Below are 281,097 nucleotides of genomic sequence, written 5' to 3'. Positions count from 1 at the left end.
GTATGTAGTCGAGAGGACCCAAAGCAGGAACTCCAACAGATACTATTGGCCAATGTCCATAGCAACATTTTCACAATACCCAAAAAGTGGAAAGAACCCAAGTGCTCTTCAACTGATGAACGGATAAACAAAATGTGGTCTATGCATATACTAGAATATTCAACCTTAAAAAGCAAGGAAATCCTGACACGTGCTACAATATAAATGAACTCTGAAGATATTATACTACGTGACATCCACCAGACTCAAGAGGACAAACGCTGTTATGATTTCACTTGTATGGGGCACTGAGAGTAGTCAGATTCATTGAGGCAGAAAGTGGGATGGTAGTTGCCAGGGGCTGGGAGGAGCGGGGAATGGGGAGTTAGTGTTTAATGGGCACAGTGTGTCAGTTTGGGAAGATAAAAATCGTTCTGGAGATGAATGGCAGTGATGGTTGCACAAAAATGTGAATGGGGATAAACTTTATAGCAAAAATGGTTAAAATGGTAAATTTTATGTTTATCTTTCCACAATTTAAAAAAAATGGGAATAATGCCACCTAACTGGCAAGGTTATTTTGAAGATTAAAGTGGGTATATGTGAAATAGGTAGAGCAGTGCCTGTCACATAGTAGTTGTATAACATATATTCGTCTCCTCCATCCAGCATATACAATTTTATGGAGCCACTCCTAGGCTTCCCTTAAGTGGCCACACAGATGGAGATGGTATAGAATAACATTGCTACATATAGATGATCATGCTACAAGAAAGAATACATTAATTATAGGTCAGTCTGGAGACCCTGCTTCCTTCCATTTTATGTCTTAAGGATAATCTACTCCTTGAAGCAAACTGAATGCAGAAAAGAGCATCTGAGGAACTATTGTAAATTTCTCTGGAGTTTAAAATAGGAGTGGAGGAATACCTTTCTAAGTCTCAAAAGTGAAGGAGAAAGCATCCTTACCTGCCTTGTTCACTGAGCCAACAGGCATTTCAGCACTAGCTTGATTTGGGTATGGGAACCAGATCCTCACTCACCTTGCTGAGTGGAATTTCTGGGTGGGAAGTAACCATTCCTGCACAGCTATGATCAGATGGCCATCAGAAACAGGATGAGGAGGTAAGTTGGAGGTCAGTCCCTGTCTGGGGAGGGGTTCTGCAGCTGGCAGGAAATGGACTTCTAAGGGGTGATGTCAAAGAGTGCCTCTTCCAAATACAACTTTTATGCATTGGTGGCCTCCATGCTGGAGAACAGGTTGCAGCTGCAGGTCAAGGAGAACTTTTCCATAGGAGCACATGCCAGGCCCTGAGCCCTGTAGTACACCTGGCCAGCTTGGGCTGGGGCTCTCTCCCTCCTTTTCAGTTCAGCTGGTGCCTTTGGACACCATGAGTCAGGGAGCTTATGTTCAAATCATTTCTTCAAACCTGTCACATCTAAGTATAGAGGGGAGTAAAAGTAAAACAAGCAGTGGCTTCTCAAGGGTCTACTATGTGCTAGAGACTGTACTAGGTGCTTTATATACATTATTCCACTTGATCTCAGTAGTGGTCTTCTGATGTTGGTATTATTATTCCCATCTCATGAATGAGGAAACTAAAGTTCAGATAAGTTAGATGCTTTGTCCAAGGTAAAAAAAAAATTCCTTACTTCCATACACTTTAGCTCCTGCCCTCTGCTAACTCTTCATCATCTTGAAGGTACTATTGTAGGAAATTTAGGGAAGTTTCAGATGCAGTGCTTATAAATAGCCTTTGTGCAAGACTTAGAGGTGTGCTTAGCTTATAGAAAAAAGTTCAAAGAATGACAAATGGAGATATGCAATCTAGTTTTTAAACCAATAACCATGTTGACCATGTGGCTCCCATAGTATTTTTACAACGTGTGTGTGTGTGTGTGTGTGTGTGTGTGTGTGTGTGTGTGTGTGTGTTTGTGTGTGTATGCTTTCCTGGTTGATTTTGAAAGAAATTAATCAAGTTATAGATGATTATTCTAGGCTCTGTGTCCCAAATTGCATAACTGGATCTGAAATATTGTTAAATGCAAATACATATATACACACACACACACACATATATTTAATATTTAATATATGTGTGTGCATATAAGATTAAATATATATGTGCATGTGTATATATGTATTTACATTTAACAATTATTTCAGGTCCAGTTATGCAGCTTGGGACACACAGCCTAGAATGATTGTCTATAACTTGATTAATTTCTTTCAAAATCAACCAGGAAAGCATCTGCTCAATCACACCCAGATACTTAGCCTCAGACATGCTATGTTGTTATGTTATGTATAACTTTTCAGCATTCTGCCAAGGGTTTTATAGTAATTTATCATCTGCCCTTCCAAACACTCTGGGCTAAAAAGATGCCACTAATCATTACAGCTTGAATTTGTTTTAGGCTGTCTTTCTTTTGAGGGACTCTATAGCCTTTAAAGATATTGTATCAGTCTTACAATTACCTTCAAGACAATATGGAAGCTTGAAATTTTTTAATGACCTCGACAATGCACTGGAAACTTCCTATTGTTCCTGTGGATTGAATTAGGAGACCTCGACGGTGCCTACCACGTACAGACTTGGGTGATAGTGAACTCATTTCACAGACAGTGACTTAACAACTGAACCATACCTGAGGCATCCATTAAGATCTAGGTCTCCTGGTGCTGGAGAGAATTTCAATAGTAATAAATGTTGCCAGCATTATTGAGTGCTTATGTGTTTGGAGTTGTGCTGAAGAGAAGGCATTGTTGCTGTTCAGCAGTCTGCTCCTTTCGCATTCCCGTCCCTCATGTGCACATCTACCCAAGAATAGTCATCCCCTGTCATGCAGGGCCATGGTTCTCCATTTTAAGGGGCATAAGAATTATTGGGGAAATGCTTTGAAATATAGGTTACTAGAACCCACCTAAAGGTTCATCTCCAGTAGGTCTGAATTTATAGTTTTAACCATCAAGCCTTCTGATGCCTTCTAAAGTAGGCATTGCAAAAGTCTACTTTGATAATCACTGACTTAGGACTTTCGATGCCATTATTATTCTTTACTGAAATTTTCTTCTCCATTCACTTCTCAAACATTTACCAAAAATTTAACATAATGAAGAATCTCATTTAATTGTGCTGTTACAGTTGGGAAATCACTTTCAAGTCCTAGTTGAAGCTCATACAGCCATCTAAACTCCATCAGGCAATTATGGGGCAGACAGAGTAGATGCTAGTGGGTGTTTCTCTCCTGCTGCTTTTCCTCTGTCAGCAGGACCCTGATGCATTCATGTATTGGGTGGGATATTTCATGAAACCTGGGAACATGGGTCTCCTATCCCATCCTCAAGGGAAAATTTTTGATTGGCCCAAACTCATTACTTTTGGCAATTGATTGGCAAAGAATGAGCATGTTCTAGCTAATGAGATAGAAAAAGAAGTATACTGAGAAGAATTTCCCTTCCTAAATTAAAAAACAAACAACCTCCTGAGGTGGATGCCTGCCCCTCCTCTCTTTCAGGAACTCATAAATGAAGCCATCTTGTAACTTTGAAGCAATAAGCATAAAGATGAAAGTCAAAATGCTAAATATGGTGAAGCAGAAAGATAAAAAGAAAAAAAAACCCTCAGCAACTACATATATCTGAACTTGTTTGTATGTAAGAAAAATAAACCTGGTTTTTAAGTTACTATAAATTAGATTTTCTCTATAACTTTCAGCTAAAATCATTCCTGATACAGAGGTATTATAATTATTAAAATCCTTGGATTTTTTTTTTTTGTTGTTGTTGTTATTTTAGAAAACAGCTTTGGAGAGGTTAAGTAACTTCAAACTCAAAATCTCTCAGCAAGGGGCACCTGGGTGGCTCAGTCGGTTGGGCGTCCAACTTCGGCCCAGGTCACAGTCTCTGGGTTTGTGAGTTCGAGCCCCGCATCAGGCTCTGTGCTAACAGCTCGGAGCTTGGAGCCTACTTCCGATTCTGTGTCTCCCCCTCTCTCTACCTCTCCCCTGCTCATGCTCTGTGTCTCTCTGTCTCTCAATAATAAATAAACGTTAAAAAAATTTTTTTTAATTTAAAAAGTAAAAAAAATAAAATAAAATGTTGACATTTAAAAAAAAATCTCTCAGCAAATAAACAGTGTGTCTTATGGACCTCAGTCCATAGACTCTAAATCATGAACCATCTTCTCTGGAGACTCACTCCTCAATGAAGTGGTTCCATTACTACCTTGTAATAGATGGGAAGGCACCCAGTGAGCTGGAGGTCTAGGTTCTTTGTTCCATTTCAAGCAGAAGTATTCTTATTAATTTATTTTATAAATTGGACTTTATTTCAAGACATAATTTATTCTGCTGATCAAAAAAAATAGTTTAAAATAAAATGGCATTATGCCATACTACTTTCCTCTTAGAGGAAATTGCAGATACAATAATTACCATACTTGATTTTTGCTTTCAGCACGTTTGTCACCTAAAGAGATAAGACACATATATATACCATGCTGAGGAGCAATGCAAGAGTTAAACCAAAGCCATTTAAAGCAAAGGCTACTTTTTGCTACAATATGTCCCTGAGAACAGTGTTATAAAGCAAATCATTATAAAATGATTCCTATTTCTCCCATAGGAATTATGTCATAAAAAGGGTTATATTCCTAACCAAAGACATAGGATCCAATTAATTATAAATATAACCAATAACAAGGCACAAGAGCAAAATGTAACATCATCTGAAATAATAAAATGATGATCCAAGTCCTATAAAATGGGAATAAATATATTGAACATATTATAGCACATTTGGGCTTATGTATAATCAAAGTAGTCATATAACATATAAACATAAAAATCTACACCATAAATCTGATCTAAAACTAACACACTAACAGCAATAAACCAAAAACATGTAACGAGTGATAATTTTGCTTGCTTCTTTGAGACTTCAAACGGAGTTTTACAGGATAATTTAGGTGCTCACTTCTTTGATAAGTGTGAAATATCCAAGGAAATTAGTATTTATGCACTCCCTTGTTTTGGATTGACTCCTGAAGTAAGCAGAAGTATTCCAAATATTGTATTCACTTGAAATACCATGCAAAATCATGACTGTTGCTCAGAGATCCACAATGGCAGGTGTGGTATTTTTCATACAAAAAAAAAAATGTTTTAAAGGGAAGTCTGCTGTTGCTTTGCTTTATTCAAAGCTCTCCATGGAGACTTCCACTTCTGCCCATGAGGATTAACTGCTACAGGGACTGGCCTCCTGTCATAAACAACTAGCCAGGTAAAAATCTATATAAATAAACATAAAGTGGTAGATTTTAGACATTTAAGAAAAGATAGCAAAGACTGATCCATGAGGGAAGGGAAATAAGTGAGATGGGCCTTATAATTTTCCCAGATTGTTGTGTGGAAGCAGCTTCTAGGCCGCAATTCAGAGATAGTAGACCCAAGCAGAGCATGGTGACTTTGACAAGCTGAAGAGGCAGAGATGGGAGTTTGCGGAGGACAAATTAGCTACAATTTTCAGATAAGATACCAGAGAACAATCTGGAAAAACTGGAGGGAGGAGGTGTGTGGTGAGAAAAGCATGAGAATCCTGGAAATCTGTAGGGGTCCTCTTGGATCTTTGGCAGAGTGCTAACTCAGGCATGCATGAGAAGAAACCACCATATTACAAGGAAAGAAGCACCAGGAAGCAAAAGCCTAACAATTCCTGGAGTCAAAGCTATGAATAGTCTGTGTCCTAACCAGCCAGAGTGGAAAAATTTAGTAATACCATTCGGTACAGTCCTCAGAAGAATCATACTTTAGTAGTAATAGGGTTAAATTAGTCTCAAAATAAGAACTACTCTGAACCTGACTTGGCAAAACTTAAAAGCAATCCTTTAAAGGATCAAACTGTTACCTAACTGCACACTAGAACACAATTCAAAACTCTTTAAGAGAACATAGCAAATATCCAGCCCCAACAATGTAAATTACAATGTCCGGCATCCAACCAAAAATTACCAGCCAAAGAAAAAAAAAGATATAACCCATAATCAGGAGAAAAATCAGTCAATGGCAACAGATCAGAAGTAAAAGAAACAACAGAATTAGTAGACAATGACCTTAAAACAGCTGTCATAAATCTTACAAATATGCTCAAGGATGTAAAAGCAGGGTGAAAGTATCCAAAATGAAGCTCAGAGAGAAAAAGACTGGGAAAAAATGAACAGAGTGTAAGTGAACTATGAGATAGTTATCAAAGAGTTTAATCTAACATAAGTATAACTGGAACCCCAGAAAAGGGAATAACTATTTGAAGAAATAATAGCAGAAAGATTTACAAACTTGTTGAAAACTATAAATTCACAGATCTGAGATGCTCGGTGAACTCCAACCTGAACAAACATAAAGACAATCACAATAAGATCTATTAATAATCAGGAGCACCTGGGTGGCTCAGTCAGTTAAGTGTCCAACTTTGGCTCAGGTTATCATCTCACAGTTCGTGAGTGTGAGCCCTACATCACGCTCTGTGCTGACAGGTCAGAGCCTGGAGCCTGCTTCAGATTCTGTGTCTCCCTCTCTCTCTGCCCCTCCCCTGCTCACACTCTGTCTCTCTCTTTGTCAAAAATAAATAAATATTAAAAAATAGATCTATTAAAATCAAATTTCTTAAAACCAGTGATTAAAAAATCTTTAAAGCATCCAGAGAAGAAGGATGCATTATGTACAGGGGAGCAAACATAATAATGGTAGCCAACTAATTGTTAGAAGTCATGCAGGTCAGAGACAATAGAGCAACATCTTTAAAGTGCTGAAGGAAAAAAATGTTAACTAAGAATTCTATACTCAGTGAACAAATCTTTTAAAAGTGAAGGCAAGAGACATTCACTATAAGACATGTTAAAGGAAGTTATTCAGGCAGAGGGAAAATAATACCAGATGGAAATTTGGTCTACACAAAGGAATGAAGAATTCCAGAAATGGTAAATATGTAGGTAAATATAAGAAACATTTGTCCCATTTTCAATCCCTGTAAAAGACTAGACTGTTTAAAGCAAAAATAATAACAATGTATTGTGGGTTTTTTAGCATATGTAGAATTAAAAATAAAAAGCTTCTGCACAGCAAAGGAAACAATCAGCAGAACTAAAAGGCAACCGATGGAATGGGAGAAGATACTTGCAAATGACATATCAGATAAGGGGTTAGTATCCAAAATCTATAAGGAACTTATCAAACTCAACACCCAAAAACAAATAATCCAGTGAAGAAACGGGCAAAAGACATGAATAGACACTTCTCCAAAGAAGACATCCAGATGGCCAATAGACACATGAAAACATGATCAACATCACTCACCATCAGGGAAATACAAATCAAAACCACAATGAGGTACCACCTCACACCTGTCACAAGGGCTAACATTAACAACTCAGGCGACAACAGATGTTGGCGAGGATGCAGAGAAAGAGGATCTCTTTTGCACTTCTGGTGGGAATGCAAACTGGTGCAGCCACTCTGGAAAACAGTATGGAGGGTCCTCAAAACATTAAAAATAGAACTACCCTATGACCCAGCAATTGCACTACTAGGTATTTATCCAAGGGATACAGGTATGCTGTTTTGAAGAGGCACATGCACCCTGATGTTTGTAACAGTGCTCTCAACAATAGCCAAAGTATGAAAAGAGCCCAAATGTCCATCGATGAATGAATGGATATAGAAGATGTGGTATACACACACACACACACACACACACACACACACACACACACACAAAATGGAGTATTATTCGGCAATCAAAAAGAATGAAATCTTGCCATCTGCAACTACATGGATGGAACTAGAGGGTATTAGGCTAAGCGAAATTAGTCAGAGAAAGATAAATATCACATGACTTCACTCATGAGGACTTTAAGATACAAAAAAGATTAATATAAGGGAAGGGAAGCAAAAATAATATAAAAACAGGGAGGGGGATAAAACATAAGAGACTCTTAAATATGGAGAATAAACAGAGGGTTACTGGAAGAGTTGTGGAAGGGGGATGGGTAAATGGGTAAGGAGCATTAAGGAATCTACTCCTGAAATCATTGTTGCACTATATGCTAACTAACTTGGATGTAAATTAAAAAGATAAGTTAAATAAAAAAAATAAATTAAAAAAAGTATAACAATAATAGCACAAAAGTTGGAAGATGAGGATTGGATTTATACTAATATAACAATCTTATACTGCACATAAAGTAATACTATTTGAGGGTAGATTTTGACTTTAAGATGAATAATGAAAACCCTAGAACATCCACTAAGACATAAAACAAGGAGGTTTAGCTAAGAAACCATAAGTGAAGCTAAATTGAATTAAAAAAATATTCTAGTAATTTGAAGCTCTTTATGGTCCCACAGTTTCTTTCTTCCTTATTTTTTTAGAAAGTCATGAAAACATTAGTATAGACCTTAGAAAAGAATTTCTAAACCTCTCTGACAGCGTTGATATCTTAGTTCTCAGTATCTGTTATCACTCTATGTCATGGAAACCACACACACATACCCCAAACTGTATTTGGAGTCTGACTGTCAAATATTCCTCACAATAAATGTATAATAATGTTCAAATACATGTGTTGCAAATTTATTTTAAAGTGTTATTAAATTCATAGGACTTGCTGTCATTATATGTCTTTTAATTAATTCATGTTTATGACTAAAGAATTAACTTCTACTTCATGTGAGTTATTAAAAGGGCTCCTCAATTTTATAAAGGCTGGGAACCATGGAACCACTATGATGGACTGAAGGGTTTGGCCTTGAGAGTTTGAGGCTCTTCCTTATAGGTAACAGGCATCACTGATGGTTTCTGAATGGTGTGTCATATGACAGCAGTGCTCTCAGATATTTTACACTTAGTGGAAGTGAGGCAGAAAAAAGTTGAATAGTTTTATTCTGAAGCTCAGTGCCTAAGACTAAATTGAATAATTACAAGTCAATCACTCAATTATAATTTGGCTGGCCTACAGTTCTCTGTTTGGATCAGTGAAGTGACCAGACCTGATATTATACATTTGATAACTTGAGTTTATGCTTGATTACATAAGCCAGTCATTTGTTAATAGGTTAATATGATATACTCGTTGGTCATTTGTAATTTTGTGTGATGTGTGCTCAATATTCCTTGTTTTGGGGAATTGCTACATTCTCACTTAATTTGATTCTGGTAGGGTTGTTAATAATTTTCCCACACTTCCCCTTCTGAGCTAGCAATACCCATTCCTCTTATATACAGTAATTAATTCAGAATGGACACATGGCCCAAAAAGGGCCAATAATTTTCTCATCTGGGGAATAATATTGATGCTATGTGAAGAAAGGGATGACTTTTTCTCTGGGATTATGAGCACCAAGAACCATGTTTTACCAGAGCTGCCAGGGGCCATCTTGCCAGGGAGTCTTACTGCTAACAGAAAAAATAAGAGGCAAGCAAAGTTGAAGAATGGAAACAGAGTCCTGCTAATAGTAATTCATCTATTGTATAATTAATTAGAAAATATATATTGAGTACTTGCTGTGTTCATCATCGTTCTTGGCCTTAGGGATATGGCAGTGAAAAAGCCTGGTAAATGCTTACATTCTAAAGAACTCTTGAGCCCCTTAATATGGTGGAATCTGAAGCCCGGTCCCATTAGACTTTCCAGTTATATGAGCCAATTAATCTTCCTTTTTCACTTAAATTAGTTTACCTTCAATTTTTGCCATTTGAAGGAATTGTAATACGTTATTAATTCTGATTTAAAAAGCTGAGAGGATCATTTAAAAAGAAGAGCCTGGTTGGAAACCAGAATTTGGAATTCCCTCAGTCTTTCTGGTCTAACAGCCTGTCAGCTGGACCACTGCTTCTCAAAGTGTGGCTTAGAGATCCTGCGGTTCCTGAGTCTCTTTCAGGAGGCCCACAAGGGTAAAAATATTTCATAATAATATTTAGATATATTTGCCTTTTCTACTCTCATTCTCTCATGAGTATATAGAATTTTCCAGAAGCTACATCACTTTTATTAAGCTAGACATTAACGAGATCTGTAAAAATTACAACAATGCCACTCTTCTCACTAAATTAGTTTTAGTTTTGGTAAAAAAGTTGATTTTCACTAAAATTAGTTATTTATGTTAAGATGTAATAGGTTTATTATTATTTGCAAACTAATTAACAGATAAACATTTAAAACATTTCTCAGTTTTAATATATAATGTGATAAAATCAATACATTTAACCCACATGAACAAAACTCTGTGGGATCTTCAATAATTTTCAAGAGTGTGAAGTGATCTTGAGGCAAAAAGTTTGAGACCTGCTGATCTAGACCAGTGCTGAGTAGTTAACAGATCAATTGATACATTTTGTAATGAAACTGAGGAGTCATAGATCTACAGATTAGAAGAATGCCAGTTTACTGGAGATGTAAATGCAATATAAGTTCTTGAACATACATTTCTCTTTTCCATCCTTCTAGATGAGAGTTTCCTGCTTCAAACTGAATTGCCACAAAACAAAGTGCAGTGATTACCTTACCATTAATGACACAGACTGATGTATCTTGGAAGAGGCCAGCCCTAATAAGCCTGAAAGTGTAGAGATGGTGGTAAGAAGCTTTCCTAAGGAAGCTACTCTTACTGCCAATCTGAATGAGGGAGCAGGCATCCTGTCAACAAGGTCAGGAAGAGATGAGTGTTTGATCCACTCACATCTGTAGATATGTTGAAAAATGTAAAAAATTACAGAAATTAGTGACCATGAGCCATTATCTTGTGCCAAATCAACTTCTCAATACCCAGCGCCTTTGATGTGGACTGGGCCTGATGTCAACAGGAACATCAAATGAGGAAGTGGCAGGTGATTTTCAGTTATTACAGCTTTTATTCACTTAAGTATTTGCATACAGTTCCTCTTGCTTTAATTTTTGACTTGTATTTTAAGGTGTTCTCTCCCCAAAAGCTAAAATCACTATGTCTATGCAGGCCCAACATACTTTCACAAGCCTCTCCAACTCTGTGGCAGTCAAATCACTCCTATTCTTTCCCAATTTTGTCTTCCTTGCAGCTCTTTTTTTTTTTTTAACGTTATTTATTTTTGAGACAGAGAGAGACAGAGCATGAACAGGGGAGGAGCAGAGAGAGAGGGAGACACAGAATCCGAAACAGGCTCCAGGCTCTGAGCTGTCAGCACAGAGCCCGATGCGGGGCTCGAACTTACGGACCGTGAGATCATGACCTGAGTAGAAATTGGACGCTTAACCGACCGAGCCACCCAGGCGCCCCACCTTGCAGCTCTTGTAATGGCATCCTCCTCTTTGTCATTAAGGTTCCAAACTTAGAGTATTTGATGTCTTCTTTCTTGACGATCCTAACCATCCCCTTTCCTCCAGCTCTAGATTTCCAATATATTGATAATTCCTGCCAATTCTAACCAGTCTTTCATTAAGTCTCCACAGCTTTGTCATTTATTTCTTGATTAGATCAATGGGATCTGCCTGCCAAAATAAAACAAAACTTCTCAAAAGAATAACAACATTGTCAAGAGTTTCTGGAATTCAAGAAAGTATTGCCAGGATTAACAGGAAACAGGGTCAAATGGCCCAAATCCAAGATAAAAAACAACAGAGAAAAATAGAACTTGAAGTCTGGTACTAGAGTAAACAAATATATACTGTAAAATAATTATCTTAAGCATAAGCTGAAGAAAATCAGTGAAATATGAAGAATTTTCATGAACACAAATCTGGAACACTCACAGAAAATGAATCTGTGAAATAAGAATCAAATGGAAATTCCAGAAGGGAAAAATGTGGTAACTAAAATCAATAAATTAGCAGATGGATTTATAGTACATTGGACACAACAGAAGATAGAATTAGTAAACTAGAAGAGATATCAGTAAAAATATCCAGATTGAATCACAGGGAGAAAAAAAAAGAGATGAAAAATACAGAAAAGAGAGACATATGAGACACACTGAAAAGGTCTAAAACAAATGTAAGTTGAAGTCTCAGAGAGGAGAGAGGGGAAAGGAGAGGGGCAATATTTGAAAAACTACGGGCTCAGAATAAATGTAAAGGAAAACACACTTACTTACATCATAATAAAGCTGCTAGAAGTCAAAGACAAAAATAAAATCTTTAAAATAGCCAGGTGGAGGGGTGCCTAGGTGGCTCAGTCAGCTAAGAATCTGACTCTTGGTTTTGGCTCATGTCATGATATCACCGTTCATGAGTTCAAGCCCCACGTCAGGCTCTGTGCTGGCAGCACAGAAACTGCTTGGGATTGATTCTCTATCTCCCTCTCTTTCTGCTCCTCCCCTGCTCTCACTGTCTCTCTCTTGAAAATAAATAAATAAATAAATAAAATATTTGCTGGTCGACAGCAGAAGTTATAAAATAAAATAAAATAGCCAGAAGGAAAAAACATATTTCCTCCAAAGGAGCGTAATAAAGCTAAAAACTGACTTTTCAACAGAAGCAATGAAGGCCAGAGGAGAACAGAGTGATATACATAAAATACAGAGGAAAGTGACTGCCAGCCAAGAATTATTTACCCAGTAAAAGTAATCTTCAAAAATGAAGGTGAAATAAGCACAGTTTCAGACAAAACAGCCGAGAAGTTTTTCTCTCCCCAGCAGATCTACACTAAAAGAAATAGTGATGAGAGCACTTGAGGCAAGAGGAAAACAGTCCCAGATAGAAACACAGTAATGCAGGGGCACCTGGATGGTTCAGTCAGTTAAGCATCTGACTCTTGATTTTGGCTCAGGTCATGATCTCAAGGTTTGTGAGGTTGAGCACCACACTGGGCTCCATGCTGACAGTGCAGAGCCTGCTTGGGATTCTCTCCCTCCCCCTCTCTCTGCCTCTCCCCGCCACTCTCAAAATAAATAAATAAACATTAAAAAAAACCCCACAGTAATGCAAGGGATGAAAGGGCATTGGAAAAGGAAAATATGTGGAAATATCTAAATGAATTTTGAGTATTTAACACAGATGTCTTGAGACATTTGAAATATGTGAGGCAATAACATGTATGACAGCAAAAGGACAAAAGATAGAGAGTAAATGGGATTTAGGTAATCTAAGGTCCTCACTTTGTTCAGGAATGATAAGCATACTAATTTAACATATACCCTAATGATCTCTAGGGTAACAACTAACAGCATATGAAAGAATATATAACTAACAAATTAATAGAATGCATAATTAAATACTTTCTCAAAGATTATTCCAGGCCAAGATGGCTTTAGCAGGTAATTCTTCCAAATACTTAAAGATGGAGTAAAACCAATTTCACACAAACTCTTAGCAGAAAATAGAAAAATAAGAGAGACTTCCCGTCTTGTTTTATAAGGTTAGAATAACTTTGATTAAAAAAAAAAAAGCTCAGAAGGCTTATAAGAGGAAAACTCACAGGCCAATCTCTCTCATGAACATAGATAAAAAAGTTCTAAAAGGTGTAAAGAAAATATTGGCATATCAATATCAGTTACATATAAAATGGATAATCCATTACAACAAGTTGGGCTTATTCCAGTATAAGGTTGGTTTGATTCTCAAAATTCAATCAGTGTAATTCAGTGCATTAATTAAAAAAGTGCATAAATATTATATAAACAACTTGATAGATATGGAAAGAGCACTTGATACAATTCATCATCCATTCATGATTAAAACTCTCCAAACACTAGGTACAGGAGTTGTGTTAAACTATTTCCCAAAGATGGCCACAATGTTTCTGTTCCCACATGCTCTTTTAAACTTACAGAACTCTGTTGAATAGAATGTAGTAGAAATGATGCTGTGAGAATTTTGAAACTAGATCATAAAAGGTAATGCAACTTCCACTCTATCTTCTTTCAGGATACTCACAATCGGAGATATTCAATAAACTATGTATGAGAAAGCTCAAATTGGCTTGGATGAAGAGACTATAAGGAGGGGCCCAACTAGAGGGGTTTTAGGCCAACCATTAGCACTAAACAAAGGATGTATGAATGAATAAGCTTTCAAATGATTCCATGCCTTCAAATTCAAGTCTTCTAGGTGAGACCACAGATATTGTGAAACAGGGACAGAGCTTCTCTATTATTCTCTGTCTAAATTACTGACCCACAGAATCTTTGGGGATAATAAATGGTTATTTTTTGCCACTGAATATTAGTATGCAATCATAGGAACTAGAACAGAAGAAAACATCCTTAATTTGACAAATGACAGTGTTGAAAATCTTACAGCTAACATCACACGCAATGATGAGATATTCAGAGCTTCTCTGAGTTAAGGAATGAAACCACTTCTAAAATACATTTTAGTGGCTCTCTTAGCCAATACAATAAGGCAAGAAAAAGAAATAAAAAGCATACTATTTAGAAAAGGAAAAATAAACCTCAGCTTTGGCAGACACTAGGAAAGAAAATCCAAAATAATCTATAAACTTTTAGAATCAATAAGTAACTTTAGCATGGTCTTTGGATATGGAGTAAATACACAACAAAAATTGTATTTGAAAATACCAGCCACAAAAGAAAAATGAATTTTTAAAAACAACTTTTATAAAAACACTTAAAATTCACATAGGACTAAATCTAAAGAAAGATTGTCAAGGACATAAAATATTACTGGAAGAAATTAAGGAAAATCTAAATAAATGGAAAGCTCTGTTATGCTAATGAACCAGAAGACTCAACATTGTAAGAATGCCAGCTCTCCTCAAGTTAATCTATTGACGCGATGCGATCCCAATCAAAATCTCAGCAGGCTTTTTTTTACGTGAGATGATTCTAGAATGTACATGGAAAATAAAGGGTTAAGCACGCACAAGACAATCTTGAAGCACAAGATGCAAACACAGACACACAGAAACCATCTGAATAGAGTCCAGAAATAAACCCACACTTATAATTGCTTATAAGTTGCCATCGTAATACAATGTAGAAAGGATAATCTTTTCAACAAACAGTGTTGGGGTATCTATATGAAAAAGTGAGTATGCATCTGTACTTCATGACATAAAAATCCACTCCAAATGAATTATAGTCTAGGGATGCCTGGGTGGCTCAGTTGGTTAAGTGTCTGACTTCAGTTCAGGTCATCATCTCATGGTTCGTGAGTTGGGGCCCTGCATTGGGCTCTGTGCTGACAGCTTAGATCCTAGAGCCTGCTTTGGATTCTGTGTCTCCCCCTCTCTCTGCCCACCCCCACTCATAGTCTATCTCATTCTCTCTCTCTTAAAAATAAATAAAACTTTATAAAATTTAAAAAATGAAAGAATTATAGTCCTAAATATGAAAAGTGAAACAATATAGTTTCTAGAAGATAATGCAGCAGAATATGTTTATGATGTTGTGATAGGTAAAGATTTCTTAAACAGGAAACAAATCACACTAATAAAAGAATTGGCAAATGGGACCTCATAAAAATTAAAAACTTCTTATTAGAAAATTCTATTAAGTAAATGGAAAGGCAAGCCACAGACTGGAGAAAATATCTGAAATATTCACAATGCATAATATGATAAAGCACTTTTGTTCAGAGTATTTATAGAACTCCTAAAATCAAGTAAGAAATATATAGATAATACAATAACAATAACAAAAGAGCAAAAGATTTGCATAGTACAATAAGCATATGAAAAGATGTTCAACATCATTATTCATCAGAGAAATGCAAATTAAAATCAGTGAAATACTCCTTCGTAACCACCAGAATGGCTAGAGACAAACATGACAGAAGAACAACAACAAAAAACTAAAAACCCCCACTGACTCTATAAAGTTGCTGAAAACACAGAGCAGCTGGAAGTCTGATATATTGGCATAAATTGGTACAACCACTTTGGCAAACTGTTTGGCAATATCTTCTAAAAATGAATGGAGACACGCTTTTGACACCCCCAGGGGTAAATATATGAAGGAAATGTATACATATGCACACCAAAAGATATGCACAGAAACAACCTAATTCACTATATAAATTGTAGTATATTTATACAATGGAATATTATACAATAATGAAAATTAAATGGAAATATCTCAGACACAAAATAGTTAATATTCATATACTTATTCACATAAAATTGTATATATTTTAAAAGCAGGAAACTTAATCTATAGGGAAAGAAGTCCAAATAATGATCTTTAAGGAAGTGGGCATAGGGAGCCTTCTCATATGTTAGTAACATTACATATCTTGGTTTGCGTGGTAGTTGTATGAATGATTTCATTTTGTATAATTTCATCCACCGATGTGTAGTTTTTAGTGTATGTATATTTCATAAAAAGACTTTAAAAAATAAAAAGAAGAAAACATAGGAGTGATGCCTGAGGCGTGCTGATGGCAACAGCCATGACTTCCTGATCCTAGGTAGACATGTATCCTTGCCCAAACCCCAAAGAGTGGGCTCCATGTAAATATCACATATGGAGTTCTGGTTACCATAGTGTAGATAACTCAACAGCGACAATACCTCCATTGTCTCTGGGAACAAACTGTGAATTCAGGGCTATGCCAAAGTGGCACTGCAGCATAGAAACTTAACTCCTGAATTCATTTCTTATTCTGTTGGATTTAGGGATGTTTAGTTCAGGTTGGGTTTGTGGAGGAATAAAAGTGGGGATGGGGAGAAAGATGGGTGTGGGGAGGGGTGATCCATCAGATCAAGTTGAAAGGCAAAGACAGAACAAACAGCACAAAAGCCTGAACTAATGATCTGCTCAAAATGCTTTCTCAGTTGGGGCCCGTCCACCACTCCTGCCACTTGTCAGGGCTCAGGCTTGGCATCACTTTGAAGGGAGACCTTAGGGGACCCTTGAAGTTCCGGCAGAAGCAGCCGCAGTGGCTCCTGTGTCTAATCTGAAGTCCCCTCCCATCCCCTCCTACTCAGCCTCTGATTCCTTCAGCTTGCTTCCTGAAGTAGAAGTTCCCAACCTCAACCAAAGAGGGGGGGAATGGAGAAGAAATGAGGAAAGCACTGGTGAGGTCAGAGGCCCAGCAACCAGTCTGGGAGAAATCCTCTCCTTGCTGAACTAGAGGCATGTCTCTGGGACAACATAGGCCTCAAGGAGCCTGAAGGAGACAGTTTACTGAATATCTATTACTGCACTCCACATGATCTCAGGTAACATTATTTCCATTTGATTGATGAGGAAATGAGCTCAGAAAGATGAAGCCCCCTGCCCAAGGCCATAGTGTGTAGCTGGCAGAACCCCCCTCTCCAATCTTCTCCCAGAGCTCTTTCCTGCTCTGCGGGGGTCCTCCATTCTCCAGGTTCCTGCACTGGTGAACACTCTGGGCCTTCCTGGGTTAGCTGCAGGAGGCTACGTCTTTAGGCCCTTGTAGCTAGCCAGCAGGAGAGAGAGGCAGCTTTTTCTATCCGTAGTGAGTGGCTGACTCCCTGCTGACACTCTGGGTATATCCCTGAACCCCCTGGGCCAGTCTCTCTTTGGCCCCGGCCTCTCAGTCAAAGGTTTGGAAAATCTGGCTGGAAATTTAAGACAGCAGAGAGCACAGCTGGCTCCCACTGAGTAAAGAGCAGCGAGTCCCTGATAAAAGCTCATTCATCTCTAGGAGCTTCATGCTTGAAAGGCTCTAAGCGCCTGAAGAGAAATTGTGCAAACTGACATCACAATAAACAGAGAAAGCATGTCTATAACATCCCAGACAGGCGGCAAACGCCACTGGTGACATCAAGGCCCACAACTGCTGTGAAAAGAAAGTGTCAGTTGTGCCATGTAGACTGCCTCAGACAGATAGGGTTGGGACAGTGGGGCACAGACTCCAGCCAGGGAGCTGTGTGACCCACTGGCACTTGCTATGAGAGACAAGGTCACAAGAATCCCTAGGAACAATTTAGTAATCTATGATGCTGGGACCAATAAGATTTGTTACTCACTTTCCAGGTGATGAACTGAAGCTTGGAGCCATGTCTTTAGTTGCCAACTCTTCATTTATTCATGCATTTGTTCATTCACCAGACATACAACTAGCACACAATAGGTCCTGAGCTTTGAAGATAAAAGAAAAAAGACCTGGTTTCTGGCTTTGACAATCCCACTATACAGTGGGAGTGACAGACATTAAATAACTACAGTCTCCTTGTTTTTAACTCTGGCATTTTTTTTTGTCATTTATGAAGACAGTTGTAGGAAAGACACACTGTAGAAAAAAATTGAAAATATTGAGAAGGAAGTAAAAGCCACACACAATCCTGCTATCCAGAGACAATCACTGTCCACATTTAGGTATATAGATGTAGCTCATATACTCAGTGACTCAGCAGCAGTGGAAGAGGCAGAAAGTGGGTAGAGCTCAGAGCATGACCCAGGTGGTGGGGAGGTCTTTCCAGATGGAGAAGGAAGGCAGTGCTTCCCTGGGAGAGAGTGAGGAAAGGGCAGGAAAGCATGGTGGGTGTGCTGGGACTGGTGGTCCCAGGGGGGAGGGCATGGGAGAAAAGATTGAAAACATGGGTCAGGTCAATTGCAAAGGAGCCTCTGGATCCCACAAACAACTTGGATCTCATCCTGTAGCCTTTCTCACTGTGGTGTCACTCTGCAGAAATTAGGTGTGAGATGGGTTTCTGGTAATTTGTTACTAATGACCCTTCAGATATTGATTGACTTGGCTTTTTATAGTTAATATAATAAAGCAGATTCAAAGTGGTCATCAAGCACCTCATCTCATCCCCACACTGGCCACAAAAGTGGATGGGAAAGGGGTAGAGCAGAGCGAGAGTGGTGCCTCTCCCAGGAGTGAGTGTCAACATGTCCCTCCCACCCTGTGATAATTATTAGCTTTGTCATCCCCTCCTGCCTTGAGAGGGCAGAGTCCATACCTGTCTTTTTTATATTTTTAAAGTTTATTTATTTATTTTTCAGAGACAGAGAAGGAGAGAGAGAGAGAGAGAGAGAGAGAGAGAGAGAATCCCAAGCAGGCTCCATGCCATCAGCACAGAGCCTCACAAGGGGCTCAATTCCATGAATTGACCTGATCATGACCTGAACCACAACCAAAAGTTGGGCTTAACCTACTGAGCTATCCAGGCACCCTGAGTCCATACCTGTCTTAATGTTTGCTACATCCCAGCTCTAGCATGTTTCATTCATTCATTCATTCATTCATTCATTCATTCATTATTATTGAATGCCTACTATGTGTTGGACCATTGATACACTTCACTATGATGAACAAATGTTCCTGCCTCATGGAGTACACAGTGAAATCAGAGTGGGACTTTAAACAAGTAAGCATGCTGCTGATCAATGTTTCATTATAAATGGTAAAAATACTGTGAAAGAACAGTACAAGGGTTCTGCATGGGGAAGGCTAATTAAGCTGGGAGCAATGAAATTGCCAAGGTAATTACATTTCACTTGGTCCCTAAAGGGGCTGGAACAGAACAGGCACTAAAAGATTATGTATTGAATGGAAGAATAGTCAAAATCTGCATATGCTGATGGATGTGTGTCACGCATGAGAGCGGTGCCTGTCGACATCAAAGCTTGGCTGCCATGGCCGATGGCGAGGAAGATCTTGTAGTGTAGGAGTGGTGCAGTCATATCTGTGGTTTAAAAAGATGACAGCTGCCTCTTTAGGACCTTCTCCATAGTTTCTGGGAACAGACCTAGTGATTCCTAAGAATTCTTCCACTTCTGTTCTGGAATCCTTGACCAATCAGTTAACAACCACCAGGCCCTTAGGCAACCTTGGCAACAGGGTGAGGGTGACCTTGACCTCTCTCCTACTCAAACTCTTTCTCCCTTCAATTGCTATTCTTCTTTTCATTGTCCTTGAGCAACTCAGACCTCACACTGATTCTACTTCTCCTTATCAAAACTGCTTTCATAGAGTGAATGATGTAAATGCCTGATAAGGCTCATTATGCAGTATTTCTTCCTGTTACCAGTGATAGACTCTTGAGCCAAATAAATGAATGTGAATAGTGAAATTCCAGCCAAAGCCAGGGCCACAAGTGGCTGTCATCAGGCCCATGCTTACAGTTCCTCCAGGGCCCTGCACTCTGCCTTGAGGAGTTTGACCAAATGATGGGGTTATGGGGTTTCCATTTTCCACTCAGTGGGCACAGGATGCAGGAGGGTCTAGGTTGGGGGTTGACTGGACTGGAAAGGCTATGGGTGCCACAGGAGGAGGTGGTTGAGGAAGGAGGGTTGAGCTGAGCAGTGCAGACTAGGTAAGGTTTGGGTGAGTGGAGAGGAGCAGGGAGATGGGGTGAAGACCTGAGCTGGAATGAGCCAGGGGACCTGGACATTACTATATGGCTGTCATTCACATGCCTAAGTGCCACCTTATCCCATTAGCCGGAGGCAGCAGCCTGCCACAGAGAAAGCTGCTCTGTTACTTACCAGCCATGTGGTCTGGGGCACATTTCTAACATTTCTACGATTCCACATCATAAGATAAATCGCAATACTTACCTCTCTAATTGTGGTGAGGGTTTAGGAAGATGGAAACCAGGAAATTGCCTAGGGGAGTGCCTGTCACACAATGTGTATTCAATTGATGTTGATTTTCTTTCCTTGCCAGCTAAGTGAGTCAGTAAGTTCCCACCCTCAGGATCAGGCTGTTTCACTGGAGGCATCATATGATTCTTAATAACCAGAGTGCTTCCCAGGTTTTGAAGGTCACTGACTAAAAGGGTGATCTTTCAAAGGTCCCAGCTTTTCCTGCTCTGGGACACAGCCGTTCTGAGGGTGATAGACGCTCACTGGCTTACCGGTTTTAGGGGCGCAGTGATGGCAGACGAGGGGAGTGTGGAGGGCTCTGTGTGGTAAGGGGCAACAAGAGATGTGGGGACTTCAGATGTGGCTGGATGACTTAGGGCAAATTGCTTACCCAGCTCATGTGAGGTGGGTGATCAGCGTGTGAGCTGAATTTGAATGAGATTTAGTTGCTTGGGTTCTGGTGGGAGGTGCTGTGCTGGAACACATAGGCAAGGCAAGTGAAGGTCTTCTGCTAGAAGATAAAACATTGATTTTAAACAGAAAAGAAAAAAAAATATTTTCTCGAGTCTGAGTTCAATATTGATAAGCTGTGGAAAGTGCTTGATGTGTTTCTCCATCCATAAGAAATTAAGAGACTGTGTCACTTTTAGTTTCTCAGAGATCCCCAGGCTCCTTACTATTGGCTCCAGACCGAATAGATAGAAATATGAATACTAACAAAATCACAAATATGAATAAAACACACACACGAACATAAATATGTTCATACCTATAAAACATAAACACATATATGAATATGGTACCTGCCTTCTTCCTCTAATTCCTGAGGAAAGGCAGTTCTCACGCCATATTCCTTATTTAGAGTCAAACTTGTACTGCACACATGACTAGAACAATCCTTATTTCGCATGAAGTGTGTTGTAGCCTGAAGACAGCTCTCACATCCCTTGTCTGCCTCGTGTCAAACAAGCTCCTCCCAGAAAAAGTAGGGCAGGTGCTGTCATCCAGGTGTGCGTGTGGAAATAGCCACGGACAGGTAGGTACTTGCCTCCCCGGTGGCCACTGAATTCTTTCACTGCCCTCTTACTCTGTGCTGACCTTTAGTCTGTGTTCTCAAGGCTCCCACAGACCAATTAGGAATGAGTCATTTGCATATGCAAATCAATCACAGCTCCAGGTTTTTTAGGGACAAGGTTCCACCCTGAGCTCCCTAGGCTCACGCACTGCTGAGATTGTCAGATGTGAGCCCTCAAGCACAGCCTCAGTCTTTCTCAGTGCACAGCTCTGTTACCAAGACCAAGACTTAGGAGAGAACTAACAAGCAGGCCCAGGGGACGCTTAAACACATGGGTCTGAAACTCACTCTTTACCCGCTTGGTGATTTTGGAATTAATTAAATATCCTATTTTACCAAAGCTTTAGGGTGTTTTTGCTCTAGAAAGCTCCTTTTCTCTTAACTAAATTGAGGCCCATAAATGAGAAATACAGTGTATGAAATCTCAGGATGTCACGCCATAAATCTCAAGCATGCGGCTTTGCAAATCTCCTTTAGGATAAATTGTAGCAATAAAGTGTTTGCATTCTCTCCATCTATTGTTTGGTGCTGGGGAATTGAGCCCTCTTCAGTTATTGGCACTTTGATTGCAGACCATGGGGTATGTAAGACAGGGGGGATGTGAGGCGGCTCGGCTGTGGGCCCTGGGGGTTGCCAGTTCTCTTTCTGCCACCACCCAGGGGCATTGGTGTTTCTGTTGGCAATGACCTTGGGAGACATTAAGAAGGTGTACGGAAAGTCTTCTCAGGGGCAGAAGGCATAGGTTTGGTTTAGACCAGGAGAAGAGGCATGGGATTCTTGCAGCCTAGCACAGAAAATCTTTGACTTAAAACACACTAGACACGTAACTAAAATTTGGGGTTTTTTTCTAAGCCTTTCTCATTCTCTTCAACCTGACTATTACTCGGTGCTTTATTCCTTCAGTTAAATATTAAATAGCACTTTAAAAAGAATGAATGAACTCTATACATTTCAACACAGGAAAATCCCCAAAAACAGTGTTGAGTAAAGAAACACAAGTTCCAAAAGATATATGCAGTGTGATCGAAACAAGAATATAGGTTAGGTATGGACACATTCATATATAGGAAAAATAGAAAGTTTCATGTGGAATAACACTCAGAAACTTCAGGAGAATAATAGAGGGGTGGGTAGGGCAAAGGGAAAATCCTGAGAAACTTAACAGAAGACAGTGGGGGATGGAAGGAAAAAAAAAAGTTAGGGAGAGAGCCAAACCATAAGAGACTCTTAAAAACTGAGAATAAACTGAGGGTTGATGGGGGGTGGGAGGGAAGGGAGAGTGCGTGATGGGCATCGAGGAGGGCACCTGTTGGGATGAGCACTGGGTGTTGTATGGAAACCAATTTGACAAGAAATTTCATGTTTAAAAAAATGGGGGAGATAACCTTTATTTAAAAAAGGGGGGGAGGGAACTAAAGCAAATATGGCAAAATGTTAGTATTTATCAGTTTTAAGTGGTGGGTACATGGGTGTTTGTTATACTTGGCATATTATTTTCTGTATGTCTGCAATATCTCACAAATATAAAGTAACATTATTTTTAAAAGAATAAAAATTATACAAGGAGGTGTAAAATGGTATTTTTTCCCCTTCACTTTCAATTTCCTGAGGTTGAGCATCTTTACACAAATTTCTTGACCATTCTACCTTCTCTTTTGTGATTTGCCTGTTATACTCTTATTTTTCTCTTGTCTTTCGTGCTTTTATTCTTGAGCTAGAAAAACTCATATAACAACTCCTTAAATAGACATAACTTAACCCCTTTCTTGTAAGTATTTTCAGAGTTTGCTGAGTTGTATGGAACTGTTTATCTCTAACAGGTCCCAGGTTGTCTATTTATATTTCTTGTCTCTGCTTTTTACTGTTCCCTTGCCCCAGGGACATGATGTTTTTTGCTGTTGTCAGTCAATCTACCCACTTCCTTTACTTATCAGCCAAGAAGAGAGACTCGTCAGACACAGACAGAACTGGGGCTGGCTGGGTCAGGCAAGAGCCCTACAGGCACACACAGATGGGGGCAAAAGTGGGCAGTGTGGAAGCCCCACAGAAAGCCATTAGTCATCTGGGATATTGGAGATGTCCTAAGCTAATCACTTCTCAAACTTAAATGTGTGTATGAATCTCCTAATGACCATGTTACAATGCAGATTCTGACTCGGCTGGTCTGAGGGAGGCCTGAGATTCTGCATTTCTAATGAACCCCCAGGTGCTGCTGCTGGACAATGACCACACTTTGAGCAGCAAGGTCCTGAAGAAGGAAAAAGATTCAGGGTGGTCCTTTGGGTGACCCCACATGGCACTTGGGTGTACCCCTCCAACGCGAGCTTGTGCTCCTATGTCTGAGGTTCATCTCCATATTTAGTGAAGGGGGAGCCTTAGAGATTATTCCAGAACAGCTGGTGAGGAAACAGTGACTCATCCATGACCACACAGCTGGTTAGTGATAGATCTAGACTGGAACTTGGGTTCCTGATCTGTAGTTCAGTGTTTTAACTTTTACTATTTCATCATTTTCCTCTTAGAAAAAAACTCAACAGTAAGAATTCTCTGAATTGCCAATATAGTAGGTTTAAAGCAACTCCCCTGTAGATTAACCCAGATTTAAAATAAAAGAGCACTGGGGAAGGGAAAAAATTGTTTGTTTCAGTCTTTATCATAGGATTCCTACAAACTGCAAGCTCCCACAATAGACTTCACATATAACGTGATTTTACCATAAATCAATTTATATGTACTATTTTATCAGCACACATTGCACAAATAAAGACCCACTTTGATTATTCTGTCCCTGCCAGACCCTAGGTCCTTGTCTTTCTTTAGCTTTCTAGAATCTCTGACTTTTGCAAAGCTACTTCTTTCGGCTTCAATTTCTTCACCTCAAAAGGTGTTGGACCCACTGCCTCTAAGGTCTTTTCAGTTTTAATAGTTTTTGAGCCTAAAGCTTTCTTCTTTGTATACCTTAAATATGGTTTTCTAGGACTCTTCTCTAGATGTCATTTTTCTCTTTACATGGTTCACAGCTTTCCTGCCCAGAAAAGTGATAAGTGAAAGGAAGGACTATTGATATAGTAGTTACTTTATATTCAGGAAAGAGGGTCAAGGTACTATTTAAAACCCAGCAACAGAATGACTTGTAGATTGATTTTCAAAGGCTCTTAAGCCTCAGTTCTTCCCACAAAGAAATAAATTAATTGCCCCACCGCCTACCTGCCTTAGAAGAAAATATATGGTCAGGCCAATGCACCGTTAGGAAACCTAATCAAGCCAATTGTGGCTTTCCCTTCCTGCCTGTGACCACAGATCTCAAATGGACAAGGTGTAAATATTTAGAAAAAAACCCCTGGGTAAATTCTGACCAGCCACTGCCTCCTTCCCTTGAGACAGTCCTCGTTGGAGACCACTATTGCGAAGGAAAACCCCAGCAGTGTTAGGACATAAATGCTTTCTGTGGGCTTGTAAAGGTACTGCTTAGGGGTAGGAGATATACCACTGGATATGAATGGGGAAAGTTGCTGTATGATCAGAGCCCTGGTTTCACAAAAGGGAAGGGTTGGTCTGCAAGATTTTCTAGTCTCTTAACTCTAACAGTATATAGTTCAAAAATTTTATATCTGAAGGTGGACTTGGAGTGCAAGCATAAATCCTGTTTATTTAAGATCAAGAAGAACTAAGGGAGAAAGATCAAATCAGAGATGATTAGCAAGGAAGAGCAGAGGTCAAAACTATAATACAAGAATGAAAACTGAGGACACTTGGGAAAGTTTTACCTAATGTTTTAAACCTGCGCCGAGCTATTGATGGGACATGAGGTCATGCACTAGGGCTTTCTTTGGCATGAAATCCATGGCATGGATCTCCTGGGTCCTTTGCATATAAATGAGTATTGTTGGTGCAATGGAACAACTATAGAGTCATATGTTTCAGCAGATGAGAGAGCAGGACAGTGCTGTTAAAGGGAAAGTAAGGCAAAACACCTAAAACAAAACCAAAGTGAAAAATGAAAAACTCTGAGACCCCGTCTTTGGAGAAGAAAATTCCTTATTCTTCCATGATGTCATTTACTCAAATCTATGGCAAGAAGTACCCCATGAATGTTTCCCTTTGTGTGTGGAAGGACAATGAATGGGGTGGGTGGCAGGTGGATAGACCAATGGAAGCTTGCCTTAGTTTATAGGCATTGGACCTGCCCAGTTCTATTTTACTTGGCTAGGACTAGATGGTTGTTGGGTTAAGAAGGGTGAATGAGCAACATGTGCCCTACAGTAGGAAACCCAAGGGCAGGAATTTGAAAGAGACTGAAGTGGAAATTTGCACCTGGAAAGAGAACTGGAATAGGAATTACAAGAGTAAGTTCAGGGGCCAACAAGCTGTGCAACCTGGATAATTGTCTGCCTCTCCTAGAGTCTTAGTTTTCTCGCTATAAAATGGGTTCCACCCAATGGTTTTAAAACATGTCTGCACACCAACATCCCCTGAGGAGCTTTCAAAAAGGACCGATATCTAGGCACCAGCCCACACCAATTGATTTAGAATCTCTGGGGCTGGAGCACAGTCATCAGGCTCTTTTGAAAGCTTCCCAGCCAATTCTAATGTATGTCCAAGTGCACCAGTAGCATCAGTTTCACCTGGGAACTTTCCAAAAATGCAGAATTTCAGGCCCCAGCCCAGAGACATACTGAAGGGGAATCCGCATTTTAATAAGATTCTCAGATGATTCACACGCACATCCAGGCTTGAGATTCCCCAAGACAGACGACCTCCAAATAACATTTTATTTTCAATTGTGAAATATTTTTAACATATAGAAACACTTAGAGAAGAATGTAACACCATGTACCCAAGCAGCTTTACCAAATCATTAGTTGTTACCATTTTGCTTTAGATTTTAATGTAGTAACATGTATTTTAAGTTGAAGTCCCTCTATGTATTTCTCCTGAATCCTATTTTTTTCCCTCTCTCCATAGATGTAGTTACTATCCTAAGTATTTCTCTATTTCATGAATCTTTTTACATTGTTATTACAGGGGTAAATAATCAGATAGGCAGATAGATAGTAGATATGGCTTTGCCTACTCAGTAAGTTTTCTGTTGTCAATCCATCTTTGTTTTCCTGGGACAAATCATAATGGGACATGACATATCTGTATCTATACCTACATGCTTTTTAAATACACTGCAGGATTTAGTTGCTTGATACGTTATTTAGGATTTATGGTATTAAATGAGGTTGGTTTAGTGTTCCTTTACTGTCAGTTTTGTTATCAAGAGTATGCTGGCCATATTAAATGAGAAATATTCAGTAAAAGATAGGATTATTTTTTTTCTTGGAAAAATAAAAAAGCTTACCTAATAAAACCATCTGCATCTTGTGCAGAATGTTGGAGGGGTTGATTATTGTTCTTTTTCATTAATGCATATCAGTTTATTTAGAGTTTCTATTTCTTCTTGAGTCAATATTGCTAATTTATCTGTTTCAAGACAATTATGCATCTCATCTAAGTTTTCAAATTTATTGACATAAAATTGTTGATTGAATTCATTCATTAAAATATTTTTTACTGTTTCTGCAGTTATTGCCTGATTTTCTTTCTTCTCTTAAAGGAAAGCTTTAAGCATCAGTGTCACTTGGGAACTTAAATATTTAAGTTTTGTATTTCCAAAGAGCCAGCTTCGTTAACTACTCTGTTACTTCTTTCTTATCTGTTCTTTGAGTTAGGTTTTATATTTGTAGCCTGTTGAGTTGTATCTTATAGTTTTTTTTTTTTCCCAAAGTGTTCATAAGGTTACAAACTTGACCTCAAAGTTCACTGTAGCTGCTTTCAAATTTTGATTAGTATGTTTAATGTTTCTTGATTCTAAATATCTAGTCACTTCTTCTGTGATTATCTCTTTAATCCATGAGTTATTTAGGAGGACATTTTTATGTTTCTAAGTATATGTTAGTATTCTTTTAAATTATATTTTATTCGGGGCGCCTGGGTGGCGCAGTCGGTTGAGCGTCCGACTTCAGCCAGGTCACGATCTCACGGTCTGTGAGTTCGAGCCCCGCGTCGGGCTCTGGGCTGATGGCTCAGAGCCTGGAGCCTGTTTCCGATTCTGTGTCTCCCTCTCTCTCTGCCCCTCCCCCGTTCATGCTCTGTCTCTCTCTGTCCCAAAAATAAATAAAACGTTGAAAAAAAAATTAAAAAAAAAATTATATTTTATCATTACCTTTAATTTAATTGCACTATGGTCAGAGAACATGATTTATATGGCATCAGCCTTAATATATATTCCTCTGGATATAGAATGTGGTATCTTTTCATAATCGGGTTCTTAATGAGATGTTGTATGTTAATTCTGTTGTTCAAATCTATATCCTTACTGATTATTTTTCTGTTTGATTTCCAAATTTCTGAGAGAGTGGCTTTGTCAGTTCATCTTTGTTTTTGGTCATCTCTCATTTACTTTATACCTCACAAGGCCATATCATTAACTACATGAAAGCTTGCCAGAGTCTTCCTTTACTATTTTGTTATGTCCCTTACCAATATTACGAACTGTTGCTGTTAAGTTCTATTTTAACTGATATTAATTTCTTTTGGTAACATAGCAAATCTTTTTTCCATCTCCTTCTTTTCAACCTCTCTGTGTGGTTTTGTTTTAGGAATGCTTCTTGAAAGGAGTAGGTAGCTGCTGCTTCTCTTTTTAATTCAATATGAAAATCTGTCTTTCAAATAGGTGAATTTAGTCAATTTCCCTTTTTTGTGTGATTACCGATACATCTGTCACATTTCTACCAACTGACATCACTATCTTTTTGATATTTTTTACATTCTCTTTCTTTTATTTTTTCCCCTTGCCTGATGCTAGATCATTACTATCCTATCCTATATTACTATATACTACATTAACATTTTTTAAAGTTTATTTATTTATTTTGAGAGAGATAGGGAGAGAAACAACAAGAGGGAGCATGCAGAAGCTGGGTAGGGACACACACACACACACACACACACACACACACACACACACAGAGAGAGAGAGAGAGAGAGAGAGAGAGAGAGAGAATCCCAAGCAAACATTCCACACTGAGCCCCATGTGAGGCTTGATCTCACCACTGTGAGATCATGACCTGAGCCCAAATCAAGAGTTGGATGCTTAACTGACTGAGTCGCCCAGGTGCTCCTATATACTACATTAACTTTATATGTTACATACTATATTGACTGTATATACTATGTTAACTTTTCCTCAGCTGATTTATATCTGAAGCTATAGATTATCTTTCTCTTCTTTGAAACAATCTTAAACTTTTACATACATACTTAACTATAATTTGCTTAGAAGAAAAACTAAATTGAATTTTTTTCCATGTTTCCAACCCTCTTCCAAAACAACATAGAATTTAGCATGCCTTCTAAGTACCTGTTGAACATCACTTCCCATTTTGTTTTGCTTCCTTGAGAGTTTAAGTTTCACCTCTTAAAATATTCTGAATTATTTCCCGTAACTAATGGTTAATTGTAACATTATAAAATTTACCAACATGGTTTAATCAGTTTTATGCTATCTATTGTTTCTTGTGTCTCATACTTTCCCTCTAGATTTACTTTCCTTTTTGGTGAAGTATATCCTTTAATGTTCTTTTCATGAGAGTCTATGGATTATAAACCCTCTTAGTCCTTATAATTCTGAAGGTGTCTTCATCCTGACCTTATTTCTTAATGATACTTTAGATAGGTTTAAAATTCTGGGTTGACAGCTTCTTGTCCTCAGCACTTCAAAGATACTATGCCTACTGTTTCCTGATATCTTTTGTTGCTAATGAGAAGTTTGATGTTGTGCTGATTATATGTAGTCCATTTAAAAAATATGCTACCAGCTTTTTAATTTTTCTCTTTATTATCCTTCATCCCCTCTACTTTCTTCCGACATCCTGCTAGACTATGTAAGACCCTCTCTATTTCTTGGTCTCTAAACTGCTTTTTCAAAAATGTTGCAAATCTCTTTGTCTCGCTCTGCTGAGCACTGGGTGGATCCTTGAGTGTAACCACCTAATGCTTTAATTCTCCATTTGAACAAGACTATACCAGAGTTCATCCCGTCTATTGAGCTGTTAAATTTGATTTGAAATTTTATTTTTACTTTATTTTTAATGGCTATCTTTTTCATTCCCAATATTTATAAATCACTTTCTTTCTATGTTCCCGTTTCATTTAATGTCAGCCAACCTTTGTTTTATAACTTTTGTTTCCTGACTTTTTAAATAGAAGCTTTTATTTATGTATATATTTAAGTAGACCCTAAATGCACTCATTTTAAAGCCCACTCAGACTGGTGCAAAAACTTTTAATTTGAGGAGCATTGGTACCCTGATCATTGATTGTAGGCTTTTTTCTTGGCATATTTTTACATTTTAGGATTTTGTACTTGAAGCCTAGGCTCAGTCTGAGTGATCTGTGTTTGTTTACATGCCCCCCCAACCAGGCTTTCCCCCTCCCTTTCTAGCATTTGTGTTGCCCCTGCTTGTTCTTCCCTCAAGATCAGAATCAGATACAGTCACTGGGCAGTTTGGTTCAGTTCTAGGTCACAAGACATTGTCCATAGGACAGCAGATTGCTAAAAACAATGGCCTCAGTAGCCCTTTTTAGTCTCCTTTCAGGATCAGAGGAGCTTATCTTGTGTCAACCCTGGCTGCAGGCACTGAGCACTGAGTTCTCATCTTGGATGGTTACCCTGAGAACTACTCACCTCTGAGGGGCCCAGTTCCTAGCTGTACGGACTGCTTCCTTCCCCAGAGCTCTTTGGGCCCAGTGTTATCTACTATTGTCCATTTCTGTTTTGGGTTTGAGAGATGGTGTCTGCATTTTTGAGCTTAGTTATATCACTGCATACCTATCACTGTGATATATTTAGAAGAAGGGAATGCACAATACACCCTCTTTCTCAAAGTCTAGATTTGCAGAGAATGGCCCAGGTGGTGTCAGCAGGTTAATGGGGAATCCTGTTTTCTCAGACAGTTGGAGTTAGTATATATTATGTTATCACATACCCTTTAGAATATAAGTACCAGAAGGAGAAGGTCTGAGGTTCTCTATCATTCCTTGCATTTCCAGGACCCAGGAGATTGTAGAGCATGAAATAAGCGTTTCACAAATGTTATAGAAAAAAACAAAATAACCTTCTCTGGACATTTTTCTGAGCCTTTCTGATAATGTTCCTAGACTTAAATTCAAACATCTACCCCCTGGCCCATAACTTCAGTGTTGCACATAAAGTCAGCACATTTTTAAGATCAATGACGTCTTGAAGTCAGCCATTAACTGCAAAAGTCAGAGCTGCATAAGAGAGATATGGACATGCCCTGTTTTATCACAAAGGAGCAACATGCAAAATATTCCCTGATAAATATCCTACCAGTAAATTAAAAACAATAAGCAAATACCTTCAAATTGCTTTCACAGTGTGTTTTGTATGTCTTTCTCTTTGAATATTATTTATGAAGGATAATTTACTGATACTGTTGTTACCCCAAATTGTATACCAAAGAAAATTAAAAGCACTACACAGGAGGAAATAATGAATAGTAGCATTTAATTAAAACCAAAGTGAGTACAATCAATGCCTGTCTAATACAATAATGAGCTTAATTTAATTTTCATTTAATGGAAAAAAAATGAAGCTTAAATCAACTGCCTATGGAATTATATGACAGCAATTTTAAAAATGCAGGTTTTTCTAAAGCAGAGTTCTAAGAGAATAACAATGACTAAAAACAATGCCAACTAACAGGTCCATATCTGTTTTCCAATAGAGTTAGAAGGGATAGTTATTACTAAGACTATGTATTTTGAGCTTCTGAATGGTAGAATTAGTTAAAAAGCAATACTAACTTTCTGAACTTTGGAGTCATCAAAAAAGTAGACAAAAATTGAATTTCTAAGGATTGCCAGTTTGGGATCACGGCCCAAAAGGGACTGAAATAAACAGATGGCCATGTGGGGGAGTGTGAACGGAAGCCTCCCACCAGATCTCTGTGGTATGTAGGGCAGCAAGTAAGCCAGAGGTGGGAGAGCAGTATGGGAGGGAACTGTCACACCCCCTACAGCTGTCTGTGGCTATGACAGAATCTGCAGCTGTGGGAACAAGACTCAGGTTAGATAATGATGTGGGGCTGTTTTTCCAAGTACCAGCTTGGACTTTGAGGAAAGGCAGTTGCCCTCTATTAAGACTGTGCTATTTATGAACTCCAGCTTCTGCTAAAGAAAGTACTCTGCTTAAGATGGTTAATCTATGAAAATGTGAAATGGGAGGCAAGGTGGCATAGTGTTCAGAGCCCCAGATTCAAGGTCGTTAAGTCTCATCCCTGTGACTTAACATTCTGTGACCTTGAGCAACTCAATTTCTTTGAGGCCCAGTTTCCTAATCTGTAAAATGGGGTTAATGGTAGATGATTTGGGGGACAGAGAGACATTTATTCAATGCCTGATGTGTACCAGTCACTTTACTAAGATATTAGATGTTATTTTGTTTAATTTCCTGCCCACTTACTGATCTAATTGTCATTTTACTGAGATAGAATCAGGGTCATAGCATGTGTCTGTCCCCATCCCTGCAGGCTGCATGCTATATTGTGCTTGCTTCTGGAGCTCAGCCCATAGTCAAAGGCAAGAAGGGCCTATTGTAAGTGAAGTTATTTTGGTCTTCTCCACTCAGCTCATTTTCGTGCATTTTTTTTTTCCTGTTGGATGCTTCCACAACAGTTACACACACATGCACACATATGCAGACACACACCAACAGCCCTCCACATTCTGTTTGTCCTACTTAGACTCAACTTTATAGCAGCAAGGATCACCTCATATGCAGTTCTAGGTAATCCCAGGACAGTTCTCTGGACAAAGCAGGTGTTATTAATAAATGCAAATGGAACGGTTTAACTACTTGCATTCTTGTAGTTTTGCAGGCTGATTTTCAGGCACCTGACAACTTCTTGTCCTTTACTTCTTGATAATCTGTCACCATACTTTACCAGGTGCCTGGTTCCTATTATGTAAATTGTGTTTCATCCTGCTGTCGTATTCAACAGAATGCTGGGGTCACTCCCTAAGCCCCCAAATTGATACTCAAACACGGTGACTCACCAGCTCTCCTAAACATCTAATTAATCACAGCAGCACTGGAGCAGAGCGGCACTACTTCAGGGTATGTCAAGCAGTTCCCTCAACACGACTGATCACATCAGAGCTGTAGGTTGGCTTGGGCCAAATACTGGTGAGAATCCAAATAGCCTTCATGGTCAAATTTCACAAATTACACTGAGGTTGGATGAAAAACCAAAGAATGGAAAAATTATGTCTAACTGTATTTTCTTTTATTCATGATTTATGCATTCTGCATTTCCCATTTGGTAATGAGGAGAACTTCAAATTGCTCAGGCTCATGGAGCCCCATAACCATGGAGTGTGTTCAAAGGGAGGTGAGGACAATGGAAATGGGAGTACCAGGTGGGCTTAGTAGGAAGGTGAAGTTAGTTGGTTGCTTTTGATCACAACCTGGTTCTCTTCCATCTAGGAAGGCTCTTGTCTTTGTCCAGGCTCATCATTTATTTTCCAGGGAGCAAAGGAGAGGGGTATCATGTTATTAGCCAATTGAACCCAAATGATCACTGGGATCACTGGGGTAGGAAATGGAACCACAGTCTCTGAGAAGAAAACCAAAGGACAAAAAACTGTCAAAGAGGGGAGCGCCTGGGTGGCGCAGTCGGTTAAGCGTCCGACTTCAGCCAGGTCACGATCTCGCGGTCCGTGAGTTCGAGCCCCGCGTCAGGCTCTGGGCTGATGGCTCAGAGCCTGGAGCCTATTTCGGATTCTGTGTCTCCCTCTCTCTCTGCCCCTCCCCCGTTCATGCTCTGTCTCTCTCTGTCCCAAAAATAAATAAACGTTGAAAAAAAAAATTAAAAAAAAAACTGTCAAAGAGGAACTCATAAGTGGTCATCTTCAGGATTTAAGAAAATGTCCACTTAAAGAAGATTTAGAGATGAAGTATTAATTAGAGCAGAACTATGCAAATGAATATGCAAAGGAGGTTAAAAAAGAGCATAATTATTTATTTATGTTCATATCTCATATTAGTCTGTGAATTTCTTAAAGTAAGGTCTGTATCTTACTTAGTTTTTTTCCTTTTCTATCCCCAAGGCTTGGCATGATGGCTAGTACTTAATAGATACCCAATAAATGATTAATTGAGCTAAATATTCTACATGTATAACCACCTCCAAAGATGTTATATTAATACAATGCTTGATCCAGCACAAAATAACAAAGCATGACAAATATGCCTTTTGGGGCATGATGGACTCACATGGCATGTATCACAGTGGACTTGAGAAGGATGGGTTAACTGAAGCAGGTGGAACCAGACCCCAGAAGTTTATTCCAGGGGAGCTGTCTCAGGTGCTCAGCCTGGGATTTTACCAGGGTCTGGTATCTGAAGGACATGCAGATAGAGAACTGGTTATGCAGGTATTCTGAAAAGATCATGGCCCCACAAAAGAGAGAAACATGTCAGAAAGAAGAGAATTCTACTGAAATACAGTTTTCAAAATCAATAAAAAAGTTATGATATAGTAATATGTGTGCTTCTTTATTAATGGATTTAATAACAGTATCTCATGACAGATCTAATAACATCTGGAAATTTGAAGTAGTGATGAGCTTAAACAGTATGGGGTGCCTCGGTGGCTCAGTCGGTTAAGCATCCAACTTCAGCTCAGGTCATGATCTTAGAGTTCATGAGTTTGAGCCCCATGTCGGGCTCTGTGCTGACAGCTCAGAGCCTGGAGCTTGCTTCATATTCTGTGTCTCCCTCTCTCTCTACCCCTCCCCTGCTCATAATTTGTCTCTGTCTCTCTCCCTTTAAAAAACGTATTTGTTTAAAAAAAAAAGAGTATTTCATGATGTCTGCATCAACTGTGATGATATTTGTGTTTGTGACAAACTCACAAGTACTATTATTATTGCTACAGTAGATTTATTACCTATATTCACAATTGAGAAAATGCTATTTTCCATTACAGGTAGTAAAAACAAAGATGCAATTTTTTCCATCCAAGTTCATAAGCCATTTGATTCTATCCACAGACCCCTAAGGATTCACAGACACAGGATTAAGACCTCTGGTATAAGTATTTGAAAAACACCATCTTATTTTATTCTTTTAACAATATTTTTAATACTCCCATTTTATGGATGGAGAAATTAATGCTCAGAGAATTGAAGAAATATAACCAATACCTTACACAGCTAGTCAGATGTGTAGTACTGATTCAAAGCCCCATTGGAGCCAAGCTTTCCTGAATAATGAGCTAGTTTTCCTCCAATGCCCAGAATAGAGCCAGGCTCATAGTATGTGCTCATTAAGTGTTTGCCGAATGAATGAATGAATGAATGAATGAACTTCACTGGACTGAATGAAAGCCAAACCTATCTACATCAAAAGTCCATGCTCTTTCAATTCCCCATCCACTCTATGCTATTATAAAAATGGCACATTTCTTCTTATTTACCCAGGAGGCAGGAACAAATAAGATCAGTTCCCTCATCTGCTAGACCTGACAGTTGAGCTTGGATTCTAACATTCATGTTGAATACACATACCATGAGCAACATTATTCTATCAAAATTGGAAAACAATTCGACAAATTGAAGAGAGGAGCATCTCAGCAAGGAACATGAGTCCCTCTGGTTTCTCTTGGAAGCAGAAGAGTTTGTTTATGGAACAGATTGTTACTTTCACTCAACATGTGTCCTTCTTTAACTGACAAATTAGTGCCAGCAGGAGAGCAGAGAGGCAGGGGCTACTGGGTGTCTGGATGCCGAGGGACTCAGGCACTGGGAGAAATCCAATGTGGAAAAAAAAAAAAGAAACACAGAAGGCCACCTTCTCATCCAAACAAACCAAATTTTTCTCAGGGGCTTTTCCTAGATGTCTAATGTTCTTAACTAACCACACTTAATTTAATTACCTTAAAGGTGAATTGGATGCTGGAAATTCATTTACATAACAGCAATTCTAATGCTTATAAATTGCACAAGCAATTAAACCCTTAAGAACAAATGTATAGGCTGTAAATGAAATATCTATCTAATAGGATTAATCAAAAACTAATCATGAAAAATATCACCCCTGGCCTGACTGGAAGAATATTCCACAGTTATCATTTAAAATTATAGTGTTGCAGGGTCTGTTTTAATACTCAGTCATATTAATTGGCAACACTATGCTTAATGTGTTTCCATAACCCCTTCCTTCTGATTCAGAAATCCATTTTTCTTTGGGCTGTGTCTTCTTGCCCCAACTCATCGTCAACACTGTTACTCATTATTCCAAGTGTGTATTGACTGTGTTTTCCATGGGCATGGGGGTCACCACTGATGATGCTTCGAGAAACAAAACACAGTCCTTGCCCTTGAGGATAGAAGAGACAACAGTGTAAAGCAGAGTTGCTTTGAAGGAGTAGGAGAGAGACATCAGGAACAGGAAGAGAGAATGAGGGCCATAGGGCAAGATTTTGCTATGGCCTGACCTGGACTATTCAGCTCCGGGTTTTCTCAGTTCCTGGCTCAGTGTGTGGCACATAGTAGGTTCTTAGCAGAAGTTTTATGACTTTGTGTCGGTCCAGTGGTTCTGCCTAATAAGAACAAAACCAAGAAAATGGATGGGGACCTGCCTTCTGTTCACAGCGGTTCTTAAAGATGATTTTTGAGGCCAGATTTAACATCAAGAATGTGCTTGGCCAAGCTAGGGAGGTAGCCCAAGGCTGTCTGGCTATGCAGATGCCTGTTGCAGGTGAGACGTAGGTAAGTGTTCTGATTTTAAAAATCAACTTTGTAGTGGTAATACTGGCATTGATCCTTGGCCAAATTTTAAAAACAGATTTCTAACCAGATGGTTTCAAAGCATTTAGAAAAGAACACAGGGATCACTGAAAAGACACAGTGCATAAACTCAGAACAAGGCATGTAAACCAATCTTGTTTTCTCTTCTGATAGGCTTGGCACATGGCAGGTTGGGAAATGATGCAGTAGAGAACACGCATCTCATTTCCGCTTTTGGTGTAGTCTCTCCTGCTAACCATTTGAGTAGTAAGATAGATGTGGATTAGTTGGTAACAGTATTAAGTGGATTTATAGTTACTTGAGCGTCAACAGCAAAGGAATGTGGATTAATGTCTCTCTGTCCCCAGCTATGTCCTGCTGAAGGTTTTTATCCAACAATGGGATTAAGAGGGGAAGGCGTGCCAATCAGATTTTCAGATGGCTCCCCTTCTGGATAGCTCACTCCTGAGATTCTGGTGGCTCCAGTTGTCTTGAGGACTCCTGTGGTCCAGGCCCTGGTGTCCCCTCATTCCAAAACTCTGTCCCAGCCAAGGTCAAAGGCATATTATATTGGAGAGTGAGTGTTTTCTCTAGTTGTCCCATAACCTAATGAGCTGCCTTGGAAGGGTAGTGTGAGTCCTAGTCGGGACATTTTTTAGGAGGTCCTATATCACTGACACATTGACTAAGATGTTCTTTGAAGCTTTCTTGTTTGCTTCTTTATGTTTCATTATCTGAGTGAGTAGTGTATGTACAAAGAATATTACTTTTCAAAACAGAACTGACTCCACTCTTTACTCTTTTGGCAAGTCTCAGTTTCCTCATCTGTACAACGGGAATAATAATTCCTCCTTCACAAAATCGTGGAAGGATTATATGTCATGGCCTACCTGAAGCACAAAGTACAGAGTAGGCCCTTGGTAAATGTTAGTTCCCTTCCACCTTTCCAGAACCTACTGGAATATTAAGGAAGCTGAACAAGGCTCCCTGAGAGGTGCCCTGCAGAGCCCTTGGGACTTGGTTAGTGATGCAGACCTCAGAGTCCCTCCTTGAGAGGCCATTACTGCCAGGAAAAAATGGCCCCATGGTGAAGTAGTGGGTTCTTTCTAACCTTGAGGGTTTTTGACTCTGGCAGAACAGAGGGGAGGCAGTGGGATGAGTACAGAGAGATATACAGGGTCTTCCACTAACTCATCATGGAATTTTAGGCAGGTTTCTCAGTGTCCTCATATGAGTAATAAGAAGTAGAATCTCAACGTGATGGATTTGGGGAAGGTTAGCTGAGATAGGTACGTGAGATTGTCTGGATCAAAGCATGGAACTGGGAGATGCTGAATAAATGGCAAGTTTTAAAAATTACTTCCAGTAATAATAACATAAAGAACAGGCTAAACCTTTAGGTCTTCAGACCTGGTATTAGTCCATTCAGGGTCTCTGTTAATGTGAGAAAGAGTACAGCTAAAAAATCTTGGTCAGCCACTATGGAAGAAATACATGATGAGGGGTGAAGGCTCGTACTGCAGACAGCTTGCAAAACAGGGTGATTAGAAGGCCCACAAATTTTGGAGCTCTGAGATATGAAAAACCAGCAACCTTTCCCACATTCACTGTGAGCTGTGACTTTGGAGTGTGAACATGAGCCCTAAAGGGGGTGGTAGGGCAATGAGGGGCTGAGAATGGTTGCAGCATAGGCTCGCCCCTTCCAGGCCTTTCTATAGTTACTGGCCCACCCTAGAACACCAAAAAGAGGGCTGTACTAGCTGTTCCTTCTAGTCTTTCCCAGGCCTAAAATCTTGGGATTTTAGGTCTGCCTGGTCTTGTGACATGGCACTACAATGACCCCTTTTGGGGCCTCGATAATTTTGTCTCAAGGCTGGAATCTCAGGACTGACTCACTACCTAGTATATTCCAAGCTATTTTGAGAAGCTCAAGGCTCTTTAGTGTGTGTGTGTGTGTGTGTGTGTGTGTGTGTGTGTGTGTGTTCTTTGCTGTTAGACCTTAGTTGGAGCTATTTTTTCTTTCATGTATTTATTTATTCTGTAAATACATTTTGTTCACCTAGTATATGGCAGACTCCATGCTTTACAACATATTCCCCTAAGTTGGTAGCACATTCTCTACTAAAAAAATTCTTCTCACACATTTCTATTTTGCATGTTTGACTTAATGTACATCAGATAAGTTCATATTGCTGAGATGGATGTGGGGAGTGTGCTGGGTATCTCATGCCGACCCCCAGACCTGCCCTCTGCCCTTCTCCTCCCTGTTCATGCTGTACGGTGGGGGAGCTGCATGGAATGCATCCCCAGCTCCCTTGCTTTTTGGCTTCTGACTGGGTTTGGCCAATAGGGAGCCTCACAGGAGACTGGAGGGAGGGAGCAGGGAGCGTGGCATTGGGGAATTTATTTCTCTACTCCCCTTGCTCTGGCATTGTTAGGCTATCCCTCAGCAAAGCTCACTGACTTCTTTTTACAACTCTCTCTGGCTGCTAGTAACAATGCCTCCACTTCCCTTCAGAACTGGGGTAGCCATGGCCTACGGTCACTGGCCCTGGGCTACTGCTCTATTCCTGATAGTTTCCTTACACTGCCCACACCTTCGTAAAGAATCTCCTTTCCTAAACTCACCTCAAATTATTCAGTGTGAATCTGTCATCTCTTCCTATGCCCCTGAATGATAAAAATCATCTATTCCAAACTCTTCATTTCGACAGAAAGGGAAACTTAGGAAGTGACTTGCCCAAGGCCACTCAACTACAGAAAGCCAGGGCTCAAACTGAAGAATCCCATGTTGGATATAGAAAATGAACCCAGATTTTCCTGTCTTCTCATGTTTAGTCTTCTTTTCTGAGTCCCTGGAAAATGCTGTCCAGGGTATCACAGTGTAATTAATCATGCTGGCACAGGCAATGAGTGGGATTATGATTTAGCAAGTCTACTAGAGATGCTGATAAATTACATAATAAAACACACATCCCAGTTTCAGGTAAGAGAATCCAAACCTAGTTGGGGAAAAGAGCACAACCTCACATACGCCTCTTAAAAGAGGGAAACTTTATAGAATTCTTGCTCCGAGATCCCCTCTCCTGCCCACACTCTTGCCAACACTCCCTCACCACCAACTGATGCCAGTTCCTTGCTCAGGAACCTATAATGCTCCACATATAAATCAAATGAAGTAACTTACCTGAAATATTTTAAGAAGCATTAACATGCTTCACAAAATGCAAAGCATTATAGGTACTAAACCTACAAAAACCTGATTTAAGGAGAGTATATGCATAAACAACTCTTTTGCTCATTACGTATTACATCCGATCCAAACTCTCTAGGTAAAATTTTAAGTCCTCTAAAACCTTACTGCCTTTCCTCTCCAGCTCCCTCACTTTCTCATAAAGGCAGTGTGGGGTAGAACTCATATAGCGCATCTCCATTCAATCCTGGTTCGGGGTCATTGCGCACAACTGTGCCCTGCACCAGGATGTCACATCTGAGGCATTCATATCACAGATACTGTATGTCTTCATGTTTTTTATGACAATACTCCAGAATATGGGAGTAGAGTGTCTTGCTCTGTTAAACTTGTATATTATGATGATTTTATAGCAGATGAAAGTCAAATTTCTTGAGGAAGGGATGCCTTTTCCTAATATGACCCTCTCCTCGCTTCACAAAAAGCAACGATGAATTATGAAGGCTCTGCACTTACCCTGGTTTCCTAATCTAATCAACTGGCATCCCTTAGAATAGAGATGGCAAATATTTGCCATGGATATCACAACACTCTATGCCCATAGCAGACCCCTGTTACCCATCATGGCTTCCTTTCTTACCAAACCTGGATGTAACCCACACCATGTCCTAGACAAACACCAATGACCAATAGGTTTGCCCTATAGGCTGACACATATTTGCCATCACTGTGTTACAACCCCTTCCAGAGGATTGTAAGGATCTCAAGATGATGAATCTATAGTGCCTGGAATGCAGTGATGATTGTCCTTATATGAGGACGCAAAACTGCCACCAGAGCTCTGGGAATGTTCTCCACATCTTGGCACATCATTGTCTCTATCGGAAATACCTGGCTTCCACTGCTCCATTAGCTGTGCTTTGCCTCTTCACACATTGATCAAATATGAACAAAGCCTTGGTCTGTGTCAGACATTGTGCTTATGACCCAGAGTGACCATGGCTCCTGGCTTTACTCACATCTTCACTAATCCCAGCTCACTCAGGTCCCCTCTCCCCTCTATAAGCTCCATACACACCCATGCTCTGTTGCTTTCTACTAATCAGCACTTGGTGATGATTTGTATGTTTTTGTAAAACTAATTATAACTCTTTTCATGCGTTAATGTGTCTAAGGCCCTGGATTCGCATCAAGTAGGTAAATCCCCTGAAGAAGAATCTTATCTTCCATTTAGTTAGGTTCAATACTCAGCTCCCATGAGAACTCCACAAACCATATTGCTTTGGTCATGTAAGGGGCCTTGACAAAAAAAGCACCATCATTTGTTATAACTAGTCCCTGGTCACCTTTTTCATCTGAGGCTAAGAAAATGAATATAGTCATAAAGTGATTATTACTCTCCTGGTCTGGAAAGTAAATTTAAATTTTTTTCCTCTCTTCTCAAGTCCAAAAAACACAAAACTAATTGAGGGCTCCTGATATCTTTATAATGCCATCACTTATGATAAGTAATAATAGGATAAGTCAAAATACAATTTCTTATGCTATTACTATTAACTTCTTTAGGATTCCTTTCTCTCCCCCCCTTCTCATTTAGCCAAATGCATTTCAGTAAGTGCATATGGGAGCTGAGAGGATGATAAAGAATTATGGGTTTCAGTATTTATTCTATGCTCTCCTAATATTACAGCTATATTCCTTCCGGATGAGATGGCATTTTGACTGTGGGTAATATGATTAATGTCCAAATACGGTTTGAAAAGTGGGATGGGAGGCACAGTGACCGGGTTGTTGGGGGGAGAAGGAGATACCCTCCATTAAGTGTAAAGCTTTTTAGGCAAGGAAATACTCATTGATATAAAATATGCAAAAAACAGTTCCGAAATGAGACCCTTTGAGGAATTCCAAGCATATAGGAGTGGGATGTGTGTCTGGAGGGCTGCTAGATGGAAGGGGCATTAGTGAAGCTGTCTGCCAGCTGATTTCTTTATCCATAAAATGGGAGCACTGACTCACCATCAGTGACAATTTTGTTGTCACAAGGATGGAAATCAGGGCTGCATCTGTGAAGGCTGGGGCCTGCACTAGAGCACCCTGCTAAAAGGAGGAAGGGCCCCCAGTCCAGCTTGGTTCCACCTCCCAAGCCATGGCCTTTTGCTCATTTGTCTGCCAGGAGCTGTTTTGTTTTGTTTTTTTTTTTCCTTCTAATTTGCAAGAAGGAGTTGTTTGTGCTGGCAGCCACTCTGATTAAGTATGTAATGACATTATTATTCAGCCAAGGGCTTCCACTTTTTTCTAATGAATGTCTGCCCCTCCCACCAGTGGAGGGAATGTGGAGTTGGGTCATCACTGTAACTGAACACAGTCAGAAAGAGTGGCATGAAGAGGTCAAGGACACAGATTCACAAGATCACAGCATTTTAAAGCTGGAAGACCATCTATTCCAAACACTCCCATTCTGCAGAAAAGGAGTCTTAAGACTCAGAGGAACTCCCCTCACCTTCAAAAAAGGGCTTATTACTATGCTCATATGTTGGCTGGTAGCAGCTGGAATAAGAACACTGATAGGCATGTACATTTAGAAGCAGGAGTCCCTCGTTCCCAAGACAGATCCTTGTCACCCTGGTTTTCTGGCACTTGAGAACCCAACATCCGATTACGGCGCCGGATCTCCTTCCTGGGGTTTCTCGACATCAGGTTGGGGGTTGACTAGTTTTACAGGCCTTTGGAGTTTGGATGCTTTCCTCACCACACCTCTCCCTGTCTCTGTCTCTCCCCCTAGAATGACTCTTTGTCTATCCTATTCACAATTATTGCTCAAGCTATAAATTCCAAATCCAGCTTTCTTCTTCCAGCCCTCCTTCCTTCATGGGTGGCCTCAGCCATCTCATAGTGGACCCTCTTCAGTGGAAGTTGGTTCCCCCACCCTGGCCCATTTCTTCCTCACAGACTGATTGACTGACAGGGTCTTCTGGGCTCCTCAGGTCCCATGGCAGCATGGATCTCTTTCATCAAGATCTCTTTCTTCTTATCCTTGCTAGCCAAGGAAACCCTTCCCTTCACACCACCAATTCAGTGATTGATTTTCTTATTCATCTAACACTTGTCTCCACCTTGTCACTCCCTGACCATTCCTGGGGGCATTTCAACATTCTACAAATCCTTGGACCTCACAGTTCCTGGACTTCACACTTTATTGGTGTCCACTCCCGGTCAGCACTGCTCTCCTGGACCCTGCCTTCCAACACAGCTGCTCCTTGATCATGATTTCAGACTCAAAACTCCTCTGTGGCCTAGCGTCTCTTTTCTTCCAGAACCATCTCCTCACCTTCATTATGAACTCGAGTCTCTCTGACTTGACATCATCCTAGCTCCCTTGGATTTTGATTTCCTTACCATGCAGCCTGGACTTCATGGACATGGGTTTTCTCCACACACTTGTCCTCCTGAAGAAGCAGGTCTCTCTGGCCTTCTGCTAACGTATCTTACCTGTCCCCACTGCACAAATAAGCCATTTGTTCTCTTGCTTCAGGCCACCAAGAGCCCCAGGGCTGGCCCACTTGTCTTACACATACAGGGGCTCTGATCCCAGCTGAATCCAGTGCTTCATCACTCTTCATTGTGTGCCCACCTGCATTCCCCATGACACCATCTCCAAACTCTCTAACTCTTCTGTGGTGTACTCTTAGCCTGTCACTGTTAGCACTTGACCTGGCTTCCCACCTCCCTCAGGAGACAGCAGCCCTTCAGCTCCCTCTTCACCTATTTCTTCCCGATACCTCCTCCATCTTCGTATCCTGCCCTCTTGTTTCAAAGGGAGAAGGAGTCCTCAACTCATTGCCCCCAGCCATTCTAGATCCTTCCAGAACATTACTTCCTTCTCTTTCAATCCCTCTGTCACTTGCTAAGTCTTTCTTCTCTCTCTACTGATTCCTTCCAGTTTCTGCCATCGTTCTCCTCCTTTTACTACCAAACTTCAGTGTCTTATTCTTCATTCACTTGGTATTCAACCCCTTGCAGCCTCCCATGCTCACAATACTCTGAAGATGCTTGCTCTACCAGGGGTCACCCCTTATCTCCCACCTGTCAAAACCAGAGTCTTCGGCCAACCACTGTCATCCTTTGAAAGGTCTTTCTCGGAGCTCTCTGACCCTTCCTTTCCATGTTTCTAATTGGCCTACTGCTCCTGCAAGTTCTGACCACACTTCCCTTGGCTTCCCTTCCATGACACCCCTGGAATGCATTCTCAGCACAATTCTATGCCCTCTTCTTCCTCCATGCTTGGGAAAGCACATGACCTTCCAATGACCCCTCTTTGCAGGACACTCCTCCATTACATCTCCTGCCTCAAGCTATCTCTGGAATTCTTGCTAGCCCTTTAAAGAATTTTATTGTTGTTGTTATGGTAAAATGTATATAGCATAAAGTTCAGCATCCTAACTAATTTTTAGTGTACAGTTCACTGGTATCAAGTACATTCACCTTGGTCTACAACCATCACCACCATCCGTCTCCAGAACATTTTTCATCTTGCAAAACTGAAGCTCTATACCCATTAAAAACTCCCCATGTCCTCATACTCCAGCCCCTGGCAACCCACCATTCCACTTTCTGTCTCTGAATTTGACCTCTCATACAAGTGAGTTCATACAGTATTTGTACTTCTGTGACTGGCTTGTTTCATTTAGCAAAATGTCTTCAAAGTTTATCTAGGTTGTAGCATACATTAGAACTGCCTTGCTTTTGAAGGCTGAATAATGTTCCATGGCATGTATGTGTCACATTTTGTTTAGCCATTCATCTGTTGGTGGGCACTTGTAACATAATGAATTTTTAATGAGCTTCTCTCTGTGCCAGGCCCTGTGGTAGGCGCTGGTATATAGTGGAGATCAAACAGACATCATTTCTGTCCCTGTGGAGCTTACAGTTCATGTGGCACCCTCATTATTTGGTATGAGTCGCATCTCCTCAATGGGGGGGGGGTCCCTTCAGAGTATAGACCATTATCTGTCTCCAAACCTCTCAACAGAGCCTTTTGCAAGAATTGGTGCCCAGTAAAAAATTGTTGAGTAAGTGAATGAATGAACACAATAAGAACTTGTGACTAAAATCAGTTTTATCAATACATACCTTGAAATCCTTCTCTTGAAGTTTTGTCCCCAGAGAGTGTTTGCAGTAGAAGCTACTTCCAAACACAGCATGGATCACTCAAGTTTTTATTACTGAGAGATTCTTGTTACTCCATAAATCTTGTGCTCCCCAATGTAAATTGCCATTGAACAAGCAGAACGACGACATGGGCATTCTTTTTACCAAGGGCCTAGTATTAAGACAGATTAACTTGGAGGGAACAGCACCAGCCTGGGTATCTGCCCCATCCCTCATTCTTATTGTGATTAATGAGATGGGGCACATATTTTTTTTCTGTTCTGCCTGAAAACATATTGAGTTTATGCCTCGTCCCACATTGTTAAATATTGTCTTAGAATTACATTATCTCTTACACAGATGGATGGGCTTGGTGCTGTGTGTACGCCTGACAGTTTTCCTGAAGTGGAACCAGGATTGGTAGGGAATCATTCAGCCGTGATTATAGTTGGAAAGCATGCAGAGACCTCTAGTAAAACTAGAATATACAGGTATGCAGTGATTCCAAAAGCAAAGGATTAATGCAAAGATGCCACAGACCAAGAATCACAACAGTAAAAGTAGACCAAGAATCATGACAGTCTTTGTGGTGGTTGACTAACAATGATGCCATCTTGAAGAAGTAGAACCTTCAAGGGATCATGTCTTCATATTTGTAACTTGGGTGTCTTAGCACTGAATAATGACTCAATATACAGTTTTGAAATGAATGAATTTATATTTCTGGACTATTTCTTTTTTAAAAAACATTTATTTATTTTTGACAGAGGGAATGGAAGAGTTGCAGAAAGAGAGGGGGTGGACAGAGGATCTGAAGTGGACTCTGTGCGGACAGCAGAGAGCCTGATGAAGGACTCAAACTCAGAAACCATCAGATCATGACCTGAGCTGAAGCCAGATGCTTAACTCATTGAGCCACCCAGGCAACCTAGTTTTTAGACTATTTTCATATTTATCATTTTATTCTTTAACCATCTGAGATAGCTAGGTAGTTAATTATTATTCCTAATTTACAGGTGAAGAAACCAAAACACAAAGTGGCATGAGTCCTCAGATTACCTACCAGGGAGCCGGGATTAGTAATATAGCCTATTGGGAAAAAAAAAAAAGTAATCTGGCCTATTGAATTTACATCCAGGGACTGATCTTCCACTTAATTCATTCATCTTTTCAACAGACATTTGTTGAGCAACTAATATGTTCTAGGTTCTTCTGTACTTGATTGTGCATGAAGATTGGAGAGATAGAGAAGACATGATCTCTTTCTTTAGGGATATCACAGTTTATAGAGAATACCATTATGAAAATAAATCATTACAATCAAACTACCAACAGCAAGAACAGAAGCATGGGTACCATACTGTGGCACAGGGAGGTTGGGGTGACCAACTGCTTGGTGAGGCTGGAAAAGGCTTTGGAGAAGAGAGAGTATATAAATTAGAGGACTTTCCTAGATAGACACAGTGGTTTGGGAATCTCAGCCCAGAGGTAGGTTCAAAGGCACAGAGAGATGAAGCAGCCTACATCTTCAGGGAATTCCAGTCAGTGCGGTTGGAATGCAGGTGTAGGGGTGAGGGGTATCAGAGAACAAGGACTGGATAAGTAGTAGTGGCTAGATTCATTTAGTATTCTATTGACAAAATTTATGTAGTAACTACCAAGTGTTAAGAAAGGCATTCGGTGCCATTGATCCAGTGGATTTAATGAGAAAGAAGCTCCTTGGCTTCCAGGAGCTTTCTTTCTAGTGAGAGGGTTAGACAATAAACAAGGAACCAAATACATTAATTACAGATTGAAAGTAGTGCTAAAAGGAACTAAACAAAGTGCTGTGATAGAGAAAATAGGTGGCAGCAAGCATTTCTGACGTGGTCATGTTTCAGTTGAGACCAAAAAAATGAGCAGGAATGATGGTATAGAGCCAAGGAAAGGGTGCCCCACGCTAGGGGAGCAGTAAATATAAAAGACCAGTAGTTGGGAGAGGCAAATAAATAGGGATTTAGGGGAGAATGGTATGAGAGAGGGTCACATACGTGGGCAAAGCCAGATGATACAGGGATTTTGGCCAAGATTTCATTCTAAGACCAATGGGAAGCCATTCTAATGTTTTATAGTGAAATGACATAGTTTGATTTGTACTTTTAAAGCCTATTCCAAAAAAATAAAATAAAATAAAGCCTACTCCAGCTGCTATGTAGGGGGTGAATTAGAAGGGAGCAAATGTGAAAGCAACAATACTGCTGTGATTCAGGTGAGAGATAGTGATGGCTTGGACCAGTATGGTGGGAGAAAGGGGTAAGTGTGTGTGTGTGTGTGTGTGTGTGTGTGTGTGTGTGTATACACATACCCACTAGAGGCAGAAGTGATGGAGCTTAATCTCTAAGTGGGTGAGGGGTGAGGGGTGAAGTAGACGATGAGGAAGAATTGCAGCCGTGGATAATGCTAGGATGATGGGCCACTTCCTGAGATAGGGTGGGGGAGGCAGCCAGAGGTGAACTAACACGGAGAAAATGGAAGGACTTCAAGGCTTGGCAGCAAGACTGGGTTTGATCCCATAGGAGATGGGGAAGCCAGGGAATGACGCTGAGCAGAATAACATGGTTGGGCTGGTACTTTAGGAGGTCATTTTGACTGCCGGAGGCAAGGAGCCTGGAAGCATAGAGATGAGTCAAGGCAACTGACTGTAATGGTCAAGGCAAGAGGTGATAGTACCTGAAGCAAGGCAGCAACCTCAGGCTCCTTATGGTCTGCTGACACCCTAGGTGTCCATCTCTCTTAGGATTATGAAGAAAAATGTGGTTCCTATCTGGGAGGGGTTAGTAATTGCATCAGGGTAAGGGAAGCCAACTGGGCTGAGAATCTAAAACCTTTGGAGCCTCTTGATGGGGCATAACTTGGGAGCTGCTGGGATGCTCTGCAGTTCTCAGGGCAGGAAGGCTGATGAATTCCCTACTTGGTGGGATACACTGATGGCAGCTTTCTAATCATTTGGAGTGCCCACACCTCATCACACAGTCCTCAGTACACCCTCACAGGACTATCAGGAAGGGGAAGGGTGTCCAGGGAGTTGCTGGTACCACAGAGCCAGGCAGGTGGCTTCTCCTCTCTGTTTATATACATGCCAGTTCTTAGTAGAACCTTGGAGCATCAACATCTCTAGAACAAATGTGCTGTCTAGAGATGACTATTCAGGGGCAGTGAAGTAAAAGCTCAAATAGACTGACAACCACTTGGCAGAGGCTTCAAATACCAGCTGGAAGTTGTATAAATGTGCTAAAGGTCTCCTTCCTGCCAGAGCTTCCAGTTCCTCTTTGGTTCTGATCGGCTTGGGAGGAGATCTGTATTCGCTTGGGGACTTCTGACAGGACTGGAATGCCATTCTGAATGGAAGAACTTGAAAGGACATTGGAATGGGGTCCTCTGTTGCCGACTCCCTGTTTGTGTTGGCTGAGGTCTTCAGGGAGTTACTTCATAAGGACAAATGGGTACAGGGAAAGCCAGGGATGACAGTAGCCATGCCAGGGCATTCATGTGATGGCAGAGAAATCATCATTCTAAGAGGTCAATTCCAACACTGTTCAGCTCTTTCTATAACATAAGGCAGCCAAGGGGTACTATAGCATCCCTAAAGAGAACACAATGAGAGGTCAAAAAGATTTCAAACCTATAAGAGAGCAGATTAATTGGGGAAAAGAGTAACATTTGTTTGGTTCAGCAGCCAGCAGCAGCCCCACTGGGACTGTTTACTGACATCCACCATGAAGTGAATAGGTATGGAAGAAAACTTAGCCCTTGTGTAGTGTAAGTGGTTGCAGACATTGTAATAAAACCCACATGGAATCACACAGCAATCCCTTGGACTAATGAATTCTGGTTTGCTGAAATTTTGTGGTTAGCCTTCCCAGAATCATCCCCTAGAATTATCTCTCCTCACCTGATGATCTTTGGGGTAAGTATCTTCCCCTAGAATTATCTCTCCTCACCTGATGATCTTTGGGGTCAGTATCTCCAAGGTGACAGTGGCCTTGGAGGATGACATCCTAGGGGAAGGATGTCTGACTAGGTGGGTACAAAGGCTCTTAGTAAGTCTCCACCAGAGACCATGTTCTGGGGCAAGAAGACTCAGTTTCTTTTCTTCAGGTACAGAGTTCTCAAAATGGAAATCAAGCTTTTTCAGACTGTACACTTTTTCAGACTGTACACTTCTTGATTTTCTTTATGTTATTCTATTAAACAAGATACAACAAATAGCCATTGCTTCTACTGCTAGGTAAAAGCAAAAAGCATAGAACATGACCTCTACTTAGAGTAACAGGAGATGATTTGAGAACAAGACACTCATTATCAAGGGAAAATAAGAATGGTCTCAGGTCCAGACAAGGAGGGTTCATCAGGGGCTAATGTCATCAGACTTTGTAGAAAACATGTGACTTGACTTGGCTTTAGAGGTTGAGCAAGATTTGGAGGGGGCAGAGAAGAACAAGAGTGTTTCAGGTGGCACATGAGGGCAACGGCCCAACTTCTAGCTGAGGAAGTTGCATAAACCAAGAGTCAGATGTAGTGGCAAGGATACAGAGAAATTGGAACCCTTGTGCCCTGCTGATGGGAATGTAAAATGGTGCAACCACTGTGGAAACAGTACGGAGGTTCGTCAAAAATTAAAAATTGAATTGCCATATGACCTAGCAATTCCAGACCACTGCAATAAAGCAAATATTGCAATAAAGCAAGTCAAAGAAATTTTGGTTTCCTACTGTAATAAAAGTTAAGTTTATACTCTACTGTGTCTAGTAAGTACACAATACATTATATCTAAAAAATGTATGTACCTTAATTAAAAAACACTTTATTGCTAAAAAATGCTAGCCATCATCTGAGCTTTCATCAAGTCCTAATCACTGATCTCAGATCACCATAACAACTATAACAATTATGGAAAAGTTTGCATATTGTGAAAATTACCACTGTGTGACCCGGAGACACAAAGTGAGCAAATGGTATTGGGAAAATGGTGCCAATAGATTTTCTGGATGCAGAGTTGCCACAAACCTTCTATTTTCAAATAAATGCAATGTCTGTGAAGTGAAATGAAACAAGGAATGCATGTATCCAAAAAAATTGAAAGCAAGTCTCAAAGAGATATTTGCAGACCCAAGGTCATAGTGGCATTATTCACAATAGCCAAAATGTAGAAGCAACTTAAATGTCCATCAACAGAAGAATGGATAAACAAAATGTAGTATGTATCTATAAAATACAATATTAGGCTTTAGAAAGGAAGGAAATTCTGACACATGATACAACATGGATATCCTTGAGGAGTTAATGGATATGGAGTTTCAGTTTTGGGTGATGAAAACCTTGTGGAGATGGATAGTAGTGTTGGTTGTACCATAATGTAAATGTGCTTCATGCAACTGAATTGTACACTTAAAAATAGTTAATGGGGTACCTGGGTGGCCCAGTGGGTTAAGTGTCCAACTTCAGCTCAGGTCATGATCTCAGGGTTCATGAATTTGAGCCCTGTATCGGGCTCTGCATGGACAGCGTGGAGACTGCTTGGGATTCTCTCTCCCTCTCCCTCTGCTCCTCCCACACACTCTCTCTCTCTCACTCTCTCTCTCTCTCAAAATAAATAAACTTTAAAAAGTAGTTAAGATGGTAAATTATACAAGTATTTCACTGCTATTAAAATTTTCCAAAAGTAAAAATTATATATATATATATATATATGTATAAAGTAAAAGACAGAAGGGCTTTCAGACACAAAACAGGGTTCAATTTTCACTAACATTTCTGTGACCTCAGTGCCCTGCACAGCACCTGGTACTTGGGAGGGTTTCATGTTTGAGAGATGAAGGAATGATCTGAACCCAAACACTTCAAGAGAAGAAAGAACTTGTTCGAATAGGAGCAGGAAAGGTGGGCCTTTATTTTTGACAGAGAGAGAGAGACAGAGTGTGAGCAGCGGAGGGGCAGAGAGAGGAGACACAGAATCTGAAGCAGGCTCCAGGCTCTGAGCTGTCAACATAGAGCCATATGCAGGGCTCAAACTCACAGTCTGCGAGATCATGACCTGAGCCGAAGTGGGATGCTTAATCGACAGAGCCACCCAGGCGCCCCTCTCAAAAACTGTTTCTACCATCACATGTCAGATGAGCCAGGAATGCAGAAGGAGCACAGGTCCTTCTCTAATTGTTCCCCCCCTTTAGCCTCAATTAATATCTGTGTGTGGACATTGGGATGCACTGCCTTTAGACCTTTGCTATACAGAGTGGTTGGAGCAGCACCAGCATCACCTAGGACCTTTCTACAAATGCAGATTTTAAACCCAATCCTGACCTATTGAAAAAGCATCTGCATTTTAACTGGATCCCCCTGTGATTCATGTGCACAAAAAACCCTGAGAAGCTCTGCTTCAGACCCTCTAATTCCTGTTTCCTAAGCCTTCCCAGTCATAGGAGTCATCTGGGGTGTGTTATCAAAGAGATTCCCAGGCTCCTCCCTTGGTGATTCTGATTCACTAGGTATATTTACTTTAATGGGAAGGAAAAAAGGTAAGACATGGGATGTGAGTAGTATGTGCAGGTATCCCCTCCCCATCTGAACAGTCAGGGAAGAAGGATTCTCAAGCCATGCTATGAAAAGACACTTGTTCCCTTCCCCTGCCCCATCTCTGTCTCTGTCCCCCTCTCTCCCTCTCTCCTTCTCTCTCTCTCTCTCTCTCTCTCTCTCTCTCTCTCTCACACACACACACACACACACACACACACACACACACACACACACACACTGACCACAGTGCTGATGTTCTTGTGCAGGAGGTTTCCTTGTAATGAAAACTTCTACAGAAAAAGGACATTGACTTTTGTGAATGTTGATAAGCAACTTAGAGCAAATTTTGGGTATTCAACATTTAAATAATTCTGGCTTTGACCTTTCCCAGCACTACTGATTTAAACTTCATGTCTTACTGAAACATCTTCAATACATTCCTGGTTTCCTCTGATATATTAAAAGAGGCTTATTTAAAAAAAATGTATCCAAGATAGAAAAGCTTAAGGAGAACAGGGATTCTTTTAACCATGGAGAAGGCTGTTTTAAAAGTGAATTAGATTAGCAAAAGTTTTCTGTACTTGCTTGTACAATCCTTTTCAGTACCTCCTACTCTTATGCTTTTTGTTGAATATAAATTCTGAAATCTGGAAGAGCAAAGCCTTTCTACCTTCCAGGCAAGTATCTCATCCAGGTCCTCATGAATCTTTGGAAACCATTATTCATGAATGAATTCTTATCCCCCACTGATTCAAAGAAGAGTAACTTACACTACATTATGCAAAAATCAAGGACACATAATTGGAGTCTAATTCCAATATGTTTTAATAGAATGCTTTTTGCTGCTGAAAGAACTTTCTAGATGAGCATTATGATGCAGGCTTTCTGGGACATTAGTGAGGCAGAATGAAAGAAGGTAGAGTTGAAGAGAGACATTTTAAAAAGGAGAGGAAGAGAGAGGGAGAACTAGAGAGGGATCTTTATGTGCAAGGCAATTGAAAGGTAGTTTTTATGTTTAGCAATTGTTCTCTGTTTGCATTTAAAATGTGGACACTGTCACTTTGCAATCAGAAGAAAGACCAACCAAGCAGTGGCTTCAACCACCACTCCCTGCTCCAGGATTGCCTATGGGGTCACGCCTGTAATGGAAGCTCTTACATTGGGTCTAGACCAAGGTGGCCAGTGGAAGTGGCCACAGTTCCTCAACATTCCTGGGGCTCCTCTTGAAGGGAAGGGGGTGAAATGGTAGCTGGAATGAGCAGAGAGAAAGAAGCTGACCCACCTTTCTCTTATCCCACTCAGGCAGTAACAACAAATCTGGGGACCTTTTAATTAATTCCTTAATCTGATCCAGCAAGGCTGAAATATACCTAGTTATTGACACTCTTAAAGCCCCTTAAGAGACCCTGGTGACAGAAGGCTGCTATTCTAAAGAAGCATTAAAATATTAGTTGAGGGAATCAATGAATAAATCAATATTTGTTTAGCATCTTCAATATGCTTAACACCATACTGGTGCAAAGGTATGCAAAATTAAGAATAAAACATGGCCCCAGTTGGAAGGAGGCCGTATCTACAGTGCGTATGAATAGCTTTAGCAGTCAGAAAGTAGTGAGAACTTAGAACTCACAAAGACCTAAGTTCAAATCCCACTTCTAGTTGCTTAATTTCTCTGAGCCTTAGTTGTTTTCCTCCCTGCAAGCTAAAGTTAATAACACTTACTTCATAAGTTATTACAAGTACTTAATATGTACAATATTTTTAAAGATTCTAGCTTATGGCAAAACTTCAATAATTAGTAGCTAAAGAAAAGTCTCTGGGGAAACCACAAATACCTGAAACAATTTGTAAACAAAAATAGCACTGGATATTGGTAGACTGAGGAAACAAAGAATTGAGTATAGCAACTTACAGGCATTATCTGATCATATGGGGCCCTGGAGTATTATTCTGTAGTCTAGACAGTTTTACAGAGTTGAGAAGAGAAGAGAACAGAGTGGTTGAGGTCTCCTGGGAAGCCTTCATGAGGGAGATAACTCATGAACCAGGGGTTCGATCTTGACTAATGGTATCTGAGACATGAAAGTCACACCAAAGTACAAGACATGAATAAGTGGCCTTGATTCCTCCAGCTGCCACCTCTCACATCTCGTTAAGCTCCTCAACCTGTCTACACATGTATACCCACCTCACCGCCTCCCTTCCCCTACCTTTATTCTCAGGTCTTTTGTCTTCCCACTCCATTCCCTCTCTAGGTACTTTTTTTTTATAGTCAACTGTATTGAGGTATAATTTATGTGCAATAAATGGCATCCATTTAAAGTGTATCATATAGGGGCACCTAGGTGGTTTAGCCAGCTGAGCATCTGACTCTGGATATTGGCTTGTGGGATCGAGCCCCATGTAAGGCTCCACACTGAGCACAGAACCTGCTTGGGATTCTCTCTCTATGCCCCTCCCCCATACTCTCTCTCAAAATAAATAAATAAACATTGAAAAAAATAAAGTGTACAGTCTAAAGCATTTTAACAGTTGTTACACCAGGGAACCATAACCACATTCAAAACCAACTGTCCCACCACACCCTAAAGGTTCCCTGCCCTTTTGTAGTCAGTCCTGTGACACTTCCTACAAAACCACTGTCCTGCCTCTGTCACTGTAGATTAGTAGATTAGATGCACTTTCTAAAATCATACATGAATCGAAGCACATACTATGTGGTCTCTGTGGTTGGCTTCTTTCTCTTGGCATAATGATTTTGAGAGTTGCCCATGTTGTCAGTATTAGTAGGTCATTCCTTTCTGTTGCTGGATAGTGTTCCATTGTATACAGAAACCACAGTTTGTTTATCCCCTCACCTGTTAGTGGACAACTGGGTCATTTACAGTTTGGGAATATTGTGAATAAAGCTGCTATAAATTTTATCTTTAAATTTTTTTGACATTTATTTATTTTGAGACAGATAGTGTGAGTGGGGAAGGGGAAGAGAGAGAGAGAGAGAGAGAGAGAGAGAGAGAGAGAGAGAGAGGATCTCAAGCAGGCTCCACACTGTCAGCGCAGAGCCCAACACGGGGCTTGAACCCACGAACCATGAGATCATGATCTGAGCTGAAACCAAGAGTCAGACGCTTAACTGAGCCACCCAGATGCCCCAAGCTGCTATAAATTTTAATGTACAAGTCTTTGTGTGGACCTACATTTTCATTCTCTTGGATAAATATCCAGGGGTGAAATAGCTGAGTTGTATGGTAGGTGTGTAATCTAATTTTTAGAGAAACTTCTAAACTATTTTCCAAAGTGGTTATACCATCTTACATTTTCATTAGCAGTATATGAGAGTTCTAGTTCCGTCTCATCCTTACTAACCCTTGGTATGGTCAGTCTTTCTAATTTTAGCCATTATAATTTTCCTGATGACTAGTGATATTGAGCATCTTTTTACATGATTAATGGACATTTTATATCTTCTGCATAGTGTCTATTAAAATATTTTGCCCACTTCTTAATTGGGTGGGTACAAGCCCTTTGAGACCTATATGTATAATCTCGAATATTTTTTCCAATTTTGTGACTTGGTTTCATATTTTTTAAATCGAATCCTTTCAAGAGCAAGTTTTTAATTTTGATAAATTCCAATCCAACTGATCAATGTTTTGTTTTGTAAGTTTATGCTTTTTGTGTGCTATCTAAAAAATCTTTGCTTACTCAAGTTTGCAGGGGTTTTCTCTTGTGTTTTCTTCTAGAAATTTTTATAGTTTTAGATTTTACATTTAGGTCTATGATTCATTGCCGGTTAATTCCTTAGGCATTTAACATGCTCCCATTGCCTCCAAAGTCCTGTCAACATACCAAAAATCCTCTATTTTTTTCTCCAGCCCAGGTATTTTCTCTGATCTCCAGACCCCTATGTCTACCTGCATATTCACTTAGATGTTTATGTTACTAAAGACTCAACATCTCCAAACCACATTTTCTGCTTTCCTCTCCATACATGGGCCTCCTTCATTTTTGCCTGTTTTAGTGAATGCCTCCATCCACCCAATTGGTCAAGGCAATCCATCACTAAACCTGCCTATTGCACCTTGCACATAGATATGTACAAACCCACTCCTTTCTCTCTATCTACACTCTCTAATCAGGACTATCCTCTTGTCCCTTGGGCTGCTGCAAAGGTCTGGGATCTTCATACCCGTGCCTGCCCTACCTCCAATTCACTCACAGTCCTATTCTTAAAACTCTACATCAACTTTCCTTGAGTTTTAAGACAAAGGTTGTGTTCCTGAATGTGCCTCTTCCGCCTGTCTTTCTCCCCATCCTTCTCTTCAGCCAGGCCTCTCTTCACCTTCAGATCCACGTGCATGAATCTGCCTTGATTTCCTCAGAAATGTCTCACATCTTTCTTTTCCAGGCATTCATATGCCATTCCTACTCCCAGAAAGAGTCTTGCCACTTTGTCATACTACCACTCTTCTTTCAGATTTCAGTTCAAATGCTACTTGCTCAGGAAGGCTTGTATCATCCCTCAGCCTGGGTCAGGTCCTTCTCTTATAAAAGCTCACAGAAGCTGTACTCCCTCGCCATGTATCACTATGGTAATTGCATGACTGTACATGTCATTAGTAATGTAGCATTCATTTCCCCCTCTAGAATGTAAGCTTCATGAAGACAGCAGTGGTTTCTGCTTTTTCCCAGCTCAATTCCCACCATATAGCACACTTCCCTGAAATAGTAGAGGAATACTTAATTGACGCATTTACTAAAGGAAGGAAGGAAGGAAGGAAGGAAGGAAGGAAGGAAGGAACAAAGACAAAGAGACGGGCAACCATGGATGGAAAGAGAGGAAGGGGTGGGCCATGGGGGAATAATCTCAGCAAGACAGAGGGGTCAGAATGGAATCATGTGGTTGTGGGAAACACATTTGTTGATTTTCTTTTTGAATCAGGAATCAATAAATAATTTTCATTCCCCAATCATGTAAGCAGACAACCAATTATAGTAAGACTGGTGGCACCTACATTGCTCTTATCAAAATCAACCTATAAGCTGCTTTAGAACCAGATGGTAAAACAGTTTCAGCACAAAAGATGCATATGTAACTCTGAAGTCTCTGATCACAGCAGCTTTATGTTTAAGGCAATTAAATGCAGCCATCAAAAGGCATATGCAAGAGGGGAAAGTTCAATTAGAGGAAGATATTTTCATAAACCAACTGGAAAAGAGAGAGATGTTTTTCACTTTTCCTCTAAAGCTTTTGAGAATCCTATTCACATTGACGTATAAGGCCAGTTCAAGCCTGACTGAGCAGGGTGGAGGAGAGAGCAGGGTCCAGGGATTTGAGTAGGGGCTCCAGCAGTGAGAGGGCTGGAGTCTGGGTCCCAGCTCAGCAGCCAGAATGCATGCAGACTATGTTAGTTCCATCTTGCCTCAGTTTACCCAATAATACATTATGTATGTGTCCATCTGCTTAGTGGTTTGTTATTCAATTTCACCTATAAATAGAAGGACTAAGGGCTCTAAAGGGGGATTGGATGGAGTGCAGGTCTGACATGCCTCTTCTTCCTTCTCTCCACTCCTGTCCTCAGGCTATGCAGGGAACTTCTCTCCTCTTCTCACTGAAAGCCCGCAAAGGTTCTGATTTAATTTTCCCCAAACCAATACCATAGCTGAGGCTTTGCATAGCATCCTCCTCCCAGGGCTAAGGGTAGCTGAAATAAGGGACCTGCTTCTCTGCCCTGAATGATATATGTCCCTGGGTAGGCAGTGGAGATGCCATTTCAGGTGAAACATAGAGAAGACAGTCTCTTCTCACTGGTGTCTGCCCATGTCTATTTGACATGCCACCTGATGGGGCCACCTGTGATCTACCTGGGGGAGGCCTGGGGAGAGCCCCTCTCACATCTCTTTTGGAGAGGTTACATCATGTAGTGTGGTGGTCATGGGCTCTGGAGCGAGACCCTATGAGTTCAGATTCCATCTCTAATCATTTCTAGCTGTAGGACTGTTGACAAGTTCAGTGTCTTCATCCATAAAATGGGGATGAAAATGATATGTCACCTCATGGAACTACTGTGAAGATAAATGAATAAATACAGGTTAGGGCACTTAGAACAATACCCACTGTATATTAAGTGCTATACAAGTGGTAGCTATTGTTATTTCAAGGCAATATACTGGTTGGCAGTAGTAGTCTTTATGTGTTGTTTTCTACCTCTGGTCAGGGATCCTAATGCTTTAGGCCTTCCCAGCAGAAAGGTGTAAGATATCCTTATCTACTTCAACTTTGAAAGCAGCATGATAATATTTTTGAGTTCTACTTGTTCAGTCAACAAACATTTATTGAATGCCGATTCTGTGTTAGACACTGTTTTGGACTTTGAGGACACCAAAATGAAAGTACTGAGTATGCTTGTCTAAGTTCAGACTCTAGTGGGAAAAATGGGCAGAAATGCACAAAGCTGGTGAGTTTCCATGGGATTGGAGCTGTTACTTACAAAGCACCTTAGAGGCTGAAAGAGAAGAGATGCCCAGGGACAGAAGCGTCTGGGAAGAGCTCCTTGAGAAAGTGCTACCCTTACAATCTTCATAGCTGTACTTCTCAGGATTTCAGAATCTTAATTATGGCATTAAACAATTGATGTTTTATTTCTCTTGTGTATCGAATGCACCATCATATCTCTGAACATAACGAAACAGATTCAACTACCTTTTACTGAGGCACTGTGCTAAGGCCTTTCACACGCATTATATCATTTGGCCAATTCTCTACGAGGACGTCCAGATTTCTTCAGAAACCAGGATGCCAGATGGAATAATTTTTTGATGGATGGAGTCCATTACCAGTTTAGGCTATAAGCCCAGGTGATTGAAAAAGCATAAATCAGGCAATTGTCCTGGTGTTGCCACTCTCTCCAATTTTTAAACCTTCTGCTACTAATGGAGATATTACCTGACCCTCTTGATGATAAAAGAATTAGCTCATTGAATCACCACATGATCATCTGGATTGCAGCTTTTCCTATTCACTGGCTTTCAGAACATTGTTTTAAGTTTTATACTAGAGAGGGTTGGCTGGTGTCTTTTTTTTTTTTTTTTTTTTTTGGTGCATGCTTTGTTTTACTGCCAAAGACTTCTGGCCATGTGATTTGTACTTAAACCTACATGTCATGTGCATGCCTGATGTATGATGAGAGAGAAAGACAATCTCTCCTCTCCACTGTCTACTACGCTTGGCTGTGTTTTGCTCTGAGATCACCAAGTCAAACTCAGTTTGTCAATCAAGTTCCCAAATCTGAGCTCTTAAAATATCTCACCTAGTTCAAGCCCTCTCTAGAGGGATGGAGGGCTGGGATGGGTTTCAGAGTTCCTCAGTTCCATTCAGTGGAGTCTGGCTGCAGAGAATGAGTCAGAATAGTCATGAAGCTATCTCCCTGGCACTAACCCCAGACCCGTTTTAAATAACGCATCTAAATGTTAATGCACACTTAAGACAACAGTGTAGCTCATACTCTTCCCAAATTGATTCATTTTGCAGTGAGCCTGATGCAATTTACTCAGTATAAAAATGTCTCTGGCAATTAGGAGAACAAAGGGGCAAAGCTGGCGGACCACAAGGATGACAAACAAAGCTAGACGATGTGAAAGCTGGGGACAAAATTAAATTTCTTTTTGAATCAGATATTTTTGGGAATGTCAATAGCAAACAAGAAAGGCCTCCTTTGCCTGCAAGAGAAACTTGAGGATTCTCCATTGGGAAGAAAAGACACAAATTGTCTAGAAAATGGTTTTGATGAAATGCTCCAGCAGCCTTCCTGGTTGCTAACTTTAGGGTGCCTGGGGTTCAAACAGCAGGATGCAGCAGGATTCAGGGGAAGAGTGAGCCAAGCTTATGCTACACTGGTGGGTAGAGGTTTCCAGATCATTGAAGAACTGCTCCCCACCCCCACCCCGACCACTTCACTGGTTAAGGTCATATGGGAAGAATGTGGCTCCAGAAAATATGCTGTAGAAGAAACTAAAATTGTTTAGCCTGGTGGGGTGGTAGGGGAGTTAAGAAGACACATGAGAACTATCCTCAAAGAAATGAAAACTGCCTTGTTAGGAGAAAGTAGGCTTGTTCTATGTGATTCCAGAGGACAAATATAAGATCAACCAGATAATCGTGAAATAGGAGAGGGAACTAACATACACTATCTGCTCAAATTATCCTAGATGCCTCATATGCATAATCATAGTACTACTTCACAGGAAAATTGTGGTGTTAAATTCAATTATATACCTCAGTGCTAAGAAGATGATAAACACTCAATGGATATTAGCTATCACTGTTAAAAGCTCCTGTAAGATAGGTAATACTATTCCCATTTTATGGATGAGATACAGGAGACCTGAAGAAATTGAACAACTTTTCAGAGATATTCAACAACTTTTCAAGATGACAAAGGCAGTGGGCTACTAGCAAGTTCTTCCTGGCAGCAAAAGCTGGCTCACAGGGGGCAGTCTGCTTTTCGAGGTGAGCATCCTATTGGTTGGAACCAGGTAAGCTGAAGTCAGATGAGCTTTGGAAGAGGCTCTTGCGTTGGTTTGGAGTGAAGGTAAAGGGACTGGATTCAATGGCTTTTAAGATTATTTTCTGCTTGATGAGTCTATGTCTAAACTATTTTTCTAGTTCTGCTGGCTAGAGTATGCCTTTAACCCAAAATTAGCATAAATAGTCATGTGGGAATGTGAAATTGGAGAGGCAGCCACAGGAAAAGACCAAGGACTCAAGGACCATGGACAGTGCAATACAGAAGTTTTTATTTCTATCTGGACTCCCATTTTGCCAATCATCAAATTTCTTGGCTCAATCACATACACAATGAACCTGATGCCACCAGGACCCCAAACCCAAGGGGCCAGCCTTAAGTCAGACAGGAAAGCAGAGAGTTAATCAAGAAAGTTGGTAGACATGTGAGGATTTTTATAAATGAAAATCATCTGTGTCTATTGAGAAGACTCAATGAGCACCAAGAGGCTCCTTAGGGAAAGTGACCAGGAGAAAAACGTCCAGACAGAGGAGTCACTCTGAGGCCTGTAGGTAAACATCCAATAGAAAAATGATAGAATTTCATGCAGTCATTGAGGGATTTTAGTCCTGGAAAAAAACAAACAAACAATGGAGAGAATATTTAAAGAATAGTTGGAGAGAACACAATAGGAATTCATCCTAGCTTGTCTGAAAAGATAAAAAAAAAAAAAAAACTCAACAGGAGTCGGTGTGCTTAACTGGGAATGTAAATATAGGTAAACTAAGAAGAGGAAGACGTTGGAGGGGGGAATACCAAGGAGAAGATTCTTGTGGAAGATAAGAAAACACACAGGAAGCATATAGGAAATTGTCTGGAAAACTGAGGGGGTTAAGATGATCCCAGAGTGGGCTATCAGGAAGTATTGGAAACATCTTATTTTTCAAGGCTGATGTATGCCAGCATTTGCTTAGTGGTGTGGGCTGAGGAACAGTCATTATACCTGGGGTTGAGTAGAAGGAAGTGAGATATTATGGAGGATGGAGATGGGATTTTGGTCAAGAGCTTTCCAGATGCATTTTTTTCTTAAAACCGTATCTCAAATTCTCAGAGTTCCTGGTCCAATTAATTTGATGGTTTGTTCATTTAAAAAGCATTTCTTGAACATATTCTGTGGGTCAGGCTCTGTGCAAGGCAGAGGAGACGCAATGATAAATAATGCCCATCCCTATTCTTAGGACGCCTAATTGGTGAGAAATGCCTGTAAAAGAACAAATGTGCCTCAGGGCTGAGAACAGTAACAGAGATGTGAAACAAGCCACAGAGGTGGGTGTAAAGGATGGTATAATCAACACTGCTTGGACTGGGTCTGGAGTCCCAGGAAAGGCTTGAGAGCTAAGAGATTCTTTTTTGAAGGAGGGGAAAGATTGCACTTGGTGGTCCAAGAGGTGGGGGAAGGAAGAGGGGTTGAAACTGCTGGCTTCAGTTAGGGAAACTGTGAACAGCTTATTATAAATGAAGCATGGGTCCAAAGGAATGGGGTAAGCTCAAGACGGGGAGGGCCAGACTGGGGTCGTGTACCATGCTGAAAAGGAGATCAGACTTGATCCTGAGATCCACAGGGGTTTACTGAAGGTTCTGAAGCAGGAGATTAGCAACGTGCAATGTTCACCTGCTAGTTCTCTTATCAAGTTCTTGACTTGCTCTATTTTGGGACTTCCTAATGCCCAGGAGGAGTCACTGAGGTTATTGTTCTCAAAGACTTCAAGGAACATTCCACAGTATAATATGACAGAGAAGAACAAAATCTGAGTCTAGAAGTAGGGCCACGAGGGAAGCAACATGGCTCACGGCCCTCTCTTGATTCCCACTGTGTGCCAGTCATTTGTTCTAAGTTGCCCTGAGAGGTGCGGGGAGGCCCCCGGCGCTCGGGTAATCTGAAGTCCTTAGGTGAATATCTCACAGGCAGTTCCAATGCCCTGGGCCCAGCCTGCTCCCTCTTGAAAAGCTGTGGCCTTCACTGCGTGCCCTCCCCTTTCTCACAACCACAAGATATACCCACTGACGGAGGGAAAGTGATCAGCATTTTGACAACAGTGGGAAGACTCCTTCTTGGAGCTTAGTGATGTAAGATCATCTCAGGAATAGACATTGTACCAAATCCGCATGTAGATTTTGTAAAGCCTTTTAAATGCAAAGTCCCATGGTTGATATGGCTCTTAACTAAGGCTCTGAACCATAAGAAAATGCATTTCTGTTATAAAAACAAGGAGTTTATCTAGACACGTGAGTGTGGTACTATAAACAAAACAAAGGGGAAAAAAGAAAACTCAGAAGCAGGCCAGGTAATGAAACATAGGGAGGTTTGCTTTGAGGCCTGGAGTGAATGCAAAGTGGAGCTGGGCTATTATGCAGCTCATGGTGTTTCTTTACTCAGCCGCCATCAACACCGGTGCCCTGGACTCTGCGTTACAACTAAAAGAGCAGATAATTTCATCACCTGGTTCTGCCTCCTTCACCACAGACAGAGACCTGGCCTCCCCAAGCAAGGGGGCCTGGATTGGCCTAGATCTTCAGGAAACAGGGAAGCTGGGACCATGTTGGACTTTCTATATATAACCTTCTGCAGGGCAGGCTTTCTAGTTCCTATTCTTAAGGCTGGCCACTTTCCAAAATGTTCTTCCTTGGGCCAAAAGCCTTAGAACTTTGCCCTCTATTTTTGGATGGGAAGGATTATATACATACCACAGAAAATATGTAGCTAGGTATTTATGAAGACCATACAGTGATGATATGTTACATATGTATCATCATACACAAATAATAATATATTCTTAATTACTGGTTGGTGATAGGGAGGCCGGGAGCATGGTAGGAGTGTAGACTGTGGAGCTAGACTGGTTTCAGATGTAGTCTGCTCCTTACTAGCTGTGTGACCCTGGGCAAGTTACTTAACCTCACTGAGCTTCAGCTTCTTCACTGTAAAATGCAGGTAATAAAATTGCCTCCCTCATTGAATGGCAGTGAGCATAATATTAAGTGACATGACATGTGGAAGGCACTTAGAACAATGCTTGGCACCACTGAGCAAATTCCAAGCAACTATCCCTCTCTTCTTGCTATGGTCTGAACGTGCTTCCCCCAACTCGGACCCAAATTCTTATGCTGAAACCTAACCCAAAATGTTGGCAGTAGGAGGTAAGGCCACTGGAGGTGATTAGGTCATGAGGGTGAAGGTCTCATGGATGGGATTAGCACTCTTATAAAGGGGGTTTCAGAGAGCTCCCTGGCCCCTCTCACCATGTGAGGACACAGTGAGAAAGTGCCAACTGTGAAATCAGGAAGAGGACCCTCACTAAAGCATGACCTTGCTGGCATCCCGTCTTATATTTCCAGCCTCCAGAGCTGTCAGGAATAGATTTTTATCATTTCTGGTATTTTGTTATAGCAGCCAGAATGAACTACAACACTCTTCTTCCTTTCCATTATTATAATTATACAAATTAAGGGGAGCAGAAGAAGTGGGGTAAGCTCCTGCTCATCCTGGCCAGCAGCTTTACTCTTTCCCCATCTTTTGCATGCTGGCACTTGAGGGCCAGCAGTGAAAGGAAGGATGCTGGATTCCTGTCGACTAGTGGGGGAGAGGGCCTCATAGCTGGATCATCACAAGGTCACAGGCTGATGCCATCCATGGAATCTGAATCAGAGGAGACACTGAACTGGACACTGCAGAATGAGTAAGGGTCTCTGTGGTGGAGACGGGAGTGGAGGGCAATCCATAAGGAATAATCAGCTTAGCTACTCTTGCTGCAAAGGAAGAGGAGGGGAGGGGTGACAGAAAAGTCCTAGAGTCTGAGCCAACTGTAGCCAAAAAGTATAAATAGCTTGTGCCCTGAGTCCACTTGTGCTGGGGCAGAAATCAGCTGTGTGCGTGGATGGATTGTCTATAGGAATCTGGAGTCCTCACTAGGGAGGAAGAAACTAATAGAGGGAGAGAAAGTCAGAAAAGAGCCTGGATTCGGGGTGAAATCTTTTGAGTATTTGTAGAAGGACATTTGCTACAGAAAGAGGTGGGGGAGGGGGTCCAGGAATGAGACTTCTCTTTGGAGACTGCCTTGGTGAGGAGGGGATGGGTATTGTTACTACGCAAGCCAGAGGCACATTTGTACGAAGTGTGAGAACTCTGAGACTGGATGGGGGCAGACTGGCTAAGTGATCATGTAGCCCCAGCACCACCTACTTCTCAAGCTGCGGGGCCTTGGGACATGGTCCCTCCATGCGTACATGCCTTTGGCTCATTTCCCCCCTGACTGCTGCCCCTCCTCCCTTCAGAGCCAGCTCAAGCTGTCTTCTCTGGGCCAGCTTGCCTACCAGCCAGCAGCACACTCATGCATACACTCCTCCACACCCCTCTGCACACGTCCTATGCATAAACTCATTATAGCGCTTTCCCCACAGCACCACAGCCATCCCTTGTCACCTAACACTAAACCTCACTGTGAGCCCCTTGAAGGCAGGATGAGCCATCAGAGTTCAACCAAGATTCATACACGTTTGTTGACAGAATGCCTGATGGAATGAATGAGTGAATTGCTTGACGTTAATGGTTTATTGCCTAAATTCCTCCACCTATTTTCTTTTAATTTTTTAAAACATTTTAATTAATTTTTGAGAGACAGAGTGCCAGCAGGGGAGGGGCAGAGAGAGAGGGAGACACAGAATCTGAAGCAGGCTCCAGGCTCTGAGCTGTCAGCACAGAGCCCGATGTGGGGCTCGAACCCATGAACCGTGTGATCATGACCTGAGCCAAAGTTAGACACCCAACCAACTAAGCCATCCAGGTGCCCCTAATTTCCTCCACCTATTTTTAATATCTCCCTCCCCACTGGGAAAAGGTGAGGGTCAACAAACACTTCTTAGATGAAACCTGATTGTTGTTATGCATTTTGTCTTCTTTTTGCATACAACGTACATTTATCATTATGGGATTTTCCAAGATGCCATTCTGACAAGCCAAGGGGTTAGAGGTATTCACATTCTCTCAACTTCCTAGTGTTTAATCCATCAAATATCCGGGGCAGAGTGGAAAAAGGAAAGCAACCAGCTCAAAAGAGCCCCCCTACAAGCCCTAGGCTGTCAAATCTCAAAGGTCAAAACTGGCAGAAGCCGATGGTCTTTTCATTTATTTTTCTTGACGCCCATCAATGAAAGCAATCATGAGCAAAAGTTGTACCTGCCAGGAAAGGAATTGTCCTTTGTACTTAGTGGCAACCTTCACAGTTGAGGTGCACTCTGACAGCTGCTTCCTGAACCCCAGAGAGGATTATACATGTATCCCTGGGCGGGGGCAAAAGGTGGGAACAAAATACTTTTCATCTTCTTATTGATTGGAGACTCTTCTATGATCTCGGATTGGGCTTTAAGTCTTAGACTCAGAGCTCAGGTTTAAGAAGAGTTGCATCGTAGATTACCATAAACTGACCTGGTGTCCATGCACCTAACAAAGAACACTTACTATGGGCCAGATGCTGTGCCAGGCAAGCATCCTGTGCAAGGAGTAAGAAGATACACAGCCTGAGGTCTCGACCTTCAGGGCTTCTGGCTCAGAATTAGATGACCAAATATCAGCTGAGTCTTCTTGAGAAGAGCTTTACTTGACTGGATAAGAACAGGTGCCAGTTTCTTCAGAGTCAGACATGATACCAGGGTTCCAGTACAATGCCTCCTTGTGGAAACAACAAGAGCCAGAAAAAAAAAAAAGCACCCAAAAGATATGTGTTTCCCCATAACAAAGGGAAAATCATTGAACCTCTCTGAGATTCAGTTTACTTATCTGTAAAATGAGGATAATAACATATATGACACACTGGGCACCTGGATGGCTCAGTCGGTTAAGCGTCTGACTTCAGCACAGGTCACGATCTTGCTCAGAGCCTGGAGCCTGCTTCGGATTTTGTGTCTCCCTCTCTCTCTGCCCCTCCCCTTCTCATGCTCTGTCTCTGTCTCTCTCAAAAATAAACATTAAAAATGTTTTAAAATAATATATGACACAGATCAAAATGAAGATGAAATGAGTTGCTGGGCTGATGGTAGTTGGTGCACCTTGGAACCTGAACATGCACTGTACAGAGTTGCTATGAATGCTCACAGCATAGTATCTATCCCCTGAGAACAAAAAGGAGTGCCATGCTCCAATGTTAACCTGGGACCTACATGAAAGTCAACACATGACATTCTGAAGACTAGAGATGGCTGGTGGGTAGGTGGATGGATGTGCCTGTGGATGTTTGGATGGATGGATGGATGGATGGATGGATGGATGGATGGAGAATCTCTCTGACTCTGAAAAGTCCGGCTTTCTCTAGTCCACCCTGTATTCTTCCTAGTCCCCTATGGCCTTAAAAGCCACAGTAATTCTGGAGAGAGAATGATAGATGTGTCTTGAGTAGATGCACTGGTGGAGACCAGTCCCTTAAATAGCCTTGGATTTACCCAGTTGTTCCAGATGGGGACCCCCCAGGCAGGATCAGGCCACAGGGGGAAACCTTGTCAACTAGCATGTGTACCTGTGAGGGGGAAATAGGACTCTACACCCTGCACACAAGTGTATCTCATTTCTCCTAGCTTTCTTCCAACCTTCTGTCTTTAGTATTTAGCAAATGATTGTAGACAGTTACCAGCTTATGTAATCAACTAATTTAAGGTGAGGTATTTGCCATGATTTCTAATTTTTGATGCACACCAGAATCCATGTGTCCTTTTCTAGACATACTCATGCTCATGCCCCTTCCCAAGATGAATAAAATCAGAATCACTCTGCATGGGACTAAGCTATACAAATTTTATAAAATGGGTGGTTCTGAATTGTACCGCCAAAGCTTGAGACCTATCATGTTCATGGCTTCAAATCCAAGTGTTCTAGAGAGGACTAGCATTCCAGTAGTTGCTTCAACAATACTATTCACAGGGATGAGAAATACAGCGAATCCAAGCACAGCCAATGGGACTGGTCCTTTGGGGCCCAACTTAGGGAACACAAGCAGTCACTCTGAGGATAGGGGGTGTGAAACTGTGGCTGTCCTCATACCCAATCCCACACAGCCCTGAGCTTCCTGGAGGAAGGCCAGCCCTGCTCCTCTGCCCCTTTGAGGGGCCGCCAGGAGCAGGAACAAAGCACTATTAGCACCTGTTCTGCATGTCATCTAATTTAATCCTCACAACAACCTCACGAGGCATGCAAATTATTACCATTTTACAGGTAGGAAAGCTGAGGCTCATAGATAGTCAGAGACTTGCCTAAACTCACACTGTGTGTGGGAGCTACTTCCAAGCACACTAAAGACCCAAGTCTCATGCTCAGAGAACCACAACCTATGTGACTATTCCCGTGACCAGGTGTCCTGGAAATATGCACCTGACAAGCCTGGGTGTGGGTGCTAAGGCTTTTAAAAATTGTCTTTAAAGCCTCTGAATGGCTCTCTCTTTTTAGTGTAAATCACCCAGACATTAAAGCCCTTATTGTATATTTATTAGTGTGTTATTCAGACCAAGGGGAAAAGAGAAAAGCCGACACTCTGAATGACTTTGAAAGGGAGAAAATGCTGGGTCTGAAATTAAATCATTGTGACACTGCCACTTGAGGGCATCAATTTCAATAAATGATCACCTTTTTTATTCTCGATCCCGTTTATCACGCAGGCAGGATGTGAGGAGGACTTTGGCTGGAGGGTGCTGAATGCCACAGGCCCCTGATCTCCCCGTGTTGGCCAGACCTGCCACACCACCCTGGGCCAACTGAAGTTAAATCCGGCACAGTTTGGCAGTCAGGCATCCTTTCAGAAGCACATGCCTAGTGGCATCTTTCCATGTTGTCCTGCCTGAAGCCTATCCCTCGCTCAGCCTGCTGAGACCATTCGGTCTATTTACAGGAGAATTCAGGGCTCTGTACATTTGCAGCAGAAGGTCTCTGCGTCAAGAGGGGGTAACTGTCCTGTAAGCCAGACTGGGGACAAAGAGCAGGACTCTGGGGTGGGGAAAATTGTTTCCTGCTACCCCAGTCCTCAGTGACCACCTGAGGTGAGGCAGCTGGCCTTGCAGGATGAGGAAGGGGACAAAATGCAGCTGGAATCTCTCCTTGGGAAGGGAAGAAACTGAGGCTGGGAAGAGCCGCAGATTAGCAGGGGAGCCAGGACTGACACAGCACTGCCACACCCACAAGTCAATATTGCTTTGAATTAAATGACTTTGGCAGCTCTCCCATTAGGATTGTTCTGGTTTTAAAGCTGGTATCTTTGGCCAGAACTGACTGGTCTAAATAAATATGGCAGCTGTGTCGGTACCCAGCACGGACATAGGGTTTTCTTCACCAGGGGTGGGTGGCTGCGGATCTTAAGCTGAAGGCAGTGAGCTTGAGGATTTCCTGATGCAGCTGTTCAGCCAGGAGATAGAAGAGAGTACAAGAAAGCAGGGCTCCGGAGGACCAAGAGCTCACACTTCGTCTTTCATCACGTCACATCACCCCTCAGGGCCTTGGCATCCCCAGTGGACAAGAGAGAAGGAACTCAGGTCTCCTCTGAGGGTAGGGGTTAAGATCCTGCAGAAAGGTGAAGCTTTGTGCTGAGGGGAGCCTTATTTCTCGGCCACCTTCTGTGATGAACCTTGTTTGTGCTACAGAATGGCCCTGACAGCTTATCGTGGCTCAAGCCTGAGTATCCCCAGATCCTTTAGGTTTAAAGCATCTTTTCAAGTATTAGTAATTCAAATGATTGGCAACTTCTATCCCCTCAGGGCCCAATTCTTCCCTCTACACACTGTGTAGCTCTGGTCACACACAATAAAGTCCCCGGATACCCAAGGCTGCAGGAGAAAGGCGTGTGCTCGGGTGTCCGGGAAGGAACTGAGGAGGCACTCCTACAACCCCAAACACCCCCACCCCCTGAGCCTGGGGTCCTGAGTCCAGGAGGGCACCGATGTCACACTGGCAACTTCTGCTCCTTAATATCTCTGGGCCCCCATTTAAAGCCATCTGCACAAGCACGTGCTGAATCCTCCTTACTGGACTGTATGTTCCCTGAAGGTTGTGCCTGTGTCCTCTTTGGCTGCGTATTCCCAACACCTAGTGCCTGGGAGGCACAGGATCCATGGTTGTTAGAGGGATGGATACCCTGGAAAGCATCTAGCATGTGTTAAGTAACTAATATGGTTGGCACAGCGTGAACCATTTTCCTTATGCCATTTCACAGCTCACCATTCTAAATAGGGATTATCATATTCATTCAATTCATGGGGACTTTGTAACCTCTGACTTCTAGTTAAGATGTCCTATGCCTGCTGGATTCTGTGGCCAGCAGGGCTGGGCTGTTTGACAGAGCATTTCTCCGCTTCCGTGCTCCTGTGGCCATTCTGGCAGGGCAGATGAGCAGATGAGCCGGCCAGGCACTCATCACTTTGCATCCCCTGGGAGACCCAGGCCAAAGCCAGGCCTCCTTGGCAGAGGCGGGCGCTCATGCTCTGTGATTCACTAGACCTCATGTATGTGGCTGCTTTCCAGGAGGCAAGGAAGGGAGCAGCTGCTGGGGCTCCCCGACTGCCTGTCCTTGCCTCCGGTGTCTCCAGGCAGGCTGCTGCTCCCCCAGTGTTGCACTTCGTACTCACGACTTGGTGTCTGGGGGACTCAGTGGCCTCAGGCTTGTCCTTCCCCAGCCCACTCCTATGAGTCAAGCTCTCCCCAGCTGACCGTGTTATGACACTTTCCTCCCTTGTTACTACAAATGGAGAATGTTGTTTTGCAAATAGCAGTCCCCAAACCACCCATGTTCTGTCCTGAGAGGAAGCCAGCCCCATTTGTAATTATCACTGTCATCACCACCAGGATTTCACTGTGTCCCCCTCACCACTCAGAGCACTATGTTGTCGGGTCGTCTCCGACATAAAAGGGAGTGAACTTCAGTGAGGCAAAGTGCCAAGGACCTCAAAACCAAAGGATCCTTGAGATTGCCACCAACCCCACAATCAGAGAGCGGATGAGTCTTAGTCCTTTGTGTTCCCCAATTCTGAGCAGAACAGAGCAGATTAGGGTATTAAATAATGGTCTCTTACATGTGCATCCTGCTTAGTGTGAAAAGCCCTTTACATCTTTTATTCCTTTAACTCCACAGCACCACATGCGTAGGGCTGGCATCATCATCCTCACTTCACAGATGGGGAAACTGAGGTTTAGTAGGGGTGGAATTCACCCTGAAGTCATAGAGCTCATTCATGGAAAATCCTTTCATAGACCATCAAAGGCTAGTCTTTTGTATCTCTAGCACCTGTATGGTCCTAACAAATAGAAAGTACCCAATGAATAATGGTTCTCCAAACTGAGGAATAGTGAACTAGGACCTAAACTGAGGGCTTTGATTCATAGAATACTGATTTTTTTGCTGCAGCAACATGGCCTAATTGAGCTCTTCCAGCAATGGGCAAAAATAGTCTGAAGTCAGTCTGCTTAGGTTCAGACCTCCTGCACCTTGTCTAGCCAGTGACCTTGGGAAGGTTGTTTGATCTTACTGAATTTCCCTATGTGTGAAATGGAAGATAGTAACAGTTACTGCTTCATTGTGTTGGTGAGTATTAAATAAGAAAATACACGTAAAGTGCACAGTGTTGACTGGGAAGTCACATCTGGGAAGTGTTAAAAAGTGTTGATAGCAGTTATTATTACTAAGGGTAGAGACTGCACCTTACAGATCTATGTAACTGAGGAATCAGTACAGTGGTTGGCACATAGACTTGAGTGTAGGGCTGAAGACACCTGTCTACCAACACTGGCATTCATCACATGACATGGAGTGAGTCCCTTCCCCATTCTAGGCCTCAGTCCCCACTCCTGAGAATTGACAAGGTTGAATCTTGAGGTAAATCTCAGGGTTCCTCCCAGCTCTAAAATTCTCTAGCTATTTCAGTAGTTCTCAAAGGGGACAATTTTGCCCCCCAGGGGACATATGGCAATGTCTGGAGACATTTTTGTTGCCATGACCAGGAGAGATGCTACTGGCATCCAGTGGGTAGAGGCCTGGGAAGCTGGGGAGCCATGCACGGGACAGTGACCACAGAAGGAAATGTCTGGTCCCAGATGTCAATAGTGCTGAGGCTGAGCAACCCAGATCCAACTCTACACAAATACCTAGAGCTCTGTGAAGTGTTGAACAAGTGCCTGTGCCCTGCAGCTTGCCAAGATGCCTGGGGCAGCACAGCTCCTCCATGCATCAGGACAGTCTGTGGACTGCCCCTTCAGCTGCCACCTTCTATCCTCACCACATCGATTTTGTTAGGGGTGGGGAGGCTGTCTCAGGCATCTTTAGTTTCAATTTGGAACCACTCCTGCTCATCCCCAAACTCCAAGATGGCTCTGTCAGGACTAAGGGAGAATATCTCTACACAGAGATGCCTGGAACTCAGCCTAAGGCAAAGGCCCTGTAGATGTAGGGAAGCCCCAAGCAAAGGCATCAAGTCAGGGGGCTTGCCGCAGCACACTTGCTTCCTTTCTCCTGCTTCAACTCCCACTTTCCAGGGGGCAGGCCAATTCCTACAGTGGGAGAGTCGCTCTGGGAAAAAATGCAATGGCTAGCATGATGGGCCTTGAGACTGGGGAGAATCACAGCCTGCCCACACTGTGCTGTCTTCCTTTCCCTATTTTCATTGTCTATGAAGGGAAGGTGGCCATCATATGCCCCCTGTGCTCATCTGTCTCAAATCTAGAGGATCTAGTGGATCTCTTTTGTAAGGTTCTTTCATCTTCCATTTCCTTTTCCCTGACCCTGCCCTTTCCCTCTGAGTTCCTGCTGAGAAGCTATGGGTTTCCTGGAAAGTGCACTAATGAGAGAAGGGGAGATCTGGAGTCCACTTTGGGTCATATCACTTCCTATTTCCTCTCTGCCTCAGTTTTCTCATTTGTTAAGTGGGAACTCACCAGCCAGTTGCATGCATAGGAAGATAAAGAGGGGAAACGTCTTTGCAAAACCCCATGGCTAGTCATTGGGAGGAGCTGTGGTCTTCCAAACCATGCTATCCAGGGGACCAGGCTCTGCTACTCAGAAAGCACTGAAATCCCTCTGGCACTCTTCTTTCACATGCATGCACATTCTCAGCCTGCACTTCAGGGAGACTCTGAACTCCACTTCACCCTGTGACATCAATGAGTCCCAGCCTCCAACCACACACTTTAACAGATTGATGGTCTGAATTCTCAGCAGCCTTGAGCAGTGCTGTCTGGTCTCTTCCAGGATTGGTGGGGCAAGAATGCTGAGTGCAGAAGTCAAGTTCATGAGACTGGGCAGACGCCTACAGGATGGCATGGCAGCAGAGGCCAGCACCCACCCTGCCCATGGATGGGAGGCCTTACCATCTGGGCTTCTCCCAAGAAAGGGAGGCCATGCTGGAAGGAAGTTCGGTCCCAAGGACAGCTCATCTAAAACAGTAGGCAGCCCGGACACCCAACATTCCTAACTTCTGGAGAACGTAGGAAGAGGCACTTGGTACTGGTACTTGGTACTTGGTACTTGGCTGGATGGACCCTCCCATCCAGCCCAACGAGGCATTTCAGAGGCATGAAGATGGATATAGAGTTTAGGTATGGGGACAACATCCTTCTTGAAGCTAAGATTTTATTCCTCCTGGGACTGTAGGAGCTTGTAGTTTTTTGAAGCACAGCTAAATACAGATGAGTCAGCAGTAGGAGAGTAGGGTGGAGATTTTCAAGAAATTATTAAGGAGGCCATAGAGCTTTTTGGAAAAGCAGTAGACAGGCTATCCCCTCCTGACCCAGCACACCATGGAGGTAAACAATGGGTAATATCACTGTTCGGATGGGACTCCTCTGAAAGATATTTTCTTAGAAAGAAGCTAACTCTAAGCTTAGATAGAAATCTGAAGTCTATCTTCTGTAAACATGCCACAAAGAAAGATCTTTCACCCTTGATTATAAATTAATCAGATCTGGGGCCCCTCAAAAGTGGGGTTTTATGATGGCATTTATTCTTATGGAATAAGAAAAAAAAGGTATGCACAGAGATACCCTGGTTCAAATTTGCTTTCCAATGTTACTACTTCTAGAGGCCCAGTGGATCACTGGGTAAGCAAGTGAATATCTTCTGGAAGCTTGAGGAGCTCACGGACATGGGTATCTGGTGTGATTTCAGTATTGTGTAAGCCTCAGAGGTTCTGGAATGAAGCTTGTTCCAATCTCTATTGAATTGATACCACTGTGGTATCCCTGACCAGTTCTGCTCTGGGGTCCCACACTCCTGCATGACCTGCTTAGGTGGCTACAATGATTTGCTCTTTCCCTACCTGCTCAAGTCCTGATGGTAAAATCCCATTTCCAGCATATTAAATTACTTTCATTTTGGCCTTTTAACACTCCCCTTGGCTGTTTTCTTCTTGGCTCCATCTGTACTTTGGGAAATAAATACCTTTAACACCCACTCGTTAAATGCCTACTTTGCCAGCTGGTCTTCTGGCCTCTGGAAGGACCACCAGCCTGGGCAGCCAAAGGGCCCTACAGAACAGTGCCTGAGACACTGCCTTGGGAATATTAGCAATAATGGCTCAGTCTGGACCCTACCCATTGAAAGATGACTGTGAGTTTCAAGTAGATGTCACAGACTCTGGAAATTTGTAGCCAAAAGCCAAATGGCCTTTTATATCATCAGTTTTGGACATGGGGAGGGACTTACCCATGCTTTCCTGGAGTGGGTACCAGAAGGATCTCTCTTCCAGCCTCGTTGTGGAGCAGTAGCTGGGCGACATACCTCCCAGAAGGCTGCAGATGCCTGTGCACTGAGACAGCCAGGCTGCAGTGCTCGCTGCTGCTCCTCATCCATGGGCTCAGGATGGTGTGCTTGGAGTTTGCTGAGGTGTTGAGGAGCAGGAAGGAGCCTGGCAAGAGACAGACAAGGTGACTCTGCAGGTGTGTACAGATAGCACCAGCAGCATCTTTGTGGCAGGATATAGAGACCAATGGCACTAAAGTCAGCAATGGTGTAGGCCTTTCTCACCTTCTTCACATACACACAACCCTCTTTCCCTTTTCTTAGATCATCTTTGTGAAAAGCAAAGCCTGAAGCAAGAGAATGGTAATTCTGGACTTACTAAGGCTCTCACCTTATTTCCCTGTCTCACTAGTTCTATGTACTGGAGTCCCAGGTTCTTCATCTGTAAAATGGCAATGAAAACACCTATATCAAAGGGTGGTTGCAAAGATTGTATGAGATAAGCATGGGGAGTACTTTACCCAGTTTTGGGTGGAGAGGAAGGCCCCTATTAAATCATCAATTACTTGATTTCAACTGTCTTCTAAGTTAAAGTAGAGATGATAGCTTACAGATTATTTGTCAGCCAATAGGCACGATTAACAAAGTCTCACAGGCAACTGGAGAAAAATAGGGAGTATTACCTAACTCCCATAGAATAATCAGCATGAGAAACCCAACCCAGATGCTAAGATGTTCTGATGGATTTACAGCCTGGTCTAGAGGGACAGCCTAAAAAGTCACTGCATCCAAAATGTGCCAAGAATGGAGCCAGGACACTAGTGCCATTTTGTAAACATCCATGTAGGGTGTTTCCAAACCCTACAAACCAAAGCACACTCTGGGGGCATCTCAGGCCACCCTACAGGTCACAGTTTAAATAAAAGCTGAGTTCTCCATATCACATTCAAGCCAACTTAGCACTCTATTTATGGCCAATTCAGAGTTTCTCAGGAATGTATGGATTGGCTCTACAATCTCAAATAACTCTGACCAGTTCAAGGTTTTCCTTGACAGGTGGGTGGCTTGGAGAGGCAGCATTTGGGTCACTTATTATGTAGTAGTCAAGTTCACAGCTCATGCTCCTTTGGTTACTAGCTGAGTGATCTTGTGCAAAGCATTAACTTTCTCAGATTTCAGTTTTCTCATTTATAAAACCGAGTGAGAAGGGTTGGTTGAACTCAATAATCTCTTAAGATCCATTTCAGCTCTTGAGTCTATGCGTCATGTGGATTTGTAACTGGTCTCCATAAAGAAAGCCCTACAAATCCTCTCTGGTGCCGTGCCTGTGGCAAAATATGCCTCTGGGGCAAGCCAACCCTAATTCCAGTAGTATAGGCCAAGTGATCTACAAGAAACCTGTATTCATGGGGATTACTGTCAGCATAAAAGCACAGCACCATTTTATTGTTCCAGGCATTCCTTCTGATGCATTAATTTCACTTGTCACACTTCTGCACTGAAGTTTTGGACTATTTGATGCTGCTTATTTTGCAGTGGAAGACTATTCCAAGATTCCTGACTCCTCCAGTGGGAACCAGCTAATGAGTGCTCAGCCCTCTTAAACCACTCCTGAGCACTTCAAGCTGGTCTCCTTCTATAGACAACCCAATTTACCAGGTAGGTAAATGAACTAGCAGTCAGCAGTAGAGAATGATACAGATGAAAGAAGGGATCCCTACCAGAAGCATTCTTTAAGGAGAAGGTATTGTGTCAGGAATTGGAGATTTGCAATATTCTGGAAGTAGATAAATGTGACTTCCAGTTATAATCAGGATGAGGTCAGTGCAAGACTGTTTCTGAGCTGGACTGGGGACCAGGGGTCAGCATGGCAAACTGCACCCTTTGTAATTGTTGAGAAGTTTCAGCATGGCAGATGGGCCAGTGGAAAGTGCTCTACAACGCTCAGTAAATAATCTATACTATTCCTCTGTTTTACAATGGGAGAGGTATTCTTGTGATGGGTACAGAGGTAGAAGAAAGGGAATAGAATCAAATATCAGAACTAGACAGGACTTAAAGATCACGTAATATGATGCCCTAACTTTCCTAAAGAAGCAGACTAGAGGTCAAAATGGAGAAATGACTTGTCCAACATCTTAATTTGAAACTCCAAATCAAACTCCAGGGGTTTGGATTCCTAACCGGTGCTCTTTACCTTCTATGTTTCTCATTATCCCACTGTATCCCTTATCTTAAAACATGATCAGGGTGCATTGTGGCCAAGCTGTACAGCTCAGGAACTCAGAGGGGGAGGAAGAGAAGAAGGCAGGCAGTGGGGTACTGAACCAAATCCATTTGTTCACTGGCTCCCTGTTCACTCTTTCTTGCCCTCAAATTTCATTTACTGGATTCCACTGTTGAGCAAACATCCAGGCACTGGCTTTGCCCTGGGGACACAGACATAAACCAGACACAGTGCTGGCTTTTAAGGAACTCCAGGTCCAGTAGGGGTGATGAGATCACTGTAATAACTACAATCAAAAGCAGAGGTTATAAAGTCATAAGACATCTACAGGTAAGGCACTTTGGGAGGCTCCAGGAAGGAGACATTAGGTTCAGTTGAGAAGATTCATAAAGAAGATGACCTTTGAGCTAGGTCTTAAAGGGAGAGAAAAACAAAGATATTGGCAGAACCGGCCATGCGGGGCTTGAGGGAAGAGGAGTAAAGGCATAAACGTAGAAAATGTGTAGAGGCACTTGGCTGCAGAGGGGTACTACCTGAAGACAAGGCTGGGGCATAAGGAAGACTAGGGCACCGAGTGTGGGGCAAGACCATACAGGACATTTCATTCTTGGCTGGAGATATTCACTTCTATGTTTGGAAAGGTTTTTGAGCAGGAAAGTGACATCATCAGAGTGGTGGTTCAGGAAGGTTAATCTGGTATGGTAGGGGAATGGTGGGGATCAATACTAACCTGACCTCATCCTATAGTACTAATTACACTAAGCAGGGATGTGACTAAATGCAAATGTGACATGTTTAGATTGTTACTATTGTAAGCAAAGGTGCCATGTTGGGGATAGACTCTGGAATCGACTGGGGTATCCAATACCAGATTGATGTGTGGCTATCCAGAGTAGATGAGAGTCCTGGAAGCATGTCTTGGGGCACAGTCTTGCTCTAGATACTTCGGGGCATGGTCTGGGTTTAGGATGAAGGCAGCATGTCACACATATGGAAGCAACAACTGTGCCCTGGTCTGAGATCGTACTTGGATGTTTTCAGGTTGGTGGAAAGTCATACTGAAAACAGGTGTTTGAGCTATTGAGGGAAAGAATGTGGGCAAGATGAAGGAGATGTTCTCCTCTTCTCAGAAAGATTACGTGCACGTGCACGCATACCCCACCCCGGGAAATTCAAGTTCCCAGCAGGAGAAAATCATACTGCAGGTGCTGGACTTGGGGCTCTCCTGCACCAGTGTTCTTCCCTCCTGGGTGTGGAAACACATGTAAATTCTGTCCTTGTAATTCAGTAGCTCAATAACGGGACTCTTTCAAAGTTGACTGGAAGATGGATTATTTTTCCAGTTCTAATATGTGAGATGATGTTTATATGAATTTTATTTTGTGCAACTGGACTATCAATAAGAGCCTGAGCTTAAAGTATTTTCACTGTCAATGAAACTCTAGTTGAGAGCTATCTCTTCATCAGCAGCTTTTCCGTCTCAAGAAAGAAAAAAAAAAAGGAAAAAATACATTTCATAAGCTCCTTGGGATATTGTCAGTATAAATCTTTTAGAGTCAGTGAGCATTTCTATCTCCCCTCCCTCTTTTCTGTTTCTTGTTTATTTTCCTCAGAATAGCTTGGGGCTACTCAAAGGCTCCTGGGGTCCCTCATAATTAAGATGGATGGCTGGGCAGCTCACAGACCCTCCCCCAGGGTGGGCCATGGGGGAGCAGAGAAGCCGATCAAAGAGCCCTGCTTAGTGCCAGGATCATGCTTCCCTTATTAGTGGATCATGTTGATATGCTCAATCATGAAATATGAAATGGTCATTATTTTTACCTCTGGTCACCAATATAGGGATGTGTGGCTCTTATCTCAGTCAGCAGGGTACCAAATTATGGGCCAGAAAACAAAGGGCATGAACCTTGAAGTCAGACAGACTCTTTCATGTCCAGGCCCTGTGTCTAATTCTAAACTTCAGACAAATTATCTAAAATTGTTAAACCTCACTTTGCTCACATTTAATATGGGTGTAGCCTACCTCATGTGGCTGTTGTGGAGATGAAGTTAAATAACATGCATGAAGTGGCCAGTATGGTGCGTAGCCCTTAGCAGATATGTGAACGATGTTGATTTTTGTGCTCGGAAGGGCGTCTTAACGTGGAGCTCCTTTTATCTATTACTAAACTTGCGATCAGAAGGATTGAATCAGAAGGACCAGCTCTGCCACGACCAAGACTCCTTTGTTTGTAAAATGAAAGGGTTGGATGGAGTCTCTAAGGACCCTTACAGCTCCAAACTGTCAGTAACTCTATCTGCCTGCCTAGAATACTATCAATCTAAAGGAACCATGTCAAGTCTCCAAGCCCCCAAGTCCTAAAGGCTTGTCCTAATTCACCTCTGTGGCGGTTCTATACCAACAGTTTTAATCGGTTGGCCAAATCGGCCAAGCTGTGAAGTGTGATTCCCTGCCCTGCTTCCTCTCTTCCAATTTACACAAACACATTTCTGGGAAGGGCTCCTAAATCGGCATCATTTATTTCTGTAGATGCTTCTGCTATAAGGCTGGTATCATCTCTAAATACCTGATATTTAACACAATGTTTGCCATACAGCAGGTTCTCAACGGCTTTTAAAAATCAAAGTAATATATGCATGTGGCTGGAAGTCAAAGAGTTCTGAATTGCTCATAATAATTTTTATTTATTTATTTATTTATGAAAAAACATTTTTTGTTTTATTTTACATTTGTGTGTGTGTGTGAGAGAGAGAGAGAGAGAGAGAGAGAGAGAGAGAGAGAATGAGCAGGGGAGAGCAGAGAGACGGAGACAGAATCTGAAGTAGACTCCAGGCTCTGAGCTGTCAGCACAGGAGCCTGACGCGGGGCTCCAACTCATGAACTGTGAGACCATGACCTAAGCCTAATTGACCGAGCCACCCAGTCATCCCCATAATAATAATTTTTTAAAGCTACCATGTCTCCAAATCCCAGAGACATCTTTAAAGATTTCTAATTTCTTTTGGTGGCTGCCTTTACAATTCTAACTATGGTGATCGTCGTGTTATTTATTGGCTATAGGCTCCTTACATGATGGGACAGTTAGAAAAATGGCACTCTTCCCCTTCTAATTCTTGACTGTTTTTAAAAACTTTTCTACTTTTTTATTGCTTACCTTGTTAACTTTCCAATTTATTACTTGTTCCATGAGCTTTAGACACTACCACCTGGCTCTCCTCACTAAAAGCTGAGGCTATTTATTGGTCTTTCTGCCCTTCTCTGCAATTTCCTCACCCACATCCACCTCTCAGGTCAGCTGGGCTTTTCTTTCAGATCGTCAACATTGCATACGAGTGATTAAGTCTTGTGTTTGTTTACAGATTGATGCTAAACCTTGCCAACCAGTAGACAGAGATTTTATACTGATGACTATATTTTCCCAGGGCAGTGAAGAAGGGTTATGTTTGTGATCTTCTCTATAGGTCGAAATAACACAACCTACTTCATGAAGAATATTTCTAGCATCAGATCAAATGAATAGGCTTTTTCTTACACTGTCACTTGTCAAAATTGTGGCATGTTTTAATTTGCCTTCTATTTGAATCCAGAATTTCTTGTGCAGTTTGTTTTTCCAGAAATTTCTAGTTGCTCTTCTCTTTTATTTTGTATCTGCCTTCTTTCTTTCTTTTTTCTATTTATTTTCTATCGGCCTTTTATACTGTATCACTAATGCCTTTATATATTCCTTGAAAAAAATCTCTCCCTTCTTCTCAAAGACACTGATTTCCTATTTTAATTTGTGCCAGTCACTTTTCTGGGCTTCTGCACAGCCAATATTCTGGAATTTATTTTCACTGGGATCTTCCATTAGTCCTACCATCCTTAGGAAACTTCCTTTGGGTGAAACTTCTTTGTGAATCTTTGAATATCTGAAATATTTTTATTTTGTCTTTACACTTGCTCAATAGGTTTCCTGGCTATAGTGTCTAGATTAGAAATTTTGCTTCAGAAATGTGAAGGCCTCATTTCAGTGTTGTCTAACATCTGTGTGACTGAGGAGAAGTCTCAGGCTAGTTTTATTGTTAATTTCTTTATCGTCAATATGTTTTTTCTCTTCTAGGAGGCTTTTAGGATCTTTAACACTGAGTTGCTGAAGTTTCAGGACAATGTATCTAGATATGGATCTTTATAAAAATTCCTTCTGGCATTTGATGGTTCTTTCAATCAGAAAACACACACCTCTTTCATCTCCAGTAAATTTGTTTTATTATTTCTCTCATACCTTCATTCTCCCCTCTTCTCAGCCTTGAATCCTTCTAAAGAGCTTTCTCTCTCCAATTAATCTCTGGTACCTAATGTGTCTTTGTTTTCTTTGTTGTTGATATTTCTTTTTCATTCTGCTGGGCTATTCATATGCTGAGTGATCCTGAATCAGCACCTTTTGTTTAAACAGGATTGACTAGCGATGCTGATAGGAACTTCAGTGTACATAGATGGTTCTTACTCTGTCAGGATTGGCCTGATGGAGTCAGGGCCTGGCCACTTTGCTGATGCCCGCTCCCCAGCGTCAGCATGATGGACACACCACTCTGGGTATGAACACTCCTGCCACCAGTTTTAGTTCTTCCAGTCCACCTGAACTTTTTCTTTTAATTAAAAAAAAAGTGTATTTATTTTTGAGAGAGAGATAGAGAGCATGTGAGAAGTGCGGAAGGGGGAGCAGAGAGAGGGACAGAGGATTGGAACCTGGCTCTGGGCTGACAGCAATGAGCCTGACGTGGGGTTGGAACTCACACACTTTGAGATCATGACCTGAGCTGAACTGGATGCTTAATCGACTGAACCACTCAGGCGCCCCAGTCCACCTGAACTTTCAGAGATGTGTTCCTTCTTTCCCCTCTAGTTAAGTATCCTGCTACCTTTTAGTCTGGAAAACTGGGGTTGAGAAGCGGCAGAGACATGTGGAACCATTCTCCCTCTCTTTACTCTGCTCCGTCCTTCCAGGGGATCCCTTATCAGTACTCACTGTGGTGCCTCCCAGCAGATGGGCTCCCTCCTCTGCTCTAACCCCTTATTGCATCTTTTCAGCTATGGCTGCTTCAGTTCCTCCATCAAGAGCTTTGTGCTCTTGAAATTGCTCCTGATTTCTTCTCCTGTTCTGTTTGCTAGTTAGAATTTATTCCTCTGTTGAATTCTTTATTATCACTTGAGTGGTATTGCAGGAGAGGAGACAAGTGCGTGCTTAACCTGCCATCCTGAACCAGATGCTTCTTAATCATATTCTTTGAGGGAGAATACTGGTAAACAAATGCATGGATGGACAGATTTCCATATCAGTAAATCACACAGGATTCTACCATCATTGGCTAATTGTCCATATTGCAATTAAACTATTAAATCATTACTATAAGCTATTATTCATTCAATGGGTCATGATGCTGTTCATATTAGGTGAGACCTAAGGAGCAGCAGAAGTTTAATGGGCTGGAATATGGAGAGAAGAAGTACAATGTGACACACACAGGCCTCATAAGACGTATGCTATTAGATGCAGTGCCAGGGAATAATGGGGTGCTGTCCCCCACAGTACGTTCCATTGAACACCAGCCCCACAGGGTGTTGACAGGGCTCAGGAGAAAGCTCTGGGATCAAGTAAGTTGGAGGACTATTGGGTCAAACAAAAGTAAATAGGCTCTTTCACTGTAGGGTTTCTTAGAAACTTAGTACACCATAGAGTCATGACTCTTTAAGAGTAGACTATAAACTTAAGATTACCCAAATTCCTTTGGAATCAGAACTCTTTTGCTGTTGTGTATGATGTACCACGGAATATGCTTTGGAAACCCGCCTCTAATGTATTTCTGCTCTAGATATCACTTGCACAGAGTTGAGAAAGGAAAAAAAAAATCATGAAAAAAAAAAGGTAGCGTAGAAGGTGAATAATATATTTGTATCTACAGCATCCCTTAAATCTTAAATCTCCTATGTTTGTCTGACGTTAAACTGTCCTCTCAACAAGAACTCAGCTCCTTATGGCAGCATTCTGCTTCTGGAGAGGCTCCTCTAAGTTACCACGTGGGTTTTTCTCCCTGATGAGACATAAAAGCACTACATCCATATATGGCTTTCAGAATGTCAGAACTAGAGAAAAACATGGTGGTCACAAAGCTTAACCCCTAGCTGTACTGGGGAGAAAGCCAAGAAGCAAAGAAGCTAAGGATTGCCCAAGATCACACTGCAAATTTGTTGTGGATCTGGAATTCAAAATAAGGTTTTCAGACTTCTTGTCCAGTGGAACCCTGGTCCCCATCTGTCTATGATAGAAACCTGTGATGATGTTTCTGGCAAGACACCTGTTGCTCCTGACCTCACTTTCCTTTCTCTCCACCCTCACAGGTCTGAACACTAGGCTCAGAAGATGGTCGCAAGCCCATCCATCTGACTATCTGCAAAGGTCACAGACTAAGGCTAGGCCAGTGAGACGACAGGTGAGTCCTTTGGAAATCACTTGTCCCCTATGGCTGGGCAGCATGTGAAGGTCTCCTCTGTGTATGCGGTCTTACAAAGTGGCCAAAACACATGAGCACCACATTAAGAGTTCTCCTATTGTTTATTTTTCAAATTTGAATTCTGCTACCCTGCCCTCAACTCTGGTTTTAGGTTTTAGTGCAGAATTTTGAAATTTAAAGGAAGGGATAAGTAGGATTATGTTCACTGGCATGCTTTGCCTAATAGTGGGTTAATTTACAAATTTAGAACTTCAGAGACCTAGAGCTCTTGGGGGTCATCATTTGGTGCAACCTTTCACTTTGCAGGGCAGGACACTCGATCCAGTGGGATGAAGGGATAGGCATGAGCTCCTGAGCGGGCAGCTGAGCTGTGGTAGGACCCAGCACCTCCAGTCCCAGCCCTGTGTACTTTTATCATCTCACTCCGCTGTGATGTCAAATATTTGGAATAAGCTCTTCCGCCCTCCACCACCAGGACTTAACTGTATTGCTTTACTGCCCCTTCGCTGCGAAGCACTTTGAAGAGAAATGATACCAGTTTTTGAGATCAAATGATTAGAAAAACCAAGTGTGCTCATTAAGGGAGGGAAGGGAGGTAGGGAGAGTTGATTTTCCTTGACAGTATTATTAATCTTAACACTATGAGTTCAGTTGTAGCCCATAGTAGTAGCACATTTGCATGTTTGGTGGAGTTCTGTAAACTGCATCTAATATCCAAGTTAACTGAAGCAAAAATATATTTACACTTGTGTGTGTGTAGTAAGTATGTGTATATTTGTGTGTGCATGCATATAAATAGCTATATAAATGTGTATATCGTTGTGTATGTGTGTATGTTTATACAGATGCCTTATTAGATCTCTGACCCTCTTAAAAAAGAATAAATCGATAAATCTTTCTGAGGACACACTTTTTTTTTTTTTTACCCAACAGGTTTTATTTAGGAAAAAGGGAAAAAGCCATAACCTCTATATACCACATGCGTGTCCTGGGATGTCAGCAAAAACCAGATAATAAAAGGCAAAGCAAATAAATAGAGGGAACAGAACCTAAAGTGCTGAGAAACCTTTTTTTCCCTAAGAGCTCATTTTGGTAATCCTCAAGGAAAATAGAAAAGCACTTGATCTGATGAGAGGGAGAAAGGAGAAGCCAAATGAAAACTAAACAATTGATTTAATTCCATGAGAAGCAGGAGGAAGGAGAGAGAAAATTATCTGCTGCAGGCGGGGCAGGAATTGGAGGTGGTTGGGGGACCAGAGTGCCTTTGTTGTAACAAAATCCCCTTTGGAGGGAGAGAAGCATGAAATCAGGTTTTGCCTTACCCGCATAGGTTCTTAGCTCTGGAATCAGATTATTCAATTTTTGCTTTAAGTCCCAGATGTCAGGGTATAAAAATCGTCCATGTTACTTTTTAAATTTTGCTAAGACAGAGCAGATTTTGTCTATGCATTTCATTGATTTTCTTTAATTAAAATTTTAAAAAGCAATTTTTTACCCATTTTCTTATAGGAGTCTCACAGGATCTTAGCTTCCTAATAGTAAGTTCTGATGTTCCATGAACTAGCTCTCAGACACTCCTCTGTTGAAGAAGGAGCACAAAACATGAGCCAACATTGACAACTAAGTGATGCAGTCGAAAAGCAAGAGAAGGCCACCATGGCACTGCTTGCCACTCTGGGCATGCTGTATGGAGCACTAAGAGACCAAATCTTCATTTTTTAGAAGAGGGAACCACATGCAGGATGGTGAGGGGCCTGCCTGAGGCAGGCCTGAGGCTATGCTGAGTTCTCTGGGTTTTTTCCAACTGGTCTCCCCACTTCTTGCTTACCTTCCTCCCCTTACATTCCACACACCGCAGCCAGAGTCATATTCTTAAATATAATTTAGTCACTCTCTTGTTTTAAACTCTCCAATAGCTTCCCATTGACCATGAATTAAAACCCAAATTTCTTACTATGATGTACAAGGAAGGTCAGAGGGGAATTGAGCTGTAGCAGATACTATAGGTTGGCTCATTCAACCCCCGACCAACTTCCTTCTCTCTTGACTTTCTTTTTTACTGAGATTTCAAGTTAACAAATGACTTGATTTCATCAGTTTCTTTTCTTTTCTTTTCTTTTTTTTTATATATATAGATAAGAGTGGCTATGTGACACAGTCTGGCCAATGAAATGTAAGCAAAATTGTGCTCATAGAGTTGCCAGGGTTAGCAAATAAAAATACAGGACACCTCTGAGGCACATAGGTGGCCCTGTTGGCTAAGCGACTGACTCTTGATTTCAACTCAGGTCATGATTTCATGATTCGTGAAATCGAGCCCTATGTCAGGCTCTGCACTATCAGCACAACCAACATTAAAAAAAATACAGGACACCTAGTTAAATGTGAATTTCCTTAATGGTGAATAATTTTTTTCAGTACAAATATGTCTCAAATATCGCACGGGGCATGTTTAGACTAAAAACATTATTTGTTGTTTTTCTGAAACTCACATTTAACTGGACATCCTGTTTTATCTGGCAACTGTATGTGCTGGAGAATTTGGGGACAACTTCACCCCTCTGCTTGTTTTTTTCCTTGCCTGGAACATAGACAGAAGGCCTTGAGGTATGGCAGCTGTCTTCCGACTATAAAGTGACAGGCAAGAGCATGTGGAATAGAAAGGTAACGGGACTTGAGTCACTACTGGTGTTGTTGGACACCTGCACCATTACTTGCCTCTAGTCTTCTCATGGGAAAAATAAAACAAAACACCCAAGATCTTTATTTGGCTAAGCCACTGCAGCAAGGGCTTCGGTTGTTTTGTAGCTGACTTTGTGAGCAGGGAGCTTGTCTGTCTTGGGCCAGCTGTTAGTGCCTAACACAGTGACAGGGACAGTGCTTCCTCAATGAATATTTGCTGAGTGGATAAAGAAATGTTACTTAACAAAAGAGCAGATAATTCACTTGTTTTCTTGTATCTTATCTAGAAGAGTGTCATTCTTCTTATTTATATTGAGGAGAACACTGTTCCCTTTGAACCGCTTGGTGGCTATGGAAGGATTATTATTTACAACACTAAACAAATCAATTTTTTTTTCAACATTTATTTATTTTTGGGACAGAGAGAGACAGAGCATGAACGGGGGAGGGGCAGAGAGAGAGGGAGACACAGACTCGGAAACAGGCTCCAGGCTCTGAGCCATCAGCCCAGAGCCCGACGCGGGGCTCGAACTCACAGACCGCGAGATCGTGACCTGGCTGAAGTCGGACGCTTAACCGACTGCGCCACCCAGGCGCCCCAACAAATCAATTTTTAATATGCCTGGAAGTTTGGACTCTTCAGATCAGTGTGTCTCAAACTGTGGTTTATAACCCATTAGTGAGCCATGAAATCAATTTAGTGGGTCATGACCAACATTAAATAAAGAAAAGGAGAAAGAGAAAGAGGAGGAAATTAGGAGGAAAAAAGTAGAATGGAATTTAAAAATATCCACATTGTGATTCTCCTTTGGGGAATAATGGCTATTGATCTGTATGTACACACACACACACACACACACACACACACACAGGTGCACATGCGTTTCTGTGTACCACGTTATGTACAGTATACTTCTTCCTATGGATCACAGTTAAAAAATGGAAAGTCTCAAGATGAATATTTTTTTAAATTTCAAATGTCTATATATGGACATTATATTGGCAGGATTCTGGTCCCTAAGCTACATCTCATTAGCTCAGTGACTTTGGGAGGAGAAGTAATCTATTTGGACAGCATTTTATGATATATAAAACTCTCTCATATAACACTAATAATAATTTGGTGAAATACAGGCTATCTCCAATTGTAACTGTGCCTAATATGGCAGCCACTAGCTTAACATGTCTACTGGTACTCAAAATGTGGCTCATGCACTGAGGAACTGAATTCTTCATTTTATTTAACTTTAATTCAAATTTAAAAATTGATAGTTGATTCAGTTTTTGGGAAAATGCGAACAACTTGGGTATGTCAATCTAATTTTTCAACTATAAGTTTTATGAAATACAGATAAAATATTTCAGATGAATATGTAGCTTCCAGGTTGTACTGGAAGCTGCTATAAAATGTATATTGACTTTAAAATATTTAGTTACAGAAAAAAGAATATACAATATTTCATCAATATTTTTATATTGATGACACATTGGATAATGGATATATTGGGTTACAATATTTCATCAATAATTTTCTATTGATTACATGTTGGATAATATTGGGTTAAATAATATATGTTATTAAAATTAAGTTCATCTGATTCTTTTTACTTCTTGTAATGTGCTTTACAGAAAATCCAAAATTACATTTTTGGCTCATATTATATTTCTCTTGGACAGCGCTGCTCTGAGGATTAAGTGTCTCATCCTAGGTCATGAAATAAGTAAGTGCTTCAACCACTATTACATTCCAGGTCATTTGACTCCAAATCTGTGGCCCTTTCCATGAAACTACAACAAGCCACCTCTCCTAGGCTTCACCGTTATCTTTAAAAATAGTGAGTGAAATATAGAATATAGGATGATAATAGGATAGGATAATAGGATAAGGATGGCTAATATTTAATGAGTAGCTAACATGTCCTGGGCACTGGGTTAACATTTTACAAGGTTTACTGCATTTGATTTCATAACAACCTGTTAAGTATGTATATGATGATTATATGAACTTTTTAGATAAGGAAATGGAGGCTCAGAGAGATCAATTAACCTGCCTCTCAGCTCAATGTGGTGTAGACTGAGGGGCCCAGAGCCTAGGAGATTCATGCAGATGACTGAACATTTAGGCCTCTTCCCTGGACTACAGCCCTCACAAAAGTAGCTGGGCTCTGTTTGGGTGACATATAAGCAGCTATATCTCCCGGAGTCCTTTAGATTCATTTCCTTTGGGAAATAACGTCTGCTGATCTTGCTGCTGATTCCAACAGCATGCAGTAGAAATCTCCAAGCTCCACAGGCTTTGAATATATGGATAAGGTCAAGAAGGTGACTTTGTATCTGAAAAATTTTCAGCCCGAAAATTGAAATATTGCCTTCATTACTATGGGTGTTTATTTAAAGACCTACTTTCAATGTGAAACTAAATTTCAATTATAGCCCTCAAAGATAGGGACAAGTCATACTTGCCCAGTGAAATTATTTTTTTGTTATAAACATTGTATACGCTTGTTAAATGCAATTTAGAAAAACAAAATATTAAGAGAAAATAATTTATCTAGTGTCTTACTATTCAAACTTTCTATTTTACTTGTTTTTTGTTCCTCCACATGCACATGATTTTTAAAATTTATAATTCTATTAAATATATTTTTTCTTGCTCTTTCACTTAGCATTGTGTCATAAGCATTTTCTAGGATCTTATGTAGGCTTTGAAAATGTATTTATTGATACTTGTATAATGTTCCAATAAAGGAACATCACATTTAAACTATTTTTTTAGTTTAGACAGGTTGTTTCTGACTCTTTGTTGTTATAGATAAAGTTGTTCCACTCCTCTGCATATCACAGTCTTTATGGGAGGTAGTGTGTCAACACAAATCAAAAATCTTAAATTGTACATGTTCTTTGACCCAACAATTGCCTTTACAGGGGTCTGCTTTAAAAAACAGTAATCTATAAAGTCTTCTTTGCAAAGTTGCGTAGCACTATTTATGTGAGCAAATATTTAGAAATGGTAAATGTTGGACATAGGAGATTAGTTCAGGAATGTATGGTATATCTATGTGATAAAGTACTTCATGAAGCCACTAAAAAGATTGTCTTGAGGAACAGGTGAGGATTATTAACTAACACTGACAATAATAACAATAGCTTTCTTTTATTTAGTGGCAGGCACTGTGCTTATACATATTTAGGAACTAATTTAATCCTTAACAACCTATGTGTTTGGTGCTATTATTATCATTTCCTTTGTAGGTAGAGATGAAGAAACAAGCTTAGAGGGTTAGGTGATCTCTCAGGGCCCTTCAGTTGGCCACTGAGTAAGCAATGGAACCATGACACAAACCTGGTGGTCTGTTTCCAGGGCTTACCTCCTTAACCACTGTGCTGTATAAATACCTAGGATGTTCACAGTCTATCTCTAGATGGAAAATGCAATTACAAGACAGCAGGGATAGTGTGACCCCGATATAGTAAAATATAATAAATATGTGAATATGTATATGAGAAAAGAAAATACTTAAGGATATTCACCAAAAGGTTAAGTGGGTAGAATATTTTTTTACACATGTGTTTTTTAATTTTTCCAAAGCACCTATTACTTTTTTGGTATTTTTTATTTAGGTAAAAATATGTAACATAGAATTCATCATTTTAACCATTAAAAAATTTTTTTTAATTAAAAACAATTTTTAATGTTTATTTATTCTTTGAGAGAGAAAGAGAGAGAGCACAAACAGGCAGAGAGAGGGAGATACAGAATCCGAAGCAGGCTCCAGGCTTTGAGCTGTCAGCACAGAGCCCAGCGTGGGGCTTGAACCCAGGAACCGTGTGATCATGACCTAAGCTGAAGTCAGACACTTAACCAACTGAGCCACCCAGGCACCTCTCACCATTTTAACCATTTTTAAGTGTACAATTCAGCCGCATTATGTATACTCACAATGTTGTGCAACTATCATCACCATCCAATTAAGAATTTTCTCATCATCACAAAGAGAAGCTCCTGGTTACCCCTTTACCCCAGTCCCTGGTAACTTCTATTCTTTCTGTCTCTATAAACTTGACTACTCTAAGTACCTCACCTAAGTGGAATCATACATTTGTCCTTTTGTGATCGGCTTATTTCATTGAATGGAATTTCTTCAAGGTTCATATATGTTGTAGCATGTGTCAGAATTTCATCCCTTTTTAAGGCTGAATAGGATTCCATTGTGTATATACCACATTTTGTTTATCCATTTATCTGTTGATGGATATTTGGGTTGTTTTTATCTTTTGGCTATTGTGAATAATGTTGCTATGAACATGGGTGTACTAGTATCTGTTGGAGTCCCTGCTTTCAATTCTTTTGGGAATATACCTAAAAGTGGAATTGCTGGGTCATATGGCAATCCTATGTTTAACAGTCTGCGGAATTGCCTAATTGTTTTCTACCATGGCCACACCAGTTTACATTCCCACCAGCATTGTTCAAGGATTTCAATTTCTCTACATCTTCACCAGTATTTATTTTCCTTTTTTTTTTCAAAAAAAAAGTAATAGCCATCCTAATTGGTATAAAGCGGTATCTCATTGTGGTTTTGATTTGCATTTCCCTAATGACTGTCGATGTTGAGCATCTCTTCATGTGTTTATTGGCCATTTATATATTTTCTTTGGAGAAATGTCTATTCAAGTCCTTTGTCCAAGTTTTAATTGGGCTATTTGTTTTCATCTGTTCCTTTTTAAATGAGAAAAATAAACCACAGTGACTTTTATGTAGGATTAAAAACATACATATCTGATCGTGTCTTTTCTTGCCTCTCTACCTTGGGCTGCTTCTGGAGTGAAATTCATGCTACCAAAGCACGGGCAGGCCGGGCTCTCTCTGCAGCCTCCTATCTGGCATCTCTGCCTCCCACTCAGTGGTGCAGGAGTTCCAACCTTCTTGCAGACACTATATACTTTTGCCCATGCTCTACCTTTTGCAGAGATCTCCTTGCTTCCTCTTCTCCACTCTCATTACCCTCCTTCATCCAGACAAATTCTCATCATCCTTTAAGATTCATCTCAGGATGATTTCTTCAAATAATCCTTCCAAACCCTCCAGACTGGGCTATCATGTTACTCCTGCATTTGCTCTGTGCTCTGGATGCCTCTGCCATTTACCTCCTAATGATGGAGTTATCTGTGTCTGTCTCCCACACAGGACACGCTCCCTCACCGGGAGGAAGGATAGGTCCTTGTCATCCGCATACACCAATTCCTAGCACAGAAAAGGAGCTCGATATTTGCTTAACAGAACTGAACTCTTGATTTCTATTAACTAACTGCTTACCAACAAGTCTTTCTACTGTGTCTATCAGTAATGCATAGAAGTACCTGTTTCATTGCACTCTTGGCTGCACTGGGAATGATAATATTTGTTGTTTCAATTTGCATTTCTTTAATTACTAGTGAGGTTGAGTCATTTCCCCATATGTTCTTCAATTAGTTATTTCTTCTCTTTTGTGAATTGTCTGTTCATTTCTTTTGTTCAGCTATCTATAGCAGGGTTAGTTTTCCTCATTGATTTGTAAGAGCTCTTTAAAAAACAAGGCTATTAACCCTTTGTCTATTCTATTTGCTAAAAGAAATTACTCCCATTTGTTGTCATTTAATTTTGTTTTTAGTGTAAAAATATTTGAACAATTTTATGCTATCAACATCTTACATATAAAGTTTATCAATTTGCCTATTAATATTGATGAACTTGAATGTTCTCTAATGGTTTTCCACAGTATCACCTTCAATAATATTTGATAAAAATAATCACTTTAAAGATATACCAAATGCTTTCTGAGTCATAAAAGATAAAACTTTTAAGCATAATTATATTCATAGAAATCATTAAGTTAAAAAAAAAAGTAAACCTAAGTGAAATCACTGAATTTATAGTATAAATTGAGATTTCTTTAGATCTCCTTTAGCTATTATTACTAGACATAGAAAAAAGCCCTAAATTTCAACTGAGATCTAAATTGCAAAACAAGAGTCAGGTCTGGAGAAGGAGGCATATGAACAAGCATGCTTATCATCAGCCCTCAGAGGCCACTGTCTGTAGGCTGGCTTTCCTTTGGCCCAAGCCTTGGTCAGCACTGGCTTTTAGATCTGGGTTAGCAGTCAATGTTTAAAAGTCAGTAAATATCAACCACATGAATATCTGCATATTTAGCTGCTCTGGAAAATAAAAAAAGGAAGATCTGGCAACAATGGACCTGGTTTTTGGTGACAATCACCTGGAGTTGAGTATCTGCTAACCTCTCAGAGGGCTGTGTGTTCTCTTTCCCCACAGTCCCCACCATGCCCTCATGTCCTATCACTGAAGATGAGGGTCAGTGACCATTTGTCATCTTAGGCTTGGCCTGTTTCACTCATTTACTTTGTCTGCAAGGCTGCTGTAGGCATTTGTGTTTTGGTCTGGGATATCAAATCAGGCTTCTGGAATATACTTGGTAATCTCACCAACCAGAAAACCATGAGCTTTCAGTGTAAACCCAGTGCTTCTGAACTGGGATCAGTCAGTCTGTGAGTATTGGATTTGTCCACTTCTATAAGTGTAAATTGCTACCTGCTTCCCACTCCCACCCACCATCCCTTTCACTTCCTCCTTCCCTTGGTTTGGATCTAATGAACATGATTTACATTGACTTCAATTCAGAAATTCTGTAACAAAGCCCACTTAAAGCATAGTGAAATAACCTGCACTGTGACTGTCTGAAGATGCTGTTGGCATCTTATATCTTATATCCTAATGGCCATATGTGGTGATGGCAAATAAATAGGGGCAGACTCTCAATTTCTTTAGAAAACAAGAATGCTTTGAATTTCAAAAATCAGGAGGGAGAAAAAAAGACCAAAGATCAATCAGTTACCTAGGACTAAAGAAAAAGAAAAGGATAACTGTTATATATTTATAAATACAATTTAGAAAAAAAAATTGGTTGTGGATGAAAAAACTAAATAGCTTTCAGGCTGTTAAAAGGTGTAAGCTTGTGCAGAAAGAAACTTAAGGGCCAGGCCAAAGGATCCTGACACAGGAGAGGGGGATTGGAATCCTGGCAGCTACATCCTCACTGAATGATAAAATGGTCAAAACTGGTCCCTAAGGAGATATGGCATCAGAGCTCTGTACCTACAATGGCCCATTTGGTACCTGGGAGCCTACCTGAGACATGCTGCAGCTCTGACATGGCCCCAGCACTTAGAGGTCTGATCACCTGGGCCAAATCCTGGCTCTGCATTACATGCTATGTGATCTTACTACAGAATGAGGTAAATAGCCTCTCTAAGGCATTTGTAAAATAGGACAGTGATAGGATGCTCTTACAGACGTGTGGTGAAGATTCATAGAGGAAAACCATGTAAAAGCACTTAGCAGACACTCTGGTATTCAGCAAGGGCTCAATAACTGTTCACTCTCATTATTACTGTCATCACGATCATTACTATTGCAAACAAGACTGTCCTAAGCACTTGTGTTGCTGTCAAGACAACTTTCAATGATGAAGGAGACAAGAAATGCAGCAGGGACAAAATCTCAAGGTCACGGTCACCATATAAGGACCTGAATGGGGGTGGGCCAGGCCAGGCGGAGGCTGGGGGAGGGGAGTAGAAAGGCAGTGCTGTGATTTTATATGCTCATTCTTCTTAAATACAAAAGTTATTATCAAGAAGTCTTAGGTTCTGCTAGTGAGTTTAGTAGAGCCTATGTGAACTATCCAAGTTTCATTTTAAACCTGGAAGTGACATTCAGCTTAGGGTTTTCTGATCAATATTCTATTGGCACAGGTTTATACTGATGACATTTCCCAAGTTTCTTGAGGCTTGTTACTAAGCCTTAAGGGACCGGAGCTAGCCTTCATTTGAAATTTATAATCTTACACTATTTAGCCTATGTTATAAGTTGTAAATATCTCTCATCCGGACAACTTGTAGTAAATGACACTTTCCATTTTGATTTCTCCCTTCTTTTAATATTAACTGGTGAAATAAGAAATACTTTTACAAATGCTTCAGTTTTATTATCTGGCTCTCTTCTATAATATTTCATACAGCATGTGGTCTATTCCAAGGATAGGAACATGTATCACTCAAATGTATAATAAAATCACATATGCTTTGTTCTCTAAGTATTGTGTAGGTCCTAGACAGGTAGACGTTCACGGAGTGATTGATAGCTGAAAAAAGCAAATGCAACCATTTTTTAATGGAAAAAAAGAAAAGAATGAGGGAACTAAGCATAACCCTGAAATTGAGACATATCCTCTAAATTCTGCTTGTAAGTAGCCTAGAGCAGATCATCAAATAGCCTATTTGGAAACACTAAGACATATTGAAAGTGCTTGGTTTTCAGGAACCAAATGGTCATGAGTAATGTAGGTATTTCCTATCTAGCCAAGGATGCTGACACTATCTTAGGGAACTATTTTTTTTTTTTACGTTTTTTTAATTTTATTTTTGAGACAGAGAGAGACAGAGCATGAACAGGGGAGGGGCAGAGAGAGAGGGAGACACAGAATCTGAAACAGTCTCCAGGCTCTGAGTGGTCAGCACAGAGCCCGACGTGGGGCTCGAACTCACGGACCGTGAGATCATGACCTGAGCCGAAGTCGGATGCTTAACCGACCGAGCCACCCAGGCGCCCCTTAGGGAACTATTTTTAAAATAATTCCAATCAGAGTCTCAGGGCTCAGAGCTCACTGGTCTCAGATCCTGGGGCATTTGGCAGGTTGATAGGCTGGGAATAGGAGTAGAGGCAGGCCAGCAGCATGCTTCACTTTGACCTTTTTTTTTTTTTTCCAAATATGAAATTTATTGTCAAATTGGTTTCCATACAACACCCAGTGCTCATCTCAACAGGTGCCCTCTTCAATGCCCATCACCCACTTTCCCCTCCCTCCCACCCCCCATCAACCCTCAGTTTATTCTCAGCTTTTAAGAGTCTCTTATGGTTTGGCTCCCTCTCTCTCTAACTTTTTTTTTTCTTTCCCTCCCCCATGGTCTTCTGTTAAGTTTCTCAGGATCCACATAAGAGTGAAAACATCTGGTATCTGTCTTTCTCCATATGTATGACTTATTGAACTTAGCATAACACTCTCCAGTTCCATCCACATTGCTACAAAAGGCCATATTTCATTCTTTTTCATTGCAAAGTAGTATTCCATTGTGTATATAAACCACAATTTCTTTATCCATTTGTCAGTTGATGGACATTTAGGCTCTTTCCATAATTTGGCTATTGTTGAAAGTGCCACTATAAACATTGGGGTACAAGTGCCCCTATGCATATGACCCAGCAATAGCACTGCTAGGAATTTACCCACCTTGACCTTTTAACTAACAGCTGAGCATGAGACAAAACTGATGAAGGACTTCCAAAAGGAAGCATTCTCCTTCATCTGAAACACCCACTGGCAGGTTACAAGTTAGATTTTAAGTATTTACCGTATGTAGCACTATATATTAAGCACTATATATTGAGACAGGGATGTCTCTAAAAGATTATACATATCTTCCTTGCCATCATGGAACATATAGTATAGTGGAAAGAAAAGGAAGAACAAAACCAAAGTCACAGATAAGTCATAGGTGCCAAAGAATTGTAAAATAACACATGCTGGGATTTTAGGCTGTGAGTGAAGCCTGAGCATTTGCGTATGTCATCTCCCATGCCTCTCCTCCAAGGTGACTCGAGAAGTCTGAGCTTATGTGTATGTGCTCTTTTGAAGCCCTCACAAAGGGGTCATCTAGGCCAACAGTCTATACGTGCCTTTACAGAGATAAAAGACCATTTCTTTCCTCCTTCCATGTCTGGCCAATGATGTCTACATTGCATTCCACATTTGAATCCTTTTGTTTCAAAAACTCCCTGGTTGCTGGAAAAGAGGGACGCCAACCAAATCTGATCTGAGAAGTTCTTCCTTGTCTGTGGCATCTATAAACACTATATGATCATCCTTAATCACCTCTTCTTCATTTTCAAACAGTTTTGTCTGTTTATGACATGTGTTAGAACATTTCAGATCATTCACAAAATCAGGGAACTTTAGACTGCAAGGACTCTTAGAGTCCTTAGAATTAGAATCTCTTAGAATTAGAGATTTCTGATTCTGCACTGACATATTTCTGCTCATCTCAGGGTTAGTCCTTGGCTAAATGCTCTGGCTCTGCTTTCCCCAGGAATCCTTCCTACTCTTAGCTTTGCCTACAGAATGAAGAAGCCCAACCTCTTTAGCCTGGCCCACATCCTCTTTACACCTCCCTCCCTTCAGGCCCTTCAGGTCCCTCCATGACCCAGCCCCCAATCCACAGAGCTCATCATTGCTATTCAAAGCACTGGTCTCTTCCATGCCACCAAGCCTTTGCACAGACCATCTCTTATGCCTTTCTTCCTCTTCTCCACCTAGAAATCTCCTATTCACCCTTCAAGGCCCATTCCAAGGTTGCTTCCTCTGGTATGTCCATTTCAATTTCCTCTAGCAAAATTAGTCTTGTTTGTCTTTCTTACATCCATAATTTTGTATATTCTATTTTCCAAAGATTAGTATTATTATGACTGTGTACCTGTATTTCCAGCTAGTCTATGTTTTCTCCGAGGGTACAAATCACAATTCATTCATTCAGCATTCATTCATTCAGCATTTATTCATACATTCAATAGTCACTCATTCTCCCAAGCATTTACCCCAGTTCTGACACATAGTAGATACCCATAAGTGACTCCTGAATTAAAATGATAGGGAATTTAGGTTTAGAAATACAAATTCATCTACTAATTGCTATAATAGATCAAATTTGAAGATTTTAAGTGGATAGACTATAATTTTCCATCCATAAACACTACCATATACATGCACAGGTGGGAAAACTTTCTAGTCAACAAGTATCTAGTATCTGATACACTCTGAAGGATTCAGACAGGTCTACCCAGATCTTTTTTATATTTTATTTATTTTTGGTAGACAGAGAGAGACAGAGCACAAGTGCGGGAGGGGCAGAGAGAGAAGGAGACAGAATCTGAAGCAGGCTCCAGGTTCCGAGCTGTCAGCACAGAGCCTGATGTGGGGCTCGAAGTCACAGACCGTGAGATCATGACTTGAGCCGAAGTTGGATGCTCAACTGACTGAGCCACCCAGGCACCCCAGGTCTACCCAGATCTTAAAGCAAAGAGTTCCTGAACAGTGGATGGACTTTAGCTTAGCTGCATGACGTGGTATAGATAACCTCAGACTGAACTTCAACAGCCTTTCCAAGAATCTGTGTATTGAAGGGGGACCTATCTGATGGCCTTGGGACCCTTACTCTGTAGGCTTTAGAGACTCAGAATTACACCCAAGGCTGTTTGCTACAGATTCAGAGAGCCAAGGGACCAAAATCTTGACTGTTGAATAACTAGGTAGAAGTGATGGAGTACATAAGAGAAGTAGCCCCAAACTCCTGCCAATAGAAGCTCACTGGCTGAACACTTGTCATCACTGACAAGTAAGAGAGATCTCCAGAATTATGACACAACTTTTAATATGTTCAGCTTTCTAATCTTCGCTGTCTCTCCACATTCTTAATATTTGCCATCAACCCTTAATGAGGTTCTATATCTTCATTTTGGGGGATATACTTCTGTTAATTTATCACCTTCGGTCCCACGAGAAATGTGCTTCAGCAAGCCACAGATAAATTATTGTAAAGCATATTTATTTAGCACAATCTAATTATTACAGCGTTCAGTAAAGGCAAATGAATAAATCATAAACTAAGAGTAATGAGGGTGGAGCCGCTATGTATATGTTTATGGTGAGTGTATAAGTGTGTATGGGGAGATGCAGGCACGTGCGTGCGCGCGTGCGCGCGCGCGCGCATGTGTGTGTGTGTATTAGCCTGAAAAACACATTCTCCTTACCTAGCTTGGGATTAGAATAGGATGTCTGGGTAGACACATTTCTGATCCGTACTGTCCAATATAGTAGTCCCACACCCCATGTGGCTATTGAGACCTGAAATGTGGCTTGTCCAAACTGAAATGTGTTGTAAGTGTAAAATACACACCAGATTTTGCAGACTGTGTTTTTAAAATGTAAAGTTTTCAATATTTGGAAAGCAGTTTTGAAGTTTCTTAAAACGTTGAACATAGAGTTAACCTACACCTTAAGATTTCGTTCTTAGATACCTAAGAGAAATGCAAACCTATGTCTACACAAATATTTGGATGTGTGTTCACAGAAGTTTTATCCACACATAATAGCCAATAACTAGAAATAAGTCAAAGGTCTATGAACTGGTGGTGAATGGATAAGCAAAATGTGTCATATCCTTATAATGAAATATCACTCAGCAATAGAAAGGAGCAAAGTACCTATGCACGCTACAACATGAGTGAACGTCAAAAACATTACATTCGGTGAAAGAAGCCGAACCCAAAGAACCAGATACAATTACCTTTAAAGCTATGACAACCAGAAATAGATTACTGGCTGCCTGGAGCTGGGCATAAGAACTAAGAGTGACTACAAATGGGCTGAGCACTTCTTTTTGGGGTGATGGAGCTATTTTACTTTATTTTTTAAAAGTGAACTCTACCCCTAATGTGGGGTTTGACCTCACAACCCCAAGATCAAAAGTTGCGTGCTCTACTGACTGAGCCAGCCAGGTGCCCTGTGATGGAACTGCTTTAAAATTAGATTCTGATGACAGTTGCATAACTCAATAAAGTTACTGGAAATCATTGAATCTTATGATGAAATGAGGAAATGAGGACATTTTATAATATGTAAATTACACCCAATGCCATTAATATGTAATATTTCCAATATAATTTTTAATGTAATAACTTTTACATTGTTTACATGTTAAAATTATAATATTTTGGATATATTGAGTTAAAAAAGGCATTATGATTAATTTTACCTGTTTATTTTTATTTTGTAATGTGGCTGCTAGAAAACGTCAAATTCTGTACGTTGCTTACATTATATTTCTAATGGACAGCACAACTTTAGAAGGTCCCATGATGTCAACTAAGCAATCCCCATACTTCTGTTCAATTCCAGAGAACAATGCTTCCCTTCTTCCTGGCTCACAACCAGCTCCATGTGAGAACAGAGTGCTTGCATCTGTCAAAAGACTCTAAAATAGAGGCGAATTACCTGGATCACAGCTGTTTAGGCCACTGACTATACGGCAGTACCCTGGTGACTGGAAGAGGGCTGGGGCTGGACACAGAAAAAGGTGTGACCTTTTGCCAGCTGAGGTACAAGCATAAGGGGAAACCAGGTTGTCAGTAGAGCATCTGCCACATCTGAAAATGGATCATGTTCATTGAACATCTACATTTCACATACCCTACATATCTCTCAATGCCAGTGTTACCTGCTAAAATAATACAAGAATGCAAGCTACTAAAACTATCTTAAGAGACAAAACTAAATTTTATTTAAAAAAAAATAGTACCAGGGGCGCCTGGGTGGCTTAGTCCATTAAGTATCTGACTCTTGATCTCAGCTCAGGTTTTGATCTCAGTGTCGTGAGTTCAAGTCCTGAGCTGTGCATGGAGCCTATTTTAAATTAATTAATTAATTAATTAATTAATAAGATAGTATCATACAGCATGGTTAAAGGGTAGATCTTAATAGCCTGGGGTGGGAGTGGGCATGGGAGAAAGCAGAGTTATCACATTCTCTCCTTTTCTGGGCCAGTGGTTCCCAGCTCAGCCTTCCCATTAAAATTACCTAGGGGACTTAAAAAATATGTGGAAGCGAGGGCCGCATTCCTAGATATGTTTTTTTTTTAACTAGCCTGGGTTTGGGTCTTGGTAATGATATGTTGAAAGGCTTTCAAAGCGACTCTAAGATAGGCAAGCCTGAAAGTCACCAATTCAGGGCCTTGATCAGCAAGCACTTAATAATAGAGTTTTAGATTCACAGAAAGAGGAGGAAGAAGAGATGGACAAGGAGGAACCACAGACACCAACAGGCCCCTCAAACTTCTCAATCCTCCTCCCTGCCAGGCAGGAATTGCCCTCTACTCTCTCTGGTGGCCATGAAGCTTCCGCTGGACAGCCCTCGAGTAGGAAGCTGCCTGGAGCTTATGTGACAGCTCCTTCTGTGTGGGCCAAGCTTTAATTGTGAGCTGTGTCTTTCCTAGTCCAAGCTCAAATCTGCTGCTCTCTCATGCCCACTTACAGTCTTATCCTGCCGCCTGGACAAGATTGATGAAGTCTACCCTTTCCCTACACAGTGGTCTTTCCACTATTTGAAAACAATTATCAGGACTGCTAGGCTCTCTCTCGTATACCACACAACCCCCATTCCTTGATCTGTTCCCAGCATGGCCCCCTCTCCAGGCCTGTAACCATTTCTCAGCACGAGTTTGTCAATTTCCCCTTTAAAATGTGGAGACTCCGGATGCTCATCCTCCAGATGGTGTCTGCCCAGGGCTGAGTACAGCAGGGCAATTACATTCCTTGATAAGGCCATTAAACTCCTGGTGATGCGACCACCACACCACATTGGCTAAACAGCAGAACAACTGAACAGAGAAAAGAGAAGGAAAAAAAAAGAGAAAGCGAGATTCCTAAAATTTTTCAGCCGTAAAATTTTAACATTTGAGTATAGCATGTCACAAAATATTCATCTGAGTGAACACCAACCCAGTTTATGAGAATGGAGGAGGTATAGGCAGAGAAAGGAATTCTCATTGTTTCAACTTATTTCTCTTAACTATTAATCTTCCAACAAGTTCTCCAGCCACTAAAGTTTTGGGACATGGGCAAAGTGACAATATTCAGCAAAAGGCTTAGCAGATCTGAAAGGGCTGGGTCCATCCTGGGTAGGGTGTATTCTATTTGGGAAAATGATTTGGTTCCCAAAGATAAGCCCAGATCAAATGCAAATCACATCCCCTGCCTAGAGAGGCTATTTGAATTCCATGCTGTGAAATGAAAAGCTGGACCTTACATAGCTTTTCTCACAAAAACATAGCCTCTCAAAAAGCAGTGGCCACATTCAACTCCTCTGTGATGTCACAGGGCCCAAAACATGGTAGAAGGTATCTACTTCTTAGCTAGCTTCACTACCCACATCTGTCTCCAAAGACAATTCATCTCAAATTCAATTTATGTATATCAAATACTCTGTGCTAGATACCTAAGTAGGGTGCTTTTACATGTAGTTTATTATTTAAACATTTTCAATTTTTTGCAGTAGGGTAACTTGGATTGCAAAATGGAAGACAGGCATTGAATGCTATTCAGAAAAGAACACTGGACTCCAGTGGGGAGGAGGGTTGATGCTGGAGTTGAGAGAAGACTCAGGTAAGCACCAGAAAAATTCAGGAATATCTAGTCTTTTCCCCTGATCTTGAGACTATTCATAGAATAGGACCATTTCTCAAACTTAACACATCCCCTTTTCATAATGACATGAAATTAGGAGAATTCTAGAGACAGACATGGCAGAGGCTGAAAGGGAAACAAGGGGAGGTAAGGCAATGGATGATTTTGTCACATACAAGCCAATATCTTCTTTCTGATGTGTGTGTGTGGGGGGGGGGGGGGGGCTGCCTTCCCCATCCTCTGTGGTTATACACCTTCCCAGGGGAAATTTCTTCTGAACCACAGGAAGAGACAATTCCAACTTGAACTCTCTAAGGCCAATTTCAAGGGGTGACAGGCATTTCCTCTTATCTATCTTATTTATTTAACTATCAAAATCAAAACAAAGTCAAACCAACAGAGGAACAGACACTGTCAAATGGGTGTTCCAACAAAAATGAGTGGGCAGAGAACACCTTACCCTGTGCCTGGAGCAGAGGGTCTCTACCACCACCTCCCATCCCTAGTCAAGAGGAACAGATTGCAGCTTCCTAGCTCTAGAGAGACAATGTGGCAAAGTGCCCATCTCCTCCAAGATTTCCTGTCACTACTAGGGTCATCTTGAGGGGGCGCCTGACACAGAGTTGGTCACCCAATTCTCCCATCCACTCATCTTCTTTCTTCAATTTCCTCCTAAGGAAATGAAAATAATAAAAAGCCCCCATATTTGCAGAATCCTGGAATGGCAGAGCTGTTCACCAAGATCCTCATGAGGGAGGAATCAGAGGTGCTAAAAGGGAGGTGGCACCTCAGCTCCAGTCTGAGCCAGAGATGGGGTGAGCCATTCTGTGACCTCCGGGTTGCTGCTTTTGTCTGTGTGTGTGCGTGTGTGTGCATGCACGCACGCGTGCATGCACGCACGCATGCATGCGCCCACACTGCTATAACTTGGTTTTCCCATGGTTTTTCCAAGGTTTGATCTGAGAGGACCCCTGTGCCTCCTTGCTTTATTACAGACAGACCAGGGGAGGGAGTTCTGTCTGCTGAGGGCAGTGATTGAAAACTTTTACTCTGGTTTATTTCCTTTTAAGGCTCTGACTATGGTATTTGCAAAGCATCCTCTGAGTTCTTCCCAAGAAAATACAGATAAGATGCTGTGCCCATGATGCATGTGGCAATGTGGCTTTAGAAAAAGACATAATGGCATCACGATCAATGGAATGAAACAAACCCCACAGCAAATTTCCCAGGAACTGCACTCAGTAGGGGGAGTGCTATGGTGGACCAGCTAATAGCAGGGAGGGACCATGAAGGGTTCTGAGCTGCTGCCCAGCTTTGACCTTCTTATCTTCAGCTAAACCACAGTGCTTTCCAAACTGGTCTGCCATGGGAATCACCTGGTAGCTTAAAAAAAACACTGGTATCTGTGTCCGACTCCCAAAATGGTGACAAATTGGTCTGGGAAGAACATGGGCTTTGATAATTTTTAAAAATTTTCCAGGCAATTCTAATGTGCAGGTAAATTCAGGAACCACTGGGATGAGTCATTGGAAAGCATTGTTTCTAAAAGACATCCAGGACTGCAGTTTGATAGATAAGTTCCAAATTCTGACCCAAACAGCTGACTGTAGGGTTCCAGGTGCACCTTGGTGACACGCTTATGGAGATTTAGGGCAGCTGAGACTAGGAAACCAGTTTTACTGTCACAGGTATAAGCAACATTTCTGTAAGACTGCTCTGCCTGAACAATGGACAGGTGATAAACCAGCCCTCAAAGGCATTTTGCTTCCCGTAGGAAGGAGAAGGCTTTGTCTGCCTTCAGGTCTACCATTCATGGATCTTTCCAGAGGCAGAATGGCTAACCTCTCACTGGAGCCCCAGGCTTGTAGGCCACATATACCCAGGGACATTCACCAGAACATTAGGGGTTAATGTTCCAGACTAATGGCTTGAGGCTGTTTTCAGAAAAACAATACCCACAGTTCCCAGTTACTGATCACCTGTGATGTGCCTGTGCCGGGCAGGGAACTGGGGGAGGGACAGCTGCGCAGCACAACTCAGGCTGACAGGGTGAACGGTGCCCTCTGGGGGCATGTGCGGCTGTGGCCCTGCATGACAGGATGACCTAACACATGCTCATTTAATCCTTACTTAAATCTCTGGGGGAGATTAGTATACCTATTTTTGCAGATGACCAAACTGAGGCAAAGGAGGCTCAGGTCTAAGGACAAGAAGAACCTAAATGTTGGAACCAAGACTTAAACCTAGGTCTTAACTAACAAGGAGCTTCTTAACAGTGAGCTTGAAGGGCACCAAGGTGCAGGAAGATAGGTAGCTAGTTAGGTAGATGGATATGGATATAGATATATAGATACAGATATCCCAACACCCTGTTTAGCTTCTTAGCAAGCCTAAGGGAAGATTATAGTTAGTCAGGGGAGGGTAAGAAGAGCAAAAGGAAGCAAAGAAAAATAATAAGGTGTTAGAAACTAGGCATCAAGCAAGTGAACTATGGAAAAATAATATTTGGTAGTTACTGAATAAATAACAAGAGAGCCAAAACAAATGAGAGGAGCCTGGGGAATCTACTTCTCAGCGAGATTATTCAGTGGAGAATCCCCAAAGGCAGTGGCCCAGCTCTTATAATCACCAGCAGCCACCTTTCCCCAGGCTTGGCTTCTCACATGGAAAAGCAGAGCAGCAAGACAAAGGCAGCCAGCTCACCTCGCCCAGGCCCAGCCACTATCTCACAGAGGCAACTCCATAGCACCTTGCAAAACTGGCAGATTGTTATTCTGAACATAAACTCTGTTTTATTCCTAAAAGAATTTTAATTTCCTTTTGCATTTGAGTTCAATACTTGGTGAGATTGAATCAGAGCAGTTAAAAAAAGAAAAAGAAGAAGAAAGGAAGGAAAAAGAAAGGAAAAGAAAGAGAAAAACCTATGGGCAGGTATGGGGACCGCTATGGCACAAAAGTAAAAACTTTGTGCATCAGTACCATCTCAGTTTTTACTATCTTGACAGATTCTTCCAGTGTGGCTAGTTACAGAGGGTATACTGGAGCTGCCCTTTATGGCAAGCTGAACCTGGTGTCTCTTGCTTGAGCTAGAAGCTTGCAGGGAGGAAAGGTAGGCTAGGAAAATAGGGGAAGGCTGAAGCCAGAACCACTTTGCCTGGATCACTTTATGATCAATTTATTCTGGCCTGTTGATGATGGCCACTCATCATGGCTGGATTCTAACCAGTCATCAGAGTCTAAGTGATTTATGGCCACATCATGCTTGGTCTGGACATCTTGGGTTTTTACAGAACTCACTAGAGCATTAAGGAAGCACTGCTAGCTAGCCTCATTTTATTTAAAAAATCAGTAGTTAGTAGCAAAAGCAACTTGTTATATCCCAATATAAGAAAGAAGATGCTCTGGGTGTCCTGACTTGGGTCTGCATGGAACCTTGATGGTCAGGGTATCCCCAAACACTCACATATTGTTAGGAAATTAGCCCTAGCAAGAAACCAGGGCAAGAATGTAGAAAACCAGTCGTCATATACATTGCTGATAGAAATGTAAATCAGTTGAAGATTTCTTGTGGAAAATTTGGTAAGAACCTTAAAAAAACCTTATCTTCATCAATTCAAAGCTTAAAATCTGTTTAACAGAAATGATATGGAGGTGAGTAAAAAGTTAGTTTCCAAAAGATTCTAAGAAATATTGATCATAATAAACAAAAAAGATAGAAATAGCCTAGGAAGGAGAATGGTTAAGTGAAATAATTCATGCACACAATGAGAATAGGAGATAAGATTAGAGAAGAACAAGTAGTAATAACCTGGAAGATGATCATGATATATTTCTATGTAATAAAAAAGTCACAAAACAGAATTGTGCTATGATATATAAACCATGTATGTAAATATATTCACAAAAAAAACTAGAAAGATATGCACCCAAATGTTAAATGTGACTATCTTGAAGTCATCACATTATGAGTAATTTTTCTGTATTTTTACGCTGATCTTTATTTTCTCAAATTTTGACAATGAACACGTTACTTGAATCAAAACAAATTATAGAAATGATACATTTTTTGCAGATGTCAGGAACTCTTGGTGGTCCTTTATGTAAATGAGGAAGTCACAATGCAGGAGGGGCCTTTAAGGAAGGCCAGCAGCTCTATGACCAAAGGCAACGGAAACTAGATAGCACCTCTTGGTTGTCTAACTGACTTCTGCATTCTCTCAACAGTCAGGACTCACTAGCTACTCAACACAGCCTTGCTGACAGATGGATTACCTATGGTTTATTGACACAGTGGCATCACAGGACCAGGGCCCAGAAACTCTGGCCTTGCTGAGAGCCAACAAGCGGGACCCGCTGATGTTTTCCATCTCAGTATAGTCGCTTATAAATGGATGGGGGTCAAGCCCATGTTCTTCTCCACCTGCCCAGCACCTGTCCTGTGCCTGGCACATAGTAGTCACCTTAGTATCCTTCTTTGATTTGCTCTGTTTCTTGCAGCAGTGACATTTCAAAGACTCTCAGACAAAAAAAGATGTCTTCCGACAGAAGCTTCACAATCACACAACATCATCAACTTACTGCTACACTGGAAATCAAGTTCTGAAAACTTTGCACGCTCTTCCTTGCCAAGTACCACTGCACAGACTCCCTGAAACAAGTCACTCGCTGTCCCCTAGGCAAGCCTAGCCAGGTTTCCACTTTCCGAGCGAAGTGGAAAAGATGAAGCAATTATCTGGGGAGTTCAGGTAAAATGTCAGCTTTCTTCTCTCTCCCCTTTCTAGTCTAAATCTCATTCCATTTCCAGGAAAGCATTTTCCTGATTCATTCTGCTACATTTTCTCAATTCCTAGTTTAGTTTCAGAGAGAAAGCTCAGCCTATTAGCGTTAAATACTAGGCGCAGAGATGTGTGCACCTCATGCCATCTCTTGGAGGAATATTTTACCATGAAAAATGGGCTTTAATAACAGAACGTTGAGAAAGATGACACGGAGATGATTTACCCACGTATATATTGTGACATATTAAATTGCAGACGGTTTGGGTGAGATTCAGAGTCTTAAATGAAACATCCAATATCTGCACCAGCACACAGCCAAAGAAATTGCAGAAAAAACAAAAACACAAAAACATCCATATGTCACTGGGAGCAGCGGGGCCAAAGCCAAGTCCCCCTCCCCAACCGCCCCCCCCCCTCCTCCAAAAGGGCTCAGCCGTGAGTTTATGCCTAGCTGCGGAGCACTGAACTGAAAAAGTGGTTAATTAATGAAAAACTTAAAATTCAGCAATGAAATTACCTTTCCCAGTGACTGACAAAGGTGGTATAAATAATTCAGTCTCTCCCACAGTTGATTGAACACAGTGACTTTCCTCTTTTGTCAACAGCATAGAGACATTTTTTTTTTTCCCGCTGCCACATTTTGTAGCAGCGACAAGTGTTACTGCCTGAGTCTAGCCAGGGGAATGAGAAGGGGCAGAGAAAATCAAATTGAGAACTGGTTTCGGTCAGTAATTCTGAATGTGTAGTGTGCTTTCCAAGCAGGTGACTCAATGTGTAGGGCAGGCCTTTGGAGTGAAGGCTCCCAGTGTTTCCTGGGCACAGCACAGCTCTGTGTACCTGGGTGCTAAATGGTCTTCCTACGTCCCCTGCTCTACTAGCTCACTGAAGAAAGGAAGATGCAGGCTGGGCCCCTGGTCAGCAAGGATGGTAAGGAGGGGTGAGAACTATCTTGAACTGGAAGGAAGTTCTTCCCTTCTGGGTCCTAAAATTGGTGTGTGTTGCCAATGTTATTTTCCAGCAGGCTTGGGTGGGAAAAGGAATTGCTTGGCACTGGTGTGGCCATGGGCAGTGACATGCCATCCACCTGGCTCTTGTGTGCCGTCTGCAGGATGGGTGGACAGAGCACTTTCCAGCTATGCTGGGTCTCTCCACTTCTTGCCTGCTGGCGGGGCAGGGGGAGAGTGGGGAAGGTGAGTCTTTCTAGAGAGACTGTAGCCTGGGACCTTGGCAGGCAGTAGCCCTCTTTCCATCCAAGGGGGGAGGCCAGAGGCTGAGCGCTCAGAGGACTTCCAGCCACATGTCCCCTGGCCAGCTCTCCAGACACTGGTTGTTCATTTGCACCTGTGTATAGTTGAAACTACTTGAATTTCACCCAGTGTGCAAGGCTCCTCATCCTAGCTCAATGAATTTCTCATGCTTCCTCTCATTCATCCGTAGAGCCTGAGCTTGGAAGTCAAATAGACCGGCTTTCTAATCATAGCAGTGGCTCAACAGTCATTACAGCCCACTGAGCCCTTACCGCCTGCCATCCCAGGTCCTCACCCTGAGTAAGTCACGTAATCTCACGTCTATCACTTAATAACGACACTACTTGGGGGAACCACTTCGCCTCATTACTGAGTCTCAGTTTCCTGTCTATAAAATGGGATGGATACTAAAGTGTATTTTGTAGAGATTAGGGGTAATGACAGATGGGAAAATACTTAACACAGGATGTCCCTCATGCTCAATAAATGTGACTTCCTTTCCCTTTCCTTTCTCCAAGTAGGTCAAGAGACAGTGTCTCCTTTTACAGAGGAGGACATAGAAGCAACAAGAAACTGACAGCTCCTTAGCCACTGCTTGTTTAATCAAGGAAGCACAGAAGGGCTCCTGGGGCAGCATGGAATCCTTCCTCTGCCCCAGGGTGGAGGACCTAAGGAGTACCCAAGGAGGACATAAAATGATCTTGGCTCTAAAGGAAACTCCTCCTTAATTGGGGAGTAGCCTACCACTGTTGGAACAATTAACAAATCTCCTGAACGACAGCCTCTGGATAAGAGTTTATCCTTCATCCCTAAAGGAGTCTATTGAGGATTATTTATTTCTCATTAGATTCCCTAGGGCATGCTAAGAGCTGCACAATTAAACTCCTTATATCAAGGAAACAACTAGTAAAACGTAGGACTCTAACTGATTTCTGAAAGAAAGAGGAGATAAAGATGAAGATAGATTTTCAAGCAATTGTGGAGAGCCTAGGCCCGGAAGGTGATATTCAAAGAAAAGAGTTGATGTGAGCATGTGCAGTTGCCCATGCATGGCACACTGGCTTATTCTTTAGCACCTCTTCACCAAGGGAGACTGGTGAGTTTGCTCTGCCGGTGCTCAAGGATGTGCAAATTTGGGGAGTATTACGTGCCAAGAAGGAAACATCTGAACAGATGTCTGTTTGGGTGTCTGTGTTTGGGTAAGTGCTCTGGGCTGAAAGGGCCTGAAGGGTCACCCAATGCAGACCGCAGGGTCTCCCAGGAGATGGAAATGGTCTCCACCGAGCAGGTTCTGAGGCTGAGTCCTTGCAGAAAGAGCTCTGTCAGAAGCTGGTCAACTCCAACTGCAGAGTACGGATCCTCAGAGCCTCTGAGAAGCTTATCTCTTCTCTCTTCTGGACTTTTCACTCAACAGGAAAGCTGGCTGCTTGGGAGTGACTTTGATGAGAACAGAGTTCCCTGGCACAGGGCATTCTTGTGCACGGAGCAGATGGCAAACATTTCATCCAATGAGGGTTCATCAACAAAGCAAACCTTGCATTTACCTGTTTCTGACAGAGGGTGTGTGTGTGTGTGTGTGTGTGTGTGTGTGTGTGTGTGTGTGTAATTATGTTCTCTTGTCAGCCTCTTAAACTAGAAGAAGCAGGAAACATAAAATCTTTTCAAAGGATGATAACAAAATAATAAAATCCTCTGTTTATAATATGGATAATTACAGAGCAGAGACTCAAGGAGAGGGGAAGGGGAAAACAACGGGGAAAGAGACAGAGGAGAGAAAAAAAGAAAAGAAGAACACAGAGGGGTGCCTGGGTGGCTCAGTCAGTTATGCATCCAACTCTTGGTTTTGGCTCAGGTCATGGTCTCATGGTGCATGAGATCAAGCCCTGCATTGGGCTCTGTGTTGATAGTATGGAGACTGTTTGGGATTCTCTCTCTCCCTCTCTGTCTCTCTGTCTCTCTCAAAATAAATAAATAAGCATAAAAAAAAAAAAAGGAACACAGAGAGTCGACAGGCCCAGTGGGACTGCGACAGGCTCAGTGGGAGTGCAGGAGGCAGCATCACATGGTCTTCCTCCCCCCTCAGGGTGAAAGATGGAAAGGAATACTCTGCCAGGGAACTCAAGGGGTCCTATGTGGTGCCACACAGAGCCACACACTCAGAGGCTCAACCACACGCAAAGATAGTTTATAAACCAGAACACCGGCAAACACAGAAAAACTCCAGCTGAAGAATGTGCTGGACCTTACCAGAATGACTGATAAAAGATTAAGAACTAATGTTAGGGAGAAGAGCTCATCTTTACTTCTACTGGAGAAAACTCTGAACTTTTCATCCTGCAAAGTGGCTAGAGTTGCATCCCATTTTAAAGAAAAACCGGCCAGTGTTCAGAGCATCATTTTCAAATTGTGGTACTTTGTTTAGAATATCTCAGATGGTGTCACTTAAAGCCATGTGGGTTTGTTAAGCCCTAAGTATAGATGTGGATTTTTCTTGGAAATTATTTTGTGAAGTGGATTTGATGAGAGGTCTTGAGCTCTTAATGGAGAATTCAAGATGTTAGACCATCCAGAGATGGCTCCTTCATGCCACTGGGCCTTTGGCCTTTGCACATGCTCTACATGCCTAGAAGGCACCTCTCCACCTTATCCACCAAACACACACCCTCCTTGGCACCTAGCCTGGGTGCCTATTATATTCTCACAGCATCTTCTACTTCTTCTCCATAACATCTGCCAACAATTTAATAAGATCATGGTGAAGGTCTATTAATCCCCTGCAACTGTGAATTCTTCAAAGGCAAAGCCCACGCATATCTTTATCTTCAGCTCCTAGTCCTGTGTAGCTCAACACATGGCAGGTGAATGTCTGAATGAAGGCTTTTCTCAAATATTTCCTGCAAGGAAGCACCCCTGATTCATCCTGCTTTCCCAGGCTGTGGGAGGGGCTTCTTTCCCTCTTTCCCATAGTGTCCAGGGCATTCCTTCACCCAGCCCCAGACAACGCAGCACCATGACTGTGCACCTCTGGGGACAAGCGTGCTTCAGCTCTTCCCTCGGAAAAACTAGACCCCCAAAATGACACTGCTCCCCTCAGGCCCTGCCTTCTGGGCTCATCAGCCTGTCTCTCTGTAGGTCCAAAGGGGTTTTTACTAAGGAGACCCAATCTCTTGGTAAGCTTTGGGGAAGATGAGATGACTCCCTGCCTTCCTCTTGTCCTGATGGAGAGTTCCTACAGCTCCCTCCTTGCCCTCCCTCCCCTTCCATGAGAACAGGACTGTGGGCTCTCTGTGTATGGGGCCCTGTCGGACTCCCAGCGTGCCTGAACTGCTTCATAAACACCTGATGGCCGATTACAGCTGATGCAACTGCGTGATATAGTTGAGTTACATATTTGTCCAGTAACCCATTCAACAATGACTTCCTGCAAACTTCCTCTGGGCCAGACACTACTGTAGACCAGAGGTCAGCAAACTATGGCCCGAAGCCCATATCCAGCCTAATACTTGCTTTGTATGACCCACAGGTAATAATGTTTTTCACATTTTTAAATGGGGAAAAGAGAAAGAAGAATGTATCATGACGTAAAAGTTAGATCAAGTTCAAACTTCATAAATAAAATTCTCTTGGAACACAGCCATCCTCATTCATATACATGTTGTTTATGGCTGCTTTCACACTACAGTGGCAGAGTTGAGGAGTTGCAACAGAGAACATATGGCCCCCAAAGCCTAAACTATTGATTATCTGCCCTTTACAATAGCAGCCAACTCCTAATCTAGACACTGGGAGGGAGCAAGAAGCATGACAAAGTCTCACAGCTGGACATAGAGGAAGGAGACAGGCCAGTGACAAATAAAAAGTGAGAGATGCTATGGAGGAAACTTTGGGAGAATGAGGATAAATATGATGGGCATGGGTTAGGCAAGAAAAGACTTCACTGGTCTCGCATTCGAGCAGAGACCAGAAAGATGTGCAGGAGGAGACCTGAATGTAGAGGGGAGAGAATTTCTAGCAGTTGGGAGTACCAAGTGCAAAGACCTCAAGGGAGGAGGGTCCTTGGCCAGAACCTTCCATTTGAAACTGTTCCTGGCAGCACCCTGCTGTGGCAGAGAGAGCAAGCCACGCTGTTTCTGTCCTCGTTCGCAAAGGGAGTGTGGTACACTGGCTGGAACATGGCTGCAGCATCGGGAGACCTGTGACTGGACCTAGCCATGCTCCGAGATTTGCTCTGACCACTCCGTCTCCCTGAGCCTGTCCTTCTTACTCGTGAAGCAGGGCGGGATGTCTCTCCCCATCCACCTCAGCATGTTCAGTGAGATCGTGAACCCGAAGCCTCTTTCTAAACTGAACTGTGCACGAGGGGATTACGCCTCATCGCAATGGGCTTCTACCTGCCTGCCTTTGTGGGTGTTCTCTGCCATTGACTATAGGTCCCCGTGGGTTGGGTACCATTTATCTTGCATTCTCTGGGACAGCTTTGATTTCATATGGTTGGTCCTGCTGGCACTATAAACCATTGAACTGTCCCAGAAAGTCTCATATTTCAGCCTCCAAACTACATCTCCTGACTGCTTCTCGTTTGAAGTGCCCCTTAGCAGACCCTTGTTAATGACGATTTGGTGAGAAAAGCCTGAACCCTGGGCACGTGGGTGGGAAAAGGTAAAAGTTCTCTAGAGTTGCCTTGAGGACGGTGCTTCCTGAGGGGGCCAGTGCTCCTACCATTTCACTGGCAAGGAGAGGGGCTGGCCCTGGATTCCTCTGTTAGCTACGACCGAGGTCCTCGGGAGCTCTGTATGGGCCTGTGTCTTCTGCTCTGGAAAATGGGATGGGCGCAGACCTACACACCCCTCTGCAAAAAAGACACCTTCGGGACAAAAGTGAGGTTGCTGCAGTGCCCTTTCTATGTTAGTAACATCCGTCCTTTGACCACTTCAGAGAATCCGGGTGCACATGACCAGTGGAAGTTCAGCTGCAAACACAATTCGGTTTCCTGCTGCAATGTTCCTCCGAGAGCCTCTGAAAATCAAACTCTGTTTCTGGTCACATGACCTTTGCTGGCTGATGAACTCTGACTCATGAAATGGCCACTCTAGGTAAAAATTTTCATAGAACTCAATTAAGTCAAATTGATTGTGGTTGGTTATGAGAGTGAAAATCCATGAGAGGACACCAGTCATGTAAAAATAACTCTTAAGAATAAGACTGCCAAAATAATAGCTTTTTGCTTCTATCAACAGTGCCTTCTACAGACCCTTATTTTATGGCACGTTGTGTTTCAACCAGGTTGTCGTCAGTTTTCATTCTCCTTAGTTACCTAAGTGGCAGGTGAGGTGAGAAATCAAATGATAGCCTCCTCACCCCTCACTGTACCACCCCCATGTGACCGGGTCTCCTCCAGGACCGCTGTCGCTCTGTGACATTTTAATTTGCTAGAATGAGACAAAATGTAAGCAGGAAGGCTCAGGTCTGTGCATTTATCTTGCTTGGGGGAAATTAGTGCTGGCTTTAGAGCACACCCACTGTATACACCAATGAAAAAATACAATTCAATTTGTGTTGGCAGCTTTAGGAGAGCAGGGCAACCATTTGTTAAGTGAGGTGTAATTTGACGCCTGTTTTTGCAGAGAAGTGGTGCTGAATCCCCAAGTTGGCAATTTTGCCAGCAGATAAGTGAGTTCCCAGCCTTCTGGAAAGTTTCTGGGCAGAAGATTGCTCTTCTTCAGTGCTGTGGCCCCCGGATGGTGTTTCTGTTGGCCGAGCCTGCCTAATACCAGGCTCGCCAAACACACAACCCAGATGGGTCCAGGGGGCTTTGGATCAGGGATGTGGTTGATGTTCTCCTGAAAGGCATACCCTGACAACCAGAGGGTGTCACAGGGGAAATGCTTTTACTTGAGAACACAGTGTGCACCTTTCCAGCCTCCCCACTCAAGTCTGCCTCTAGGCTCTTGCCTGTCTCACTGCTGAGATAGAATAAGGAAAAATTCCAGGCAAGAGCAGGTAGTGGATGGCCTGCAATGTCTTCCTTTTCTATCCAATGGTAGATGCACAAGGGTGTAGGGTCAGGGACTGAGTGACCAATCTGCTGCTCAAAACAGAAGTGTATTTAAAAGACTCAGAAGTGGATGAAACAGAGAAATAGGATGTGCTGGAAAAAAGTAGAGGTTGCTTATATATCCCCCAATAATCACGGTACACTCAGAAATGGCCCAGAGTACAAGTGTGCTTTGCCCCAAACTCACCTGCCCTTTCAAGTCTCAGAACAGGAGAAAAACTCCAAGTGCTTCTTTCCTGCCTCCTCCAGGGCCAGGGCTACAGGCCCCAGTCTGGCTCTTCATTTTCCTCCCTCAGCTTCCTTCTTAACACCCTGTGTCGTAGCCTCTGACTACAGGCTAGCCTGGCGGTTCCCCCTCTCGATTCAGTACCAACTTGGTGAGGGAGAGGCAACCATCCTCAGCAAGTGCTTGGCTCTGTCGGTGTTTGCCCAGGAAACGGACCCAGCCCTTGCTCCCTCCTGGTTCAGATTCTTTCTCTGCTTGCCCAGTGTCCTCGGGGAAGCTCGCTGCCAATTGCAGGTGCCCCTTACAGCCCCTACTGGGAGTCCTTAGAAGAACTTCCTAGGTTCCTGTCAGCCCCCTCACACCCCTCAGGAGCCCAAGACCTTATCCATGTTCTTGTATACCATGCTACTGGAAGTTCGCAACATAAACTGTGATGTGTTTGGGTTCAAATCTGGGGCCCACGTTTTATTCTCCTGGAGCTGTTTTACCCTTCTGAGCCTCAGTTCCCTCATTTGGAAATAAAGATATCCCTCTAAGGTGAACTTAAAGCAGATGACATTTGCAGCAGTGCCCACATGCCCTGTGCTGGTACCCAGCAGTCACTGAATAAGTCACGCTTCCTTTCCTGAGGTGTAAAAAAAGGCAAGAAGGGATTTGGTGAGCAGTCCAGGGTTGAAAGTGTGTCTAATTGCCTTACATAACATAGATAATAATGCACAGGTGCAAGGGAGGGTTGGTACGTCCACCAGAGAAGATTTGGGGGCTCAGATGGTGAAGGATTAGGACAGGCCAAGAAAGGAGTCAAGGGCCCAGTCTGTGGGGATGCTGCAGCCTCGTGCATCCCTGCCCATCACAGACTGGTGGTCCTGGCCCTCCTCCCAGCTCTGCAAACACAGGAGTGCTCTTCACAACCTCCCTGTCTCCCAGGTGGCCTAAAACACTCCTCTGAGAGCAAACCATGTGCTTGGGGAATCTCTGCCCCAGTTCTCATGCGAATCAGCAGGTGATGAATCGTTTCCAACAGTGTAAATGAACACTCTAACCTAATTCTCAAAACATCCAAGACCTCTCTTCTTGCAGGACAGGGTCTTCAATTCTGGAAGCCAGGCTGCTTCCTGGATCAGGAGAAAGCTGGGAGAAGGCTCTGGGTAGCATGCCCATGGGCAAGCCAGGATGGCACCCCCTGGCTGCATGGGCTCTTTCCCCGGGGGAGTAAAGATGAGCAAGAGAAGATCTTGATCAGCAACAGCTCAGGGAGGGGTCACAGGGAGTAGCGCCCTGGATTAATACAGTCTCTGTTCAGACACCTGAGTCCAGGCTATTAATAGAATCATAAAACGCTGCAGCTGAGCGGGTCTTTGCGACAGCGCCTGCCAGTGTCCCTCTAACCATGCTCTGCAGAGCGCTGAGCCTGTGAAGGGGCATCGGGGCCCGCGAGGGGTGCGGAGGAGACACAGAAGGCTCGTGTTCCTCCCCACCTCTGACCAGAACCACTCCTCTTCATCTCTTTCCTACAGCTGGGGTGTGTGGCCAATGAAGGGTTCACCTGCAATAAAAGGGTCTCATCTCAGCCAAGCAAAACCTGCCGCAAAAGCCCCAGAGATGGTTTATTCCATGTCCACGTTTTAGAGTCTAAGGAGCTAAAGTCCAGAAAACTGAGGAGACTTGTGCAAGGTCACCCAGCTGGTTAGTACAGTGGCTGGTTAGGTAAACTCTTCCCCTCCACGACCTGGGCCCTCAAGCATTCTTTGAGCTATCTCTGTGCTTTCTTGGCTGGTAATGCCAGGAAGGGTGCCCTCGCCGGCTGAATGTGGCAAGTGGAGGCAGCTAAGCCATGCTGACTGCACCGTTTTGGGGAAGCAGTAGCCATCTGCAGGGAGACGTTGAGGTTGTTCCTTGGCATCTGTGGGTGGCCCTGCTGAATGGGTCCACAGGGCATAAGGCAGCATCAGAGAGCCCAGAGCCCAGGGGTCCAGCCTTGCCTCTGTAGCCAATTTGCCATGTGATCCGGGGTGAGTAATTTTATCTTTGTGTCTCCTCGTCTACAGATGGATTATTTCTAAGACCCTTCAAGCTTGAGAATTCTAGGCTCTCTCTGATCTTTACTGATGACCTCAACTTTGCACCAATGTCTGTGTTTTCAATCCACTTGCTATAAAAAAATAGGTCTCTGTTCTTCCTTTCTGTCCTCACAAGCTTTAGGTGGGTACCTTAAAGATTCCCTTTAAGCATCTTTATTCTTATTTAATCTGACCTTCAAAAAGGTGACATTCTGGTCCATGTGGGAGTGACATGATAGAAAATGTTACCCTAGCTTTGATGATTACGTGTACTGGTATACGCAAAAGAAGCTCCAAGAACCCCCTCCCCCACCCCCGCCCCTGGTCCCTGCATCCTCGGCAATGACCTCTGTGCTCTTTGCTGATATTTTGCTCTTTTCCTCTATGCCCTACAAACTAACTCAGCATATATGAGCCATCCCGAGGCTTTTCCAAGAGCACCTGCTATGTGCCAGACTTGAAAAACTGCATATAGCCAGCTAGCCAGACTAAGAAACCGCTGCTCCGAGGGATGGGTGTGCCCCTACAAAGCTTTTTAGGGGTGTGGAGACAGTGTGTATGGCATAATGAAGGTAGTTCCATGTGATTTGGGTACTGGCTACGCAGAGGAAAGGTTAACAGACCCCTCCTCAAAGTCTTCAGTCTTGGCTAGGCTAGGCACATGGATATATTGCCCCCAAAGAGGGTATAATTCTAGGAGTCAACAGTTTCAAGTTCTTCACCCACCAGAACCCAGACTCGTTGTAGGAAAAAGCAATGATTCACTCTGAGGCTTCAGAATGGTATTAAATTACTTGTCCATTATTATGTGATTTATGCTGGGATTGGGCTGGAGGTCCCCACGTTGCTTTCTCCTCCTCACCCCACCCACCTCTCCGTTCCAACCACTGCCCAAACATCCACAGAATTTATAACACAGAAATTGGCTCTGAGACCTAGCGCTGTGGCATTTTCTTTCTGCCAGAGGTTTTTGCTACTGTGTGGGTTTTATGCATATGTCCAGATGATTCTTATATTAAGCCACAGGAAAAAAAAAATTCAATTTGTTTTTTATTAAAGTCCAAGCGCTGCCCTGCCAGTCAAACCCATTTATCTCACTGAGCATGGATTGCTCATGTCAACCCGTGATTACCGTGCGCTACCTCGATAACAGCCTGCTGATTATCCCAACATCTGAAAAGCTGCCTTTTGTAAATTACATTGCAACTAATGAAGCCCAGATGCACTTGCTTCGGTGTCCTCTCTCGCTCTCCCTCTCTCTGTCACGCACAGGAGCCAAACCAAGGCCAGCGCTAGCATCTGAACATCATTATAAGCAAAGCCTGGGATTTCAGGGCCAGCCACGCTGGGGGCCTCCTTTGCTGCGGCCACGTGGAGATCAGGTTTACATAATTCCCCTCTGATTCAAGATGCCTTCTCCCAAAGTTTGATTGGGAGTCAGATTAGAGCTCCATTATTACAGTCAATGCAGAAAATCCAGACACCAGGCAACACTTTAATTTGGGATAATAAGGAAGATGAACAACATGTGGTGCCGATCGCGGAGGTGCAAGGGCTGTGATTTTCAAATTATGCTAAACAGATGTGGAGGGGAAAGTTGCCATCCGTACGACAGTTTGGTTCAGCTTGAACAAAGACAGGCCCTGACGTGGTTTGGGGCTATTTATGCCGTCCTGCTGCCCAGTGGCGCCAAGTCAAAGAGGCTGAACGGCAGGCCCATGCCACCGGCTCAGCAGTGGTCAGCTCTGCCGTGTTCTGCTCAGTGACAGCATAAATGCCCTTTCAATCTTGGTTTCCTTATGTCTCAGGCAGAGAGAAAGAAGTGTCGAGGCCAGGGCTAAGAGATGAATAGGTATTGGGGAACATATGGTGCCTCTTTTCCCAAGGTCAAGGTCTTCTACATAGCTCGAAGGCCTTACCCTGTGGTTCCGTCAAGAACAGCATGGGGCAGAGCCTGTGCACAGCAGCAGCTCAGAGGGAGGGGCTTACCTGGTGGGATTCACCCACAGTCCCAGAGCTAAGAGAACACCTGCGGGGACTACTTTCCTGCGCCCACTTCCCAGCAGGCTATGCTCACCATTTTCTGCTGTCAGAGCACTACAGGAGGAGAGAGGGACTAGGAAGGTGAGATGTGGCCTGGGGGCGTCTCAAGGTCTAGAGGTTGCAGGCCAAGGGGTGGGGGTCATTTGGACCAAGAGCCAGAACTTTGGTCCAGGGCAGTGAGGGACAGGCAGGGACCCTAGTCCCTGGACTCCCAGATCAGGAAGGAGTCTCTTTTCTTCTGTATTCTTCTTTTTTTCCAAATTGGAACAATTTCTGAGAAGACTGGCATTAGGGTCTGCCAAGTTTTTGCCCCTGATAGCTTAAATGCCTATGCTGCCTTGTTTCCTTGCCTCTCAGGCAGAGAGAAGGGTGTGAACAGGGTACGGGAAGTGTGGGCCTGAGTGAATATGGGTGTCTCTGCAAAGTGGGCTACAGGATAACAGTCATTGTGCATTTCTACCCCTCCCCCATCTCGAGTACAGACTCCTGTCCAACATTCACTCAACAAGCATTTAGCAGGCCCTGTCTGTTTGGAAGGCACTGGGCCAGTGTGGCAAAGACACAGCAATACCTCCCATGCAGCCCCTGACCTTGTGTTGTTCGCACTTTTCAGAGATGACAAGAACCGTATCTGCAGGAAAGGACAGGATGTGTGCCTTAGCATGCTAGAAACAAAACAGCCCACAGGTACAGCAGAGAAGTGTGGCCTTCTTGCTGAGGCAAAGGCTCATGGGGGAGGGAGAGACTGGAGTAGACTCTAGAAACTCCATCCCAAATCCTAGGAGAATGGGAATCTCGCTTTCCTTTTATGTGCTGTTGTTTTCTAAATGCAAAATGGATTTTGTCCTGTATTTTAATAACAAGGCCTGGAGAGGGAGTTTGAGGCAGGAGCCCATGAGACCAGTCTGATAACGACGACCTAATACTGGGCCCTTGAGTTTGGGTGAGTGTCAGATTGTTCGGAAACCCTGTCCTGTATGTTCTCACCTGTCCTGTCTCTGCCAGGCTGTTCAGGGCTACAAGCCTTGCTAATTAAATGGAAACTGTGATGCGATTTCTCTCTTGTTCACTTCTGTATTGATGATCTAAAGAATCTCACTGTAATTTTGAGGAAGAGGATTCTCAAAGTCTGGCATCAAGATTCCCTTCCAAGGGGTGGTCGAGTTTGTTTCATAGACAGAAATAGAGACAGACAGAGTCCTAGGCATGGATACAGAGAAAGACCGACAGACTGAATCAGAGAGAGGTAGAATTTTTTCCAATGTCGTTGTCACATTCGGAGAAGAACAAAAAGTCAGAATTCAAGCCCTGCTCCTTCTTTAATTCAGATAAGCTGTTCTTTCCATTACACTTTTCTTCCTGCTGTCATTTACATAATATTATAATAAAATGAAACATTTGCATCACGCTTTACAATTTGCAAAGCGTTCCAAGTCTTAAAATCACTTGGTGAGCCTTTCGCCAGTCTTAGTCTCCATTTAGAGATGAAGAAATTAAGTCACACAGACATAGGATGATTTGCTTAAGGCCATGCCACTGGCCAGCGGGAAATCCCACAGCGTGCTTCTCTGTTAATTCAAGAAAGTGTGCGCCTTGCAACCAAACATCCTGCTCTCTGCTAGCCCTCCAGTCACACAGCAGAGCCCTGTGTGGAGAGCATGAGTCACACGCTTCATTCTAATTCCAAGCCCTCGTGACCGACCTCCGTTTCTTGATTTTTAACACCGAGATAAAAATGCTCCATCTGTCCTTTTTCCTGTTCCAATTACCACAGGAAATCTGCTTCCTTCTTCCCTAAAACCCCTTCTTGGGTGTTATTCTCTGACTTCTTCTATGGCCATAAGTGGAAGGACAGACCGCCTTGTGTGGCAGGGATGTCTTTTCCTTGCTGTTTGGCACCCGTCCCTTCTCTTGCAGACACCACGACTCGATGAGCCAGATCAACCCGTCTACAGAAAATGTGGAATGTTAACAGGGCGATAGCGGGCATATGCCTCTGGGGCATTGTACAGCCTCCAGTGGAAATCTCATTATCTGCCTAAATTTGTTTACTAAATAAATGAGACAACCTATTTATTTATCATGTAAATCTAATTAGAGGCCTGATTTATTTACTACGTGTCTATCAAGGTCTCATCACCTTCTCCAGCTCTGCATCCCAGACAGCTCTAGCCGGGGTGTATAACAATAAAAATTAGCTATCATTCTTGGATCTGGGCCCTATAGTAGCAGGGAGCCGGGTGCTAAAGGTAAAACCAAGATGAGATAGGGTGAGAGGGATGGACATTCTAAAGACAGAGTAGCACCCCCACACCTGCCAAGCAAAACAAAAAACTCCAAAGAATCACTATATCTGGGTGGGGTTTCAATGAGAACGTGCCCCTAGGAACCACCTTGGAGTCACATCTGGCAGGATTTGGCGCAAGGGCAAGGATGCAGTAAATCCCTAAGAAACCGCACATGTAGTCACTTCATGACACAGGGAGCTTCCTCCTTTATTATTTGTTGATGTTCCTCTGCCTTTAAAAGCAGTAAGTGTTCTTGGGGCGCCTGGGTGGGTCAGTTGGTTAAGCGTCTGACTTTGGCTCAGTTCATGATCTCGAGGGTTCATGAGTTCGAGCCCAGTGTCGGGCTCTGTGCTGACAGCTCAGAGCCTGGAGCCTGCTTTGGATTCTGTGTCTCCCTCTCTCTTTGCCCCTCCCCCACTCACACTCTGTCTCTGTTGCAAAAATAAATAAACACTAAAAAATTTTTTTTTAAAAAAACCAGTAAATGTTCTTTGGAAAATTTTCTCAAAGTAAAATCTGAGAAAGACCAATGGCTGGTTCATCTGGATCTTAACAGGAATTTTGGGGGGAAAAAAAAGTCAAATACATTTGGGGAAACCTGAATCAAGTTTGATTTGATAATCATGTACTGGCACTCTCAGAGAGGCACATGGTCCACAGGTGTCCTCACACGCCCTATGACCACAGAAATGCTTCCTTTTCTCATTGGAGAAACTCAGCGATCAAAGATCTACAGAACTCAGTCCTAGAGTCTACTCCTGGATGTAGCCAAAGGATCAGAATTGCTGTTCTGACTTATATCTTGGTATGGTGAATCCATACTATATTTAATGGTCATTGTAAGCAATGCTGCATAAAATGCATTGCTATGATTATTATTCAGATGATGTTGAGTATTGGTCTTTAAGAATCCATATGAAACATTTCTCTCTGGTCAGTTTCAGACCACACATATTTTTACCAAGCAATTAAGGGTTTGATTTCACTTTAGACACACTACGAATCTTGTAACTGAAAGCATTGCATACTTTCTGCAGACTGTTAGGAAGCCTGAAGCTAAATCTATGGTTTCCTCAATCAGTAGAATACATTGCATAGTTTTTTGTATCAGGGGCATTCCAAGATCCAGAGTAACCTTCTTATCCACGTTCTCTCTTTCATCTTCATTTCTTAATTCTTTTTAGTGTATTTTATTCGGTTTAATTGTTCCTATTTTTAAACCCTAAGTTCTTTTTGGAATTAGGCAAGATATAAATACATGATTAAAAATTTTTAAATGCTCATTTTAAGTGCCAATGCACAGGAGAAAGTGAAATCCAGCTGTAATGACAACAGCTAGAGAAAGTTATGGACTGCTAATATTTTTATGTATTTTCTGTCAAGTTTTACAAAATTAGAATCATACACCATATAAAAGGTTGTATCTTGCTTTTTCCACTGATTGTGTCATAAGCATTTTTCTGTTACCTTAAATAGTCTCTATATTTGACACTTTCTTATTTGAGGGCTTTTGGCGTGGTTTTAGGGGTTTTTTATGTTATAAATAATACAGCATTAAAATTTTTCCAGAGAATATTTTGTTCGAGTTTTTAATTATTATTTGAGGATAGATTCCTAAGAGAATTGGTAGTTTGAAGGATATAAACACTCTTAATGCTTTTGATAAATATTGCACAACTGCTGTCCAAAACCACTGGATCAGTCTTCAACCCTGCCAGCAGCACAGGGACTTCACTGGCATGATAACATTATATTATCATTTAGAAACTTTGCTATTTTGTAGTGGAAAACAATTTCTTTTTTAATTTGCATTTCTTAATACCACCACCATACACTGTTACAAATTTAACTGTCATTTTCGATGACTAGGATCTCAATCATTTTTCATCTCTTTATTGATCTTTTTCGTGTATTTTTCTTTGAATTATTACTTCATATCAGTTGCCCATTTTTCTTCTGAGGGTATTAATGCTTTTCGTTTTTATTTATATGAGGCTTTTCATGTATATTAAATAGATGAACTGTTTTCTTATGAATTTTTGGAACATATGTTTGTGTTTTCATTGTGTTTACAATTTTTGATTGTAGGATTTTAATGATCTAATCATCTCAACGGATTTGTTCAATTTATTTTAATTCTTCTCTACATTTGAGGATGAAATAACTATCCATATATATTTTCTTTAAAGTTTCCAAAAATGATTTGATCTTTTAAGTTTAGCTAAATTTAGCTAAAATCCAAAATTTATTTTGGTATATTTTGGGGTTTCTGTGCCCATGGAATGTATCAACCCTCTCCAATATCCTTTGGATTAGCCATTCTGCTCTCTAACCTGGGAAATAGGAAACTAACATTCACTTACGATGGCAGGTAACAACTTATGTGGTACGATTAGAATAGAATCGGGAAGATATAGCCCCCATTGCTACATACCAAAAATATACAGTAACTTAGCATGTAGGGATGGATCCTAAATTTCACCATTATACATGAATCCCTTTACTTTCCACTAGGTTACAACAAACAGAAAGCAAAAGCCAGGAAAGTAAAATCCCTGAGTTGGTTCCCAGAATTAGGGGTGATTATTTTCTCCAAAGATGGTGAGTTAGGCAATACCCCAGGCCCACTGAAGTGATGGTGATATATTTCTTCTCTAAGTGGAAGGAGGGGCAGGATGTTCCTGGGTTTCAGTCCAGGACACAGACACCAAGTTCCTGGTCTCATGGTACAGCAGACCTGTGATCCCTGGCTACTGTTTGATGTGATACATCTGTTTTGTTTTGTTTTGTTTTGCTTTGTTTTGTTTTATAACGGGCTTTGGCTGTGAGCTTATTTTTAAGCACAACTCAAAGCATTGATTTCATAATGAAGTATAAAGCCCAAGGTGATATGGCCCTGACTTTTCTGAGAGATCACTTCTCCTTCTGCCCCTACCAGAGTCAATCAGTTTAATTTTGTTTTATATTTTTCTGAGATCAACTAGTCCGAGGATCCAAGTTCCCAGCCTCTGAAAACCACTTCCCTTTTCAGTTCCACCACATGCTAATGTGTCAATTCACTGACCTAGGGCAAAAAACACTTAGCATTTCGCTTTTGGTTTTCCTGAAAACATATACCTGTCAGAAGCTTCACACTTCTTTCTTTGACTTTTCTCAATCCCCATCTTCCATACAAATAACTAGAGACTGGGTGATGGACATATTTTTAGTAAATTTCAAAAACAAAGGTGAGAGACTGTGTTTATGTTGTGTTCATTATTCGCCTATGTGCTAAAAATAAAATAAAAAAAATTTAAGTAGCTTATCCCTTCAAAAGCAAGAACATACAGAAATATCGAAATACTCCCTAAACAACGAGGGCAGGGGGACAGAAGGGCAAGGGATGAGGTGGGTCAGCTGATCTAGGAACACTGTAGTAGGTGGGGAGTCAACACTCCCCAGATCCAGCCCTCCTCTCCATTCTCCTGCAGAGATGCACCTCCTGGTTCAGGAAGCCAGACTGAATCTCTTAGAGCTCAGACCAACAAAGCCTCCCTCCTGTCCCCACCCTGGACAAACTTGCTTTAGCTTGCTCCCACCAGGGGATGTAACTAGGGTGACATGTGTCCCAGCTTTCCCGATCTGTCCCAGCTCATGCTCATTGTCCTTTTCACTCTCAGCTATGGTCTGAATGTTTGTGTCCCTCCAAAATTCATAAGTTCCATGTCATGGTATTAGGAGGTGGGCCTTTAGGAGTTGCTAACTCATGAGGGTGGAGCCCTTGTGAAGAGGATTAATGCCCTAGTAAAAGAGACCCCCACAGAGCTTCCCAGCACCTTCTAGCTTGTGAGGACAGAGGGAGAGAGAAGTCTGGGACAGGAAGACAGCCCTGTTCGTGAGAACCCAATCATACTGGCACCCTGATTGTGGACTTTTAGAACTGTGAGAAATAAATTTCTGTTTTTCATAAGCTACCCTGTCTGTGGTATTTTGTTATAGTAGCCTGAATGAACGAAGGCACTTTCAAAAAAGTCTCAGTTTGGACCATAAATTATAGTTACCTTGTTTGTGGAGAAAGAGATAAAATAGAAATTCAAACTCTCTTTATTATCTCTAGATGTTGGGGATTAAGGTGAGTCACAAGTTATTCCTGAAGCTGGCAAGCATTTTCTAAAGATGATGAGATAGTGAATATTTTAGGCCTTATGGACCAGATAGTCTCTGTTACAACTAATCAAAAAAGTGGGAAAGTGGCCATAGGCAATACATAAACAAATGAGCTTGGCTATGTTCCAATAAAACTTTATTTATGGACCCATAAATCTGAATTTCATATAACCTTCATATATCATAAAATAATTGTTTTCTTTTGATTTTTTCCAACCATTTTCAATGCAAAAGGCATTATTAAGTCTCACGCCAGATGTGGCCTGCAGTTGTAGCCGACCCCTAGGCTATTCTATGACCCGTGTGAACACACGTGGGGACTGGTGAATAGACTGACCCGTCACTCTCTTCTTGGAGGGGCTCTGTTGGATGTGTTCTCCCTCTCCACACTTGGTATGGTCATTGTCAACATTTCCATTTATATGGCCTGAACACATGCATTAGGTTTGTGATCTTTAGAGGTGGAAGAAATCTTACCATCTCTGCCGTTTTCAACCATGAGTGGCAATAGGTGAGGTGTATCCTAATTAATTTGCTACTGACAATAAACTACCAGAGCTTGCAGGTGATTTATGCCTATTTATAAATTAGAGCAGATCTGACGTTTTCATTACAAGAATGCTGTTCTCCCTCACTTGCATTCTGATCTGCCTTCTTAGGACAGTGAGAGAAGGGGTCTGCTGTGACATGAATGATAGGTGAAGTTCGAGTTCAGGACAAATTGTCCTGGGTGTCCCAGAGCCATGGGATGGGAGGAAGTGGAGCACTTCTGACCTTGTCCAACCTCATCATTTCTCACGTGGGAAAAGGTCTTCACAACAGCCCTGTACAGGGAGGGGCTCAGGAAAGATGGGGCGGGCCTGAACTTGCACACTGAGCAAACTGAGGGGCAGGGAGGAACAACCTGCTCAAGGTCACACGGTGTATAAGCAGTGGAGCTGGAACTCTAACACTGGGTCTTTGGAGTCCTGGAGTTTGTGGGTGTTGCTACAGTATACAGCTTTTATCACAGGTGGCAGAGAAACCTCAAAAACGTATAGCCCACAGTCTTCAGGACATGACAACAATATCTCACAGCACTGGGAAACCCCACCATTATTATACAGAGTGGGGGCTGTCTCATCTATGATACTAGCATGGCAAGTTGCACTAACCCCATTTTATGGAAGAGTACACTATTTTCAGGACATGACCCAGAGCAAAAGAATCCAATCAATATCCAGAGAACTGGCATAAAGAACTTCTATAAAGATAAAGTTGGTGGCCAGGGAGTGGTTATCTCTGTTGCAGATGGAAGCTCTTCGGCAGAATAGAAAGTAAACAGCAGAGTACCCTGTAGAATGCTTGTCAAATTGCCAGTCTGGAAGGACTATGGGGGTCATCGAGTCAAACTCTCTATGTGACAGGGAATGAGACATTATTGAACACATCAGGGAAGAGTCACCCCTGGAGTGCCATCCAGCCACAGTCAAAGCTAGCTTTTCTGACTTGTCATTGAAAGGACTTCATCAGCAAACACTTGCCTATATCTACAGGGCAATGAGGACACATGTGCTTAATTGTGACTCGCGGCATTCTTAGAAGAATTTAATTATTCTAAACATAATGTTATTGGTAGTTTATTACATTTTAACTCCTTGAAAATCGGTCGCTAATTTGTTTTTGCATTCATTAGTCAACAGTGGTGTACCCAAATCATGCATGATTCTAGAGTTTGTTTTCAGTTGGTCATTTTTAAAGGTTGAATTTTTTACATCCAAACTCATGTTCATGTTCAGTAACTCCCTTATTAAAACAAAATACCAATGCCCTCTAAACTAATTTCATTTATCAGGCCCTTTGGAGTTTCTCATTATGATAAGCTAAAGTCTTCCTTTGGTTCTTTCTAGTCACAAGAAAGAAGTTCAAAAATTTAAACCTCCTCTTAAATTTGGAATCTCAGAGAATATTTGGCTTACCAGCCACAGCCAGTATAGTAAACGGAGGGAAGCACAGAAAGTAAGACAGAGAAGCATGTAGGAGGTCTGGAGTTAGGCAAGTGGGAATGGCCGCCTCCTCAATTATACTGCAAAGCCGTGAAACATTAATGTCGATGGCTAGAAAGACAGGAGAATATAAAACACCAGAGGAGCACAGGCGAAGGCTGGATTCTGCCAGAATTTAAAAAGATGGAAATAAATAGAGTTCCAAAGCAACTCCTTGGAGAATGTGTTTTGGATTTTTCTTACTAAAGGTCAGAGAGAAGAGGGAGGCAAAGAAGGAGAGGAGCAAAGACAGGAAGAAAGAGGAAGAAACAGAGAAGGAGGTGAGAGGGGGAGAGAGAGGAGGTGGGAAGAGGAGAGCTGGGGGGAGGGGGAGGGAGAGATATAGGGAGGAGGAAGGAGTGATGAGGGAGGGGGAGAGAGAGAGGGAGGGAGGGGGAAGGAAAGGAGAGAGGGAAGAAGGGGAGATGAAGGGAGGAGGGAGGAGAGATGGAGGGAAGGGGAGGGGGAAATGGAGGGAGAGGAGCAGGGAGGGAGAGGGAGATGGAGGGAAGGGGAGAGAGATGGAGGGAGGGGGAGAGAAAGAAATAAAAGGAGATGAAGGAGGGGGCCTGGTAGGAGAAAGAAGAAAAAAATGAATTTTTTTTCAGAAGCATTCAATCTCCAGAACCTTAGTTATGTATATTCCATTGTCCCCCTTCCCCCCACCCCTGCAACCCCCCACCCCTTCCTGTGCCCTCTCACTTTCACTGACATCAGAGCTAAAACAAACCTTTTGGGCTATGGCTAGCATTTTTCAGGACCTGAATTCATTCTGGACTTTATTCTTTCTGTTGTTTTTCTCATGCATCCGTCTTTATCCTTTTTGGCTTAAGATCCATTTTAGCCAATCTTTTTAAGATCTTTGTCTATCTCAGATACAAAGTCAGGCTACCAACATTTAAAGCTAGGGAAACTGTCACTGGAGATCCAGCTCCAAGCAAAGTCAGACTACAAGTCCTGGGGATGGGCCTGGGGGAGTAGAATGAGCTAGGGGGAGAAGAATGAGAGTGGGGGGAAGGAGCCGAAGCCCAGGGAGTCACAACAGTTGATGGCTTCGAGGGTACTGGGAGGGTCCTTTACCTCTATGGTACCAGGGTCCCAACCAGCTGGGCCTCAGCCACAGCACCCTGTCCCCTACTGCTCTGGGCACTTAGTTATGAAGCACCGTGTACCCTGGGTCCCAGCTCCCTGTCTCTCTCAGGTCAGGCTGGAGGCCAACACTCCTTAACACTCCACTCCTTAACCTGTCCTGCTTGCAGTTGAAAAGGGTCCCTCCCACTGAGGTGTTGGGGATATCTCCTCAACCTGAAGCTGGGAGGAGAGGGAGGAAGTGTAAGCATGGTTAATCCCTCTCTACACCTGGAGAGAGGGAGAGCCCAAGGCCCCAGAGGCTCTTTCTCCTCACCTCCCGGCTAGTTTTTAGTGTTGGATGCCCTGACAATTTGAGTAATCTGTGGAGTAGGAGCGATAAGCCTCACCCCTAATCCCCCTGCAGTGGATTGAATAGTGTCTCTCAAAACGACATGTCTTAGTCCTAAGCTCAAATACCTGTGATGGTGAACTTACTTATAAATAGAGTCTTTGCAGATGTAATTAAGTTTAGATAAACTCTATATCCAATGACTGGTGTCTTCACAGGAGACAAGAGAGGAGAATTTGAAACACAGGAAGAAAAGACATGTGAAGACAGAGGCAAAGATTGGAGTTGCACTGGCATAAGCCACCGGAAGCTATAAGAGACACAGAAGGATTCTCTCCTAGAGCCTCTGAAGGGAACGTGGCCCTGTTGACACCTTGATTTCAGACTTCTGGCCTACAGACCTATGAGAGAATAAATTTCTGTTGTTTCAAGTCACCCGGTTTGTGGTAATTCGTTGCGGCAGCCCTAGGAAGCTAATATATCCCCCTAGGCAAATTCTACCAAGAATGGAATAAATTCTGTTGACAAGATAGAGTTGTGGAGTTATAAATTGGCCCTCACGAGCTGGGATGAATTAGTCTGTGGGTCACATTACCCCTCTGCCTGGTTGATATGTGCCATGGGAGCTGTGGATGAAGCCAAAGGTAACTTCAGTCAACAAAGGGCCATTAGGCATTTGGTGGCAGCAATGGGTGAAGGCATCAGGAGGTCAGGAAAGCCTCAGAAAGGGAAATGGCTAGATAATCTCAAATCTGCAAAGGCTAATAACCTCATTTGTCTATAGATGAGGCAGGGAGTGCCCCCACCCCCATCCCTATGGCTTGACAGGGCTCTGAATTCATGCCTTTCACATTCTAGCTCCCCTTCTCCTGGAGAGAGAGATGGGGACAGCTTGAATTTCCTGTTCCAAGGACACCGTCTCTCCAGGGAATGGGAGAGTCCTCCCATATCACTGCCTAATGCTGCCTTAGAGGCCCCTTCCTCCTCTCCTCCCACTCCAAAGCCAGCTTCCACGATGGTACATGAGGACCTAGGGGAAGTTCCTAAGTTTGGCTGAGCAGAAAATCACACTCACCTTAGAGGGAAGTCCACTTTAGAAGAAAATCAGGCAGCCAAGACACTTTTAATTCAAAGAAAACCAAAGACACAATGAAAGAAAGATGTTGCTCTATGTATGGGGGTGGGACAAACCCAGTGGTTAAATGTAGAAACCAAACAAATTCAGAAAGTGTGGCTTAGCTGTCTTCTATTTCCTCTCATTAATTGTGTGGCCATGGCAAACCATTATATTCTCAGGGCAAGCTTCTCTATGGGAGATATAGTAGTGAGTGAGTAAGACCTAACTATTAAATTTTGGGAATTTTGAGAGAAGGTTGTTAAATACAGCCAGCATTAAAATTAAAGTATGCAAACTTACAATTAAGTCAATGCATCTCACTAGGGGTGATTTTGCATCCCAGGAGACATGTGGCAATGTTTGGAGAGATTTTTTGGTTGTCATACCTGGTGAGTGCTACCGATTTCTTATGGGCAGAGGCCAGGGATTCTTCTGAACATCCTACAGTCACAAAGCAGACCCCCAGAATGAAGAATTATCTGGTCCCAAATGTCAACAGTACCAAGGTTGACAAATCATGAACCAAATAAGTAAAATTAAAAATAAGGGCAGCCAATCCATCAAAACTCACCACTTCCTTTTTTCAACTTTTTTTTTTTTATTTTATTTTTGGGACAGAGAGAGACAGAGCATGAACGGGCGAGGGGCAGAGAGAGAGGGAGACACAGAATCGGAAACAGGCTCCAGGCTCTGAGCCATCAGCCCAGAGCCCGACGCGGGGCTTGAACTCATGGACCGCGAGATCGTGACCTGGCTGAAGTCGGACGCTTAACCGACTGCGCCACCCAGGCGCCCCTCACCACTTCCTATTTACTTACTGGTATTTATGTTTTTGAGGTTATATATTTATATATATATTATGTCTGCATGCTGGAAATACCATATAATGATGTGAACTATGTATCTCTTCCCAACTCCCCACTTGATGAAATCATGTCAGTAGCTTACAACTGGCCGTGGTGGAAAAGATTTACACCATGGGTTAGGCAAACTCTACAAATGAAGTTTCCCCTTGCTTTTGAAGAGCCAGTTATTAAAATTCACTAGCACACCACTGCAGGTATAGATACAATGTGTGTGAATTGGGGTGGGATTTTCTTGTTCTTTTTTTACTTTTCGCAGAAGAACACAGTGAAGTGGAGATGTCTATTTTTTTCTAAGCAGAAACAGGTAGGGGGCCAAAGAAGATTGGAAAAATGAAGTCCTTGATAAAAATGCAAAAGAAAAGAAATGAAGGAATAGGGTGTTTACAAGAAATAATTTTAAATGGAAAGGAAGTCGTGCATCTAAATCTATCTTTTTACACTACCAAAACATCTGGATGAAAAATGAAAAATCAATCCATTACCCAAATGTCTTTTCTTTGTGATGTCAAGTAGATGGATATTAGAATATTTAGATTATGGGAAGCATAATAACTCAATATTAGCAAATATTAAGATGATTCCCCCCCTTTTTTTCTTGATGCTCAGGTATTTGAAAGCAATTTTACTTTTGCTGAAGTAGAACTTGATTTCAGAATGAGCCAAGTTGGAAGCCAGGATGCCAGATGGTAGCTACCACATTCAGATTTACTTACTCTTCTTGTGTTGAATTAGAGATTACTCTGTGATGTGGTAACATCTTTAAAGAGTCTCTCTCAATAAGAAAACATGATGGAAGGGCGGGAAAGGAAGAGAAAGAAAACAAAACATGACCTAGTAAAAGAAGAATTTTATAAATTTTAAAACGGAATACATGAATGAAACAACTCTGATGAGACAAAGTGGTGGCATAGAGACTGAGGCAGAACAGAAAGGCTCTCTGAAGCTAAGAGAGTTCTGGACCTGAGCGGGGGGCACAGGAGAGCCTTGGGCACTGACAGGAGTAAACTACAGTCTGAGATAAGGCATCTTGTGCTTCAGGAGCTGACAGCTGGATGGACAATGAGCAAACAGGCTAACTATATTTGGGGAACTGGAAGTAAAAGAGAGTGTTCACTTATATCCTGGGACCCAGATAACTGAGCCCAATCCTTGTTCTCCAGGAGGTAGAGGTGGGTGTGGAGAGTTTACTGATTATCGCCAGGCTTCCCAGTTGCTGGTCTATGGCTATTGGCCCAAGTAAGGCTCACCTTGCAGGTCTACGTGAAACATTAGTATCCTAGAAAAAAAGACTTGAAGGAGCATTCCAAAAGAGTAAAACAGGGCATTGCTACTAGCTAGGGTTATGAGAACTTCTATTTCTTTCTTTTCACATTTCTGTATTTTCAAAAAAGGGGTTCTTCCTAAAAAGAGCATATGTCCAGAAGTAAATATGTATGAGTGGTCTATATCTTTCCAGGTGACAGAGTAATCCAAAGTGGTTGGCCCAAAACACAGCACTGAATGTCCTCATTGCAGGTTGGGTTTCTTTTCCCAACTGCATCAGCACCCTATCTTATTACTGATATTTCAGATATTTAGTAGACTCAGATTGATTCACATCTTTCTGATTTTGACTCCTCAAAGGCAGAACAACTTAAACCAGTGACCCCATGCTTTGCTGCCCCACTCCTCAATTTCAACTCGAGTTTCCTACTATTTTATAACTAGAATGACGCTATATCTGAATATTCACTTTTAGAGTTTCAGTATTTTTTACTTGTTATTCTTGAAGTTTGATTTTAATACACTGTGTTACACTGTCTGGCTTCCCAATATGACAATGCCCATGGTTTTCTTCAGATGAATTCAAAATGACTTGCATTTATTTAACAGATATAAATTTAGTGTCTACTATATTCCAGGCACTGTTCGAGGTTTTGTGGACACAACAGTGAACAAAATAGGCAATGCTTCTGTCTCACATAGCAGTATGTCAGGTACATACATTGCTGGCAAAATTCAACTAAGTTAAGATTATGGATTCCAGGAAGAGCTGGAGGACCAAATCCTTTAATATCAAATCCTTTAATAACATACCTCATTCCATGATGGTAGAAACTGAGATCAAAGGCATTAGTGACTTATCTAGTCAATGAAAGTTTTAAAAATAGAACCTATGTACTTCTAGTCCTTCTACTATATCCCAAAGATGATAAATATAAATAAAACCTAGACCTCATTTCAACAGTGTCTCATCTATTGATAATTATCAGTGATTTCCTTAGCTACATTTAGCAACTGTTCTCAATCCCCATCTTATTGATCTTTCAGTAACATTTGGCACTGGAATCATCTCCATATGTTGGAGAGAACATAAGCTTTAGGTTTGAATTTCAGCTACATGTATACAAATAGCCTAATACAGTGTTGGCTCTTACTAGACCCTCAACAAATCTTAGCTCCTCTCTCTTACTTCCAATCACACACTATTGCGATTTTCCTTTTACTCCTGACCTCCTCCAGATGGACCTGTTTCTACCCCACCCTTTTGCTAGATATGTCTTTCTTCGAACCCCACTAGAGGCTCTGTTCAGGGCTCTATGCACTTCTCCCTATATTCTAACTGGTGGCTTCAACTGCCCGCTCTCTGAAAATTACTCAGGTACACAGCTTAAGTCTCAATTTTGCATTCCCCATGTCTGATATTTTTAGTAGCCTGTAGACATCTTGAATGTTTTGCTGTTACCGTCACTCACTATGTCCAAAACAACTCACTGTCTCTTTCTACAAACCATTTTTCTTTACCTAAAAGTGCTCCAGGAAGAGGATGCAATGTCTGAAGGCTGAAGGCAAGAGGAGAGAGCATGGACATCTGAAGAAATGACACAAATTCAGAATGGCTGGGAAGCGGGGAGGGGAGAGGGGAGCCTGAAAGGGTGATCAGGCCCAGATTCTTAAGCCTTGGGCCATGTTAAGGATTTATGACTTGATCGGCAAACCCAGTGGGTAACTTTAACAATAAAGGACTAGCTGTAGATGAAAGAAGCTAAGAAAATAGACTCTAGAAGAGTATTAACATGGTGGCAAGAACCCTGTCCACTTGGGAATTCCTCAGACACACTGGAGCAGGTCTTGGCTTCTAATGAGAAGCTCCAAGAGCAGGTGGGGACCCTCCAGGAATACTTCTGGAGTGCATACTGACCACTATGTCTTGAATGAGGTCAGACCTCATAAAGTCATTCGTGAGGTCTTTCAACATTACCCTCTGTGGTGGGGTCTAAAGGCCCCTTGCCTGTTGTTGAATTCCTCCCCAAAGGGAACACTCCAGTAAAGGCTATTGGATCTTGAACTTGTGTAACTCTCGGTCAGTCAGTACCTATATCTCCCAGCCTCCCCCAACTTCCAAGACTGACATGAAAATACCACTCACTCTGAGACCGGAAATGAGACTAAATCAGTGAAACTCTTTAAGGCCACAGTGAAGTTCCTTGGAAATGCAAGATAATTATTATGAGTTTAGGTGAAGGAAACCTGAAGGAAAGGGAAGGTCTTTTGGAAATCCAATCCCTTGACTGGCCATGACTGAGGCAGTGGACAGCAAGCCTGGCCAGCCTCACAAATCATACTCTACTTAAGTAGCTACTGTCAACAGGGTGGTGAGGGAAAGATTTAGTGCTCATTCCCAGAGCCATCATGTCAGTGGTGCTTCAGAGCATGTGAAAGATGATAAATCAAATAAGAATATGAATCGACACCACTAATTTGGTGCCGAGTCATTCCATTTCCCATGTGGTGCTCAGAAATTCCTCAACAAAGCCAGGTGCCTTTCTCTCAAAATTACATAACCAATCAAATAATAATAAATTTATTAATTCCTAACATGAGAGTGACTCATACAGATTTTGCATTAAGGGGGAAAAAATCTGCCAGTCAAGAGGTCTCAACTGGTTCTAATGATCTAATGAGTAATTCTGTCCATTAAGGGAAGATGGGGCTTCCTGATTAACGTGGAACCTTAGCAGTGTTTTCAATAAAAGTTTTAATATACACTGCTGCTCAACTGGAGTCATATTTAATTAACACCTTGAAAGCCCTGGGAGAGCCCTCTCTTCTGTTCAGCAGATGAGGAGATGCAGATATCCTCTAGGGGGTAAGGGGACCACAGAGCAGGTAGGGGCGCAGGGCTGAGGAGAGCTGCAGGGAGAGGGACTGACCACCAATTGTGTGAGAAGAGTTTTGTGCCAGTGCCAGTGTCCACCAAAGGGTCTAGGCCAAAGTTTTACCACCTATCCTATCTCCTCACTTTGTAGAGGAGAAAACTGAGGTTCAGAGAATACTTTAAAAAGAACACCCATGGGGAGCCTGGGTGGCTCAGTCAGTTAAGCATCCCACTTTGGCTGTCATGATCTCATGGTTCATGGGTTTGAGCCCCACGTTGGGCTCTATGCTGACAACTCAGAGCCTGGAGCCTGGTTTGGATTCTGTGTTTCTCTCTTTCTCTGCCCCTCCCTGCTCATGCTCTGTCTCTGTCTCTCAAAAATGAATAAATGTTAAAAAAAATTTTTTTTTAAAGGACACCCATAAGGTGCCTCGGTTGTTCAGTTGGTTAAGTGTCTGGCTTTTGATTTTGGCTCAGGTCATGATCTCACAGTCACGAGATCGAGCCCCACATCAGACTCCATGCTGAGTGTGGAGCCTGCTTGGGATCCTCTCTCTCCCTTTCTCTCTCTCTCTCTCTCTCTCTTCCTCTTTCTCTCTCCCTGTCCCCTGCTCATACGTGTGCTCTCTCTCTCTAAAATAAATAAACATTAAAAAAAACACTCGTTTTTTTGTTTTTTGTTTTTCTTTTGCACAGGGACTAGTGTACTAGGACCCAGTACAGACTACCAGCAGTGACACTAAGGCACTGCATGAACCTAGAGCAAATTGTTCTCATCCTAATACCTTTTACTATGGACACTGTGAGAGCTCATGGCTTCACCTTATAAAGAAGGGAGCTGCAATGGACCTAAAGAGCAAAGAACATCTGGCTCTGGATTTAAAATTGCATGACACTAAGTGAAAATAGTGAGCTATAAAAACCACACACACACACACACACACACACACACACACACACACACTGATTCCAGTCATGTAATATATAATATATATGAGCACTTATATACATTAAAGATGACTGGGAGAAAATGCTCCAAGATATTAATAGTGATTAATAGCCTCTGGTTTAAGGGGTTATGAATTATTTTTATTTTCTTATATATTTGGGTCTTTGATGAATATTCTATACTGGGCATGGATTGCTTTTATAGCAAAAATATACATATAATTTGTACTATACAAATTAAAACGATGTCTTAAGTTATAAGGTACCTTAAGCCATGTCTTCTATTCCCTATTAGAAAGTATATGGACACCTAAAACTACATGTAAAAGGACACATAGAAAATCAAAGACCAAAAAAAAAAAAAAAAATCCCTACTTTAAAATAACGATGGCCAGGCACTTAAGCTGTATGGTGTGGAACACTGTAAAAAGATATAGCTGTGTCATCAATATATAAGTTACCTCAGAGGTAGCTTAAGAACAGTGGCTGGCTTTAAAATGACTACAAAGAAAACCTGACAATAAAATTCACTTAAATATCTGAGTCTGCAAAAAAAAAAAAAAAAAAAATATATATATATATATATATATATATATATATATTTATATATGCTCTGTCCTAGAGGAGTGCTATGTAATTGAAAAGGCTGTGTATAGCAAGAACATCCTTAGTATGAGGAACAATCCCAGATTTGATGAAATATAAATGTGAGCTCTTAAGTACTTCTTAATGTTTCAGAGTCAATGAGGGACTGACTGCCAGGAGTCGGACAGTGACTGTCTTACTCGATAACATGTTTTTAAGCTGAAAAACCCCTTAGCAGGGGATGAGTAATTGTCACTGTTAAGGAAGCTGGAGGCTAGAATTGTGGAGTACCAAGGGGACTTCTAGGTTAAGCTGTTGAATGAATCTGCTCTTGGAGTACAAGAGTGCGGCCAGGGCTTTGTCCGCAGGGCCTGCTGGGAAATGCAGTTTCCCATCATGGGCAATAGGTCCAATGTTGTTTGCCTATGGTGAATACAAGACCACTCTCATGAGGCTGGGGGCTAGGTTGTGGTACTCATCCGTGTTGCAGAACTAAGCAGTGTCGTCCCTCACCCCTTCCATCTTCTCAAGGTTGGGTGGGGGTGATGTGAAACTGCTCACCTGTGTCTAGTCACAGGTGACATAAGACCAGGACCCAGAGCTGCATCGTACCAGTGAGAATAGGGCTCAGAACCACAGCGTCCATCCAGAAGAGGGTCAAACCAGGCAGGCACAGACCTGGCTGGGAACCACTTCTCCTCAAGCCGGGGGCAGGGGCTCTACAGGCCTGCTTTCCTGGGATTATCATCCAGGATATGTAGAGGTGAAACCTGTGGTGGAAGATGAGCTCACAAAACCGAACTCCTCAGGCCTGTGTGGCAGAGGAACACAATGAAAGGCAGACAACAAACAGAAGAACTTACATGAGGATTTAGAAATAGTAGAATAACTTTAAGTAGGCTTTCTAACTAAATATCTTTAATTTTTTTAATGTTTATTTTTGAGAGAGAGAGAGAGAGAGAGAGACCGAGCATGAGCAGGGGAGGGGCAAAGAAAGAGGGGGATACAGAATCCCAAGAAGGCTCCAGGCTTTGTGCTGTCAGCACAGAGTTCGATGCAGGGCTTGAACTCAAGAACTGTGAGATCAGGACCTGAGCCAAAGTCAGACACTTAACCAACTGAGCCACCCATGCTCCCCCTAACTAAATATCTTCAAGAAACTCAAAGAGACAAAGGAAGCAGTAGCATCCATGGAAAAGACTATAAGATATGGAATAAGAAGAGATGGTTCCAAAAAAGAAGACCTGTAGAAATTTTGGAAATTAAGGCTGTACATGCAGAAGAAGAAATTAAGTCACCACTTATGTGGGAAACAAAATGCTGGAAGCTGAAGACGTAGCTCTTGGCATTTGAGAAGAAGCAAACAGAAGACAGGAACAATGGCTGGAAGCTGAGTCTGAAATGTGGGTGACAGACAGTCAGGCCATCCAAACTGAGCCAGTAGAGCTACCCATGACCAGGTGCTGCTTGTGAGTGGTGTTGGCTCCACAGTGGGGTGGCCCTGAGAGCTCAGAGATCCAGAGCTGAACTTGGTGAGAGATGGAATTTGAGGAGATGATTCAAATGGAGGGCTGGGGCACTTTAAGAGCTCAGGTAATAAACTATAACATAGAAATTAATAGAGCAGAGAGGTATGGTGGTGGGGGGGGGGCGGGTAAAAAGGAACCCAGATCATATATCTGGAAATAGGCAGTTTAGCTTGGAGAACTGGAAAGGGCTAAGTGTCTCTACTGAAGCTTAATGGCAAATTCCTTAACAGGCGAGCCCAGAGGGACCCCTGTCTGGGTGGAAAGGAGAGGGCTGCTTGGGTCACTGGGTATTTTGGCTAAAGGCTTCAGAATTGGGTTTGTAACCTACTTTTATAATTCCTTGGCAATCACTGATTTCGGGAGCTCAAATTCACAGTAAAATAGTTCAAAATAGCCAGAATTGCATTAGCACACAGTTGTTGCCTAAATGCAGAAAAATTTCCTCTGTCCGATGTCCCATCTAAAAGCAGTTTCCAAGTAGCCAATTCAGACTGTGGCAAATGGCCTCTGTGAGCAATACAGAAATATCAGGTGGGGGAACCAGAGAGTGGGAGCCTGGTGTTGCAACAAGCCCCCCCCCCCCCGGTTCTAGGCACTTTATGAATATTAATTTCAAACTCAATCAAGACCTTGGGCACCAGCTGAGGCTCCACCCCTACTTAATAACTTGATCCTGGTGCCTCAGCTTCCCCATGTATTACAGGGGATAATCATGCCTCCTCTGTCAACCTGTTTCTAATGACCCCAAGACCTGGTTTCTAACGACTCATTGATCTCACTGGCAGCGTCAAGAGTACCAGTGAGATTCTCCTCACTGTGGAGAGGACAGGACAGAGTTGTGATGCTCACGCAGTTGGCCCGAGTGCTCCACAGAGTAAAGACAGCTGCGAGGAGATAGCGCCTGAAGGAAACAAAAGGCGGGCAGAAAAGTAGGATGATTGGGTGGCAGAGCACGTCCAGCGGAGTAATGCTGGGTTGGGAGACTCAGAACACGGTTTGGGCAGATTTCAACAAACAGAGTCCAGAACCTCGCCCTGGCCTTCGCTGCCTGATGCTCCTTCCCAGACTCAGAGCCTAGGCGTACTGGTCCAACAGCACTGACTGGGAGACAGGAGCTCAGCCTGGCTCAGCATTCTCTGGGATGGAAACTTCTCACAGTCGGATGCTGCTTGACCAGGAAGTTAAGGGCCTGCTGCCCAGTGCATGTCACTAATTGCCTGAGGTGCCACTGGGGTAATGAAGCTGGACAATGTTGACATAAACTGAATTTTTCCCCCTGACATTTTGCCAGCAGAATGGGGTTTATCATCTTCTGAAAAAATGGCTTGAGTTTCCCTGATTCTCAGGACAGAGGGCTTGGGCAGGCACTCCCATGGTCCAGTTGCCCAGGAAGTCCCCAGACCTGAGTCCCCTCCTAGTTTGGGATCTAACATGGACAAGCTTGGAAAAGAGATCTTTACCACAAACTCATGGAGGGAAGACCTGGAGAGGGTCCAGCAGCCACTGGGTCCAGTGAACTTTTAATAAAACTCTATGTCCGAATGGATGTAAAACAGATACAAATGGGCTGCCCTGAGGGAGCTGGCATCCCATCACTCAGTCATTCTTAAGCTCAGAGACTATTGATGTATAGAAGCCCTTTATTTTTCAGTTGAGGAAAGGTTAGGTGATGTGCCTAGGACCACAGGGCAAGGTGGTGGCAGAAGTGAATACAGAACCCAGGTGTCCTATTCCCAGTTGTTCCTGTTCTGCTTCATAATGCCACTGCCCCTCAGCTGCCTCCCAGGAGAGGAAGAGTAGTGATAAAGATCAGGATAGAGGCTGAACTTCTGAAAATACACAATGACAATAAGGAAAGTACAGGGAACTTCCTTTCCTGTGTCACGTTTGGAGACAAGGTCCTTCCCTCACACCGGGGCATCACATTCTCTCTAAATTTACCAGAGCATTTACTTACCTGATAGGACTACAAAGAAGGAGAAAAACCACTGCTTAGTTTATCAGTCTCAGCTATGTTTCCTCTCTGCCTGGAACACTTCCTTTTTTATCTACTCTTTCCTGGCTAAGTATCTCTCATCCTTAGGTCTCTGTTCTCACTTCAGGTGCTGATTCCCCAATTTAAATATTTCCCTGTTAAAATTCCTAATTACATCCTTTATTTTCCTTCCTATGCAATTAGTAATTCCATAAGAACAATTTGCATTCTCTGTTTTATATCCATCTCTCCCATCAACAGTAAATGTCATGAGGCTAGGACCACACCCATCATTATCACCTCTGTATATCCAAGGGCACTCACAGGGGCTGGCAAACTACAGCCTGTGGGCCACATCTGGCCCATTGTCCATTTTTGTGTGACCTGTGAGCTGAGAATGGTGTTTGCATTTTTTAATTATTAAAAAAAATCAAAAGAAGAATAATATTTCACATGTGAAAATTATACAAAATTCAAGTTTCGCTGTCCATAAATAAAGTTTTATTAGAACATAGTCACGTTCATTCATTTATGTATTGACTGTTTCCACATTATAACGGCTGAGTCGAGTAGTTACAACAGAGAAAAAAAAAGCAGAGAAGGGCCATGCTGAAGTTCAGACATGTGTCAGGGATTAAACTCAAACCTTTCAAACTCCCGCAGGGTTTCCACTTACTGAATTTATCCAAACTGGCAACAAGGACTGCAAAAACCATGGCCCAGAATCTAACCTGCCCCCCCCCCCAGCAGGTTTTCTAGATATCCATGATAGGTAAATATCCCCCAGGATCTGGGATAAAAGGTGCTTTGTTAAAAGCCACTTTGAACACCTCCCTGAGAAAAGACACTTAAAGGGATAAAAGCATTTCTGGTGAAAAGATGCCTGATGTGTTCTGTTTGGGCTGAAGCTGAGGTTGGTTTCCATTCTATTACAAAATGCAACAACCCTAGGAGTTTCATGTTCTGATGCCACATTGTTCTGCTTTCAGCTCTTGCTTTTGTTCCTACTCTCATCTCTGACATCGGAACAAAGACACAGTCCTGTGCAGACAAATGTCCCTGGATTACCGCGCCTTGCTTCAGCTCACTCCTCTCAAACAAGAGCTATGTTAAGGTGGCGACACTGGTATTCAAGTCTCTTCAAAGTTCGTGAATCCTCCCATCAATCATTGCTGTTGGGATATTTGGCATATTTCATTCAACTAATAAATATAGATGATGTTTAATGACAATGGGGGCCAGGGTAGTGGTCGAGGAAACTATGGGGAAGACAATAATCTAAGCCCAGAGGAAACAATGTCTGAGCTGATGCTTTTGATCTTATAAACTCTCAGGATTGGAAGAGGTCTTAAAAGGTTGTCTAGTCATTATGAATTGAACATTTGTGTCCTCCTAAAATCCCCATGTTGAAGCCTTAGTCCCCAGTGCAATGGTGTCAGGAGGTGGGGCATTTGGAAGGTGATTAGATTGAGGTGGGGTCATGAGGGTGAGACCCCCATGATTGGACCAGTGTCCTTGTAAGAAAAGCAGAGGAGACCAGAGCCTTTCTCTCCCTCTATGTCTCTGTGTCAGAATGTCACTGTAGAGGAGGAAGCTGTCGGCAAGTCAGAAAGAAGACTCACCTGCAGCTGAACCTGCCAACACCTTGATCTTCTAAGCCTCCACACTTGAGAAAGAAATGTTCATCACTAAAGCCCCCGAGGCTACAAGATTTTGTCATACCAGTCCACACTAACACACCAGCCCATCCACACACCTTAATTTTGAGTGTCCTCTCCACCGCCTCTGCTTGAAGGCTCATGTGATGCCATGTCCCCATGCCTCTGACAAGATCACAACGACTTCTGATCATCACTTGAAATTTACTCTCTGTAAGTCCAACCTGATGGTCTTGGGTCCATCCTTTGGATTTCATAGGAAAAGCTTAATTTCCCTTCCATGAAACAGCTCCACAACCATTCAACCCACCTCTCACCCCCACAGCCACTTCCCCATAATCTTAGCAATCCTCTTTCCAGACCCAACAGCTGCATTTTATAACCATTCCTCATATGTTTCTGAGTCTCTTTCCGCACTTAAAGCTTTCAACAGAGACAATAAACAGCCAATGTTCTGGATGCTCACTTCATTTCCCTTCCGTATCTCCCTCACAGGACTGAAGAAATGAGAGGTGCAAGTAAGTAAAAGTTCTATTGGATAAGCCACAATCTGGACCATTAAGAGTCACTTTAAATTTGGACCCAAATATTTCTTGTTTAAATGGAGGAAAGAGTGGATGTTCCTGATCAATCATAGGGAACAGGTGCAGGATTCCAGGAAGGAAATGGGAATCTAGATGAGCCATTCTAGGTCTTGGGCCTTTGTGCTGAACTTCAAAGAACTTAAGTGTATTCGAGAGTGTTCCTAAGTGGAAGATATGGAAACAGTAGCTCCTGCCACATAGAGGGAACTAAAAACTCAGTATCCCAGTGGGCAGCTGGACTGAAGGAGAATGAGTTCATCCCCTGATGCAGATTATCTGATTTAATGGTTGACAAACCTGGATGTTGCCTTGTTTCATAAATAAAGTTTTATCGAAACAAAGCTACACTCATCCTTCTGCCTATTTTCTGTGGTTAGTTTTTTTGCTATGATAGCAGAGTTATGTAGTTGTGATAGAGACTGTGGCCCATGAAACCTAAAATATTCACTATTTAGCCCTTTCCAAAAAGAGTCTGAAAACCCCTGATCTAGTTTGCTACTTCCTATATTGTATGCCTTGCAACACTAGTCCTGGGTGATACTCCCCTCCAAATATATTGGGGGAAATGCTTCACACGAGATGCCCTCCTTGGAAATTTCATGGTGATCATTAGCCTTTTAAAAGCTCCAGGAAGTCCCATCACACATGTCTATTTATCTTTGTTTAACTCAGCATTCCTCAGACTCACTTGACCCTATCAACATTCCATGGAGCACAAGGAGCACACTCGGTGAAACACCAATCTTGCTGCTTATTACTGATCCTTGAATTGATTTTCTTTCAGTTTTTTTTTCTCAGCCTGTGGACGAGCCATGCTTAGATTTTCCAGTATAGTGTCAGTTACACTGATGAGAACTGAGCGAAGAGTGGTGGTGCTCTCCTTAGGCCAGAGCGGTACACGTGTGCAGTGCCTTTCTCTCCGAGGAGGTGGCTGTATCAGGAATTGAGGAAAATTTCCAGTGGACCAGAGGATTCCCCCCTCTTATGTCACCATATTTTCCTTCTTTATTGGGTCATTCCTCTGAGTGAAGAACATACAAACAAAACCAAGCCATCTCTGGAACCCCTTGCAGCTACCACCCATTTCTCTGCTAGCATTTACAATAGAACTCCTCCAAATCACTGTCTATACATATCTCCTTCAATTGCCTTTTCATATTCTCTCTTGAACCCACTACGGCTGGGCTTTCTCCCCCAATAATTCCCCTGAAATGGCTTTTGTCAAGTTCACCATGACTTCCACGTGGCTAAACCCAATGGTCAAAATTTCTGTAGCATTCCACACAGGAATGACTCTCCTCCCCAAAATTTCTGTAGCATTCCACACAAAGAATGACTTTCCTCTCCAAACACATCCTTCTCTTGACTTCTGGGATCCCACTCTCCTTTGGCACTCCTCCTACCTCACTGGCCCCTTCCTTCTCGGCTACTCCACAGTCACCCTCATCTTCCTGACCTCTACCTACTGGAGTGTTTTGAGACCTCTTGCTGGGATGATTCTATCTACATTTTCTCTAGGTGATCTCATTCTGTCTCATGGCTTTAAATACCAATGACTCCTACTTTTTTTTTTTTTTTACTATCTCACTGAGGTTTTTTTGTTTTTTGTTTTTAATTTTATTTTTTATTTTTTAAAATTCACATCCAAATTAGTTAGCATATAGTGAAACAATGATTTCAGGAGTAGATGACTCTTACATTTCTATCTCTATCCTCAGACCAGAATATTCTTTCCCCAGAGATTTTCTTGGCTCACTTTCATGTTTCTGCTACAATATCATATTATCAGTACAGTCCTCCCTGACCACCCTCTATAAATATATGTATAAATAACACCCATTACCCCTGCCTGCCAGTTCTCCCTTACCATGCTTACCCCCTTCCCTTCTTAGCACTTATTACCATCTGATATCATCTATATCTGCTTAGTTATTTGTTAGTTGTTTGCTCCTCCACTAGAACCTAAGCTGCATGCAAGCAGAAGCTGTTTTGTTCTCTGCTATAATCCCAGAGCCTAGAGCCCTGGAAGGCACATAGTAGGCGCTTAGTACATGTTTTATGATATGTGAACAGAGGTATGAGTCGTCTGCATTGGGGTTGTAGCATTCAACATGATTTCATAGCTGAGGGAGCTAAGTTTAGGTCTTTATGACTCAAATCACATGCTTGTTAGTGACAGAGCTGATACCGGAAACCTGATCATTTATTGGTTTTCTACCAAGTACCAGCCACAGTGGTGGACAATAGGGACACAGGTTCCATATCTGCTCTAATAGAGTTCCTAGGTGAAGACTGACTTTGAGCAGACAATGGCGACTTGCCCCTTGCCTTCCAAGCTAAGTTCTTTCCATGGCTCCTAGTTACTACCATCGTAATGACACTATGAGACCAAGAAGATTTTTGTCCTTATAGTAACAGCCATTGCTCCTTCTTGTGGCATAAATCTTCGAGGATTCTGCAGCAGGAAATGAATTTACAACTCAAATTTAAGGCAACTTTCTTGGCTCTTAAACTATAACAGTGAACAAGCGGTGGGTATCTTGTGTGATGTGTGAAGAGTCCCCGTATCTACTGGCTGGTCCCTCAAATTTGCATTTCCAGTTTTTAATGCCCCTACCTTATCTGGGTGAATGGTTAATTTCATTCACCCTTACTGGTGTCTAGCCCAAAGCATTACAAGTCTGCCCTTCCATTCTGAGAAGATTCTATTACACAGTGGCAAGCAGGGAGGGGGCAGGGGCTCTGTGACATCTTTGCCTCGTCCTGGTGGTCCAGTACCAGACACAGAGACCGTGACACATTGCGTCAGATGTCTTCCCTCTCTCATCTACATGTTCAAAGTGAATAGCATCTTAGAACACAGTATCTCAGATTTGGACGGGATCCCAAATGTGTATTGTTGAACCATTTTGCACCAATGCAGTGTCCTCTGAAACACCTGTGACAGGTGGGTAACCTTCCCTTGAGCCCCTTTATCAACAAAATATATTCACTCTCCTACAACTCTCCTTAGGTTGAATCAAAACCAGCTCCCTAAAGCCTCCACACATTGGTCTTGGTTTTTGTCTTTGAGACTGAGTTCCACATAAATCTCACTTTCCACTTATTTGCCAGGTCTTCAAACAGGTCTGTGAGCATAGAAAAAAGGTATTCAATCCATTCATGTTGGACCTAGACACCAGTATAATTCTCTTGGCTATTAAAGCAAATATAGACCAGTAAATCTTTCTGTTTGCCCACAGGCTGCAAGAGGAGGAGAGGGTAGCGCTGCCATTGCCAAGGTGTGGAAGGGGAACCGAGGCGTAAGGATAGCAGACATCTCACGGTGGACAAATGATTCAGGGCTGCTCGTCCTGTGCTCTGACTCGGATCCCCTAATGTACTGCACATTCTGGAGAAAGCTATTATAATAACGACTCCAAGAACATTAGAATTCCTATTATTGAGAAAGATGCACTTTCATTTAGAGAGTTTCATTCTTCTTAGATGAGTTCTACTTTCTGCTTTCCCTTCATTCGAATCCCATGTTTATTATTTCTGCTCCACTGCTGGCCTGATAAAGCTAAAATTCCACTCACACCAGCCAGTAAACTTGACTCCAGGCAGCAGCAGACAGGAGCACTTGGTCTGCTGGAGACAAAGGTTTCTCTCCAGTTTGGTCAGCAAGCCGAATTTAAACTGACAAGATCATAGCTCTACAAAAATAAGATCTATTAATTGTCCTGTGGAAGTAAAAGGTCATTGGGCAAATGTTACCCTGTATCTCATTTTACAGCTAGAGTCTGGGCATCAGCATCAAATCATTTCTCTGTAACTAGATTCTGCCTCTCAACAATAATTTAAAAAATGACTAGATAAAATCACGCTCCAGATCTGCTTGTGAATTTTGTTACTTGAATACATTTCACTTATACCGAAATCAGTTTGGAGTTGCTGACACAGTACTTTCTCCCAGACCCCAATAAAAAATTTATTCGAGGTGTCTGGGACCATTAATTGATTCTTCCAGATCTCTGCTGGAGCCCATTTCTCAGGCTTCAGCTCCTAAGGAAGAAGAAAAGTTTCCTTCATGTGACCTGGGAGAGAGGCAGGTGGGGCAATGTTACCTATCAGTCCAAACATGCTTCACCTGACAGCCTCCAGGGTGGACGACTAGCAGGGGAATGGCCGCGAAGGGCACCACTGTCAGAGTTGCAGGCCTTGAGGGGGTGGACGGTGTGGGACTATGCGTCATGCACAGGAAAAGGAAGCTGCTTGAGAAGAAATTTTCTCCAGTTCTCCTTGGGGTGTTGTGGGGAGACGCCACACTGCGTCACCTCCTTGGGCTGGCGGGAGCACGTTTTCAGATTCCACGAACATTTACTGAGTAGGTACTACGTGCCCACCCACAGATTAACCATTCTTACAAGCAGTACTTTGCTTTGAAGAATAGTACTCCCTCACTATAACTCTAGACAGGTAGATTTTGGGTGTTCTGTTTTTGTTCATTTGTCTGCTGTTAGCGATTTGACTAAATGTTTATGTCAGCCATCTTAAATCTTACCAGGAGGGAGGTGGCATTTGGATAAATAAGTAAATGACAGACAAACAGGTTCTTCCTCTCTAGGGTCAATGCCAGTACCTCTTTGTGGGAGCAGGTGTGGGCGGGGTGACGTGCCCCTGATCACACAGCAGGAAGTGGAGAATTGGGACTGGACCCCAGAGTGGCACTGGAAGCTAGGTGTCCTCCCCCTTCCCACCCCTAGGCTGCCTTCCATGTGAACGAACCATTTAAGGCCTTGGTGCTTGGAAGATACTTTTATGGTCACAATCTCAGTAGTGTTCTAACAGAGTCTTTGACTTTAAATGTAAAAACTAAGATAAAAATTAAGCCTTTACAAATGTAATTTGCATCTACCCCCTTCATTTTAGCTACAAGATTTTTTGTTTTTGTTTTTGTTTTTGTTCTTGGTTGTTGTTGTTTGTTTTTTCCAGTCTTTACCTGGGTGATCATTAATAAGTCGCTGATAAGTTTCATTTCACTCTGCTATCTTGGCCTCACTCATTCCTGCCAGTCATGTCCACATTTTAGGGTTCCACGTTGGCAACAAATGTAGGAATTCTATTTCTGACATGGACAGTTTCTCTCTGGTTCCTAAAGTTATTATGAAATTGAGCAGCGCTGAGCCAGCTGAGGAGGAATCACCTTTGTCCAGAGGAGAGTTCTCCCTGGTGAACTTATTTCCAGCCACTGCTCTCCTGACCTTGTCTTTCTTTGCTTCTGGCCCAAGCCCTGAAGGCTCACCCTGTTGTGGAGGAGTCCACATGGCAGCTCTCCAGGTGTTTTTTTTGTTTTTTGTTTTGTTTTGTTTTTTTAGTTTATTTATTTATTTTGGGGGGGGGCAGGGAGGGACAGAGAGAGAGGGAGAGAGAATCCCAAGCAGGCTCCACACTGTCAGCACAGAGCCCAACGTGGGACTCCATCTCACCAACTGTGAGATCATGACCTGAGCCAAGATCAAGAGTCAGATGCTTAACAGACTGAGCCACCCAGGTACCTCTCTCCAGATGGTTTAGCTCACGATGAGGTGGTGGCCGATGCTTACTGAGAGGGTGAATCTGGGAACAGGAAGTTTTGCTGTCTTATGACAAAGACTCCCTCTTTGACCTAACTCTGATTAGGCTCCACTAAGCCCTCTGGGCCTTGGCTTTCAGTGTGCATCCTTGTTAGTCCTGCACAGCACAATTTTAGTAAGAATCCCATTAAATTGGGTAAGCCAGAGGATCCCCACCCCAGACATCTGGCCAATTCCTCATCCCCTACTCTCCTCCAGGGAGTATCTGATTACTCCAGCCTGCCTTCAGCAAGACTCCTGTTATGTCAGTATAACCAGACTTACCCTATTCTCCTTGTAATTTTCTATCCAACAACTGCTGTTTGGAAATAGATCCCTACTTTTCCTTTTGATATTCAGAGATTAGCCTAGTTCCATACTGAGGTCTCTTTTCTCCTACTTTAAAAAAAATTTTTTTTCATGTTTATTTATTCTTGAGAGATGGAGACAGTGTGAGCAGGGGAGGGGCAGAAAGAGAGGGAGACACAGAATCTGAAGCAGGCTCTGGGCTGTCAGCACAGAGCCCGATGCAGGGCTCAAACCCACGAACCATGAGATCACATGACCTGAGATGAAGTCAGACATTTATCCAACTGAGCCACCCAAGCGCCCCTCTTTTCTCCTACTTTTTAAAGTTTATTTATTTATTTTGAAAGAGAGAGAGAGAGAGAGAGAGAGAGAGAGAGAGAGAGAGAAGGAGGGAGGGAGGAAGCAGGGGAGGGGCAGAGAGAGAGAAAGAGAATCCCAAGCAGGGTCTGTACTGTCAGCACAGAGCCCCACGCAGATACAGGACTTAATCCCATCGATTGTGTGATCATGACCTGAACTGAAATCAAGAGTCAGATGCTTAACTGATGGAGCCACCCAGGTGGCCCTCTTTTCTCCTACTGCAATTGTTCCTGAGTAAAATCTCTTGTTACTCCTGCAGCTGTCCAGCTCTGATTTTGTGACTTCCAAAATACCTTTGGAATTTTATAGTTCCATACAACACGGTCACCCTCAGCACAACTCCAAGCCAGTGTGGGAAGGAAGAAATCAAAACAAATACAACACTTAAGGAGCATAACCTGTTCCCACACAAGGGGTGCTCGGAGTCTATATGTCAAGGTACAGTATCAAACCTGAGCTTCAACAGAATGGAAAAACAGTGAGAGCAAATTAATGAATTCTAGTTCTATTTATATTTCAATTCCAAAGCTAATTGTTCAGTCATAAGCATTCTTCCATGATTGCAGTCACTGGTAACATTCTGTAAATGAACTTAAAAAACTTTATTAACCCAAATTATTTTTTTAAATGTCTGTGCCAAAAGGAAGCCCAGAGCTAAATTTAGTGCTCAAGTGCAATCATAAATTCATCCCAGATGCCTGGCATTTCTCATTCTCTTCTCCTTTTAATTACTTTTGGCTCCCCTTCCATTTTTAATTGTCGAGGGTTATTTGAGATTTAACATAATAAACCACTTCTATCCCTTTTGTATTTCTCTTTAGGAAGTAAAATTAGCTAATATTTTCAGATGTTGACACTTCCTTTCAAGGAATAAGCCCTTCCTGTAAAAAAAAAAAAACAAAAACAAAAAAACAAAAAGAAAACAAAAAAAAAATATTGGAGAAAGAAATGGAAAGAGAAACAGAGAACAGAGTCCACTGGCTCGGGCACTGTTCTTCCCTAATGTGGACATCAGCTGATGACACTTTATCTTTAGCCAGGGCAAGTATCACATAGTTACACAAGCACCTTACAACATCTGTATCTCCTCCACTAAGAAAATAAAACCCTGTTCTCCATGGATAGGAGATTTTGAACACTAGGTAGCAGGAATGAGTTCAGTGTTTTTCCACAACAAACAAACAACATTTTATACTATAAAATGAGTTTGAACTATCCAAGCAGAATGGCTTCAAATACTGCCAAATGAGATTACCAAGACTGATCTATTCCTGTCGTGTGATAACCTGGTTTCTTAGCTTTGTGCAGATTCACTGGGACTGGCCTTTTCTTTATGGCTAAATAGAGACAGATCCACTTTTGGCAAGTCAGGGAAAAGGCGAGCTCTGTAGAACAGGGACTAATGGGCAATAAGGCAGAAGTCAGGGTTGGCTGCTTAACCATCATCTTGTGTCCAACCAGCGTTGATTGAGCCCAGACTGTAGGAGACTCACCAGGGATGTCAGGGCTTAAGAAAAATGGGTAAGAGCCAGGAGCAGAGTTACCTTCCCTCAACCCTACCTAAGGTTCCTCCCTAAAACAATGTCCTGCTTTTCTTGGGCCCCTACATCCTCAGGTGCCTGCTGACCAGGGCCACCTGGCTCCCTAAGCCCTTCCCTCGCTAGCAAGCCCTGCAGCATGTTCCAGGGGGTGTTGGTATCAGTGGGACCTGATGTCCAATCCCAACTCCACCACTTGCCAACTGTGTTATTACTTGACCTCTCAGAAGTTCAGTTTGTTCAAAAGGGAGAATAATCCTTGCCCCACAATTAAGTGTTAACCTATTTCAAAATGAAAACAGGATATTGAAAAGATATCTGTACTCTTGTGTTTACTGCATCCTTATTCATAATAACCAAGATATGAAAGCAACCTAAGTGTCCTTTGATGTATGAGTGGATAAAGATGTGAAATACATTTATATTTACATTTATATTTATACACACACCCACGTGTGCACACATAGAATGGAATATTACTCAGCAATGATAAAGGATATCCTGCCACTTGCAACCACATGGATGGATCTTGAGGGCATTACACTAAGTGAAACAAATCAGACAGAGAAAGACAAATACTACATGATCTCACTTATATATGGAATCTAAAAAAGACAAACTCAGAAAAAGGAGTAGAGTGATGGTTGCCAGAGGTTGAGGGATGGGAGAAAGAAGAGATGTTGCTCAAAGGGTACAAACTTCCTATTATAAGATGAATAAGTTTTGGGGGTTTACTGTGTAGCATGGTGATTATAGTTAATAATACTGTATCATATATCTAAATGTTGCTAGGAGAGATCTCGCATGTTCTCATGGCAAAAGAGAAATAGTAACTATGTGATGGGACTAATAACTATGGTGGTAATCATTCTGTAATTTATAAACCTCTCACATCAACAATCCCTAGGAAATAATTAAATAGGAAAAATAACTAATGAGGAAAACATTTTTTAAAAAAGTTTACCCTTTCACATGCCTGGCATGATGGTAGGCCACCAGTCAAGGCTCAGTTATGGTCAATTCCCTTCTTTCTCTATTCTCCAGCCCCTACCCCTTTCCAGACTTATCTAGTTTGCCTGTTTTCTGCAAGGTTCTCCCTCTGGACAGCATATTCTATTCACTCCAAATGATTCAGAGACTGACAAATATTCTCTCTTTGATCTAGCTTTTGTCAGGCTCTTATGAGACCACAGAGCCTCAACCTTGGCTCCCTGTGCTGTCTTTGGCCTACCTAGCCACGTTTTAGCAAGAGTCCTGCTGAGAAGTTTAGCAAGAATCCTCCTACCCTTGATTTTACCCCTGCTCTTCGTGATTTTCCATCCACTGACCCTCTCAACCAGATCCTTGGCTATAAATCCTCACATGTCCTTGTATTTAGGGTTGGGCTCCATTTCTCTCCCCTGTTGCAATGGTCTTGAATAAAGTCTTTGTTACCAGGTGTCAGAATCATTTCTATTTAACAGCATGTTCCAATGATTATTGCCATCATCTTTCCTCTCTTTCAGAGATTAAGAGAACATGGATTTGTCTACCTAATTCTTGAGTGAAAAGGCAGTCTATCCACAGTGATGTGATAAATCTTCCTTCCTGGCATCGCAGGTAGGCTGGGAAGTCCTATGCTTATAGGGTGACTATAGGTAGGTGCTTTGGGGTCAAAGGTGGGGAGGTTACAGAGTCTGCCCCAGCATATTCCTTAATCCCCCTCCTTGGGGTCAACATGGTGAACTGTTGAGGAGGGCATGGGCTAGTCCTTTAGAAGCTGCTCTTCATTTCTGACCCATATTCAACCCAATTCAGAGCAATCACACCAGCCCTTATTCAGGGAGCAGTCTCATCTTAGGAAACCAATGTTTCTGATCAAAGGTCAACCTCAAAATCCAATCCAGAAGCAATTATAGTAGTATTTTAAGAACCACAGTTGAGGTTCAAAGTCCAACTTTTTTCCTCTGAAACAACTTGCTTCTGCCCTTTGACAAACAAGGTTAAGTCTCAGGGGGACGATAATATAATTTTGATTTAAAATCTAAAGCTCAATGCTCCTTTCAAGTTGTCATCAGTTTGTCATACTGCTTTGTTAAAAAAGAAATCAAGGTCAGTGGATGTGAGCCCTGTCATCTTTTTCCCCCTCCATGTCAATGTTGCTCTGTCCCTAAACCCATTTGCCCTCATTTTGGGGGAAGAAGGTCCCTCCTCCTCTCTAGAACTAAACCCTCCTCTTTGCTCTTAACCTGTCCACCCCAGGCCCTTGTTCTCCTCTCCCTATCATGTGCCATCCCCAGTGCAGAGCTGTCCAAACTATGAAACAGGTGGTTACTACAGGTGGTGTACAAAAGGATGAGAAAAAAAAAAAACATTTTAAAAATAGTTATGTACTTATTTGAGTATGTATTTTAAAAGTTATATAACTAGTATGTCATAGCCGTAATTTTGCAGATATTATCACTGTAGATGAGGCTAAATATATTTAATTTTTTAAAAAGCTAGTTGACTTATAACAATACCAAGTAAATGAGAACAGGAGTATTATGTGGCTTTACAAACAATGGACTGAAATGAAGACAATCTCTGCACAGCAGAGAGCCCTGGGTTGGGAGCCAGGAGTCCCTGCTCAGCCACTCACTTGCCATGTGGCCTCAGACCAATGCCATAACCTCTCTAGGTCTCCTCTAGGATCATTTGTGATCTCATGGGCCTGGCTCCTTTCCTAATTTACAGATATACTTGGGCTTTCCCGGTGTGGTAAAAAATAACTTCCAAAAGTTGTTCCTTGGGTGTGCTGACCCCTCAAGTTCTAGTTCTCCTGGTGCCCTCCCTCTGTTTTGAGCATGTGAATTCTGAGGGTTTTGCATTTTCACCCCCTCCCTTGAAAGCCCCCAATATGCCTGCCAGCTTGTCAACCCCACTAACAGAATCCTCTTCAATGTTGTGATGACTTCCCAAACAGTAAGTGGCACTGCTAGTGTGCAGTTTCTAGGACAATACCACTCACATGGCCTTTGTGGATGGCCTGGGAACCTACCCTGATGTATGGTGGGCTTTGTCCCAGAAAAATGGATTCTTTTTTTTTAGTGCTCCTAGCATCTCATTTATGAGAAGACTTTTAGAACCTGTTTCCATTCATTCATAGTTGAAGATGCCTCCTGGATGGACAAACAACATGCAGTGAGGGTCCCTGGGCTGCTGCCCTCACTCAGCCCTGCTACTTCCCTTCTGGTGATAGGAAAGATGTTAGAGGAATTGCAGGAAGCAGCCTGTAAGGCATGGGTGTATCATTATGGGCTGTGGCAGGTGCCTATACCCACAGTGAGGGCCTCCGAGTGGCATCAAACTGGGCCGCCACCTGCAGCAGGCCCAAGAGGAGTTCTGGGGTGAATGAAGACAAGAGCTAGGTTTCCTAATTCATTACTTGGCTTTCCAGCCTTGGACCAAATAGCTCCCTTTCTTCTTGCCTCAATATCTTACTTTGCGGAATGGCAATAATTAGAATTAAGGGTAGGAAAGACTTTGTACAGTTTTCTAGGGCTACTGTAAAGAAGTACCATAAGCCAGGTGGCTTAACCAATAGAAATGTATTGTCTTGGAGTTCTGGAGTTTAGTAGTCCCAAATCAAAGCATTGGGAGGATTTGCCCTTCTGAGAGTTGTGAGGGAAGGATCCCTTCCAGGCTTCTCTCCTTGGCTTGTAGATGGATGTCTTCATGCTCGCATGGTGTTCTCCCTCTATGTGTGCCTGTGCCCAAATCTCCCCCTTTTACAAGGGCACCAGGGGCCCACCCTCCTCCAGTATGATCTCATCTTAATTAATTACAGCTGCAAGAATCCCATTTCCAAATCAGGTCACATTCTAAGGAACGAGGGATTGAGGACTTCAGCATTTGAATTTGGGGAGGGGCACGGTTCAATGCATCAGACTTGAAGAACTGAACAAGGAATCAGGGGGGTGGATCCTAGACCCTGTTCCACCACTGAGCAGCTCTGCAGTGCTGGGGGTGGAGTCATTTCTCCAGGCCTCAGGCTTCTTGCCTCTGCAGTCTGAAGGCAAGGCTAGATCGTCTCAAAGGTCCCTCCAGTTTGAACAGCCAATAGCTTCGTCATCTAATTGAAATGGATCCAAATGTTTGCAAAGCATTTAAAACTTCTTATACGAAAGATACAGTATAAACACTAAGAAATAATAACCCCCAAGCTTCCACAGAAAGAGTGCATACAAATTCAAAGTGGTTTTCAAACATTATTTCATTAATCCTTACAAATCCCCTGTGAAGTAGTATTATTAAAGAGCAAACTGACAATTGTGCTATAATCTGGTCAAGTAAAAGAACAATATCTCAGACAAGATAATAGCAGACTTATCTGCCATGGGGGAGGGCTGAATATGCAAAGGCCACAAAATTTGGAAACAAATAAGAAATTTCATCTCAGGTGGCTTCAAAATAGGTGTTGGAAATGAGGCTTTGGCTGCCATCCTGGGACTTTCCAAAGGAAGGAGGGGAGATTTACGAGCAGACTTTCCAGAACACATGCATCATTCATGGCCTCTAATTTTTCATGCATAAATGTTTGAGCTGATATTTAAGATCTAGGAAATCTTCTGGGAGGGAATTATAATGTTTTCCTGAGGTGAGGAAAAAAAAAAAAAGCCCTGTCCTAGATAATTTTTGTGGTTTTTTTTTTGCTACCTAGAAGGTGGAAAAAGATATCATTTTTTTTTCTCCCAGAGCAAAAATGTAGGTGACATTGAAATTATGGAAATACAGCCATTTCACAGAAGCCCTCCTCTCCCAGCCAGCCACTGGCCATTGTCCTGATTCTCACCAGCTTTCAGAGACAGCTGATCACAAGGTACATTCTATCTCAGGACACTAATTTCATACTTTATCTAGAAGGCAAGATGAAGGAGAGAATCCGAGGTGGGAGCCAACCCTAGGCATGGGGACAAAAGTTTCCATCCATGTGTGGACATTCCCAAAGACTCTCCACTATGTTGGGTGATGAAAGGGGCCCACAAGGCATTGCTTGCTTACCCCTAGCTTTAAAGAGCTCCCTCCCTGGCCAGCCTTCTGGCCTAAAATTCAACCATCAGAGATTTTGGGGGTTGTAAATGATCCCCTTGAAAATCCAGATACTCCTGGGGCTCCTGGGTGGCTCAGTCAGGTAAGCATCCAACTATTGATTTCAGTTCAGATCGTGATCTCATGGTTCACAGGTTCGAACCCCACGTCGGGCTCTGAGCTGACAGTGTGATGCCTGCTTGGGATTCTCTCTCTTTCTCTCTCTCTATGCTCCTCCTCTGCTCTTGCTCTCTCTCTCTCAAAAATAAATGAACTTTATAATAATAAATAAAATAAAATCTAAATACTCCTGGAGAGGTAAGGGCTAGACTTCTTAACTGATCACCAGCATCTTAGTATGAGAGGGCTTGTCGAACAATCCTCTATGGATTGCAAGATTACTTAGAGGGGGGCCTGGGCGGGGCAGGTCTTCAAACCTGTGAAGGCAACTAGGAAGGAGATGAACAAAAGAAGGGTGTGATGGGGGTAGTGGGAAGACTTTGAAGATCATCTCTGCCAGCCTCACTGCTCTGCCACCTGGGCTACAATACACATTAACCTCACTTAGTGAAGCAGAACACTAATAGTATACAGGTTAACTTTATTTAGTGATGCATCATCATGGCTAAATTCCTTTTGAATTTAATACTGTGATCCAATTGGTAGATATGATCATAGGCAGTCAGAAACACTCTTGCAGGGTTCTACTGAGGCTGATTATATGATCAAAAACAAACAACCTTTAAAGACTAACTTTAAAAGAACTCAGCTTCTCTGCTGACCCAGCCTACCTTCATCTCTCAACATTCCTTCAATACTTATGCCCAACTTCTTGTAGTACCCCAAGTGTTCCAGCCCCTCACACCTCCTCTGCACATGCTGTTCCTTGGTAAGGAATCACTTTCAACCACCTTCCGTGGCTAAGCATTATTCTTCATTGAAGACTGACTCAAGCCCACCGCTTCCAGGAAGCCCTTCTCTGACTTCCAAGCTAGCTGAGAGTCCCTTGCCTGCACTCTGCAACACTCATCCCTCTGGTTGTAATTATTAGCTTCGTTTCCGATTTCCTCATTTGGAGTACAGGCAGAACCAATGACCTCCATCTTGGCATCCCTAGTGTGAGACCCCGTCCCTGGCACTTAGAAAATGCTGAACAATATTTATTACGAATGAGCAACTTTTTTACCTATTAAATTTGCTGATAAAAAAATGATAGGACTCAATTTGGTGAGGGTGAGTTGAAATACTTATCTTCCACTTTGTAGTGGAAATATAAATTGATCCAAGGTCCTTGGAAAGCCATTTGGCAAGATATATTGCGAGTAATCATAACTTTATAGCCTTTGACCCTGCTACTCCACTTCTGGGAATCTATTCTCCAAATAAGATAAACTATGAAAAAGTGATCTCCATGATGATATTCAGGACAGTGTTATGTGAAATAAAAAATACCTGCAGCAAACTTAAATGTCTAATAATAGAAGAATAGTTAAGTTGCAATCTGATGCAACGTTTTGCAGTCATTAAAAATCATGGTTCTGAGAGCCAAACCATAAGAGACTCTTAAAAACTGAGAATAAACTGAGGGTTGATGGGGGGTGGGAGGGAGGAGAAAGTGGGTGATGGGCATTGAGGAGGGCACCAGTTGGGATGAGCACTGGGTGTTGTATGGAAACCAATTTGACAATAAATTTCATATTACAAAAAATCATGGCTTCTGAGGGGTGCCTGAGTGACTCAGTCAGTTAAGCAGCTGACTCTTGATTTCAGCTCAGAGTGTGATCTCACAGCTCATGAGTTCGAGTCCCACGTCAGTCTCTGTACTGACAGTGTGTAGCCTGCTTTGGATTCTCTCTCTCCCTCTCTCTCTGTCCCTATCCCACTAGTGTGTGCTCTCTCTCTCTCTCTCAAAATAAATAAACTTAAAAAAATCATGGTTATGAGAAACTATGTCCAATGTGGAAGAAAAAGTATGATAAAACATTAAATGAAAAAGATACAAAATGCATGTAGGATAATTAAGATAATGTAAAATAATAATAGCTAACACATATATCGTGGCTCACTTTAACACTTTCCTTATATTAACTCTAAATTCTTACAAAGACCATGTGTGCTGAGTGCTGATGAAAATTCTCCCCTTGATCAAACTCTAGGCAGGTTTTTCTGAGCTCTCATTTGACTAGGCCCAATTTGGGGCTCCTATGTCCTTCTTTATAGAGTCCAATTCTAGCAAGAATCTTGCTAAGCCAGTTTTGCCAAAACTCCTCAATATCTGTTCTGGGTCCTTATCCTTCCCCATCCCCCAGGTAATATCTGATCCCTCTGACCTGCCCTCAGCAAGAATCCTGTTAGGTCAGTTTAGCCAGTATCTTCCTTTACCCACAGTGTTTCCTCCATCCACTGGCTGCCCATTCTGCCCCTTGGCTATACATTCTCACTCTTCCTTGTTTCTTTCAAAGTTGAGCCCAATCTATCTACTATAGACTCATTGTAATAGGCCCCTTCTTGAATAAAATCTTCCTTACTATTCTTTAACAAATGTCAGGAATGATTTTTTAACAGTGCCATTAATATCTCCACTTTATAGATGATGGGGGCAGGAGCACAGAGAGGTTAAGTAACTTACTCTAAATCATACAGCTGGTAAGCGACAGAGTGTACATTTGAACTCAGTCTGTGTCCAGAGGCCGTGCTCTCCACCACTACGATACAGAATTCATCCAGGGTTTGGAAGGAAATAAACAAAATGTTATTGCTCTAAGGTTATGAAAATATAAATATATTTATTTTTTCCTCCTGTGTTTAAGATTATCTCTAATGTGCTTATGCTATCCTTACAGAAGAACAATATTTTTAATAAAATTTTTTAATAAATTAATCATAATATATAAATCTTCAGATGTGTACTTGCAAAGCATGTTTACAACAGTGTGCTCAGTTGTTGGATTAAATATTCTGGAGCTGTCTTGAATTAAAATGTTTAAATACTAAATTACCTGATGCACACACAGATACACATAAAGCCAAAATCATATTTCTGCTCATGTATTTTTTTTCCTTTTCAATAAAGTGTATTCGCTGTAATGTGTAACATATGGGACTAGATGTTTATACCCTAGCAAGACTCTTCATAGAAAGAAATCAATTCACTAGTCAGGAAAAAAGTCCTTTGTCAAACCATGTGTCCTGTTTCAGTTTGAAAAATATACTCCCTGCAGGTCCAGGGGGCTTTGGGGGTGGCATGTGAAGGAAATAGGGTTCTCCATCTGCTCAAACCCTAGTACTGCTCTAGGAGGAAGTAGGAACCCCAAACCAAGTCTTGGGGGGTACTTCTCAGATGGGGCTGTGTAAGAGAGACCAGGGTAATTCCTGACCCTTAAATTTCTTCCGAGTTCATCTCATTTGGGGTCTCCTATCAAAGCAGAACCAACCCTCGGGAATTCCTTGAGCTCTTGCACAGAAATGTTTCTGTGTTATGAAGGGAGGTTTAACGTCTATAGATGAATGCAAGAAATTCTAAGGGGAGTAAAGGCAGAGAAGAGAAAGGAGATGCCAGGGAAGGGCTTCCCTTCCTCTTTGGTCTCATGCCTACAGAAGACAAGCACAATCCTTGGTTTGGAGGAACAATTCCTGCAGGGCAGTGTGAGGTTCAAGGACATCAAGGACAATATCACCATTACTTAGCATCTAAGATTCCTTGTTCCTATGTTCTCCTCAGGCCCTGCTACAAGGCACTATAAATAAAGACATTCATTCACCTGGTATTTATGGAGTGGATGTTCACTGTGGGAAGAACCTAGTGCTGGGTGAGGTGGCGGTGCCTCATCTCCAAGAGATATATACTCACTGGGGTGATGAGATTAACACCTGGGGAAAAGCTACTTCAGAGTCCATACCACGTAGGATTCACAGTGGCCAACATGAGTGGTGTGGGCAGAAGGAGAGCTGGGTCAATGTAGCCTGGGGTGTGTGTAAGGATATAAGGGTGAACATCTGTAGATTCCACATAGGCTCTGTGAGAAGCAATTTCACCAGCATCTTCTATTTACTTTCTTGATTTTACGAATGAGAAAGTTAATCATTAAAAATTACATTGCTAGAAGGGGGCTGGAGTTTGACTTCAATATTAGCTGTTTGACTTCAAAATCCATAGGTAGAAGGAAGAATACCACACATGCACGTGTGTATGTGTGTATGTATATGTGTATGTATGTATTCATAGAAGGTTTTCCAAACAGTTTGAATCAAACAATATTTTATCATTTACAAAGCTCTTCCCCTCCAGGTATTTAATTTGATTCTTTCAATAGCCCAGCAAAGTAGCAACTATAATTACCACAATTTAACAGATTAGAAAACTGATAACCAGAGTATGAGAGATAAGTGAACTGGTGAAAGGCAAAGTAAGTGTGTAAACCCACTTTTCCTGTCAATCTCATGTTTACTATACTCACTCATTCACCCAGCAAACCTCCTCAGACTGCTACTGGCAGGCCAGTCCAGGCCAGTCTCTGAGGACACAGAAAGGAATCCAATTCTGCCTCCACCTGGTATGAAGGAGGCCTCGAGTTTTGCATGTCACAGGGGAAGGGGAGAAAGGTGTGCACACGGGGCCTTTCTGTTCTACCTGGCAAATGAAGATAAGGCTGCAGTGGGGCTTCAAGGACACTTCAACCAGCATCTTAAAACATGAGCTTGTTACAAGACTGATATAGAAGAACACCTCCATCATAGTAAATGACTCCTACAAAAGAAGTGAGAAACAACACAGGGCTCTGGAGAACTGCTGATGGTAGGTGTTATGGACCAAACGTTTATGTCTTCATCAAATTCATGTGCTGAAGTCCAAAGCCCAGTGTGATGGAGGAAAGGCCCTTGGGAGGCAATTAGGGTTAGATGAGGTCATGAGGATGGGGCTCCATGATGGGATTGGTGTCCTTATAAGAAGAGGAAGAGATCAGCACTGCTCTCTCTCTCTCTCTGCACCATGTGAAGACATAGCAAGAAGGCAACTATCTGCAAGCCAGGAATAGGGCCCTCATCAAACACCTGATCATGCTGGCACTGTGACCTTGGACTTCCCAGCCTCTAGAACTACACAAAATAAGTGACTGTTGGCCACTGTGACTATTTTGTGTTATTTTGCTATAGCAGCCCAAGAAGACTAAGACAGTATGCATTTTCCACTCTACTTTTCTGCTTTGGATATGGCTGCCTTCTGGCAAAACAGGACTCCACCTCTACAGAGATCATGGTGGAAACCCAAAGGAGTACAAGCGACTTGCCATGAAAAGGAAGCCCCTCTCATCCCTTCCCCAGCTGTCAAACATCCCTGCACCCAGAAGCTCCTCCAAAGCACCCGCAGTCTACCCACTGCAGTTATTAGACCTGCTTCTAGGAGCCTGGCTGTAGTTTCCAAAAGAAAAAGATATCAGTGTCAGGTAATCGTACCCATCATCCCTAATGATGCTTAATGCCAGGCGCCACTGTGGCTCTGAGGCCTGGCTGATGCAGGGGGGCTCTGCTGGGCAAGACACTTTCTGGAAGGCAAACAGCAGCCTGTTCCAGACCACCACAGCTCTGTTTTATAAAAAGATTTCTCTCTAGCCCAATTATAATGGAAAACTCTCTCCCGTTCCCTGGTGCTCTCCAGCCCCAGCTGCCCTTTGCACAGTACCTAGAGGACAACACATTCATTCTAAAGGCAGGGCTGTTTGCAAGGAAGGACGTTTACCTGCTCTTCATTCCCTCTCCCCCAAAACACTACTCACTGTTGATGCTGAAAATTTCTGCAGTGGATAGCAGGAGCCTATTTCGACTCCCTAACTTAGCAAATGACGATGATTATCGTATCTCCGTTGTGTGAACTGCAGTGGGCCAGGGAATTGTGAAGCATTTGATGCACCCAACTTCGACCTCATTGCGTGCACACGTGTCTCTGGCTGGTTTACCGCTAAGACCCCCACAGGAGAGACAACAGGCAAGCATGAGTCACAACTTGTTAAAACAGGAAGATGTCCCAGGACCTTTTGAAGGGGGGCAGGGGGCGGAATGATGAATATTTCAAGTTCTATGAATCAAATATGAATTGAACTGTAATCAGGGTTTAAAGTAGATGGCCGCATAATAAGTGCTAAACAATTCATCTTTCTGTCAGGCAGCAGAAAGTAATTTATTCATTACCATTTAAGCAAGAAAAGATCTTGTGTGTTTAAAGACAGAAAAGTTTAGTGTGTTCCATTTTATAGGGCACCGCAAAGGGCCCGAGTTGAAAGAAAATGCTGAAAAGGGAAAAGCAGTGAAATAATCTTCAGAGCATCAAAATGTTGATTTGGCTTGGGAAATATCATTAATTCTCTTTCAGCATCCAGTGGAGAAATCAACAGGGCTTAGTTTAAGAATTCTTCTGATGAAGAATTGGTAAATTCAGTAAAGCTTGATCTTACTTTATGCATCTCAGGCAGTCTCTAAGTAGCTATGTGTAAAGTTAAAAGGTATGTATTAAGGTACATTCTTTTCCCTTTGACTTCCATTATGATTTTGGAGATATGTTTCCTTGAGACCCCAAAATACAATAAAAGCACCATTTAGGCCTCTTATGATTCACTGCAAGCATTCTACCTTTGTCAACATGCAATCGACGAGCACTAAATTGTCCCACAAAACCATAAGAAAAATTTACACTTTTCTATATAATCTTAGCACATTCAGGATAAATCACATGTATTCTCCATTAAAACGTGTTTTAAAGCTAATTTTCATTTTGCTGCAATTTTTCGTGACTCCATGGGGCTTAAGTGTATCAGCAGCCATAGTTACCAGGAGAATGCTTAAGGATTTCAGCCAAACTTATGAGTTGGAAGAACCATATGGTGGAGTTTTCTTGGACAGAATTCAGTTGTGCCACTTTACAAGTAGTATACTGTATTTACTTGTTATTGCCTAGCAAACACTATGTTGTATTATAAAGAAACTGGTATACAGTTCTGTTTTAAACCCAGGGCATTCTGTTTAAAATGTTTAAGTAAAAAAAAAAAAATTGTCTGGCCACCTTAATAACTAAAACCAAATCTTTGGCAAAGACCACACTGCAAAAGCTGTTTTCTAACATAGTTCATACATAATCCCAAGCAACTCAATGCAAATAACTTCTAAGTTAATGAAGCTTTAAAGGAGAAGCTATTCAAATACAGAAAAATATGTAAAAAAATAACATAATAAAAGAATTACGTGATCCAGATTTAGTATATTCAAGACTCTATGATTTGTCTTTCCTCAGAAACTGGAGTACCACCCCCGCAAACAGAGAATGACCTCATGAGGAGGGAATGAGCCATTCTTTCTAGTGTACATAGGACGTAAGGAAGTAAAGAAAAGTTGAGCCTAAGATTGCCATGGAAGTGTTTAGAAGGCAAAGTTATCCACTTCTAATAAGCTGCAAGTTGTCATTGAGAGGCCACTGTCTAGTTACATGTGCATTAAAGCAAAGGTGTTAGACCTGATGTGGACACCCTGGGAGAATTTCCCCTTTACACATGCTTCTGGGTCCCTAAGATGTCTCACACTTGAAGCCAATCTATAGGACTGCTACCTATTAACTATGATTAAAATAATCTGTCAAATCAAATATTTAAACCATTATTATATTTTTCAAAGTAACTCTGTATACAAGTGCTGGAAAGTTCGAGAGCCTAAGGAAAGAATGGAACAAGGGGGAAATTGTTTTTCAACCATGGGTGTGTTTTCAAGCAGATATCTGTGACTGTGAACAGATATACAATGGCTTACAAGAGGAGTTTCATTTGTTTTCATCTTTCTTGGAATGGAATATTGAATTTCCCCACATAGTAGTCAGAGTTTTCTTTTAGGATTTTTAAAGCTAAGCTTTATAGGAGAATCTTAAATTGAATAATCTTAAATTGCTCTCATAATTCTTTCTGTTACAACAAGCACAGATTCCAAGGAACCACAACCCAAGGCACTGCTATCCACTTAGTGAACACTATCTACCTTTCATCAATAACAACATCTAACATTATTGAGTTGCCAGACACTATGCTAAGTCCTTCACATACATGGTCTCAGTTATTCCTGGTAACAACCCTCTCAGGTGAGTACTGTTACTACTCCCATTTGCAGGTGGAAGCTTTAGAGCAGTACACCACGCTGTGGCAGGTCATGGGTCAGAACATGAATGCAGGTCAGCCTGACTCCATGCTCACAGGGTTAACCACCAAGCTAAGTGGAAACAAGCTGGTCCTGGAGAGGCTCCTCACATTCCTAGACCTAGAAAATGGTGGCTGGACCCTAGGGGGCAATTGAGTACCCAACAAACACAGTTCCCACTGTACTCCCCATCATTACCCGTAATAGCACTTTAATGACAAAGAGTAAAACATTTTTTAGGTAGTTCACGTCAGTTGTCTTCCCAAGGCACCACAAAAATTCACAGTCTAGACAGAAACCCAATTGAATGTTAATGGCCGCGTGTACCATAAAATACCGGCAACCAACATGGAAGAGGTGAGGTGGATGGACAGTTAGTTGGAGAATAAGAGTTGCAGATTCACAGGAAGGTACCTGAGGTAGACTGTGGATATTTCCCCTCTTCTGGCTTCCTCCAAATAAAATAAGGAGAAATATAAGCCCTTCCTCCTCACAAAGAAGTAGGAAAGTAAAACAATAGCTAAAAGATGACCTTAGGGATTTTCTGGTATTAATAGAGCCATCATAAATGAAGAGTTTTATTTCATTTTTTGCAGGTGATATTAAGCCTAACTACAGGGTCTCTAATTCCAAGCACCAGAGAGTTATATGGTAGCTTAGGGACTCTGACACCCAAGCTACTATAAATGAGAAGAAAATGTTAAGGCTTTATTGAAAGCAGAGAATAAAAAAAGAGACAGAATCAAGGTTTGCAAATATTAAGTACCTGAGTGTATTAGGTATTTACAATTTTAATACAATACTTTAAATGCTGTTCTTAAGGGTATCACGGAACATGTTATGCAAACCATCGTGTATTAGTGATCCTCCTAGAAATACTTTGCTATAAAGATATATATGTATATAAGTATGCACATTTATACAGAGTTATCATAGGTTATATTTTGAAATTTTTTACCTATGTCTGTGAGGAGCTTTGGCATTCACACTGTGTGACTTGTAGTCTCATTATCTATTGATACCTATTTTTTTCTTCTTTTGAACTGACTTTACAAGCCCCAGAGTCACACTAGCCATTATTAACCAAGGATCCATTACTGATCTTACCTCCACAGATAGATGTATTTAGGTGTGATTTGTGTAACACATGGCACTTCAGGTTCTTTGTGAAAAATGAGGATATCGAAATGTACATTTTCTTAATTTTTTTTTCAACGTTTATTTATTTTTGGGACAGAGAGAGACAGAGCATGAATGGGGGAGGGGCAGAGAGAGAGGGAGACACAGAATCGGAAACAGGCTCCAGGCTCCGAGCCATCAGCCCCGAGCCTGACGCGGGGCTCGAACTCACGGACCGCGAGATCGTGACCTGGCTGAAGTCGGACGCTTACCCGACTGCGCCACCCAGACGCCCCGAAATGTACATTTTCAATATATTCAAATAAGAAAACCAATTCACAGCTCTATAGATAAAATGACCAGACTGAAACTGCACTAAACACGAACCAAATAAAAATGTACATGAATAACAAGGTCTTACAGTTATATAGAGAGCTTCAAGATTTAGAAAGCATTTATGTACCCTCTACATCATAAATGTTACACATTAAGATTCATTGAAGAAAATTTCTCATTAATAGATGTCATTAATAAGTGACAACTTTGGCCCCTGGGCTATAACCTCACAAAGAGGGTGACTCAGGTTAAGTTTCAAACTTGACAAACAAAGGAAACTAGCTTTTATCATCATTCCACGTTGGAGCTATAGCTGTTCCTAATTTTAGAAGAGTTTAGATCAATCAGGGAAATCCTGCTGATGCAAAGGAACCCCTACCTCAGGCTCTGCTAATATGTGTGAATATGTGAGCATGAAAATAGACTTTCATTCTAGATCCCATCAGGGACTGGATGTACATCCCTATAGCAACTGGGTGGGGCAGCGGACAGAGGACTAGAAGTTAGAAATCCCAGCTCTGCCAGTTACTGCCTACCTGACTTTAGCAAATTAATTAACCTCTCTGAGCTTCATATTTTTTTAAATCTAAAACTGAAAATACAGTATCTACCCTGAACAATTTAAAGGACTATTATGCATCAAGTGAAAATGGATGCCAAGGTTTCCTGAAAGCTGTAAAACAGATATGTATTGAACTTCATAGTTAACCTGTCTCAAGAACAAAGATTAGATTGCAACGCAGCCTTCAACATCCTACACCAGCTAGGCCCATCCCATATATCCTACCTCAGTTTCCTCTCCATTGATCCACATACCCTCTGCTCCAGCAACATGAATCAAGCAAATTACTGTTTTCTCCCATACTTTGCATACACTTTATTTAGCATGTTCACATGTGTATTTCATGTTTATCCCATGTGTAATGTCACTCCTTTAAGGCAGACAGAATAGGAACTGTCCCTAATTAGTAGATAAGGGTGCACATAAGCGAACTGCACAGGTCCCATACAGCCGTAAGTAGCAGAGCCAGGTGGTGAGTCCAGGTCTCTCTCTTAGTGCTGCCTCCTGTAGAGTTTTTGTATGTCTCTTCCTAGACTAAGTAGTAAACTTGTAGAGGGCTGAGACTGCTCCCTCTCCACCTCTATGCTGTCCAAGGCAGAGCTTTGCACAGAATATGAAGCCAGTTAAGGCTACTGATGCTGAACTGATGTGTGAGAGCTGAGAGGGACTAGGTTCTCCTCTGGGGGTGTGGGGCTGGTCTGAGTGAAGGGGCTATGGCCTGAAGCAATTGTGTCACCCCCCCCAAATTCATATGTGGAAGCCCTAAATCTCTTTTGTGACTGTATTTGGAGATACAGCTTTAAGGAGGTAACTAAGGTTAAATGTAAGTAATTTAGGAATAAGGTTGCATTTCAGGGGTAATTAACGTTAAATTTAGGCAACTTAGGAGGTAATTAATTTAAAAAATTAAGGTTAAGTTAAAGTTAAACAAGGTTAAGATACATAGAGTTAAATTAAGGCTAAATAAGTTTAAAAAAAGTAATTAAGGGTGGGGCCCTAACTCAACAGGATTGGTGGCCTTATGAGAGGAAGAGATCCCTCTCTCTGTCCCTGTCTCTGTCTCTGTCTCTGTCTCTGTCTCTCTCTCCCATGTGAGAACACAGTGAGTGGAAAGGTAGCCATTGGCAAGCCAGGAAGAGGTCTCTCACCAGAAACCAAACATGCTGGCACCCTGCTCTTGAACTTCCAGCCTTCAGAACTATGATAAAATTAATTTCTGTTGTTTAAGCCCCGAGTCCATGGTCTTTTGTTATGGCAAGCTTGGACTGAAGGTGAAGTCCATAATGACCCAGCTCACATGATTAATGGGCTTTACTTCTCACTTCTTCCTCTGGTGGAATCTGTTTAATCGTAGTCAGAATATGACCATGTCAAAAATGATTTTCAGGGCAGGAAGAGACTCCACTTTGCATATGGACTCAGGAGGTGTGGGGTATCTTTACCCATGTCAAATATTACCTATGTGTCAAAAAGGAAATTAAAATTTCCTTTAAAAATACATTGAACTGAATGAAAATGAAAAACAAGAAACAAAAAACATATCTAAATTTGTGGAACACAGTTAAAGCAGAGCTGAAAGGGAATTTTATAGCATTAAATGTTTACTTAGAAAAGAATGAAATTCTTGAATCAATAATCTATGCTCCTAACTCAAGAAACCAGAAAAAGAGGGGTGCCTAGGTGGCTCATTTGGGTAAGCGTCCAACTGTGGCTCAGGTCATGATCTCATGGTTCATGGGTTTGAGCCCCACATCTGGCTCTATGCTGATAGCTCAGAGCCTGGAGTCTGCTTTGGATTCTGTGTCTCCGTCCCTCCTTGCCCTTCCCCTGTTCATGTTCTATCTCTGTCTCTCAAAATAAATGTTAAAAAAAAAAAAAAGAAACCAGAAAAACAAAGAAAAAAACAAACCCAAAAAACCTGAAAGCAAGCAGAAGGAATGGCTTAATAAATATAAGAACATAAATCAATAAAATTGAAAACAGAAGAACAGAATAATCACTACAACAGAGCTGATTTTTTTTTTTAAAGATCAATAAAATTGACAAACATCTAGCAAGAATAACAAAGGGAGAATGGCGGGACACAGATGACCAATGTCAGGACTAAAATAAGGGATTCCAGAGATCCTGCAGTCATCAAGAGGATAACCAGAGAATACTATGAACAAATCTACACATGTCCATTTAACAATGTGGACAAAATGGGCCAATTTTGAAAAACACAAATTCACAATTTACCCATTATAGAACAGATCATTTGAACACCCTATAACTAATAAGGAAGTTGAATTTGCCATTTAAAAACTCCAAAAAAAGAAAAAAGAAATCTCCAGGTCTAGCTGGTTTCACTGGAGAATTCTACCACATATTTAAAGAAGAATTAATGCCAATTCTACACAATCCCTTCAAGAAAACTAAAAAGGAGGTACACTTCCCAATTCATTTTATAAAGCTCAAATTACCTGATACCTAAACAAAACAGAGACAGTGCAACAACAACAACAAAGGGAAACTACAGACCAATATCCCTCCTGCATATAGATACAAAAATCCTTAACAAAATATTGGCAAATAAAACTCAGCAAAATATAGAAATAATTGTGCAGCACAACCAGGTGGGATTTATTCCAGGGATGCAAGGCTGATTCAACACTCAAAAATCAATCAATATAACCCATCATATTGAATGGAGAAAGAAAAAAATCACATAATCATATCAATTGAAGCAGAAAAATCAATAGACAAATTCAACACCCATTCATGATAAAAACTCTCAGAAAACTAAGAAGAGAGGGAAACTCCAAATTGATACAAGAAGTCTTCAAAAAAACCCTATAGTTAACATCATACGTAATGGTAAAAGAGTCATGCTTTCCTACAAAGACTGAGAATAAGGTGAGATATCCACTCTAACCAATGCTATTCAGAAAGAAATAAATAAACTTGTCCTTATTTTCAGATGACATGATTGTCTATCTAGAAAACCCCAATGAATCAATAAAAAAAAGTATAGCTAATAAATGAATTCAGCAAAGTTGGAGGACATAAGATCAACATATAAAAATCAACTGTATTTCTATGGGGCTCCTGGGTGGATCAGTCAGTTAAGTGTCAGACTTTGGCTCAGGTCATGATATCATGGTTCATGAGCTCAAACCCCACATTGGGCTCTGTGCTGATAGCTCAAAGCCTGGAGACTACTTCGGATTCTGTCTCTCTCTGCTCCTCCCCACTTCCACTCTGTCTCTCTCTCAAGAATAAATAAACATTAAAATTTTTTTTTAAAAATTGTATTTCTAGGGGCGCCTGGGTGGCGCAGTCGGTTGAGCGTCCGACTTCAGCCAGGTCACGATCTCGCGGTCCGTGAGTTCGAGCCCCGCATCGGGCTCTGGGCTGATGGCTCAGAGCCTGGATCCTGTTTCCGATTCTGTGTCTCCCTCTCTCTCTGCCCCTCCCCCCTCTGCCCCTCCCCCGTTCATGCTTTGTCTCCTTCTGTCCCAAAAATAAATAAACGTTGAAAAAAAAAATTGTATTTCTACATACCAGCAATGAACACATGGGCATCAAAAAAAAATCTAATACTACTACTTAGGTATAAATCTAATAAAACTTTCATAGAACTTATGTATTGAAAACTACAAAATGCTGACAAAAGAAATCAAAGATCCAAATAAACGGAGAGACATACCAGGTTCATGGTAAAAGTAAAGATGTCACTTTTCCCAAAATGAATCATAGGTTTATAGTAGGAATGAATGATGACCACCCAAAGTGATCAGGTCCTGATCCCTGGAACCTATAAATTAAATATTACCATATATGGAAAAGGGTCTTTGCAGATGTGATTAAGAATCTTGGCATGGAGAGGTTATTCTGGATTAGGTAGGTGATTAGACAAATCCAGTCACAAATGTCCTTGTAAGATAGTAGCAGAAGGTAATTATATGCACAGATAAGAGAAGGTGATCTATTAACAGGTATGGAGGATAGAGTGGTGTGACCAAAAAATGCTGGAAGTCACCAGAAGCTAGAAGAGGCAAGGAAAGGATTCTCCTCGTAGAGCCTTCTGAGAGACACTGGGCCTACCTATACCTTGATTCTGGATTTCTGGCCTCCAGAACTCTGAGAGAACACATTTCTGTTATTTTAAGCCACCAAGTTTGTGGTAATTTGTCACAGCAGCCACAGGAAACTAACACAAGGTCCCAATTCTTATCAAAATCCTAGGAAGATTTTTACAGATATAAATAAGACAATTCTAAAAATTATATAGAAAGAAAATAGAGTAGTTAAAACATTTCTGGAAAATAAGAATAAAATGAAAAGATTTGGGGCACCTGGGTGGCTCAGTCGGTTAAGTATCCAACTCTTGATTTTGGCTCAAGTCATGATCTCATGATTCATGAGACTGACCTCCATGTCCCCATGTCCAGCTCTGTGCTGACAGCACAGAGCCTGCTTGAGATTCTCTCTCCCTCTCTCTCTGCCCCCCCCATAAACAATTAAACTTAAAAAAAAAAATGAAACGAATTGCTTTACCTGATTTCAAGATATTATACAGTTATAGTAATGAAGACTATGTGGTGTGAGTGGAGGGAGAGACACATAGATAAATGGGCCAGAATGAGAACACAGACACAGACCCACAGAAGTATGCCCATATTCTTGAAAAAAGTGCAAAAGCAATTCAACGGAGCAAGGTTAGACTTTGCAAATGGTCCTGGAGCAATTGGACATCTATTAACTCAAAATAGATCATGGACTTAATTAAATGGAAGATGTAAAACTATGACATTTTTAGAAAAAACTTAGAAGAAAATTTGGGAGATGTAAGACAAGTCAAAATGTTCTTAGATTTGACACCAAAAGCACTATCTATAAAAATAAATGAAGAAATTCTATCTTATTACAATTCACAGTTTTCACTCTGCAAAGGACCCTGTTAAAAGGATAAAGAGAGAAAATTTTTGCAAATCTGAGAAAAGACTAGTATCTGGAATATATAAAGAACCTCGAACCTCAGATGGGCAGAAGACACAAAAAGACATTTCACCAAAGAGGATATGTAGAAAGCAAATAAGCACATCACAGATGTTACATATCATTAACTATTAGGGAAATGCAAATTAAAACCACAATGAGACATCACTACCTACCTATCAGAATGGCTAAAATTTTTTAAAGTGACAACACCAAATACTAGAAAGGATGCAGAGAAACTACATCACTTCTACATTGCTGGTGGAAATGTAAAATGACATAGCTACTCTGGAAAACAGTTTTGCAATTTCATATAAAATTAAACATGCAATAATCACAGGATCTAGCTATTGCACTCCTGGAACTTTATCCCAGAGAAATGAAGACATTTCATAAGCAAAAACTTGTACTTTAATTTTTAGAGCAGCTTTATTCATCAGAGCCCCAAACAGGAAACCCAGATGTTTTTCAACGGGTGAATAGTTAAATGAATTGTAGTACATCTATACCATGGAATACTATTCAGCAATAAAAAAATAAAATAACAAACAAGCAAACAAACAACAACAACGAAACCCACAAGCTACTGATACATGCAATGTATCAGTGTTTGCAAGGATTAAGGAAGGGATGGCAATGGAAGAGCTGTGGCTATAAAAGGCAATAAGAGGCATTCTTGTGGTATTGGAACTGTTCTGTATCTTAATTCTATCAGTGTCAATATCCTGGTTTAATATTATACTTAAGTTTTGCAAGATGTTACCACTAGCAGAAACTGGGTAAAGGGTAAATAGAATCTTCTATGTTACTTTTTACAACTGCATGTGAATCTATAATTATCTCAAAATAACAAGTTTAATTAAAAATATATAGTTGCGGGGCGCCTGGGTGGCGCAGTCGGTTAAGCGTCCGACTTCAGCCAGGTCACGATCTCGCGGTCCGGGAGTTCGAGCCCCGCGTCAGGCTCTGGGCTGATGGCTCAGAGCCTGGAGCCTGTTTCCGATTCTGTGTCTCCCTCTCTCTCTGCCCCTCCCCCGTTCGTGCTCTGTCTCTCTCTGTCCCAAAAATAAATAAACGTTGAAAAAAAATTAAAAAAAAATATATAGTTGCTATTAAAACTTAAACTGGGAATTAAACCCAACACAGAATTTTGAAATAAACTTGAAAACAAATCAATATGTATGTCAATGAAGTGAGTGAAGAGAACCAGTGTTCAAATCAGAAGTTTATGGAAGTCTATAAAATACATTTCTCTTTATTGACTCCATTCTCCCTAAGGAGGCACCTCAAACTTAGTACTTAAAGAACTCTCTTAAACCATGACTGGCATCTCAGCAATGATGGGAAATGGGAGGCAGGAAACTGGGGCACCAGTACCTGCTAACAGCATGACCACGGGCAAGCTCTGTAAGCCTCGGCTTTCTCACCTGCAACGCAGAGATAATCGTGTCTACCATGCTAGTCTTTTGTGATGTTTCAATGAAATAATACCTGTAAAGTTTCCATGAAACAATACCATGTCCAGAACATGACAACATTTCAGTACATAGCAACTTTTGCCAATATCAATATTCAGCAATTAATATTGAATCTCAAGAAGTATCTAACACCTAGAAGGATGCTTTGGACATATCTATATTTCTGTATCTATATCTATCTACATCTCATTTCTAAGATGCATGAGCAATGGCTCCATGATAGCCTGTGGTGTCAGGGAACTTGTTGGTAGCAATAACAGAATACCAAAGATGACAGGATGGGGGATATTGGGGTAGTGCATCTTTACTGGGGATAGGGGCTGGGTTCTTATGAGGGTCTCTTCCTTTCCTTTCTGCTTTTGAATCCTCTCCAGGCTCCCCATGTGACTGCTCTTTGCCTCACCCACTCATTGAGCAGCCTGATTTTTGCCCTATCAGTTTCTCCTGATCTCATTATGATCTTTTCAGTGAACTGCAGAAGATCAACGTCATTGAGGTTCAGAAGATCTGGCACCAGCTCTCATTGGCCAGGTGACCTTGGGCAACTCTCTACCTGAGCCTTGTTTTACCCACATATAAAAAGCAGATAATGAACCTGCTTTGCAGAATGGGTACAGGAGTTAAATCAGCCCACGTGAGGTTAAGTACATAGCATCCAGCACTCAGTACATGTGGAACACGTGCTCGTTCCTGCTCCCCTTAAAGATAGAGATGATGCCAGCTTCTTAAAGTAAATAGGGTTTCTACTGCAATATTGGACACTTAAAGAGTCAGAAAGTAGCTACAATTAGTCTTGCCTACAAAATCACTCTGCTTCTGACTTTATAATAGAAGACCTTATTGCAATGGAAATCTAGCTTTCACAGAGAATTTCAGGACACATTACAAGCCCCACTCTTCAAAAAAATTTTCAAATCCCAAAGAAAGGAGAGACTCACTTACACTTCTAGGTTACTTGAAGATACCTTTGGCAAGAGATCAGAAACAAAAGCACCTCAATAAGCCGTTCCGAAAGGGTTCTCTTTCCTAGAAGCTCTGCCATGTCTTTTCATGGCTAAGGAGCACCTGGCCAGCAGGGCTCTCTCTGTTCCTTGCTCCTGCCAGGATCAGCCCCAGAAAGGAACCCTCTGCACTTTAAAGGGAATGTATCTCGGAGCCTCATGAATTTCTTTCTTTCATGTATCTCCCTGTCTCATTCCACTGTGGATCTGAGGAAGCTTACAAGATTTCATACTCTAAAATAGAAAGCTATAAATAATTTAATAAATCAAGAGCAGAGAAGCACATTTAGAATAGAAAATCAAGACCAGGGCAAAGTTATGTTGCACCTATGCAGGCCATAGGCCTCCACAGTTAACAAAGTTGAGCTGAGAATGTGGTTCTGAGCTTCCTGGCAGCAAAAGCTAAAAGAGAAAAATGTGATACACAAATTCAGTGGTTTAAGGAAAGTACTCAACAGTTTCCAAATGAAGTGAAGCTCTTCCTGACATCTGAATCTAAAAGAGCCATTTCTTGGGGCACCTGGGTGGTTCAGTTGGTTAAGCATCCGACTTTGGCTCAGGTCATGATCTCACAGTTCGTGAGTCTGAGCCCCATGTTGTGCTCTGTGCTGACAGCTCAGAGCCTGGAGCCTGCTTCGGATTCTGTGTCTCCCTCTCTCTCTGTCCCTCTCCCCTGCTTGCATGCTCGTTCTCTCTCTTTCTCAAAATTAAATAAATAGAACATTAAAATATTTAAAAAAATAAAATAAATAAAAGAGCCATTTCTTGGGTGGGCCTTTCCATAGGGGACATAGAGTGGCAAACAGCATCCTCACAGCATGTCCACAAAGGTACAGTTTTGGGTTCTATGTTGCTTCACCTATGTACTGTCCTAGGGTAAACTGTAGCAGCAGTTCTGGGAAACATAGATCTAATATGCTGGGTTTTGTTGTCCAATTTAGGGATAACATTTAATAAAATTTAACTCTAATTACTTAAGTTTTTAAAAAAACATGTTTGGGGGAAGATAGGGAGATGTGGATACTGGGAAAAGGAAGGCAGCACCCAACCCAGGGAATTAAGACAGGGGGCAGGTCCAGTGCCTTGTGCCTTTTCCTCTCAGATCTTTATGATTCTCTATGGTCAGCTCAGGTACCTGGTGGATTCTCACACTCATTCCTCCATCATATAATTATCAAGCCAGGTATGTGTTGGACAATGAGGAATCATCTTCAAAATGACAGCCATGTCTTTATTGGCTCATCATAAGTGAGGGAAGAAAACTATTGAGCAAGTAACTCCTGGTGTCAATGGAGAAGCACTGGGTGTTATGGAAGGGATTGACTGGAGGTCAATGTTAGTCGGGTGGTCAGAGGAGTCTCCTTGAGAAACATACATATGAGCTGAGAGCTGAAGGATGAGGAGGACATAGCTGGGGAAAGAATCTTATAAACTGGGAGAACATGCACAAAGTCTCTTAAGTCAGAACATTCCAGAAATTGGAGATGTGAGAACATTCCAGAAGCCCAAAACAGTATGGCAAGAGGGAAAGAAAGAATGGCTGGTAGCAAGGCTGATGATAGGAAGTGGTACAGTGTACTAAGGGTCTCAGAGGCCTTGCCAAACAAAGATTTTTATTTTATCCTAAAAGAAACAGGTAGCCATTAGCAGGTTTTAAGCAAGAGAATTATAATGCCAGTTCACAATTCTGTTCATTAGCTGCCGTCTGGAAAAAAAAGGATGAGAGAACAAGAGTGGAGGCAGGGAGACCATAGTCTTCCTAAGATTAGGTTATTTGGGGTGGGGGTAGGGGAAGGGTGAGAGTCTTGAGAGAACAATAGGTGGGCAAACACTGGGAAAGAAAAGATAACCACATTAGACTCTGAAAGCCAACGCGGTGGCTTGCAAGTTTAGCACTGTAAGTACATGCATTGTGAATCATGTCTGCTGACTCAATAGCCCCTGGGAAAGGCAGGGGCCCTGAGACAGACACTGATAACAATGCAAAGTCATTCATGCTTTTATTGTTCAATTATGAAGAGTCCACTCATCACGGTAATAATAATAATGATGTGTTTGAATAACATAATTGCTTAATGGCCATTCCTTACCACCACCACTACCACCACCCCCTACCATTAGGATGAACCTAAAATAATCTTGAGTATTTATCATTTTAAAAGCGGCCAAAAAAAAAAAAAAAAGGGTTTCTGTGTTAGCAGCTTTTAAGAATTAAATTATATACAGGATCCAGTTATTTCTGCAGCCTGAAAGGGCAGCTTTCACTGAGGTAGCAAAATGTATAGGGATTGTTTTTTCAGGAAAATCTTTTCCATATTAACAGAATCTTCTTCATGGAATTCAAGTTGTCTCGGCTCAGTTTTGCCATTCCTAGTGGGCAGATATTTGTGGTTCTCAAATCCAGTCTGTACCTCAGAATGAGTTAGGGAGCTTCCTGAAAATTCACTTATTGGGGCTCTTTCCAAGACTCTGGGTGTGGAACCAGGGTCTCTGGATTCTAAGACGCTCCCTGAGTGATTCCAATGATCACTTGGGGCTATGAACCACTGGTTTGGCTGAGCTCTAAAGTTCCTTCTGTCTCCAAAAGTCTAGGACTCTGCTATTCGGTGTGGTCTACGTGAGAGCTTGTTAGACACACAGAGTGTCAGGCCCCATCCAGACTTGCGGAAACAGAATCTACTTTTTCAACAAGAGTCCCAGGAGATTGAATGCACATTAAATTGAGAAGCTCTATTCTGGGACTCTACCTTTCACAGGTGGTCCTTATTTCCTAGAGTTCAGGAAAACCTGGCAGCTGGGGAAGCCAACTTTCTAGGAGTTGTACGACTCAGCAGCTGAGCCTAAAATATAGTGTGGTGTCCTTTATCAGCAAGGACACAATGCCTCTCTCACAGCCATAAATAAGCTCAGAGAAAAGAAGCCGAATCAGCAAAGGTAAATCAAGTCTTGGATTGTGCTGGCTAATGCATATATTGGGAGACAAGCAAAAAAAACAAAAAAACAAAAAAACAAAACAAAACAAAAAAACAACAACAAAAAAGCCAAAAACCAAAACAACAACAACAAAAAAAACCCACGAAGCACTAAAATCTTGTACATATTTCTTTAAAATATATAAATAGTAGATAATCAGAGGTTGACTTCAAATCTGGGTCTGCATAAATTTCTCCTCAGGAATATTGTATATCCTCTTTCCTTTCAACTTCTTTTTCCACTGGGTCCTTCTAATTCTGGACTATGTGTTGCAGTTTACCTCATCTAGACTTGGATCTCACCTTTTCAGCTATTCTTAGAAAAACAAAACCAAACATCATAAGCAACAACAACAATAACAACAAAAACCTGCTGTAATTTCTTCCATCAATAGTAGATGGATAATTTCCAAATCTTTTTCCACCCTCACCTCTCCACTTGCATTCATACCTAATCTACCTACTGTCTTCAGGAATTTATTCATTAACATCCATTGTCATTCATTTGACTAACATGCATTGAGCACCTACTTAGTATGATGCCCAGGTATCATACTAGGTGAGAGTAAATTAAACCGGTCTCTACTCTTTGAAAGCCCATAGTTTATTAGGGATTTAAACTTCAGGAATAATAATACCTAACAGAAAGTGAAAAGTGAAGATTTAGAGAGAGAAAATAGTTTGAGAGAAAGCCAAAGGAGAGAATCCTTTTAGCTGGGGAAAAATAAAGGTTCCTTGAGCGTCATGGTGGGTTTGAAATATGCACTGAGAAGTGAAAATATAGGTAGGTGTTTAATTTTCCAGGGCCAGCACTGGAAAGAAAGAAAACCAGGAAAGAAAACAGCATATGCACATGCAAAGATCAGGTGGTTACCACATATAGGGTTACCAGACAACTCAATCTAACAAAATTGACTAGAATGACCCCTGTATGAAGAGAAGTAATGGAAAAATATGTTGAGAGATGAGGGGGATTTCAATTTTACGGTAAGAAATTTGAGTTTTATTCTATAAGCAATAGGAGGCACTGAAGGCTTTCTCAATAGAAGAGTGATATAGCCAAGTCTCAGATTTTAGAGGAAAATACTGATAAAAGAGTACCATACACTGAAAGGTGAGAGGAAGGGCATTATAAAAAGTTTGGTACAGAGCAATGAGGGCCTAAGCTAAGAGCAGGCAGAGAAGAGGGGGTGGGGGCAAGAGATGTAATGGTGATAAACGAGACTATATTGAGTGTCCAAATAGATTGAAATTCATTAGAGATTTGCAAGGAAGAGAAATAAGTAAAAGTAATGGTAAAAGTCTAGATCAGGATGTCTGAGAAGATGATGGTACTAATTAGGGAACCAATACAGTTATTTTGAAGTAAAGGCAGTAAATTCAGTTTGAGCATCTTCAGTCTGTCATGCCAGCAGGAATTGAGGAGGCAATTAGAAATATTTAATTGAAGATGGGAAGAAACTGAAAGCAGCGATCTGGGGATCATCTTTCTAGAGAGCAGAGGGGAGGCTGTGAGAATGAATATGATAGGAGAAAGAGAAGGAAGAGGAAGGCACCAAGGGTGTTTAGTTGGATGTTCTAAAATCAATATGGCAGAGCTGAAGATTCTCTCTTATCTACCTACCTTCCCCTGACCAGAACATCCTTCACAGCAGCTTTCTCTGACCTTGTCTATCAAAGCTCTTCATTCAGACATGCCCGTTAAGTCTGATACTTCACATAGGGTGCCAAGATACCACTGAGGAATTGGGAAGAATGCTAGCCTGAGAGACATAAATTCTTGCTCCAGTTCTGCACTAATTCCCTTGAGAGTTGGGGTAGCTAATCCTCTCCCTCTAGTCTTGAGTTTATATCTAAAATGCTGAGGAGTAGACCAAAGATCCATACTCTAACTCTGAATCTTTCCACTCTAACATGAAGGAGATTATGAAGACCAGCTCTTTCTCTCTCTGACATCACTCAAATATGCCACATTTCTCCTTTCCAATGCCAAATCACTGACTGTTTGACACCTCTACTACTAAATTTATTTGGCCAGCTGGATGCTTCAGCCAATATCATTTCAGGTTTCTAATGACTTCTTATTTCATATTGTATCAAAAAAATTGGATTGTAACATATACAGGTCTCCATCATTACTTGGGTCCTACCTGTTTCTTCATATTTTCTGCCATGAGTAGGTAAATCTACCACCCCATTAAGTAGTACAATTTTAAGCCTTTATACATTTATACAGAACTATTTCAAGAAATAAACATCCAGAGTTATTCTTTAACTCATGTTATATTCATGTGATATTTAATCACTTCCTTTATTAAGAGAAATGCCAATATTTATCACACTCATTTGACCTGGTGTTGAATCCTATCATTGTTCAGGGCAACAATATAGATTTCTTTGGGGAAAATCCCTCTTCTCCTTGGTGTCATTCATAACTCTGCTCTCTCTGTCTTATAAATCAGACCCTCTTCTCTAAGCTGGCTCAGAAAAATCCAGGGAGGAGAGAGGTGATGGGGTGCTATAATGATAGAAATCTGGCATTTTCCTGCTATCTTTTATTATTCCTTGCTTAGAGCTGCTTCCAGCTTTCCCTGTGGTTTCAGAAACACAAAGAAAGTATAGTCACGTTGGCATGTCTTTTCATCAGTAGAATAAATCTCAGTAACTATTTCTTTTTCAAATTAAAGGGTTTTTTTTTTTGTTGTTTTTTTTTTTGTTTTTTTGTTTTTTTAGTTTTACTTTGTTTTTTTACTCTCCAGGGATAGCAGAATCTTCTCTATTCATGTAGGAATCCAGTTGTTAGCTATTGTGTTTGCTGATAATTTAAAGAAGTTTATATCCCTTAGCAACCGGATATGCTCACAGTTTGTCTCTGGAACAAATGGAAGACCTTAAAAATAAAAAACCCAACCTCTACTAAAAACGGTTTTCTAAAAGTATGTCTTCAAAAAGGTAATTTTAAAAACAATGCTTGCATAGATAATTTCTTAAGCAGAAAGTTAAAGTAGTTTCAGAAAATCAGGCTTAATTTTAATGGCCCTCAGTTACTTGGCTCATTGCCCTAGGAATACTTGGTAAATAGTTGGTGTGTCTGGATTTCATTGGCTCTGGATGTAAGGACCCCAAGCCAAGCCCCAGGTGTCAGATCTCCATGGAGTGGTGCACATCTCACAGCCTCAGTGGCCTTGGAGACATCACAAAGGGACTATCACCCAGAAAGATCCAGGACCAATCCTTGTGAGCAACAAACCACTAAAGGCTCCTTCTTTGCTTTTCCTCTTTTGCTCAATTTTGTAATATTTTTGTTACCACCAGGTGGTGGTAGGTAGGTGCATCCATGGGACAGGTGGAGTTATCAAAGTGTGAAGTCTCACTTTCAGGAAATTACCAAAATAAACTCTGCTTGATGAGAGTCTGGGAATCTTAATTAAATAGGATCAATATTACACACAGAACAAAAACTAAAATACAAATATAATTGAAGTGTCTTTCCTTGTGGGAAAAGTCACAAAGTGAGTGTGTGTGTGTGTGTGCGCTAAACTGAGAGCAATGAACTAATTGGGCTTCTTTCACTTAAGACCCAATAGTCAACTTGATGAATGTCTTATATTTCCAACCACATTTTCCTTCCTTTGGGAAAAGAGAAGTCTCACATTCAAGTTTCCGATTCCAAATACGTTTGTGTATGAATTTCATGAAAAAAGAAAAAAAAAAACCCTGCTCCATTAAAATAATCATAAGATCTTATAATTTTAAGGCTAGAGGAGCTACAGAGATCTTCTAATTCAAATCCCATCACTTTACAGATGGGAAAGGGGATTCCAGAGAAGTTGTGTGATTTATCTCGTCACCCTGAGTGTTAGTAGTATGGACAGTAGCTCAGTGATTATGACTTCAATCGGACTTTTGTCTCCTCTTCCACCAAGCTGCTCCTGTTAAGGTCATCAGTCATCTCCACGTTGTTAAATCCAGTGGTCAATCCTCAGCCCTCAGATGCTCTTCCTGGAACATCTTTAGCATTTATCCACAAATGATCACTCCAACTCCCACATTTTCTTCACTTGACTTCCAGGATACAGAACCCTCGTGGTTCTCCTTCCTCCTCATTGTCTGCTCTTTAATCTCTTTGCTGATTGCTCTTCATCTCCCCAACTTGCTAATCCTGGTGTTCCCCAGGGCTCAGCCTTTGGACCTCTGCTCATTTTCAGCTCCACTCATTCCCATGAGAAATCTCATCCAGTCTCCCGGATTTAAATGGCATCTCCCTAGTGAAGACCCCCAAGATGCATCTACAGCCCAGCCCACTCCCCTGGATTCCAGGCCCATTTATCTCTCTGCTTTTTTAAGATTTCCACTTTGACATCCAATAGATGTTTAAATTTTCCATGTCAAAAACTGAATTCATGACCCATCCACACAATCTTGATCTACTCATAGTCATTCATAACCCCAATTTGGCAATTCTATCCTACTAGGCCAAACCATTGCAGTTACTCGTTTCCTTTCTTCCTCTCACATTTCATACCCAAATCTTTGGCTCTACCTCCAAAATATACCTCACATCTGACCAATTGCTACCTTCTGTCCTGATAGTATCTGTTTAGTTACCTTTTTTTCTTGCCAGGATTCATTTCTTGCAAATGTCTTCCACACCTTTATCTGCCCCAGCCCTTTCTGCACTATACTCTCAACACACCAGCTAAAGTGATCCTTTTAAAACTTGAGTTAGAGCATGTCACCCCTTTGCTCCAAACCTTCCAAAGGCCTTCCATTTCTCTAAGAGTAAAAGCCCAAGTCCTTACAAGATCCTGTGTAGCCTGTCCCTCACCCCTCCCTGACCTCATCTCCTATTATACTTTCCTGGGCTTACTCTGCTCCAGCCACATGGCCTCATAATTATTCCTAAACATTCCAGGCATTCTCCTACTTCAGAGCCTTTGTGCTTGCTCTTCCCTCTGGATGCTCTTCTTCAAGAAGTCTACATGGCTCATTATTTTATATCCTTCAGGTAATTGCTAAAATGTCAACACTCACACAAGGCTTTAACTACACTTGAAAAAAATTATACTCTACTCTTCCCACATTCCCAGCCTTATTATTCTTTATAGTATCTATTCTCTTCCAATACACTGTATGTTCTACTTATGTATTTTTTTGTCTCTATGAGAACATAAGTAAAGGAAAGCAGGAATTTATGTCAGTTATGTTCACTGATGGATCTCTAGTGTTTGGAACAGTTCCTCACACATGTGTTATGTGTTGAATAAATAGTTGTGGTATGAATGAATGAATGAACAAATGCCTCCAAGTCCAATCTCCTTCGACTATAATACATGGCTCCTTTTCTAGTTTCACACTCTCCTGGCCTTGGAAAAATCAGTTCCTAATACCACTGCTCATAATAATGTAACTAATGTTGAAGAATTCAATATGGCAACGAACTTCTGCTATCACTTCTTTATTTGGGCATATAAGGCTTGTTCTCTAAGAGCTGTTTATTTCTTCATTAAGTGCTCTACTTGAAGTTTGGAGGCACTGCCACAGGTAGATCACTAGGCTTATAGTCAGGAGCTCTATACCTCTAATCTGTCTCCTCCTCTCCCTACACACTGTCCCAGGCCAGTGTCCTGTTGGGTCACCTACAGAAGATTCTCTGTTTGTCTCCTTGTTCTCAGCCTTTTCCCTCTAATCTCTCCTCTCCCCCTGAAAACCAGAATGATCTAAGTGGTCTGTCATCTTTCAGTTTTTAGTGGCCACTTTTTTTTTACTTGTAGTTAGACTCATAGAACAGAGAATCTCCATTTAAAGTTCCATCTCTCACCTTAAGGCAGCCTCTGAAGATGTCTCCAGGTCTCAGGGAGCTATAGAAGTCAATTCATATTCCCTGATCAATATGGAGCTCAAACTTGGCCAGGACACTCTGCCTTACATAAACCATCGAAGGTGGTCTTTCACTTGGAAAAGTGTTTTCTCTACCTTGGTCATCCATGTACCTCCTTCGTGATTTTATCCACAACTGTGTGCCTCTCCTATTATTGTGGACTTCATGTTCTTCCTAAAATCAACTTATATTTATAAACCTAAATCTAACTTAAAGAATCTATGTCACTATTATTACTTGCATAAACTAAAAGGTGGTGTCATTTGTTATGAATAGGAGGTAACCTTAAAATTAAATATAAACTCTTCAAATGACAAAGAGTATTGGGTAATCTGTAAATGCACACCACAGTATGGGAGACACGGGCAGAGAGAATAGAGCCCCAGCTCCTTCCCATGGCCTGTTCAGTGCCCTCCAGGAACACAGAACTTCTTAATGTTCTCCCCATGCTTATCTTTCATGCCTCTCTGATTTTGTTAATTCAGTTGTCTTTGCCTGGAATGTCTCTCCCAACTAAAATTTACTTCGGCGTTTTATTATTATTAATATTAATATTATTATTATTACTATTATTGTTGTTTATATTATGAAATTGTTACACATACACAGTTTAAAAAGCCAATTAGCGCTCCAGACTTACAACACAAAGCAGTTGTCCCACCATCCCCAGAGCAAACACTTTCAATCTTATTCCCTTTTTTGGGTGTGTGTATATCTATATATTTATATCTATAGATATCTATATATCTATAGATATCTATATATATAGATATAGATATATATAGAGATATATATAGAGATAAATATAGCTAGATATAGATAGATAACATAAAACTTATCACGTATCACTTTAACCATTTTAAGTGTAGAGTTCTGTGGCATTAAATACATTCACATTGTTATGCAACCATCATTGCTATCATCCATCTCCAGAAATTTTTCTTCTTTCCAAACTGAAATTTCATATCCATTAACAATAATTCCCATTTCCCCCTCCTCACAGCCCATGGCAGGCACATTCTATTTCTGTCTGCATGAGTCTGACTACTCTAGATCCCTCATACAAGTGGAATCATGGAGTAATTTATTCTTTTGTGACTGGATTATTTCACACAGCATGACTTCAAGGTTTATCCATGTTGTACCATATAACACTTTCAATTCATCCCAGGACTTCCTTTCACCATTATGCTAGGAATTCTCTTTGCCTCTCTTCTGGATGGATCTCCTGTTTCCAGGTTCCCATGTTTTCCTATTTTTTATTTTTATTCCTTTATTTTGATGTAGCACATCCTCCAGTATATTTTTAAGAAGAAAGGGTATATACAAAGTAAAATATTTTAGACTTTGCACTTGTAAGAGTATCTTTATTTTAACTTCACATTTAATGATAGTTGGGCTGGGTATGGAATTGTAGGTTGGAAATTATTTTCCTTTGGGATTTTGAAGGCATTTATCAATTAACTTTTGTATCCCTAAATTGCAGATATTGTTCTGATTACCTATTATCTGTATGTGATTTTCATATGTTTTCATCTGAAATATGTGCAATCTCTCCTTGTTTTCCAGTCTTTTAAAATTTTGCAATTATGAGCTGTTGTGTACACCTTTTATATTGTGGAATTAACTGTATTGGGCACCTTCTGAGGTTAGTGTGTGTGTGTGTGTGTGTGTGTGTGTGTGTGTGTGTGTGTCTGTATGTGTCTGTGTGTGTTTGAAATTTATTCATGTTCCCTGCATTAATCTGGGAACCCTTTCCCTGTCTTTGCTTTGATTTGCTTCTTGGTTTTGGTGTCACTATCTGTTTTTGTTTTTGTTTTTCCTGTTAGAACTATACAGTTCTATTAAAAGTATTATCAAATGTCTGTTGGTCTTTGTCCTTTCTCATTTAAGATTTGAAGAAACTGAAAGCCAACTGGACCTCTGAGCACATGGATAAGGGCTGTTGCCTAATAAACTTCATAGGAGGGTGACTGGGCTAGGACCTAACCATTGTGTAAAGGATCCCCCATGTCAAGATCAGTAAATTTTTCTCTTGGGTTTGCCAGGTTCCTCAGAGAGAAACCTTCTGCTTTCCTTCCTGGCTGGGAGGGCATAACCCTGGCTGCCATTCTTCTGAAGCCTGAAGGGGGAAGGAACAAACTAGGGAATGTTTAGGATAGAAACTCTCCCTTAATTCCCCAGTAGGCAGTATGATGCAAACCCATGCTTTCACCTTGCCTGTGTCCTGGACTCTATCCTTAGATTCTATTTGGGGTTCCTCTATTCTTTCCCTCAGTTGGGCCATTTGCATCCTTCAGCCTTTATATATGCCTCTCCCTGGCCCTCTTTCCTCCCTTGCCAGCCTTAAGTTCAGATATAATATCCCTGATATTTTAAATTAACTCATAATATTCATCTTTCACATAATAAATAGAGTCTACATGTAGATTCCTAATTCTAGGCAGAGGACTTAGGCTTTTGGGAATCAAACTCCACATCCTTGGAACCATAAAGAAGGGAATGAAGAAAGGAAAATGCCCAATCCAAGCCTTTCCAGTTTCAGATTCCTGATTTCGAGACACTAAGTAACAATAAAGATGAACACCAGTAAATATTTTAGACTACCACAGCCTTTACATGAGTAAGCACATAGTAGATGCTCTTTGGAAACATATGAAGGTAAATTTAACACATGGGTAGGGTGTCAAGTATATGGTTGCTTCTAAATGGAACTAAGATTTGGGGATCTTTAAATGTCTTTGTGCCTCATCAACAATTGGCTTCCCAGTACTTTTTTGATGATGGACTGTCTCTCCTTTAACTGGGCCTTTAGTTTGTGACCTAATCTTATTTGTCATGGTTCCCTGAGACATGCCAATTAGAGCTTTCAGGTCTCTGTGTATTTTGGTATCTGGATATGTCTGACTCACTTAGGGGCTTTCATCCAGTGACAATAACCATACCCCATGAGGTCTTCATGTTAACAGGGTTTAAATGTTTTCTACCCCCTCAGGCTCTTTGGGTGATGATTCAACCAAAGAGAAAATGTGAAGTGAAAGTTTGCACCCCCTCCCCTTCTTACTCTAGTGCATTGCAATAGGGCTACTTTTAATGTGCTTAGTAACAATTAGCTCTTGGAGCTGCAACAGCTGCACAATGCTGATGCTCTCCAGATGCAGCCAACGAATTAAATCATGCGATAATTCAATTGGAAAATTGGGTGTAATTATGGAGAATGCAGAGTCTGCTAGTCGCCTCAGAGTAACTTGGAGCTCTTGAAACAACAGTGGTATGGGTTGTTCATAAAGTGTGTGGCATACACAGAAACTGATATCAGTGTTTGCAGGAATCTCAGTGCCCTCTCTGACAACAGTATTACCTAGCCCTATATTCAGTTGAGAGCTAGCTGAGTGCCACCAAAACAAATCTCCTTTGTAAATTCAAAATTTTTTACAGATCACCCTTCATGACATGATGGTGGCTGTACTTTGAGTATCTGCTGGTTGAGAACATGGAAAACAAGCAAAGGCTAAAATCCCCAGGGACTAGCAGTTGTGTGTTAATGACTATAACCAGTTAGGTCAGAGAATCCTAAGATAGGATACCTTGAACTTTCTGTTTTTATTTTTTTTATTAATTTTTAAAATTTTTAAAAAATGTTTTTATTTATTTTTGAGACAGAGAGAGACAGAGCATGAGCAGGAGAGGGGCAGAGAGAGAGGGAGACACAGAATCTGAAGCAGGCTCCAGGCTCTGAGCTGTCAGCACAGAGCCCGACGCGGGCTCGAACTCACAGACCATGAGATCATGACCTGAACTGAAGTCAGACACTTAACCAACTGAGCCACCCAGATGCCCCTCGAACATTCTATTTTAACTAGAAAACACACACACACACACACACACACACACACACACACACACACCTAATTTTTTTGTGTAGGGCCAAAGCCAAGGACTTGGGTCTTCTGTTTGTGAATTACCTTTATTATACTCACCATACCCTTAATGAATTCTCTATAATTCCCATTTGGGTTTATGTAAAGGAGAATAATAACCTAAAAAGATTTGTGGAGCATTTTGAATAGAGACTTCTTAATGATATTAATGCTTTTCTTTCTAAACTTTTATAGTCATCTTACTTCCACTGCAGATGCTCTGTGTACTGCTTGCCATTGTGCCCTATACAACTTGAGGTGGCATCATCCATAGGGCTCCTTCGGACTGTGTGGCTACAATCTGCAGAGCCTTCTTCAGGAGCCCTGTCTCATTCAGCAGTAACTTCTTTTTTAGTGGCTTGTCTTTATTGAATCTTTCCAAAGCATTCAACTGAATTTTCATAGAAACAATAGCTCTCTTCTTGCATTGTAATTGAATTTTGTAATTACCATAAATATCATTGAGAATGAATATAACAATGGACTCTTGGGAAGCTAACATCTTAACTGATGGCAGCAGAAGTGTGCAGGTGTACTAGAGAATAGCCTGTTGACCTCGAGTGTTCAGGCTGCTGTGGGCATCAATCAGGATGCTTTACAGAAGGAGCAGTTACTACAGTGAGTTGGTAAAGTGGAGGTTAATTAAGAACTTCTACTGTCCTACAATTTAGTGATGTTCTTAAATGAATTTGTATTTTGTTCTTCACTGTTGCTTCTATATATTTTTGACACTGTTGTCCAGAGGGATGAGATATCTTTATCGTTTTAGTCCATAGTCAGATTTTGGGATTCCTTATCATAGCTCTCCAGACATATTAGTTTTCATTTTGGGAACCCCTGGCTTAGGGTTTCCTGCCCTTAGTGGAGTAAAACATATTGAGGTTGGTTAATAAAGTGGTTAATAAAATTCTCTTTGTATAGAAGTGATTTAAAATTGAAGGGGAGAATGATGAAGGTGCCCTCTTCCATAATGAATGCTTTCTGAACAGTTTGAAGGTTGCAAGAAACATTGATGCTGAAGAGGAAGAAAGCCACCAATTTGCCCAGGGAGACCTTCTCCAATTCTTGTTCCTTTGGCTCTGCCTTTGAATGCATAACATCTTGTCTTTTAATTAGACACAGCCAGGTAATAACAACCTCTTTAGACTTGAGGAGCACACTATTGAAGAATGTACCCCTGAAGCAGATGGTCTTTGGTTCAAATCATGGCTCTGCCACTTGCTTATCTAAGTTAGCTTAATTCAAACCAGTCTCTTGTCTGTAAAAGGTCATGTCAATAAGTACTCCACAGATTTATTATGAGAAATAAATGCTTCAAGATATCCCAAAGGAACAGACATGTATAGGCACTCAGTAAATATTAGGCAGGAGCAAAGTTTTACTGGAAGGTAAAGGAATTGGGAAAAAATCTAAGGTGGGAGGGACAGAAGATGCAAAATAGGGATAGAAAGAATATAAGGAAGATTAGTTAAAATAATATAGAGAATTTTATGGTTACAAATTAAACTTACGTACATTGTATCATTGCCAAATCCTAACAACCCTGTGAGATAGGATGGGCATTAGTATTCATTTTACAGATGAGGAAGCTGAAGCCCCAAAGATTAAGAGTTGGTCAAGATGATGGAACAGAGTTGAATCTAGACCCAATGTCTGCTATTCTTAGCCTAGTACTTTCACATGAGGCCATATGAGCTTCAAATTTCTGTCATTACCACAGCATATCAGGGACTCTGTGATGAATCCCATCCTCCAGATGACCTACTTTTGGTCTACAGAGAACTTCTACGAGCAGGGTAAGTGCTCTAGGAAGCTGTTTTGGGTCTTACAAATCTAGCATGCCTTCCAACAATTATTTCAAGAGAAATAAGTATGGAGAGAATCTATGAAAACAAAAGGCTGGGCCATTAGGTTGTGTACAGGGGAACACTGAATATGAAAACTGCAACTGGAGATTACCCACTGAAATTAAGAGCCAGAGAAAAGTGATGTTATGAGTCCTGAGTTGTTTTATTAGTGGATAGAGAATTACAGGAAGTGATATGTTTTGAGGACAAAAAATTTAAAGGTCTAATGTAACTCTTCAGGCATATTAAAAGACATTATTTCCATATTCTTCTTGGATAATCAATCATGCCATAGCAAATTAAGAGTTCTTATTTTTAGCCCTATTAGCTACACAATGATAATGAAAATTGATTACAGTCACATTCTACTCCTTAAGATACTGTCAGTAAATGAACTGAAATGCCCCAGAATCAATCCATTTAAAAAATATACCAAAGGTTGAAAAAAAGCTGTCATCAATTACTCTGACATCTGTTAATAAAGAATAGATGATAAACTGAATGTTTCTGTCATTGTTAGCTTACTGTAGGCCAATAAAACAAGTTCTTTTGTTCCACTAACTAGAGACATCTACAAGAAGCTTAATGGATCTAGGCTGCTGAAGACCATATACTGGTTTCCAGAAATAGAATTCACAGAAATGTTCAAAAATACTAACAGAAATGGGCAAAAACTAAAGAGAACAAACATGTTTGTCTCTGATTTATCAACCTTCAAAGTCTAAGAGAGTTCTCTGTTTCTAGAGCATAGAAAAGCAATCTCAGGATGCTCCTACAGGTGAAAAAGTGGCAACTTTGGAATGATGTAGAAATGTTGGTAGGTGTTCAGTAGGGTGGCATTAATAAACTGGAGATTTGGAGAAACTGGGAAGTGTACATTTTGTGGACCTAATTGAATGGTTTTGGACTTTATGTTTTTAGAAAGATATGAAGGTGTCCAATGGAATAGTAAGTGATAATATACCAGCTCCCCATGGTGTTTCTACAAGCTGACCTCCTGGGTCCTTGAAAAGATACTGAATGTAGTATCTTAGGGGATCCACACTAACACTAAAATCTTACTAACCACAGATTCTGGAAGGAACTCATCCAGTCCTTCCTCTGGTTATTCTGAGCTGTGTCCATGGAGGCCTAGAAGGGCTCGGTAATGATCATATAGGGCAAGAAGATAGTTCTCTGGGTTCTAGGCCCATGTATCATCTTTACCCTGTGTTGTAAAGTCTCAAATACTTTCAGAGACCAGGGTCATTAAAAACCAACCTCACAAACATGCATTGCTTTTGAGCAAAGATAAACTTGTCTAGATACTCTTTGTAAAAAAAAAAAAAAGAAAATATAAAGATTCATTTCTCTTTTATGAGGGATTGAATTTACTTAACTTGGAAAAATGCTGGATTAAATCTCAAGTTTCTCAATATTTCTCAACTGATTGGTATATGATCATACCATAGCTGGAGAGATTGCATCAAAAGAGCTGACTCTCCATTCTGTTAAATGTCTATGCCTTTATATCTATATATCTATATCTATCTTTCTATATCTATCTACCTATCCATATATATGTCCATAGACTTCTTCCTCCAAGAATATATAATTCTGTCTGAGAGTCAAAAGCATACATGTATGTATAAATTCAAATGCACAGAAGAGGTATGACAGAAATTTCTGAGGTGACGAAAATTTTTTTCATGATTGTAGTAGTGGTTTCATGGCTGTGTGTGTTTATCAAAATCCACAAGACTGCACACTACAAAGAGTGAATTTTACAAATGTAATTTTGTACATTAAACCCTTTAATAAACCTCACTGGTATTGTGAAGACTAAAGATGTCTTTGAAACTGACATACACTTCTTAGAGCATACTACAAATAGAAATTAAAATGGCAGGAGCACCAGCCAAAGAAGGCTGGGCAAAGAGGTCTGGGAGGTTGGCAAGACGAACATGAACGATCAGAATGACTCTCTTTCCGACAAATACCCAGGTCAACTACTAGCTTTGATGTAAAAAAAAAAAAAAAAATGTAAGTAGGTATGTTTGAAAGTCACTCCTGAAAGAGACCTTGAAGAACGGATGGAGATTGTTGCCGGGTGGAGAGAAACTCCACCCAGCAGGACAATGAAAGATGACAAGTCAGGTCACGGTGGCTGAAGAGGAGACAATGATTTGTTGTCTAACTCTCCAGCCACGATGGGACTGTAACTAATGAGGTTATTCTGGTTACAAAGGAAGCATTCAGCCCCCTAATGAAAAACTCTTTGGCGACTGGTGTTAGGGAAAGAGAAAACAAACCAGCGGCTTATTATTAGTTCCGCAGCAAGTTAATTAATTTTTGCCAGTCACTTCAGGTCACTTGCCGGCCAGAGCATCTGTCTCACTCAACTGAACAACTGGAAGGATGGTGGGTGTGTCTTCAGGCCACCCGTATGTCCAGTTTCTGGGAGCACGAGGTGAGGCCAAATACCATGTGGAAAAAATATGAGCTTCTGGTACTCTTCCTGCTCCTTTCCCCCCATGATCCACTCAAGCCAGGCCAAAGAACTGCAGTTTCAATGAGATACAAAGCAAACACAAACACTTAAAAGAGGTTATTTCTGCCTCTGTACATCATTCACATGAGCATCAGAGTGCCTTGCCACAGTGAATACAGTGAACACTGCAGCAGCCTGCAGAAGTCCCAGTCCACACTACTGGCCCAGCTCTCACATTGAAGAGCTCTGGTGCCATGATAAGGTTAACTTCTCCAGGCTTCTTGTCGCTTGCTTGAATTGCCTATCTGCATGGAAGGACACTCATTTGGCATCCCTTCTATCATTAAGAAGTTTGAATTAATAAATATACATTCCTTCTCTGAGAAATGTCAAGCATTTGCCAGATACTACTGAACACCCTTTCAGAAAGACATCCGTATAAGGCCTGGTACAGCCCCTCTTCAGAGATGGGAGTTGCCAGGGCTAAGAAAGTGCTCAAATAAAACACCTATGTGTTTATACAGAGGTTGCCTTGGCCTCAAAATATGCTAGTGTTTCTTTTAAAGATGTGTAATATGCAAGCACAATGAATGCCATTTTGTTTACCATACATATTCACGCTGGAGTATTTATTTTCTAGGGTAGATTAAGTGATACAAATTTTCTTAATTATGTGTGTTGTATAATATATACTACACATATATAATATTTATTACATACCCCCAGAAAAGACCAAGATAAAGAGGCTCATAAACTACACTGAAGCAGGGACCATAAGTTTAATCCCCTCTATGAGCTGGTTTAAGCTACTGTTCAGCTGCTATGGTTTTGAAACCATATTTCATTCAAAATTATATAGTTTTCAGCAAAAAAGAAAAAAAATTGGGGAGGGGCTCATTATCTCTTGCTACCACATACATCTTACTGGGCTTTCAGAACTGTCTTGCCTCCACCTCCTCCTGAATAAGAGACTATGAAGTTAAAGCCCTAGTTTTAATGCCTAGCCAGACACTCAAGAACTGTGGTTTCCTCTCCTCCCACCACCCCCAGCATGCACATTCACCACCAAGCCTGCTGCAGGTAGTTAACAGGAATGACTGGGATCCTCTAAACCCATTCAAACAAAGAATTAGTGGTTGATAGGGAGACTCTGTCCCACTAGGAACAATGCTACTTAATGAAATAAGCAGTGCATTTATAGGTAGCACATCACGTCCTGAGACGAATCAGTCAGTCCCAGGTAGGCAAGTATGTGTGACTAACATTACTGAATCCGGGAGCGGGCTCTTCTGCCCTGGGAAAGTGAGCTGAAGAGAGGGGCTGGAGGTCCCCACTGGGAGCTGTTGGCTACTGTGACTTAGCAGTGCATAAGATGTGGACTGTTCACAAAAGCTTGCTGTACACTTTATGTGAGCAGCTCCTTGAGGAAGATGAGATATTCTACCTGTGGTGGGATACAGCAGGAGACCAAAAGTTCAGAGAGATGAGGGGAGTTACCTAGTCTCTCAGGGCTGAGACGAGACCCAAGATGTTACAAAAAGCAAGCAAACTCTGCCAGCCTACCAGGTGAACAAACCCCCAAGTAAAAACCAACCCACCTTTACATTTATAATATCTGTCCTCAGGGACTAGGCAGTCCTGACAATCCACTCTGACTCAACATCATTTGGAAGTAGATGTTCGTTTTTAAAAATTTAATTTATGTATGTATGTATGTATGTATGAATGAATGTATGTATGTATCTATTTTCGGGGGAGTCTTGATCTTCATAAAATATTTAACACAAGCAATTTAATCAGTCTCTTAGAACATTCTTCCTCTTCCTTTCTGCACCCTTTACATTCTTTTCCACCTTCTCATTTTGTTTCATCTCTTCTCTTCTCTTCTGTGATGTCTGTCTTTTCCTTGCCCTAATATAACCCTTTCTTACATATCCTCATTTTCTATATTATTAACTAGAGATCTATATTATTAACTAGAGATCTATATTATTAACTAAAGATCAACACACCTATCCAAAGGCATCATAAAATACACATCCCTTTAACATATGTGATTTTGGAAGGAAGCCCGGACCTTAGCAAGCAAGTCCCTGATGTGCTGTAGAAAATGGAGGTATCGAGAGTCAGCCCAGAATGGTCCCTCTGGGGCCCAGGACCCAGCCAGGGCTCCACACCCACAGACCCCCAGACATGTTTGCTGACTGGTTGTGCAATTAAACTCTGGTCTGGGAGATGCTGTACCAGATGAATAAGTACGTGGACTATGAACACAGACCAAAGAACATTTTAAAGCCTGAGTCATCCATGCTCAAATTGTTCAGCAGAGTTAGAAACAAACAGCCCAAGAAGAGTGGCCAAGGCAGTCCTCAGCTGCCCCCTCTAGAGGCCACTCTCATCTGGAAGTCACCCGTGGGGGCCAGACTACTCCCTGGATGCTGGCCACCCAGCTCTGCCAACCCTCAGACCAATGCTTAATGCTCTCCACTCTGTCCTTTCCAAGGGATGGAGTATGATAAGGAAGGAACAAAGAAACACAGGAGGAAGAGAGGGTGAAAGGGGAAAGAAGGATGTCAGTTGAAGACTAGGGAGAAGATAAAGGAGGGAAATAAATAGGGCGAAGGGAGAGGGGAGAAGGAAGGCAAAAAGGGGTGGGAAGAAGAGTGGGCAGAGGCAGCAGGCAGCAAGTAAGGGAAGGCTGGAACTTTTCTTTTGGTCAAGAGTGTACCCAGCTATACCAAAGTATACTGATTTCTTCTCTTTGGGATCTTCTTCATTTCCATTATTTTCTGTATTTCTTGTTTCCTTCTGAATGTGATTTACACAGCCCTCCCTTACCCTTGTCTTGAAGTACTGTTTTAGCTATAAAGACATAAAGCAATGAGACTACACATTGCCCTAAGGGCAAGTGGTCCTTGCCCTACTTCTCATCTGGTTGACTTTTCCCAGGAAGTGCTTATGTCAGACATATGTCCTGTGCAGTCAAAAGCACTAACTGCCCCTCTGCTCCTCTAGGCTTCTTGCAACATAGGTATGGAAGCAAGGGAAGACACCAACATTTACTGAGTATTAAGTACTGTTCTAGGGATTTTATATATACATTGAATCATTTAAAATCTCATCATAGCTCTATAAAAGTATTATTATTCCTACTTTATAGATGATAAAGTAATTTTGCACTGATGCTGTGATTTGGGGCATATTCCCAGACCCACCACATGGGCTAGCTCATTATGTTTTTATTAAATGAATAAATAAATGTTTCCACTTTTACAATTAAGATAAGAATATTTTATGGCAATGTTGTGAGGACACATTGAGTGTGAAATACCTTTGAACTCTAAGAAGAGAAAGAACAATGATTGTTTAGGTTTTATAGGTGCTGTTGTAAGACCTTGCCATATATTAGCCATTTAGTCCTCACAAAAATCTTACAAGGTAGGACTCTTTATTTGCACTTCACAGATGAGAATAAAGGAACTTTTCCAAGGTCATACAGCTAATACATATGGAGCCAAGATCTGAACTCAAGCCTATGTTTACTCCACGGTCCTGGTAACCTGCATATTCCACTTACAAACTACTGAAATGGCCAGTCTGCATGATTTAGAATTTACATTGCAGAAAACTGAAATTTGACAGAGGCCAAAGTAAGAAATGCCTCACCTGCTGAGCTCCACATATTTGGCAAAATTCACACTGTTTTTTTTTTTTTTAAGTAATCTCTATGCTCAATGTGGGGCTCAAACTCATGACCTTGAGATCAAGAGCCGCATATTCCACTGATGGAACCAGCCAGGTGCCCCCACACTGTGTCTTTTATTGATATCTCTTTCATGCATATGCAACCCTAAAGTCTACTAGGGCCTGCTTCCCTGCCCTTTGAAGTCTAGAGAAGACGAGCTTGAAGTTCTAATTCCCTACCTTGTGGAAGTCTAAAATTCTCATTCAGATTTCCAAAATTCCCAGGTACTCAAGGCTATTTCTGGCTCCAAACTCATAGATTTGTCTCATTTGTGCCAATGTCATGTCTGTTTCATAACAAGTTGGCCCTGAAGAGAAACTTGACCTCTGCTTGGACTTCCACAGAAAAGATCATTTATACAAGGCAATTTATGTGTTTACTACAAGATTTGTGGGAGGGGAACAGCAATAAATACAGAAAAAGAATTTACATTTGAGGAATGCGAACAGTCTCAAAATGAACATAGGCTTGCCAGCTCCTATAGTTCTTCAACCACTAGTAAGGAACTATCAACGATGGATTCACTGGTCCTCTCATTATTTTCATGCAGAACACATGGACATTTATAACTTCAGATCTGTTATCTACCCCTAAGCACTTCATATGAAAATATTTTTCTAAATAAAGACAGTTTCTTCCCAAGAGGAATTTGTGTGCCAGTTTTCATAATACAGCTTTTAACCCTTGCTGCATGTTTGTGACTTATCACTTTGACAAAAGTTTTAGCTCCTTAGGACAAGTACCATATCTTACACAGCTATGTATTTCCCACTGGGCCTAGTAGACCAGTAGACACTAGGTGCTTGAGGGTTGTTTGATGATTAATAAGAAACCACAGCTTTGTATATTCATACATCGACTCATAGGAAGTTTGACTATTAGATAAATACTCTCCCCACTGAACACATTCTCTGAACAACACTGACTGTCCATAAACCCATGTACAACTACCACTGTATTTCCTTAAAGGGCAATTCATAAATCAGAGCAGACTAAACCATGAGCATAATTTCCCCATTGAAACTCATAATATTCATCTTCCTGAGGAACTGTAAAACATGATTCCAAAATGACCTAGTGATTATGTCTTTGGGACACTGAAAAAAGTTTAAGTAAAAGTGTCTTGATTACGCTGGCAGAGAATTCTTTCATGACGCCACGCTCTTATCAATCACTTTAGGTGAGTCAAAGTAAACATAATCAGTCAAAGCTTTAACAGAAGAGGTTGAAAGAAATTCTTGGTCCAAAATGATTGCTCTCGCTCCTTTTCTCCTTCCCATCATCCTCCTTCACTCCCTGACCCATTCTTTCAGCAACTTTTAACCCAGAAAATTAAATGAGCAATGAAAACATCTGTGCAATCCTGGAGCAACTTCCCTTTATTGAGTTTAACCTCATGAGGGCCACTTCAGGAGGACTGGATTGTATTTGGACAGCTGTGTCAGGTATCTAGGACATACTGGGTATCTTCTGAATCAGACAATATCTTCAATTAGTTTTCATTCTCTTTTGTTTAATGTTTAAAGGGAAGTATAGGACAAAATCTAACTTTGGACATAAAGGGCTATGAAAGTTTAGATTTGGGTGCCTGTCATGGCAGGAAAATCACAGCAAACAGGTCTGGTCTATAACCTGGTATGTTTCAGGTCAGGTGTTTATAATGCTTCTCTCTAGTGTTTGCCTATATGCCAATTAGAAAAATAATGAAATGTTTGGCTCCACACTGAAAATATCCTGAGAAGAACTTTTGAAAATGTGTTTCTTTTTTTTTTTTATTACCATGAAACAGTAAAATGAGAGAGGAAAGAGAGGAGGGTACTATCTTCGGGAATGGTCTTATTTTCTTGGTTCCTTACTTACTTCCTCCTGATTAGCATAGGTTTCCCTATTCTCCCCCAGGTGAAACCTCCAGAAATGTTTCTCCTACAAACACTGATCCTATTGCCAATGTTTCTGATTGCTAGGAGAGAAAGTTCAGTGTTGGCCTCACAGGTAAAGACAATGATGAGAATGGCATTCCTGCCATAGTTCATATCCTTGATTTGTGTAAGTCCAGAGAAACTTTGTGTAGCATGATAAAAAACCAAACTTATGGTCTGCTATTTCTGTTTCTGAGCTCCATTTCTTAGATAGTGACATTACTAAATATCCAGTTGCTTAAACTATATAATTAAGTCAATACTGATTCTCTTTTCTTCAGCCACCAAGACAGGTTTCATATTTACAGCCTGATTTCTACTCCCAATGCAATTGCCCTGGTTTGAGGCACTTGAATAGTCTCTTTCCTGGCCTTGTTTTGGTTACTCTTTCCTCATATTCTTCCTCCATCACTATCAGAATGGTCTTGGCAAAACAAGACCTGGCCAAGTTACCCCTCTATTTATAAGCCCATTAATGTCCTCCTATGGTCTGCCTTATAAAGTCTGGATTCCTTAATGTGACTTCTAAGGTCTTTCTTCACAAGTTGGTTTAAATCTGTCTTTCCATCCTCATGTCCCACCACAGCCCCACCCACTTTGCCCCTGTCCGCACCCATTGGCAGGCACAGCTTAATGGCTTTCAGCTCTTGAACCTCCACTCTGTGCTCTATGTAGAACTCTACAGACCACACTGCCTTCTTGCAACACCACATAGGGTTGACACGATGACTGTTATAGTTTCATAGATCATTTACAGAGGTTCAGTAATGTGTCCAAGGTTGTCCACTAGTCCTTATCCTTTGGATGGATTGACATTTGCTTCCCCATCCTATATAAAAACTCTACCCTTCCTTTAAGCCCCTGGTCAAATATCAACCCCTCTTTGAAGCTGGCCTCAGAAATCCCTGGCTCTCCCAAACTCCCCTTCTCTCTCACCTAATGTTACTCTCAGCCTCCTTTGGTTTTCCATAGAATGTTGTTTAAGCTTGATTACAGCAATGATCACCACCAGTTTAAAGTGGCTGCTACCTACCCTGAACCGTGAACTGTATGTCTAGTGTATTTATGACATCATTTATCTTTTATGTCTACCATGGGCCTGGCACATAGTAGGTACTAAGTAGTTAATTATAGAGTTAAGTACTGAGCTCCAAAGTATTGGAGGGATCCCAGGTATTAGAGGTTGAGAGGGGGCCTATGCAGGCAGGCTCAGGGCATGATGACAAGAATATTTGGGACTCCTGACTAAGGCAATTACATCCACCTCATCATTCAGAATTAGAGTTGAAGTTCATTATGGGACCACATGATATTGTTTTCATCCATAGAGCTTCTCTTAGGACCCAGAATGAAGCTATACCTGGGAATGGAAACAAGGTAGACTTGCTGGCTTTTAAAGGATTTTTTTCATTAAAACACACAGATAAGCTATACTATGAATTTCACTCACGTAAGAGCAGCCTCCTCTTCTTCCTGAGAAGTAATGAAATAATTAAATAGAACTGACCCCTGACCTGAACCTCCCTGCCCCACATCTCCCCACTATGATGCATCGCTGTTTCTCATTCCTTTCTGCTGTCTTGCCACCATGCTGAAGTTCACGCAACACTGCTCATCTCTAGGCCATTTTCAATTAATTTCCTGAGTAAAATTTCATGAGACACTATCAAACCTTTTGCTAAAATAAAGATATATTACATCTAGTCTATTCCCTTAGTCTACTAATCAAAAAAGCAATCAACTTTGTCTGGCATGATTTGTTCTTTTAAAACCCATAATGCTTATTGCTCATAATTCCATTATCCTAGATAGTATTTTTTTCCTCTTAATATTTGTTCCACTATTTTAACAGGAATTGAATTACTAGATGGTCGTTTCTAGGATCCCTTTTACCACAACTGCTTTGAAAGTTTGCTACCTAATTTGATACTATCAACAGAACAGAATTTCCTTATTCTGTCGAGTCACAGAAGAATAAGAAAGGGGCTGCCAGGAGTCACTTGGTCAGTGCCCTGCTTCTTCTCAAGCCTCCATCACCTTCCTGAACCATTTCAGACCATTATCCATTATTCAAAGTCTCCCATAACAGGAAAGTCTGAGACTTCTTTTGATAACTAACTCAATGATTCACAACATTATGCTCAGGAAGCACTTCCTAATTTCTCATCTGAAAGATGGATGGTATGATGGAGAAAGCACAGATCTGAGTTCAAATCCTAAATGTGCCATTTACTAGTTGTATGACTTTAAGTAATGCACCCTATTTCTTTTTTTTTAATGGAAAGTAAATACTAATTCTTAAATAAACACATTTTAAAATGTTATATTTATTTTCTTTAGTTTTTAGTTACAAAAGAAATATGTGAAAAAAATTCTGATGAAAAAGTATATTCTCCCCTTGGCTCTCCAACAAAACTACCACTCTCCAGAAGCAACTTGGTGATAATGGTTTGATCTACGTGCTTCCAGAATATTTTCCATATTTATTTATTTATTTAAAAAAAATATTTTCCATATTTAAATAAACACATACAAACCAAAATGAGGCTATAACATGCATATTGTCTTATAATCTACATTTTTCATTTAACTATATCAGTAGCTTTCCATGTCAGTACATAGATCTATAAATCTACCTAAAATTTTTCACAATAAGTATGTACTGCTTTTGTGATTAAATTTGTTATGGATAAATCCTAGTTAATTTGGCCAGTCCCTGTTAATGGACATTTAAAATAATTTGCATTTTTTTCTATTCCAAACAATGCCAACAGAAGTCATGTTTAAACATTAATGAAAATCAAGACAGGGAAGGAGTGAGAACTTCAAGACCATGAAAGTTGCCTCCTAAAGGCAGACCGCTTGTCCCTCCTCCTCTCCCCCAGCTTCCCCTACTAGCAGAACTTAATGAAACAGGAACACAGTGAAGGCCCCACCCCTTTGAATGAAGAGAAGGCTCAGAAGAGCATCCAGCATGAAGTTCACTGTGAAATTTTCTAAATCCTCCTTGGACACTGCAAGCTGCAGCCTGAGTGTCAGGAGGAAAGTCCTTCACCTTCTCCAGAGCTCAGCTTGTTTACTTATTAAATAGTAATAACTTTTTTAAAATTTTCATTTAAATTCCCATTAGTTAACATTCAGTGTAATACTAGTTTCAAGTGTACAATATAGTGATTCAACACTTCCATACATCACCCAGTTCTCCTCACAAGTGCACCCCTTGATCCTCATCACCTATTTCACCCATCCACCCACCCACTCCCCTCTGGTGACCATTAGCTTGTTCTCTCTAGTTAAAATCCTGTTTCTTGGTTTGCCTCTCTCTCTCTTTTTCCCCTATGCATTTTTGTTTTGTTTCTGAACTTCCACATATGAGTGAAATCATATGGTATTTGTTTTTCTCTGACTTGTTTGACTTAGAATAATACAAGTTAGCTACATCCATATCATTGCAAATGCAAGATTTCATTCTTTTTTATGGCTGAGTATTCCACTATACACACACACACACACACACACACACACACACACACACGCACCACATCTTCTTTATCCATTCATCTATCGATGGACAGTTTGGCTATTTCCATAATTTTGCTCTTGTAGATAGTGCTGCTATAAATATAGGAGTGCATGGGCCCCTTTGAATTAGTATTTTTTTTTATCATACCTACCATTGCCATTTACTGAATTATTTACTCCATGCCAAACATTGTGGCAAAGAGAGTTAGTGCATTACCTTAATTCTCACTAAATCCCTTTGAAGTAGATGCTATGACTCTCATTTTTAATTGGGATGTTAAGTCATTATTGAATTATAAGTTATTTATATATTCTGGATACAAGTCCTTTACAGAGTATGTGATTGCAAATATTTTCTACCAGTCTGTGGCTTGTTCTTTCATTTTCTTAATGATATCTTTTAGCAGAAAAGTTTAGAGTTTTAATGAGATGCAATTTATCAGTTCCTCCTTTATTGATTGTGATTTTAGAATCATAGTATCTAAGAACTATTTTCCCAACAAAAGTCATAAAGATTTTCTATTTTTTTTCTATAAATTGTATAGTTTTAGCTCCTTTATGCAGCTCTATAACTCATTTTGAGTCAATTTTTGTGTAAAGTGTGAAGTAGGGTCTAAGTTTAGTTTTTTTGTATATGGACATCCAATTATTCCAGCACTATGTGCTGAAAGACTATTTTTCCCCCATTAAATTATCTGGCTACCTTTGTTAAAAATCAACTGACCGTTCATGTAAGGATTTATTTCTGTACTCTCAATTTTGTTCCATTGATATATATGCCTTTCCTTGCCCCTATGTTACACCATCTTTGTTAACTTGGCTTTGTATTAAAATCTGAAATCAGGTAGCATAAGTCCTCCAAAATTTTCCATTTTTTCCTCCTTAAAAAATTTGTCTTATCTATTCTAGGTCCTTTGCATTTTCATATAGACTTTAGGCTACCAAAAAAAAAAAAAGTCTACTGGGACTTTGATAGGGATTGCATTAACTTTACAGATCAATTTGGTGACAAATGCCATCTCAACATTATTGAGTTTTTCAATCCATGAAAATCTAATGTCTCTATTTTTGTTTATATTATCCTTGATTTATTTCAACACTACTCTGTAATTTTTAGTGTGCAAGGCTTCCACTTCCTTTGTTACATTTATCCCTATGCATTTTTTTTCTTTCTGATGCTTTTGTCATTTGAAATGGTTTCTTAATTCCCTTCTGAGAGTTTTATTTTTGTTTTCTGTTATAAATATAATTGATTTATTATATTGATTTTGTATCTTGTAATGTTGCTAAATTCATTTATTTTTTCTATTACTTTTTGTTTTCTTGTGAATTCTTTTGGATGTTCTAAATAAAAGTTTATATTACCTAATAAAGAAAATGACACTTTTTCCTTTTCAATCTGTACATCTATCATTCTTCCCTCCATCTCTGCCTCCTTTCCTTCCTTCTTTCATCTTTCTCTTTTTCTTTTCTTTATTGTACTGGCTAGGTGCAATGCTGAACAGAAGTAATGAAAGCAGACATTTTTACCTTGTTACCAATCTTAGGGGAAAACTTTCAGTCTTTCATCATCTATGTTGTTAGGTATGGATTTTTCATAGATCTGTTTATCAAGTTTAGGAAATTTCCTTCTATTCCTTGTTTGTAGAGAGATATTATCATGAATGAATGTTGGATTTTATCAAATGCTTTTTCTGTGTCTATTAAAATGGTCATATGATTTATGTCCTTTATCCTATTCATATGGTATATGTATTATACTGATTGCTTTGTAGATGTTAAACCAATCTTGCATTCCTGGATACATTCCAGTTGATCACAGTGTCATCTTTTTCATATGTTGCTGTTTGTTAATATTTTATTAAGGACTTCTGTATCTATGTTCTTGAGGGATATTTGTAAATGGCTCTTTTTCCTTGTTATGTCTTACTCTAGCTTTAGTTTCAGGGAAAAGTGAGTGGCCTCATATAATAGTTGGGGTGTACATTCCTTTATTTTCTTAAAGAGTATATGTCTTCATAGTATACCTCATAGTATTATTTGTTCTTTAAATATTTGGTAGAATTATCCAGTGAAGACATTGGGTTTGGGCTTTTCTTTGTGGGAAGATGTTTATATAAAAGTTTATATTACATAATATAATATATTAATTATTACAAATTCAAGCTATGTACTTGTTATATGTCTGTTCGAATTTTTCTATTTCTTCTTGAATTAGTTCTGGTAATTTATATCTTTCTAAGAATTTGTCCATTTTACCTAAGTTGCCTTATTTATTGGAAAAAAAATCTATAATATTTCCTTATAATTATTTAATTTCTTTGGGGTCAATAATGATGTTCCCTTTTTCATTCCTGGTTTTGGTAATTTGTTGTGTCTTCTCTCTTCTTCTCCTCTTGATTCCTCCAGTTAAAGGTTTGTCAATTTTGTTGATCTTTTCCAAGAACCAACTTTTGGTTTCATTGCTTCTCACTAATGTTTTCTGTTTTCTATTTCATTGATTTCTACTCTCATATTTATTTCTTTTCTTTTGCATGCTTTGAGTTTTCATATAATTTTTTTAAGTTTATTGAAATGGAAGCTTATGTTATAACTTTGAAACTTTGCTTCTTTCCTATGATAGGCATTTAAAGCTATACATTTCTCTAAGCATTTATTTTTAGTTTTATCCCATAGGTTTTAATATGCTTCACTTTAATTTTCATTTAAACTATTTTCTAATTTTCTTTGTGATTTCTTCTTTTACACCTGAATTATTTGTTTAATTTCTTAACATTTGTGGATTCCCCATATTTCTTTCTGTTGTCAACTTCTAATGTATTCCATTGTGGCCAGAGAACATATTTTATATGGATTTCAATCCGTGTAAACTTACAGTGACCTCATTTATGGCCTAGCATATAGTCTCCTTGGAGAAAGTCCTCTATGCACTTGAAAGGAATATGTATTCTATAGTCCTTGGGTAAAGTGTCCATTATATCTGTTAGACTTAATTGGTTGATAGTATTGTTCAAGTCTTCTATACCCTTTTCTGTTTAATTATTCTACATTATTGGAAGTAGGTTATTAGAATCTCCCACTATAATTATTAAATGATCTGTTTCTTCTTTCAGTTGTGACAGTTTTTCTTCATGTGTTTAGAGGCTCTATTGTTAGATGACTATATATTTGTAATTGTTATATATTCCTGGTGAATGGACTCTTTTTTATCTTTATAAAACGCCCATCTTTTCCTTGGTAATATTTATTGTCTTAATGTCCATTTGTCTGATATTAATACAGTTATTGGCTTATGGTTACTGTTTGCATAGTATCTCTTTTTCTATCCTTTTACTTTCAACCTGTTTGTGTCTTTGAATAAAAGGTGTACATCTTATAAAAAGATTAAGTTAGATCTTGCTTTTTATTTAGCCTGACAATCTCTGTCTTTTGCCTGGTTGTTTAGACTATTTACATTTAATATAACTAGTGATTTGGTTGGATCTACATATTTGTCTTTTGATATTTGTTTTTCATATGTCTCCTGGTTTTTGTTTCCTCTATCCCTTCCTGACCGCATATTTTGAGGATCATTTTAAAACTTCTGTTATTATTATTATTATTTTTTGAATTTTAGGAGTTATTTTCTTAGTGGTTGCTATGTTATATGCATCTGAATTTATCACAGTCTTCAGATTAACACTAACATAATTCCAGTAAAATATAGAAATTTTGCTCCATTTTCTACCCTTTGTGCTATTATTATCATGTGTATTACATCTATATTTATGTAAACCCAAAATATAGCTTTGTAATTGTGCATTTATATATTATGTCTTTCAGAGTTGTTAACAAAAGAAATAAGGAAAAACGTATTTATTGAGCATTTTATATTAATACACATACTTACTATTTCTACTATTGTTCATTTCTTCCTGTGGATTCAAGTTATCCCCTGGTATGATTTCATTTCGGCTGAAGGACTTACTTTAATATTTACTGTAAGGTAGGTTTGCTGGCAACTTTGGGTTCTAATTTTCTCCCCTGAATATTTTTATTGGTTCTTTTGTTGTTGCTATTTTGTTTTATTTTTACTAAGTTTGTTTCTTTGTTTAATACCTTGGCTGAGCTATATCTGTGAAATCTGTCTTTCCACAGTGTATGACCACTGATGACTCTGTTCAGCTTTGTTGTTGTTGTTGTTGTTGTTGTTGTTGCTATTGTTTAAGTGTTCTTGCTTTTAATTTTAAGCCTGGCTTCCTATGCTTCATCCATGTATATCTTAGTGGTCTGCAAATATTTGGACAGAGGACATGCTTAAACACTTTGAACCACTAAAAATTCTGTCCTTTGTCAATAGATCTGTATGTGGGTAAGGTACTATATTCAATGCTCAGGATACTGATGTCTCTTATGCATGTATGCACAGTCTTAGGGTTAAATAGAAGGTTATGGCCAGCTTGGACCTTTTTCCATCCTCATTGGGAATATACATAGTCTCAACCATGAATATACCTGCCCTGGCCTCAGGTTAGCTGCACCACAGATTATCATTTTCACCAACAATATTGCTAGGCATGTATTTTGCCCCCTCCTCCAAATCTAGTGAGCCACCTTCAACTGCAGAAGTTGTTTGTCTCCATGGTGTACCCTACTTTGTAAGGACCTCTGTGTAGACAGAGTTGGGTAGATAGGAGAAGCACCAGGTCAGAATGCCACAGATTCCCACAGTTCTTACCTGGGTCTTATCTGTAACCACACTCTGAAAGGAAGACAGAAGTTCATCAGTTTCTTAAGCACAAATACTTCTCAGATCATTATATTCATTTGGTCAATTTTTCAGAGAATCCAAATGGTTGTTTTTGTTAATTCTGTCCAGCTTTATAGTTGCTTTGGGGGAAAAGAATTTGCCAGTCTCTTCACTTCACCATGGCTGAAAATCCTGCCTTACCTTACTTCTTTGAATCTAATTTTATTCACCTGAAACATAGATATCCATGTTTCTGAAACTATTTTATAGTGTTATTATGAGAATCATATAAATCAGTACATGATACGTGCTTGACATAAAGTAAGCCCTTGATAAACATTAACAGGGTCACTATACACAGTTGAGTGATTTGTGCCCTGCACAAATGTATTGAGTGAGGGGATGAATGGGGTTGAAATTCAGCTCATGCTCTGCTTGTCCAGCTATGAGTTCCAGCACTGGACTGCATCTATCCAGAGGAGGCATGTTTTCCCAATTCCTTTACCCAGAGAAGACAAGATTTTTTTAATTCACACAGAAATGTCATACAGTCTAGATGGTCTCAGAACACTGATTCCTGTTACCTTCCTCCCCTCACTTCTAGACCTTCTTAGTGAATGTCAAGTCTTTTATCTTGAACTGGCCCAGTAAATATGCTTACACAAAAGCCCTTCATTACTCTCATGTCCTTTGGTTGTTTCTCCTCTGTTTTCATGTTCTTTTTTTCTTTCCCTTTTTCAGAGTAAATGGGCTCAATTATTTTGCTCATGCATTTATGGAAACATGAATTAAAAATAAGTTGTGGACTGCTGCCTGCTGCTAGTGTGGATGTTGGGAAGAGTATTGCTAATTAGATTTCCTGCAGAAACTCAATTTCTAAATCCCTCTGAAAGACTCAGGACAGCTTCAGGATCCTTCTTTCACTCCATTTAAGCATCTAGCTCCCTTCTGCAGGACACTGAATTTCTGTCTTGCCTTTGAACCCAGAGATAAAGAAGCCAATTGATTCAGCTTATGTTTCTAGTAAGTGGGGTTTTATTTATTTCCTCATGGAGCAGAGGGGTTCAAGAATTTGTCTAACTTTCTTGTTTCTCTAGCAATGTTTCTCAAACTTGTCCTTACATGTGTGTCACACAAAAGGCCAACATGTCTGAATATGTCTTTATTGGTAGGCAAAGCCTGCTTCCTGTCCATGTGCCAGCCATTCCTGCTGATCCCGCCTATTTTGCTTCCAGAGTTGTGGACAATGGGAAAGATACATTCATCTTTTCAGGAGAAATACAGGTTGAAAACAGAAGAGGATCAGAAGACATAGGAATAGAAGAGAGAAGGAAAGCAAGAGACAAAAAATAAGGGAAAGGAATGAAGCATTTCTGTGAGGGCTGGACAAATGTGGGTGATCTCTGGAGGGTTGAGAAGTCAGAAGAATTGAGACTCTTACCTTCTCAAAAATCCTCATTTTGAAAGCATTAACTATTTTGAGTGCTCTATCTTTTAAAAAATATTTTCAATGTTCTTTTTTTATTTGAGAGAGAGAGAGAGAGAGAGAGAGAGAGAAAGTGTGTGTGTGTGTGTGTGTGTGTGTGTGTGTGTGTGTAGAGAGGGGCTGCGGGGGAGAGAGGGAGAGGGGGAGGGGGAGGGAGGGAGGGAGGGAGGGAGGGAGAGAGAGAGAGAGAGAGAGAGAGAGAGAGAGAGAGAATCTAAAGCAGGCTCCATGCTCAGCTCAAAGCCTAACACAGAGCTTGATCCCATGACCCTGGAATCATGACCTGAGCTGAAATCAAGAGTTGGACACTAAGCCAACTGACCCACCCAGGTGCCCCAAAATATTCTCAGTGTTCATGATCTAACTTATAGTTAGTCTCTAAATAGGGTATAATCTGTGTTAAGAGCTTGAACATTGGAAGGATAGCAGTGACTGCATTGAGGTTTCTGATACTCAACTCCCTGAGTACACATCACTGTGGAATGGATGCCATTTGGGCATAAATACATCTTGTTAATAAATGAAGAAATAAGAATTCTTAGGAGAGGGGGAGTATATAATCCAATGAATTATATCTTAATATAATTGTCTAGCCCAAGCAATATTGCAGATGAGAGTATTAAAAAGGAGCCTCTCATGTCATTGTTGCAGAAGTGAATTTAACGTCTATCTACTTTATGAGAAGACCATTCTCATTTTAGGCACTCTCCTTTTTGAACATTCTCATTTTATTTATAAGGAATAAATCATTACTTATTGCCAGCATAGTACTTCAAATGCCCCTTCCATCGCTTCCAGTATATAGATGCTTATCACATCAGAGAGATGACATTTGCCAAAAGAGAACACAACTGCAGGTCAGGGTGCTCCGTAACAAAGGCACTGGGAGATGCCACACTATGCATGCAACCAGTCTCATTAACAAATAAATGCATCAAGCATATTTCCAAATAATAACAGCTTCCATGAAAATCAATTAAGAAAGATGTAATACCCAAGTGTGTTTTGATCAAGCATTGACTAGCAATCAGTACTAAGAATCCTAAAGCAAGAAGTGGAATGAATCAAAATAGATCATAATGCTTTAGAGGAGAATAATTTGAACTATTGTTGTAGCCACTCACATTAAAGGCTCTTAATTATCTTTTAGTGGGGGAGAATTGGACACTAAAATCTGAACCCCCATGTATTCTATAGAATCTACTACAATTCCATTTGCAAATGTGCATGATTACCATTGCTGGTGAGGGTTCAGTCATTCTCAGCAAATTCTTTTGTCATGTCCCCAAAGTCCTAAGTTTAGAAACACTACTAGAGATGTTATACTTGGATACCTGGTATGAATGAGCTTCTTATGTTTTAGGATCAAGATTCCTAAATCAAGAGTGAGTAGAACTCATTGTTTTAAGCTGCGTGGCTGAGATAACCATGGTCAGACTAGGCTATATGTTACTTTATATGCCATTTTGCTGTTTACAAAGTGGTCTCTCATGCATTATTTCCATCGATTTTTATCACAAGTCAGGAAAGACAGCCACAGAGGTAAAATTACCCCCAGATCTCTCTTCATCTCACACTGAACCAGTCTTTCTCCATCTTGAATGAGTAAAGATTACCTTTCCAGTCTAAGTAGAATTACACTGTAGTTATACCCATTCAAGAGAATTTTATTTTATTCCTCTTTGCAAGGTTCTGGCTTTCTTCCTTCAATACTCCTCAAGTATAAATTCAAAGCCAGTCATGACTTTTTTTTTTTTAATATGAAATTTATTGTCAAATTGGTTTCCATACAACACCCAGTGCTCATCCCAACAGATGCCCTCCTCAATACCCATCACCCACCCTCCCCTCCCTCCCACCCCCTATCAACCCTCAGTTTGTTCTCAGTTTTTAAGAGTCTCTTATGTTTTGGCTCCCTCCCTCTCTAACTTCTTTTTTTTTCCTTCCCCTCCCCCATGGTCTTCTGTTAAGTTTCTCAGGATTCACATAAGAGTGAAAACATATGGTATCTGTCTTTCTCTGTATGACTTATTTCACTTAGCATAACACTCTCCAGTTCCATCCACATTGCTACAAAAGGCCACATTTCATTCTTTCTCACTGGGCTCATGACTTTTCTTAAGTAGAGCCCATATTTCTTTAAGATGTGTCTTATCTGAACCATTTGATATATAGAAATAAGTGAGGCTAAAAACTCCACTAATAAAAGGTTCTTAATAAGAGGAAATAAGGAAGTCAGAAAGACAGCTTCTCTTAGAGATTATCTAGTCCTACCCACTCAATTTACCAGTTGAAAAATTGAGGCCTGAGGTCACATGTTAGTGAAGGGCAGACCCACCACTCCTGAGTCCCAGCACAGTGTTCCTTCTGTTTCTACAGGGCAGTGCTTGTTGCAATAACCCAATTCTACCTTCTCACACTAATTGCCTCACCATGTAGCCTGGACAGCAAGCTTCCTGCTGTGCCTGCCTCAGGCAGTACTCCTTGCTCTGGCCATCTGCAAAGAAGATAAAGGAGACAGTGGACTTCCCTGGACCCTTATGAAGACACTGCCTTTACAGACACCACAGTGGCTATAACCTGGTTGTGTCAGAGAACTGAGCAAGTCTCCCCAGCATCACTAGCAGGTGGTCAATGCCATGAGCTGAACGTACCTCCAGACATTTAATGAGGGTGAGTCCCATATAGGAATAGGCCCTGGGAAACGTTGTGTTTTAGGAAGAGTTTAGTATAATGGAAAGGACATGAGATTCAGTGTTCAAAAGCTGGAATTCACGATGTGGCTCCGCTACATACCAGTGTTGTAGACTTGGGCAATTTACTTCATTTCTCTAAGCTTCTGTCTGTGGGTCAAGGAACACTTAATGAATGTCTATTTTATAGTGGACCTTGGGCCAGACTCTTGGGACATCACAATGAATGGGAAAGTCCTAGTTTTCTTTCTTTGATGCTTACCACTTAGCCTCAGTTTACTAATCTATTCATTTAGTCACACTAATAATACCCATCTCACCATGTTATGAGAATCAAATGGGATCGTGGACAAAAAAGCACTTTGCAGACTGTAGCTCTTGCCATTTTCATTTAGGACAGAGCCAAGGGCCAGTCCCTGAGCTGTCAGCAACTCACCACAGGCCTTGCATGTGTGGTTTCACTGTCTCCTCCAGCCACCTCACACAGGAGCTTCACAGAAACTTCCCTGGGAAGCATCTCAGTTTCCTTCCATGGGTGAAGTAGGCAGCCTCACCCCAGGTTCTCCATTTTGGAACATCAGTCCCTCCAGCTCCTGCCCAGGGTGCCTTCAGTCCTTCTTACCCACAGGAGTCATACCCCTAGAACTTCTGCTACTTCTAGCTTCGGTTCCCGCTGCTATAACAAATTACCAGAAACTTAGCGCCTTAAAATAATACAAATTTATTACCCTACAGTTATGGAGGTCATAAGTCTAACATGGGTTGGTGATCTGATTCCTTTCAGATGAGATTCAAGGGAGGAGGCACTGTCTTGCCTTCTCCAGCTTCTAGAAGCCGCTTGCCTTCCTTCTCTCCTGGCCTCTTCCTCCATCTTCAATGCCAGCAGCTGCTGTGCTACCACTTTACATGGAATTGTGCCCTCCTTGATGTTAGACATCCCCCTGACTTAGACATTAACCTGCAGTGCTCTGCCTTCAGTAGGGGCTTACCAATTGTTGGTTTAAGAAATGAAGAAATACATGATTCAAAAAATAAACAAAATTGAAAAATTGATGCCTATTAGCACATGTTGATCTTCACATCTCTGTCTCTCTCTGACCTTTGCTTCCATCATCACATCTGCTCTGACTCTAGCTCTCCTGCTTCCCTTTTCTGTATATTAGGACCCCAGTGATTCCATTGGGCCCATGCGTATAATCGAGAATAATCTCATCTGCGAAGTCACTTTTGCCCTGTAAGCTAACATATTCCCAGGTTCTGGGAATTAGGGCTTCTTTGGGTGGTCATAATTGTATCTGTCATACCAGCCCACAGTCCCATGCTGTGGACACTCTCAGGATCACCAGCCTCAGGGGCTAACCTGACAAATTCGTCTATGCTAATGGGCATAGGAGCTCCTCTTTTTTCCTTCCATGGTGTCACACAAGTGTCTAGAGGAATGCTCCCTTATCAGAACAAGAAATAGCCTTAGTGACAATCTAGTCCAAGACCTTTACCTTACAGATTAGGAACCCAAGGGCCATTACAGATAAAGTGACATCCATTATGGCAGAGTTGGGATGAGAGCCCAGACCCCTTCTCCCTCCAATGCCAGTCCTTCTTTCCTTATGTCACATGCTCTGTGGGCAAGGTTGTTAAGCTAAGGTAAAGAAGGGCATAATCATCACCAGACAACCATGATCCATCCCCTCCCAGTGAAGGCTTCCTTTAGAGGCAGAGGCAATACCCTGGGAAAGGCTCGTCCTCATGGAGAGGCAGGAAATACTTCACAGACACTCTGCAAGTATTCTGGCTCATTAAGGCAAGTCCCTCACTGGAGCTCAAGTGCTGCCAGGTTGGCACCAGAATCTCATTAAAATGAAAGAATCACAAGTCATAGCTTGTTGAAGGGTTTGCTCGAGGGTCAGGACTTAAAGCCCAGTGACCTCATTGCTCAGGAGATGAGGGACACATTTCTGCAAGCAGCACCAGAGAACTAACATGGCCTCTCATGGTGAGTTCCACTGGGGGGGCAGGGATAAGAGGCTACAAATCCCTCCAGCGACCTTACTCTGATGAGAAGTTGGCTCAAATGAAAGGCATGGCCACTAAGAACCCTTCTGAAATGTCTAAAGAGGAAAAAATTCAATTGAAATAGAGCATGCCCCTGCTACTTACATGCTGTAAATGGTACCTGGGTACATTCTTGAACCTGATGCACATTTGGTTCCCACAGTTACCCTTTCCCACCCTTCAAGGACAAGTCAAGCAGAATGAGGGTGGGGTGGGAATGCACTTGATTTGTGGGCCAATGTTAATGCACCCTACCCTGGCAGACAGAAAAGCAACTTGCTTGTCCACCCACCTGTGTGTCCCACCATTGTCAATAGTGCTGGCTTTTTTTTGGTTGTTGTTGTGGCAGAAAACAGTTAACATGCTTCTCACCCCCCCCAACAAAAATCTAAAATAATAGCCTCAAATGAGAATTTTTGATGTCTTGTATTAAAATATATATATACCATATTTTATTTTATTATAAAAGCAATGAATGTTCACTGACTCAACTTTGAAAAATACCAAAGCACACAGAAGAAAATATAAATCACTGATAATTCAGTCATCTAGAAATAACTTCTACCACCAAGTTGGCAGATAAAGACTTTTTCCTTATGTATATACCTTGTTTTCTCTTTTATAAAACAACTTATACCACACATATTGTTTGATCTGTTTTGGCAGCAGAATATTTAGGTATACTATGTTTTATGTAACAAATTCCCTATTGTTTGAGCATTTAAATGATTTCTTTCACCATCATAAACAACACCACCAAGATAGTTTTTTAGATAAGCCAGTAGGAAATACTTGGTTGCGACCCTGTTCCTTAGGTCTGTCAGGTAGTCTATAGAGAAAGGTATCTTTTGATTCTTAAGGGTTAAGCTTGTATTATTAGTGGCACTCTGCCCAGAAGTGATTTCTTTCCTATCTAAACCAGGTAGAGTCTGAGAAAAGAGATTAAATGGTTTTTGAAATTTATGAGTTGGCAAGACCACAAGAGCTAGACCTGTCTACGAGGCCTTCTTGGTGGAGGAGTGTCTGGCCAGTGTAGCCTAGAAGCTGGGAGGTGAGTGCTCAGGGAGAAACCTGCTGAGGCAGCTTCTTAAAGAATCTGTCAGAGACATAAGTGACCCTGGGGCTAGGTGACATGCTTTAACAAACCCAGAAGTCTGATCCCATTTATAGGATGGGACAGCAGATGTCCTATCTCCAAAGTGTCTCTGAAGTGTGCCCATGATTATGTTTATTTTTATCTAAAGAAGACAGAAAATAAGATTTACCAATAGTATTACACAGTGAGGAACAAACACATACGTATAATTGGTAAGTATTTACATGGAAGGGGTACATGCTCAGAAATATTTTACTGATGAAGCATATGATAAATAAAGTTCAGAGACTGTTGCCTTAAAACAGAAACTTCATAGTAGACAGAGTAAGAAGCATAGGAAGAGAGCTCCAGGGGGCAGGAGCCCATAGAACACTTTGCAGTTGGGATCATCCCGTTTGAAACAAGTGAAAAGAAAAACAAAAACACACACACAAAAACATTGTTCTGTCCTGGAGTGTGTGTGTGTGTGTGTGTGTGTGTGTGTGTGTGTGTGTGCGGTATCTGTCATTGTAATTGTATTTTTCTTCTATTCCAGTTTGCCTATCTCTACTGGCCACTCTCCCAGCTTCTACACCCTAAAACCAGAGGTCTTTGCTAAAGGCTGCTTACACAAAGTAAGGTGAGCAATTATTGACTCTCCCATGAGCCAGGTTACCTGAAAGGTGATCACTAAACCCTGTGGGCAGGAAGTACTTGACTTTAAGCAGGCATTAGCACATTTCACCTCTGTGACAGTGAGGGGTGGGGCAAGAGGGGTGCTGCCAGGGTGTGCTCTCAATGACACTCCAGCCCTAGAGCTCCTCTCAATTCTGCCTCACTGACAGCCTGTCTTGCCATCTCCATCCTGTTCTCACCCATGGAACTGGCTCTCCAGAAAGAGCTGTAAACCCACTCACATGCACGTATTGATGATGGAAGAGGCTAATTTATGAGGTCCCACTTAGTCAGCCAGTAAAGCCCAAGAGCAGAAATGGGTGGCTAATGACAAGTTTTACTGGATGAAGGAGGAAATGCTAGGCAGACTTTCATCCCTCCATTTTCCTGTCAATACTGCAAAAGGGTTAAGGTCAGAGCATGAGACTTAGAGCCAGCTCAGTCCACTAGCTGCAGCCCCCAGGGACAGCGGGTGCAGAGAGAAACTGAGAGAAACTACCCATCAAGGTTGTGCCTGAAGCTCCAAATGTGGCCCAGTTTTCAGGTTCCAGCTACTCCCAGGATGGATTCAATCTGAGAAGTGTTCAGACACTCTTTTAAGAACTCTGCAAACCTTGGGGGGAAGGAATTAAAGGAAGGAGAAGAAATGCTGGTATTAATCTGGGCTCCTCTGAAATCACCTAACCTAACTTCCTAAAGGGTCTAAGAGCCCCCAAGTGGAGGGAGAGGCACACATGATCCACATGCCAGTACACACACAAGGGGAGAAAAATCAATGTGTAGTAAGTTGAACCATGGTCCCCAAAAGATATGCCCAAGTCCTAATCCCTGGTACTTAGGAAAGTGATCTTATTCAGAAACAAGGTCTTTGAAAATGAAATTAAGTATCTGGAGATGAGATCATGCTGCATTTAAGATGGGCCCCAAATCCAGTGATATATGTCCCTATAAGAGGCAGATCTGAGACATGAGAGGAATGCCATGTGAACACGGAGACAAAGACTGGACTGATGCATCTACAAGCAAAGGAGAACAGAGATTACCAGCAGCCACCAGAGGGTACACAACAGGCATGGAATACATTCTCCTGCAGAGCCTTCAGAAGGTATCAACTCTGATAACATCTTGATTTTGGACTATTGGCTTCTGGAACTGGGATAAAATAAATTTATGTTGTTTTAAGCTACCTAGTTTGTGTTTATTTGTTACAGCAGCTATAAGAAACTAATGCACAAGGGTATAACTGGAGCAGAACGACCCCACTCTGGCATTGCAGTCCCCTTGTCATCTGTGGCAGCAGTATTAGCCATTCCAGAATTCTAGGACAATGACAATACTTATTAGCCTTCTGAACTCAAGGCATGTTTTTTTTTTAATTCCAATATAGTTAACATACAGTGTTACATTAGTTTCAGGTGTATGGTATTCAACAATTCTATATATCACTGGATACTCCTTAAGACAAGTGCCCTCCTTAATCCCCATCACCTATTTCACCCATCCCTCTGCCCACCTCCCCTCTGGTAACCACCAGTTTATTCTCTATAGTTAAAAGTCTGTTCCTTAGTCTCTGTCTCTGTCTCTGTCTCTGTCTCTCTCTCTCTCTCTCTTGTTTTCCTCTGCATGTTTGTGTTTTTTCTTAAATTCCACATATATGGGTGAAATCATATGGCTAGAGCCTCATATGGCTAAGCAAAATAAGTCAGAGAAAGACAAAAGCCAAACCAAAACAGAGACTTGAGAATCAGTTTTCTGGAAGAGAGTTGAGTTGATACAGGAAAGATGTCTGCTCCTCTCAGCTGAGTCTAGTCCCATTCTTCTTGGGTATACACATGACTGAGGGGTTATGGAGGGGTTCTGGGGAGAAGCTGCTAATCTGTTTTCTACTTTGAAGCTAGGGCCCATGCTGGAGACTAAGATCTCGTCTTGCTGGAGAAGAAAAATGTGACTACATTCCAAAACACCAGAAGTAGTAGATGTCAAACATGCTCCTGGCACTTCTTAAAAAGTCATAGAACGCCTCAACCTGATGATTCCTCAAGATCTTATTAATTTATAATATTGTGTTCAATCAAGACCATCACTTTTTATTATCTTGCTGCTCTGAATTGTATCTTCCTTATTATTCTCAGCTACAGCGGCTATAAATTAAAATCATTCAGAATTTATACTCTTACAGTTCATTATCTATGATTGGTATTATCTCACTGCCTTTTTCTGGTCTTTCTATATCCTCTGACAAGAAATATTGCAATAGAGTCTAAATACCATCCAACCAATAAATGTTGAGTTTTAAAAAATCTCTACTGACTGTACTACCCTAAAGTGCACCCCATTCCTCCTTCTTATCTCCACAACCAGAATCCCTTCTGCCAAGAGGGGATCATCAGAGAAAGGGAGATTCTAAAGAGATGGCATTTAGGATTGGGATATAGGTCCTTGCTTTGGTTCTGTGCAAATTGGGCACGCCATTTTCTCTCCTTCACCTTCACCTCTTTCCATGACAATCAAGAGACATTAAGACACATCAGCTTGCTTCATGAGTAGCAACCTTACTTCAGTGACCAGGGAGTGATATAATTAGTTGAATCAAAAAGCAATGAGCACCCATTACTGGAAGTTCTGAACACCTCTCAGTGACATTCCAGATGTGTGCCTACAAAGGCTAGAGGCTAGTCCCTTGTTTCTAAGACTGATCAAGGCTGTGTGACTATACAGATCCTTCCATTAGACCCCAGGAAAAAGAAATACCAGTTTCTGACAGTGCTGAGATTCCCTCAAGTTATGCTTGGATGTGTTTGTTCACTAAGGAACTTGATCAAGCGGACTGATATATCTACAATGGCTTTTGCCATGGCTATTCACATCATTGTCCTTCATGTTAGTAAGAATGTTTTTCAGACAAATGGAAATTGGCAATACTCACTAAAACATGAATATTCCAATCCTTACTGGTCTAACTAATTGGAAAAAGTTTGTAGTCAGTGCATGCACTGGCCCTTTATAAAAACATAAAGGCATGGATATATTTCCACACTCAGGAACACTTATTTCTTTCTTCTCTCCTCTTCTTCCTTTCGTTTTTCTCCTATAACTCAGGGTAACATGAAGATGCCAGAGATCACAAGAAAGCAGATAAAGGAGGAGAAACAGGTCACAGAGTGGCAATGTGTAATCTATTGGCACTCTTCTAAAATTCACTTAAAAATTTAAAAAACACCAACTTTCAAATTGATAAAGTCTGACTCCACAAAGTCTGTGGACAATTGCTACTTGTCCCTATCTCCTGATTTCACTGAACTGCACTCACAATTCAATAGCCATCAAACAAAAAACATACAATGACCAAAAGTACATGTACTACCAGGACTGTTGGGGATTAGGCTCTGGAGCCACCCCTATTGATACATGAAAGCAGGTCCACGTCAAGAGTATAACAAACCTAGTTATGTCTCAGAATCACTTGAGAAGTGTCTAAAAATATTTTTTTTTAAAAAAACACAAAGGAAAAAAGAAGGAGAGAGTCCCGTGAAAGCTGAGACTCCACTGAAATACTGTATTGCATCCACCAGATAGACGAAAATGACAAAGTCTGACAATATTAGGTACTGGTGAGGATGTAAAGTCCTGGGGAGGAATGCTAACACCTCAAAATGGGGTATAACTTGGTATGAGCACTTTGGAAAATAGCTCGGCACTCTCTATTGAAATGGAAGCTGCAACCCATGACCCAGCAATTCTACTCCTACTCTCTGCTCCAGGGAAATTCTTGGACATGTATATGCACCAAGAGGCATGTACAAAATGCTTACAGTAGTGCTGCTGGTAACAGCCAAACCACAGAAATGACCCAAATGTCTAAGGATGGTGGAAGAAATCAACTGTGGTATTTTCATGCAGTGATTGAAAACCAAATGAACCACAGCTACATGCATCTACATTGACAAGCCACAAAACAACAATATTATTTCATTTGTATAACAGGTTACAAACCTAATCGACATGCTGTTTGGGGCTATATACATAAGTGGTAAGGTCATAAGGAAAAGCAAATGAACGATGGACACAAAATAGGATAGTGGTTCCCTCTGAGGGAAAGGAAAGATTTTGGATCTAGGTGGGTGACAGAAGAGGTTGTAAATGGACTGACAAACGTTCAAATTCTTATGCTTGGTGTTGAGAACACACATGTTGATTTCATTGTAATTGTGAATCCATGCATACATGTTTCACTTTGTTGCACATGCTAGATTTTATGCTAAAATTTAAAAATATACAGATTTCCAGGTTCCATCTCAGATCTGTTGAATCAGTATCCCAGGCTGTGGAAACCAGGCAGTACTTTGTATAAGTTCTCCAGAGGAGTCAGATGCACTGTAGATGCACTATAGGGTTAAGAGCCACTCACCTACACACAATACTCCCTCCTCCCCCTGCCAATACACATCAGCATCTAGGTGAAAGCAGCTTAAAATATAAATCAAGGTCAAGCAATTTCAAAAGAGTCATAAAAACAGAAAAAAAGGTCAGCCTGGGAGAGTATGAAGAAAGGAAAGTTCTCTCACAGTTCAGGGTCTGAGGCTGCTATAGAAGCCTGAGGGCATCAGGCTTATTCCTGTGCCACCTCCGACCTCCCCCAGAAACTTAATTGAGCCCGTTAGATTCACAGAAGCATGAGCCTGAGATAACTGCCTCCTGGACCTGGGCCCAGGGCAGGCTTTCACTAGAGCTTTTGCTGCAAAGACAGAAACACGATGTGGGAGAAAGCGTCCTTGTTTGGCACTCATCACAGGAGACATCTAGACCTGGACCGACACGTACAAGCTATGTGATCTTTAGCAAGTCACTTCCCCTCTCTGAGCCCTCAATTTCTCATCTGCCCTGCCTCTCTCACAAAATTGGAATCCCATGAGACTGTACATGGAAGGGCTTTGCAAAATGAAAGTACTACTCCGAATGGTTCAGTGAGTCCATTACCACATCAGTGGCTACTTTTCCCTACAAGTCAGAAACATAGGCTGTCAATTCTGAATAAGCAGAGTTTTCTGGGTCCAAGGAACATGGAGCTCTAAGATTTGCCACCTAAGATTTGAGACCTGAAAGCTGGACTAGGGCTTAGTGTCTCCGCATCTATCTCTAAACACTCAACAAATATTTAACAAACACCCACAACTTATTCAGAGTCTAACTTCTCCGGCCCCTGATAATTCAGAAGAGGATGTTCCTTAATCGCTCAGGACTACTGGAAACACCTTGCAAAGCTACAACACAGCCTGAATATTCATTAATGGCTTTGAAACTAACATTTAACCCAGTTATACAATACCTTCCAAATTAAAAATGCCAAATTTAGCAAAAAAAAAATGCAGGACACTCAATTACATTTGAATTTTTCTTTTTTGTAAGTTTACTTATTTATTTTGATAGAGAGAGAGAGAGAGAGAGAGAGAGCGCGCGCACAGGAGGCACAGAGAGAGGAGAGAGAATCCCACTGACAATACAGAGCCTGATGTGGGGCTTGAACTTATGAACTGTGAGATCATGACCTGAGCCAAAATCAAGAGTCAAATGCTTAACCGACTGAACCACTAGGTGCCCCTAAAATTTTTAAATATAATTGGAAGTTGGAATAATTTTAATGTATAAGTATGGCCCAACTATTGCATGAGATGTATTTATGCTAAAAAACCATTGTTCATCAGAAAACTCAAATTTAAGTGGGTGTCCTGTATTTTACTTGGCAACTCTATTCCCAAAGGACAAACAGATCAGCACTTTCTCCTACATCAGTGTGAGAGCTATAAAATCCTATTTCCTTTACTTGGTGAGAGAGTGAAGGGTCGGCTTGGTCCTGAAATTGGACTTGCATCCTACGGAAGGCGCACACATTAAAAGCAGGTTTCAAAGGAAACAGGTTAGAGCAGAGCCAGGAAGCCTTAAAACTGCAAACAGAAATAGACATACAAACCCTGTGCTAGCCCATCTGGGACACTTTGTGGTGGCCTCTACCCTTACCTCTGGGCATCTCCTTGGAGTGTTCTGTCTCAGGCCCGTCCAACAGGTCCATCTGGGAGGCCTCCTCAGAAGGGACTCGGCGCCAGGACCAGCTCTGGTTCCGGAGGTCGTGGAGTGGTGGGGAGTACTCCAGCTCACAGGGGAAGTCAAAGCTGCACTCCAGACCTGCAGTGACAGCCAAAGGTCAGTGGAGCAAACTGTCTCCCAAAAGAAACATTCCAGCATCGCCCCCGCTCCGTCCTCCGCTCCAGGAAGGTGGCCTTCATCTCACCCACAACCCTCATCTCTCCGGGGTGGGGAGCTGTCAGTTTCACAGCTGGCTTGGTTCCACATTGTTGTAAAGGGGACTAAGAGAGAAACAAAGGTGTTCCTTGTGTTACTCAGATTAAAGGAGGCATTTTAGAGAAGGCAGGTGAAAAAAGAGCTAACAGGTGGGACTGGAAGAAGCTCTACATCCTGTGAGGTTACCTGGTGACATGAAAGGGCCTGAGGCCAAGTGGCTGGAGCCTGGCTTTGCAACCAGATAGGTCTGAATCTAAGTCTGCTGCTTAGCAGCTGGGTTGACTCCAGGCAAGAAAATCAGCCTCTGTGGCCTCAAATTTCCTCATCTGTACATTGGTGATGATAAATCTACCTCTAGAGTTTGCTGTAAGAGCCAGGAGGATCATGTGCTTTCTGTATTTGTGAACCTGCCTACAGTAGATGCTCAAGAAAAATCTTCGCCAGGTTCTGCTCTATTTGAGAAGAGAAGGCCAAAGGGAGCTTAGGCCTTTACTCACAGCCCCGTCTTCCAGCCTTAGATCTACTCTTCGGCTCCCTCCAGACAAGAGGGCCAAGGCCGTGAAAGCTAGTCTGGGCTCATTCTCTCTTGGGGAGAGGGTGGGGAAGGTCACTGGTAAGGAGAGAGAGAGAGAGAGAGAGAGAGAAGGGAGGCAGGAAGCGACCATACGGTGGGACATTTTATGACCTTTTACAAGGATTCTTGTGCCCAAACCATACCATGTTTGCCCTACTTCTAAGATACACTCACCTCCTTCCCCTTCCTAACTCCATATGCATTACCCAAAGTGGGTGAAGTACTTTGTACCCAGTAGGTTCTCAATGCTCATTGATGGGTAAATGGAATGTGTGCCAAAGTGCAAATTATTCACCCACTTTTGACTTCATTGTCTCCCCTCAGCCATGGGGATGTGAAGAAAGGGAGAATATGATATAAAAAACCCAGAACACTGGACTTGGTGTCCAGGCTTGGACAGTCTCTTCTCATGTGTGGCACTGGGTGCCCTCATCTGAAAAACATGGGTTTAGACCAAGTGACTGGGGAAACAAATGCCCAGTGGACATGGGCTCCAACTTCAGCTCTGCCACCAATTTTGCCAGTTCCCTTGAACGAGACACTACACCTCTCTGGGCCTCAAGTTCCTCAAATACAAAAGGAGACTTAGACTAGATGTTTTCTAAAGCTCCTTCTTAATTTGGCTTTTTAAAGATTCCTAAGTCCTTGTTCTCAGAAGTGTTATAGGGAATTTGATAAATCAATCTTCATAGTGGTGCTAATGGGTGCTAACTCCCAATTATCATTGTGCATCGTAACAGCTGCTTCTGTGGCTACTGCTACCTTGACCTCCAAGATGAATCTGGTGTTAAAAATTTCAGAATGCAGAGGGAAAGGGTGTCAATTCTAGTGCAGGCAGCTGGTCATCACTGGATTGTCCCTTAGTCACATACACAGGCAGCTAAGCCCTATGCCAGAGTGGGAGTAAAAGAATTCCTGTTGACTTTAGCCAAACTAAGTTTAGGTGGGGGTTGGTGGGGGGTTGTGGGGGAAGAAAAATCCTTCAATTACACTTCTATTAAGTATCTTTCTGCTTCTCAGCCAGTAGAGATTTATGTACCAGCTGCTCTCCAGGAGCTGCCATCTTTCTGGTCCTAAGGTTAATACTACTTGACCTTTCACAATACAGACAATTCACCTTTATAATGGTGAGCTGAAATGGGCAGGACTACAACCTTGTTTGAGTTGACATGCCACCTGCTGCCTACATATTTATCAGCTTTGAAGACTTTCTACTTGCCTCTGGGGGCTGAGCTGCTGCTGTGTCCATGAATTGGGTGTCCATGAATTGTAGGCCGCTTTAATCTTCAAGACTTACTTGCCAGCCACCTAGTTTTGATTACAGAATGCAAGGAGAAAGCTGGTCCAACATTGTGTATTTTGTAGCATAAAAATTATCCTTATAATGAAAAGAGTAGCCACTAATCTTGGCTTTTCTAAAGAGGGTCAAAAAGATCCATCTATATTAACAAATGACTGAGTCAAAAGATGGGAGAGAAAGGTACTGGCCATTCCCATCCCACATAGACAACTATTGGTGACTTTCCCAAAGCTTTCTCTTCTGTGGCCCAGCCTCTATCTTGATTTTTCTTCTCCAATTAAAGTCGTCCTATTTCTATTTGGAACAGAGGGGTGGCATGCAAGATCAAATACTGCCTGGTGTATATTAGACAGACAACAGAATATACAGTCCTAGTACCAAGCATCATCCGTCCTGGGATCTTTTAACTCTGAAGAGTCAGAGAACCGGCTGTGTTTGGACCAAACCCTGCCTGGTGAAACAAGCTAGGCACATGCTCCAATTATCAAATAGGTTCATTTTGAAATTCTTGCTCCAAGGCAGCCTCCCTTTAGCTGTCAAAGCTGCACTCTTTGGCTTTAAATAGAAAGGAGGTTAATATTACTGTTCATTTTGGGTGAAACTGAATTGGGCTTTTTAAAATTTCAGTTTAATTTCTCATAAAATATCAAGACAGGTTTCTTTCTCCTGCACTAGCCTCAGTGCCTTTCAAGCAATAACACCTGGGACTCATTTCTAAAAACACCAGGATAAGGAATATTCTCCTTGGGTCTTTTCTAAAGTTGTAGACCTAGGAAGCTTCTTGTGTCTCCTTAACCCTCCTCTGACCCAGTCCTGGTAGGACAGGGACTGTAGAGTATATTTTACAGATAGGACTCAGAGGGATCAAGGGTTTCAGTGAAGTGTTCAGCCTTAAGCAATCCAATGGCAGAGGCAGGTCAACATGCAAGAGAAGGCATGGGAAATAACATTCACTGAGTCCCAGCCATCTGCCAGAGACTGTGTGTGTGGTTTTTTTTATGTCACTGTTTTTCTGATGCCACTATATCTAATCTACAGAAAATCACTGAGAAGTAGATGGTATCTTCTCTCTACAGGTAAGGAAACAGAGGCTCAGAAAGTTTACTTGCCTAAAGATCAAAGGATCACCCTAAGGCAGAACCAGAATGTGACCTAAGGCTGGATAATGATGAAGATTGAGACATTTTTCATCATGCCTCCACAGTTTCAAAATCACAATCCAGGACCAACAGAGTAAATTAAATAATATATGAGAAACCTGGGAAGTGTTATATCTTGGTTATTATTACACCCAAAGTCTGCAACCTCTTCATATTTGCAAAGGCTTGTCCTTGCCCCTAAGGGAACAGATTTATATTTCCTCTGTGTCAGGCTTATTTTTCAAAGTAACCATGACCTTCAAAACATTCCAGAGATCTCGGGGCACCTGGGTGGCTCAGTCAGTTAGGCGTCGGACTTCAGCTCAAGTCATGATCTCATGGTCCGTGAGCTCAGGCCCAGTATCGGGCTCTGTACTAACAGCTCAGAGCCTGGAGCCTGCTTTGGATTCTGTGTCTCCCTCTCTATCGCTGTCCCTCCTCCCCTCTTTCTCAAAAATAAATAAATAAGCATTAAAAAAATTTCAAAACAATCTAGAGATCTCAAACTTATTTTACCTATCAGGACCCAGGAGAATCTAACCATTGAAAAATAGCAATGAGAAAAAGACATACTTTCCAGAACCTGCTGATCATTGCTACCCACTTTCTTGTTACTTCCATTGTAAAAAAAAAAAAAAAAAAAAAAAAAAAAAAAAAAAAAAGATAAAGTAAAAAAAAAAAAGATAAAGGAATCTTCTGGAAACAGTTCTCCTGCTGAGAGGGGTGTCAGGTGCTGTGAAGAGAAAGGTCTTGGTAGAGTAGTGAGGATGGTTCCAGGCTTGGTCTTGCATAGAGCAGCTGAGAGACCTCAGCAGGTTCACTCACCTCTCTATGCCTAGTTTTCTACCTTTGAAAAATGAAACAAATGGAGCAAATACCTTCTACAGTGCCCTCTGTCTCTGAAGGTTGGTGATTCTATAAGGCCAACACAACCAAACCTACAGACCCTCAGTCACTTTCACTCTGCCTACCTCTAAATGAGGGCTTGTTGTCATCCCTAGAAGCAGAGTCCCCATGAAACGAGGCTGAAAGTGCATCTCACTCAATGGGGACTCAGTTCACCTCAAGATCGTCAGAGAATTAAGAAGAAAATCTCAGGTTTTACAGTGACTGACTGTTCCTGAGTGAGTAAGTGTGAATGTGAATGTGTGTATGTGTGTATGTATGTTCATACATTTTTATCAGCTTGTACCTATGTTCTGAAACCTTCCAGGGTATGAGTCACATTTCAAAAACTGAATTCATTAACAGTTAGCTTTAAGGCACTGTTCTAGTATAAAAGGCAGCCATTCAGAAAAATGTTACAGAAGCTGATCAGAAAACCCTGTGGTAGCCCTGCCCAGAGAGATACCCAGTTCCCTTTTCAAATGCCCTTGGCTGTAGAGGAGTTGGCAATGACTGCACACTGAGTCTGAGGGGGGAAACCTAGCCTTTAGAAGTGTGTGAGCCTACCCAAACATCCATGCTAAGGCCTGTGCCTAGGAGGCCACCTTGGCTAATCAGTGGAGATGGGGGTCCTCCCAGGCTGAGATGCATGAGGAGATTCTGTGAAAGTTCCAGGCACCATCTACAACACCACATAAAGGTAATAGGGAGACATGGTGTCCTTTGGACACTCAGGTGTCCCCTTGGGTAAGCTTAGAAACTCAAACAGTCCTCCTTTTTGACTGACCCAAGTCTCCAAAAAGCTCCTTTGAATCAAGGCCTTTTCTGCCTCCTTGATTCTGACCCTGGAAACACAGAGATTTCCTACTAGTTTCCTCAGTCACCTTGAGTCAATTTCAAGTGAGGGGACCAGCAGCCTCTAGTTTTTTAAACTTTCTTTCCAAGACTAGCTGGTTTCCAGGATCCTTCAGAGCAGCTGTCCTTGGGCAGGCCCACAGGAACCCACTTGCTGATGTCTCTTAGTGTCAGCCCACCATGAGGTTTAGAAACAAATATTGTAGAATGAAAAGCAAAAGCAGTAATAAAAAAGAGAAGAGCACCATATTTATCCATCCTATGACACTTCACCCTTCTTTAATTGTTTTTCTCTTATTAGGAGTGTGTCAGAAATCAAGCTTGGGGTTGGACTAATGCTCTTGGCTCTGGCAGCACTGGGTATGCATTTGTAAAGAAGACCTGAGGGGAGGACCTCTGTGAAGGCCTGTGGGAAGTATTTTCATAACTGACTACATTTACTGAGAGCTTACTGTGTTTGGACACAGTATGCCAAGCACCTTACATCATTATCTTATTTGATTCTATGAAGTAGGCAGGATTCTTACCCCTATTTAGCAGATAAAGACACTGGGCTTAGAGAAATAAAGTTACATCTGAGTTAGATATGAAATGATTGAGTAGGCTGTGGGCTTTCACTGACCTGCTTCCTTCCTGGGACCCTGAGGCCTTGATGACAGTATCTCACAAACAGGGAATTATGAATTGAAAAGGAAGCAGCAACAGAGCCACCCTCCTTCAGAGCCACAGACACCAATAAGAGTCAAGACCTACATCAAGGCAGGTCAGGAACTGGACCCATGGAGAAACAGGCAGGGTCCAGCTAGAGGCAGGACAGGAGCTGGAGCATCTGAGCTTCCCTTGATGGAGACAGAACTGGAAGGCCTAGGTGAGGATTGAGTCAGAGTACACATTTCTATGATTCAAGTCTTAACCCCCCATGGGTGTGTTGACTCAGGAAGCTAAGAGTACACCTCAAGTAAGGCCCAGGGCTCAAAGTAACCCATCTAGGTTTCCTAACATGTTCTGAGATATCCGCTGTGTTTCTTGGATAGGGATAGGGGTGGGTTGAGGGAACTGAGGGTGGTATGGGCAAGGTTTCTATGGCCATCAGGGACCCATGAGAGAATTCACCCAACTGGATACTCAGCCATGGAATCTGCATCTGAAAACAGAGAATTATCTGGTTTTGGGGGCACCTGGATGGCTCAGTTGGTTAAGCTTCTGACTCCAGCTCAGGTCATGATCTCACAGTTCATGAGTTTGAGCCCTGCATCGGCTCTGTGCTGACAGCTCAGAGCCTGGAGCATGCTTTGGATCCTGTGTCTCCCTCTCTGTCTGTCTCTCTCTCTCTGTCTCTGTCTCTCTCTCAAAAGTAAATAAACATTAACAAAATTACCAGGTTAGCTGCTAGTTTAAAAAATAGCAGCATGATTGTGATATGTCTTGGGATTCCTATTTGACTGCCAGGATGCAGATGGCCTTGAGGCTGGGCTTGGCATTCCTCACTTGTTGAATGATAGTCTCTGTGGTCCCATCCAGCCCTATAATCTTCTCCTATGAATCTATGATGAATGAATATGTCTTATTCATTAAGTGACCTTAATATCATCAGGTTTGTTTCTCAGGGATAGAGCACAAGACCTGAGATTTGATTCCAATTACACCACCTGCCAGATGGGCAGTATTAGGCACTCTCTCCCTCTCTCAGAGCATCGGTCATCTCGGTGGTCAGACTAACTTCCCAGAACTGCTAGAAGGATCCAATGAAACGATGCATGAGCTTGGAATGGAGAAATTCCTAACGCACATTAGCTGATTCAGAATTTGTACAGTCATGCCCTTTCTGAATAGTTTCTGTTTACCATGAGAAATAATATTTATATGAGCTATTTTAGCTGATAGCAGATGACCATTTCCTTGGTATTACGTTGTCCCATGTGAAGGTTGGCATGTCTACCTTTAGACGATATTCACAGAGTTAAAGGCTATTAGAACTTGAAATGACATTTGAGGTCAACTCCTTCTCCCATTGGACAGGTGATAAAAACCAAGACCCAGGCAAGGGAAAAGACTACCCCAGGATCATGTGGCTGGCCACACAGTGTGGAGGGCATTTCTCCTGCCTGTGGAGGCCTTTTCAAATGCCATCCTCTCTGGGTAGCTCCAGGCTGAACATCAGTTGCTGAATCACCAGCTCTTACTTCCTCAGGCTTAGCTTACTGGCACATTTAAGCTGAGGCTAGATTGCTTCAGGGATGGCATATACAAATGCCGGTGTATCCCTAACAAGCCTGATTTGTGGGTTCAACAAAGAATTGTATGAAGCATCATGCACATGTAGCAGTTCTCTTGCAGGTGGCCTTTAGAGGTCATATAATAGAGCTTCATGTCTGAGGCTGCGGTTCATTTATATATAGCTCCAGAGACCAGCATTCTCAAAACTCTGGCAGTCTTTAAGGATTGTAGCCAGATCAAAGGAGCTCCCTTGGCTGCCAGCAATCCTGAGGCACAAGGCAGAGTCATCTTCTTTTCTCAAGGTATTCTCCAGAACTTCTCGATCATTGAGCTTCTGGGTGATGAGGGACCTTTGGGACTATCTGACATGAAGAAACTGAAGTCTAGAGATATTACGGATGCAAATGGGTGGGTTGCAAAATTGGTACTAAAATCTGGTTCCGAGCCCTGTGGTATTTATTATTATTATTCTAAGCTATAACAAAATAATAATGATAATAATAATACTTTAAACAATTAGGACAATTCGCAAAACTCTAGACTTTTTTTTTTTCTGAGACAAGATAGCAAAAACACATATGGCTAGGTTTCAAATATCTCCCAGTGATTAAAAAAAATATATATATATCTCCCAGTGATTCAATGGCTCAAATCACTTCCAATAAGGCTTTCTGGCTTCTCTCATCCTAGATGTACTCTTCTGCCAACAAGCTGTTTTTTGATGGTTGCTGGAAGCTCCCTGCTAGAGAGTAGGTCTGTGCATAGGCTAGAAGCTATGATAAGAACAAAGGGAGGAAACGCAGTGGGAGTGAAAGAGAAAGATCACTAGACAATTCTTGGAAATTTCCAAGCTCTGGGCTAATCAGCCTTGTGCTTTGGGGCAATTCATTTAACCACCTGAGTCTTGGTTTCCTCATGTATGAATGTGAGAGATTTATCACAATAATCATGCTGATAAAAATAATAATACCCGCCATGATGATCAAATAAGGCAATGAATGTGAACATGCTTTATAATTACAAAGTACTATATATGCATATCTTATCGCCTTTGTCGCCTGTGCCTCAGATTTACCACCAGGAGCTGAGAAATGAGCTGGACTGACTTGACCTCAGAGGACCCAGGGAGACACTGACCAAAACAGGTATCTTCCTAGCTTGCTCTGTTTTATATAAAAACTGCATGGGGCACTAGGGTGTCTGAGGAATTGAGGAACTAGCTGCTGCATGGGATCAGACTGTTCAAAGTGAAAGCTTGGCTCAGTCACTTGACTCGCTGCATATCCGGGGGGCAAATTATTTAATCTCTCTGTACCTCAATTCTTTCATGTGTAAAATGGGGATTAAAGCAAGGACCACCTCAGGGGATTGTGAGGAGGATTAAATGCAATACACATACCAAGCGCCCAGCGTGGCAGTGACTTGCACATTGTTTATTATTAAACTTGGCAGTCCTTGCTGTTGGTCTTCAGGTGTCTCCAGGGGTTAGCCACAGCAGAGGGGAGTTAAATGGGTCCATGTCCGGGGCGCCTGGGTGGCGCAGTCGGTTAAGCGTCCGACTTCAGCCAGGTCATGATCTCGCGGTCTGTGAGTTCAAGCCCCGCGTCAGGCTCTGGGCTGATGGCTCAGAGCCTGGAGCCTGTTTCCAATTCTGTGTCTCCCTCTCTCTGACCCTCCCCCGTTCATGCTCTGTCTCTTTCTGTCCCAAAAATAAATAAACGTTGAAAAAAAATTAAAAAAAAAAAATGGGTCCATGTCCAACACTGAAGGCAGAAAGCTTTGACTGTGTCAAACTTTGTGGAAACTCCTTAATCTTTGCTTTTGACACACTGATCTAGCTTCCTTTTTTTAAGTGAAGTCACACTAGACCTTGAATAAGAGGAGCTGCATTCTAGCTCCGGCTCTGCAGTGTGACTTCAGGCAAATCATTTAACCTCTCCAGGCCTCAGTGTGCTCATCTGAAAAATTAAGTGGTGGAATAAAATGATCCTCAGGTCTCTTCCATCTCTACCATTTTAAGACCAATTTCCCTTTTTGGGCAGATGGCCAAGACAAGCTTTCTAACTTGGCTCTAACAGCTGGTCAGCAGAATCCCAAGAGTCCTGACTTCCAGCCCAGGCTTGGATGATTAGGGGCTTCTACTCCCTCTTGCTGGGTTATCTCCTAAAGGGGCACTTGGCCCACCAGTTACCTTTGGTATTAATCTACCAGCTGCCAACAACATCTGGCCACTTACTTCATAAGACTAAGTAGCAAACCTAGCCCCTTGCCCGCCCCGCCCACAACCACCATTCATTTGTCATGGGGCCCCAGAACTGAAATCATTCACTTCCTTCCCACCATCTCGCTCCCTGGAATGCATCTGGGAACCAATCACCCAATTCAAGACATCTGTTTAGCTCACTTATAATCAAGCTGCAGCGAAGAAGGGCCAAGTCTCCTTCAATCAATCAATTATATAAACACAGCCTCAAAAGACAGTCTCAAGGAGGGTGTGTGTGTAAGCATACCCAGGATGGTGGGAGATATGTGTAGAAAGCTTAATTCTCATTTCTCTTATTTGTGGCCAGTGCAATGTTACAGATAGAAGAAATGGGACTCTGCTCCTCATCCCAGAACAGAAAATTGAAAATAATTAAGATCCCAGACATTCTGAAATTAACGAGCCCAGCCTCCACATTTTACAGATGGGAAAACCAAGGCTCATGTGACTTGGCCAAAGTGGCAGAGCCTAGGATCTGGATAAGTAAGAGAACTGAGACCAGAACCCAGATTGGACTTTTCCAGTCCAATTCTTTCCTTGTGATTTTCAGGATCATCTCTAACCAAATGAAGCAGACCCCACAGAGCATGTTCAAAACCTTAATAGTTTGTACACTGCTCAGCATGACATCCATAAATTAGGATCACCCCTAAAACCAGAAGGTTGGAGAAGAGCTCTGAGCAATATGGCATCCATGATAACCAGAAGAGGCTGATGGTCATCAACGGTCTCAACTTCAGAACATGAAAAAATGACCCTCCCCTCTTTTCTGGTCTCTAATGGTGAAGATTTGCTAGATGTTGCAGGTTACCATGGGGCTCCCCCCACTCCCCCACCCAATGCCAATCTCAGAATACAGATACAAGGCTGTCCTAGAACAGACCCTGTGCCCTTCAGGGACTCCCACTCCAGGGTGGCGAGATAGACTTCTCACACCTAACTCTCACAGTTGGCAGACATGGTAAGGCCATGGGGACACAGAACAAGAGAGATTTTCTGCCTGGGAAGACCTGAGGTTCATGGAGGAGGCAATTTTGGGGCTGCATCTTGATGAATGAAAAGATTTTAACATGGGATAGGTTTAAGCTAGGAAGTTTGTAAGAACAGATGAAGGAATAATGTTACTCCAGGCAGATGGGGAACTAGTATCGCTTATTCTCGTGTAGTTTTATGAATTCTGAAGCTGGGCTACATAGGATTAAATCCCAGCATGGAGAGTATCATGGTTAAATATAAAGTCCTTTCAGTTTCTAGAGGGAAAAACCAGGGACTTTAAGAGTTTTAAGGAAAAACTTTCTAGCAAAGTAGAGCCAGGCCATCCAAATGCAGGCTATTGGCCTCTCACTGGAATGGCCTCATTCCTCTTCCAAAGGTGAAACACCTGTGCTCCAGCATCTGGAAATCTGCCCTCACAGAACTTACAGCAATGCTGTCAATTAGGAATCATTCCCATTTTTCAGATGACAAACAGAATCAGGGAGTGGTTTACTGGCTGAAGGTAATAAAACTCACAGGAATCTGAGCTGCAAATTTCACATCTCAGATCCCAACTTGAGTTTCTTCCCCACCATTCTGTGCTTTGCTTTCAGACAGAAAGGCTGGCAGACAGCTTGCTTGGATGTTACACAGGACATTTAAAGGCAACAAGGAGCTGAATGGAAGAGCTATGGTTCCCAAACCTAGTCCTACTATTCCTGGACCCCAGATCTTGTCTTTAAGAAGCTCTCCACGTGATGGTGAGGTAACCAGACTGGGCCTGGCCGAGGGTCCTTCCACACCAGGATGGTATTGACCCTATACTGATGTAACCCTTGCGACATCATGAACCCGCTGGAGTGGTGGAGACCTAAGGAATTAAAATGATGAGATGGAGAAAGCAACAAATGGGAGTCATGTGTGAGGAAATGCTTTGCAGCCCAAGTACTGAGAAAATATGAACCATCGCCCATGCGTCTACTGCACTGGAAGGGTTAAGGGTGGGCTTTTCCAAACAGATGACCTGGATTTGAATCTCAGCTTTGCCACTAGCTCTGGCAGACTGCTGACCTCTCTCTGGGCCTAGTGTACTCATCTGTAAGATGAGGCTATTTGACTAGACCACTATGGGCCCTGACAGCTCACAATTTTTAACAAACCAAATTATTCTAGGCATCTACTCAAGTGGACTGGGTAAAGTCCTGTTAATCTGAGGTCTCTTCTGGCATAAATGTTTGCATCTGAGGTTGCTCTTGACAAAACATTTCATTTTAAGAGGATTTCCTCTCATTTTTCTCATTCTTGATCAGTCATTTTCCTGCATATGTTTTGGACACACATCTTTCTGAGCTGGTTGGGAATGCTCTGTATACAATATCTCAGATGTCCCAAAGCTGTCAAAACAAAAATTCCTCAGCTCACTCATGTCTGCTGAATATGCTTTTTTAGATTGAATAGAGAAAAAATAAGCCTGCCTAAAGTAGTTAATGTCATAGCTTTTAATTCTAAACCAAAGGAACTGTTCTCCCCTAGACACATGTCTTTCCTGAAACCAGTTAATATGACTTTAGGAATAAGAGGGCTGTGGAAACATCCCTACCCTTTACAGAGATCCTCAGGGGCTGAAAAGCTGAGTTGGGAACTTAGAGACCCAAATTCCTGGTTTGCCCCTGGATTGTTCAGCAAATGTTGCTATTTCATCTACTGTATATTTATCAGGAGCTAAACTGACTGCAAAACAGTGGATTAATCACTGGAAATGCAAAAGGGAACAAAATGTAGATTCCTTGACCTCTAAGAGCTTACAGTCTCGGAATCATGATGACTCAGGGCCACAAATAACTTAAGATATGTTGCACTGAAAAGTGTGACATCAGAAATACGAAGTACTTCATAAGGACATTGTACAACTTTCCTTGGTGAGAAAACAGGGACAGAGTGAGGTCTACAACCTTGCGGGCTGTTCTAATTTGGGGTTAATGTGGTCACCAGCTGCTGGGTGGTAATCCTTACTGGATGGTTTCCAAAAAGAAGCTCTCTTTATCTAACAGACATACTAAGTCTTTGCTAAAACTGAAAAGTCTTATTTCCCACGCAAACCTTCCTATTGGGTTTGATAGATCATCAGACCCAGGGGTCGGCACACATATACAAAAAAATCATACAAGTACTTAAGAAAGACCTTTCAGATGGATATTTGGGACTATCTTGGACCTATGATAAAAGTGAACTAGGGCAAAATCTCTATGAGGGGCAGGGTCACAGAGCTTGGCAAATTGTAGACACTCGCTGGATGAGTAAATATATGATTGGATAGATACATACATACATATATACATACATTCATATATACATACCTGGATAACAGATAAAAGTGATTTTTATCACGTTTTTTGTCTTCCAGTGGGTAAATTAGATTCATCAAATTAGATTCATCCATGATTGCTTTATCAGCTGACTTGGTTTACTTGGGCCATAGAAGGGATGAAATATAACCTAGGAAAGTTACCTGATTGATAAGAAGCATCAGGGAAGCCCCAGGTTTTGTGATGATGGTCATCATCCAATGGAGTTTCATGGAGAATTTGGGATGTTCAAGAAATAACCATTCCCTATATAAGTCAGAATCTTCTCAGATTTCAAGAAGAAGGATTATACCAACCCAATGTTATCAAAAAGTTCCATCAATTTTTCCATACAAAAATTCCAAGGAGAAAGAGACATCAGTGTAGTCTGGGTACTCAGTGAAAACAATGCGGTAGAAGCAGGGACTAAGCTGGGCCTTACAAGCTGGAACAGGTAGGCTCTAAGGAGACAGGTTCAAGGGAAGGAAAACAACAAAGTAGTTGGGGACACAATGGAATGAGAAAGTAGGAAACAGGGGAAAGGAAGAATATAAAACATAAGGAGTATTTATCAAGGTGAGAAAAGGCTCTTACAGTCCTTGTTCCACTTTATCTCTAGGTGGCTTCAACACTGCTGATTATTTCTGTACCTAAAATTCTTTACCACCTTAGTTTCTATGAGTATACCATTTCTTATTTCTCCTCCCACCTTTCCTATTTCTCCATTTCTGTGTGTCAAGCTTCTCTTCTTCTGCTTACTTCTTTTTTTTTAATTTTTTTATTATTTATTTTTGAGAGAGAGAGACAGAGAGAGAGAGACAGAGAGACAGAGAGAGACAGAGAGAGAGACAGACAGAGTGCAAGCAGGGGAGGGGCAGAGAGAGAGGGAGACCCAGAATCTGAAGTAGGCTCCAGGCTCTGAGCTGTCAGCACAGAGCCCAACATGGGGCTTGGACTCACGAACCACGAGATCATGACCCAAGCTGAAGTTGGATGCATAACCGACTGAGCCACCCAGGTGCCCCTCTGTTTACTTCTTAAATCCAACATCCGGGATCTTCATCCTCCAATTACCAGCCTCAACCACAACCTCTATGCTAATGACTCTCTATCTCACCTCTCCCCAAAGCCAAGACCTAGATTTACAACTCTCTACCTGTTGTCTTCACCTGGATGTCCCTGAAGACATTCAAATATAACTTGCTCAGCATAGCTCTCTCCACCTTCTCCTCTCTTAAGGTCTTGGTCACCATTTCTCCTTGCCAACTGTTTATCCTAGCTCCCTGTTTCAGTTAACACAATGTCCAAATACTCAATTACCCAAGCTGGACGCTCCTGGATGGACAACCAAGTCATGCTCAACTTATAGCCAGAATCTGTCCCAGACTCCCATCCTGCCATTCCATTTCCAACCTATGCTTCACATGTAGGATCATGTCTAAATCCTGAGTACATCTGGAAGTAACTTTCTCCAGGCACACTGCTGCTGCTTCCTTCAAGGTCCTCCATATCCTCTGGTATTGAGCTTGACCTGTTCCTGAACATGCCTTTGCACCAGGAATGCCCTTCTCATTGGTCTCAGGGTCCAAGGCCCAACCGAGCTATCTCCATCTCCAGGACATCTAACTTCTTAAGTCCTCCACAGAACTGGACGTCTCTCCCTACATTTCAGGAACTTTGAGCATGTCTCTGTTTCTGCACCTGTCATAGCGCAGACATGCTTACCTCTTCCTTGAGAGTTCTTGAGGGAAGGGAGTGTGTCCTATATGTCTTTATCACTGCTATACCTAGAGCAGAACCAAACATACAGTTGGTATTCCAAACGTGTTTATACCCACTCTCTCATACCCTGTGGCATCAGAGATACAGTAAGGGGGAAATGATTCAGGCAGGTAGGGATACAGAAACAATGCTCAGTGGGGAGGCCACGGCTGGACTGCATATTAGGGAACCACCTGCCCAGGTAGGACTGCTAAGACCATGCTAGCAGGAGAAAGAACACATTGACAGGAGACCAGACAGGCCTGAGTGATCCTTTCCACATTAATCTGTCTGTATTTCTCTCTGTGCATCTCTATCTCTGTTCCCTCATCTGTTTCTTTCTTTCCCTTTTGTCAATACCTTTCCCCATGTCTGTGACAATTGCTTTAAATGGCTCTTTTTTAACTTGTTTTTCTTGCCTCTGTGTCAGCTGGTCAATCAGTCTCTTATCTTTTAATCTGCCTTGTTTCTTTTCTGCTTCTCTTTACCCAATCTGCCACTAACATAGAGATAAATTGTTGGTATTTATTGAGCGGATCTATGTATCTTCATTTTAAAGGTAGGGTATATGATCAAGTGGGTTATTTTAGACAAGTCTTTTCTTGAAACGCCTAAGCCATCTGCTTGTTATTTAATTTCCATGGATAGGGTTCATTGGCCTCTAGCAGGCCAACAGTCCTCAGGGTGAGAGATATACCCTGCTCTTGGTTTTATATAACCAGCAGTATTGCTGTATCCCTTGGGACTCAGTCTTTTTTGGTGAATGCATTCACAGGGCTTGTATTTACCATGTTACAGATTAAAATACAAGAGCATGGACTAGGAATGAATTTGACTTCCCAGTTCAATGGAGCAGGGTCGAAAGAGAACACAAGAAGTCCTGGCCTGTCAGGGCAGAGGAACGGGGAAGAAAGCTTTCAGCTCTGACAGTGGTCCACAAGGGAACTGGGAGCTGCTTTTCACTGACACCAGGCACTTGAGGGTGGAGTAGCTGATCACGTCCAGCCACATTAAATATGTAATTTCAGAAATGTGATCAAACTGACTTCCTGCCTGAACTATGAAGCAAATCCCGTAAGGCATTCGTGGGCTTTTTTGTTTTCCATTTTCAATTCTGTGGTAGGTTGATTTTTTTTTTTCGAGAAAGAGATATGTTTAATTTACCCAGTCTTTTCAATCAAAGAAATTGATACATTAACAGGACCGCAGTAGTGGCCCCTGTAGTGGAAGTAGGGAAAGTAATTAAAAAGTCTAATTTTTCTTTCTTTCCAATAGCACCAGACCTCAAATTGGATGGGTCCCAGTGGGCTTGAAAGCATAAAAAGTTTTAATAGAACTTTTATTTAAAGTCTAACAATGGCTTTGTTGTAGCCTGATGTTGGGCATTAAGGGGAATCTTTCTCTTCCAGGAGTCAATGTTCTAGACATTGGAGGAGTGGAGGGACAAAGAACTGTATGACCTTATTAGGACTGTCATAACAAAGTACAGCAAACTGGGGGCTTAAAATAACAGTAATTGATTCTTTCACAGTTCTGGAGACCAGGAGTCCAAAATCAAGGCATTGTCAGGGCTATTCTCTCTCTGACAGCTCTAAGGGAAAATCTGTTCCATGCCTTTTTCTCAGGTTTTGGTGGTTGGTGCCAATCCTTGGCATTCCTTGGCTTATAGATACATCACTGTAATCTCTGCCTCCCTCATTACATGGTGTCCATCCTGTGTGTCTGTGTCTGCGTCTCTGTTTTCTCAAAAGGACACTGGTTATATTGGATTAAGACCTACTCTAATGCAGTATGGACCCAAGTTGATGATCTCTGCAAAAACCCTATTTCCAAATACGGCCAAATTCACAGGCACTAGGGTTTAGGACTTCAATATTTCTTTTGGGGGAACACAATTCAACCCTTAAGAGAGACCACAGTCTATGGTAGGGCACACAAGACTGCCCAAGGTGCCCCTTGTTTGGGAAGAGATGAGCTAGCTGGCTTGCCTGGAATAGTCTCAATTTGGGGACATCAAGTCTTGGTTTTATAGCTGCCTAGCTCTTGGGTAACAGACTAGTCATTCAGTCCCAACACCAGGAAGTAAGAGCCTTCTCCATGGAGGGAAGACTTCATCTGTGAATTCACTTTGTGTTGTAGTAGAAAGAGCATTCAACTTAGAGTCAGACAATCTGGGTTCAAGCTTTTCTAACTGCTGTTCTGCTCCATAATGGGACCATGTTAATAAACTTCTTTGGCCCTCAATTTACATGGGATATAAAATAATTTCATAACAAGCTTCAGTGAGAAAAAGGGTGTGAAAGAGTTCTGCAAAGTATCAACATTTTTGTTCTTCAATAAACAGGAATTCTCTTTCTCCTCCTCATCTGGGGCAGAACCTTTGATTATATTACATTTTACATGTTGATCTGATTCTTCCCACACCCAGCGTGGGCAAACATGAGCTAAAGTGGGCAGGACACCATCTGCTTCTGTGGCTCTAGAACTCAACATGATGATAGCTCCCAGTGCCCTCTGTCTCTTAGCACCTGGAGCTACCAGTTGGAACAGATTTTTATCTGGGTGGATAACAAGAGCCCAGTCCTCTAGCCAAGCCTATAAATAATCTTAAGGCATAAGAGGTGATGATAAAAGGGGAAAAAAAGGTATTTCTTTAGATGCCTCCCCCATTCCAAGCCTTGGGGGAGGAATGCGTAGTTCTCTGCTTGTCAATGATGACACAAGCGGGCTGCAGTCCTTCAAGACAAGAAGCGAGAAAGAGCTGGAATCAGATACCAAATGCCACTGAAGAAAATATATTTTACACGACATAAAAGGCCCAATGTAAATTAGAAGAAATATGGGAAGACTTCAAAAAGGTAGGTCAAACTTTTTCCTCAAGCAGATAATTACAGGCTGGGGGTGAGTAAATCTTGTTAGCCTCTCTCCACCTCGTCTCTTCTCATAAAACACTGGTAAAAAGAAAGCCACATTCAATTCAGGACCGGACAGCCTGCCTGAGAGGGCCGGCCTGCTGCTGTCTGTCATGATGCCTGTGGATAGGTTGTTGCTGGCCCCTCTTGTTGGCCCTTTGTGCGCCCCCCCCTCCAGAATGTCCCCTCCTGCCTCATCCCCGGAATGCAGGCATGGGACTCCACCACTCAAACGCCCACAACGACTTGCTGAGACTTGGTTACTTCTCACTGTCTGAAGAACTATCCCTTTAGGCGGCAATTTTCCAGTCAAATTTCTCTGCCCAAGTTTGAGGCCTTAAAATTAATGAAGTTGTTAACATTTCTTAAAATGTCTTTCACGGCAGTTGAAAGGTACAGATTTATCACCAATGAGTCTGTTGGCCTCTCTGGTTCATACAGACATGTGGGCTGGGCCCCCACAAACATCCTTCAGGGGACAGGAGTCTTGGCCTTCAGTTTGCTCTGTAATGGGTTTCGGATGAGTCTTCAACAGCTGTGCTCCAGGATCAGCCCCCCAGAGGTGCTTGCTGTAGCAATAAGCCTAGCTGCCTCTGGAATTATTTCTCTGGCCTATAAGCCTTGAGATAGCAGGAATAAGTCTTACTTATTTTTGTACTTGTATCCCCTCTGCCCATCTGGCACTGGACCAGGTACATAGAGGTGATGGTGGAGGCAGGTAGGTTGTGGCTGAATTAAATATAGTAAGGTAAAAGGCTCTGAAATTACCACTGCACTCAGTCAAGGAGCCACCAATCAAGAATCAGTTCTTCCCGCCCTGTAATCAATAGCAATAATGGCACTGCCTTTGGCATCTCCATCCAGCATTTGGGCAATGTCTGGCCAATGGTTTGGGTCCTCTCTTTTGCCTAGAAGAAGGCAATTCATGAGGATACTAGGCCATAAGGAGAGTTCGAAAAGGCTCTTGAGAATGCTCCTGATCTACTCTTTTGCCCCAAGGCAGCATGTCTTTCTACCTCATTTTATAGATAAGGGTGAGGCCTGAAGGAAGTAGGTGTATCAGGGCCAAGCAGTGGTAGGGAGCAGCTTAATAAACTCCAGTAGCTTTCTCCTTTCAACCTGCAACCTCTTTCTGGATGCTCTACAGAGAACAAATGCAATGCCCTCTGTGTCATGCAGGAGGTAGAATGCCTTTTTTGGACATTCTGCATTTTATAAAAGTTGTCATCCTGCAGAGATAGTGAATGACTTTGAGAGCAAATTCAAAATGTTATCCAAAGACCGGTTGTATCACAAATCTGGTTACAAAGCAATAACGATACAAAGGACCAGATTTCAATTATTTATAGACACTTGCCCTTATCACAAAATGACACTCAATGTCTGGCTTAAATAAAATCAAGAAGTAATTCTTATCTGGAATCTTCTGACAACTACTGATCTTCCTCTCCCACTAGGGAGGCTTAGAAGCAGCAGGAAACATCCCAGCAGAGTATAATCCTAGAACTGCCCTAGGGTTTTTGATGCATTTATTTTTTTAAGTTTGAAATGAAAGGTACAGTTAATATGAACCAAGACTAGCTGCGTTTATGCATGAGGGATAGCAGTGAGTAGAAGATCTCTGTTAGGTGCATTTTAAAAAGCTCAGGTCCAATGGCAGAGACCGAGTATCAGGATGAGTAAATATGCCCAGAAGGGAATCTAGAACTCACTGCTATACCAGGTTCATAAATACTTAATTGAAGCAGACCTCATGAGTAAGTTCCATCCCCAGAAGCCTTTTGTATTCATTCATCATGCACAAGCCCTTTATGAGTATGTTCTATGTGATATAATAAAGTGGGGAACAAATGCAGCTTAGTGCTTGCTCTAATGGGGTTCACTCTAGAGAAGTTCGAGAGAAGAAAAATTTCCACCTGAAAATACATCAGCTCTTTTCCAAACCTGCTCTTCCCTGTGCAGAGGCCCAGCTCCTATGAACTATTAGAATGTTAGCTGTTAGCACAGAGAAAGAATGAAGAATCCTATACCATACATATATGGCCTCCTAAGACAGGATGTAGCAGGCTGAGTAGGTGGCCCCCCCTGGGAGGAAAAGGGAATGTAAGGGAAGAATTCTGGCTTTGTAGTTAGAGTCCACTCTGCACAATCTCATTAAGCTCAGTTTCTACATCTGTGAAAATGGAACGGGACCTGGCCTCCTTACTTCTGAAGCGGGTGCAGAGTCACATGAGTTGAACTAATATCTAGGAGCATGTCTGGGAAACTTTAAGGAGTTGCCCAAATGTCAGGGAGTCACCTGAGGGGCCCCAGAAGACCTGTGACCTTCATAACAACAATTCTTTCTCAAGAGGTCACCACTGCTAGAAACACTCATGAGTTAGAGCCCTATGTCTAGAAACCACAGTCAAAATGCAAATAAGTGTGGCATCTAATGATTGGGCAGGGGTGTCAGGAACACTATATGCCACAAAGGCTGGGAGGTTGGGATATGGCAGCAACAAAGCCATGGGCTTTATCTAGGATAAAGAATGCACCTGTTGGTCTGGAGATGCCAGGCCTGGCTGGAATGTGTGCCAGTGGATACTAAAACTCACAGCTTCCTTAATTATGAGATGGTGATTACACATCGACTATAAAATATATACTTACCGTATCGACTGCGATGAGACAGGAAAGGGAAGGAATCTTTCATTATCCAGGTCAGATTCCATACAAAAGGATCAGGAGGAGGAGAAGGCAGGTTTGTCGGAGACTCTGAGGAGCTGTGACCTGAACATAAAAACAGAGAGAATACTGACCCATGTGCTTAAGGTGTGTTTTCTAGCTGTCACTCATATGGCTTATAGGAGAAGTGTGTAAGAGGCTTTCTTGTCATCCACTGGAATACCAGGGAAAAACGACCAAGCCACTAGTAGATTGAATTGACCCCAAGCACCTCAGTGTACATTTTCTACCCAGGCAGCCAAATCTAAGAAGTCTGAATCTTGTGACCAAACATCTCTGGGAGACTAACTTGAAGCCAGGCTACTTAATGGCCTGGTCTAATAGCTCTATTCAAAGTCTATTCTGCCTATAAGAATTTGTACAACTTCGTAGAGGACTTCAATTCATTTCATCTAGATAATGCCTCCACTCTATGTTCAGACTTGTTAGTTCATCTAAAGTTGTTTGCTTGGGTTATTATTGCCTTATCAATTAGAGGGTTGAAATTGCACTCAGAAGTTATGAGATTTTGACAATTATGTTATTTTCAGGGACCAAAACAAAAAAAAAAGAGCTAGGTGATGGGTTTTCCCACAGTCACCAGTCCAGGGAGCCACAAAGGATTAATGTTCTTGTTTGCATGAGAGAAAGAAGGGTTGAGAGAAAAGGAACAAAAGCAGCATTATTCCTTTGCTTAACTGTACCTCAAGTGGGTTTTGTGTGGTGAAAAGTAATTATAATATACCTACAAATCAAATGAACACATGTTACATGCTCTTATGCAGTTCTTCCCAGAAAACCCCCAAGTCAATCACTATTTGCTAATGTTTTATGGCAGGCAAAGCTTCTTCTGTTAAAGAAGGAACAGCTCTGTTTCAGAGATAGATGTGAGCAAGCCTGAGTGAGGGAAAGAGGGAAGGAAGTGGACTAGGGTTTCTTCTGCATCTTCCGTGAGCCAGGCACTTATGCTGGACTCAACCCACATAATCCCACGTGATATTTGCAGTTGACTCTCAGAGATAAGCAGGATCACCCCCATTTTACAGCTGCAACAACTGAGGCTCAGAGGGGCAAATGATGGAATCAGGAGCTGAACCCAGGTTTGCCTGTATCAAAAGGCCATGCTCCACCATGAGTGAGCTGGTTTGCTACTCAAACATAATTCTTACGCCAGCTGGAGAGACTTGGTGAAGAGAAAGATGAGGAAGAAGAGAAAGAGGAACAGGAAGCAGCACAGAAAGCTTTTTCCAGTCTGTCTGCTTTGTTGTTTCTTCCAAATCACCTCCAGAAGCGGTTCCACTGGGCCGTATTTCCTACCTCCAACCTCTTGTTAGTATCAACCCCTCTTCACGCGCTTTAAGGAAATTACCATCCTGGGTGAACACGGCAGTCTTTTGTTTCCAGGCCCCTCCACTGTTTTATCTGCTGGTGCTGTACTTAGGTAAAGCTGACCATGGGAGCATGTGGCCTTGTAGCTAGAAAAAGGATGGGCATTCTACAGTCACCCTCCTGAAAGAAACATCCTTATCTCTGCCTTCCAAAGATTTAAGATGGAGGGCACCTGGGTGGCTTAGTGGGTTAAGTGTCTGACTCTTGGTCTCAGTTCAGGTCTTGCTCTCACAGTCATGAGTTCAAGCCCCATGTTAGGGTCCATGCTAGGTCTGGAGAGTGCTTAAAACAAAAAAAACCAACCAAACAAAAACCAACACCACCAAAGATTTGAGTTGGAAGTGCTGGCTTCTGAGTACCTAGAAAGGGTTTTCTACTTTACTCCTATGTCTGATCTAAAGAAATCAGAATTGAATTGGTTGGTGCCCAGATACATCTTTCTGGTAACATTTCTACAAATGTTCAGGGAATGTGCGCTGAAAGGGGTCAGGAGCTCTGCTAATAAGTTTCAAAAAGAAGCCATCTCATGTCACACTCATGTCAGCTCTGTTTTATAGATGGACAATGGAGCTAAGAGACATCATGCCCCAAACCACAGGTATACTTGGGGGAAGGACTGAGGATTATTACAGTTTTTTAAAAAAATTAATAATATGAATCGAGCACGTATGGACCAGACACTATGCCAAGCACTTTAAATGAGTGATTACATTCACTTCCCACAACAACCTTGTGAATAGTAGTATCATTGGTCCTCACTTTACAGCCAGGGAAATTGAGGCTGAAAGAAATTAGACACCTGGACTGTGGCCACATGGCCAGTAGGCAGAAGACCACAGGCAACAGACCAGGTTAGCCTAATGCTACAACCCATGCTTCTTCCACCGTCCTTATGGACCCCCACAAACCAGTGCAAGGGGTTCTACAGCTCTCTATTGGGCTTCAGGCCCCCAGAGGGCAATGGCTAAGGCCAGGGGTCACCACAGAGCATGCTCCAGAGCAGGGCCACTGTGTGAGGGATCTGAGAAGACTGACAACCAAACCCTTGCAATGACCTCCATGTGAATAAAAATTTGTATCTCTAGGTCTATCAACACAGCTCAAATTTTAAGTAGTTTTGAAGCAGTAGGAAGATCAAGCCTAAGCAATACGTCCCAGCTTCCAAGTGAAGTCATTTTTCTTAATGACATAGTTTGGGAATGGTACTAACTTCTTCCTGGACCAGAAGCACCAAGTGGATGGCACTAGACCTCAGGAAGCACTTACAAATCTGTGTGTGGGCACTGAATAGCAGATGACTTTTATATGGATGAGGGCCAGGTTAAATAATGATGGATAAAAAATATCTGAAATCATTCAAAAGATTGGACTCTGAGGGCTGAGTCATGGCCCAGTTAGGAGTCATGGGCATCACTGTGGGTCATCCCCCCAAAAAGCATAAAGTGTTTTCTAGCCAAAAATTCCAATAAATTATTGGGCATCTTCAAAGATGAATACTGGAGAAAAAGCAGAAATATGTATCCTGCCCTTACAGGAACTCCCAGAATTTCTGCCAGGAGGCTGGCTTCATATGGTCCCCAGAGGGAGACAGGTAGTGAGTGATTTGCTGCATGTGGGTGTCAACCGAAAGGATGGGCATCTGAAAAAGTAAAGACCAAGGAAACACAGCCCACCTAAACCAAGTTGCTTGCCAAAATCCGAAGCACTGAGATAGACGTGAATTCTAGTCAAAGTTCACAGACTATGTATCATTTAGAATATACAGAAGAAAGCACTTCTGCATCTAACAAGTGCAGGGAAGAAGTTCTGTTTCCTTCACACCCCCTATTCTTCTAATCCTCACCGTTGGTTGGGAAGCGGGGAGGTTCCAGCATAGAGAAGCACAGATGCCATAGGAAGCAATCCATTGAAGCAAGAGAATGGCTTCATTTTTTGGTATTTCCCTCTCAAAATGTAAGGATCCAGAGTGAAATGGGCCTTACCAGCACATGTGTATGGGGGGAAGTTATGAAATTAAGACCTGCTGGCTCAAGAAGAGTGTATCTTGGACCCTGGGAAGAGGGGTGGGAAGGAAAGGAGAGGGGAAAGCAGGAGCAAGAAGTGTCAGGTGTCCAGGTGAGGCTGCCCAGTGATGGCCGAGACCACCTGCAGAGCAAAAAGCACACAAATGCACTCTGGACTGCGGGCATTATTGGTTGTTCCCCTTTCTCCTGCCTTCAACAATTTCCTCCTCTAGCAAGTCAATCTCATCCGTAGCAAACATACAGCATGTTTAAAGAAAAAAGAAAAAAACTGTCTTGACCCCCACATTCTTCCTCAGCCATTGTCCTCCTACTCTGTTCTCCTTTACAGCTACATCTCTTAAAAGATTTGTCTGTGCTCCTGTCTCCACTTTCTCCTTCCCCTTTTCTCCTTAACTTAATAAAATCAAAATTGTCTTCACTATCCCAGGTCAAGGTCACTGGCAACCCAAGTTGCTGGTACAATGGACAGTCTTATTCCTTCTCTTACTACGCCTCAGTCTTACTATGTCTTTCAGAAGCACGTGAGCCCACAGACTTCTCCCTACTTCTTGGATTCCTCGCATCCTGGTGACCACATGGTCCTTGGCTGCCACAGTCCTCACCTCCTAACCCAGTGGCGGATCCTCTTTACTGTTCTTTGCCAGATCTTCCCCATTTTCCAGGCTGTATAAAACAAAACAAAACGAAACACCCCACACAGCCATCCATTCTCAACTTTCCAGTGGCAAATGCCTAGGAGATTTCATGGCTGAATATTGAATTTCATCACAGTGGTTTTAAATAGCTGACAGTGATCAATGACCATGAATTTCAAGTGACCCCAAGACACTAGACCCTTCCTGGACCTCACTGAAGACTCCTGACCAATGAACAAGGAATCTATTTTAACCAACCACCAACTTAGCATCACCACCACGGAACCCTATTCCTAAAGCTTTAAAAACTGTGACTTTTCTTCCTTAGAGAACTAGTCAGTGAATTTCTCCTTCCCTGACATGTAAATATGCCCAGCTTTTTTTTTTTTTTTAATATCTGGTGGTCGGGGGATGGGGTTATCTTTGTTTTAATTTTAGACAGTTGTTGAAAGTTGGGGAGATTGGATATTTCCTCTTCTCCACCTAAACTCACTCCCAAACTGATCTCACCCAGTTTTATACCTTTAAATACCACCTATATACTAATTCCACTAAATTTATATCTCCTGGCTGAACTTCCCTAAACAGCAGAATATATATCCAACTGCCAGTTTGAAACCTTCATTTTATTGCCTGATAAGTATCTCAAACTTAACATGTGAAAACTAGGGGCACCTGAGTGGCTCAGTTGGTTAAGCGTTTGATTCTTGATTTGGGCTCAGGTCATGATGACATGGTTCGTGGGATTGAGCCGTATGTCAGTCTCTGTGCTGACAGCATGGAGCCTGCTTGGGATTCTGTCTCTCTCCTTCTCTCTCTGCCCCTCCCCTGCTCGTGTGTTCTCGTTCCCTCTCTCTCTCTCTCTCTCTCTCTCTCTCCCTCTCACATACACACACACACACTCAAAAAAATATAAACTTAAAAAAACACACACACACAAAACACTAAACACGTGATGGCCTACCACTTAAACCTAGGTGTTCCTGATTATAGAGAGGGGACAAAAGTCTTCTGGTTGGTTGGGCCCAAACCAGGAAGAATCCTTGACTTCTTTCTCCCCCCCCCCCCCCCCCCCCAGCAATTCATCAACAAATCTTGCTGGCTTTACCTGAATTTTACCCCTTCCATTTCTCTCCCATTGCCTCTCACCTGGATTACTGCTATACACCCCGAGCAGGCCTCCTGCTTCTACTAGTATTCACTTTCAGGCTATTTTCCACACAGAAGTTTGTCCTTTCAGCCCTGAAATGTTTTTCACATTTCTTGCCATGCCTAGCCCTTGATGGCCCCATGTGATCTAGCCCCTGGCTCTCTCTCAGACTCATTTCCAGCCATTTTTCCCTTGCCTGTGGAGCTCCAGTTCTAACAGGCCTCCTTGTCATCTCTCAAACTCACCAAGCAAACTCCTACCACAGGGCCTTTGCACTGTTGGTTCCCTCAGCCTGGAAAGCTCCTCTTTCCCATATGCACATGGCCATTCCTTCTCTCCATCCAGGTCTCTGCCTAAATGCCACCTTCTCAGAAAGATCTTCCTGATCATCCTGCCAGAAATGGCACTCCCTGTAAACCACTTGCTATCCCCTTCATGCGCATTTATTATTTCCTACATTTACATTTGCTTGTTTATTGCGTATCTTCTATACTAGTCACTGATACATCCCCATGCCTGCCACATAGTAAGCATTCAGTAAATATTTGTCAAATGAATGAAACTAGAGCCCTCGAGGAAATTAACTCTGGCACTTATTAGCTATAGGACTTCATGCTAATCACATACTCTGAGAAACCTCAATGCTCCGAAAATGATAAGATCAAGAATAATGTATGTTCTACCAACCCTCAGGGTTTTGTAAGGGCCAGATGAACTAACGTGTGCGTGATCTACTCTTTAAATACCAGTTATGCCACTCTTGAAGTTTTATGCTTCTATCTCTGCTTCAGAATCCAAAATGAAGGGGAGTCTTGGTGCCTTTCATATGTCCAGGGATCTCAAATACAATGTCCAGAAATTAAAAGTGCTCCCCGAGAGCTGTTTCTGTACTATTCACCAGTTAATTATTAACTCTGCAAACTGTCCATAATCTCTAATACTCCAGTTTCAGTCAATTGCCTGTATCTTCATTTCCAGTCTTTATTTTACACTGTCTCACTGTGTGTCCATTTATTCCTAAGCCAATGTACATTATATAATAAATATATCATACTTGCCTCAGTGTAAATAATAAAGAGCTGTTTGTGTATGATGGTTATTTACATAAATGCCCTGGGTTCACTAGCAAACATGTTTTACAAACCTACGTCAATAAAATGTAAAAATGCTTCTGTTCTGAACACTCCTTGGAACTATTCCTGCCTTGCCTCATACACGTTTTACTTATTTATTTTCCTTCCAACAATAAAACAATCAGTGACAGCCTGCTAGTTTTCCTCCCTTATTTGAAAACACACTTAATAATGCATTCTTTTACAATGATTTTGTGTCACACAAAGCAAAGTTTAATGTGGTCAAATAAATAGTGGTCCTAATGTCAAATGGTGGTGGTGAGCAGGCGTAGCCAGGCCAGGCCCTGGGCAGGCCTCCCTGACTGGGACCGGCAGCCCAAGGGAATGCTTTTCATATTCAGCAGGCTGAGCCCACACCTGCTCAGCCAAAGAAACCTTCCCAGTGAATTTACACTGCTCCTAGAGTCAGCGGTGAGGATGGAGTTGTAACAGGCACTTCTAAAAAACAGAGATGCGATTTTCAGAGAAAAGAGAGAGATGTGCAGATGTGTCCTTTGTCCTACACACACAGACCTCCCACACCTTCTCTGGGCCTAGAAAATGAGGGGGTTGAATCAGCTGCTAGCTGAGGTCTTCTCCAGTTCACACATAGTTGATTCTCCATATTTTGCTTTCACATCTCCTTCCAGCTGGCTCATTCAGAGAGGGGCTATTAGTGTCAGGGGCGGAATGTGAATGGAGCTAAGCGGCCCTCACTCCACCTCGCCTTTCTCCAAGCCCCACTTCCACTCTGCCAGGAAGGTTTGCACTCTTTTTTTGCAGCTCAAGTCCTGAAGCAAAAATTTATCTCCCATAATATTCTCTTGTCCTACTGAAAGTCATAGTTTCAACATATGTGTTTTGTTTCTCCCCAACCCCAAAAGGATTCGTGTATAGCTGCTGAGTTCATTCAGCGGTGAACCACGTCTGTCATTCAGGAGAAGCTGGCAATAAGGAGTATTGAGGGAATCCAAAGGAAATCATCGCCCAGTTCCTGCCCTTGAGGAGACGGTTACCTACAGGGTATACCAGACCCACACCAGAAAGGGAATCACAAAGAGGTTTCTGCAAAAATGGTTAAAATGTGTAAAGTTGAAGCCTTCATGCTTCTGCCTACACTTTTTCTTAGCCTTATTTCCCACTCAGAATCCTTTTGCATTCTACAGTCTCTAGTACACATGTCTTCAAACTTTTGTCTAAACTGATCTCTGCCAGTACATCCTTCCTCAACTACTGCTTTCCTAAATCCTGCCTTTCCTCAAAGGTCCAAACCAAATCCCTCCCTCTCCTAGGTTCCCCATCTTCTCTGAGCTTGAGGCCCATCAAAGTAGTTGAGCTGGGATTCAGAGTGGACCAACACAAAAATCACCTGGGCCCTCCTTCCTCCTTGACCACCAAGACTTACTGCTACTTAGGATGGTGGTATTGGGGTCACTTACCAAATGTTGTTCAAACTACCTTGGTTGTTCATGACAATAGAAGATAAAGTATGTTAATTTCACTCACAGATTTCAAACTCACAGATTTAGAAGAAATTAGGGGAAGCTTCTCACAGGGGCTGCTGTTTTATCTCATGCAAGACATTCTTCCTAGGGTCAAGGTCAGGGACAAATCAGGGACATAGACTCCAGGTAGCTCCCAATCAGTTGTGATAGCATGTGTAGGTAGGCCACCAGTGACTCATAAGTCATGGCCAAAGCAAGATAATGGAGGCATTGTGATATGTGATGCTGCCCCTTCAGAATTTGTGTTCTAAGCTGCTACATTTTGACCTATCTAGAGATGACCTCAGTGTCCCAAGCTCATGACTGGATTGTGAGATCTGTAATGCCTTCTCTTGTCCTGCCATCCCTGTTCCAGGTATACTTAGTCATTGATCCTACCTATCTGTCCAGGGTGGACTCATTGGCTTTCAGTAGCAGAGAAAGCCAATTAGCATTTATACTAATCCCTAAGAGCAACAGATAGGGTATCATTATCCAGGTGGCCTGATTCTTCACTCACACACACACACATACACACACTCCCTGACAGGGCAACATGACTCTCTGATCCAGGTCCATTTCTGTGGGTTTCTTGCACTCCACTCTTTATGAAATTTACTGCATTGTGATCTCAAGCCTATTTTCTTTGCCCAAAATACACTGAGTAGAATAATAATCAAAAGGAAGACTTTAAACTGACACTAGGACTTTCATCTTGTGATCTCAGAGAGCTTTACCAGAAGGTAAATAATTAATGTACTGCAAGTGACACAAAGACCAGGCAGCCTGGAAAACCAAGTCCATCAATGAAAGACGTTGCAGCATAAGGCAGTGCTTGTAGGGACAACCATCCACCAGTGGGCCCAGTAGTTTCTGGCTAAGTTGAACAAGAAGCTACAAACTATAACAACTGGGTTTTCTCTTGACCTGATGTGTCAAGATGGGGAGGGATAGTTCCCAGAGTAACCTCTGGAGAGGGCATGGCCCACTTTTGCAAGAAGAAGTGAGCTCTAGCCCAGAAGAGTGGATATTACTTACACAATCACCAAGAGCTTTTGACTCACTGATGCTTTGGGGAGTCATTCATCCCAAAAGTCATTCATCATGACTGCTGTCAGGATTACCTGACAATAGTCCTGTGAGTTAACCCTTTTTGCAGATGAGAAGATTCAGGCCCAGAAAACATATCTGTCCTGTGAAAGGTCACATAGCTAGTATCATGACAGAACCCATGACTGAGGACCCTGATATATGTACTAACCAGCAATGCCACTCTCCAACACAGACCTCCTGGAGATGATGATGCTGACTTCTCTGGAGAACAGCAACATCGAGTTAAACACAGCAGAAAGACTGATCGGATCACAGTTGCCTGCAGCATTCTCCTGAGGATGACAGATTCCCTTCAGGTCAACTAGGAAGGTGACCTAGAAACACACACCTTCAGTCAGGGCAGCCAGCTCTCCAGGGCCTCAAGCTGAACCTGCACTGTTTCCATGGCAACCGCCACCAGGTCTGATGCTTGGCCCTTGAGATGGGCCTTGGCTGGTCCAGGGAAAGGATGCTTGGGATGGGAGAAGGAGAAGGGCAGGGCACTTTCTACTTCTACTAACTTCTAGTCCTTTCAATCTCTCTTTATCTACTTGTCACCCTCCTATTTCAGGAAAGAGTCTATCCTCCAGGAAATCACACTTCAAAAACATTTCTCCGAACAAAGACCTTTCACCCATGGCTGGACTCCTTTCCAGAGAATGGAAGAAGAATGCCTGAACAGCCTGGTGTGCTAAACAGAGACCCAGGTTCCTGGGAACAGTGATGTTACTGTGCGACCTTGGGTAAGCTACTTAACCTTTTTGAAGCTTTGTTTCCCTGCATATAAAACAGAACTCATCATGCTTTTCCATCCAACTTTAGGGATGTTCTGAGAATTAATGAGGCAGTATATACAAAGCCCTCGGGCTCTTTTGAAGAAAGATACACTAGAAATCCTTGGGCTGTTACCAAGGGGCATTGTCATGATGATGCATTTTAAAACATTCTTCACCTGCATTACTAAAATAAACTCAGCTTGTATTAAAATAGATAGCCCAATAGCCTAATTTTCTCCTCCCTGTTCTGAGGCTGCTCTTTTTGCTTTTTGCTTCCTTCATCTTACACTGTGAACAGCTATGGTCAGTGTTACCCTTGACCCCTATGCAGAAACCCAGGGTGAGAGTTGGGAAGGGCTCTAAGGACCATTTGTCTACATCTTCCCATAACACATATGGGGAAGCTGAAACAAAGGAAGAGCCAATGCTTTACCCAGGGTCATCTCACTAGTGAAAAATCAAGAATCTGATCTTTGGAGCCTTCATTCTGTGCCTCGTCGAACTGCAGAAGAAGGTAATAAAGAAAGAAGGAGGGGAAAAGAAATAGGGGGACATGTATTTTTGTTCTTTAAACCTTTAAACTTCTGTTCTCTACGGTATTAGGGGATGAAAAAAGAAACTAAGGAAAAAACCAATACTCCGCGTATGTGCCTATTACGCATGCTAGCCCCATACTGGGTGCTTTACAATCACTGTCCCATGTAAATTGTACAATTTTCTGAATGGGGGATTATTATCCCCATTTCTAATGAGGGATATGACACTCACAGAAGTTAAGTAACTTGCCCAAGGTCCTGGAGTGAAAAAGAATGGAATTAAGATTAATTCAATAAATGAATATTTATTGAGCATTTTCTATGTGCCAAACTCTGCCCTTGGCAGATAGGATGCTTTAGTGAGCAGAATTAGACATTACCCTCTTAGAGCTCACAGGCTGAGGAGCTTAGAGTGTGGTAGCGTAGCAGACAGCAGTCCAACCACCTCACAAATCCTTGTAATGCCTCAACATTGATATGTGTTATGAAGGAAAGACACATGGCCCTTTGAAAAAGTATAAAAGAGAGACTAGATTTCAGCTTTAAGGCAGAGAAGGATTGCCGGAGAAACCGGTGCCTCAGCTGGGGCCCTAAAGTGGATGAGCAGAGTTAACCAGTTAAAGGGAGTGGGACAGGGAGGCAGGGCACACAGGGAAGGGGTCTATTGGAACCCACGTCCGTCTCAGTCCAGAGTACTGGCTCCTTTTTGGCTACCAACAGGGGTGAGGTGTTACTGAGGACCCCTGCTGTGGGGACCAGTGAGCAACGCCACAGCGCAACTCAGAACCTCTTGGCGACGATGTTGATTGCCCTGGAGAACAGGGACAGTGAGTGGCACACAGAAGAGAGATTGGTCAGATCACAGATACCTGCAGCATTCTCCTAACTGAAGGCAAGACTTCCTTCAGGTCACCCAGGAAGGTCACCTGGACTGCCACAGACAGGCTATACCCCATTGGTAAGACTGCTCTGTCCTATTGGTCATCCTTTTGCCTTTTCTATGACACTCAGCCCATAAGCCAAGCTTCCTGGAGGGAGAAGGCCTGGAATCCAGACACCAGAACCCAGCCCTTCCCTTTGGTGTATGTCTGTGTGCTTAAATTCTGCAGGTCTATTCCCCTGGGGTTTCCTCCTCAGCACGTCCTCCCTCAGACTGCCAGGCCTCTGACAAATTGCACCCTATGCAACCGTCCCCTGGTCAGGCCAAGGCCCCATCTATGGGGAAGGCATCAGGCCTGGTGGTGGTCTCCATGGAAACAGTGCCGGCTGAGCTTCAGGCCGTGGAGAGCTAGCTGCCCTGACTAAAAGTATATACTTCTAGGTGACCTTCCTGGGTGACCTGAAGGAAGCCTTGCCTTCAGTTAGGAGAATGCTGCAGGTATCTGTGATCTGACCAATCTCTCTTCTGTGTGCCACTCACTGTCCCTGTTCTCCAGGGCAACCAACATCGTCGCCAAGAGGTTCTGAGTTGCGCTGTGGCGTTGCTCACTGGTCCCCACAGCAGGGGTCCTCAGTAACACCTCACCCCTCTTGGTGGCCAAAAAGGAGCCAGTACTCTGGACTGAGACGGACGTGGGTTCCAATAGACCCCTTTCCTGTGTGCCCTGCCTCCCTGTCCCACTCCCTTTAACTGGTTAACTCTGCTCATTCACTTTAGGGCCCCAGTTCAGGCATCGATTTCTCAGGCAATTCTACCCTGGCCTTAAGGACGAAGTCAGATGAAGACACATCAGGTTGTTATGGGTCTGAAAACTAAATTCCCTTCTGGAAAAGTGAAGGGATGAAACTGTCCCTGGAATACTCTTCCCGCCATCTAGCTCCTGATGATAAATCCATATTTGCTTTCCCCTCACCAAGGCCCAGGCCGACACAACCAAAGCCTTTCTTTCTCACCGCCATATTTTATTTTGCTTTAAATATTAGGTGAAGAGAGAAGTGGGGGGTGGGGGGGGACGGGCAGAAGGAAGAGAAAGAAAAGGAGAGGGAGGAAGGGAAGGGAAGAGATGGTAAAGAGACTAACAATGAGGAGTGTGCAGAAACAAAGAGAAGGAGAGTGCAGAGGGAGAAGGGAAATCATCTGATATTTTTCACCATTTGGAAGTTACCGAGAGAAAGTTATTCAAAGTACCACTGTAAAAAGGCCATAAAACACCTTGGGGAAAACATGAAAGTCATGCCGCCACCATACAGATGAGCACCCTGGAATTAGCTGCCAGAGAAATGTCTGAAAAGAGGAAATTCAATGGCCCACACGGCTGCCTCTACCCCCTCCCTCCTGGTTTCCACCCCCTCCAAACCGCCTGGCTCTGAAAGCAGAGGCAGTAATTTGGAGCCAGCAAGTGTGAAGGAATGTCGGAGCTGCTATTTGCCTTCATGAAGCACATCTTGAGTGCATCTATTAGAAATATATTTTAAAATACACTTTCAGTTTCACTATAGAAAATCCGAAAAAGTCAGGAACTTCTGAAGAAGAAAATAAGCACAACTCCTACCTCCAGCACCCAGAAATCCAGTGTTGACACTTTATGGTGCATGGTTCTGTCACTTGGTTTTCACGCTTACAGCATTTGGCTTAAGGTCTGTTGAGAAGGGCAGGAGAGATTTTCTCTCCACCCATGAGATCTCTTCAGGACTAAGAAAAGGCATTCTCCAGAACCACTTGATGGTGGGGGAGGTGGGGGTGGGCAACACCAGGCAGCTAACACCTTGGGGCACAAATGCTAAAACCAAGGAAACTTGAGATGCTCTCGGCCCAATGGCAAAGTCAACACAGGTTCGCAGGGAGTAAAGGTTAGTTTTTATCAGGAAGCAGAGGCCTTGGCCTCAGCAGACTTGAGAGCAGCTGGGATATAAATGCAGAGAGACCAGGGGAGGCAGGTACACTGCTGTGTACCTCAGCATCACTGGGCAGAGGGGCGAAGAACTTCTGCTCTGGCAGATGCTTTAAAGAAGTCACAAGAACCAAAGACTATAGAAAATGTGTTATGTCAGGGGCATCATGGGTGGCTCAGTTGGTTGAGTGTCTGACTCCAGCACAGAGCCTGGAGCCTGCTTCAAGTTCTGTGTCTCCCTCTCTCTCTCTGTCCCTTCCCACCCCCTGTTCACACTCTGTCTCTCAAAAATAAATAAACATTAAAAACTTTTTTTTAGAAAATGTATTATGTCAGTGCTTGAGCCTAAATAATAGATGTGGTACATTGACTTCATGACTTGGGAGAGATTTAAAAATAGGGGGAATTCTATCCTAACCTCAAAAGGACAGCCAATAAGGATAAACTAGGAGAAAGAGTCCTATCGCTCTGTGGCCAGTGATACACTCAACAAATGTATGGCAGCTCTTAAAGCCCCTTCACATGCATTCAAGCCTTTGATCCTCACAATGGTCTTGTAAGATAATAATAATAAAAAAAAATCCCAACTTACAGAGAGGAGGAAAATGAAAATCCAAATGGTTGAGTCAATGCTTCCTAACCTTTTTACACATCATGACACAAAGAGAAAATGATGTTATACGGCCCACTGGGGTACACAGGATACTTGTAGTTGAGGCAAGTGGTCCAAGGGCTTCAGCCACTCCTACTCTGACTCAGCCTCCCTGAGTGCTAAGGAGTTAACAGTTTGGTATCTCTGCACAACTGTTGGCTATCTGCAGTATATCCATGACCATGGCATTGCGGGGGAAGGAAGCTCTGGGCCAAGAGATGTGGCCAGAGCTACGTTGTGAGAAGCAAAAGAGAATGCTACCACTCTGCACCTTGCCCCAAGGACATCTCAAATGTCCTAACAGTGATGTTAGCCACAGAAGAATCCTGGGGTTCACTCTGCAGGCAGCCAGGAAAACAGCAGGTATGTTCAACACTGTCATCACCACACAAAGCAGGTGATTCAAGTGAATAAGGGTCTTGAAGTTGGATCTGATGGAGCCATAGAAAGTTCCATTCAAGCATTTATAACTGCTAAGATGCTTCAAAAAAAAAAAAATGAGAGGTAAACTCAGCTCCTTTCACCACCCTGGGAAATTCAGAAAATAATTTCACGGGATGGTTATTGAATGGCCAAAAAGTAATGATTACAAATGACTGCGTTAACTGCTGTACGTGGCCTCATCTGTCATCATTGCAGAGTCTTATCAGGAACCTCATCAGGATTAGTGGCTCATCATGACTGATGGTATTTGCCAACCAAGACGGCTGGGCTCCATCCCTTGTCCCTTCAATCATAGTGGCAGGAGGAGACTTCTAAGGTTTGAGCATAAACTCTGAGCAATTGCTCTCAGCAATGACTCCAGGAGTGACTTCCAAGATAATGGGCTCCTTTTCTGCAAGTGAGAGTCTATCTCTTCCAAACCTCCTAGGTCTTGCTGTCACTGGGGAGCTTGAGCAACATCAGGACATGATGGTATATGATAAACTAAACCTTCTAGCCTGCTGACTAAAAGGGTATACTCAGTACAAGTAGTTTGTACTCAGGCAGCATCTACACGATATTAAGCCCCTGGGTGGAAAATGAAAACATTTCCTTACTTCCCTGAATATTTCCAAATGCTAACCAGAGGTTTCCATTCTTGTCAGGATAATGTGCATGCCCTTTATCAATCTAACCCAAGAGAAGCAGTTAGGACTGAGCATTAGAAATATTTGGAGCACGTGAAGAAAACATGAGCTAATTGGATACTATTACTTATATTGCCTCTAACTGTGTATAGAGTAGACTGACTTCTAGAGAGGTTCTTGCAATGAGCAGAAAAGGTGTTGTAGGAAGGTGAACTCAATTCCCTGCTAATTGTTCACATTCACCAATAGATTATCAGTGGGTGGGAAGGAGGTACATTACTTCCACCACCACCCCCCCGCCCTTGCATCCAAGATAAACCTCCCCCCCCACTCTGTTTTTTGTACAGAATGCATTCCAGAGACTTCTGGAATACCCACATCCATAAATACTGCTGAAGCATATCATTACTTCTGTAAAATGCATTGCCACAACAGGCAGAAAACAACAAATCATTCACCAAGTGACTGAGGACCACACCCAGCCTAATAGCATGAGACTTTAAAATTCGTATCTCAGCAAAACGACCATTGATTACATATCATGGAATTTGGAATCACCTACAAATAGTGAAAACCGTGACTATTAAATCTGTCACTACTGAGAAGTTGCTGCAGTCAGAATATGAAAGAGGAATACAACCAGATACAAAAGTTACTTTTTCAGGTACAGTAGGGTCCTCTGGGGTAGATACTCAGGTTCGAGATCCTGCAACTGGTAGAGGGGAGGAAAGAACTCACACATACTGGAAGATCCATCCGTGGCCTTCCCACTTCCCACGTTTGTAGACCTGTGCAGTCTTCCTGTCCAAGGTAAGTAGCAATTATATCCACAACAATCATATCCACAATAAGCCTGACTCACCCTTGAGATGAAAAGGCTTGAGGAAAGCACGTTTGTAGGTTGCTCATTGGTGGGGAGACCCCAAAGATTAAAAACATTGAGATCCTTACTCTCTGGAGTGGATATAAGTGGAGCAGATATAAGACCAACAGAGAGAAGCTCTAGAATGTGATGCAGTCTGCTGGCAAAAGCAAGAAGGAAACTAGAAGTGAGTTGAAGGCAATCCACTCCCAGAGCAAACAGGAGAGTGTAACGCCAAAAAGAAAAACACACATTTGGCTCATGGGGCCCCTGTCCTGCAAGGGGAGCACTGAGGAAGAGTGACCTAGCCGAGCTCCCCCAAAGTCATGCAGGAATTACAAGCAGGATCAGGGAAGAGAAAACCCAATGTCACTCCAGCAGAACGAAATGGCAGCCAAAGCTTCCTCCTGTTTGAGTTATCCTTGCTATAGAGGTATGTGGTAGGAGATGAGGGTTTATAAAAGGGGCTTTAAACTAGATTAGGAAGAGGAGGCCAGATGGGGAATCCCAGACGGTGCCCTATCATCTTGGAGTTTAGATCCTGGCTTAGACATCAGGCTGACCTGAAATCAACTCACAGATCCAACACCTACTACCACCAGGGTGATCTCAACCGTGTTATTCAACTTCTCTAAGCTCCGCTTTCCTTGTCTGTGATGTGAGGACAGTAATAGAATCAACGTTATGCGCTTGCCTTGAAGATGCCGTGAGAGAAAGCTTCTGAGCCACTTGGCACAATGCCTAGCATATGGTATGTGTTCAGTAAGTATTATTTATATCACCATAAATAATAATGTATTATCATTATAATAAATAGAGGAAATGCTGGACAAAATTTGGGTCCAGCCACGGAGAAGTCTGAGTTTTGAGATTTGGGGTAAGTCTGTACGATCTCTATGAGGGAGAACAAGAGTTTTGTGGGCAGCAGAAAAGATCTGGAATCCAGACACAGCCACAGGGGTGGTTGTTTTCAGGGCTGAGTAGGCAGTGACGAGGGGATGAAGCAGCTGCCTCAGGAAAAAGTGGCTGTGGGAGCTTCGGCATGCAGATCCTGGCAGACCATTGGCTAATATCAGAGAGGCCAGTAGTAGAGGCCTGAACTTTGAGTCCTTATGCTTACAAAGGTGGAGGGTGCCAGATACATAGCCAGTCTGAGAGCCAGTAAAGCATAAATTAGATTCCCATGGCAAGAACTCAGGAACAGAAAAACAAGGTAAGCTCCCAGTTAGGAGGGAAACATGGAGAACAAGCAGAGAAACAGGGCCCAGAGATGACACTGGAGCCAGGTGTCAGCCTCCCTCTCACCCTGTCCTGGACTCACTGACTGACCGAGTAATCTCTTTCTATTTAATGCTGTTTGTATTCACTCCCCTCATCCATGTTCAAGCCCAGACAGAAGGTGCTACAGACAATCTCTACCACCTCCTGGATTCTCTGGGCAAATCATGGAGATTTCACATTGTGCCAAAGATAGGAGATTGGCAAATATTTTCAGATTATTTTTAATGGGAAAAAGGAATGGAGTTCAGGGACGTTATTAGACTTGTAAGCTTAACAGTGGTCTCTGGCATGATTCTACAATGGATAATCAACCAGATGGCTTGGAAACCTTTAGAAATATAGACTGACCATAGGGAGACAAAACTAGCTCAATAGGAATAAGATATGATCAGACTAAGAGTAATATACTTACTATTAAAAAAACAAGCAACACAGTCCCCTCCCCTCACCAAAAAGGAAAATAAGTACAAAACAAAGGTCCCTGTAAAATACATAGATCCTGATTTTGCTCCTTCTCTCACTATACCCTCCCCCACACCCTCACATGCAGAAATACAAATGGTTAATAAATATCTGACAGAAGTTCAATCCTAACAGTATTCAGAGGGAAGCAAATTAAAATACCAAAATACTGCTTTCCACTTATTGAATTAGAAAATATTCAGAAATAATTTTTAGTAATGTAGATAGCTTAAACTCATTTAAATTAATTTCAAATAAATGTTCTATGTAAGTGATGAATTGCTAAATTCTATTCCTAAAGCCAATATTACACTCTGTGTTAACTAACTAGAATTTAAATAAAAATTGGAAGCAAAAAAAATAAAAGAACATAAAACAAATGTTAAAATGATCATGCTCAACAATTATGAGGGTCAATGAGACAGATACATCCTTGGTAGGGGTATAAATTATAAATTTAATTGCTATTTGTAACAATAATGTTATAATGGCTAACAATGAAAGCTTACTATGTGTAAAGCCCTATAAACATGCATCATCTTATTTATCACAACAATCCTATGAAAAAGGTATTAATATCCTCATTCCGTATACGAAGAAATGAAGAGGATTAGAGTTTCAAATGCCCCGGAGATTCTGATTCTCACATGTCACCTGATAGAGGGAAGATGCGTAGGGAGAGGATGAGGAGAAATGAAAATGTCCCATAGGTGATTCTGGTCTGGGCATAACTATGTCTCCGCTGAGAATAACAACACTACACTACACTGTAGGTGTAGACAAGCAATTTTGGTAATATTTAGAATCTTAAGAGTGTGCATACCACTGACTCTGATTTTATTCTAAAAAAAAATATTCTGTTACAAAAAAAATAGTTGTTGGGGTGTGTAGGTGGCTCAATCCGTTAAGTGTCTGACTCTTGATTTCAGCTCAGGTTACAATCTCATGAACCTCATGATCTCACAGGTTCGGGAGATTGAGCCCTGCAGTGTTCTCTTGCAGATAGCATACAGCCTGCCTGGGATTCTCTCTCCGCCCCTCCCCACTCGTGCTCACTTTCTTTCTCTTTCAAAATAAATAAACATTAAAAAAAAAGCAGAGAAAAAATGTGAACAACTACATTCTACAGTAACTTTATAACAGTAAATATTATTTCAATTAGAAACAGATTATCTAGGATTTGGTGGAATGAGTAAAAAAAAATAGTTGGGTTGTGTGGGTGGCTCAGTCAGTTAAGTGTCCAACTCTAGGTTTGGGCTCAGATCATGATCTCATAGTTGGTGGGATCGAGCCCAGTGTTGGGCTCTGCACTGACAGCACGGAGCATGCTTGGGATTCTCTGTCTCCCTCTCTCTGTCTCTGCCTCTCCTCTGCTCACTCTCTCTCTCAAAAATAAATAAAATAAACATCTTTTTAAAAAAGAAAGAAAATAGTAATAGTAGTCATGGTAATAATAATAACTTTGTTGCTTGCTCATTATGTGCCAGGTACTAGTTTAAGCTTCACTTGAATGCCCATGTATTCCTTATATAAATCTTATTTATTTATTTATATAAGATTATATAATTATTTATTTATTTATTTATAATTATTTATTTATATAAGATTATATAAGATTAAGCTTCATTTGAATGCCCATGTATTCCTTATATAAATCTTTATTTATTTTTTGAGAGAGGGAAAGAGAGTGGGGGCAGAGAGAGAGAGAGAGAAAGAGAATCTGAAGCAGGCCCCAGGTTCTGAGCTGTCAGCACAGAGCCTGATGTGGGGATTGAACCCACGAACCATGAGATCATGACCTGAGCAGAAGTCAGATGCTCAACTGACTGAGCCACCCAGGCACCCCTCCTTATAGAAATCTTAAAGGACAGTGATTATAATTATCCTATTTTTCAAGTAAGGAAACTGAGCCACAGAAAAGTTAAGTAACTAGCCAGAAGTCACAAACTAACCCATGGTAGCATCAGGACTAGAACCCATACAATCTTACTCCAGAGTATTTACTATATATTTACTATATAAAAACTTATATATTTAATTGATTTCCAGGATACAATATTATGGAGCCATTAGAGGTAATGTTTCCAAAAAGTTTTTCATAACATGAGGAGATATTTACATTATATGCTTGAAAAAATACATATATAGTATGATTTCAGCTATGTAAAAAATATACAAAGAAAATGCCTGGAAGGAAAACACCAATTAACAGTAATTGTCTTTGAATGGTCCAGTCATGAGTCATTTATTTTCTTCTTTACACTATTCTGAATTTTTCTAATTTACTAAAATAAACATGTGTCTTTTTTTTTAATTCAGGATGGAAATAAAGGGAAATCATACTCAAGCCAAATTACTTTTATTAAAAATATTTTTTTCGGGGCGCCTGGGTGGCGCAGTCGGTTAAGCGTCCGACTTCAGCCAGGTCACGATCTCGCGGTCCGGGAGTTCGAGCCCCGCGTCAGGCTCTGGGCTGATGGCTCAGAGCCTGGAGCCAGTTTCCAATTCTGTGTCTCCCTCTCTCTCTGCCCCTCCCCCGTTCATGCTCTGTCTCTCTCTGTCCCAAAAATAAATAAACGTTGAAAAAAAAATTAAAAAAAAAATATTTTTTTTTCTTTCTGGAAATGTATTTTAAAATTTGACCAAGTAAATTAAGAAAGGCAACATATTTAACATAAAATGTCTAGAATTGCTTATTAAGGAAACAATGCTTCCTGTTTTAAGTAAATAAAAGAGGACCAAGATTAAGACTTACACATTCTTGAATTTCTACTCCCTTTACCCCAATATCTAGCACAGTGCTTTATGGAGTGTTAACTTCCAGCAAATAGCTGCAAAATTAATGACCTTATCCTTTTTAACACTTTTTAAAAAATCAGTAAGACATGGAAAAATTCCTTATAAAATTTGTAATGATAATTAATGCAACAGAAAACAGAATCGAAATTTGAAATTATCTAAGCCACTCAAAAAAATTAAAAACAGAACTACCCTATGACCCAGCAATAGCACTGCTAGGAATTTACCCAAAGGATACAGGAGCGCTGATGCATAAGGGCATGTGTACCTCAAAGTTTATAGCAGCACTTTCAACAAGAGCCAAATTATGGAAAGAGCATAAATGTCCATCAGCTGACGAATGGATAAAGAAGATGTGGTTTATATATACAATGGAATACTACTTGGCAATGAGAAAGAATGAAATCTGGCCATTTGCAGCAACATGGATGGAACTGGAAGGTATTATGCTAAGTGAAATAAGTCAATTGGAGAAAGACAGATACCACAGGTTATCACTCATAGGTGAATCTTGAGAAACTTAACAGAAGACCCTGGGGGAGGGGAAGGGAAAAAAAGTTACAGAGAGGGAGAGAGGCAAACCATAAGAGACTCTTGGATACTGAGAACAAACTGAGGGTTGATGGGGGGACAGGGGAGAGGGGAAAGTGGGTGATGGGCATTGAGGAGGGCACTTGTTGGGATGAGCACTGGGTGTTGTATGGAAACCAGTTAGTTATATAAACCAATTTCCAATGTCATGGGAACGAATTTTAAATATAATTAAAAAATGAAATTATCTAAGCCAAATTCAGATGAAATATAATATTCATTAAACTTTCAAAAGTATCAACTGTTTATGTATCAAAAGTCTTAAAATAATTTAACCATTATTTTGATGATGGGATTCTAAAAACATCTCAGGAAAAACCTGAGAATATGCACGATAGTCCCAATGATATTCCTGGTAACACCTAAAGATTAGAAACAATTAGATCTGTAACAGTACATGATAAGTTGAATATACTGTGGGCACCCTTAAAATAGAATATTATCTAGTAAAAGGATTTGTAGGAATTTATTTATTGATGTAGATTTTTCATAATACCTTAAGTTAAAAAAGGCAGGTAAAACAGTGTGATCCTAATTTGGTTAAAATATGTAAATGGCAAAGAGCTAGAGATAAGTGCATGGAATATATAGATTGGAAGGCTATACCATAAAATGTCAGCAGCAGATATCTTTGCATAGTTTATTATGGGTAGTTTTGTGTGTTTGTATTTTTTCATTATGCTCCATCAAATTCTTTAAAAAATATCTTCTAACCACTATAGAGTGTGTATTGGGGTGTTAGAGTTGGTGCCAATTTTTCAACATTTCACATAGAAAAGATGGGGGGGGGGGGTTGGGGATTCTGGATGTATGACTGCCCTAATCTCTTACATAGCTAGCAATGCAGTATGGCAGCTAAAAAGACGTTAAGTCCAAACTTAAGTGACATCACTAGCAGCAAAACCTCCAGACTATAGGCAACAGTAGCTCCTTTGGGCTCCACAGTGGGCAAAGCACATTGATAATACTGCATTCACTTCTTGCATTATTTTAGGAAAAGAATTGACAAACTAGGGAGTCCAGAGCAAAACAAGCAGGTGGCAGGGACATCTGCCATAAGCAAGGTTTGCCTGGAAAAGAAAAGTCTACTGGGAGAAATCCACTCTACCATCCCTCCCAACTTGGTATCTGTTTTCTTTTACATAATCCTCCCTGTGTATCTACCAGAAGGAAATATCCTAGGCTAATTCCCCAGAATAACGCATTATATCCTCATGGAGGGTGGGAAATGGCTGGAGCTAGAGCTGGAGTAGGGAGTGAGCTCCAGGAGGAACAGAAAGGTCATGACAAGAGTAACTGAGCCAAAGTAAGAAGGAGAAAGACAAGCATGAGAAAGGGAAAGGGTAAACATACAAGCCTGGTGGGCTGAGAGCTTTGAAACACTGCTCCTGGCATGGGAGGAGTTGAGAAGTGGAGAGATGACTGGCAACCGCAAGGAAGCTTCCATAGTAGTTTTTATGGGAGATTTTAATATCCCACTTACATCAATGGATAGACTATCCAAACAGAAAATCAACAAGGAAACAGTGGATTTGAATAACACATTGGACCAGAGGGATCTAACAGATATATTCAGAACATTAGATCCTAAAACAGCAGAATACACATTCAAGAGCACATGGAACATTATCCAGAATAGATCACATATTAGGTCACAAAACAAGTTGTAACAAATTCAAAAGTATCAAAGTTATACCATGCACCTTTCCCAGCTACAGCACTATGGAAGCAGAAATCAAGCACAAGAAAAAATGTGGAAAGAACACAAATACATGGAGGTTAAATAACATGCTACTGAACAATGAGTGAGTCAACCAATAAATCAAAAATGAAAAAAAAAAAAAAAACACAAGGAGACAAATGAAAAGGAAAACACAGTAGTCCAAAGTCTTTGGGATGTGGCAAAAACTGTTCTAAAAGGGAAGTTTATAACAATACAGGTCTACCTCAAAAGCAAGAAAAATGTCAAATAAATAACCTAACCTTATACCTAAGGATATAGTAAAAGAAGAAAAAACAAAACCCAAAACCAGTATAAGGAAGGAAATAATAAAGATTAGAGCAGAAATAAAGCAAATAGAAACTAAAAACAATAGAACAGGTCAATGAAGCTGGTTCTTTAAAAAGAACCAGGGGCTGGTTCTTTAAAAAGATCAACAAAATGATAAACTTTTAGTTAGGCCCATTCAAAACAAAAGAGAGAGAGAGGAGAAAGGACTCAAAATCAGAAATCAAAGAGGAGAAATAACAACCAACATCACAGAAATACAAAAATTATAAGAAATTATGAAAAATTATATGCCAACAAGTTGGACAACCTAGAAGAAATGGATAAACTCCTAGAAACATATAACCGCCCAAAATCTGATTCAGGAAGAAATAAAAAAAAATTTGAAGATGATTACCAGCAATGAAACTGAATCAGTAATCAAAAAACTCCCAAAAAACAAAAGTCCAGGACTAGACAGCTTCACAGGTGATTTCTTACCAAACATTTAAAGAAGAGTTATTATCTATTCTACACTGATACCAAAACCAGATAAAGACACCAGAGAGAGAGAGAGTGAGAGTGAGAGAATGAGAGAGAGAGAGGGGGGGGGGGAGAGAGAACTACAGGCCAATATCTCTGATGGACATAGATGTAAAAATCTTCAACAAAATATTAGCAAACCAAATCCAATGATACATCAAAAACATCATTCACAATTATCAAGTAGAATTTATTCCCAGGATGCAAGGCGGCTCAGTATTTGTGAATCAATCACTGTGATACATAACATTAACAAGAGAAAGGATAAAAACCATATGATCATGTCAATAGATGCAGAAAAAGCATTTGATAAAGCACAACATTCATTCATGATAAAAAACCCCAAAAAAGTAGGTTTAGGCAGAACATATCTCAATATAATAAAGACTATATATGAAAAACCCACAGTTAACATAATCAATGGTGAAAAAATGACAGCTTTCCCCCTAATGTCAAGAAAAAAACAAGGTGTCCAGTCTCACTACTTTTATTCAACATAGTACCGGAAGTCCTAGTCACAGCAATCAGAAAAGAAAAAGCAATAGAAGGCATCCAAATTGGTAAGGAAGAAGTAAAACTCTCCCTATTTGCAGATGACATGATACTATCTATACATGGAAAACCCTGAAGACTCCACCAAAAAAAACCCTGAAGACTCCACCAGCACTAATAAATGTAGAGAAATCTGTTGCATTCCTATACACTAATAATGAAGCAATAGAAAGTGAAATTAAGAAAACCATTCTGTTTACAACTGCATCAAAATAATAAAATATCTAAAGTTAACCAAAGAGGTAGAAGACTATCAAACACCTCTGCAGTACTCTGTAGTACTCTGAAAACTATAAAACACTGATGAAAGAAATTAGGGATGATGCAAATAAGTGGAAAGACATTCCATGCTCATGAGTTGGAAGAACAAATATTGTTAACTGTACAACCCAAAGCAATCTACAAATTTCATGCAATCTCTATTAAAATGCCAACAGCATTTTTCACAGAACTAGAACAAGCAATCATAAAATTTGTATGGAATGACAAAAGATCCCAAATAGTGAAAGCAATCTTGAAAAATAAAAACAAAACTGAAGATATCACAATTCCAGACTTCAAGTTATACTACAAGGTGGTAGTAATTAAAACAGTATGGTATTTGCATAAAAATAGACACACATATCAATGAAATAAAATTGAAAACCCAGAAATAAATTCACAATTATATACTCAATTAGTCTTTTACAAAGGAAGAATGAAGGTACAATGGGAAAAGACAGTAACTTCAACAAACGTGTCAGGAAAACTGGACAGCTACATGCAAAAGATCGAAATTGGAACATTTTCTTACACTATATACAAAAATAAACTTAAAATGGATTAAGGACCTAAATGTGAGATCTGAAATAAAAAAAAATCCTAGAAGGGAGCATAGGCAGTAATTTCTCTGACATTGGATATAGCAACATTTTTCTAGATATGTCTCCTTAGGTAAGGCAAACAAAAGCAAAAATAAACTATTGGGACTGCAATAAAATAAAAAGCTTCTGTACAGATAAAGAAACAATCAACAAAACTAAAAGACAACCTCTAAATGGGAGAAGAAATTTGCAAATGACATATCCAATAAAGGGTTAGTATCCAAAATATATAAAGAACTTTTACAACTCAATACCAAAAAAACACCAACACCAAAAAAAATAAAACAACATAATTAAAATGGGCAGAAGACATGAACAAATATTTCTCCAAAGACATACAAATGGCCAACAGACACAGGAGAAGATGCTCAACATCACTAATCATCAGAAAAATGCAAATCAAAACCACAATGAGATATCACCTCACACCTGTCAGAGTGGCTAAAATCACAAACACAAGAAACAACACATGTTGGTGAGGATGTGGAGGAAAAGGAACCCTCTTGCACTGTTGGTGGGAATGCAAACTGGTTCAACCACTGTGGAAAACAGTATAGCGGCTTCTCAAAAAATTAAAAATAGAACTACCATAGGATCCAGTAATTCCATTACTGGGTATTTACCCAAAGAATATGAAAATTCTAATTCAAAAGGATATATGCACCCCTATGTTTATTGCATCATTATTTATAATAACCAAATCATGGAAACAGCCCAAGTGTCCACTGATAGGTGAATGGATAAAGAAGATATGGTATATATACAATGGAATTTTATTCAGCCATAAGAAATAATGAAATCTTGTCATTTGCAACAGCATGGATGGATCTAGAGAGTGTTATACTAATTGAAATAAGTCAGTCAGAGAAAGACAAATACCATATGATTTCACTCATATGTGGAATTTAAGAAACAAAACAAATAAACATAGAAAAAAACAGAGACAGACAATAAAAGATTCATAACTATGGAGAACAAACTGATGGTTATCATAGGGGAAGAGGAAGGGCAGATGGGTGAAATAGACGAAGGGGATTAAGAGTACACTCATCATGATAAGTAGCGAGTAATTGCTGAATCACTATATTGTACACCAGAAATTAACATAACACTGTGTTAACTATACTAGAATTTAAAAAAAAATTTAAATAAAGAAAAAGAACAACCAAATGGAGTTTGTTGAAAAGTAAGTGACACATAAATTTTCCTATTTTTTTTTCTGCAGAGGAATCATACTCAAATTGCATGTATCATTATTTTTTATTACAAAATAAGGTTTCATGTTTTTTTCTTGAAAGCATAATTTGGCTTACAAGCCCACTGAGTGAATTTTTTAACTTGTGCAGTCATCTAGTACTTTGTTGTCACTCTAGAATTACAGGGTGGTGATGACACAACTCATGTATCAATCTCTGCTCATATTTAGAGGAGTTTGCCTAGGTTTTTAAGACCAAGAAAAATTTTTTAAAATGTTTATTTATTTTGAGAGAGAGATAGGGAGAGCATACAAGCATGAGTGGGGGAGGGGCAGGGAGAGAGGAAAGAGAATCCTAAGGAGGCTCTGCACTGTCAGCACAGAGCCTGAAGTGGAGCTTGATCCCACGAACCACGAGCTCATTGCCTGAGCCAAAACCAAGAGTCAGATGGTTAACCAACTGAGCCACCCAGGTGCCCCAAAACCAAGAAAAATTTGAGGCATATTTTGAGTATATAGATCTTAGGACTTTCCAACATGGGTATCAAATGAAAGACCAACATGATAAACAGGGACTATTGAAAGGAAAATCATTTATCCTCTATTGGTAATGAATTCATTAAAGAGTGGCCTGAACTTAGAGTTAAAACATGGTGAGAATACCATGAGCCATTGATAATTTGAAGCTTTATGCTTAAAGTTTCATGAGACTCAAAATGAAATGTTGCTAAGTTAGAACACAGAGGATACTTGCTGTTGAAAACTAACCTAAATCCAAAAATAGCAAAAAATAATTTCTGTGATGTGATTTCAAGGGTACGCAAGAAAAGGTAGGAAGAACATGGTTACATATTTTGTAAAGTTTGATAAATCTGGATTTACATTTCTCTCCTATACTTATTAGGTATGTGATTGAGGCAGATTAATGCACACATTTGAGTCTCAATTTTCTCATATGTTAAAAAATTTAATATGGATGAAAATTCTGCCTTATGTGATTATTAAAAGATTTTATGAGATGTGTATTATTCCTGCCATGCACATACCAATGCCTGTAATGTGAGTCTTCCCCACCCCATCAGAATCAAAGTATCAGAGGCCAGCTTGGGTTTGGACTTTGCAACCAGTGATTCGCAACATGGCAGTATAAGGAACTCCATCATCATATGTGCCAGGGACTAGGAATGTAGATAAAATATCAAAAACATCTTTCAGTACATGTAATGAAGTTTTAAAAAAATGCATTTGTAATGTGTCTTCTATCATTTTTATTGCATTCAATTCAGCAAGCATTTATTGAATGCCTACACCATCCATATTCATTCTCTAGTTTAGCAGAACTTCAGAGAGCTATTGCATTTTGATGTGAGGTCAGACACTGGTATTTCAAGTCTGTTGTTCCGACATTGAGAAGTCTTCTGTCCTCAACTCTGCAGGGCCAGTTTACCATCAAGCTCCACACTGGTACAAAGGAATTCTGTCAGCTTCATGAATTAAAAAAATACTTTCCACATAGTAGGAGATCAAATACTTATTCAATAAAAAACAGAAGAAAAAAAGGAAGGGAGGGAAAAAGGGAAAACAGAAAAGGGAGGGAAGAGAGAGGGACAGTCAGTCACACAGAGGACAGTCAGAAATATAGACAAAGGAACAGTCAGACAGAGGGACAGTCAGACTGACTGAAAGACTGTCTTCTTACCTATTTAATGGACTACTAAACATATTAAAAATAAGAGAAAGCATGAGGTTCTAAATGGTAATGAAAAATGTCAACAGTAAGTGTCAAATAAAACAGATAAATCATACCAACATAAGTATATTTAATTTTTTTAAATTCCTATAATCTGCATAGTAAAACCAATCAGTCTTCACACACACAAAAAAATCTGAAAACAGGTCAGATCCATCTGAGCTTTTAAGTGGGCTGCTTGGTTATTAAATCCAACCAGCCCCTATCTTCCCCAATGGCATTCAGGTAGCCTTTGGGAAGCTCACAGGAACCAAACTCAACCCCTCTCTTAGAAACAGAGGATTGGCGATTATTCCAAGACAAAGGCCTCTTTGGCCTCCATTTTCTTAGAAAAGTCTCTGAGACAAGCTGAAGGCTTGTCTAGATAGACTGAATCAGACCAAGCTGCACGGTTCCTATGTAACTAGAGAGGGACTCCAATCAGCAAGGCCTGGCAGTTACATGACTAGGGTCAAAGGGGGGTTGGAGGAGAAGCTGGGGTGGTAAGGAGAACCACTCACCCAAAGTGCTGGGACTCAGAAGGTTTCGGTCACCCCTCAGAAAAAAATCTAAATATTTTTGCAACAAAATCTGCCTCCCATACCAATGAGCATATCGGCTTCCTTCACACCAACAACTTCACTGTCACAGGGCTCCCCTGGGACTTGGACATGGTTTCTACCACATGACAGGCCCTGTGTTTCCACTCACCCTCACCTCAGGCAGGAGTTGCATGACTATGGATGAACTGGGCAGGGAGGTTACTTTGCCCAGGGCCTTTTGCTGATGGAGACTAGCTGGCCAGGGCCGGGTTCATTATATAAGGTGCCTTCTTTAACCCTAAGGTGGCACTGCTGACAGATACCCATAGGGCAAACTTTAAATTGCTTTTCTCATAGCAGGTATGGGCTAATGGTGCTAACCCTCTGTGGGTCACTCCTGTGATCATGGGCTAGAATTTGCAGGCTGCCTGCCCTCGACTGAGATCTGAGCTGGGGCTAACAGAAGACAAAGGAGGCCTTGCCTCTGTTATAGACTGTGGGCAAATCACACCTTGGCTCTAGGTCTCCATCTCTGCATTTGTAAGATAAAGGATCTAGAATAATTGATTTTAAAGGTCCCTCCTGTCTCTGATTTTACCTATAGCTTTTAAATCCGTATCTTACATCCTTCATCCAGCTAGAGATTCAACACTGGATGTTGACCCTTTAGTGCTCTAACCACCAGAAGCCAACAACCACAGCTCAGGGTCAGGGACCCCCAGGCAGGACACCTCTGGTGTGCCAGATCTGATCTAGTCTCTCATCCTAGCCAGGTGAGTAAAAATCTCTCAATTAAAATTCCAACCCCAAACTGCTTATCATTTCCCTTTCCTTTGCTCTAAGAGCATCCCAGAACAAGAGCCAGCCCTATACACAGCTTCAACAACCACTAGGATGACAACTACAAAGCTCAGCTGATGAACAGGACCCTTCATATGCTGGCCAGCCTTCAGTTAAGGACTTAAAACACCAAGCATCTCTTGCACTTTGACAACATCTCTCCAATATCAGAATAATGGCCAGGCTCCAGGCAGTAAAAGGAGAGAAAACCCAATATCCTGGGGATATAATCCAATCTCAGCAGCTTTAAGCAGACCAAGGAAAACAAGTTTTATTCTTGCTGGGCTCTTAGTATTAACTTTTTCTGACATTGAGTTTCATGATCTGCCTATTTATGGGTGGGGATAGGGAGTAAAAAACAAAAATAATCAGCTTTTCCATATTGATATTCCACAAGCTAGACGAGATCTCTAAAGCCTCTACAATCTTTTCTCCCTCTCTCCCTCCCCCCCCCCTCTCCAAAGCTCACCCAGAAGTTTCCTTTAATTATAAGAGTTTCTTCTGTTTCATTTAGAGATGTGATGTTCAACATGGGACCTGGTTTTCAAAGCAGCCCCTTTCAGGCTAGCTTTTGTTCATCAGAGAAGCCTAGCTCATGACAGGAGTTACGGACACAAGACTGAGCAGACTCACCTCAGTGGTATGAAATTAAAGAATAAATGAAGGAGGCAACAGACTTCAAAAGAAAAGCCAGCCCCTCGGCAAAGGAAGGGGATGAGAACAAGAATACTAGGAACAGCCCAGATCACTTTCCCTTTGTCATTAGAGAGCCCCTGAGGACCGATTCCTGTTTGACTTGGAGCCTGTAGTTTTGACAAAGTCCCCGAACATGACCCCTAAATTGATTTTAAATCCTTCAGAAGAAGAAACTGAAATGATAAAACACACAGCACCCTTTAGAGACCATCTGCCAGAAACCACTCAACAGATGGGGGCTTAAAACTCTGTTAGCCTGCAGCCTGCTGGTCTTTGTTTAAACTTTAAGAGAATATGCAGGTGTTAAATAGGCCCCCAGGATTGCAGACCTCTTCAGGGCACAGGTTCTAATGAGGACTCCATGAGAATTACTAGACAACTGGATTGGAACAGGCCTGCAAGTCTCCAGCCAAGCCTATTTCATTCTTCATTGAGAAGACATGCAAAATCTTCTCAAATCACAGGTGCTTAGACTATGTTTTCTATAGTTGAAAATTCACAGAGAAAGCTCTCAGAGAACATTGAAAGACAGCATGCAAAGCATAGGCTCACAATCCAAAATACCTAAAACTTGCAACTTTTCCTACTTCCATATTAGTTTCCTACATGACCTTGGAACTAGCAAATTCCAAAGAGGGTTTCTACTCCAAAACCACCACACTGAGGACAGAACTGAAGCCCACAGAGGAGAAGCTACTTCCTTAAAACTTTGTGGGGTGTTGGTGGAAGAAACAGGATCCCACCATAGGACAGTGTCCTTCCTGATCTGATATCTCTGCTACTCTGGGCCCAGTAGGTTGGTAGAGGGCAGGATGGACTAAGACAGGGAAGTGTACCATTCTACTTATCCGTTACTATGTAACAAATCACTCCAATACTTAGGGCTTAAAACAATGACACCAAGTCTGCAGTGTGGGCAGGGCTTGATGGGGTGGCTCATCCTTGTTCCACTCATGGTTCAGCTGGGCATTTGAAAGCTGCGGCCTGGAATCATCCAAAAGCTCATTCACTCACATGTCTGGTGATTGATGCTGGCTCTTGGCCAGGACCTCATCCAGGACACTGGCTAGAACACCTATAAGTGGCCTTTCCATGTGGCCACTTGGCTTCTTCACAGCATGGTGGCTGGGTTCCAAGGTCAGGGGTGGAGGGCATCGAGAGAGAGAGAGAGACAGAGAGAGAGACAGAGAGAGAGAGAGAGGCAGATGGAAGCTATTTCCTTTTCCAATGTAGCCTCAAAAGTCACACAGTATCAATTCTGCTGCATTCTATTAGGTGTGAGTCAGTCAGACAAGCCCACTTTTGAGGAGAAGGGAGAAGCGTCAAAGAATCTGCAGCCATGTTTTGAAACTACTATACAGCCAAAGAATTCTTTTTCTACCACATGGGGTAGAAAATAGGAGTGGGTTTCCACTATTTTAAAGAATCCCACAGGAAAACTTGCTTTACTCTATGCCTACTCTATATAAGGCACTATAATAAACATTTTCTATGTATTATCTCATTTCGATGTCAGTGCTAACAAAAGAAGCACACTCACATTTTACAGATGAAGAAACAGACTCAAAGATTAGGTAACTTGACTATGCTCACTCAACTAGGAAATGGCAGAGAAAGGTCATATCACAGGTCTGGATCTAAAGTCAATTTTCTTCTCACAAGTTTTTCAGCACTGGACAGGAACTGGATCCTGGTGATGCGTGATGGTTAATTTTATGTGTCAACTTGAATGGGCCAAGAGATGCCCAGATATCTGGTTAAACATCATTTCTGGGTTGTCTGTACAGGTGTTTCCAGAAGAAATTAGCACCTGAATTGGTATACTGGAATAAAGCAAATGGCCTTCCCCAATGTGGGTGGGGATCATCCAATCCACTGAGGGTCTGAGTATAACAATAAGAGGGAAGAAGATTGAATTTTCTCTCTCCTCCTGACTTCTTGAACTGAGACATCAGTCTTCTCCTGCCCTTGGACTAGTACTTACACCATTGGTGGTGTTCCAGGCTCTCAGGCCTTCAGACTCTAACTGGAATTTACACCACTGGCTTTATTGGATCTCCAGTTTGCAGACTGCAGACCATGGAAATTCTCAGCTTCCATAATGCATGAGCCAATTCCTTATTATGAATCATATATACATATAATTCTATAGGTTTTGTTTTTTCTGGAGAATCCTTACTAGTACATGGTGCAACATCCTAAAAATGCTGAGCCCTAGAACACTGTGTTGTGATTGAACCCGTGAACCCGCTTCATATGCTATAAAATGAACAAAATTCTCTCTCCCAGTTGATGGCAAAGTCTACCTATACAGACGGGAAGGTGGTTGGGGCTCTCACCTTGGATTGAGTACTCTTGTTGAGACTGGGTCTATCTGGGGTGCTAATGGAGGAATCACAAGTTCTTTGCCTGGCTACATCTTTCTCATCCTTCAGGCCCAGGTTCAGTGTCATCTCTTCAAACTGTCCTTCCCTGATCACTATCAGAGGAGGTTCCTGTACACTGGTATGTTCCATCACTGCCCATTGTTTGCTTCCTTCACATTGTTCACCTCAGTCTGTAATTACATATCTGTTTAGCCACTTGCTTACTCTCTGACTCCCACCCTGGACTGGAAGGTCCCCAAGGGCAGAGACAACTTCTATTTCATTCACCTACACCAAGTGCTTAACATAGTGCCTAGCAGAGAGCTGGTGCTAAATAAACATTTGTTGTGTGAATATGCGAATGAATGGAAGAATGACCTTAGACTGTGAAAACGCTGAGATCAGTTCTTGACCCATTGATGCTAGGACCACAGTCCATACCCGCAAGCTCCACCATAGAAAAACCAGGCACAGTAGCAGTGATCTTAACAAAGCACTTACTTAGAGTCAGATACTCTGCTAGCACGTTACACACATGAATCTCATTTAATCCTTATAACAACCTGTGGCACAGGCATTGAACTATTCCCATTTTATAGATGAAATATGAGGTTCCTAGAAAATATATGTAATGCTGCTAGAAAGAATCAAGGCTGAAATTCCCACTGTGGTCTGTTTGATTCCACAGCCTTCTCTCTCTGTTATTAGGCAATACTGCCAATTCTGGGCTTCTTTAAAGGTCTAATAAAAAAGTAACTGGAGATTAACTTTGAACCATTGATTTTTCTGAAAAATGAAAATTCCATGGCAGAATATCTAGAATCTAGAATATCTTTTCCTCATGTAAAGCTAGTATTTGGAGCAGGTCCCTGCTTACTGGTGACAGGTACCCAAATTGTAGGAGCCATATTCATGAGCCCCTTGAAGACCCATAGGGGGTGGTATGATGAGGCCTTGCTTGAACCCTTTAAAAAGAGGATGACTTGCTGTAAACTATATTAAATTACATCAAACTCTCAACTTTCTGTCTAGGCCTATGGTTTGATGCGGAACTTGGCCCCCAGGCCACCTCCAGCACCTCCCCTCCTCTAGTGTCCTGTGATGCACTTAGGTAACTCAGAGACCTGTTGGTGAGGGAGGCCTGAAGTTTTCTGGGATCCACCACAACCCTGGGACTTTAGACTACTTTAGGAGGAGTTCCTGTAACTGTTCCTAGTTACTAGCTTTGAGATATTGATTGTGCTCTAAGCTCTTTATGTTTGCCACTCAGTCTACTATGTTTAAGCCATATTCCCAGTGTCTTCACACCTGAGAGAGAGAGAAATAGAATCTCGCTTGCATTTGCCAGCCCTTCTATTCATCTTGTAGAAACATAATGGAGTAAGCCATGTAGATGTTGTTATGCTAAAAGAACCACAGCCCCTGAGATGAATATCATGCATTCCTATTCTTCTCACAGAATCTCAGGATTGGAAGGCTGCCAAGTCCATGTCCCGTCTCAAAGCCTTTGGCAATGACAGCTGATTCTTCTTCCTGTCCTCCACCAGTTCCAAGCATGCACGCGTGCGTGTGTGTGCCTGTGTGTGTGTGTGTGTGTGTGTGTGTGTGTGTGTGTGTGTGAGAGAGAGAGAGAGAGAGAGAGAGAGAGAGAAAGAGAGAATGTTGGGGGAGGGGTGTCACTATAATCGATGAGTGGCCAATACTGACTGATAGAAAGGTCTTCCTTAATTAGAACTTCAATTTGACCTTCCTCAAACTGCCTTTGGGAAATTGGGAGTGGGGGTAGGGGGAAAAGTCATTTCTTCTCCTCTAATCGGTACACTATTCATGATAATTTGTTTCAACTGTTATGAAATTTTAAAAACATTGGTAGCAGGTGCTCTTAAGAAAGATTACTTTCACAACCAAACCTAAAAACAAATCTCAGGAACAATTAACTACAGGTAGTAGACATATAAAAAATGGTTGAATGAATGAATGAATGAATGAATGAATGAACAAGTTTCTTCAAACCAATAAAGTAGAGGTTTCCATTACATTCTTTGTAGATGCTATTGGGTCACCATTCAGGTATATCAGTTTTGAAGGGAGAGGAAGAAAATATCTCACAGACCTCAAAGACAGGGCAGATGTTTCTATCCCTCTCCCTGACCCTAGCCTGGGAAAACAGAAGAAGCATTATCTTAAATTTCCCAATCCCTCAGTGTCCAGCATAGGGACTAGCACAGACTGAATGCTCAGCAAATTTTCAGAGAATTTCCAGAAATGGAAAGAGACCCAGAGACTGTACAACCCAACCATTGTCCTCCCAGGAATACAAAACAGAAACAAACCAATAACATTCAGAGGTTGGGCCCAGATATACTGAACATGACCTCAGGAGCTCCTAGAAAGCTAGTGATTTGACTATCATCATCCCTAAACACCTCTACATCTGTTATGTTGCCTTTAGACAACATTCCTTTAATGAAATACTAGAGTCCATCACAACACATATTGTCAACCTTTCCCTTCTAAAGCATCAAGACCCAAAGAAAAGATCAATTAACCTCAACTCACACTAAGGTATAAAGGACTGTTGGCAGGCACTTTCTGGAAACCAGCTATAAGCAAAAGACTGAATCAAGTGAGTCCTAAATCTCTGCTTCTGTGGACTAAGTGTTAAGAATAAACTGAGATTGCTTGTCTACCCTTTGGGCGAGGGGCACATGCAGAAAGGTAGTCTGTAAGGACATTTCAATGGCCTTCCCTTCTTAAAAGATGCAAAACTCACAACAAGGATCCCCATGGTGCTCTTTGACCCTATACTTATTAGGTGTTGGCCAGCTCTCCAGTGCTTTGCAAAGACCTCTAGTTTCCTATTACTTACAAATTGGGGCAAGCTCCAAGATGTCTGAATGAGGACCCACAGAACAAGGTACATTTTAAGCATCCTTAGTTTACTCTGGAATGATACTTTCTACTCACAGCTGTATGAATCAGCTGCCCACAGATGGCAGGTGCTCCAAGCACATGGTCTAAGGCAATGCTTCTCAAATGTTAATATGTACACAAATCACCTAAGGATCATGTTAGAAATGCAGATTCTGATTCAGTAGATCTGGCTAGACCTGAGATTTTGCACTTCTAATAAGCTCCCAGACAATGTCCATGCTGCTGATCCCAGACCATCCTTTGAGCAATGAAGGTCTATTCAATGAGGTAAGTCCTTAAATTTACTGAGTGCAAGAAGCCTCTTGGGAGCATGTTAAACATGCACTATCCCCAGGCCCTCAACCTCAAAGACTTTGATTCAGCAGATCTGAAGTAGGGCCCAGGAATCTGCATATTTAATAGACCCACCCAAGTCTATCTATAGAAGGCAGGTAGTGAACAGTACTTTAAAAGATACTGACACAGAAGACTTTGTGGAGGGTGTGTCCCCTGGTCTGTCCAGAGCAGAAACAACACACCTGCATCCACTCCTCCTGACCACCAAGAACAGGGGCTCTCAAACTTTAGAGGGCATCAAAATTACCTAGAGCGCTTGTCACAGCGCTAATTGCAGGGCCACCCCCCAGAGTCTCTGATTCAATGGGTTTGGAGTGGGGTCTGAGAATTAACACTACTAACAAGTTTCCAGGTGATGCTCATGTGGTCTGCCTGCCACACTTTGAAAACCAGTCTAGGTGAAAGGTAATCTTATCAAAATCACCAGAGCAGCTTTTCAACCCACCCCTATGTTCCCATACTCATTATAATGTATCTTGAGGGTGTAGGAGCTAGTGGTATGTCTTTTAAAAGAACTCCTCGGTTGCTGAGTACCCTTCAGGGAACAAGCTCTCCAAAAGAAGGGCCTTTAATCCTGCATAGATGATAAAGTTAAATACATACCCTTAGGGCCCCAGAAGGACCAGGGGTCTTGCTTGCTAATTGGTTTGGGGTTTCAGATGGGGCTGTGCCTTCTATCCCTGCAGAAGTCCTTAGGCCCAAGCCCAAGGAAAGACCCCGCCATGCTAAGCAGGAGGGAAGCCCCTACATGGGGTGGTGGGACCCCATTCTCTCAGTCCCCAAAGAAAAGGAGGTCATGGCTTCCTCCACTGCCCAAACAACCTCCAACCTGATGAACTCAATAATTTATTACCCCACATGATGGGAGCTTTGGTTTAGCTCAGCTGCATGGTTGTCCATACGGAAACCAGGGTGCCACTTTTTAATTCACTGAGTCCTTCCTTAGATTGCAACAAGACAGGAAGAGAAGAAATGAGTCCTCTTGTATCATGAGATGGAAACACATTCTCCCCAGGACCTGTGGTAACTAGTTGTGGCCCCCACCCCTAAAACTGCCTGAGACTCTGGGAAGCAGGTTCACGTTGACACATAAAAGGTAGCTTTAGCCTGAAGAAATGAGGGCTCCTCACCAGGAAAGAACAGCCTTGGGAAGTATTTCAGGGAAGAGATGACAGCCAGAAAACAGCCATCCTAGACAAACAGTACCTCGGCTGAGTATGTGTACATTGAGCTGGGACATGGGAAAAAGTTTCATTGGGGTTTGGCCTGCCCTGTGGTCTCAGTGCAGGTGAAAGTGTTGGGTCTCACACTCAATGAGTGTGAGCATCGCAGCTTCTTTTTTTACTTGTAGGTAATGATTCCACTCCCTTTGCCCTCTTGCCACTCTGAGTTCGTGGATTACACCAGACAAGTTTCTGAGGCAGCAGCACAGGATCCCACATATCAGGAACCTACTTGCACCAGGCTCCAATTTGCCAAAGCTTAGGGACAGTTTTGAGGCAGGTACCACCTTCCATGAGGTGATGTGTAGCCAGGTAACGGAGAAGGAGAGGGAGTGCTCAGCATGTTCCCACGTTCTAGGCTCTTTTGGAACAGTTTGTGGTTCAAGTAGTCTGTCTTCTTGTTGGACCATGAGTCCTAATCTTGGTGATGAAAATATACATAAACCCTGTAAATACTATTTTTTTTTTAATTTAAAAAAAAAATTTTTTTTTCAACGTTTATTTATTTTTGGGACAGAGAGAGACAGAGCATGAACGGGGGAGGGGCAGAGAGAGGGAGACACAGAATCGGAAACAGGCTCCAGGCTCTGAGCCATTGGCCCAGAGCCCGACGCGGGGCTCGAACTCACGGACCGCGAGATCGTGACCTGGCTGAAGTCGGACGCTTAACCGACTGCGCCACCCAGGCGCCCCGTAAATACTATTAATAAGAGCTGTAAAATATGATGACAATTATAACTAACATTTTTGAGATTCAGGTGATATGGGTAATGTCCCCATTTTATTTTATTTATTTATTTTTAGTCTTTATTTATTTTGAGAGAGAGAGAGACAGAGTGTGAGCAGGGGAGGAACAGAGAGAGAGGGAGACACAGAATCTGAAGCAGGCCCCAGGCTCCGACTGTCAGCACAGAGCCCGAAGTGGGCTCGAACTCATGAAGCATGAAATCATGACCTGAGCCAAAGTCAGACACTTAATCTACCACCTAGGCACCCCTGTTGTCCCCATTTTAAAGAGAAGGACACAGAGACTCCGAAAGCTAAGGGAATTCCACAAAGCTACCCCCAGCTAACCTGGATCTGTGTGTCACCAAAGACCTTACCTGTCCTCTATATCCTGCTGCTTCTCCCCTCACATGCAACCCCAACACTGTAAAATGACCCTGGAAGGTAGGAAGAAGGAAAACACAATCTTGCCATCGGAGTCAGCTATGACATCCTCACTCCCCAGACAAAACTATTGGTCTTGTTCAAAATTCTTACAAGTTTGAATTTGAAGAGAAAAAAACATCAATGAACCAGGACACATGAACCAGAAGTCGAGGGACGTACTCAAGGCTGGGCAAGAAGAGTGGGCACAGGAACTGGGATCAGGGCATGACTGGAGGGATGCCCACATCCAGCAGCAGCTGCATCAGTACCTGCCAGGGTCTGTGAGTGGAGTCAAGGGGGATATCCCCTGGGCCCCACACGTCCAGCTGATACTGAGTCCTGGCTACAGGGAGGGGCCTGTGTGTATTGCAACCCTCACACTCATACTAAGCCCAGGAGAAAGTGCCTGTCTCCTCCTCTAGGCCCATTAAAGCTAATTTCTCCTCTCACAGACACCCCGCTGAGTGTCTGCCAACTCAGGAAAGGACTTTGAAGCTAATATAGCTTTGCCCATGGCAGAGACGCACAAAGCAGGAAAACCAGAGCGAGAATCTCAGAATATGCAATAAAATGGAAACCCCTCCAATGTTCCCAGAACCAAAGCATTAAAATAAAATCATCTGGCAATTATTTGACTGGATCAAGAAAGTAAAGTCATTTTCGAAGTGGCCACTAATCTTCAAAAATAACGAGTGTGATTTGATCCGTGGAAGGAAGCAAAGAGCTTGAAGATTTCACTGCCTGAGGCTCTGCACTTTTGCGAGGTATCGACAAAACCTGGAGGGTGAGTTATGGGGGGGTGGGGGTGGGGTGCACGATCACTGTGAGCATTTGCAGAAGTGGTAGGCGTCAACTAAGTTAAGATCAATGATTTCCTTGATTACCTTGTTTCCCCCTCTCTCAAGCCTGGTCTCCGTCTCAATTTCTATTCCTATCAGCCAGAAAAATAAAGATTGTTTACAGAGCCGAAATAATACCTGCTTGGTTTATCTTATTTTAGAAACAATAAAAGCTAGGGAGTTGCAGGGATTAAGGAGGAAAAAATCAATTGTGTTCTTTCATGTTGGAAACATTAAAAAATAAGTCACCCAGCTACCTGCTCTAAGGCCCAATTTGGCTCTCCATTACCCAGGGCGATTTCCAATTTCATCCTGCAGCTTCCCAAGATTTAAACTCGACTGAACTATAACAGGGTGCCCTTGACGAACTCCAAGAAACTTTTTCTGGTCAATTTTTGACAATTCTAGGCTATGAATCTGATGTTACAAATGTCCAGAGAAGTGCAGATGTTTGCTTTGGGCATTAACACCTAAACACAGCCAGTAGTCTCAATTTGGATGAATTGCTTTAAATGTTTTCAAAGTGTTTCATATCTTGTTACTTCACAGTATCTTTCTAAGGAAGGCATTTCCTTAGAAGTTGGTGGCCCACAACATTGTCTGTGGGTTGTTGGTTTCTAGCCCTTTCTCCTCTCAGGGGACCAGCTGCTCACTCCAAAATACCTCAAATCTGCAGTCTTAGGCCTTGAGTGCCTCTGTAGGTGAGTGGCCCTGTATGATTTCACCAGGAAGCTCCAGGTGAACACCCAGACACCCTCAGCTCTGTTCTGAGACAAATTCACTGGCTGGTGTTTTGAGAAGGAACCCTGAAGTTTGGGGTAAGGAATTCCCTAGAGACCTGTTTTAGCACAGCACCTGTTTCTGAAGACTATCTCAGGGGACTAGGATTCAAAAAGTATATGATGAGAAATGCCTCCTTCACCTTGGAACAGATCCTGCCAAGCAGATGAGGGCTGGGTTTGAGAAGACAGGCATGGGAGATAGGCGCTCACCATTCCTGGACGCCCCACCTGTGCCAGGCAATAAGCTACACACATTACATCCTTTCTCTTGTAATTCTCAATTGATTAATTTTATAGAGCACATATAAATATCCACCTCCCCATTTTGTACATGGGGAAACTGAGGCTCTGAAAGTGTAGTTAACTTGCCCAAGGTCAGAGCTTGTCAGCAGAAGAACACACAGGGCTGGCTGGAAGCCCCAGCTCTTCTTACTGGCTGTCCCCACTGAAAAGGAAACGGTGATGGAGGAGGTTGTAGCCCCTTTTGGTATCTATGCTGCATCGTTGATCCATGAATCAGTCTTCAGACCTGTCAGTGCATCCCCTTCCGCCAGTGCTAAAATGACTCAATAGTAATAATAAGCACAAGTTTTGGAATTGTATGCAAGGAGGCTGCAGTGAACTGAGATCCATCTCGGTAGTGCTGACATAAGCATCAAGCCAGAACACAAAAATATCTGAACGCTGCACGCAGGATGGATAGGCTGCCAAATATGGCGACAGTGCACCCCCATCCTTAGGCGTCCCAGACTCCTCTGTGCTCAGCGGGCATGCTGAGGCTGCCCCACCTCCAAGCCCCTGCACAGGTGGCTCCCTCAGCCTCCAGTGCTCTTCTTCCCCCTTACTTCTGGTCTTGCTTCATGGCCAACTGCAAGGTCCCCTTCAGAGAGAAGCCTTCCCTGACCTCCCTGTCAAATGCTGTCAAGGCCCCCAGGACTTTTCGTTGATGTCCCTTTTCTATTTCATCATTCCTAAGTGCCTGTACAATACCTGCCTTCCCAGCGAGGCTGCTAGGCTGTAAACTCGAAAGGGGGGCAGGACCCCATCTGTTTACTTACCATGCTATCGCTGGCTTGCAGTATACCCTCATAAACACATGCTGGCCGCTTTACAACTGCCTCAGGACTCTGAACTAAGCCCCTTACAGAAGTACAGTCCATCATTTATTTATTCATTTACTCTTCAAGTAAGTGTCAGACACTGTGCTGGGGATTAAGAGCATAACAGGCAACAAGGCCAAGAGCAAACAACACAAATGTACAACGTGACGGGGAGGTAAAAGCTAGCTACAATGACAAAGTAAAGCAGAATAGGGGACTAGAGAGTGGCAGTGTGGCCAGGAATGGCTGGTGGAGGAGACAGCAGAAGAGGAGAATCCTGTATGTGTGTAAGGAGTAAACACCAGGGGATACTGGGAAGAAGAGAGTTCCAGGCAGAGGACTCCCTGAATGCAAAGACTCTAAGGCAGGTGCCCACGTGGCAGGGTCCAGGCAAGGCCAGGCAGCCGCTGTGTCTGGAGTGAAGTCTGGGAGGGGAGAGTAGCAGGAGGTGAAGTCAGAGGGGTAGCCTGGATCAAGACGATATAGTAACAACGGCTGGTACCAAGCACTGTTCCAGGTGCCCTCCGAGATCCCATCCTCCCTATCTGACAAGGCTAGGCAAAGAAAGGTCAACTGTCTGCTTGGTAATATAAGTGGCAGAGCTGGGATTTGAACCCAGGCAGTCTGATTCCAGCCCATGCTCTTGCTATATACCACCCCTTTATGCCCTGTACATAAGGTTGTCAGAGAAAATACAGGATGCTTGTTACATTTTAATTTCAGATAAACAGGAAGTCATTTTTTTACTTTAACTATATCCCAAATACTGTGTGGGCATTGTGTTTTGGTTGTACATTTGTCAGGGTTTAGATTGGTTTTGTGTGGTTTTTTGGGTTTGTTTATTTTTTGGTGTTTTTGTGTGTGGGGGGGTTTGATTTGTTTTGTTTTGTTTTGCTTTGTTTTGTTTGTTTGTTCTTGGTCAGATAATCGCCACTATCTGTAAGACATAATAAACTCTGGTTTTTCCTAAATGTGCTGGAATCCTTTAGAGCAGAAGTCAGCATGTTTGTTCTACAAAGGATCAGATAGCAAACATTTTGGGCTTTGAAGGCCACATTCAGTCCTTGTCCCATATTCTTCTTTGTTTGTTTTTGGTTGCTGTTGTTTTCAACAAACCTTTGACATGTAAAAACCAATCCTAGCTTGCAGGGCATGCCAGCCACGGTTTCTGATCCTTAATCTAGAAGGTTCTGAGTAATGGACAGACATGTACTGACTTAGGTCTTGATGCTTGGCATTTCAGAAAACTCTCATACATTCCTAAGTAACAACATTCACACCTTACCCACAATACTCTTATTTAGAGACCATGAAGGAGCTGGTTGACTTGTGGTTTAACATGGGCTAGAAGAATAGCTCCCTGCTGGCCTCAGAGTTGGCATTCACTTTGGCATTATGGTTCACCCATGGTTCCTGATTGACCTGGCACTGAATAAGCCTTTTCTGAGGATCACGTGTGTCCCACTTGTGTCCGAGATGGTGATTTGGCCCCAGGGCTCCCATGCCTCTAAGATGTATCGGAGATGAACAGGAATTACCTTATGTGTTCCATGTCTCCTTGGGCTTCTTTCTGCTCCTGTCCTTCTGTGTGTTTGCATCAGAGACCCTGGCACCCACCTTGGCTTCTTCCTCTCCCCTCAGGCTGTACTCCTGCTTTATTCATCACCCATCCTCATGGGTGACCACCTCCTGGCTTCTGCTGCTTCCCATTTTCTTCTCCTAATTAAAGACACTTCAGCCAAAGTGCATTCCCTCTTTCATCAAACCTTCAAGTTTCCCATTTTCTGGACATTTCAGATTTGGCTGGAAGAGTCTTAGAGGCGAGGCTTGTTTCCCTTTTTTTTTTTCTATGCCCTACGAGGCCTCTTCATGGGCATGAAAACCACTGCCTCTTTATGCACATGGTGTACATTATCCTATTGACTTTGCAATGCACACTCCACTTTGCACATAATGAAGATACTAGAATATCTGCCAAGCGGAACCCTTTCATGTCCCATCTCCTCCTCTGTGTGTCTAAGCTGTCCCCTCGCTGCTCACTGGCCTCCTCTCTTTTCTGAAGTTAACCAATTTGCATGCAAGTCTACAGGACCCTCACACAAGACTTCTTTCTTCATTATTGTGTCTTCCTACTCCTTGAAAATATCCATCATCCTGCATGTAACTTAGGTTTTCTGTCTGCCTTTCCATTTAGAAAATTTAGTGGGTGATTTAGCTAACTATATGGTACCTGGTATACAAGAAAAGGTAATAAAACAGCCAAGAAATAGTATCGACTGAACCCTCTACCAGGTACTTAGGAAGTTCTAGAGAAATAAAATATCCTTGGATATGCACGCATGTGCATATATGTGCACATGCATGTGTGTATGCATGTGTGTGCACATGTGTGGGTAGAAGGAGAGTAGCGTCATTTTGATTTAGTCTTCCCAGGACAGATACAGTGCAGGAATCTTCCCTTTGACATCCTCTCTAGGGAGTTTCCAGTGTCTGGCTTTGACCCATCTGACTGTTTTAAATCAGAAACACTCTGGCTTTTGGGCTGGATTCAAAATTATAATAAGAGAGATGTCCATAAGTTCTCTCTCTCTTTTCCATAATCTGGCCCTGTGGGTTGCACGATCTTGTGCTATTTGTAGCTGGAGAAACCCATTAGTGATAGGTACCATGATGAAAAGATCTGAGTATTTATTTAACAACACTGCAGATGAAAGTATTAATAAGTCATCGCTTCCAAAGTCAAAAGCCATTGCCACATTAATTCATTTGTGCACACAAGATGTCCATTGCTTCTAAGAGTGCAAATAGCTTTGCCAATATGAAAGCAAAACATAATTACTCAACAATAAACACACTGTACGATGGTAAAAGCTGTTATCAATAGCATGTCTGAAGCCAAAACAAAGGAAGTATTACAGGATTTTTTCTAAACCCCTGCTTATCATTCTCATGGAGGTAAAGTCATTTTTTCCCCCTGCCACAGGAAGGGTGACTAAGATAGAAGTGTTTTACTTAGTCACCATTTTACTCCTATGTTCAGGCTAGGCAGCTTGGCCTTATTTTATCTAGCCAGAAAATGGGAAGATGAATTCTAGAGGAGAATTACTTAAGATCTTCAGAATAGGTCTGTTCATTGAACATGTATGCATTTTATTTTTTTCCTCCTTGATATTGGAAAACTAGCTTTAGAGTTGCTTTATTCTGGCTGTGAATATTATACCAGTCTTCTAGATAAACAGAAGCCTGCACAGCGATGGCCAATCACCATTAGCACTGAGAATCTTGTCTGACAGCCTTAACCATGGGGATAAAAGCAATGGTAAATACAGTCCATTTTGGGTATATATACATATTGGGAATACACACACATACACACACGCACCGTATAATCTTTTTCCATATAGTCATAAGAATGCCAGCACAATTCAAGATAAATGTATAACAGACAAAATCTCTCATCACCACTCACCCCCCACCCTGCCACACACACTTTTCCATTTGCTCAGCCTGTCTCTGGAGTCTGAGTGACTAACTGGGTGAGAGCCTTGGTTCCAGCACTTGTTATGTAGGTGACCAAGCTCCTCCAGTGAAGAAGCTCACCGAGGCCCAGCCTCCTTGGGGATGTCCCAAGTGCTGGACTTCAACAGCAAAATGGACCCACTAGATACCATAAAGTCTTCCCCCTTGATCTTTGTGAACTAGTCTGACCTATAACCTGCTTCAAGTGAGGGCCAGTGGAGTCCTGGGTTACCCTATTTGGCTGCCACTTGCCTCTGTGCAACAGTCATTATGGACACTAATGCTGGGATCACTGTCCATTTTCTTCAGGGTGCACGGAGTGTTTGGAACCCTGTAATCCAACCATGCAGAGAACTTGGCAGAAAACTCCCTAACCTACAGTAAGATCAGGTGAGCTGTCCTCAACACATTTCAGCACACCCTGCCTCCTTCCCTGGACTCTGAAGGAGCCTCTGGCTGTTTTCATACCTACACCCCTCCAGACTCTCATGGTGCCCCCTCTTTCCCTTCTGCTCTAAAGGAAAAAAAATGCCCGTGGCTGTAGGCTTTCTAGACAGTTCTGATGAATTATCTCTGCAGCCCTGATCATGCCTGCCAGGGGACACAGGGCCCACCTGCCCAGAGAGAACACATTCCCTCTCTTAAGAACTTTGCTGTTACACTGCAGAATCTGGCAACTGCTGGGCCTTAGTGACCCCTTATCCACTAACAGAGAATGAACTTAGGGAGCAGACATGGGCTTACGTTGCTGAAAAACGAAGATATTAGGCCCTGTTGATAAATGTGGGAGGTAGCATAGTAGATAGGAAGAGAGAACAGGCTTTAAGTGGGGCATTAAGTGGGGCATGTTTCTTAACCCTGGAAGCCTCAGACCTCCTGTGCCAAATGGAGGCAATAACAAGGGTATCAATGCTTTGTCCAGAGAAGCAGGCACTGCTGAGAATCAGCTCTTTGCTTCTCAGCTGAACCTGGAGGGCAGCATCACTCAGGGGCTGTGCAGTTACACTTTTTCTGGAGAAGTAAATCCTTTGAAAGCCAGAGCCAGCACCGGCAAGCAAAACAAAGGAGACTGGAAATGATTTCTGGTGGAATTTAAGCAAAGAGTACAGAGCAGAACTTTCTCCTTCTGCTGTGTGCTGGAGAATCTCTTGGTGCCCCCATTAAAAAGACCACTGGCTCGTCCCTGGGCTCCCCACAACTGCAGGCAGAGGGTCACATTTGGGAAACATTGTCTCCTATAGATGAGAGCCACCCTCCCAGACAAAGTCAGACTTCTGGATGGGGTGAGAAATCTCTCCCACTGGATTCCAGTAATGAGTCCAGAAGTTGAGAAGGACTTTATGCAGGAGACAAGGAGAATACAATGTATATTTAGTATCTGATTTAGACGGTTCATTTAAAAATCAGAAAGCATTCACCTCTACTCAAAAATGGCCCATTCTAGGTTAAATTCTTA

General features: G+C 41.7%; 1 protein-coding gene across 1 annotated transcript; it reads right to left on the bottom strand.

Annotated features, from left to right (window-relative positions):
- Positions 1-47,927: 47,927 nt before the first annotated feature.
- On the bottom strand, positions 47,928-244,822 carry LOC122467112 (ALK tyrosine kinase receptor-like). The gene is made up of 6 exons (XM_043553339.1): positions 244,753-244,822; positions 235,644-235,763; positions 215,484-215,648; positions 73,521-73,722; positions 48,727-48,783; positions 47,928-48,210 (listed from the first exon to the last, which is right to left on the bottom strand). The coding sequence occupies exons 1-6, from the start codon at positions 244,820-244,822 to the stop codon at positions 47,928-47,930; spliced, it is 897 nt and encodes a 298-aa protein (XP_043409274.1).
- Between the last annotated feature and the right edge of the window lie 36,275 nt (positions 244,823-281,097).

Source organism: Prionailurus bengalensis, chromosome A3 (genome assembly GCF_016509475.1).
Source record: "Prionailurus bengalensis isolate Pbe53 chromosome A3, Fcat_Pben_1.1_paternal_pri, whole genome shotgun sequence".
NCBI classification, from domain to species: Eukaryota; Metazoa; Chordata; class Mammalia; order Carnivora; family Felidae; genus Prionailurus; species Prionailurus bengalensis.
The sequence above is the reverse complement of the archived record's forward strand: the minus strand, read 5'-3'. Positions and strand labels throughout refer to the sequence as shown.

Excerpts from the sequence above, each read along its gene's own strand:
- LOC122467112 (XM_043553339.1), bottom strand. The coding sequence starts at position 244,822 with ATGTTGCTGTTCTCCAGAGAAGTCAGCATCATCATCTCCAGGAGGTCT. Across the intron at positions 235,764-244,752 it reads GTTGGAGAGTGGCATTGCTG|GTCACAGCTCCTCAGAGTCT; the intron begins GTTAGTACATAT and ends TTTTATGTTCAG. Across the intron at positions 73,723-215,483 it reads CTCCAAGGAGATGCCCAGAG|GCTCCTTCCTGCTCCTCAAC; the intron begins GTAAGGGTAGAG and ends GTCTCTTGCCAG.